The 215,351-nt window shown below is 41.6% G+C and overlaps 4 protein-coding genes and 1 long non-coding RNA gene across 19 annotated transcripts; 3 read left to right on the top strand and 2 right to left on the bottom strand.

The window, feature by feature from the left end:
* Positions 1-6,367: 6,367 nt before the first annotated feature.
* LOC139600207 (protocadherin Fat 4-like) lies at positions 6,368-41,575 on the top strand. The gene is made up of 42 exons (XM_071448219.1): positions 6,368-6,472; positions 7,741-7,785; positions 8,109-8,207; positions 8,540-8,629; positions 9,296-9,406; positions 10,146-10,262; positions 11,336-11,423; positions 11,978-12,087; positions 12,310-12,483; positions 12,945-13,073; positions 13,336-13,491; positions 14,318-14,498; positions 15,500-15,633; positions 16,641-17,585; positions 18,604-18,729; positions 18,887-19,144; positions 19,454-19,552; positions 19,657-19,829; positions 20,797-20,945; positions 21,866-22,173; positions 22,774-23,043; positions 24,185-24,322; positions 25,119-25,335; positions 25,961-26,119; positions 26,521-26,672; positions 27,791-27,959; positions 29,356-29,564; positions 30,992-31,171; positions 31,757-31,976; positions 32,325-32,461; positions 33,145-33,288; positions 34,367-34,611; positions 35,086-35,195; positions 35,882-36,016; positions 36,165-36,301; positions 36,476-36,673; positions 36,974-37,068; positions 38,010-38,165; positions 38,947-39,144; positions 39,665-39,787; positions 40,171-40,381; positions 40,846-41,575. Exons 2-42 carry the CDS (start codon positions 7,747-7,749, stop codon positions 41,041-41,043), a joined length of 7,287 nt encoding a protein of 2,428 aa, XP_071304320.1. The 5' UTR covers positions 6,368-6,472; positions 7,741-7,746; the 3' UTR covers positions 41,044-41,575.
* Positions 41,576-41,764: 189 nt separating this feature from the next.
* Positions 41,765-50,850, top strand: LOC139597669 (activator of 90 kDa heat shock protein ATPase homolog 2-like). Its single transcript, XM_071443270.1, has 9 exons — positions 41,765-41,899; positions 41,990-42,180; positions 45,718-45,803; positions 46,412-46,526; positions 47,731-47,819; positions 48,033-48,155; positions 48,662-48,763; positions 49,526-49,577; positions 49,786-50,850. The coding sequence occupies exons 1-9, from the start codon at positions 41,820-41,822 to the stop codon at positions 49,959-49,961; spliced, it is 1,014 nt and encodes a 337-aa protein (XP_071299371.1). The 5' UTR covers positions 41,765-41,819; the 3' UTR covers positions 49,962-50,850.
* A 2,486-nt stretch (positions 50,851-53,336) lies between these two features.
* Positions 53,337-172,330, bottom strand: USP34 (ubiquitin specific peptidase 34). Of its 10 annotated transcripts, none has more exons than XM_071442105.1 (81): positions 171,764-172,325; positions 154,323-154,410; positions 150,539-150,953; positions 145,409-145,459; positions 145,115-145,264; positions 140,812-140,879; positions 133,817-134,009; positions 130,868-130,929; positions 124,329-124,410; positions 124,144-124,236; positions 122,067-122,192; positions 121,562-121,691; positions 120,969-121,004; positions 120,493-120,623; positions 119,447-120,063; positions 118,510-118,724; positions 116,700-116,815; positions 116,489-116,616; positions 115,157-115,246; positions 114,602-114,697; positions 113,441-113,523; positions 112,715-112,869; positions 111,733-111,846; positions 110,967-111,066; positions 110,634-110,793; positions 110,057-110,183; positions 109,815-109,962; positions 108,036-108,136; positions 107,014-107,223; positions 106,240-106,365; positions 105,383-105,505; positions 105,183-105,266; positions 104,776-104,862; positions 102,891-103,091; positions 101,463-101,545; positions 99,884-99,924; positions 96,056-96,180; positions 94,739-94,891; positions 93,637-93,741; positions 93,093-93,148; positions 91,538-91,658; positions 89,986-90,169; positions 86,341-86,504; positions 85,272-85,337; positions 83,804-83,950; positions 83,655-83,711; positions 83,482-83,559; positions 82,715-82,809; positions 81,602-81,774; positions 80,860-81,013; positions 80,024-80,102; positions 79,003-79,056; positions 78,812-78,907; positions 77,825-77,889; positions 77,653-77,728; positions 77,508-77,555; positions 77,021-77,152; positions 75,807-75,887; positions 74,635-74,720; positions 73,241-73,409; positions 73,080-73,154; positions 72,396-72,547; positions 71,935-71,983; positions 71,739-71,843; positions 71,578-71,622; positions 70,517-70,621; positions 68,467-68,614; positions 66,861-67,495; positions 64,621-64,778; positions 63,728-63,806; positions 61,345-61,471; positions 60,897-61,004; positions 59,793-59,897; positions 59,543-59,619; positions 58,385-58,537; positions 57,345-57,468; positions 56,576-56,655; positions 55,880-56,020; positions 55,607-55,753; positions 55,083-55,242; positions 53,337-54,602 (listed from the first exon to the last, which is right to left on the bottom strand). In XM_071442105.1, the coding sequence occupies exons 1-81, from the start codon at positions 171,804-171,806 to the stop codon at positions 54,016-54,018; spliced, it is 10,797 nt and encodes a 3,598-aa protein (XP_071298206.1). In that variant the 5' UTR covers positions 171,807-172,325; the 3' UTR covers positions 53,337-54,015. The 10 variants fall into 10 exon arrangements, with proteins under 10 accessions (XP_071298206.1, XP_071298052.1, XP_071298141.1 ...); XM_071441951.1 differs by having other exon boundaries at positions 59,543-59,667; positions 171,764-172,324; XM_071442040.1 differs by having other exon boundaries at positions 59,543-59,667; positions 120,969-121,001; positions 171,764-172,324.
* Positions 172,330-176,005, top strand: LOC139597727 (uncharacterized). 2 transcript variants are annotated; one of them, XR_011681692.1, is made up of 2 exons: positions 172,330-172,782; positions 173,587-176,005. It is a non-coding gene; the product is annotated as an uncharacterized lncRNA (long non-coding RNA). The 2 variants fall into 2 exon arrangements; XR_011681689.1 differs by having other exon boundaries at positions 172,346-172,782; positions 174,412-176,005.
* A 3,492-nt stretch (positions 176,006-179,497) lies between these two features.
* On the bottom strand, positions 179,498-214,207 carry XPO1 (exportin 1). Of its 5 annotated transcripts, none has more exons than XM_071442974.1 (26): positions 214,039-214,207; positions 213,457-213,512; positions 209,751-209,882; positions 206,009-206,110; positions 202,126-202,198; positions 194,753-194,814; positions 194,631-194,675; positions 194,362-194,543; positions 193,838-193,886; positions 193,625-193,744; positions 193,393-193,521; positions 192,686-192,844; positions 190,179-190,376; positions 189,446-189,584; positions 188,005-188,186; positions 187,056-187,212; positions 186,781-186,944; positions 186,081-186,215; positions 185,019-185,202; positions 183,782-183,888; positions 183,234-183,428; positions 182,612-182,780; positions 181,735-181,869; positions 181,456-181,615; positions 181,281-181,377; positions 179,498-180,546 (listed from the first exon to the last, which is right to left on the bottom strand). In XM_071442974.1, the coding sequence occupies exons 3-26, from the start codon at positions 209,874-209,876 to the stop codon at positions 180,400-180,402; spliced, it is 3,216 nt and encodes a 1,071-aa protein (XP_071299075.1). In that variant the 5' UTR covers positions 209,877-209,882; positions 213,457-213,512; positions 214,039-214,207; the 3' UTR covers positions 179,498-180,399. The 5 variants fall into 5 exon arrangements, with proteins under 5 accessions (XP_071299075.1, XP_071299023.1, XP_071298928.1 ...); XM_071442922.1 differs by having other exon boundaries at positions 214,054-214,202; XM_071442827.1 differs by lacking the exon at positions 214,039-214,207 and having other exon boundaries at positions 213,457-213,951.
* Between the last annotated feature and the right edge of the window lie 1,144 nt (positions 214,208-215,351).

Genomic DNA, 215,351 nt, shown 5'->3' with positions numbered 1-215,351 from the left:
GTCTTGGATGTCCTGTATTTGTACACTTGGGCTGTTGGGAAGGCTGCAGTGGACACCCTGCTGTCACACGTGGGTATAAATGACCTTACTGCACCCTGGAGCTCTGCCTGTCTCCTGGATGCCCAGAAATCTTGGAGAAAGGCACAGAATTTTAAATTCAGTCTTGGCTCCAAGGGAAAAAGATGTTGTGTTAGGAGAAGTGTGGACATATGGTTGCCCCAGTCTGTGAATAGCATGGGCATGTTTGATGTGACTGAGTAACACCTTTCTCTTGGCCAGAAGGAAATCAGTGTTTTAAAAATCATTGTTTCCTGTTCTTGTTGAGTGCTCAGACATATGGGATTGTGTTGGGAAACTGCTCCTGTGCATCAGATGCTTGCTTTGAGCCATATATGAAATTTCTGCTTCCATTTAGGCACTTCCCTCCCCACTCCAGGCCAGTGTGACACCTTAAATTATTCCTGATGTCCAAGACAGCAGCACACACAGACCCCGCAGACATTCCTCCTGCAGCTCAGTGAAAACTGACCTTCATGAATTGTACCGCTGTGTTCTGAGCTTTTTTCTCTATTTCTTAATAATTAGGGAGTTACAGAATCCTTTGGGTTGGAAAAGACCTCCGCGATTGAGTCCCATTTTTGAGCAGGTGAAGAAGACTTGACTCATGCTAAATTTATCTTCTCATAGGAATAGATTCACTGCTGACTCCCCTTCTGGCTGTATCTATAAATAAAAGCAGCCAGAGGCTTTTCCAGGCTTGAGGCCAAGTGACACACAGAATGGCCATGTCCCTGATGTCAGGGGCTCATCCTGTCCCTGAGCAGCACCAGGGTGAGCCTGAAGGATCCAGCAGCCCATTGGAAGGCTGCAGCAACTGGGAAAGTGTAACAGGACTGTGAGACCCTCCACTCTGGGAATCACAGGGGCATTCAATGCCAAGTTTTGGGAGGTGCTGGTGTTGGTTTGGACCCTCACAGCAAAACCATTGTTGTAGCTTCCAAAGAGAGAATTAACAGAATTAATCTCAGTGTCAGTTTTCATCCTACATCTGCCTGTAGGGGTTTGTGTACACCAGGGGCCTTCTTCCTTCAGCTTTTGGGCTCTTCCCCATGGATAATGTGGGAGATCTTGCTGGAGTTTGATCCTCTAAGGTCTCATGCCATCTCTCATGGCTGAGCTGCCAGCTCTCTGGGGGGGCTCTTGCTGAGAGAACTCCCAGAGAACACTGAGGCTGCATTGCCTTCCCTCTGCTTTGTGACATCCAAAAGTAGATCTTAATTACTGGATTAAGGCATCCAGCACATGAATATTTCCAGTGGTCAAGAGGATTTGTTGCTAGAACTTTTTGGTAAAAATATCAGATTATGTAAGCTCTGGCCTGGCTGTGATAGCCTGAAGGTATTTGGTGAATTAGGTAAGGGAACTCCTTTTCCTTTTTCTTCTTCACAGGAGGCCTTTTGTGCACAGACCTGCCTTCCTCCTGTGCTATATAAACTTGCAAAGGCTTGGCCATTGTAGATATGGGGAAACATCAGCCCAGGGAGGAAAATTACCTACCTGAGATTGGCACCAGCAATAAATAACACCACTGAAGGCATAATCACTGCTGCATGTGGCCTTTGTTCAAAAAACATGGTTCCCATGCTTGAACTTCTTTTAGTGTTTCTTTAATTGCTTCTGCTCGAGTTGCTCCCACATTTCATTTATTCAAGGCTAGGACAGCATAATGGTAATTTTATTTTTAGTTGTTTTATGCAGGCTTATTGTATTTTGTGTTCTCATTCAGCCTACAGTAATTACTTTAGTGTCCACAATGACTAAACATGATGGCACAATCACAGAAGGACCTTGGGCTGGCAGCAGTTTCCCTGCTGTGTATTCACTTGCTCCTTGCAATTCAAGGTATATTTACCTGCAAGTGAGACTTTCAATCATGTTGTTTGTAGTCTTTGAGGTTCTCTACAAGCTTAAACTATTGGTGGTTTTGGTTGGGTTTTTTGGATAACTTCATTGAAGTAAAATGTTTTAGCTGCCTGCTGAACTTACTTTCAGTGTGTAGTATCTGTAAAATAGTAGACATGCTTCAGAGGTGTGTGCTTTCATCACATCAAATAGTAACCAGTTTTCAAACAGGAATTCTGGATGCATTCCTTGTGGAACAGAGTTATGTGAAGATACTCTGCCATCACTGCACGATAAAAGGGGCAGTGCTGGTCCCTTTGCCTCTGGACACACCCCATTCATTTCCTTTCCCAGGGAATATGTACATTTCTCTCACATTGGCCAGGACACCTTGCTCATTTATTCTTGGCTGGAAAATTAAAATAAAAATGCCCTTGTCACATTTTGTGTCGCAGCACAGATGTGGCTTTCTGTGTTGGTTTATTTTTTATTGCCCAGAAGGACTTTGATCTCACAAGCTGAAGATGATAAGCACATTATATAGTTTGTGGGTTGCTCTCAGAGGCTCATTCCAGTCTTTTGCCTTGTTCTTGGTGAAGCATTTGTCAGGATAATCACTAACCTGTGATATGGCAAATGAAACAATGCTTTGCTAGTATTCTAGATGAGAAACAACCATCTGGTTTTGCCTTGAGTTGGATATTTCTCCTGCAGTGCTCATGGCTCTCTCTAGAGCTCTGGTTTTTGCTGTGGTTGGCTGGGTTACCTTCCTCTGCCTCAATGCACAGAGTGAGTATTGTTATGTTTATAAATGCCTGAGTATTTTACTGCTTTTATTGAAATGGAACAAAATTACATTTATAAAATTCATACAAATCACAAATCTAGAAGTTTCAAATGCTTTGATTTATTGATAAAATCATTTCTAAACAAGCAATCTTGGTGTCCTTGGAAGTGGTGCTTGGGCTTTCAGGGACTGAGTGATGGACAGGTGAAGACCATGCCCTTGTATATACAAGGTTTTTTACAAGCTTTCTTTAACTTTGGGGGGTTTGATTATTTTATATCTGCAGTACTCTATAATTTAAATACCTAGGCTGAAGCTGAGTCTGAGGACAGAAAATTTTAAAGTTGGAATCAGTTGCATTCCTTGCTGCTGCTGCTCAGCTAAATTAGATTGGAGTAGTTACCATTGTTACTTCTGCTCTTCATAGTGACAAGTACTTCACTAAAAGTTCTGTTTGATGTATTGAGGCTTCCTGAAAGTGAAAACTGCCAAATTTTTCTCTTTTTCACTGCTCCAGAGCCTAGGCTTTAGCATACTCAGAGATGGAGGTGGTGAATTAAACCTTAAACCAGCAGCTGCTGACTAGAAATAGTCATTAGGATTCTATTCAGTGACTTGTGTAGAAATCTGCTCACTTCTAAATGAGATCATATAAAGTGAGGCAGATATGAAGACACCTACCTAGGCAGGGGAAAATAACCCACTACTTGTTTATACCAAATGTCCCTTTGAGTATCCTTTAGGATGGCAAGGATAAGGAGTAAGGACATTCTTAGAGTTGGTGCAAACCCACATAAAGACCACAAGAGTTGCACAGGTATCTGTAAGAGCATGGCTTGCACTCTGGAAGCTTTGCTGCTGAAGTCTAGCCATGGAAGGGGGAAAGTTTTGGTAGATTTCTTGATTTTTGTGTGTATAGTTTGTAGATCTTAATGATTAAAACAAAAATTCTGTCACTTCTGCCACGCAGAGAAAATGTAGAGAGGTGACTGAGGTACAAGAAGCCACTTAGGAAAGCCACTTCCCATGAAAAAAAAATACTCCCAAAGGGCTCCTTCTCTAAAAGTTTAAGGAGAGTAAATTTTAGGTAAAAAGCTCCTGGATTCTTGCTGCCATTTCTGTGGGGGGAGTAGCTTTGTGTTTGTAGTTGTCTGGGGAACAGAAAACAATTCCAGGGCCAAGGTCCAAGAGTTGTTTCGATCACAATTTCCACAAATGGTCCATCAGGACACTATTGAGCAGTGAGTCACTCCTGTCAGGCAGTAAAGTCCCAGATTGGCTCCAGGACACCAATGTTTGCCTACTCCCTGTCAGATATTGCTTTAAACCCTTCAAGGTGCTACCATGATAGATGTCTTGGAGCTTAATTTGAACCTTTGTGTGCACCTGGGTTTACACAGCATCAGCTTATTTACCACCTTCTATTTCTGGACACAGTCCCTCTGTGTTCTTTGTACATGACATTTCTGTTTCTTTTTAGAAATCACAACTATCAACTGTGATGTACCACCCAGGCCACTGGTGCTTTCAAGCTTTTTGGATGAATATACAGGTAAAATCTAGGATTCTAACCTAGAATTGTCTGATCTCCTCCCAAATGCACTTTATTACCTCATGTAGTCAGTGGATTTTATAGTGAGTCTCTATTATTAATTGGTTTACAGCAGTGTCCATGGCTGCATGCAGCAGCTGCCTGCATGAAATACTGTGGAATAAATAAATATAGTGGAATAAATAAATATAACCCCCCAAATTCCCTGATCCAAGGATTTCATTGTCTGAATAGTCACATCAGGCAATGGGAAAGTAAAGGAGTACAGAAAATGTTCTCAGCTCACCTTGTCCAGCCAGTATTTGATGTCCTTAATGGATATCCTGTTTTACAAGGCAAAGCATTAAGTTATGGCCAAAGCTTTCCCTTTGGGAGATGTCATAACCCTTAGGATCTCATGCTGGCTGTCCACAGGCAAACTTCACTGCTTCTGGCTTTCAACAATATACAGAAAGCAAATATGATCCAGAACAGTGATTTTTTTTTTTTTTTACAACCACTATTGAAACATTTCTTTTTGAGCTGTGGAAGCTTAACTGCTGCATCTGACTCTTGCATGGAGTTAGAAAGGAGGATAACTACATTTCTGATTCCATTTGATTTTTAATGAGCCAGCAAGAACTCTGGCCTTCTGTGTGCATTGTATGTGTGCATGAATCTGCTGGCATATCTGATGAATAAGCAAGAGGGCTAATCAGCTTTAATTTTTCCCCATTACTTCTTTTTATTTGGCTTTCTCCTCTGGAGGGAATGCTATTTCCTAGGCAGCCGCTTGACTCTTCTTGGCTGGATGTATCCAGCTCTGCATGGAGCACTGGACAGCCTATGGCAGCAGGCAAAGCTGGATTTTGTTTTCCTGGAGGGTTTTCAGCACTGCACCCAGCAGGGTGGCACCATACAAAGCTGTGCACCTGAGACCCAGCCCTGCTCACTGTCAGCTCACTGCACTTTGTCCTCACACACAAATAAAATACAGATTCCCTGGGCTGCTGGCTGACAGCATTCTAGGCACTCCCTGCTGCTGGAAGAGGATGAGGTGGTATTCCTGAAACACCTGGAGACCAAGAGCACAGGGCTGGGCATGGAGATCAGAGATGGGACTGTTGCAGAAAGCATTCACTAACCTAAGCTAGCAGTGATGGGGTACAAAACTAGTGGAGAAGGAAGAAACACAGCTTGGAAGTTTCCTGAAAATCATGGAAAATATTTGGACTGTTCAGGGAGGACTTTGGAAAGGAGAAGGGATTATGGGTTTGCAATCCAGATAATGTGTTCCATGAGAAGAGAAGTATGATTACATAAACACAAATGTCTTGATGATGTGAGTGAGGGAACTTTCTTTCTTTAACAAAATCGCCAGTAACACCATGTTGGGTGGTTTAAAAGGTTACATTTCCAAAGCAATTTCAAACAGATTTGGTATTAAACCAAGCAAGTAATGCACAGTCAGTCTAACATGAATCCTGATCACTACAAATAACAAGTCATCCTATTTTCAGGAGGATAGCTCCTAAATGCATGGTTGTGGAAAATCCCATAAGAATTGATTTGTGTTTGTGTCCTGTACAAACAGGAACACATTAAGGGAAAGGCCACACACTTTGCACCTGAATCCAGATTTACACTGGATTCTGCTGCCTGATAGATGCAGCTAAAATATATGAGAGGCCCTTGTGTTTGGAAAATACTGAAACTGGCCCCATGCAGCCCCTCAGTGACTTTGGCTGACTTTGATTACATTTTTCACAGTAAACATTGGAAAAAAAAGTTTGCAGCATAAAGCCATTTTCAAAACATAGTGGAAAATTAGTTGTTAGTTATGCCAAGCTTTTTAATTCTGGATATATCCTGTGTATATATTGGAAAAATTTGGTTTATGTGGTTTTAAAAATGCCTCAATACACTTGTGCAGGGTACTTAAGGGGACTTTACCAGATCTAACAGTTTAGCTGAAAATGCCAAAATTATATAAAATGCAACTAAAAGTCACCAGTAATCAATAGATATGAAATGAACCAATGGATTTCTTTTCCATAAAACAACCTAACTTTGTTCCATTTTCTCTTACAGGTGTTATAGAATGGATTACAGATATCCCACCCAATGTGCATCTGAAATTACAAGAATTTGTATTCCCTGAACACTTGAATTATGTAGAGCTCATAACTGATTCTCAATCTAGCAATGCAACTGTGAGAACCAGAAGGCCACTGGATGTTGAGGCTCTTGAGGTATTATTTTTACTGCCCATAAAGCCTAGAGAGAAAAGTGTTCTTGACAAGTGAAAAAGCAATAGCATGAAGATAATGCATTTTAATTGTTCATTCTCTCACAATGCAGGCTGGTATTTCAAAAAAGTGATTTGTCTGAATAGAATTCTGTATCTACCTCTCATTAATACCTGACAAATATCTTCAGTGTCCTATAACTAAACTTTGCTGTCATCTGACAGCCAGACAGGTTCCTTCCTAGCCATGTATTGCACTGAGCTGCAAACATGCACTGTGCCAGGTGCCACTTGCCTTACAACTTCATCCAAGTGAGATTGAGCAGGTGTAACTGGGTAGAAGGTAATCCTGAATCACAAGCACTTCACTCCCTCGTGGATTTATGGATTTTTGATGCACAAAGGGATAGATCCTTCTTCCTAGGCAGTTCTTGCTCTGGAGGGTTACCTGGAATTTAGGAAGCAATATCAGTGTTTTGCCTGGCTGAAGTTGCCTCTGAATATGAAAATGGTGTAGTACTGCAGAGTAAATATTTATTATTTTTATATATACACAATTTTTATTATATATGCAAAATATTTTAATTTATTTTATTTTTATTTAGATATTATTTATTAGATTATTATTTAATTTTTAAATTATTATTTACTTTAATTTATTTTGTTTTTATTTAGATATTATTTATTTTATATACAAAATATTTACTATACAAGTTTATTTATATATTTATTTTTATATACACAACATTTATTATACAAGTGCTATTTCAGAGCAGCAGTGGATTTGTGCTTTGGACACTCAGAGAAGCACTGTACCTCACAGACCTGGACCAGGCATGTTGTAAAAAGCACTGCTGCAATCAGTGTTTGTAATGGATGAAAACATACTTTTATTTTATTTTATTTTATTTTACATTTGTATTTCTCATTTAGATATTTCCCAAATGGATTAAAACGCTTTTTATGCTTCTTGCACATGTTCTCCTGTACTCTCTGTCAACTTTTTTTTGGGGAAGAACAGTCAGGTACAGGGGGATGCTGGGGTCTGGGTAGGTGAGTATCAGTCGTAGAGGCATGGCTGTCCAATAAACCTTACAATATAGAGCAAAGTAATTACAAAGTGTTAATTTTAAGCAGAGTGTTTTGGTACAGCACACCTGAGGATTCAAGTACTAGAAGTAATTTTGTATCATTTTGGCAAAAATTATCTTTGCTACTCATATTATTAGTTCATTAATTATGTTATTTATTGGCTTTTCTGTTCAATTTTAGGGTGATATGGTTTGGTATTCTATTGTTTGCCAAAGGATTGGAACAGTGAGTACAAACCATGCTTTATCAATTTCTTGTCTAATTGAATGCAAATGATTATTTTCTGCAATAGTATTTAATTGAAAGCTATGATGCAGGGAGTTCAGAGTACCTTGTAGAAGATAACCTGTAGAAGTCTGCTGGTTGAGAGGAGTGGTTTGGTTCACAGAAAACAAAGGTAAACTTTAAAAAGTTAATTTTAGGAATGGTAGTCTAATTCTAAATGGTAGTTTAATGAAAGGGTGTCTCTTTGAGGATCTCATTCTAGATGAAATTAAATGTTAGCAGAGTGCTGCCACCTCACTGTTGTCATTTCTTCCACTGCCAAGACTGATCAGATAGAGAACGGACGGAATGTAAAATTGATAGATGTAAACGACAATGCTCCAGAATTTCAACAAGCTAATTACAGTGCTGCAGTGTCAGAGGTGGGTCCTGGCAAATGAGGATACTTTTTTCCTGGCATATTTTAAAATTACTTTTTGGGGAGCTTCTAATGTGACCACACTGGGATAAGTTCCTCATGTGCACCCTTATGGGATTTATCCACCAGATCCTGTGGGTGTGGAAAGGAAAGGCTGGGCTGCACATACACCTGGGGGAGTGGGGTGATGGAGAAACATTCCCAGCCAAAAATGGAGCAGCATTCCCAGCCAAAAATGGCAACAGGAGGTGATTTGCTAAGCACCTGGCACAACTTTCCTGCCCCACGTTAAGAAGGATTGTGACTGAGTATTTGATGGTCTCTATTTCCTTTTAGGTAGCTGGAATTAATTCCACGGTTGTAAAAGTGGAAGCTGTGGATAAGGACATTTCACCAGCATTCAGCATCCTTACTTACAGTCTTTGGGTGAGTGTCCTTTGTTAGTTGGGAACTGTGAAATCAGTTTGAATTTCATAGATCCGTAGCCTGGGGCCTGATCCCAGCGTGCTCCCTTGCACTGTGAAGATTAAAAATCTGCCAAACCTCCAAGAGACCTTTCAGGTTATACCACAGGATCAGCCTGGCAGGCAGTGAGGCCTGAATCTTGTTTCTTAACTTTTGTGGAATGATTTGTGGCACTCTTCAGCTACAGCTGAGGAGCTCAGTGGTCCTTTGCAGCAGCAGGAGGGAGAGCAGTTTTCCCTCTTTTTAAAGTTTATGCTGGATTTGCTGTCGGTCTCCAGTCCTCAAGCCAGCTGAAGTAAGATCATCTCAACTAAATGTAGATATCTGCAGTGGAAATCTTCACATCTGAGCTTATCTCTGCTCCTTTTATAGCTGGTGAAGGGAAGCTGATGCCATTCCCCTGTGTGCCATAGGATAAGATAAATCAGATAGATTTAGTGCCAATTCTGTTGGCACTGACAGGGGAGGCATGTGTGGAGGAGGATCAGCCTTTTTCTTTCCATTGCTGGTGGTTGAGACATTCCTGCACCTTTATGAAAATAGTCCAATAGGAAAGGTGTAAAAAAAGGAAAATAAAATGTGTTTCATCATCAATCATATAAAATATTTGATTTATTCATTTAATAGGGCCCAAACTCTGATTACTTTTCTATAAGGGAGGGAGATGGAAACGTCATGGTGAAAAAACCACTGGATTACAACGAGGTCAACTTTTTCAATTTAACAGTCCAAGCAAAGGTATGATAAAAATTAAAAGAAGAACAAGACCCACAGTAGTTCTACAATGATAATTCCTTGGTTTTATAGCATTCCAGTTTCTACAAATTTACAGCTTTGGGAGCTTTGGGAGTTCCCAACCCAAATGTTGTGTCTGCAACTTGATTTATACTGGAGACAAAGCAGCATGTTCTTAATATTTCAGCCATTGTTTCCTCTCAAATACCAGCCCAAGTTTCTTTCTGTATTTTTCTAAGTATAAATACTGTACATATTCATTCTCTGCTACTGTACCACATATTCACCTCTTCATTCTGGCAGATCTCTCAAATTTTTGCTGCATTTTACCAGATTTTTTGTTTTTTGGGGTTTTTTTGGTTTTTTTTTTTTTTTTTTGTTTTTTTTTTTTTTGTTTGTTTGGTTGGTTTTTTTTGAGATTTGAGTATGTATTTGCCTTCATTTTCTTTTAGAACTAAAAATAAATAGTTTTGCTAGGATTATTGTGGTACCTAGCAAATAGCACAGCTGTAGCAAATGTTCTATTCCATATTCTACGTGCCTGATAGAAAATGAGAAACTAAAGGAAGATTACCTGTGGATAGTTTTGTTCCTAGAACTGGATTAATCTGACAAACTGAGTGTTCTCAGGTTAAAAATGCTGCAAAATATATGTAATAATATTCTGCTGTATTTTCCACTGAGATATGGGGTTTTTTTTCAAGACAGTTGTTCTTATTTTCTTCTTTCCCCTGGGATGCAGGAAAGATTTGGAAACCAGAGCACCACTGCACCATTAATAATTAATGTGGAAGATTATGATACATTGAACCCCTATTTCAGTCAGTCCACATACAATGGCAATATCACTGAAAACCAGGTAAAAACTCTTCTCTGAATGCTGCTGTAAATAAGTTATCCTTGTCCAGAGGGCTTTTTTTCCAAGGATTCTTCTTCCCTGAGCAGTTTAAGATGGATGGAGCTGCTTTCCTCTGTGCTGACCAGTGAAAAAGATATCAGCTGTAGATCTCCAACTACCAGATAAACAGGCCATGTATTTTATGAAGCACAGAATTTTCTGTGATAGGAACACATAATTTTGTATTTTGGGGAAAAAAATTTTAAAAAAAGAGAGAAAAGGAAAAAAAAACCACCCAAATTCCTGTTTTAAAAGAGCTTTTAATGTAAAATTCAAAGGGCAACTGGCTGCCCATCAGTCCTGAAATTAGTTTTAATGACTGTAATTTCTTCATACAGCATTACAATCAGGTAAGCAAAAATAAGGATCTGAATGGCAATCCATGGTCTTTACTACATTTGTAACTTTTTCTACTTTTTTTTTCTATATAGAGTAGAGATTTCTTGGTGAAATGTATTTGTTTGACTCAGATTTCTCTATGTATTCTGAAAAAAGAATAACAGTATAGTATTATCAGAGTAACCCACTAAAATTAAAAAGGTTCATTATCCCTATTTCTATGTCATTATCTTCCTGTTCAAGTATTTTGAATCACAAATACTTTTAGTGTTAGATCTCCAGTGTTCCTTTTGTTAGAAGTTCATCTCTAATTCTCTGAAAGGAATAATTTTAGCCCCTCTGAAATGTTTTTATCTTTTAAATTACTGTTTTTATATGGGCTGCAGTATAGACTTGTGTGTTGTTTTCCAGGAGATGAAAGGAACTGAAATAGTCAATGTTCTAAACATAAATTCCATCTGTGACTGCAGCTTCATAAATCTGGTGTTTTTTAAACACAGTGTATCCATAGAATATCTTGGTCATCATTCTCCTCTGTTAAGCACATATGGCAAAGAAAAATTTTTTTCTGCATCACATTGATTAAATACATGTTTCTTGTTTCTTTAATCAAAACTGTGACTTATCTAAGGAAAGATTTGAAGTTAATGTGTGGGTTTTTTCCCTGGATATTCAGGTTAATGTATGTTTTCTAGGTGGGTCCTCTGACTGTTTTCCCAGAGGTCTTGGCTCAAGATGGAGACAAAGGCATAAATGAAAAAATAATTTACAGCATCAAGCTGGGTAAGAACCTTTATTTTCTTCTAGACATTGACACAGTAATTCAGGATGATTCATTTATCTGTTACTGGAGGGAATGATAAGGAAGTGCAGGGTCCATTTAGATGTCTTGAAGTGCCCACAGTTTCACTGCTGAGCTGCTCCACAAGCTAAATCAGATCTCAGTCATTATTGTGGGGTCCAGTTACTTCTAAATGTTTGATTGTTCTTACCCTCCTCCCAAGGAACAAAAATTAATTCCTGATTTCAAGTGTAAGCCACTCTAGAGGCTTCAATTTGATCAAAGAATTTCCATTCAGGGCCATCTAGAGAGATAATTCCATCAGGAGCTGTTCCTCCTCCTGAAGAAATTGCCAGAAGTTTATGAAATGCTTAATTTGAGACCCTTGAAGTGTGAGTGTATTTTCCAGGACTTGTTTTGAGAACAGAGTGTTTGAAAAACAGCCTTTCATGTTCCTTCTTGCTGTGGCTGAGAAGCTAACACTCATGCAAAGGACAGACCAGACTTCCAGTTCTGGTTCATTCTCATTAACCCTTCCCAATTTTTCACTTTTCAGTGAACCCACCAGACTATTACAACAGATTTTCAATCAATGACGCTGGAGTGCTGGAAGTCAAGACTTCAATTGACAGAGAAATATGTCCAAACCTCGTGGTGGGCATTCAGGTAGAGATTGTCTTGGTATTTTAGTCTCAATTTCAGAATATAAAATGTAAATCCAAGTTGCTGCTAATAGTGTTTCTCATTGATATCAAGGCTCCATCCTGCCATTCAAAAATCAAAATAAAGGAAAAAGTAATTAATTATAAATATGCAGTTGGCATGTCCTCGTGTTAAGCTTGTTGTTATCAGGGCATGGAATTTACAGCTGTAAACTCTGTTTTCTAGGCAGCTCAGCAAGACAAGATTTTCAAAACAGCTGATGCAGTAGTTCTGGTTACTATTGGAGATGAGAATGACAATAATCCAGTACTGTCACAACCGAGTTATAATGTCTCACTTCCAGAAAATTTCCCAAATGGGATGGAAGTTCTTCAAATAACAGCTACTGACAGAGATGAGGTAAAAAGATGATGGTTTTATGGCTGCTACAAGTGCTGCACTTCTGAAATATAATATAAAGTGCATTTGTGTTATACAGATAGTGTGAATAGAATTTTTCTTTCTGACTGCCTAAATATGCTTAAACAAAGCAAACTTAGTTTTACTTCTTTAAGGGGTAGAGCACTACGGACAAAGGATAAATTTTGTCTCTCTTTGGAACTCCTCTGGTTTGCATAAGGTCCTAAATCTGGAAGTGTGCAAGTGCAAAATGAACACAAAGCTGTGAGTCATTCTCAGCCTGTTATTTCCTCCATGTTGTTTGCTTCTCTCTCTTTTTAATTTTGCCTTTTTTTTTTTTTTTTTTAACTGTAATCTCAATTAAACTGGAGATTTCATCTTCTCCGTGTGGAAAAGCAGAAGAAAGCATCCTAAGGGAGTAGCTCAGTGGTTGTTTCATGGGAAATGTTTCCTGCTTGCAGGGAGGCTTCCAGGGAACGCTCAGCCTCACTCCAGGTGACAGCCCCTTCCAGCTGAGTCCCGCCGGGATCCTCACCGTGACGAACTCCTCGCTGCTGGACAGGGAGAGGGTGCCCTCCATTCACCTCCAGGTACAACACCAAACCTGCTCCTGTCCAAGGTCACCTGAGGCCAGCAGGTGAGACCTGATCTGTCCTGGCAGGAGGCTGAACCTTGAGCAGGGATCAGCAGCTTAATTGAAGAAACAAATCCAGACTTTGACAGCCATGCTATCTGGAGGGAAATACCACTGCTGATACAGCTTCCTCAGCTTGTGGTTCTCATTTGTCCTTTCTGCTGCTTCCACAACACTGCTTTGAACAACACAGGCTTCTCACTGCATTGTTTTTGCAGGTCACTGCTAGAGATCATTTGGCACCTCACCAAAATGTGAGCTCTCCTATCAACATAGTGCTGCTGGATGAGAATGACAACAGCCCAGCCTTTACAGACACACCATACAGACGAGACATTTTCCTCAACATGACTGCAGGAATGGCCCTTCTTCAGGTACCAGAAATACTGAGCAAAAATGACATTTTTGTGTTAAATGCATGCAGGAGTCCTTGCTTAAACTTGTGAAGCAGTTCTGTTGAGTAGGGAATCTTTTTGGATCACCTCTTAGCTCAGAAACAATCCACCTCTCATTTTAGAGCAACTGATATTCCATAACCACAGTGTCCTGGATATTTTAATCACATCCCAGATTGGGGAATAAATGATAAAGGATTTTTATTCTGGTACTGTGCACCAGCCTCAATTCCACAAATATATGACAGAAAATAAGATTCTTGAATTTAGTTGTAAAGTGTTTAATAAAAACTGAATGTTGATAGAGTCCAGGAACTCAAATAAGGGCACAACATTTTTGAAAGGCTGCTGAATGCTGGGGCATTAGGGATAATTTTTAGATCCAATATATTTTTTCTAAGATAGTAAACCAGTTAACCAAATAAAACAGGAAATAGGAGTTGAGATCATACCCAGATGTGCAGATTTCATGGCTCCTGATGAAATCTCTTGAACAATCTGCCTCCAGTGCTTTTGGAATTGTTATGAAACCAATTCTCTGAAATACAAACCTGGTGTAATTCACATGAGTTCCACAGGAGCAGGATTTTGCTTGTGCTGCTGGAATGATATCATGTGTGTACATCCAAGAGCAAACTTTGTTACTGAGGTCTAACCCAGGAATTACATAGGAAGTGGACAGTCAAAGATACAACCAAATTTAACTGCAGCAATATTCACCTGGTTTCCCTGCACATCTAAAATGGGAGAAAATTTGATGAAAGCACAGAACCCAGAGTAAAAGAAACAATTTTTTTTCCTCCAGGTTACTGCTGCTGATCCAGATGATGGTATAAATGGAGAGATTAGCTTCACCTTAGCTGGTGGCAATGAAGATGAACACTTTGAATTGGATACATCCACAGGACAAATCAGTTTAAAAACAGTAATCCCATTAAAAATCAACCAGCATAAGAGGTTTGTCTTGTGGATAACAGCTACTGATGGTAAGAGAGGATTTTAGTACTGGTCAACACAGCTATTCCTGGTGATGAGTTTTGGTTTTGTTTGATTTTTTTACTTGAAAGAATGCTAGATTCACAGGCTTTATTTGAATAATACCATATATTTTATCTGCTCTTGTTTGTTGAAGATAAGAAACTATCTTATTTATCCAAAGTAATTGCTGCATCTCTGGTAAAACTGTTCCTGCTGATGGCATTATGGTAAATCTGTTTTCTTTATGGCTGTGGGAAGAACATGTGAAATTATATATATATATATATATATAATATCCCTTTATATTTATATAATAATGTATAAAATAATTCTATATAATTATATATATATGATTAATATAATTATATATCTATAAATATAATCACATCTTTCTTTAACTTACTGACTGGTGTTGCACAGCATAGGAAACAGAAATTCAGGCAGAAGTCAGACATATAAAACTCTCTCATCAGTCAATAAGGAGTAAAAGGAAAGTAAAATGTGCTGAATAATTTGGTCATTATTTGCACATCCATGTGGGTAAACTGGAAATGCCAAGTCCATTTTTAGGATGAACAGCATTTCATTATCCACAGTTATTGGGGCTTGCTTTATTTTAAAAGAATAACAGAGAACTCAGTGAACATTCATGACCCAAACAAGGGCAGAAATAAATGTAACCTAGGAATGGCATCCCACTCCTGGTATAATGAGAATACAAAGTGGTTTTCAGCCTTGTGATTTTTCCATTATTTGGTCAATATGAGCTCTGTGTCTTCAAATGTAGGGTCACATGGATAAAATGGGTCTTTTGGGGAATATGGATACCAAAGGGATTGCTCAGTCCATCCTTTGTCTGTGGTCTTGGTGAGGACCTCTGAGGCAGTACCATAACAGCAGAAACAAGGATTAAATATTAAAAAAGGCAGTTCCCATAGAAAAGTGTATTTCTGGGGGGTCAGTAGGTATTTTGTGCATCTGCTGAGAAATTGTTTCCTTTTCCTTGCAGGTGGGATCACTCCAAGAAGTTCATCAGTGCCAGTAGAAATCAATGCATTTGGAGATTCCAGACCACAGTTTACTCAGAAAACATACAATGTGTCCGTGAAAGAAGAGCTGGCTCCTCCTGTTGAAGTAGCACAAGTAAGAAGAACTCTATTCTATCTCTATATAGCACAGGGCAGCTCTAAGAAAATCCTAATTTGGTAATAGATGAGCTCTGAATATCCAAATCTCCCTGAGTTATGGAGAACTAGATACTGTGTGTTCTACATTAGAAGCTTCACATGCAGTACATCCCTCAGATGAAGCTTATCACCCACAAAGGTGGGTTTGCTTCCAGTTAAACCTTCACAAATATTTAAACAGTATCTGCTACCATGTAGCATTAAAAAAAAACCCAAAGCAACTCTCCAAATCAAATAAAATGAACCCCTAAACTGCCTGAGAAAGTAAACTTTTGTGCATAGCCCTATTGACTAAACCTTCAAAGGGTTTAGTGGCTCAAAGCTTGGGATAGGCAATATTCCCTCATCTCTTGGTGATAAACCTAAAACCCTGTGCCATGGTATGAGAATTCCCAGCAGAGGAATGCCATAAAGGCAGTTTCAAAGAATGCTCTGGAACTTGCTCTTTATTTTGATCCAAAAAAAATGCTCAGACAAGCAGAGCACCAGAATGCACCATGATAACTCCTTCTTGGATGAAGGTATGAACACACATGGGAGGTTTTGTATCAAACCAGTGAGAAGGTAATGTGTTTTAGTGGTTTGATTTATAGACAACTTGAGATAATTTCCCCCCTTTTTTCCTGTAAAGTAAGGCAGAACCAAAGGTTAAAGTGCGGTCTGTTATTTTTATTCTGTATTATACATATTCACATTTTAATAAAAGGCAGTCCTCTCTGCATTTTGATGTATATTGAGGCTTGATCTTTACTTCTTTTAAAGAATCTGGGAAGTTAACAAGTATTTGAATGAAAATTCATTTAAAGGGTAAAAATGAGGACACGGTATCAACCATAAGTTAAGATCAATCCACAATATCAACCATAAAATGAGTCTGGACATATTTAAAGCAGCTATTTTTTTTTCAGACAGTGGTTTATGTGTTTTAATTCATTTATTGATGATATGCTGTATCTTACACAGGTGCAGTATGATGCTTTAAATCCCCACATACCAGTTGAGTTTCGGGTGCTGACAGAATCTGCTTCATTTGCCATCAATGACCAGGGAGTCATCTCAACCAAAACCAAACTGAACTACGAATCCCAGAAAAGTTACACTCTCAATATTTCCCTGTCAGATGGAAGCACTGCTGACTATGCCACGGTGTTTATCAGAGTTACAGATGTCAATGATAACAGCCCCGTGTTTGGTGTAACCAACACCACCGTTGCCATCATGGAGAACACGCCAGCAGGGACCAACGTCACCAGCGTGTCAGCCACGGACGTGGATGAGGGCTACAATGGATTAGTGGTTTACACCCTGAAGGGTGGAGAAGGAAAAATGGATATTGACAGCTCAGGATTCATTTTCCTGCAAAAGGTGCTGGACAGAGAAGAACAAGGCTTCTATAACTTGACTGTGATTGCCAGTGACCAAGGCCAACCCGCGCGATCTACAGCGCTCAACCTGACCATCGTCATCGATGACGAGAACGACAACGCCCCGGCCTTCTCATCGAGCAGGTACGAAGTGAATGTCCCTGAAGACCAGGAGCTGGGCAGTGCCCTGCTGACACTGTCTGCTACAGACAGGGATGCTGGGGCCAACGCCCTCGTGACGTACCGAGTCACTGACCAGCGACCTCCAACCTCCTCCCCGGTGTTCCTTGTCGACTCCAGCACGGGCCAGCTCAGCCTGAGCCAGCAGCTGGACTATGAAACCACAAAGGAATTTGAAATGAAAGTACAGGCATCAGATGGAGGGCAGCCAGCTATGAGCAGTGAAACGCTCGTAGTTGTTCGTGTCGAAGATGTCAATGATAACCCACCAGAATTCAGTCAGGCAGCTTATGATGTATCTGTGTTTGAAAACCATCTGAAGGGGAGTCCTGTCTACACATTCAGTGTTGCTGACAAGGATGAGGTAGGTACTGCTTTAATCTCATCCTGATAAATCAAAATGACATGTTTTTCTCTATTAACCTACAAAAAAAGCATAGCAGTAGATGGGCAAAAGGAGATTTCTTAAATGGTTGGCACTAAGTATGTTTTGCTTCATGAAAACTTTGCTTTCTCTGGAGCCAGCAGTAAACCTTCCCAACCCAAGGAAGTTTGGACTTTGTACAAAATAGTTTAGTGGTTATATCAGAGAAGATGGGGAGAGCTTCTCCCCCACTGCATATGTGACCCAGGACAGGAGGTGGTGTTTGCTTCTGTTAATGTGCACATGAGATGCATGCATCACAGCAGACAGAGAATAGATTATATATTATTATACCAAATCTAATAGATTATATATTATCACACCAGACAGAGAATTGATTATATATTATTATACCAATAATAGTTTCTGATTGAATATTGCTTGATAAACTAAACTTGATAAATTTACCTTTAGTCTCAGCTTAGAGCAAGATGCAATTTTTAACCCTGATAGAGTTGTTTCTTCTATAATAGGAAATTACTAAATTTCCCTCTGCTTTATAACAAGTAGTTTCTTTCTCCCTTGTTTTATAAAGGCCTTTTGCACGTAGCTGTGGCACTGGGGAGATGCTTTGGAGGAAGAGATTTTTTGATTTGCAATATTATTCTTGCTCATGTCAGTTTTAGAGCAGCATAAATGCTCGGTTCATACTCCACTGAACTGTTTTGCTGCCCTTTCCATGCCAGGGATAAGTCTTGGAGAGCTTTAGGGAAAGAGAATGTGTAGGACCCAAACAGGGAAGCCCATAAATGCTTCCACACAGCCCAGTTGCTGTTTGCCAAAGAAGTCTATTCCAATAGCTCAGGGGGCAGGATTTTATTCATTAAACCTGGCAAATCACTTGTACTTCTGTAATGAGAAGTCTTATAAAAAGGTCAGGTATTACTATTAATAAGATTATTTGTTGAGCTTAAATCTTAATAATTTTATACTTACATGAACAATGTTTTCTTTTTAGGCTGGCTTTTCTCAGGGATACTTTGTTCTCAGCAGCCCTTCATTTACTGCGGATTTCCCTGGAACACTCTCATTAAGGAATGACACAGAACTGGACAGGGAGACTACATCTGCATTCACTTTACAAGTAAATTTGGGGAGAGACTCTGCAGCTTTGGCTCATCTCTACTTCATTCCCTTGAATATCTTTTTCATATCTTTATATCCCCTTTTTATATCTTTGTAAGAGGTTAAAAATGATAACACAGTCAACTTAAATGACTTTTTTTTTCTTACTTTGACAGGTATGGGCAGTTGATAATGTAACAAATGGGCTTAGTTCAAGTGCCTTGTTCCACATCACTGTTCTGGATGTCAATGATAACAACCCTGAGTTTCAGAATCTGCCATACAGTTTTGAGGCTCTGGAAGGGGAATACACCTGGAATAATGCCACTAGAGTTGGACATGTGACTGCTACTGATTTGGATGAGGGAGAGAATGCACGAATTAGTTATTACTTGTCAGCTGAGGATGGGGATAATCCATTCAGCATCCAGCAGGTAAGGCTTTGGGTATGCTGAAAGCAAGATTTAGATCCTGCTGTTCATGAAGTGACTTGGCATAGTAAGATTCATCAGGCAAAAAAGAGTTGGCAGTACCATTCTAGTGCACATCACAACCAGCACATGCCCTGTAGGCTGGAAATCTACATTGATATTCAAAAAAACAAGATATTCCTGGTCAGGTGTTGCTTGGCATGTGAACTAGCCCAAAGGAGAATAGATTATTTCAATCCCTCATCCCTTCTGAGAACTCAGTGTACAAGAGTTCTCCAAATGATCTGTGCATTGAACCCCTGCCTTCTCTAGGATGGAACCATTTTGGTCACTGGCTCTGTCGACCGAGAAAGTAAAGACAAGTATGAGCTGCTCCTGCTGGCATCTGATAACGGAGTGCCTCAGAGGCAGGTAAGGAACAGCAGGTTGTGATTTATCATTGCTGCCTTTTATTTGTACACCTCAGTAGTGTCTGTGCACTCTCTGAATCACGGTTGTCTCCTGCCACACCCCAGAACTTCACACACGTCAGCATCAGAGTGTTGGATGTGAATGACAACCCCCCTGAGTTCACAAGGGCACGGTACTCAGCCAGCATCCCCGTGGCAGCAGCAAAGGAGGGACAGTCTGTCCTGGCAGTGTCTGCCACTGACCCCGACCTTGGGAACAACGCTGTCGTTTCATACAGGTACACTTCTGTCAGGTTAATAATACACTCCTGGGACAGACACAGAAAGGTACTGTTATTGCTCTTGAGAAGGATAAGATCTCTTCAGAAATATTTTACAAGTGCTATAATCGGTTATGGTTTCTATCCTTAGGAAGAAGGACAGTCATTACTGGGTGTTTTAGAGCTTATCAAATCATAGTTATGTCATAAGAGGGCACAACCAAGTGATTAACTAGCAATAAAAACCCACAGCCACGATTTGGTTCAGTTTCTGAAGTCCCAAGATTTGGTTCAGTTTCTGAAATTCTGAATAACACATTGGAGTGTCTGGGTAGGAAGTAAATGAATCTCTGATTCTTTTTGCATATCTTTTGTTTGCTGGGAGGAGGAGATAAGAAAATAACTTCCTTAATGCACTATGCATAGAAAAATCAGTGGAGAAAGATATTTCAGTAAGCCCTAAATCATGGAAAAAACCAGGATACCTTGACATGAAAAGCATAGATTGAGAAGGACAAATGAATGAGCAGGAAACTTGTGGATGTTTAGAACTACTGCCTTGGAAGAGGTTATTTTTAACTATGAGATAGCATTCTACCCAAACCACATCACTTGTGAGCAATCCAGTTACCTGTGAGAGGTCATAGAAGGCCAGGAATTAGCAGGTCTTCAGATGAAAGTCACTTGGGCTACTCCCACTGCTGAATATGCAGCTGAGTGTGCAGGATCTGCCTTCTCCTGGTGGGAGCTTCAAAGCCTTGGCGTGTAATGGGAACTGAAGGCATGAATGCTGCACATTTTCATGAGGAAAGACTTACTTGGAAATAAAAGGCCAATATATTTTAGGCTAAAGACAGCAATTAAAAGCTGTTCTTCATAAATAGGCAAATATTGTCTGTTGAGTGCTCCTTGCAGAGGTAGCACTGAGTAGATGGCATTTCCAAGGTCATTAATATGAATGCTCTCCTGATTGCTCCTTACTCAGCCTCATGAACCATTCTGATGATTTCCATATAAACAATGGCACTGGAGAAATCTCTCTCAGCAATAACCTGGAGCACATCACAGCTGACACAGTTGTGACACTGACAGTTGTTGCCACTGACCATGGAGTTCCTCAGCTTACCTCAAGTGGTATACCATCCTTTTTACCATCTTTTTTACCCTTTTGTCTCTTGCCACATAAACATAACCCTTGCAAACGTTTAAATTTGAAATTAACCCCATTGCTGTCAATCAAACTGAATCTGGCAAAACAAAAGAAGGTTATATTTGAACAATGATGAATATTTGCTTTTTACCTTTTCATCTCCTCCATGCTGGATCATATTAACAGAAAACTTGGTTTTAGTAACCCTGGTTAGAAATAATTCTTTAAAATTCATTTATTGCAGTAGTACTTACGGTGCAAACCCCAAGACTTCACAGCTGTAGTCACTCTAAAAAGATGTATTCAAATAATATTGTTGACGTGTGTCTTTTTCTGTTTTCCTTTATCTTCCTACAATTAGAACCATTTAAACAATCAGAAGTTGGCAAATCACCCTCAACTGAGTTTCTGTTCCTCAAAAAATATTTAATCATGTAGTAATTTTTGTAAGTTTTTCATGTGTTTTTTGGAGGTTAACTTTGATTTATCATGAATAGGAGAAAAAAATTATTTTCTTAAAATAGGACAAGTGGTCACAATTTGCACTCGTGGCTTTATGTACTTCCCTCTTCTCTTGTTACAAAGCAATTAAGGGTCAGGTTTTTAAGCAGTGTGAAATACCTGCACATCCCATTACCTTCACCCTGGTGATCCCTGCTCTCCTGTCAGGCTGAAGCAACACTTCTGTAATCAGGGAAGATTGGAAAATCAATTAGGTGTAAAAACATTTTGTGTTGCATATTAATCCTTATTACTATCGGTTTCTTTTTTCTTATCATTTCCCTTTCCTGTGTGATAATTTCTTTCAGTTTCTATTGGTTCCTCAAGAGCTTAAGGAACCAGAGCACGGATCATGATGATTTGAGCGGTGACTTCACCATTTTCATTTGTTTTCTCTCCTCAGCCTCTGTTACTCTCTACTTGCTGGTAGATGACCCCAGCTTTGGGCTGGCTTTTGAGAGCTCCAGCTACGAGTTCAGCATTGAGGAGAACAAAGGCCCAGGGAGTGCAGTGGGCGCTGTGAAGGCTCTGAGTGGCAGCATTGCTGTGCAGGTCGGCTACTCCCTGAAATCCCACTGGGACAAGTTCTCCATCGGGGACCAAGGCGACATCGTGGCCCTGGTGAGGCTGGACAGGGAGGAAGGAGACCTGTACAGCATCCTTGTGCAAGCTGTGGATTCCCTGCTGCCACCCAACACAGCTGTTGCTTTGGTAGGCAATATGCATTTCAAAATATTTTTTCCTCAAGGAATGTGAAATATCTTCAAAAATATTAACAATCAAGCAAAATCCAGATAAGTGTCTTCTGTCATGCAAATGTGAAGCTTTGAGAGCCTTCTATTTAATTTCCCTTTTTTTTTATATCCTGAGGAGATTTTACCATCTGGAGATATTGTCAGCTTCACAGATTGTGTCACTCCCTGAGAGCTCCTTCTGAACAACTCATAACCAGAGAAACTGATTAACACCAGAACTGGTTCTGGGCATGGTTCTGTCACATGCAAGAGGCAGATGAGCCAAAGAGCCCCAGGTTATTAGTTCTGTTCATCTCTTCCAGTTAGAGAGTGTTATCTTACATGTATCTTATCTTGCAGCTGAGAATTAAAAAAGATTAAAAATTCAGAGGTTGTGAAAATGCTCAAATGCTGAGAAATGCTGAAGTTGTTTTCTATTCCCTTGGGGTTTTGCTCCTTAGTTGTTTTTTTTCCCCTATAGTCTTCCATGGACTAAAATAAATCAAAATTCTCCTTTGGATACAGCTTCTACAGCTCAAGTTTGTCTTTTTCTCCTTTTTTTTTTTTTTCAATATAGGTAACTGTGAGAGTTGAAGACATCAATGACAACCCTCCAGTTTTCTCAGCTTGGATCCAAACTCATTTATCAGCTCCTGAGAATGCAGCTGGTCTAGATTTGGGCACATTTTCTGCTACTGATCTGGATGTAGGAGATAATGCACTAATCAGCTACTCTCTGCAAGATGATTTTGCTGGAACATTCCATATTAACAGTTCTACTGGCAAGCTGGTGACAAAAAAACCCTTAGACAGAGAAGTGATGGACAGTTATGAATTGAAAATAATTGTAAGTTGACAAATTTGATGCAAGTTCACACAAGTTCACAGCATTAAAAAAGAGGAAATACTGAACCATCACAAGAAAATCACTTAATCTTAGAGAATTCCATTTGAATTCATGCATGAGTTTTGACTGTTCCTTATGTTTTGTGTGCAGGGCTCTGTTTTCTGCTCTGTAAATTGGTATTAGTGAATAAATGACTTATGAACCCTAAATCTTAAAGGTCACAGTCACACAAGAGCCACAAAGCATTCCTGGGTCCATTTTTGACCATACAGCTGCCTTGCCAATCCATGTTATTTGTCCCTTTCCTTTATTTTATTTTCCAAAATATATGTCCTTAGATCTTTTTAAAAAATACCTGAAATGTGATTTTTCAAGTTAAAAAGAAAAAGCATTAACTTTCATTCAAAATCCATGAGGTTATCTATTTATCCTAGCTGATTTCATGGATTTTTACTGCTGCTAATCAGATCAATTACTGTGCATACAAAGAAGTGTTGCAGCACTGACAAATATATTTGTTTGTTCCATCAAGTACAAATATATTAAAGGACATTTTTACTGGTCAAAGAGCTTGTGGAAGATATAGAGGAGACATATTAAAAATTGAGCAGTGTCTTCAGAAAAATTTCAAGTTAATAAAAGTGGACACTTTGTAAGACTAATTGAAAACTGTGCATATGTACCTAGAGATGTGAATTTTCTATGGCAGATGTTGGAGCAGTGTAAAACTGAGTGTGAATTTGCCACATACTGGATGCTCTTCACAACTTGCTTTTTTGGCACTTTAAACCCTCAAAATGCAAGGGATTTCCTCATTCTTTCAACTACCACAGCCCAGCTATCTGTACATCACAGTCCTGTGTTGATTAGTGCCACATCTGATCACATGACATGTTTGATCTGTAGCCAGGCTTGAGCTTTTGATTAATTGTTAATGAGAGGCAGAGCATGTGATGGGGTGAGGATCCAGCTGCAGGAAGATGTGGCAACTAACCAAGCACAGGGTAGAGAAGTGTCACTGAGGGATAACTGGTCCAGCAGAAAGAGGCAAAAACTCACAATTTTTGGAGCAAAATTGAACTGGCAGAGTAAATTTGTGTCAAAGTAATGCTGTTTTTAATGACAAGTTGTTCCTTCACAGGCCACTGATTCTGGGAAGCCAGCACAGTCTGCAAGCTTGGTTCTGAGCATCACTGTGGAAGATGTGAATGACAACCCACCAGTGCTCCCCCAAAAATCCTACTCTGTGACTGTGAGGGAGAATGAGCCTCCACATGTGGTGTGTGGCACTGAGGATAAAGAGCCTCTTCTGCACTTGTTGTCTCTCTGGGCACCTGGAAGGGGCAGTAACCTCTCATGGCTGTGCATTGGTGAACATCATTTTTTAGTTTTGGGGCCTGTGGAATCACACAGTGTGTTTGGTTTGTATGACAGAGGAGTACCTCTCCCACTGATTCCTCCCAAAACTCTCCCAAAGAGTGAGGGCTGCTCCCCCTTTCCCTCTTGTCCTCAGCAGTGATTCCACACTGCACAGACTGAGTTTTCACTGGATCTGTGGGCAGCATGTTTTCAAGATGTTTGGTGCTGTAGGTGTTGTGCATTTGTCCAGCATCCCTCTGTTCTTAAGCTTTTCTGTTTTAGAATCATGGGATGGTTTGGATTGGAAGGGACATCAAAGATCATCTCATTCCAACCCCTCAGCCATGGGCAGGGACACCTTTCTCCAAGAGCAGGCTGCTCAGAGCTCCATCCAGCCTGGCCTTGAACACTCCCAGGGATGGGGCATCCCAGCTTCCCTGGGCAGCTCCGGTGCATCCATTTCTGGCTCCATATCTGCCTTGCAGATGTGCCCTAAAGGTTTCCAGGAGTCAAGGGGAGAGGTGGCACCTGACAGTCTGTAACTGCTCTGCCACAAGCTGTGCCACAATCCCATCAATGCAATTAATCAATTAATGAGTAATTCAGTCAGTAACACTCTGTGGGTCAATACCAGCCTTGTGGGCATGTTTTGCTGCTCTCTTTGTTCTGCTCTAAACCTTTTTTTGCTGACTTTTTTTTTTTTCCTTTTATTTTAGATTTTGAGTGCAGTAGCCACAGATGCAGATATAGGGTACAATGCCATCATTCATTACACCATCACTGGAGAGACAACTTCAATTCATGTTGGAGAACTTTCTGGAGATATTGCAACCCTTCAGCCTCTGGACTATGAAAGTCAATCCCAGTACAAGTTTATTCTGAAAGCTTTCAATACTGGAGAGCCACATCTCCAGGACACAGCAAACATTACAGGTAGCTCTACCTTACCACAGAAAATGAACTTTCATTAACAACCCTTGGAAATATTTCAGCATGTGTAATTCTGAGGTATAAACCAATACTAATGCAGTCTGCTAGAGTAAATTATCAGAAATGATGGTGTGATCTTTTCGCTAGAGCCAAATGAAATTTTTCTAAAAAAAGCTTGCCATGTCAAAAATGAGGATTTTTCACCCAAACTGATATTACTTCCTTCAATATAGTCACAATTTTTTTTCTGTTTTCTGAGAACCAATTGGCATTTTGATTGAAAAGGTTTCCAAAAACACAATTCAGTTTTTTTTTCTGCTTGTATACAGAAGGGCAGTTTCTAGGGTGATAAACAGTGTTGACAGTGACTTTTAGGCTTGTTAAAATAACAGTGCTTGATTGCTGGCTTTTTTTCATGAAAAAAAAAATAAAAGAATTTGTTCTGTTGGAGAAAAAAAGACATAAAGATTTCTGTGAAGTTGGTATCCTAGCTCTTGGCCAGCCCTACTTTTGATCAGTATGACTGGATATATTCTCATTCAGAGGAGCTGTGTTGGTTTATATTAGCTGAAAAAACAACTTGTAACCATTTAGGTAAAACTCACCAAATGTGATGATTCTTTCTCAGTTACTGTGGAAGATGTCAATGAAGAGGGACCCGTGTTTGACCAGTCCTCATATCACAAGATCCTCCTGGACAATTCTACAGCTGGCACACTGGTAGTAGACATCAATGCAAGAGATGAAGGCAAGGGTTATGATGAAGGCATTTTCTACAATATTTCAGGTATGTTAGGAAAAAATCTTAGGGCTGATTTATCACTGGGATACTTGACACTGCTAAAGCAAGCTGCATGACACCAGAATGAGAGAGAAAGGTCATAAACTGAACTGCTGGGTTCTGACTGCATAGAAGGGGTAAAGAATCCTCTGTGAAAATCAGTAATTAAAGGAAGAGGTTGCCCAGAGAGGCTGTCCTTGGAGAGTCTCACCTGATGGATCAAAGCCTTGAACAACCTGTGCTGAATTCACTCCTGGCCATGTTTTGAGCCAGGAGGTTGGACTAGAGGGGGTGTCTTGCTCCAAGTCTAGGATTTCAACCTGTGTCTCTTACTCCTGGGCATACACTTCAGTCTTGTCTCTGCTGGTTCCAGGGAACATCTCCAACACTTCTTTTTCTGTTTTCAGGTGGAAACTCAGAAGGCCTCTTTAATCTTTCCAGTACCACAGGAGAGCTCAGGCTAACAAGAGACTTATCCACACAAAGTGCTGCCCTGTACTACTCCTTGAACGTCACCGCGACGGATTCGGGCCTGCCGCCTCTTTCAGCCTCTGTGAAGGTACCAACATTTCTGCCTGGCCTCTCTCTACTGCACAGCTAACTCCCCAGACTGCTTTATTCTAAACTGAGCATAGCCACACCAAGAGAGGGGTATTAGTCAGGCAAAACGATGCAAACCAGGAATCAGAATGTCAGAGATTTATTTCTGATATGAATGCCATAAATGTCTGATTTATTTCTGTTTCAGGCTACAAGATAACAGTTACCAAGTTATGCTGCCCTAGCAATTGCTGGCACACCACCCAAAATGATTGTGCTCATTCCATTTCAGAAAAGACAGACAGAAGCTCCAGGCTGTGAGGGAGGAGGGTTAGAGCAGAAGAGATTTCTGTGCAAGGTCAAAGATTGGGACAGCCAGAAAGGATGTAATGGAAATGTGTGATAAATTAACAGCAGATGGCAAATAAAGTGTTCCTGTTTATTTTCTCATAATGTAAGAAAAAATAATTTCTAGATTGAAGAGTGAGAAATCTAAATGTGATTTAAAAATTATTTTTACACAATGCTTATAATTTGTTGGTGATCTTTTGCCACTAAATATCACAGCAGAATTAAAAAAAAGAACTAGAAATCTAGATGGATAAAGATGTAGAAAATTACCTTCAACAACCTTAAAATGTAGACTTACAAGCCATCATTCTTCACAGGAATGAACAGCAGCTGTCTGGCAACAGAAATGAACTATTTTTGTGAAGCAATAGGCATTTTTTATTTACCACCTCTCACCTTTTGTTCTTAATCCATAAATCAGTCACAATAGTTTTAAAATACTGTGTGTGCAAACTCCTGCTCTGGGTACACCCTCTCCTGTGGAAGGCTGGAGATGAGTGCATCTCTCTGAGTGCATCTCTCTGAGACAAATCCTTTGAAATGTGCTGTATGTGAGGAACTGGAGCTGCATTTAGCAAAGCACCCAGGTGAACCTAAACTGAGGAGGTTTTTGGTGTTTCCCACCAGTATTTGTTGCCTTCAGGGCAGTGTCAAACACAGCAGGCAGCAATCCCAGGCTTCTCCTCACTGGCCAAAGCCTGGACTTGTGCTGTCCCACACCTCAGTAGGAAAGTTTTTGCTAAAGCTGCAAACACCACGCCCATGGCCACGTCCTTTTCTCTGCAGGTGTCAGTCGTGGTTGTTCCCATGGATGTGTCCTTCCCAGTGTTCCTGGAAGAAGCCTATCACCCTGCCCCTCTGCCAGAGCAGAGCCCCCCAGACACGTTTGTTGTGGAGGTCAGAGCCTTGTACAAGCTCCCTGTGGACTACAGCATCACCTCTGGAGATGAGGAGGGTGAGCCCTGGGTGGGGGAGAACAGGAGGAGCACTGAGCGTTGGGATGGTTTCTTCTCTCCTGCTTCCTGCTCTTCCCTCAGTCCCACAGCCATGAACACTGAGTGTTGGGATGGTTTCTTCTCTCCTGCTTCCTGCTCTTCCCTCAGTCCCACAGCCATGAACACTGAGTGTTGGGGTGGTTTCTTCTCTCCTGCTTCCTGCTCTTCCCTCAGTCCCACAGCCATGAACACTGAGGGTTGGGGTGGTTTCTTCTCTCCTGCTTCCTGCTCTTCCCTCGGTTCCACAGCCATGAACACTGAGGGTGGGATGGTTTCTTCTCTCCTGCTTCCTGCTCTTCCCTTGGTTCCACAGCCATGAGCACTGAGGGTTGGGATGGTTTCTTCTCTCCTGCTTCCTGCTCTTCCCTCAGTCCCACAGCCATGAACACTGAGTGTTGGGGTGGTTTCTTCTCTCCTGCTTCCTGCTCTTCCCTCAGTCCCACAGCCATGAACACTGAGTGTTGGGGTGGTTTCTTCTCTCCTGCTTCCTGCTCTTCCCTCAGTCCCACAGCCATGAACACTGAGTGTTGGGATGGTTTCTTCTCTCCTGCTTCCTGCTCTTCCCTCAGTCCCACAGCCATGAACCCTGGCTGGGAATGAAGCCAGGGCACCAGTTTGGGGTGGATCAGGTGTGGGCATGGCATTGAATTTCTGTCAGAGCAGCACAAGGCACGTGGGGCAGGGCTGGCTTCAGCACCTCTGTGCTGTGTCTGCTGCAGGAAGATCAGGCTGTACCTGGCCTGGCATAAAGTTACTCTGGCTGGACAAAAAATAACTAATAGCACAAAAACTTCTAGGAGAAAAACTAACTCAGCAACTGTGAGTGCCTAGAGTGAGTTTGCATATGGTCAACTGGTTTTTGTCACATGTGTTTTTTTCCTAAATATGGAGCTGATTTTAATCTATCATCAAAGCCAATTTGTATTCAGTTTTGTGAAGTGTTTTGTATGAAGTTGTGATTTTGAAGGCAGTTGCAAAACTCCTCAACTTCATTAAGAACAAACTTGTTAGGAAATATAAAAAGTTTCTAATTGAAAGAGGGACAAATAATCTCTGACTGTTTCAGAGGAATGTGAATACCTGACTGGAGAGTGGTGGATTGAATTTTCTCCCTTTTGGTTCCCATCTGACCTTCTGAATTATTTCTTTTTGTTAATTACAGCCCTGGATATATCTGACATTCTTGTCAACCTTGTAAAAACATTGAATTTCATTTTGTTCTTTGAAAAATACTGTAACATACAATATTCATATAAATAATGTGCAATTTTCACTAGAGGATTTATATCTTCAGTTTCAACTAATGAAATCACAACCAGAATAATTTCTGGTTGATTTTTTTTTTTTTTTGAACAGGATATTTCATTATCCATCCATCCAGTGGTATTGTAAGAACAAGTAAGAATCTAAAACTGGAAGATTTTCCAGTAAATTTCAAGGTACGAGCAACAGACTCATCTAATGCTGCCATATTTAATGAAGTGGAAGTGAAGGTGGAAGTCATTGATGAAAACAATTTCCCACCAGTTTTCCCATCTTCTCTACTGGAAGAGAGATTGCCAGAGGTAAGAAAATGTCATCAAACTGAATCACAAAAATAAGTCTTCAAAATAATAATAATAATAATAATAATAATAATAATAATAATAATAATAATAATAATAAAGAATATTTTGTTGAGTATACAAGTAAACCTTCTGGAGCTGGGCAGAGTGTCTGTTGTGTCCTACCACATGGTGTTGTGAGGTTTATTTCAATCCCAATGCACACCAAGAATGATCTAGAAATGTGGACTTATTGAAGGAAAAGTGAATATTTTCTAATAGGGGGCTCCACGAAGGAAGAACTACCACTGCATTTTGAATATTTTACATGGAGAATATTCAGGTGCATTTGAAATCCACTGGATGTGCTGGGCACCCCATGGGCTCTCACTCAGCCTAGTTCATACAGGGCAGCACCAGGGCACAGTCTCTAATTTAACAATATTGCTACTCTTGCTCACGTACAATCTGCTGTGATTTTGCTGGCACAAGTGATCAGCAGCAGAGAACAAGCCAGATTTCAGTCAGATTTTCAGACATTGTGGTTCTCTACAGAAGAAGCTACAGCATTTAAATATGTAAAAGCATCTTGCTCAACAGTTCACTCTTCAATTTTTAAGCAACACTTTTCACACTTTAATCTGCTGGTTGCTTTTTTTTTTTAAAAAAAAGAAGCACAATATCATGTTAATATTTTATATAGCACATACCTTGCCTTTGAGATCCCTAGCTGATGCACACATATTGTCTTTAGCAGCCACAACTGATTTAAAGTTTAAAGACTAAACTGATTTTTAGTCCATCTCTACCACTGAATTAAATAGAGGTTCAACTTATTACACATAATTTTAATGTTCCCAGTGAGTTTAATGGAGAAGAACTAGAAGAATGCTCCCCAACCTTAAAAAATTGATTTCCATGTGAAATATTTACACAGTGGGAATTACTGGATGCCCTGTTGGATCAAATAACTTCAGATCAGGTCTCAAATGGCCCTGCAAGTGAAACACTGATACCTTCTGTCAATCTTGGTGCAAATAACACTGTTAAAAAGGAAAATTAGATTGTTTATTTTGATAATTATTTGCCAAATAGTGTTCAGAAAGAAATGTGATTTTGGAGTTGAGAACACCCATTGAGTTTCATAGGAGAAGAGGCTGTTACACAGAAATAACAGCAAGTCAGATGGTGAGGTTAACATTTGGGCTGTTTGAAATAATATTTCTTCCTGAAAATTGCAGCTATATGTAGAGACATGGGAGGAGGAAAACAGTTATTTTCTGTAAATTAGAGAGAGCAACAGACTCTCTTACTGTGTGGAACAAGTTGTATAATTTTGATTTTAAATGCCTATACTACTGTAAGTGGATGCAGTACATGTTACTTTCACATAATTCAAGCAATTGCAGCAAAGCAGTCTCTGAGAGCCTCAATCCTTCTTCCTCCAGCATTCCCCTGCCACTCAGATTGTGCAGCTGAAAGCTCAGGACAGTGACACAGGCAGAAATGGTTTCCTGACATATGGCATTCTCAATGGACAAGGACTGAAATTCAGGATAAATGAAACCACTGGAATCCTTTATTCCACTGCCCCCTTTGATTATGAAGAGGAACCCACAGAGTATCAGGTTTGCTTTAGATATTTTAAATCTTCTTTATTTTTCTCTTGGAAAGCAGGTGGCACTTGTGCTTTTGTTTAGCTTTATAATGCTTGAATATTTTATGCACTGGTTTAGAACAGGGGCATCTCAAGGCATGAGGCATTATTAAAACAAGCCACTGCCTTTTGACTAGAATGAAATTCAAGCACAGCTCATTGTTCACCTGCCCTGGAAACACTTCAGCACATGAATAACTAATTTCACAATGACAGCTCATCTATTCAGCCCTGTCTGTTGCCTCAACCAGTGCTGAGATCTTGCAGATACGATTCTCAGTTTAAATCTTCTTTTTGTTGTTGCCACTGCTGGATATTTTTTATGCTCTTATTTTGCTTCAAGCAAAAATATTGGTGAATTTGTTGGTTTTACACAGAAAGACTTTTTTATTCACCCAAATACTCCTGCAGTTTTCAACAATCATTTTGAGGTGAATTCAGAACGGGACTTTACATAAGAATATTTCAAAGTTTAAAATTCATCAAGGTGTTTTTGATCCTTATGCAAGAACTTCTTTGTACGACCTCTCACTACCAATAACTGTGCAACTTACAGGTTGTGGTGTATGCTGAAGATGATGGAATCCCTGAGAAGAAGAGGGGTTACTGCACAGTTGTGATAAAGATCACTGACATTAATGACTGGCCACCTGTGTTTGATCCAGTGCCTGACTTCAGTGTCCAGGAAAACGTGCCTGTGGGATTCATTGTTGGAAAAATCACAGCATCAGACAGAGACACAGGAGACAATGCCTTTATCCTGTATGACCTCACAGGTAACAAGCAATTCTGTCACTGCACTGGCAATTTGTTGTCCATACAATTATGAGCATAATTAGTGTTATACCCACGTTATTTCCTAACTTCTTTCCACCAAAGCCAAGAATTCACTTTCACCTGGTTTGGAATGTTACTAATTCATGCTCATACAATTTTCAAACCTTGGCTCATGTTTCAAATGCCCATCCATTCAAAATATTTCTGCTCTTCTACATTATCCATCCACTACTTAAAAAAATGTTTTGATGAGTTCAGGGCAAAAGTAAACATATAATTTAAGAGTGTAGTTAATTATGTGCTGCTAAGATATATTAATTGATGATGCTTGTTTAAATCTGTCTCAGGTGAGGGAGAAAATATATTTGAAATAGATGCAATACAGGGCATCATTAAGATAAGGAACTCTCCAGACTATGAAACCATGAATAAATACAACCTCACAGTGACTGCAGTCAACAATAAATCTGCCCCTTTCTATCAGGTAAGAGACCATTACTGTAATGAACAGCAACACTTCAGAGTGGATTTTGAACTGCTGGGAGGGAGATCCATCCCAGCCATTTACTGTGTAGAATAAATGAGTCACCTCATCATGTTTAGAGTCAGACTTCTACAGCCTTTAACCACACTGAATAGTAGTATACTTTAATTATGTGAAATATTCAAAATTATGCATGGCAGGCTTTGACCCTGAATTGTTTGCTGACTGACCTATGCTGGGGAGCTGGAGTTGTCTCCTGCTGTTAGAACTGTAAGTGATGTGATAATTTGTTGTAGGGGAAGTGTTTTCAGCAGATTGTTCTAGTTCTGCTGTATTTCTTTTATTTGAAAAGCTATTAGACACTGCTTGAACAGAATCGGAGCATGTGTGGTTTCCTTACCTGCAAGGAGGGCATGTTGGTCTCCTAAACATGTCCTGTTCTAACTCATTCAGACACCTTTCAAGGGGAATCCTACTGCAACCCTGAATTCCTGCCTCTCCTGCTAAAATCCTGTAGTGATCTCTGATGCTGAGTTCACACAATCAAACCCAGACAATATTTTACTGCAGCCTTTTCCAAGCCTGATTTATCATTTCTGTTGCATGTGCACGTAAAGAAAAAAACAACGCTAAATAAGAGTTTCCAAGTAGTCTGAGATGCATGGCACCACTTTGTTTCCTAGGCAGCCATCCATGTGAGAGTTGCAGTGGTGGATGTGAATGACAATGCCCCCGTGTTTGCCCAGAGCTCCTACTCTGCTGCCATGAACATGGTGAATCCCGTGGGAGCTCCTGTCCTCACCGTGAGTGCCACCGACCGTGACCAGGTGAGAGGCTCCTCTGTGACCTGAGCCTCAGCACAGCACATCCTGCTCCTCCTCCAGGCAGGCAGCACCAAACCCTGCAGAAAGTGAATCCTGCTTAACTACTGAGAACTGGAAATTAGAAGTTTAGCTGGCTCTGCCTTGACACTGATGCTCTGGGCATGTTTCCTCTGCTGTATTTCCTTTAATTTTACCCTTTCCTACACAGAGCTGCACGCACCAGTGCTTCAGAAGTATACACTGAAGCAATTTAGTGTCTCTGAAGTTATTTGATCTTTTGAGGTAGAAGAATCTGTAAAAACTAAACATCATATAGCTGCTTTGAGCAAGGAAATGTCTGCTCACCAAACTCCTCTGAAGCGTGGCACCCCAGCTGATTCTCTCTGTCCCCATTGTTAAATGTAATTTTGTTTGATATATCTGTACTACACCCATCAAATAGGATCCAGGCACTGGCAGGGATATCCAGTAGTCAACCACATCACCATGACAACATCACTAGTAATTATATCATTTACAAGATGAAACATCTCCAAGTGACAACAAAATAGGTGTAGCAGGTGCCTTCCTATTTCTTCATGCATAATTTTGGTTGGAATAGCTGCAGCTGTGGTGCATTGCTGCAAATCATCTAACAGCCCTTTTTTAATCAGCCTTTTCAATGATTCTGTATAAAAAGTGCAATTGCCTTTGAAAATTGCTGAACTGTGGGAGATCTGCATTGAGACCCCAGTGGAACTCCTCCTTCAGCTGTGCAGAGTGGCACTTGTCCTCCCTGTGCCACCCTCACTACTCTGACTGTCCCCCTTCACACATCTAACTTATTTTCATTAGAGACTTTTGGCCATGTTTTCACTGTGTAAATGGCCAATGTACTGTGTATTTTCTTCTGCTTGGTGGTTTGGGTTTTTTTTAATTTTTACACATCCTACCATAGCTTTCATTCTTTAAAAAACCCCCACTGTTTTCAAAATTATTTCACTAGAGACATTTAGATGTTTTTTGGATCTCTGTTTCAGTGTTTATCCTACCCTTCCAAACACACTCCCAGTTCCATGAAACTGTGTTCCTTTCCTGGCAGGGGCACAATGGCCTCATTGAGTATTACATCCTCCCGGATGCCACCGTGAGCCCCTTCTTCCTGATAGAGGATTTGAGTGAGGGGAAGATAATTACAACTGGAAACCTGTCTAGATCTGGAGAGATGCATTTAACAGTGATGGCAAAGGACAAAGGCTCCCCCCCATTAAATGGCACTGCTGTGGTTACTCTGAGTGTGTTTGACAACAGTCCCTTCGTTCCTCGCTTCAACAAAAGTGAGATCAGGTGAGGCTTTCACATTCACTTAAATAACTGGCATGTCTTCACCAGGTGGTGCAAAACAGAGCGAACTTGAAGGTCACTTTCATTTTTGCATGCAGAAGAAAGGACATCAGTTTGGGGTTTTTTTTAAGCAAAATATTGGAAATTCTGCTACGCTTGGGGTTCTGTGAACGTGAGCTGAGGCATTGCCTTTTATTTCTCTACTTTGCAGCTTTATAAGCCAGACTCTTTGTCCCCTTGCTCTTGAACACTATAAGATATTTTCCTTTAGGTTTTACCCAAGGATGACCCAAAATCTGGCTGGAAAACCAGGGTTTTCACTGCACTCTGAAAGTTGGGCAGATCTGTCAAACAACTGGGGAGAGGGGGCAAAATTTTCCACAGAGAAGTCTCTTTTAAAAAACTAAATTTCAAAGCTTGCCTGGGCAACCACTGTTGGCAAATTTAACATGGCTCATCACTTTTTTCCTGCATTAGCGTTTCTGTTTTGGAGAACACTGGAGTGGATTATTTAATTTATGATTTTGCTGTGGTTGAAACTTCAGGAAAACCAATTGATTACACTGTTGTATCTGGCAATGAAAGAGGTGAGTACCAGCCCCATTTTAAGTTAAAATAGCCAGGAGAACTTCCTAACCTGTCTTTTGCATGGCAGGTGCTGCTGTGCATAAATGAGGAGATGGAGAGCATGGATAAATTTTTTTTTAAAAACAGGAGTACACAGAGAATTTTTTTCAGGGCTTTTCAGCATTGACTTTGCTGATCTTTGGCTTTAGGAAGGGTGGTAACTTGATAAGAAATGGCTTCTTTTAATCTTAAACTATGAGATAGGGGTAATTTAGAGACTGGGGGAGCCAAAATAGAAAGTGTTGTTTGCAAGCAGCTTCCTCCCTGCCAATCACTTTTAGTCCATCATTTCCTTGCATTTATGTTAAGGCATCTGCCCTCTTGCAGCTGTGCCCAGGTTCCATTTGGCCCACAACAAAGAAAGTACATAGAAACTGAGAGAAAACTTAGAAATGCATAAAAAATGGAGCTGTGTGCAAGGAGCTGCAATTCTCCTTATTTGTGAAATCATGTGAAATCCTTTTTCACATTTACTGCTCCTTTGCATGTTTGAGAGCTGTTTGGTGTGGGGTAGGAACCCAGCTGTGGTGATGCCTTTGCTGCCTGGCCAGTGGAAGTGTTGACTTTCACATTGTTCAGAGCAGAGCAGCCATGGAAACATCCCAAGGGCAGCTGTGCCAGCAGAAGTGTGTGTTTGTCCTTTCAGGTCACTTTAGACTGGATCCTGAAAGTGGTGAGCTGAGAACAGCAGTGAATTTGGACTATGAGGAAGTTTCTCAGTATGTGATTTTAATTCAAGCAAACAGAAGAGTCTCCTCTGCTGCAGAAGTGCAGCGTTCAGGTAACTTCTCACTTTGAACAACCTTCCAGGGAAGCGGTGGGCACGTGTTTTGTGTTTGCAGCCCATGCAGGAGCTGTGATTCTCCTTAAGCTGTGAAGTTTGATGTGGCAGGTGAGGAGCTGCTGGTTGCTGACTGGTGTTTCCCCAGGGCTGTTTGCTGAGAACGCGGCCATGCTGACCATCTCCGTGCAGGACGTGAACGAGCAGCCCGTGTTCTCCAGCCCCTCCTACTCTGCCCGCATTCCCAGCTCCGTGCCCTACAAATACCCTGTCACCACAGTCCAGGTACAGCATTCCTGTGCTCTCCACAAGGACAAATCCTGGCACAGAGCTGGGCTTCTCCCACTGCATTAGAGGAGCCTTCAATCTGCTCCTGAGAGCTGAGTTTATTGTTTGCAGAACAAGGTGCAGCCCAAAAGCCACAGGCTGAGTGTCACAAATCACCTTTTTTAAACCCAGGCCACAGATCCAGACTCAGGAGACAATGGATGCCTGCAGTATGGCTTAGTGGGAGGCCAAACCAACGAGTTTGACATCAATGAAAACACGGGGCAGATTTTTACAGTTTCTGTAGCAGGAAAAGCTGGAACGTTTTATCTGCAAGTCCAAGCTGCAGACCAAGGCACAAGAAGACTCACAGCCCAGACAACAGTCAATGTAAGGAAGATTTTTATGTATAATCCTGATTTACTTCCATGTCAAAATTGTAAACAAGAAGGGCTAATTTTGGTAATGGCAAAACTACAAAATTACTTAACTCTATCAATAGGGCTGTCAGATACATGAATATTTACATACTAGAATTAAGAGGTTGCCATTTTCATTGACATATAAAAATATGTTGGCACAAAAACTGATTTTTGGAGGACAATTATTTTTGGGTTTTTTATGGTTTTTTTGGTCAATCTACAAGAGGTACAAATGCTCTAGAAAATCTTATCTGTGATTCTTTATTAGGTAACGGTTGATTCCAGTTCCAGTAGCAACGTTGTGATGCTGGTGCTAAATCAGAAGATCAGTGTTGTGGAAAGAAAGAGTGTTGAAGTACAAAGGTATTTTTGAAACTGTGAAGCTTATTCTGGTATAATATCTAATGATAAATTCAGAGTTTGGGATAGGGGTCTGACAGCCTGCAGCCAGTGCTCAGCAAAAGCCAGGCCTTCAATCTGACAGAGCTCAGAATGATTTGAGTGAATTCACAGGAATCCACCAATTTTTGCCTTGTAAGTTTTGACCCTGAAGTTGACACGTCTCAAAGAGGTCACTGGACTAGACAATTTCATGTGGTCTCTTCCCACCTCAAGGTTTGTGTCATTTTTAACAGCCTAGGATAAAGGTTTTCATGGATAGCAGGATAAAAATGTGGAGACATAGGGCAGACACCACAAACCAAACCCACCATTAAATTAAAACAATTGGGCATGTTAACAAAGATGGAAGATATTTTGTTTGGCTACACATAAACATGTATTTACATTAGAAAGATTGAGTCCTGTGCTTATGAAGGGAAATCACTCTGAAGGTGGGAAAAATGATTTTGTGATGTTGGTGCTATTATGGACCAGTCCTTGTTGGTAAAAATGAAATGGAAAACTTTCTTGGAAGAGCTGGTGCTGACTGCTACCAGAATGATGGATTAACTGGGCCACTGGTCCCATCCAGCACAAAAGCTCTGGAAGAAGAGGAGAAAACCATGAGGATTATGAGACTGAATTTCCCTCCTCCCCACCTTTACTGGTTATAGTAATCTATAGATATTTTTTTCCTCTGCTACACAATCCCTCAACAATTTTGGAAAAAATAGCTTAATTCCTTGGCTGATGATAATCCTGCATTTTTACATGCTTCAACCAAAATACCTGCCAAGGTACTTTTATTAGCATCAATTAATATCTGCCAAGTGTTGTACTAAATACTACTTCATTTAATTTTCAGAGTAAAAGAATCTGTCATTGCCCAGCTAATTAAAAATGTTTTCTTCATATGATGCCAGGGTCCTGGAAGAGAAACTTGGATGGAATGTATATGTGCTTAATATCTATTCCAAGGAGTCTGACAGAAATTCAAGGAGCAGCACTGATGAAACCCAAGTAAACATCATTGCCTTTGATGAGGCCCACCAGGAAGTACCTGCAGAAGATGTGAAAAGGTCTGGATGGCACAGTCTGAGCTCTAGGGGTCAGAGCTCATGCAGACAGAATTCTAAAAATTCAGAAAGCTGATTCACTATTTACTGAAATCTAATTTTCAGAGTTTGCCAAAAACATGAGTAAGGCTGTTTCATTGTGCAAATTAGATTTAAAAGTCAGAGAAAATTTAAGAGAAAAAAGCTGACTGAGAAAGAATATCATTAAAATATATATTGACCTCATATATATATATATATATATATATATACACACCTAATATATATATATGTATATGTGTATATATAGATATTAGGTGTGTGTATATATATATATATACACACCTGAGATATATATATATATATATACCTGAGATAGATAGATAGATAGATACACACCTAATATATATATACACACACCATATATATAGATATATATATACACACCATATATAGATATATATATACACACACCATATATATAGAGTATATACATATAGACCATATATATATCAGAGTGGCAGACTGTTGATTAAAACCCCACACTTCTTCAGGTGTATTTTACATTTCTTTGGTAACCTGTCAGTGACGTGGCTCTAGTTCAGGTGTCCAAGCCCTGCAGCATTTCAGGTCACAAGCACCAGGGCTCTGGAAAACAGAGCTTTTCCTGAAGGAGAGACACGACGAGCCCGAATGCTCGGAAGAGGTCCTGGCAGAGCAGGGAGGGATGTTCTGTATTTTCTCCACCACTCCTGCAGCCAGAAGGCGGGTGAGGAGCACGTGCCCATTTTCCATGTGTCCCCAGGAAGCTGAGGGAGCAGAGGGCTGCCATTGAGCTGGGGCTGCAGGACGTGTTCTCAGCGCCCGTCAGCGCGGCCGTGCCGGAGGCTGCGGCGGCCCCGGCACCCCCGGAGCGCACGGCTGCCATCGTGCTCGGGGTGCTGCTGGCCATCACCTTCATCGCCTTCCTGGCCTATGTCCTGCTGGACCTGAAAAGGAAAAGGTACCCCTGGTTTGCCTTCACAATGCCATGCACCTTCACTGCTGATGGGTTTAATGAAAGAAAGGCGTTTGTCTGATAAATCAGCGGCTTTTGCGGGGAGCGCTGCCCGAGATTGGTTATGTTGGATGCACCACACACAACTGGAAGTTGTTTCTTCTTGTGCAAAAGCAAAAACAAAGAGTTCTGAACCAAAGAAATGTGGGCAGCAGAAATTTTCACTGGGAAGGGGAGCACATGGGTCTTTTCCAACCCTATAAATGATGAAATCAAGGGAGGTTTTGCTTTCAGTGGCAGCAGGGCCACATGGTAGAAGAAAACAATTTCCAGAAGGGAAGCAAACCCTACTACCATTATGGAAAAATAGGAAATACTGCAAACTAATCCCCAGAACAACACTAAAAATAAATGTTGTGTATTAAATTTATAACACAAGTAATTAATCTTCTGTTTCTAAAACAACTGTAAAGCCAATCTTCAAAAGGATTTTTTTATTGTTATTATTTTAATGTATTATTTTCAGAAAGTATGGGAAACAGGATTTGGTTAAGAAAGTTGACGTTATGGAGGGCATTGATAACCCATGGGCAGATGACAAAAATGGAAGTCTGAAAAGCTTAGAGAAACCAGAGCACATGAATAATGGGTAAGTGGACTGCTGCAATCACAAATTTATAAAAGACTGCATATAAGAACCATGGTTCTAGTTTATTTTGGTACCATAGGATTTTCCTAGGATTTCCCACTAGGCTAAAGGTCCATTTTTAAGGACCCTGAACATGACAAATTAAAAATCTCTACACTTGAAGGAAGTTAATACCTTTTAATCTTGTATCAAAGGCAAATTCCTACTTAGTCTTTAGCAAATTGTTAATCCTAATGCAGAAAAGACCCTTCAGGATACAAGAAGCTACTTAATTCCCCTGGGTACAATCCCACCAATTTTGAGATCAGTGTACTTGCTGCTCTTGGTTGTAAAGAGGCTGAGATTTTTATGTGTGGTGCTGTAAATTTTCTGATCTCTCTTAGGAGAACTGAGGTGATGTCATTTGACAACCTGGAAGGCACCAGAGGAGATGATTCTGAAAAAGATGAAATTCAGGCCCCCCAAAAAGACAATTACCTGGAGACAGTGCTGCTGGATTACAAGGGTGAAAGTGAGAAAAATGGAGCACCTAAAAAAGCTGCTGAAAGTAGAAATGTGGAGGTCCAGCCCACAGCGAGATTCACACCAGAACAGGTAACAAGATTTTTGATTGCAAAGCATGGAGTGAAAGGTTATTTTATTGTTATTCACCAAGTAACTGAAGGAATTATCAAAAAAAGCTAATCCAATAGAACTAAAACCAAAAAAATCTTGTGATGTAATCCCTGGGAGTGTCCAAGGCCAGGCTGGACAGGGCTTGCAGCAACCTGGTCTAGTGCAAGGTGTCCCTGCCCATGGCAGGGGCTTGGGGCTGGACAATCTCTTAAGGTCCTTTCCACCCCAAACCATTTTGTGATTCTATAAAAACTCTTAGGAGGGGCTGTTTGCCCATGCCTAGGAGAAGGAGCAGGACTTTCATCCAGAAGTGATGACTCTCTCTGTCTTTATGGAATGTGAACAGTAAAGGGCTCACAATTTTATGATTTCCACTGTTTATAATTTCTCCACACTCAACCATGTGTAGCTTTCTGCCTCACCTGCACTACGCTTTTTTGCAGGACTCCTTTCCAACAGACACAAACCAGAAGCCAGCTCTTTCCTTAACACCTCAGCCCACACTGCCTGCCCCTGAGAAAGAACTGAAAGGAGTAAAATTTTCAGAGGTGGCAGTGATTTTGGACCCAGAGTCTGGAGATGATGAGCCTGGAGATGGGGAGTCTGAAAACGATGAGTTTGGTGATGATGTATCTCTCTGATAAGAACACTCGATGAAGAACATTTTTAGAAAAACCACAATGAGACTCATTGGAACAGCTCAGAATTAAATGAGCAATAAGAATATGGGCAATGTTATCCAGATTTTAATTTTCTTGCTGTTTTAAGGATGGATGAGGAAGAGAACAAGCAATATGCGGGAAGGGCTGCAGTGCTGTGCTGCAGGGCTGCTTTCCCAGCAGCAGCGCTGTCTCACTGTGTATTTAATTTCTTCTGGCACGTGTCAAGTGGGCAAGACAATAAACCCGATTGCAGAGGCGCTGCCTTGTCATTGCTTCAGATCGAATAATTTTGGGACATCAATTCTGTTCTTTTGCGCAGAATCGTCCGCCGCAGTGTCTGAAAACAAGAGTCCGCTTTCTAATTTTCCTGTTTTCCTCCATTTTTTTTTTCTTTCTCTCCTCTTTTCCAGCGAGGCGGTGCCTTCCCTCAGAGCCGGGAACAGCCCCGAAGGAGCGGCTTTTCCCCAGGCCCAGGAGCGGCTTTTCCCCGGCCCAGGAGCGGCTTTTCCTGAGCCCAGGAGCGGCCGCTGAGCCCCAGAGCAGCGCGGAAGCTCCCGGCGCTGCCGTCCCCGCTGCCTCCGCCCCCCGCGCCGGGAGGAAGGGCAGGGCAGGGCAGGGCCGGGCCTCGCCTTCCTCCTCCTCCTCCTCCTCCTCCGGCGGGGCGGGGAAGTTTCTGGCACCTTCTGGCGGTGGCGGCGGAAGCGGCCGGCGGGCAGCGGGGGGAGCGGCGGCGGAGGCGGCGCCGCGGCAGCGCCATGGCCAAGTGGGGCCAGGGGGACCCGCGCTGGATCGTGGAGGAGCGGGCGGACGCCACCAACGTGAACAACTGGCACTGGTGAGTCCCTAAAACAGCAACAAATCCCCGGGATGCGGGAAGGGCCGGGGGAACGGGCGGCCGGCGCTGACCCCGCGGCTCCCGGGGCAGGACGGAGCGGGACGCGACCAGCTGGTCCAAGAGGAAGCTGAAGGAGGTGCTGGAGGGGCTGGTGGTGGAGGGCGAGGCCGGGCGCTGCGAGATCGGCGACCTCAAACACGTGGAGGGCGAAGCGTCCTGCAACAGCCGCAAAGGGAAACTCATCTTCTTCTACGAGTGGAACCTGCGCCTCAGCTGGAAAGGTACGGGGCGATCCGGGGGCCTCCGCGGGCATTGCCGGGCCCTGGCAGCGTGTCCGGGCCCGGCGGGGAGGTGGCACCGCCCGGGGCTCCGCGCTGTGCCCGCTGCCGTCGCGGCCGTCCCTCCGCAGAGCAGCCGGGCCCCGGAACGCGGGAGCTGCAGTGACTCAGTCCGGGGCTGGAGGCGATTGCGGGAGCCACGTGGGCCCGGACGGGATAAATGCGTGTTCCTAAATAACCTTGAAACCCGAGCTTGGCTTTCCCCTTCAGCCAGGCTTTTCCCACCGAGTATTCCTCGGCACTGCGTCCGCGGGCTGTCAGCACGGTTACTCACTTTGCTCTGCAAGAAGTGAATGCCTGCATTGTGGTGGCACTGACAGCAGAGTGCGGGGCTGGTTCGGTGACACTGTGCCCAAATTCCAGCTCCACATTACAGCTGTGTGCTCCTCCGTGCCTCTGGGGAGCAGGAAAACCTAGGAGATGTCACATTACAGCTGTTTCCATAACCGAACTGTAGTTTACATTGAGAATTACAAATTACAGGAGGATAAAACTCTTAAGTGGGAAATAGAAATAATTCTTGATTATTTGGGGTGCTGGGGGCTGTGCCCGTGCATTTTTTTGTTGTGCCATATCCATTTGCAGTCCCAGTTCTTGGAGTTGCCCTCTGCTGTGCTTGCCCCGTGACAAGTTCTTGGTTTGCAGTTTGGCTTTTGGTGATGCCAAGGAATTCTTCCCGTTTATTAAATGCCTAAAACTTGACAGCACCTTGTGGCCTGTGTCTTGCACTGGAGTAAGAAGCAGGAGCAGCTGATGGAACGAGCCTGCACAGGAAATTGTCCCTGGATTGTTGTAGTGCCAAGTGACAGGCCGTGCTTCCCCAAATGCTCTCTGTATTCCTCAGCCCTGGGGTGTGGAGGCTGCCCTGACTGCAATATTGCTGAGACCAGAACAGATCTGGAATTGGAGTCTGCACCCACAATAAGAGGGGACTTTAAACTGAGTACTCTTGTTTGTTTTAGGTAGTTTTATATGTTCCAAGCGTGTTATAAACTGAGACCACACTTAGAGTTGTGGTGTAAATGTTAACAGAGAACAAGGCAAATATTAGACTCTTGTGCAGTTTAAATCCGTGTAGATAAAATAATTGTAATCAATTTTTTGACTTCTTTAGGTTCATCTAAGATCACCTGAAGCTTTAAACAGAGGTTAGCTCAGCTTTGTGTGGTTTGTTTCAGAGTATAAAGTTAGAAGCAGGCAGACAGTATTTTGTTTGTGTTTCTATGCAAGTTCTCTCTAAATGGTTTCTCTCCAAGGTGTTTATGCTGGTCAGTGTTTAGAGACAGCTCTGACTTTGCTATTGCTGAGTGAATCATGGCTTTGAGAGCTTCATTTTAAATGAGTTGGCTACTACACAGCAGGAAATTCTTAAAAAAAACCCCAGAGGCTGATGATTTTCTTTTTTTTTGTGATAGCCAGCATGTTGTGTGTTTTGAGGGCTCTAAATTAGAAGTGAGAGTTCAGATTGAACTAAAAAACTGTAATTAGTTCTACAAGTCTTCAAGGATAAGTAGGACTTCAAGCTTTGATTAAAAGGTGAGTATGTAAGGACAAATGATAAGAAACCTGAGATTTGCAGCTGGTTTGGAAAGTGCCAGGTAGGAAAAACATCGTATTTAGCAATTTAGGTAATAAAGAAACAAGAAAGTGAGGGACTGAGTGTACTTAATGCCACTAAAACTGAGAAAAATGGCTGTTCTATCATTTTTAGAGGATGCATTGAGGATTTTAATGGATCATTCCACATTGTGGTGCAAGCTTTGTGAAAACACGTTTGTCCTTTTAAAGCAGGTATTTCACCAGTGTGTTATAGCTGGCTCTTTCTGAGATGTGTGCTTCACACTGGACTGGCAGGAAACCAAAAAATAATTTATTCTCAGGTCTGTTATTCAATTCCACTGAAATTCCACCACATAATTTGAGTGATTGATAAAAAGGTAGTAAACCTTAGTTTACATTACAGTGGTAGTGAAAATGCAGAGCTGCACCAACGTTCTGCCTGTGTCATGTGGAGCCACCAGCTCTGTTTGTTCTCTGCTTGGACTTTGCTGCCCAGCACAGCCACTGGCACTGTGAAACTTTATTTTAGAGCTGTGAAAACTGCTGGTAGGATTAGCTGACTGAAGTCAGGTTGTGTTTTGCTCCCCAAAACTCCTTCCTGCACGCCTGCACTTCCTTTCTGGGCAGCAGCCAAAAACCAGCTGGGTTTTATTGTCTGCAGAGAGCACGGTTGTGTGGTTTTCCTGTGCTGATCCTGGTGCTGGAAGAGGGCAGGGAGGAGCACCCAGAGGTGGCTTTGTGGGCCCAGGAGTGTTCCAAGGATGGCATTAACCAGTCCCCAGGGCTTTACTGAGTGGCAGGTTCTCCTGGGAGACTCCAAGCTCAGGTTCTGCTGTCCCTGTGTGGCTGTGGATTAACAGCTCTGTGTGTTGTGCAACCCCTCGTTGCCCCAGACCCGAGTGGGGAGGGATCTTTGCACTTTGGTTCAACAGCTCTGCACTCCTCTCCATGCCAGGAGCACCTGGGCTTTTGTTGGGTTCTGTCTTGGGGGCTCAGGCAGTCATTAAAATAATGAGAGTGATGGTCAGGGGCAGGGGAACCAGGTGGCTCCTGTGAACGTGATTTCCCCAGAAATTCTGCATCTGCCTTGCTGATAATTCCCTTTGTGCAGTCGTGCTCAGCCCTGGGCTGTTGGAATTGGAGTTTTGCTGATGAAGCACCTTGGTAGATTTTTAATGTTCTGGCACTGAGATGACAGACCTGCCTGGTTCTCTTATTGCTTTCTGAAGAGATTTTACAGTCATCTAATTAGTGAGTTAATTTAAATAACAAAGCACTTTTGCAAGGCCAGGGGGAAGAGGCTTCAGTGTAATAGAACAAGCCTCAGACCTTCCAGTGCAATCTGAGGCAGAGCAGCACGGGGCAGCTCGGTGGGGTGGGCCTTGGCCCCGAAGGATCAGAAGTGGAGCAGAATTCCTGTCCTTGCTGACTCTTTATTGTAAAGTGCTTAAAAGTCCTATCAAGTGCTCTGAATGTGCACCTGAAGTTCCTATTTTTAAACTGTCAGTTGTATCCTTCTCCATTCTACACGTGTGTGTTTCCTGGTAAGGTTCCTGCATGTTGGCAGTTCCACACAATTAAAGAGGGAAGGGCAGCGTTGCAGGGAGCTCCTGCAAGCAGAGCAGACACGTTCAGGGGAGAAGGAGATGATTTTCCCCTGCCCACCCTCAGATGTCCAGGCTGTCAGAGCAGGTGGGAGCAGTGCAGGGAGCAGCTGGGCCCCTGTCCTTCCCTCGGGGCACCTGGATGGGGACACAGCTCCCAGGAGAGGCTCAGGTTGCTCTTCAGTTCCTCTAAATCAGCCTCGAGGCACCTCCCTTCAGGTAACACCTTTGTACAAATGAGTTCCACGTGTGAAACTGGTGCTGTGGGGGAAAAGAGTTTTAATGATGCACTCAAGAATTTGTTATGTTAATACAGGTACAGTCAAAGAGTCTGGTGAGAAACATAAGGGATCTGTTGAAATTCCTAACCTGTCAGAAGAAAATGAGGTAGATGATACAGAGGTAGGTGTGCAACACTGGTATGGCTCTATAGGTGCACAGTTCTTAAATAAAATTAATCAATATCAGGCATCATATTTTGATTTATCCTGTTATTAAGTGGGGTAATTACTATGTGGATAGTTTATTTCATGCTTTTGTTTATTATACTTTGAATAATGCCTTATTCTGTTCTCAAATTTACCAGTGAGAAATGTGCAGTTTGCTTTGCTAATGAATGATTGTGATAATATTTTAACTACAAATTTGAGAAGAACTCTGCTTGGAGTCTTAAAAAAAACCCCAGACCAACACAGCAAACCACTGCCAGCCCTAAGACCTCAGGGAATCTCTGTGTTGGCTGGATAATAGTGGGTACTGGGCTCCCACAGATCCTTCAGCCTCTGCTGAGAAGCAGCTCTTGGCTGAACTAGACTGAGTGGAGATACTACATTTATTTAATGTGTTAAGAGGACTTGCTTTTAGCAAAGGTTGGCTCCCCCAAGATCATGAATTGGAAATTGCAGCTGTCCTCTGAGCATAGCAAACAAAGCCTAACACTTTCCTTTGTTGCCAGATCCCAAAGGCTCATGGCTGGGGTCTCATAAACGCTGTCATTTTTCTGTTTCTAGATAAATGTTAGCAAGAAGAAAGGGGAAGGGGATGTTCTGAAGGAGCTGATGAGAACTGAAGGAACCACCAAAGTCAGAGAGGCCCTGAGGGACTACCTGAAAGCACTTAAAACAGGTAAATGGAGCCAGGTGGATTAATCAGCACCTTGGAGTGTCCTGTGCAGGTGCCTCTCCCGAAGGCCTTGCTCAGACAGTGCCAAAGCCCTGGGTTTGTATTGCTGTGATCTTTGATTGTCACCAGCTGACTTCAGTCAGTCCTGACACTCAGGATCTGGTTTTGCTCTGAAAGTGGCCGTGTCCAGAAGGTTCTGCAGTGACTGAGGCTGTGCTGGGTCACACAGGCCCTGCCAGGGCTCAGCTTGGCCCTACCTGGACTGGCCAATATTAGGATTTCTTTTTGTTGTCTGATTTTAAAAAACTGCCTTCCTTGCCTGAACTGCTGCCTTATTTTTGTGACCCTTTGTTTTAGTTATTAATTAAATTAGTTATTTTCTAGAATTTCTGAAATGCTGTCTTTATTTCTGTTCTTTACTCTATAAATTAATTTTCTGCTCATCTTTGAGCTTGGCATTATCATTTGAGATTCTAAGGCTTTATTATCCTAAACTTACTAAATTTATAAATTTTCACTTGTTCTTCTGAACCAAAGGTGAACCAAATTTAATTTTTCCTAATTTTTCCTTTTTTTTTTCTTTTGAACTCTGGTATTTTTGTGAATGACAGCTGTTTCCAAGAACTAGGAAAGTATGCTCAAAAAATTGATGCATTTACAGCTGGTAGTCAGAATGTTATCAGGTACATCTCTGATTGTGAAATACTTTGTTCAATTATTACCTCTTTGTTAAATGGTGTGTAATTTTCCCAAGTTGGATGCACCAGTTTTTGGCTTGAGAAATTACTGTGTATGATTTTTAGGGTATCCAAAGATTCTTTAACTCTGGAAGCTCAAAGGGCAGCAGCCTCTGACAGTGATGGCTCCATTCTGGACTGAGTTTCACTCCAGCCTTCTGCCAAACTTTTAGAAGAATTTCTTTGGGTCTTATTTCTCTTTGATCTGAACATCTGCTGTGCTGCCAGAAGTCTGTGCAGATGTTTCTGATTTGGGGGCAGGTAACTTGGAAAAGCCTTTTGAAGGGAAATTGCTGTTAGGGCTGTTCCTGATGGAAGCTGAAGAGTAAACTGGGGAAGCTGGGTTGAGTTTTATGTCCTGCTCAGTTTTACCCATTCTCCAGGGCTGTGGTGATCTTCACTGAGTCTCTGAATGTCAGGGGGGTTGAACAGCTCAATTTCACACTGAAAAGTGCTTTTCTTCATTTCAGAGTTCACCTTGGGAATGATTCTGCCAACAAAAGCTGCTGTAGGTCAGGAACTGGCCACGGAGCGAAAACCAAGCGGGAGCCCTGTGCAGGTGTGTTGGCTTCAGGTTTTCCCCCTGAATTCAGTGACTCCTGAGTAACAAAACTGCTGAGGAAATGCAGAACTACAGTGTGCAATTGCATGTGTTCACAGCCTGTGCTTGAGAAGGTGCAGGTGCCAACCCCCTTGCCCTGCCAGCACTTTGAAGGGTGCAGATCTCACACTAATTCTCATTCCTGGGAATGTGTTTGTTTTTGCTTTGCAGGACTCTGTTACACCACAGGCTCTGGATATGGTTGGAGTAAAAATTCCAACAGTGAGGATACAGATGAGGGAAGTCTTCAACTCTCCAGCTGATGAACTGTACAGCATCTTCACAAAGAAGGAAGTAAGTGATCCTGTCAGGAGGCATTTTAACTGAATGTGGCTGTTGATGCTGCTGAAGAGTTATGTGAACAATGAACACATCACAGTGTTAAGTACAAATTCCATTTGATGAGAGTTTATTAGCCTGCCTTAGAAATTTTTTTTGCCAATTGTTCCCTTAGCAAAGTGAAGCTGCATCGTTCTGTGGTTTGGGTGCTGTCCCTAACAAAAGCTTTGCTCTTTGATGTTGGTGTTATTGAGGAGCCTGAAGGGCTCAGTAATAGCACTGCTGCTACCCACAGCTTAATTAGATTAATTACTGCAGGTGATGATACTGTTGTTTATAGGGTATGAAACACACAATCACTAATTTTGGGTTTGTGGCCTTTAAGGGAGTCTGGGCTGGTATTGGAGAACTTTAAATTACCACCCCAGGGCCACCTCTGGGAACAGAAATGGCTCTGATTCCTGCAGCTCCCCTCCCTTGTCTCCCAGCCTGGTGCATTTTGTGTTTTTCTTTTTTTTTAGTTGGTACAGAAGTTCTCCAAGTGCCCAGCTGTGATTGAAGCAGAGAAAGGAGGCAAACTCCAGATGTTTGAGGGCTGTGTCAGTGGTGAATACACAGAACTGGTAAAAAGCTCCTGCTCTACTTTAAAAAGGGAAGGGGGGTGGTTCCTTCTCTGAGCTAAAAAGCAGCATAAATTTGTGAATTTGAGCTTCTCTAGTGAGTATTTCAGTTCCTCTCTATTTCACAGCCAAACAGTTGGTCTGTTTTTGTGTGGGACTGACCACACCTAAGGACCTGCACAGGGAGCAGAAAACCCAGCACAATTCTTTGTAACTGAGAGGAGGAAGGTTTAAGGTTTGTCAACCAAATCCCTCTTTTTAACTGGGGAATTGATCTCTGTTCTATTCAGGGCAAGTGTTACCCTGTCCCAACTGAATGCTGGTGCAAATAGAAGGGAAAAACCTGATAATTAGAGCTCAGCTGCATTTTTGAAATGTCCTAAAAACCATTTTCATCTGCAGGAGTGCCTGACTTGTGTGTTGGGCCAGGCTGGGTTGTGTAACACCATCTCTCAGTCACACTTTGAAATTTCAGTGGGGAAAACTGGGCCTGTCCTTGTTTCCTGCAAGAAAATCAGTGTTTTATGTGCAGTACCCAGTGAGTCCTGGTCTTTTCCCACAGCAGAAACACAACAGTGGAATGCAGCACGCTGAGAGGTCCATGAAAACAATTTTTTATTTCAAAACCCAGACCCCAATCTTGCTCTTGTGTACATGCACGTGTCCAGAATGCCACCAGCTGCTGCTCCTCTCGCTGTGTTTGAGGGAGAGCTGGGATGGGAATTCTCTCAGGTCTAACAAGGAGAACCTCCCTCTCTTCCCCAGGTGCCAAGCCAAAGACTGGTCCTGAAGTGGCGGTGTAGGAGCTGGCCTGAGGGTGAGTTTTCCCACATCTCTGGTGCTGCAGGGCTCCTGTGCAGGGAGAAGAACCAGTCCTGGCAGGGACCAGCCTGGGCTGGACATCCAGCCCTTGGTCCCTGGCCTTGTGAAAGAGGCAGAGCAGAGAGGGAACCAGCAGCAACAAATGGCAAATTTTTCTTTCTTTAAAAAGCTCCTGACTGAAGGGTCCTGTTCTCTTCCCTCAGAACATTATGCAACTGTGGCCTTGACCTTCCAGGACCTGGCAGCTCAGTCGGAGCTGGAGCTGGAATGCAAAGGGGTTCCTGTCTCCCATGAAGAGAGCACAAGACAATGTTGGAAGAAGCAGTATTTTGAAGAAATACATCTTTTACTGCAGCAATCAAAAGACAGCATGGAATGATAACAGCACTGTAGTTTTGTTAGGGCATTACTTTTTATACTTTGTTAACATTTGGTTTTCTAAAAAAAAAAGAAAAAAATATAATTTATTTGTGGGAAGAATAAAGACCCACCTCTATGAGACTGTACATAGTTTAAGCACTATTTATGGGTTTTTAGGGAATGAGAGGCAAGTCAGACTGTGTACATCAATAGCTTTACCTGGGGACAGTGATCTCTGTTCTGCTTGCCTGGAACTTCAGAGTGATAATGATCCAGTTGCAGTGAACCCTGCCCTCAGAGGCAGGTGAGCTACACCATCAATAGAAGCATTTCCAGTTCCTTAACATTCAGTGTATCAAGTGGCAGAATTAAATCCCTGTAGGAGACGGAGTTCCCAGCAGAGGTGAGCTGCAAGGGATTACAAAACTGCTGATCCACTTCAAGAAATGGGGGTGTCATTTACAGCCTCTGTGGAATACTTGCTAGGTGCTTTTAACTGCAGACTCTTGGCAGCTGCAGTCTTAGGAAGATAATTAACAATGTCATGTAATTATTAGGTCTGCATGCACTGTACTCCCTTCCTTGACCTCGGTGTGACATTTATTTAGCAAGAAACAAACAGTAGTAGTGCTTTCTTCCTGCAGTTCTGTAAAACCTTCCACTGCAATGATTCACAGCCCTCTGCAATGCTGTACCTCAAAGAGAACAACTGTAAAGAGAATTTTGACAGGAACAGATTGTAATTCCTAATTAAACCATCTTGAGGTGAGCAAGGATGACTTAGGTCTCAAATGCTTTATAAATAAAGTGTACAGATAAAATATGCAATCTGAAACAATTTGACCACAATAGGGCAGGCTGCTTTTGGAAAACATGCTTGGCTCAATAAAACTATGATTTTACATCAAGCTGATTTTCTCCATAGACTGATACTGCCACACTAACTAAGTTTCTCAGAAGTTAAGTCCTGTATATTTTATTTTGACAGAGTGCCAACACATGGCAACCTTACCACCCAAAAAGCTTCCATCATCCTGAGGAGACAGAGGTGCTGCTCCCTGCTAGAGGCCAGGCTCTCCTGAAACGTTTGCAGTCAGTTGTTAACCCCTCTGAACCGAGGTGAGCTCTGTGTAGTGGAAAGAACAAAGTCCCCACAGGGACAGGAGAGGCTCAGAGCACTCCCTGGGGGCTCTGTTTTAAGTGCCCAGGTGCTGGGTGGGGAGCAGCCTCTTGAGAAATGTTGGATTTTAGCATCTGTTTCTGAATGCTCCAAATTTAGTTACCTTTTTCCCCCTCAATATTTAAGGAAGAAAAGGCTGATGTCTTGAATCCAGAAATGGTTCAGGGTAGGGGTTGACAAAGGGAAATGAAGGTCGAAGACAGTTCAGGCTTCAGCAGGTTTTTGGGTAGATGGTTGAAGAGATACTGCAATATTTAATCCTTGAGAGCAGGTGGCTCTGTGCAATTCCACCTTCCTTCAGACAGTGAAAGTGCAGCCCCAGTACTCCCAGGGCACTGTGCTTCCTCATCACTGAAATCCCCTGGTTTTCCTGGCTCCCTGCCCTCACTGGTGGTGAAAAAGACAGGACTTACTTGTGCTTCCAGTGTTGCAGTCCCTGCTCCACGTGTGACGCTGCCAAAACCCCTGGACAATGAGGAGGAGCTGCTCCATTCCCCTCTGAAACTGGTGCTAAAATTTCTCCTGGACTTCCCAATTAAAAATGTTAGATGGTAATTCTCTGAGAAGGACAAAGAGAAAAACAGTACAATGGCAAAGACATTGTTTGTAAGATAATGGCCAAAATTCTTCACAGATCTCAGCACTTCAAGTGCCACAGGAGAGGCTGCCTGTGCATGGAGAAGGTATTTAAAAGCTTCATTTTGAAGGGGTTAAATGGGAGGTAGAAATAAGTAATAATAAATGGGAAATGGGATAAAACCTGGAAGCAAATCAAAGCTTTTAAGAGATTGAGGAAGCCAGTGGAAGATGAAAGGGTTTAGGGTTAAAGGGTTTTCAAAGGTGAGATAAGGGAACATCTTTAAAGGCAGAAAAATACAAACCAGAAAACTGATTTAAAGTGAGAGAAGGGGAATAGAATGGAAGAAATAATGACTTACAGAGCACAGGAGGTGAGGGAGACAGAGGACAAACACCTGGAAACAGGCTCTGGAAAATGAAAACACCTTTGTACAGGTACTGTTTACTTCTGTTCAAAAAACTCTACTGCAAAAAAGGTCCCTGTAAAAACTGCAGGAATACTCAAGGGGGAAATTAGGAGGTAAGGGAAGAGCAGTGAGAGTAATATTTCTGTTAATCCTGACATGATTAATGGTGCAGCATTTGTGTATCTTTTATGAAATCATAAAGCAACAGGCAGCAGCTCAGGCACCATCCCAGCTGCACAGTGTTAATAAGGCTGATTAATTAATTAATTAAGAAAACTACTCACCCAAACGGGTTCCAACAGCTGCTCCAGCTCAGGTTTCCATCCATAGGCCAATGTTTTCCTTGACAGAAAAATGTTGATTGTAGAAGTCTTGACTATGACTAGAAGCTGTTGATGATTTCTCTGGAGTTACAATCTGGGGAAAGCTAATCAGAAAAAGTAATAAAATTATTCCCAAAGAGAACAAAACCATAGTTATTTAATGTCTGAATAATGAGGATACCAACTTAGGCACTTACCAGTGTCAGCAGTGTCTGTAAATGCAGGATAAAAACGCATTTAAATTTGTAAACTTTGAAGACAAACTAATTAGAGAACATTGAAACCAATGAGAGTAAATTCAAAGGGAGCAAGAGCATCACAGACTCAAGGAGAAGCAAGTGATGCAAAACTGCAGTGAGGGTAGATGGAATGAAAGAACTTTGAAGAAAAAAGACCAAGGCAGATGAATATAATTGAAAAACAAATGAGCAACTGGAAAATGAAGCTGAAAATGGAGTTTAATCAGATATTGGAACCAGCAGCATTGACAGTCCAAAAGGTCACATAGGAAACTGGTATTACTCAGAAATAACAGGGGGAAGTATCATGGGAGGGATGATAAAGTCACTCCAGGGGTGCAGAAGCTGTCAGAAAGTGAGGGGCACAGCCAGAGACAGCAGAGGGAAAAAAAGAAAAGTCTGTAAATGGTGCAGGAGAGAAATTGTACAAGAGATGTTAAAATCAGGGAAATGAGATGCCAGGTTCCCCTGGCTTTTGACAGCACTTCAGGTTCCAACACAAGCACCAGTCCCTGTCCACTGTGAGGCTGAGCACTGTGCACACTGAACAAGCACCAAAATCTCCATCAAATCTGAACTCTGCCCATCATTTCTCTCTGCTGCTCTGTCCCTTAGGAAGTTCTTTGCTGAGAAATCCAAAGACTGAAGCAACATATTATAAACCAATGAAAAGTCATCACAATCAGTTTAATGAAGTGCACAGAATAGCAATTGATCATGTCAATAAAAATAAAACAATTAATTTTACATCAAGTGTGCTTTATTTCCTCCACAGGTATTCTGTTAAATAAAGCACCATATATATACTGCCAGGCCACAGCTAAAGAGGATTCTTTACAGAATCAAATTTCTTGTGGTTGTTTAGTATACAAGTAAACTTAATTTTGATAATAAGAACCACAGCGATCTGAGGCAATCTGCCTCGATTATAAGGTACAAAACTGGCACAGAGGACACCATATTATACACAGTAAAAATGCCATAAGTTTAAATTACATCATACAGGGCCAGGAGGCCCTGTCTCCCAGACAGCCATATTAAATGAAAGCCACTACAGTGAACTCTTAATTACATAAAACATAGCCATTATCTGATTGCCCTTTAAGAAAGTGTACGGTAGATGCAAAATAAAATAAAATTTAAAAAAAATAATCTCGAGTTCTGCCTGACCAAGAATTAAGCATATAAATCTATCTTGCCATTCAAGCAGAGAGCACTGGACAAACTGAAGCACAAAACAGAAATAAGCAAAACTTATACAAACAGCATTTTTTGGAGGGGGAGAAGGATTTAAAAAAAAAAAAAATAAAAAGAAGACTTAAAAGCAGACATGCTCCATCTAATGTCAAGAAGCAGCTTGGTTTCCTTTCCCGGATATCCGTGTGACCACGTGAATCGTAGACTCAATGGTCCTGCACAGGATGTCTAAAATGTCATGCTGCTGCATGTGACTAAAAAGTCCTCTGGAATGGCCACAACTGATTGATAAATTACTGTCGGGGTCCTGGGGCGGTAAGGCTTGGCCATCGCAGCTCCGCAAGTCCGCCAGGTCGGATAAAACCGCCGAGATGGACGTGGAGGGGAACTCCGGGTCCTCCTCGGCCCCCGCGGCCTCCTTGGCCGCCTGCAGCTCTTTGAGCTCTCTGCACTCCTCGAATTTCCCCGGCCCGGGGCCGGGCTGCTCCTCGTGCTGCGCGGCCTCCTCGGGGAACGGCGCCTCCATCCTGAACTCCCGGCCCGAGGCGCTCCCGGGGGACGGCGGCTCCTGCTCCGTGCCGGGGTCAATGATGGACGAGTCCCGGGTCTCGTTGTCCGAGGCGCTGCTGGGGGTCAGCGCCTCGCGGGGCTCGCCCTTGGCGTCGCCGGTGTCCCCGGTGTGCTCCTCGTCGCTGCTCACCCGCCGCCGCTTCACCGGCGTGGCTCCCTCGTCATCTGCGGGGACACGGCACTACTGTCACAGCCAGCCACCCTGCTCCGCTCAGCGCGGCTGCAAACACGCACCTCCTCCTCACAGAGCCTGTGCGCGCACAAACTGCAGCTCCGGCGGAAAATGGGATTCTCCTGGACTACTGGGATTGGGATTTTGGGTACCACTGGGATTGGGCCATTCCCTGGCCCACCCTGTACTCTGTATAACAAAATAACCTATTACATTAATTTGATAAAAGGTTCATTAGTGCAACACCAAACCTTTTCAGGAACACTGCTCACACCCCCACCCTTCTGCACACAGCACTTCAGCAAACATTTCCTCACAGAGAGTCTGTGCCATTCACAAACTTCAGCTCCATCATAAAATGGGATTTTTGTGTCCTACTGGGATTTGGAGCTAGCAAATGGCCCACCCTGTACTTTGTATAACAAAATAACATTACATTAATTTGATGTTAGTTCATTAGTGCAACACCAAACCTTTAGTTTTTCTTTCTTTGGCTTCTTGCTCTTGTAATGAGTTCCTCTGTTGCTGACAAGCTCTACATTTGTTTAAGAGCTCTTGTAAAGTTGGGATCAGGGCCGAGTTGAGCTGTTTAGGAGTGTGCACCGAAAGCAGCAAGGCAAGTGCTCGGAGGTCCTGGAACAGAGAAACAAACTTGAGGCTTACTTCAGACTGGTGCTTGATGAATCCTGCCCACAGAGACTGCAGTAAAGAGATGCTGCTGTTCATGTTGTGAGCAGCCCAAAGATCCCTTCTGGATCTGTCGGCTGACCTGAACACAGATCTGTCCTGGAGGTGACAATGCCCTGCTCAGACACAAAACCTTGCTGGGTCACAGCACTCCCACCATTAATGCTCCCCACAGCCAGGTGAATATTCCCAACTTCCCATGGCCCCTCCAGGAGCTCAGCTGGGGCAGGGAGTGCCTAACACCTGGCACAGGGCACTGAGGAGTTTCTGGAGGGAATGAGCTGCCTCGTGTTCCTTAGCAAAGACTCACCCCGTTTAATGTAGAGCTTGCTTTGGAAATTTCAACTCTCTGGTTGCTGAAGTCAGATTCTAGGCTTTGATACTGATTTATTAGGTTTGTAATTAAAGTGTTGATTAAGTTGGCACAGTTTGCTTCAGAAAATACCTGCCCTTGCACCTGTGGAAACAAAGTATTTTTTTTAAAGCCACAAAAAATTGGAACTGTGAGAACAGAATCGAAAAAGGAAGCAGCATCAGTGCCTGCATTCCTTGGAGTAATAATTACTGCTAAAAGACCACATACCTTGAGGAGAAAATGTGTCAGGAAGGTGTAGACAATGTTGTTGTTAAGAAAGGTCCTTTCATCCATCAGAATGCATTTGATATATTCTGCAAAAACTGGATCTTCACAGAGGAGCTTCACGCAGTTCTTGGACATTGCAGACTGGCAGGGAGAGAGAAGGTGGCAGAGTCAGCTCTGGAACTGCAGCCAGGCCCACTGAGGAATAGCTCAGCTCTCTCAGATGCCAGTGAATGGTACAAATCAATTACTGACAATTCTTCCTCCCCACTTTCCTGTGATGAGGCTCCTTCCCCAGGAAGGCCAGTTTATCCCCAGCAGTGTGTGACAGGGACAGAGCCTCCTGATCTGTGAGCCAAGCAAGGCTCCTCTGCAATCACACCCAGACTTCGACACCTCATTTTTCCTCCATCATCCCAGTGTTTGTGCTACATGAAAAGCTGGAATTTCAGAGGCAGGATGAGATGATTTCTGCACACCCATCACCATTACTGGGGGGAGCTGCTGTGTTAAGCTTTTGCAGGATGTACAGGGAGCAATCAGAATTTACCAGACTTTGATTTAGCAGGGCTTCTCAGACAGCAGTCACACAGGCAGAATATTTTACTGAACACCACCCACCAGTTAGAGCTGTGGGCTCTTTGTTCCACATTCAGTGTGTTTTCCCTCTGTTTCCATTCTGGTGGTTCTGACTCTTACCTGAGTCTGGCACAGCTCAGTCCAGAGTTTGGGGAAGAGTGCAAGGTGAAGGGGCAAACCTTCATAAGCAACCAGGACACCTGCAATGGCATGAGGGAACAAGTCAGTGTGGGAGAACTTCGTGGGACACAGGCCAATTCCTCAGAAAAGCAGTGCCAGGGTGCCCTGTCATTTCATAGGATCACATTCCAAGTATTTTGTATGATCAGAAAGCTGCAGTGTCTGTGAGGTTTTCCCAGTCCATTTCATAACCACGTTGGGAAAGTGTGACAAACAACAAGCAGATGGGTGATTTAGGGGATAGAAGGACATTCTCTCATTGCTCTTTGGATGACATTATTGGTGTGACACTCTGGTCTGTGCACACTGAGGAACTCGCCCTTGGGATTGTGGGGGAACACAAAAATTAGAATATTGTCAGTTAATTGCCATTGCTGAGATGCTGAGGATTCAGGATGTGATCCAAAGCCATTTAAACTGCCAATCACCCAGACACAGCCTTAGTGAGTCCTGTATTAAACTCTTAAATGTACAATAAGACTGAATCCTCAGTGGTTACCTCAGTCTTTTCTGGACAAGCCCAAAACATTTCAGTCATGTGGGTAAGGCTGCACTTTCTTATACACAGATTTACAGCTTTGTGGATAAAAATATTACCCAAAACCAGTTTCACAAGTTTTCCTTAAAAACTCTGAATAGAAAACTTAGCGCAGAAGGACTCAGAGCTATCACGCACAAAATCCTGTGGCTGTTTCACCTGGATACTTACTCATTTTCACTAAAGTTTCAGTAAACTTTTCACAGTTGATTGCAACCCGACACAGGAGGTGGATGAACTGGTGGTAGGAGAAGAAATAGTCCAGCAGCATCCGGTCGTAAACATCGTCCTTGCCCTGCAGATTTAAGGGAGCCTCATTTAACCTCAAAGCCACCAAAGGCACCAAAGCCACAGCTCCCAGTGCCCTGAGCATCCCCTGCCTGCCACCTGCCCTGCAATGCTCCATCCTGGGTTACAGGAGAACACTGGGAGCCTCCAGGTGCCTCCTCAGCCAGCCCCTGGCAAGCACCAGGGTGTGATGGAGGAGGGAAGCCAAATGCAATTCCTGCCAGGAAAATCTTATTGGAGGGTTCTGAGCCAGCACCCAGAGGGTGCAAAGCTGTGCAAATGGCACGGCTTGAAGAGGACAGGAAAGAACAGAGTAAGTTTGTATCACATACAGACACCTAAATATATATACACACTACTGCTTTTTAAATCATAGCTTGTCAGCTGTGATCTGTAGAAACCAGAATTTTCTCAAGACTGAGCTTCAGAGAATTTTCATTCATATCTCGAACCCAATGATACACATATGTGGATATTTTAATATTTTGGACATACATAAGCTTAAAGTGGCATCAGCCAGAGGAATGGCATCAGAGAGCCACGAGGAAACCTCGAAAACTCAAGCAAAAAATGCAACCTTATACAAAGCAACTGAATGAAAAACAAGCATGCAAACCCACAGGGCAATGTGACTGTGGATGTGGTTCCACAGCTTTGAAAATATTCTCCTTCCTAATGTATTAGGAATTGGATATAAAGGGTGAAATACTGTCACGTAATATGACAACTTTCTATATTTACATTATGTAGTGTCACTTCTGGCTGCACGATGGGGAAACCCACTAGAGGCAGTTTGTGGCTCTCTACCATCCTTTCAAACACTGGATTTCTGGCTCTACCATCTTTTCAAACACAGTCAATTTGATGGTGCACAAATAGACACAGCATCATTCTGAAAGCTTTAAAAAAGAAGGGTTACTTACCCTACAGTAACCGTGCTTCTTCGAAATGTGTTGCCCACACAGATTCCCATCTACGTGCACATAGGCCCCATGTGCAGGAGATTGGATTCTTTCTGAATAGCTGTGTCCACTGGGGCTGTGCCTGCACCCAGTGTGTCCTTGCGACCACTGTACCTGAGGGCACAAGGGGTATGGCGGCTTCAACCACCACTCAATTCCTTCACCCGAAAGAATCCCCTAGGACAGGACTCGGAATTAGCACAGCAGGAGGAGCACAGAATCTGTGTGGACAAAGCATCTTGAAGAACCACAGTTACCGGACAGCAAGTAACCAGTTCTCCTGCTTCAAATGATTGTCCATACATATTCCTTTTTGGGTGGGATTCACCTGACCTGACTTTAGCTATCTAAAATCTACAGCCACTGCTGCTCCCTGCACGCCGTGGTGCCTGGGACAGCAAGGAGGGGAGCTCTTTCTCTCCTTCCCAGGGTAACTATTCATGGCAGGAGCCCCAGGAGGAGCCCCAGGAAGAGCTGGATGAGACCTTTTAGATAGGCAAAGTGACGTGAGCTGAATCCCACCGTTGCTGCAGCTGTAACAACGGGATGTGGCGAGTCACTACGGAGCAGCCCCACCAAGCTGGCATCCCATCAGGAAGCCCACAGAAGGGAAAATGGGAAGTGAAAAGACTTAAAGCCCTTTATGACATTTCAGGCACTGGATTTTACCCAAACAAATAGCAGATTATGCCTCAGCCCCAGCTGAATGGACTCTAAAATGGAACCTGCGGGGTCTCCTTGGCTGTCTGGAAATAAATCTTAAAGTAGTGTGAAACCCATCTAGACAATCCCTGGGTGATGCCTCAATTTCCTTTATAAATGCCACAGACAGAGTGGGAAACTACCAGAACGTGTGCAATGGGTTTTTTTCCTACCACAAGGCCCAAACCCTTATGGTGCCTGCAGTATGAAGCTGTGTATCCCCAAGGGCAGGGAAATGGTGCTTCTCAAGTGCACATCTAGAATGGAGTATATGAGGACAACACATCTTGAAGAAGAATTATGCTTTGTTTACAAAGAAAAGGCAAATGCATTGAGCTACTGGATTCTGCCAACACCTTTATACAAATGGGAAAACAACAGAGAAATGATTCTTTCTAGGACCACTTGTTTACATACCTTGCTGGCTTCCACCATGGTGGGCAAGAGGCACATGTTGAGCTCGGGCCGTGGAGGACGAATATTGCTTTTCCCCCCTATTAATTTCAAATTTTCACGACATGGAAAATAAGGTCCAAGAGACACTGTAGTGTAAGTTCGGATAAAATAGGGATAATATTAAAAAGGTCAATATTTGACATCAGCAAGGAACAGGATAGAGTAATAACAGTGTAAGAGAACTTCAAAAGACAATCACTGAAATACCTACTTGGGATATTACTGTGGTGGTATGTACAATGATTGTGCTGTAGAAATGGAACCAGAGTATGTAGGAAATCATGAGGACTTAAAAGTACAAGCTCCTTGAGGACATCTACAAACAAAAAGTTGTTTTTGCTATTACAAATTGTTATTTCTTAACAGCAAACAGTTCAACTTAAGGCTCATACATTTGCAAACTCTCTCTCGTATCCCTTCTGCCGTGAGCAGCACCTGAGTGTGACACCCCTGGCTCCATCCCAACTCCCTTCACCTCTGCCCTGGGAGAGACCCTGCTCAGTGCTGCAGCAACCACCAGGGAGGGGCCAGCTTGGACAGGGAGAACCTCTGCACAATTACCCTCTTTGCTTCTTCTTTAACAGAGCAGGTCTGATGCCTGGAAAAGGGCAACCAGCAGCAGTCAGGAGCACAACGAGAAAATACTCAAAATAGGGGGAAATGCATACAAATCACACATAAAAAGGGTTCTGGACACAGTGTTAGGCCTTTACCAGCAATCCATTAAAGAATATTAGAAAAGTCTAAGCTAGAAAAAACCTGGGCCTTTCTGAAATAGCTCTGCTAATGCAAGAGAGGCATTTGTATGTATGATCTGTGTCTGCACTTTAAAAAGCAAATCCATTCCCCTCTACAGGCTATTTATGCTTTAGTTCCACTATTGCACTTCACAGTACTGAATCATAAAAATTAACAGGAAAAGCTGTTTCTCATTATAACTTGGTTTCCACGCTCCCTTCTGAGAGGAGCTTTAGTTCCTGTTTGAATTTTAATGTCAGATTTAGGATCTGACTCTAAACTCAGCGACACCTGAACTGAGGAGCTCCTCCTCAGTCATGCCCCTTATCAGGTGGCCAATCAGTCTCACAAAGTGACCTGTGGCTTTCTGTGCCTCCAGTGTGCAAGCCTGGACTGAGCACAGGAATATTCAAAGCAAGCTGCCAAACCCAGAGCTGTGTGAGCAGCATCAGAGGCACTGACATCAGTGCCACACCAACCATCCCCACCTCCAGCTCCCTGCAGAGCCCTTGAGCAAGTGGCATTTCCAGCTCACAGCAGGGGCTGTGCAGGACAGGTCTGCAGGGCCAGGACTTACCAATGCAGGCGTTTCTCAGCTCAGGAGGACTGTAGGAATTGAGCAGAGTCAGGAGCTTATGGGCAAATTCAATCCTCTCCTGCCACTGAATGAGAGCTTGCTTCACATCTGCAATGCAAACATCCCAGGAGGCTGCTTAGCTCATGCCTCAAAAGCTTGTTAGAAAAAGCACAGAATTTTACTGCTGAGGAGTCTCTTTTTCCTCTACCATGGTCTTAATGCTTCTAGGAATTTGTTAAATCTCACTGGTCTACTGCTGTTAAATTGATGAAATCTAGTTTGGTATTAAGTCAGTAAGCAACAATTTAATATCCATTAACAGACACATATTCCACTGTACAGCAAGTTTTTAAAAACAGCTAGTAAGCAAGAAAAAACACTAGGGTTTGGGTGAGGAAAATTAATTTAGAAACAAGAGACATAATCCTTTCAAGAGTTATAAGCAAACCTTTTCTCTGCAGATAGGGCCGTGTGGATTTCAGAACCGAGAGGAAAATGGACAGAAGCTCCACCAGGTCTCCAGTCACGTGGCAAGCTGTGGCCTCATGGTACATCATGTGCAACGTGTTAAAGGACTGGGAAGAAGAAAAAAAATGCCAAAACTTTATGTTGCCAAACTAAGGTACTTGTCAGAATTCCTCTTTTTATCCTGCAGATAGATTTACATTTATTTTATGCTCAAACAAGGTATTTTATACTCAAAAAATACAAGGTGTTGGATATAATCACAAAGTTCTTCATTTGTTTTCCAAGTAAAAGGTTTGTGTAACCAGCTCAAAATAATTACCAAGCTTTCACACCTTTATCTTCAACCCAGTGAACAAAATGGCATTTGAGACACAGTATCTTTATATCCCTGTAATCCCAGCCTGCCTTAGCCAGCAGACAAAGTGATACAAGAGGTGCACAAAGACAGATATATGAATCTGGGGGAAAAAGGTAGGATTAAGATGGATGCCAGTCATTTTTCAAAATGCTGCTGAAGGATATACGGTTGTACATCAGATGAATTACTTCTCCTTTTATACCTTGTGGGCATCTGTGATTTATAGAAATATTGGGAAGGCAAAGCAACTCATTTCCGAGCTGCAAAAATCCCAGCACAGGATGTAAGAGCAGATATTTAATCTGCTGAGTATTTGAAAGATAAAGGAACAGCAGCCTCAGCCCCGAGAATGCAAACCCTTGCCAGGCCCTTTTTATATTGCAGTGAAGACAAAAGACAACACAGCCACCCTTGAGTGGAAAACTTTCCTGGATGTGACAACTCCTTCATGCAGGTTTTTGTCTCCAGGTAAAACACTTCCAGCCAACAAGGGACAATAAAAGGCCTGCTGCTAACCTCAAGCTGGAAAGTAGCATCAATTTAATTTCATTTCTAGCAATGCTTTACACAGGATAAATTCATTTTCTATTACACACTCTTCACAAACTTAATTACCCATTGTTAGTACGGATGAGGGCTAACTAAGCTGAACCAAATTCTTTTTGTACATATCTATGTCTGTACCTTGATCTACTTACATTTCATGTATGGATAACCTTACAGCCCAGTTCCTGAACTTTTACACCCAGTTTACTGGATGGAGACATTTTCACAACAAAAAGGAACAGATATGCTGGAGTAATTCACTACAATTAATAAATCTATAGCCTTATATTTATAACAAGCTCCTGAAAACTCAATTTTCCAATAGCACTGCACTGTCTCTGTAATTCCAGCTCTTTCTACCACACTTTTCCCCAGAAAATGCAAACCAGTGACATAAAGAGTTAAAAGAATTTTTTATAGAAACTATATAAAAATGGGACTGGAATCAACCTGAAAGCATCATCCAGTCCAGCCACATGGCTAAAGGCAGATAAAATATCTGACAGATGTTTGTTCCAAGTCCTTCTGACAACTTCCAGTTGTGCTGGCTGTCCCCTCCTGCAGCAAAAATCCCATTCCAAAATCCCATTTTCTGCAAGGCCACAATTACCTCTGAGCCACTTGTCTTGCACCATGGATTTTCCCAGTTTAGGATCTCCCCTGAACACAGCACCCTACAGGTGCCAAGAATGAATCTTGGTTTTATGCTTTCTCCAACACATGCAGATTTTAACTCTTGCCCTCAAAGGGATCCTGCCCCTGGAGCACTGCCAGTGCTTTCCATGAACACAGGTTCTCATCCATCACCTCAACCATGGGGTGCTGGATGGAATCCAGGATGTTCCACCCATCAGGACATGTGGATGTGCAGAGTGAAACTGCAGGCAGCAGGGCCCTGACACCCCAACTGCATCCATGTCAGAGGTGCATAATTTCATTTTTTCCCATTTAATTTTGAAATAATTCTGGTCTGGTCTCATGGACCAAAAATCCATTTACAACAATTAGATGTGCTCCAGAAATGCATTTTAGGTTTAGTTCCATCACAGAGAAATCGAGTTTTTGTGTTTCAGACCACTCCTTGCAAACAAAGGCACAACAGGTAGGAAAGAAAAGGAGAACTGCCTCAAAGGAGGGTCAGAAATATCAACCACAACTGCAGCTGAGCACCCTTTAAGTTACTTCTGCTTTTTAACCTGTTGTCTTAACACTTTTTAAGTACTAACAACTGTGTGACTGCCTCAGCCACTCATTCCCAATTACCTGTAATAAAAGAAATTACAGCAAAAAAGCATCAATTTATTCCTCTCAGCATAATCTGCTGGTGGTTTTCCCTCTGTCCTGAGAAGCAGACAAATAATTTCCTGACCTTTTTAGTACTAAAAAGAAATCTTATTAAAACTGACAGGGGAAGCACCAGGGTGAGATGTTTGCTATAATTAAATAACAAAGTAATTACCTCAGTCATCAGAATCAATCCTCTATTGAACACAACGAGAAGTCTGTCTTCATCAGATTCTAATAATATTCTGAAGGCACTAGGAAAAAAATCCAAACATTGAGAACACTGAAAATCTCATCCCAAGCTTAAAATTGCTATACTCATGCTGTTATTTTGGAAAATAATCACAAAAGAACAAAGAAGCCCCAAAAGAACGTAATTTTTCTCATCATTATTCCCCTCCTTTTTAATTTAAAAATGCCTTTGCCATCAACCTCCTTTATGTTATGGAAAGTAATTTAAATATAACCTTTACAGAAATATTTCCCATACAACCCCTGCAAAAATATGGAAAATTATGTTCTTGGAAAGCCAGAAGTTTATGCTTCTTAAATGACACATTTAAATAGACTCAGTCAAGCATCTGTTTGGCCTTTTAAATGTCTGAAAACATTGTTATCAGAATGTTTTATGCTTGCAGCAGAACAGAAAGCATTATGCTAAGGAATGGTTTCTTTCACCATAAAGATGATTTGGGACAGGGTGGCTGTGCCAGGTCAGTGCCAGGTGAGTGCAGGCAGCCCTCCAGGTACCACAGCCTGTCCTTTGCAGCAGGCTTTCAGTGCCCCAACAGCTCCATGGAAAACCCCAGCCCTGACCTACATGCACAGCAATTTATAGCTCTGCTGAGAATGCCCAAGCAGCACTTTCAGCTGCACCTCCTCAGAGCAGAAATGAAACACTCTTTGAAGACACAATACAATCAAACTGTCCCACAGGCACCATTCCTACATCCCATTTCTGCTCCACAGTATCAACTGCCAGCAGCAGCAGCTGGAACCACAGCTCTGCTCCTGGGGGAGGCTGGGGATGGAATTCCAGCTGGGCTGTGGATGAGCACAGGGCTGTACCTTATGAGAGTTGTCCAACAAGAGCGTCCGTCCAAGCAGCGCAGGTAACAGCTGATGGTGGTTTTCTTAAATTGCTTTATGTCCTCGATCTCCTCCTCTCTCATGTCTGGCCTCTGAGCTACAAACAGCTGCATGAGGTTAAACAGCTCTTCTACTGCCTAAAACACACAGAAATCCTTGGTTAGAGTCAGCTCTCTCACTATGGTACGGTTCAGACTTTCTGTCAAAGTTATAAAATGAGATATTCTGATGCTGCCTAAGAGCACAGCTCACTGTTGCACCTATGTGCACATCATGTACATGTGTCACATTCATATGTACAAAGCAATCTGAAATCCCCATCCCTGGGACCAAACATTCAGAAAGCTGCTTGTGCCAAACCCTGCTGCAGCCCCATAGGCCTGGCAAACCCCAAACACAGTGGGGTACCTCGGGTCCCTTGCCAGACAGACAGACTTCTGAGGGGAGATGCCAACGAGGAGAGCAATGGGACTGGCACATGTAAAATTTCCCTGTGAGCTGATCTAGGCAGAAGTTCAATATGGAAGATTCCCTGCATCCTCCTCCTCTTCACAGTGATGGGAAGCTTTGTATCCTTTGTGTCCCTGCAGAGCCCAAAGGATCCCAGAGCAATATTCACAGTGTAATCATGCACACCCAGCCCTGCTCTCTCCAGTCCTGTTGTTTGAGCATCACACACAGAGTGTTTCACCCAGCACCTGCTCTCTGCTGCTGTCCCCGTGTGTCACTGACAGCACAACTCCCAGCTCCTGAAAACTCAATTTTCCAATAGCACTGCACTGTCTCTGTAATTCCAGCTCCGTCTACTACACTTTTCCCCAGAAAAAGCAAACCGGTGACACCAAAAAGAGTTAAAAGAATTTTTCATAGAAACTATATAAAAATGGGACTGGAATCAACCTGAGAGCATCATCCAGTCCAGCCACATGGCTAAAGGCAGACTACAATATCCTTGACAGATGTTTGCTCCAGGTCCTTCTGACAACTGGACCTGCCCAGTTGTGCTGGCTGCCCCCTCCTGCAGCAAAAATCCCATTCCAAAATCCCATTTTCTGCACGGCCACAATGACCTCTGAGCCACTTGTCTTGCACCATGGATTTTCCCAGTTTAGGATCTCCCCTGAACACAGCACCCTACAGGTGCCAAGAATGAATCTTGGTTTTATGCTGCCAAAGGTACCTGGCTGTTCCCAAGAGGAGCACCAGGCTGTCCTCCCCTGGAATGCTACAGGCCAAGTCTTGGCCCTATTCAGAAGCAAAGAAGAAACTGGTAATTCCTCCATCTTTGTTACAATGCAACGTCCTTCTAGAGACCATCATCAAAGCTCATTCCTTGTTTCTTATGACTAGGCTGGAATACTGAACAGTGGAAACACCCAGAAAACAACAACTGCTCTGCAGTGCTACACAGCAAGGAGAACCCAAACCAACCCCCCCGTGAAGTCCATCTAATGGTTCTAAAGACAGGAATTATTTCCACCAGGAAACCCTGAGGGAACACTTTCACCACTGGGCATGTTAAGCTACAAGAGACACCAGATAAGAGGGTGTCAGGATCTTTGGCTTGTCAGAGTGACCCTGACAAAAGTCAGAAAGTCTCTTTTCCCAGCCCAGCACTTGAAGAAGGAGTCAGGGCTCTTCATTTCTCATTCTCAAGGTTGTTTATTGTTCCTTATCTATAAAAAATTTTCTCCTGCCCTGCCAAGGTCCATCCAGCAGGACAGTTCCAGGCACTCTGCCTGCGCCCGGGGTGGGGTTATGTCTTTATACTAAAAACTACCTGTACAATGTTTGCAATTACTGCCCAATACCCATCACCCATGTTACACAGTGAGCTTCTACTCTAAAACAATCTGGAAGTGCCACCATCACAGCAGAAGATGGAGGCCAAGAAGAAGAAGAAGGAGAAAGGCTGGGCATACCCAGGTCCCTCCATCCTGCCCCCTGAACCCCCATACCAGAAACCCTAAAATCTACTTTTCCACCCTGTGATAACTTCACTATTATTCTACCTAAACTGTTGTGGCTTGCTGATCTTCATGTAAGGTTGGTAATTTGCTCTACGGGTCACAATCAAACCCCCAGGTGTTCTGGGCTCTGTGCCAGGGTCTCTGAGCCCCTGGCAGGGGTCCTGGCGCTCCTGGACAGCCAGAGGGATGCTCTGGGCTCCCACAAGAGGGGACAGGGGAACGAGGGACTGGCACACGGTGGTCACTTACCCCTGGGTACTGGCTGGCGTGCGGGGTGAGGTTCTTGAAGGCCCACTGGATGTTCTGGTGGGAGGCCAGCTGGCGGGTGAAGGCGGGCGACTGCTCGCAGCAGAGGCGCAGGATGCCGTAGTAGGCGGGCAGCATGCCGCGGTTGAAGAGCACCACGTCCTGGTCGTCGTGGTCGGCCAGGATGTAGTTGAAGGCGATGTTCTTGGTCACCACGGGGTTCTGCACGATCAGGCGCACGTTCTCGGGACAGTCCACGCACACGTTGTACCAGAAGGACAGCAGGGCCTGCTTGTTGTGGTTGGTGGCGATGGCCGGCTCCGAGAGCTTGGGCTGGAAGAGGTTCCACAAGTCCATGAAGTACGTGGAGAACATGAGCTTCTCGGTTTTGGAGATCAAGCAGTAGGTCATGAAACTGAAGTAGGGCACCAGCTTGGTGGTGCCGTGCACGGCGGCGTCCACGTAGAGCTTGGCCCGTGAGAGCAGGCCCAGGAGCACGTTGTAGACCTGGTGCAGGACTACAGTGGTGTCGGGGCTGAGGGGCAGGTCCCGCGTGGGGATGTGCAAGGAGCGCGTCGAGCGGAACATCTGACGGAAGGAATTGCTCGGAATAAGCGACACCAAGAGATAGGCTGCAGCTTCAAATAAAAACAGATTTGTTACACCTTTGACAGTGACATACCTGCTTAACAGCCATGCAAACAGCAATTCAACTGCACCCCCTGCTCCATTTACACATTTCTAAGCGTTTTACAGAAGCTGGTGTTACTGTATTCACACTAGGAAAAAACCCAAGCGGGTAACAGTAGCACAAAGCACGTTAAAAGTGGTGCTGGGATGTGCCACCTACATCCCTGGCTGCTGCCTGGCTCTCCCTGAGCTAACACAATGCATCCCAGCACAGAATGGGACCCCAGATCCCATCACACAATGCATCCCAGAGGTTTCCCATGAGTGAAGCTGTCCATGGCTCAACCAAGAGGCCATCACCTCCTCAGAGATGTTTACAACTGGAGCCTGTTGCAAAGCTGTACCTCCAGTTTTCTCATCTCCCTCAGCCACAGAAACGTGTTGAACGTCAGTGGCCTGTACTGTGGAGCCTCCTTTGTTAAGAAAATGGACACAGGGAAGGCTGAAAATGTTCTCTGGCCATGTGACAGTGTGATTCCCATCAGGACAAACCAGAGAGCCAGGATACCCTGGAATCTGGGAGAAAGCACAGACAGCTTCTCCTTGATCCACAAGTTCAAAGGACTCAGCTGGAGATTCCTGTGGAAGAACAACATGTACTCCTCCCACCTATTGTACAGCCACGTGATGGACAGAATGGAAAACCTCTGGAATTACCCCTTTTCCTTCTTTAGCTTTTCCTGGACCTTGCAGATTAACCTCTTAGAATAAAGAACCTACCAATGTATCATTCAAGGTACCAAAGGAAAACAGTTTTTTCATCAAAACTGGTAACACCTCTGCATGAGACACCACAATTATCCCAAGATTTTAAAACCCAGCAATTCTAAAAGAACTAGAAAAGGAAGAAAAGACAAACGCAGGAGCATGCAACTCACTGCAAGAGGTGACAAATTTTCTCCAATTAAAATCCACTTACAAGTTCTCACTCGAGGGTAGTTGTGTGCCAGGAGGAAACGCTCGACCCAGTTCTCCATGTTCTGCAGGACCCAGCTGTGAGCCAGCTTGTTGCGAGGGGTTTGCACAGCCAGCCAGTCCAGGCACTGCGAGGGGTTGTACTCAATCACCTGCAGCAGAGGGGGATCAAAAGGAGTACATTCATCTTCCTACTATGCACTGATTGTATTAGAAACCCCTAAAATCACCCTCAACGTTTCTTTTTAAAATCACTTAGGGCTATCAAAGCTCCTGCAAGACTGAGCTGCTCTGCACACAAAGAAAACCTTATTAAATTTCACTGGTTTGTGCTTCTGAACCTTGTTCAGAGTTTTGAAAGTTCAGTCTAAGCCCAGAAAATTACTCTGCTTATTCTTTCTGCATATTATGAGATATTTAGGAGTTGAAATACTAAGCACCAAGATGGAACAACCTTGTCTTTACAGACAAGTATTTTTTAAAAATATCTAACACAAAGCCTTAACACTGAATCAGTATATTTATAAGTTACATGAAAAGAAAATAAATGCTATGCAAAGATGATCATACAGCTTCATGCTGAGGGTAACTACTGCATTTTTACTGAATATACAATTTCAAGGAATAAATCCATCCAGTTCTTTCCAAAGGCAATGAATGCTGCTGTGCAAACCTTGAGAGAATAAGGAGAAAACAAAGCTTCCTGAGCTTTTCTGGCTCTGTGTAGCTGGAAATCTGTTGACATGAGGCCAATAAATGTCATTTGTTCTTTTATTTAGTTTTTAAAAACAACTTTCTTTCTACCTCAAGGCCCAGGTGCCCAGACAAGAAGAAGTTTTACTCTAAGGAACCAGAGGTAGTAACTGGGTTGCTGAAGCTGTTCTCAGTTCCCCTACTCCACCTGAAGAACATAAGTAGCTGACACGACCATAATTCTCCTTATAAAATTTTCATCTCATTTTAAAAATAAACACCTTAAGAACAATCTCCTCCCTTTATTTAGAAATGACAAATTGCTCTGTCAGGTTTCCTGGGTAATGGCTGGAGGGAATGTCCAAGAAAGATACAATCATTTCTCAGTGTCTGCAGAGCTCAATCACTTTTAATGACTTCCAGAAGCTGGAGAGGCTGTGAAAGTGGAGCCTACACCCCAAGTCTGTGCATTCACTGCTGGCTCTCACATCCCTGCCTGCACAATTTATATCCCTGGACCTGTGTCACCAGCTGGGTGTCACTGTGCCCCTTGAGATGTGCTGTTTGAACTCATCCATCACATCACTTGTGATCCTACAGCCTCTCCTGACCACAGGAAACCCTTTGGAACAGCAAATCCATGTCCCTCCCAGAGTGCTCCAGCTCCATTTTTAAAGGGAATGAAAGGGAATGAGCTGGTCCTCAGCAGCCTCCAGGCTGGCCATGCTGCTCTCAGCCAGGAATGAAGACACTGAACTGTACCAGGAGCTCAGAGAGCAGCAGGTGAACAGAAACCTTTAATGCTCATCTGTGACTCAGATAAAGGAATTCATCCCTGTGCCCATTTGGTTCAAAAGTCTCTCTCTCATTTGGAAACACAAGCAAGGTTGGTCCTGCACACAGCAATTATCCAGCAGACTCAGTCTGGCACTATTTTATGCATTAAAAGTGTTAATGAACATTTTACAGAGAACCAAAAATATCAAATGAATATTCAAGCAATCTGTACATAAAAGGCCAGAAAAACCCACACCCAAATGATGGGTGTTGAAACATTTTACAGGCCTTGCAAAAGGATAACAGAAAACAATGTGGAATTTGTCTAGAAAAAGCATTCTAGGCCCTTATTATGAATCAATTAATTTCTCAATAAACTAAAATTTGAACTTAAACAGGAAGAGCCATTAAATTACAATAGAACTTTTTAATGTCTATTGGCTGTTGCTGTTTATTCAGAAGAGGAATGATAATTAAAAAATCATGGACTGATGAAGGAAGGATGACAACAAAAAGCAAAAGAGACATAAAAGAAGCAACAAGAGAAAGAAAATTTAGCTTCTGTTTTATTTTACATATTGTACCTCCCATATCCTCTGCAGAATGTAAGAAGCAAAGGGTGGCATTCCTGGAGGTCCACCAGCAAATTCCATGAGCATGGTGAGCAATTTGAAAAAAGGATTGGCTGCCTGTAATGCAGAAAAGGGGGAAAATATTGAATTTCATCTATTTAATTTCATCCACCTTTTTTTTAAGAGTATTTTAAAAAAATCTCAGTGTCTGTCTACGAACTTCAGACATGAACATTTATAATACTTCAATCCCTTACTATTTAATCTGTACATAATCCATATATAGCTATAAATTAAGCCTCTGGTTACAGTCAGTGCAAAGCAACAGGATCGTATGAGACAGGAACAGTCTAGGAGAAGTTACAGGAAATATATATATATGTATTTATTTATAGGAAATATAGACATTATTCTGGAAAAAGGAAAGCATCAAGCTCCTCATTGCTGAAGAATTCACCCATTTATCATGGTTTATATCACTAGCTCAGATAAGTTATCATTTTAATGTATTTACATAACATGGAATATGGACCCTGGGAAGTTTATCCAAAAGCATCTCATTTGGAGGTTTTACCCTGCCAAGACTCACCCAGCTTTTAACAACATTTCAACAAAGTCGTTACAAGTATAATTATATATTTTGCATCTGGAATCCATTTGGAACTCTCAGTATTTCTGTTATTACCAGGGCAGGAATTTACTCTGAATGAGAAATGTGTTTGCCAGCACAGAACTGCAAAACAGTGCCCCAAATCTTTAAGAGTCTGATAATAAGTAATTATCTCCACTTATTATTGCACACAATGCTTTAATGTTACTAACTTTTTAAAAGAAATTCCTATGGTTGGAGAATCTAGAAATGTTATTTGATTTGAATAAAACTTTCATCCCAAGTGGCACAGCAAATTTCTGTTTTACAAAATTCCACAAACAGTGCAGTTAGACTTCGTTCAATGGCACAAAAACTTCCATCTTCCTGCAAGATTTTTGATGAGCAAAGGATTATTTCTGTGATGTAAACCAGGAAAATATGACCACAGATTATTTACTGGACAGGTGGTGTGTTTACATACCTCAGGAGTCAGCTTTGCTATAGATGTGAACAGCATGGACACAATCTTGAAAAGAAAACACACAAAACCCATTAGACTTGTGTTTATTGAGTTAAAATAACACCAATTACCCCATGAGACTGCTCGAGGAGATCTCAAAGAGCAGCTCCAGAGCTACTCACGTGCTCTGCCAGGCGATTGTTGTAGCGGCACAGACTGAAAATGAGGTTGCAGGTCTGCCTGATGTTGATCCCATCACGGATATGTTGGAATAAAAAAGGGAAACCCTGCAAGAAACAAGCAGATCCAGCTCACTGCCCACAGCCACACAGCACAGAGGGCTTGGCAGGCTATAGCAGCCATTTTTAACTTGATTACCTTTCCTCCTGTCAGTGCTGTCATGTCGTTCTGTGACAAGGTCAAATGCCTAAAACACAAAAGAAAATTATCATTTTATCTCAGCCATTATTATGGTTAGGGAGACACTCAGGACTGAGAGTTAGCTCATACCCTTCAGTATCACAATATACAAGAGACAATAAAGATGTTGATGCAAACTGAACAACAACAAAAAAAAAAGCTGTACTTGACCAAGATAACAAAAGAAAACCAAATGTGGCCAATTGAATGTGTTCAAGTATTTAACCCAGGTCTTTCATTCTGGTGTGGGACAATGACAGTCTCTTTTTAAGTTATTAAAAATATCATGGGCTCATACACAAGCTTATTTATGCTGCTAAAAAAGCCCACAATAAAACCCTCAGACAAACCCACAATATCTCTGACTCCCTTCTGAACTGTAAATTCCAAACGGATTTTGTTTTTTCAGAAGCTCTTGCCTTTCTGAGCGAGACTGTTCCACCAGAAGAGCAATCAGGGCAATCATCTTTTCAAGAGCAGCAGGCCTGTATTTCTCTTCTGCTAAAGAAAGGATATCTTCCTCTTCCTCCTCTTCCTCCCCTTCTTCCTCAGAAAGCACTTCCACCTGGGGCTAAGAAAAATCCAGAAAACCTCAGTGTGGACATTCTGTGCCTTCATTTCAAAGGCCTTTGCATTACCCTGCCCTTTATAGCAAACAACTCCATCAACTTGCATGAACCAAAGCAGGTAAGTACCTAATCAACTGACTCTCACATTGAAACATGCACTTTGCACATGCAAAATTGTATTTACAAATGCAAGAGGTAGGCTGGCTGAAGATATGGTCTATTCCACAAAAAGAGCAGGTAAATTTAAGAACCTAAGCTGTACAACAGGAGTAAGTAATCAACTGTTAATAGCATTACCATTAGTATCAAGTTAAGGGCAACTTTAATTGCTTTTACTCAGTGCCTATTTCTATACTAAATAATAATAGTCAACATATTTTTTTACATATTCTATTCACTTAAATATTGAAAACAATTGTGGAAGTGAAGCAATTTTAATGTAACAGCTGAAAGATGCTTCAAGACACAGCAGTAATGATGAGAGACGTAAAAGAGGCAAGATTAGCTCTTGTTATATAAAATACTCCAACTTACATTCTCAGGCCCTTTGGTTCCCATGTAGAAGTGGACCATTGTGGATATGGCTTGCAGGGAGAGCAAGAACTGGCTCTGAAAAACGCAGGGATGATGGGATTATTTGAAAATCCGTTTGTGCAGAGCCAGCAGCACCTGCCCAAAGCCAGGGCTGTACCCACCTCCTCCTCTCCCATTTTGGCAAACTCGTAGAGGAAGGCGAAGTACTCGGTGAGGTGCTTGCTGTGGGGCTTGACGCCGTGCTCCATGATGGACAGCAGCGTCTTCACGAAGCGCGTCACGCACGAGCGGCTGCCGATGTCCTCCACGGGCCCGTCCATGTCATCAGAGCTGCAGCAACGACAGCCAGCGTGCCCATGGCACACACAGCACACGGCACAGAGCCACCCTGAGCCAGTGCAAACAGAGCATTCACCGCAATTCCTGCTCCTCTCAGACCCCTCACAGCCCTTGGCCACAGCCTGGGTGACAGCCAGCCCAACCCGAGGGAGCGCCAGGCACTTGAAATGCTGAAGAGTTTATCAAATTGGGGCTGTGAATCAAGATGCTGCTCAGGAAAAGAACTCTCAGAACAACAGTACTGGGGATCTCCTACTTAAAATCATCCTCTTGATTTGCTTGTTGAATTTATTGGGAATGCATTGTAGCTACGGAACCAAGGCAGGGCACCCTCCTGAACACAACAGCACCATCCACCTTCAGCCTCAGACACTCTCTGCATCACATATGGTCATTTTCCAGCTCAAAATCCCACCTCTAAAATGGAAAGTACAGATCTGCTTTTCACTAGATTCATACAGCTACTTAATGAGAGTTTCAGCCTCAGACATCTGCTCAGGGTTGGACCTTGTCACTGAACAAAGCCAAGTCACAGACACAAGTAAGGCTTCCAAAGCAAATTCAATTCTGCTTTTTGCCATGAAAATTGTATCTTCACGTCCTGAATTTTGATATGGCAGCATAGTTATTACTAACTCTGCCATTTTTGCTCTGGGGAAAATTTATTGGCACAATCACAACTTTAACACAAGAGGTAAAAGAAAAACCACTTTTTTCTTCTCATCATGTATCAAAAAGAGTTTAAGTATCTCATAATTGGAGATAAAGTGACAGTTTTCTTGATGATAAGCAGAGCAAAGGAGAATCCAAGAGGGCCCTTCCTCCTTTTTGACAAAACCTGCAATTTAGTTATAGGATTAAACTCTGATCTCCAAACTCTCTTACAGGATGTACAAATAAAAACTTCCACCTTTGTGCCTCCAGATCCAATTCACAGAAAAATTCTCAAGTCTGAGCACTGAGATTTACACTTGCAGTGTCCAAGTGATAGGAAAAACAAAGACCATGCTGAAAACCTACTCTAAGGGAGCAAATGTTTCAAACCATGTGACACTGCCCTTTGCAACCCTACTGGTATTTTTAAATAAATCCGAGCAGTTTGGGCAGAATAAGAAGAACAATTAGCACTATTCCAGCTTTCCATGACTGCTTTGAGTGACTGATCAATAAAAGCAGCTGCAGCAATGACCAGAAGGTGGCAGGGGGTTTATTTTACCAGTCCTCCATTCCTGGCTGCAGATACAGGTGAGCATGCACTGGCCTCAGCCTCTGGATCACGTGGATACACAAGCGCTGGAACATCTGCAAGCAGAGAAGGGAATGAGCTGCACACCCTCAGTCCTTCACAAAAAGGACAATGTGTCACTCCTAAGCACAGAATATTCTGTCTCCAAGTCCTACTGCCAGCTCCTCACAGGTGCAAAGTTTGAAAGACAAAGCTGAGATTGAATTTTAACAGTAGAGGCAAACCTGGTTTTTATGAACAGATCTCATGGAGGAACCCTAAACCCAGCCTTTAATATTGATGTGCACTCAAACATGACTCTGCTTTTTTCCTTCTATCTCTACTGCCTGAAACATTTTGATATTTTTGGCAAGATGCTTTTTAATTTTGCTGCTGGCTCATAGAATTCATGTGAAAATTTGAAGGAAATTCCTTCCAGTAATTTTTATTTGCAAAGCATTCATGAGAAGACTCTGCCTACCTTGCACAGAGTTTTCCCATGAAATATATTCTTTTACTGATGCATTGCATCCAAAAACTCTGTATGGGTCTGCATGGAAATATCACTTTAATAGCCAGAAATCCAATTGAAGAATTCAGGTGACATAGAGTAACTGTTAAAGTTTATACCTGAACAACTTGCAAAGAAAGGGCACTTGTAACAGCTGGATTTGTGAAAGTCCAAATGCTACTAATATAGGGGTTTTTATTAAAGTATTTCCAGAAAAGGGTATTAACATAGTTTTGGGGCATAATACTGTGAAATTACCTCTACCCACAAAAGTTTACTACAGAAGTGTCAAACTGGAGCTTTGAGGAGTACTGAATGTAAACAGCTTGATTTTTTTTTTTTGTTTTCTGACAGCAGAGCTTGATGAACTACTGTTGAATTAATTCAGAAAAAAAGCATTTTTCTAATGTAAAGTGTTCAGATTTGTAGAGATCAAGAGGGAGTGGCAGAAACCTTAAATTGCATCTACTGTGCTTTAGTGCTGCTGCCTGTACAGCTGTGCTGGGTTGTTTCAAACAGTACCACTCCCATGGCCAAACACCTCCAGCCAACTCAGGTATTCACTGAAACTGGCAGAATCAGCCACCAGACCAGGCTGTTTCTGCTCACAGCTCAAGCAGTCACCTGACTTGGAAAGGAACTTTTTTCTTACCTGCCTCACAATCTGATTGGGACACTTTATTAGAATCTGCATTGGCCACCAATCATCATCAGCCATACGATCCAAAAACCACTGCAGAAGATACATACTGTGTTAGTTTTGTTCCACACTTGCTCTAGTCCAATCTTCTGTTTTGCATGATATTAAAGTCTGAAGAGAAATCGATGTTACTATTATTAAGGAATAGGCAAGTTTTAATCCAAGGGAAATCTAAAATGTCTTCTGTGCACGAAGGAATAAAGAAATAAAGATCAATGGCAGTAAACAGCAATATGAATTTATATCTGGTATCTTCTTATCCCTGTGCTCTGCATGCCATTAGAAAATTACCTGGAAGAACACATTTACCCTGCAAAGTGATGTCAACAGCATAAAAACTATGCTTACAAAAAAGTATAACCTGAAGAATCTTGTACAAGAGTGATAGGATTAAACAGAGCTTCCCAAGTTAGATCTCTTTTGCATTTTAACATGTGGAAAAGCCTCACGGCCTCCAGAGACCCAAAAAGTATAAAATTAACAGAGAATGACTCATTCCAAGTCAGACTCAGCAAATAACACAGCTCAGTCTTCTCACTCCCAGAATTTTGTTTGAGTCACAAGGAAAGACAGTTTAAAATGAAGAGTCAACGTTCTTACTTTTAACTGTACTTGAGTATTCTTTACTACATTAAATGTCTTCACTCAAACATCTCAGGACTACACCCCACTGAGACAAATGTACACCCAAATACTGAATGTCACATAATTTATCCAATTTGAATCAATTTATAAAAGCATCATGGATTTAACTCCTTTCTACTGAATAAAGTCTAAGGCAGGACACAGTCTGTGCTACACTCCTTTTACATCTAAATTATCACAGAAACCCTCAAAACTTTTCTTCAATATCTCAAAATTGCTTTCAACAAGACCACAGCAAATTCTTTGTCCTTCCATGTCTCTTGTGTGAGTTAATTTAAGCAGGTCTTCACTACACAAGTCACTACGTCAAAATTAATCAAATAAAGAGTTTGTGACACTGGCTCTCTCTTATTCCAGTGACAAAATTATTTGGGCTTGTGGTCTCAAGAGAGGTTTCTGCAAATAAAAGTTAAGTCATTCCCCAGGATCTGCAATAATCAGAGAGGATGAATTTCATCTCACAGAGCACAAATATACCAAATACAGCAGTTCATAGTCCAAAATATTCCAGGGATACGAACCTCCAGGAAAGTTAAACAATATATAGAAAGTTGGTTTGTACTTTGCTGAGTTCCTAAGTCACTTACTTCACAAGCTGCCTGACTGTTATTAAACTGTTTTGTTAACAGTTCAATCCACTGAAGCATTGTAGGCTGTAAAAAGAAATACAGGAAAAACTGTAACTTCAAATAATGAATTTCAGCATAATTTTTACACATTTCTAAATGGTTCAGTAAAGCACCAAATCTTAAGAATTATAAACAATAAACATTTTATGAATTAATAATACATTGCACCTACAGATAATACCAGTCCATACACTTTTACATACACATTATATTCCATTGTGCTCACTATAAATGAGTAAATGACACTCTAAACATTAACTTTGCATCATATATAGTAATTTTACAGCTCAAAGTCCCACTTTTAAAATGGAAAGTACAGATCTGCTTTTCACTAGATTCATGCAGCTACTTAATGAGAATTTACAAGTAAATGGAATACCTTTTCCTTTGAATGAATAAATGTCTCTAGTACAAAGGAAGTGCTTAACTGGAAAAAAAAATGGAACCATTAATTTAGAATGCATGAATTAAACTGTCAACAAGGAAACAGTTAAGAGAGGATGAGATTCTTTGGAAATTCTTACCTTTGCTGTCATCAGAGAAACCGCTTTTGGATCTGGTAGTGTACTTGGGATGCTACTACACAACTGCCACATAAACCTAGAGTCAGTAATTTTATTTGTTAATTAAAATAAACAATGATAATCTGCAAGAAGAAAAGAAGCATTAATATTACACTTTAAAAGAAAAACTTACCCAAAATATGTATGTTCAAAAATGTTCTTGTCTTGAAGGAACTGCATATTATCATGCCATATCCACTGAAGAAAAAATGCTACCATCAGACACAAGAAAGCAGTTTACTTCACTACTTAAGCATGATTTTAAAAATATTTAAATGATTCCAAGGCTAAAAGCCACAAAATTTTTCAGTCTGAAAAAATCTTGGTGAGAGCACTTGCTTTAGTTTTAAAGAATTGGCTCAGAGCTGTTTTATTCATACTACAGTGAGTATTGGTCGTGCCTGCCATGGGACTGCAGAACAGAGCTTCAAACCTTCTCCTCTTTCTGTGGCCTCATTTTTACAACTTAATTCTTCAGAGTTTTGGGCTAAAATTTTGAGAAGAACAAGTTTAAAAAGAAGCACAGCTGAAGTCTAACCCAAAGCTTGATGAGCTCTGAGAACTTCTGATAAATTCCTATAGAGTAAGATTTGAATCTCCATTATTAGACCAGAACAGGATTTCTGCATGTCCCCTGTTCCTCTCTCTAAAGTGATGGTTTTGATCACATCAATTCATAGTGATTTTCACAGCAATACAGTTTAAACATTTAACTCTGATAAAAATCTATTCATATTTTTAAGACCAAGAAGGATAAAAGCATGATCTGATTTGCTGGCTAGGAATGGAGAGACATTTTCAATGAAGAACCTAAAATGTGGCAGATGCTGAAGCAACACTTCTGGCCAGAGGGAGCAGGGACATGAAATTTTCCAAGTGGCAAAAAGGGATTTATCCCATATACAGGACAGATTAAGAAAACATCCAAAATTCACATAAAATGTAAATCCTAATTCCCTTCCTATCCCATGACCATCTCCTAAGGAAGACACCAAAATGAAAGGACTGCCACCTGAGTGCTTTAAATGATTTTTGCTTTCCTATGTTTATTCAGATTTCTGATGTGTTTAGGGCCTCCTAGAGTGTTTTAAAATTGGTGTTAAAACAAATCAACTTGTACCTCCAGCAATTCTGATGAAACATCAAATTTGTAGTCTTTGCCATTTTCCTCCTCTGGCTCCATCCGTTTATAAAACAGCATGTAAGCACTGTGTGTCTTGGAGAAAAAAACATCTGTATAATTTTTGCTTTGAGAGAGAAATCATGAAATCAGAAATAGAATCATACAGCAAGGGTTTGGAAGAGAAATACCTTTTCAAAGGAGAAGTCCATAAACTTATCAGTAACAGAATCATAAGTTTTTGTCTGTCAAGAAGAAAGCAAAACCATTAATTGCAAGTTTTTAATGCTTTAGTTTCTAACAGTTTGTGATGGTTCATTTGCACATTTATTTCATTATATTTATGAGGGTTGCTGACAATTTGGTTCTTGCTCAAAGCAATCGTGTTTCTTTTTTTCTTCTCTGGCCTATTCTGAATTTTCAAAGCTACTGTGCAATATTCTGCCTCCATCCCAAGCAATTTCCTGGCTCATCCATCTCACTGACACCTCTTCTTTAGAGGCATCTAAAGGTATTTTATCATGTGCTAAACAAAGGAATTTTTTGGTTTTATTTCAGCATATTGTCTTTCCCAGACAAGAGAAGTTGTCTTATGCCCAGAACTGCTTTAGTAAGATACTGTGTTATCCATAATGTGCTTTATATCCTGTACACAGCTGTAAATAATGATCAATTCAGGCACTACCTTTGAACATTTGAGTGTTGTTTGTATTAATAATGTGTAAAAATATTCCAACTGATGTCACAGGCAGTCATAACACAAGGCATAATACAATACAAGTTATAATACATAGACAAAGATCAAAATGCCCCCTTTTTTCCTAGAATACACCTAAGCTTGAAGTAATTATTTTTTCATCAATGGTCTGAGCTAAGCAGCCACCCCAAGCGAGGATTCCTAAATTAGCTTTTTTATACCTGGTATAATAAATGGTATGATAATGGTATGATAAAAAGCTGATTCCTAAATCAGCTTCAGACTCCTCTTTTTTTTTTGGCTGAATAAATGGTATGATAAAAACCAGATTTAGTACAGAAATACCTCTTGTTTGGAGAGACACTTCACTAATTAACTTTCCTTCATTAGTAATACCTGCACTGTACTTCTGACAGCTTCCTTTAAAGGAAGGTGCATACAAGGAGCTGGGTTGCAAGAGGTTGTAACAGATACTGGGAGAGTTGAACATGACAAAAATTCAGGTGCCAACTTACAGTCATTTCTCCACCAAAGCATTCAGAAGCAAGCTGGGCAGAGTCGAAGGGTTTAACTTCAGCATCATTGAAAAGGTACCTGCAAGGCAGGAAGAGGCTTTCAAAGATCTGCTGCTCATCTCCAGGGGCAAATAAAGCCTCATGAGCACTTGCAAAGATTCCTCAGACTGAAATATTCCTATTCACTTCTAATGTCTTGTTTAGATCCCAGCAAATGACAATCTGGTCCCAGAGTGACTTCCTTCCAATAACACCAAACAAGGAGACACTGCTGGGATCCCCTGGACAAGGGATTAGGTCAGGAGCTGCTTCTGTCCCAGAAATGCTCTGGAGAACAGGGAGAGAGGAAACCTTGTCTCCCATGCCGGGGCTCCAGTGAGAAATGGAGATACCACATCCAGAAACAGCAGGCAGAGTGTTCCCTGCTTTCTTCTGTCTCCCTCCTCCCTTCCCATGCCCATGTCCCTCCCCTTCCCCAAATTCTCCAGCCAGAAATGTAGCTGGATCCTCAGCCAAGGCACCAAGCAGATTTCAGGAAGGACAATCTAGGAAATCTTCTGTGCTGCAATAATTCCAATCTAGTCCCCTCAGGAAGCAATCCCTGGCTGTGCTGAGGCCAGCACAGCATTCCCTGCCACCCCTGTGTTTGAGGGACCACAAAGCCCTCCTGGCTCCTGATCTGCAGGCCAATAAATCAATATCCTTACAACTACCAAATTCCAACATCCTGTGCTTTCCAGAGGAGCCTACAGGATGCATCCCCTGTATAACTGCACCTAACAAAGCCAACAAGCTTTAGTTATTAAAAACATGGAAACAGAAATGGCACAGCTCACCACTTGTTGTTTTTGTAAGCATGAGGATTGACAATGTCCCTGATAAAACTGTAGTAATGGCCCCCATCTGCTGTTCCTGTGTGAACTGTCACACCAATCAGGTCATACTCATAACTCTCAGTTTCCTTCAGATATCCACCATCTTCCTTAAAACCTGAAAGAATTCAACACCATATTTAATCAGTTATTTCCTGTCTTGGGGTTGAAGGACAGGTGTTTGCTAAGGAAGGCAGGAGCCTCCCCTGAAATGGAAAATGTAACCCCCTCCCTCCAAATTGCTATAAATTTTAAATTAAGAGGGCTCTCGGGCAAAAGATACGGGAGCAGGAATAACAGTTCTTTACTAGGGAAGAAAATAAAAAGATAAAAAAACAATGCAGTAAACTAAAACACCACCATCTTCCTTAAAACCTGAAAGAATTCAATACCATATTCAATCAGTTATTTCCTAACACCCAAACTTCAACATTAGCAACAAACTGGATGCAATTATTTGCAATTCCTCTCTTACTTTATGAAAAAAAGATAAGATTAATTCAAATTAAAAAATATTCGAAACTAAAAATTGGCCATTTTTCTTATGTGAAATACAGTGTGTGACTTTGGGAATATAGGTTGATTAAAGCTCTGTTTGATTTTACTTGCTTCTGTTCTGTATACAGGCAGTGAATACACAAATAAATACAGAGTGTGTAACACAGACAGAGAGCCAAAGCTTGCTGAATCCATTTTATGAGCAAACCTTCTTTCCTGTCGTTCTTTCCCATGAGGAAATCCTCAGTGTAGGGTGTCATATCCAAACGTAAAGGGAATGAAAAGTGGGTGTTGACTTTCTCCTTCATCATGGTCACCATATTAAACGTGTATCTCATGGTGTTGAAGCTCAAGATACGAGGTAGTTTCTTAAAACATGCCCTGGAGGATCACAAACAAACATGAGTTACAAAAGCTTGGGAGGGTGAATTGGATTTGCACAGAGATTTGAAGCATTTATTTCAAGTGTAACATTGGAGATCTGTTGCTAAGACATAAATATCAAATTCAGTGCCCCAGAGCAGGGCAGACTGAGTGGCAGCAGGAAGGTCAAATTTAGCCCATTGAACAATTCTGTTTATGCTGTCATTGTACCTTGGAAGAAACAGCAAATTTACTCATATGGCAGGAGCCAGCTTTCCAAAATAGTATCATAAAATAAGCCATGAATGAATTCAACAATGCAAATCCCCTCACTGCAGGGAGTTACCATCTTCCAAAAGACAGAGGCAGAACATCTCCTGCAGAAAATCTCATAACATTTGCAATCATGATTTTCAAGTAAGTTACTCTCTCACCCATGTCATTTAAAACAACCAGGTTTTCCAACTCTAACAAAGGAATTTCTTAGCTGCAATACTAAGACAACATAAAATTTTAATTTACTTTCTCTTTATAAGCAGACTTTGCAAAACATGGAAACATTTTCAAAGCTACAAATTTTAATTAAGAAATTCAGGGTGACATGAAACCTAAACAATTATCCTGTATAATGAGTAACCAACCAACCTCTGAAAGCATTTAGTATTTTAAACCCAGGACTAATGTTCCCAAAGGTACCAATTAATGGGGTTTTTTAATTAAAAAAGGTCATGAACATTTTCCTGTGTCTTTTGCTAAGATACTCTGGATTCTCTGCTTTGGAAATTTGATTTCCTTTTAATTTCTGGTTTGCACAGGGATCCTTACAGGCCTAACATGATATAAAGTGAATGAAAGAGCAGAGTCCTGTTCCATCTGAGGGATTACTGTTACTCCCAGTGGAATTCCAGGGATTTACTAACAAGAACCATTAGGAATATTTCTTTCTCTCTGGCCACACCTTTTCTCAGCCCGCACTTTCTTCCCACAGTGAGAACACGTGTACATGTTGTCACCTTCCAAGGTGTCCTTAATAGTTACTTCATCAAGAGATTCCTACATGGAAAAAAAGGAGGTTATCTTGGATATTTATGGAGTTTACTTGACACCGTGCCTGCTTTCCAAACCCCTCCCTTTCACTCTTACTTTGAGTTTAATTAACATTTCCATAAGTTATGAAAAGAAAGCCCCAGAATTTTTTACAGAAGAGCACACACCTGAACTAAGAGAAGAGCTTGACAGGAAAAACAGTTTCTAACCCATATACAGAATTAAGGAACCAACTTAAAAATGGTACTCAATATTCCAAGCTGTCTCCAAGAATTCAAATCCATTAAATTCAAATTTCAACTGTGGGAATAACGGTTGTTTAAAAAGCTTGAAAACACAAAATTATGCTGGTGTAGGCTTTAAATTAATTTCATTAACAGCAATACTTGTAAATGTTAAATCTTTTGACATTTACAGTTCTCATATAAAATGACCACATCATGTTTAAAACAAGTAAATAGAGATTATTGACTGTAAAACAACAGCCAATGATTCTTGCTGGCTCCAGCTAATGGAACACAGCAGTGAAAAGCTGAAACTAAATTACCTGATAATATTAACCTCAAAACACCCCAAAAGTGGAGTGCAGACAAAAAGCATTGCCATCTTCAAGGGTGGCAGTGTTTTGTGCCCTTTGCAGCTGAGACCTGAGACTGATCTCAGGCTGGCATTACTCACATAAATATTCTTCATGTCTGCCACCTGGCACCTCACTGTGTAGAACTCCTCAGCTGTCTGACTCACATGCTCACAGTCCTGAACAAAGGCCAGACAAAAGCAATGAAATCACTTTTTTTGACAAGTTAGGAGATATTATCTTTAAAAGATCAGCTCAGAGAAGGAGCACTTACCAAAGAAACGACATTGTTTGTGATAACACCTCCAAACAAACTTTTCACTGTGTTTTTCTGCGAAAGAAAGAATAAATAAATTCTGTCAAGGAAATTTGAGCAAATCCCTAAGTTCTCAAGCTCCCTTTTGTTCCCTCTTAATAACTCACCAGTTCTGGAGACATTTCCTCTATTTTTGTTATTAGGTCAGTGAAGAACTCAGTCATGTCCTTCTGCTCTCCAGTGTTCAAGGGCTGCTTATCCATGGTGTAGGTTTTACAGAAAGGCCTTGGGTTGTAGGCCTTACATTCACTTTCCTTTGGATAAAAAATACCAAACAAAACCAAATCAACCCCAATATTTTCCTTTTCAAGTTACACAGATGTACCACACACACATATATGTGTATCTGTTTTAGAAAAGACATCTTTTACACACAATTTTACAATCTTCTGCATACAACATTTCCTAAATGTTTCAACGTTTCTGCTGAAATGCAAAGCAGTTTTTAGCTAATTGATAACCATTATCATGATACCAGTGAGTAAAATATCACTACTAAAAAAGTATTAAAATATTTAGGAAAACTTCATTAAATGAATCATTAAAATAAAATATCCTGGCTGAAGATGTGACATGAACACTTTCTGCACATCTGTTCAGACACAAAATAAAATGTGAGAACATCAGCTTGTATTTATGCATTTCTGGACATTGCTGACTTAAATCTTGCCAAGTGCTCAATTCTCATTCAGACTCCTCTATGTTTTCATCTAGTTTGCAACAGGATGTGTTTAGCCAGAGCAAAGAATGTGCAGTCCAAAGCAATTCTTTAGAATCCATCCCCATTGCACTGCCTTGCACACTGGGAATGCAGGACTCACTCACTCTGTTCTCTTTTAAGGATGCACAGCAAGGCAGCACCTCCTCTAAATATTGCCTTTTCTAGAAAAAATAAAATATTGCCTTTTCTAGAAAAAAAAAATTGCCTTTTTTAGAAAAAATAAGATATTGCCTTTTTTAGAAAAAATAAAATATTGCCTTTTTAAGAAAAAATAAAATATTGCCTTTTTAAGAAAAAATAAAATATTGCCTTTTATAGGAAAAATAAAATAGTGCCTTTTATAGGAAAAATAAAATAGTGCCTTTTTTAGAAAAAAGGCTTTCCCCAAGATTTAAACGGTAAGTCTTGCTACGACTTTCTGTTCCTATGTTATTTTCTGCTTAATGAACACCTAATTTAATAATTTCTGCGATTCATGGGAGGCATTACAAGTCAAGATTCTTTTCCCCACTTGTTTTCAAAGTGGTTGTGAATTTCTAACACAAAACCAGTGTCAAGACACTCAACTCTCCTCAGGTTTTTTTTCATTATTTCAGAATTGTTTCAGTGTTTTAACAGCAGTGAACACCTGGCAACTGCTTTAATTTTGTTTGGTCCTGGAATCTCAGAATTTTGCTGTATTTCAATGGATTAATCTTTAAATATTGGAGCAAGGAAAATGCAAATAATAAAAATAATGAATTTTCTTTGATCACCACCTCCCCAACACCTCTGTAATTAATGGATTCACCTGAACTATGTACAAAGAACCTCTAAAATAGGACACTTTCTAAAATACCCTCTTTCACACCCACCATTAGGTATGTAAACATCTTCTGGAGTTCCAGCAGAGTGGTCTTGTGTTTCATATCTTCTGAATACTGTCAGAAATTAATAAAAGAAGACTTGATCTTATTATTTCCAAAAACATACATTAAATAGATGTAACAGCCAAATAAAAACCCCATTACTTTATTATGTACCATTGAGAAAAATGATTGTGTACAGGAACACACAGTCTATAATTTTCTATTTAGAATTTTTATACTTATTTTACACCTTTTTTTGGCATGTCAACATTAAACCTGAGAATAAAATAACTCTACTTTCTAAAAATTTATTGCAGGTAGGAGCTTTTGGGGAAGTGTTACAAAGTATTAGTGGTTTTAGAATATTTTTTTAATTCACAGATGTTGTGAGGGCTCTGAACAGCCTTCCCACAATGCATTTCCTGTACAGACGAGTAATAATATGTAATTTTAAATAAAATGTTAATTGCACTCCCTTGTTTAGCTTTTTATTTGCATTTATAAATGGCAAATCCAGAAGTTACATGACAAGTACCAGCAATAAACAATAACAGAAAATGATGAGGTCACTGCCAGTTAGGGTGTTTCACACACTCCAGGTGCCCTGCTGATGTCAGGGACCAAAATGATATTTTCTCTCTCACAATGAAGAGATAAAAGTGATAATATTGAACTTCTGGAAGTCAACCAAAGAATGATAATTTACAGGACCTGCTGCACTTCTGGCAGCACGAGATAACGTGCTCTGGGACTTCATAAACATTGATGAAAAAACATTTCTTAACAAAATGACAAATCAGCAGTTAAGAAACAACAGATATTCCCATAAACCCAAACCAAGCTACATGACAGCAACAGAAATATGACTTTTACAACATTTGGTTTCACTGCCACCTTAAGAACCTACCACATTAAATATTTCAGAAAAAACTCACTGAAAAGACACGAGCAAAAACATCCAACTACACAAAAAGCAATGTTCTCTATCTAGATGTAAGTCTCAGAAGTCAATCTGTATTTTTTCAGTATTTGCAGGGATTCTGAATGTGAATTTCTGCCCAAGCCCCCCACTCACCTTTGCAGTGAAGATTGCTTGCCTGGCCTCTGGGATCATGTAGAGCTGCTGGATAGTGGAGGCCAAGTAACACGTGGCTCCAAGGTTGGTTAAGCCCACAAACCTGCACTCGGCACGCACGTCATCGTGGGGCCAGTAATCCCACTTGTAAGGGGCATGGGAGGCTGTGGAAAGCAGCAACCACACAGGCAGCAGAACAGTCAGTTCAGAGGGCAATTTGCAAAAATACAAACACAATGAAAAGCTTCATGTTCACGGGAAGAAAATGTCACTGCTTATGCTCTGTACATTGTGGTGTTGTGACGGTCCCCAGGATGAGGTGAGAGAGGAGAATCTGACTCCAAGTTCTCAGAAGGCTGATATCTCTATTCTATTCTATTCTGTTCTAAAACTATACTATAGAAAGAGAGAGGATACATCTAAAGGCTAGAAAAGAATGATAATAAAAGCTCATGATTGACTCCTCAGAGTCTGACACAGCTGATGGGGATTGGTCATTAATTAAAAACAATTCACAAGGAACCAATCAAAGATGCAGCTGTTGGTAAATGATCTCCAGACCACATTCCCAAACAATCAGGTAATTATTGTTTTCATTCTTTTCTGAGACTTCTGATTCTTCCCAGGAGAAGCAATCCTGGCAAAGGGATTTTTCAGAAAATATCACGGTGACAGTACATTTACAGGCATGAGCCAGACTGTGCCTGATCTTTAGGAAAATGGATTAAACATTCCTCAGGAAAATCTTTAAAATCTTTGGATAGAGCAGCAGCCTTCCTGCAACATCACTTTGGGCTGCAAGGGGCTCTCTGTGCTCTCCAAATGTCAAGTGAATCAGACTGAAAAAGCCATTTTCTTTTTCTTCCAAGCTTTCTATTCTCTGAATTTCATACCAGATGTAGGGATGGATTTCTTACACAGGGAGGCACCAGACAAGTTTGGCAGGGCTGAGTGACTCTTTCATGAGCCTTGTTCTGACATGGCTGCCAAGAAATCAGAAGAATGGCAAAGTTCTTCTCATCTGCCAGTCAAGAAGATGGTAACCAGCTTAGACAATCTTCCTTGGTATCCAAGAAGTTGGACACAAAGCCCTGCAATGCATCCAGCTTTGCTGTTCATCCCCAAAGATGTCATTCTCTGAAAGCACAGTGTGTCCCACAAATAATTCAGCACCTCTGCTGAAGTATATGTTCAGGTAAAGAGGAAAAAAAAAATCCCCAAAAATAGTCTGGATTTATTTTACAATCCACAAAAGCTATGTGGGGTTCAAGACTGAAACTTTAAATCCTCAATTATTTTGTCACAGATGAAAGGCTCATTAGGGATTCTTCTCAATCCACACCATCAGACAAAAATTCAGGAACTATTTGGCATCCTCACATCTTCAGAGACCAGACGCTCAAGAGTTTCTGTTGCACAACAAATAATGGTTGTAATCTTCATTTTGGCACTGGCACCAAAACAACTCTTAGCCCTGAAGCTCCAAGGAGGGAAGAAAAGAGATTTAATTCTCCTGTTTCAGCAAAGCTCAGTGCTGTGACCTCAGGTTACCTGGGCTGGTCAGCCAGTTGAAACAAAGCTCCCCTGCACATTTCACCTCCTAAAGGAGGTCATGAGCCTGGCAGAATAATGCAAAATTCCCTCCCTTAGCTGCAATCCCTGAATGACAGCATCCTCATTCTCCCTTTCTGATGGAAGGGCTCAGCATCTCTCCCTGCCTGGAGCTCATCAAGCTCTAATTGCAAAGCAATCATTGACTCCTCTGTACTTCACAGAGCAGCTGGGAGGATCTTCCACCTCCTTCCATCTGACAAAGAGCATTCAGCAACTTGACAAGGACTTTCTCAGGATGACCTTGTGTTCCCCAGCCTGGGATTTTTTAAGTGACTGACTTCATTTGTGTAATAAAATTTTTCCTTCTCCATATGGATCTTAACTAGAAAGGCAAATTTGAGGCTCCTTGATGTCTATCTTCTTTATTCCTCACTGTTGTTATAGAAACCAGCTTTTTCTCAGGAAGAGAAGGGGAAACTTGAAACCAAACTTGCCATGTTCACATTCTATTTTAAGCAAACTAAAGCTGAATTTTTTCCTCTCAGAATGACCATGCATTTCTTTACATTCCACCTTCTGAGGATGCTCCTGCTCCACTGGTAACACCAGACATGATCTTTAACTTGCTGGGAAGTGAAGCACCTACTCTTTGAACTGAAAGGTTTTATCAGTCTTTAAAGAAGCAAAACTCCAAAATACTGCAAGAAATTCTATGAACAACTGAAGATACCTAAATCCACTCTTCAGTGAGATCATCCTGAATGAACTGGGAGCCCTCCCTGCCAAGAAAACAGATTTAAAACCAAAGCCAGGATGGAAATTTCTAGTATTTCCCTTAATGTTTCTCCTAAGAAGGATGGAGGGATAGACCTAAGACAAGAGTTTTGAAGACCAGTAAGATTACAGGGATGACAAAGTGGAAAAGCCCAGTTTCAATAATCTTTGGATCACAACAATGGAATAACAAGCCCTTAAGCAAATGAGGTTTCACAAGTCCTGTGCTGGGTGCACATCACAGAGACAACAGCACTGTGGCAGTTGTAATAAAATTAACATTCATGCAAGTGAGAAATGCTGGGTATGGAGCAGGAGCACAGAGCAGATGGCTCTGGAGAACTTGGGATGAACAAACAATCTAGGGAAGAGTGTTTGAAAGAAACTAACAACTGTGGGAAATGCTACAGAGGAATTACTGAGACTTGGAGTGAGGAAAACACTGATTGTTAAAAACAAATGATTGCACCTGGAGAGACAGAGACACCCTCAGCAGCAGATAACATGCTCATAGCAAACATAAATAGCCAGTATTTTCATAAAATATATTCTTCATAATATTTCTTCTGAGCACAGGAGACCTTGGAAGGCCCCAGGCATAAGAGAATAGAACACAAAGCATTATTATGATCAGATTTCTCTTTTGCTTGCTGAATTGTAAGGCACTAAAATCAATTCCACACATTATAATAAATTACAGAACCTCAGGTTAGAGAAATTTTAACTGGGCATGTGAAAGAAATCTAGCTAAAGCTAAAAGTGCATAATAAGGATTTGCAAACCAAAGATTAAAATATTAACTAGCTTGAAATGTGGCTGATTTCCATATTATACACAGGAACTGTGGCTCCAAAAGGCAGGAAGCATGGAAGCCAAGAGGCACAGCAGAACTGCTAAATGCACATATCTGGGTACAGACTGAAGTCAACTGCAATGATACCAGAGGCTCTGAAAACATCACAGGGCTGCTCAGAACTCCAATTCCTTCATGTAGTTTCCACACTTTGGTTTATATATAAATATCCCATGGTTCATGTCAGAAAGGAAAAAGGGAAATTAAAATCCAGCACAAGAGGGTGAAACATGTAAAATCCAGTGTTACCTGTGTGTACCTGCCATTTAACAGAACCACACACTCTAAATAATAATATTTAACAACAGGTGATATGGAAATGATTATGGGATGTCGTTGGTAGGTGAGCAAAAGATGCCAACACTTGTGCGCCACTGCTCCAGGTGACAGGGAATACACAGCAGAGCTAGGAAGTGAATTCCCAGAGCAGAGTTAGTGGCCACAAACACTCCAGAGGTTCTTACACTGCATGTGCTGAGCCATGACCCAGTTGTGGAGCAGCCTGTAGTTTTCCACTGAGCCTTTCACCATTTCCACCAGCAAGTCATAGGCAGCAGCCCTGGAGGAGTGGGACTTGCACTTGGGCTGCTGTCTGTCCTTCAGACTGGGCAGCAAGAACAGGAGGTTGAAGATGTCCCTCAGAAACTCCTGGAAAACATGAAATTGGCACATTGAGCAGCCTGAATGTATTCTTAAAACATGAACCATACATCAACAATTTTCTAGGAAATTCTGTTGACTTTCTGGACCTCTATCATGCAGAACTTTCTGACCTGAATACAAGTTCTGAATCACAAATTCCAACAATTTATACTGCATAAAGTGCACTGTAACCACATCATAGTCTAAAGAGGAACATACCAGTTGGAAAAGAATCACAAAATATGACTGGTTTTATGATTGATAACCTGACAAACAAGACATGGATTTTCAGTAACTTCTAGGACTAGTTTCTCTCAAGTTTTTCTTAAGCTTTCCATACATTCAAGCTACATAAACCTGACCTTTGTATTCCTCTGTTTTAATTTCCACATCCTCCTCTACCACTGCATTCTGTGAATTGAATTCTTATTCTCATTTAATCTGCAAGCTCTCCCTAAGTTAAATACACAGTCTGTTCAAATGCTGTCAGCAGTGTCACATTTGGACAATCAAATCACCTTCAGGGCTGTTTTACAACAACAGAATAAACAGCCAAGATATAAACAACATCATTAGACACCAAGGCCTACTTTTCAGCTGAAAAGGCCCAATAATAAGTTCTGTAGAGCCTACAGAAAATCAATCTAAAATTGTTTTTACACACAATTTGCCTTTTTTTATGACAATGCAGTTCTTAAAGATAAAATAAATAGTTTTAATAGAAATAAAATAGTTTTAATATAAATAAATAGCTAATACAAATAGTTTTAATAGAAATAAAATAGTTTTAATATAAATAAATAGCTAATACAAATAAATAGTTTTAATAGAAATAAAATAGTTTTAATATAAATAAATAGCTAATACAGATAAATAGTTTTAATAGAAATAAAATAGTTTTAATATAAATAAATAGCTAATACAGATAAATAGTTTTAATAGAAATAAAATAGTTTTTTAGCAAACTTCCCCTGCTTCACCACTTTTGCACCTTAGAGGTGGAATGTAATAATCTTGTAACAGATCTCTGCCAGTGCACAGGGGTTGTTACTTTTAGATCAGACTGCCCAGGATCTGGTCAAAATTAGCTGCTGTTAAGGACTTAAACCAGTTAATGCTGATCAATAGAAAAAAACATTTAAAGACGAGAAATGAAAATAAATAAAACTTCAGGGATGGAAGAATTCTACCCTGAAATTACACAGAAAGGGAAGGAACCGTATGTGCTGCTTGTTAATAAAGGAATATGTGTGGGCTTGCCCATCATCCTAAGGCTAGAAATATGACAAACTTTTATACATTGAGCCCTGCAATCAAAATGTGGTGCAAAAGGCCCAGTTTTGATGTGTCAGTGGTGCTGCAGGTCCTGCTCACCTGGCCCTCGCGGGAGAATTTGAAAGGTGGTTTGTGCTTGATGACGCTGGTGGCGAGGCGCAGCAGCCCTGTGAGCCCATCATCCTCGATGTTCCCATCCTGGTGGTCCAGGATCTCCCTGCTGGAGATGCACACACAGGCAGACAAGCTGTCACAGACATGTTTCATGAAAAATCCTGCCTTTAGGATTCTTTTCTCCTGAGAAGCTGAGAGGCCTCAGGAACAAAATGTAAGCAATGGTGATCTGCTGCTGTGGAATGCAACAGGTGCATCTGGGATTGGTCTCGTGTGGTTGTTTCTAATTAATGGCCAATCACAGCCCAGCTGTCTGGACTGTCTGGTCAGTCACAAGCCTTTGTTATCATTCCTTTTCTATTCTTAGCCAGCCTTCTGATGAAATCCTTTCTTCTATTCCTTTAGTATAGTTTTAATATAATATATATCATAAAATAATAACTCAGCCTCCTGAAACATGGAGTCAGATCCTCGTCTCTCCCCTCAACCTGAGACCCCTGTGAACACCACCACAAGAAGGGATGTCACAGCTCTGCCCCACTGACAATGCACCCAGTGAACATGGCAAACAATGGCTCATAAAGGGGAGGATACAATCTTCAACCCATCGGGAGAAATGGGGGTGGAACACAAGGTGGGGAATACAAGGTGTATAAACCAATGAAGGATTTCAAGGGAGGAGAACAGCTTGGGATAGGAAGGGTTAACAACTGGATGGGTGTCAGGATCCTTAGCTTGTCAGAGTGACCCTGACAAAAGTCAGAAAGTCTCTTTTCCCAGCCCAGCACTTGAAGGAGGAGTCAGAGCTCTTCAGTTCCCATTCTCAAGGTTGGTTATCGTTCCTTATCTATAAAAATTTTCTCCTGCCCTGCTGAGGTCCGTCCAGCAGGACAGACAGAGGCACTGTGCCTGCCCCCGGGGTGGGGTTATGTCTTTATACTAAAAACTACCTGTGCAATGTTTACAATTACTGCCCAATACCCATCACCTGTGTTGGACAGTGAGCTTCTACTCTAAACCAATCTGGAAGTGCCAACATCACAGCAGAAGATGGAGGCCAAGAAGAAGAAGAAGGAGAAAGGCTGGACACACCCAGTTCCCTCCATCCTGCCCCCTGAACCCCCATACCAGAAACCCTAAAATCTACTTTTCCACCCTGTGATAACTTCACTAATATTCTACCTAAACTGTTGTGGCTTGCTGATCTTCATGTAAGGTTGGTAATTTGCTCCACAGGTCACAATCAAACCCCCAGGTGTTCTGGGCTCTGTGCCAGGGTCTCTGAGCCCCTGGCAGGGGTCCTGGCGCTCCTGGACAGCCAGAGGGATGTGCTGGGGATGGGGGGAAGGAAGGGGGTTTGAAACCTGGCAAGGAAGTAGCTGAGTAACAAACAGATAAACGACCTGGCTCAATTAAATAACAAAGGCAGGCCTGTGTCACTCTAAAAACAGGGGGAGAAAAACACAGAGAGACTACAAAACCACAAATCAAACTAAAAACACACTCCAACACAAGGGACATTGCTGGGGGTAAGGCTCACCTCCTAATGCAGTCAGCAAGGTGTCTGGCCAGAGCATCCAAATCAAGTAGGGTTGTCTGATTGAAAAGAAAGAAAATGGAACACAAACGGGAAAGAATTATGGACTTCTTTTGGAGGAAATATTATTACTGCACACAGAAAAACAGAGATAATTCAAACTCATTTTCAGGCATGCTCTAAGGTAAGTTTTCTGATTTATGCTAAATGGCTGTTAACTGAATTTAACTCTTTCAGCTTCAATCAAAAACTTGATTAGCTCCTCTTTGGAACACACTGGAATTATCAACAGTGTAATTATCACAGATAATTACACTATTCTCATGTCTGTGACTTTCAACTAAGTTCACCTTGTGTGTTCTAACAATCCCCTTTCTTGACTCTACAGAGGCACTACCTGAAACTTCCAAGAGCTACTGAGTACAGAGTAAACTGAGAGATGGGAAACATCCAAGAGCTGCTCACAGTCCATCAAATCTTAAGAACAAATGTCTGAAGACACAAATTAAAAGCAATAAACATTGGTATGAATGCAAGGCAAACCTACCTGACTTGCATCTTTGACATGAATGTTATCAATCAGTTTGCACAGCAGCCAAAAATACTCCTTACAACCAGGTCTCAGCACAGCTTCCTCTTCATAATCCTCTATCTGTGGAGAGAAATTGCTTTTGTTCTGAAGTAGAACACAAAATAACTCTATTAAAAAGGCACAGTAACTGTGTTACAAGAGAATTACTTTCTTCAAGCCTCTAAGGTAAGTACAAGAACAATGTATTTCACAATGGTAACAGTGTATGCTCTGTTTTTCTTCCTCAATATATATTAATTTTCTTGAAAAATATTCAGGATGATCTGCCAGACCTGTAAAAGATTTGTAGAAGAGTGTGGAGTTCATCCCACCCACTGCAAACCACAAAAATATTCAGGACAAAACATGAAAAATGTGGGTTGATTTCAATTGGTAAATACATCTCTAATTTTAAACTCTCCTAAAAAGCAGATAAATATTACAAAATCTTCTGTAGGTTGTTTTAATTTAACTCTTTTAAAAAATATCTGTGTAAATGGACATTGAAATTTGAAAACAGGAGCACTTCCCAAAAGCTGTGCTGCATTTCTCCAGGCACAGCCGAGCTGTAAATTACTGCAGTGTCACAGTTTAACCATTTTTGGAAAGTTTCTGGAAGCATCTAAATCAGAAGCCTCTGTGTATCTGAAACAGTATGTCAGACCCAACAATAATGTGCTAGCATGTTTAGTTTTTATATTTTATATGTTTATATTATATTATAAAATATATTATATTATATATCATATATTGTTAAGGACTTAAATCCTTAACTAATATAATATAATATAATATAATATAATATAATATAATATAATATAATATAATATAATATAATATAATATAATACAATATAATATACCAATCTCTTGTTATCTTATATATAGTATTAAATTATTATATATTATATTTATTTTTATATTTTATATTTTACTTTTTAATAATAATTTTAAATTTTTTACTTTTTAATAATAATTTAAATTTTTTTACTTTTTATATTGATTTTAAAATTTTTCCTTTTTTAATATGAATTTAAAATTTATCTTTGAGAAAGTCTTGTCAGTTCTTAAATTCTTACCCTAATTGGTTTCAGAGCTTGAGCATCAGGGAGAAATTTTAGCAAGGTTGATGCAGCCAGCAGCAGAAAGGAGCGGTTGATGGAGTCTCCCCCATCCAGGCCAGAGAGAGACAATTTGTACAAACCATTGCAGGACTCGTGGCGAACTGCAGTCTAGGAAAAATCATGGAATCGCATCATTACACACATTCTTTGGAAGATTTCTTCTTTTGTATGTTTTTCCTTCATAGTTATATAAATTCCTCTCATAATATCCAAGAGGTTATCAGGGTTGAATGTGTCCTTCTAAAACAGGGATTACAAATAATGTGCATTTCAACTGCTTACAGAAAAATGCAAATTATACTACTCTAATTAAAAAGATGATTTGTTTGTGTCCTGTGTCTCAAGTTATGTATTTTCCATGGGAATGATTACAGGGACTAGAATAGAAAATATCACATCAGGCAAATCAAGGAAATCTACATGAATCCTGAATTTACCCTTACTCTTTCATAAGTACTAATTAATTTAATTTCTCTAGAAAAACTATTTTCTTCTTCATTTTATTAATAAAAATATCCACAGTGTAATCAAGCTTTGGAAGTTTGCACTCTCTCATTTCCAGGGATTTTAAATGGAGCCAGCCTGTAAGATTTTTCTGTGCTTGAGTAATAAAACAACAGATAAGAATTATTACACCATGTCCCCCTTGCACCTTTAAGCAATCACCAATAAATACAAAAAAAATTCTACTGTGAATATAACTGATGCAATTTTTAAGCCTTTATTCATTTAAGCCTGTGGACCATCTTCAGTCTAGCTTTAGTAAAAATTTGGTCTAGCTTTAGTAAAAATTTGGTCTAGCTTTAGTAAAAAATTACTTAAAGCTAGATCAATCTTTGGTCATGACAAAGATTCTGGTGAGGTGAATGAGAATCAATTCTCATTCACCTCATTTTGTGATTCTAATTATAGAAAAATAAATAGTAAAAAAATAAATCTAGTAATGTAAAAAACATAATGGGGGAAGTACACTTCAGCTAATTCAAGTCAGGTGGCATCACCCAGAAATTTCAACAAATTACTCAGAAATTTCAACGAATGGCAATGAAAAAATGACCTTCAAACAGAAGCCAAGGAGAAAGGTGAGAGTTTATAACCTGGTTTGTCACTGAGCACAGAGCCACCTTCCAATGATCACTTCTCACCCAGCACTGCAAGGAACTGAAGCAGATCCTGCCACTTGGAGCAGAAACCACAAGTCTTGGATTGAATGAATGGCAAGCCAAAGGTAATGACACTAATTAGGAATGCACCAAGCTCCCCATTCCATACCTCTGGAATAAGCAGGGTGAGTTTCTTGAGCCAGTCTTGCAAATGGTCACTGTCAGCCAGGCTGGATTTCACCAAGGAGCAGCAGTGAGCCCAGCTCACCAAGAGCCACATGGAATAGTGAGTGACTGCAGGAGAGAGAAACCCCACATGGAATAGTGAGTGACTGCAGGAGAGAGAAACCCCACATGGAACAGTGAGTGAGTGACTGCAGGAGAGAGAAACCCCACATGGAACAGTGAGTGAGTGACTGCAGGAGAGAGAAACCCCACATGGAACAGTGAGTGACTGCAGGAGAGAGAAACCCCACATGGAACAGTGAGTGACTGCAGGAGGAGAGAAACCCCACATGGGATAGTGAGTGACTGCAGGAGAGAGAAACCCCACATGGGATAGTGAGTGACTGCAGGAGAGAGAAACCCCACATGGGATAGTGAGTGACTGCAGGAGAGAGAAACCCCACATGGGATAGTGAGTGACTGCAGGAGAGAGAAACCCCACATGGAATAGTGAGTGAGTGACTGCAGGAGAGAGAAACCCCACATGGAACAGTGAGTGACTGCAGGAGGAGACAAACCCCACATGGAATAGTGAGTGACTGCAGGAGGAGACAAACCCCACATGGAATAGTGAGTGACTGCAGAAGAGAGAAACCCCACATGGGATAGTGAGTGAGTGACTGCAGAAGAGAGAAACCCCACATGGGATAGTGAGTGAGTGACTGCAGGAGGAGAGAAACCCCACATGGGATAGTGAGTGAGTGACTGCAGGAGAGAGAAACCCCACATGGAACAGTGAGTGACTGCAGGAGAGAGAAACCCCACATGGAACAGTGAGTGACTGCAGGAGAGAGAAACCCCACATGGAACAGTGAGTGACTGCAGGAGAGAGAAACCCCACATGGAACAGTGAGTGACTGCAGGAGAGACAAACCCCACATGGAACAGTGAGTGACTGCAGGAGAGAGAAACCCCACATGGAACAGTGAGTGACTGCAGGAGAGACAAACCCCACATGGAACAGTGAGTGACTGCAGGAGGAGACAAACCCCACATGGAACAGTGAGTGAGTGACTGCAGGAGAGAGAAACCCCACATGGAATAGTGAGTGAGTGACTGCAGGAGAGAGAAACCCCACATGGAACAGTGAGTGACTGCAGGAGAGAGAAACCCCACATGGAATAGTGAGTGAGTGACTGCAGGAGAGAAACCCCCCATGGAACAGTGAGTGAGTGACTGCAGGAGAGAGAAACCCCACATGGGATAGTGAGTGACTGCAGGAGAGAGAAACCCCACATGGAATAGTGAGTGACTGCAGGAGAGAGAAACCCCACATGGAATAGTGAGTGAGTGACTGCAGGAGAGAGAAACCCCACATGGGATAGTGAGTGAGTGACTGCAGGAGAGAAACCCCCCATGGAACAGTGAGTGAGTGACTGCAGGAGAGAGAAACCCCACATGGGATAGTGCGTGACTGCAGGAGAGAGAAACCCCACATGGAACAGTGAGTGACTGCAGGAGAGAGAAACCCCACATGGAACAGTGAGTGACTGCAGGAGAGAGAAACCCCACATGGAACAGTGAGTGAGTGACTGCAGGAGACAAACCCCACATGGAACAGTGAGTGACTGCAGGAGAGAGAAACCCCACATGGGACAGTGAGTGACTGCAGGAGGAGAGAAACCCCACATGGAATAGTGAGTGACTGCAGGAGACAAACCCCACATGGAATAGTGAGTGAGTGACTGCAGGAGGAGAGAAACCCCACATGGAACAGTGAGTGAGTGACTGCAGGAGACAAACCCCACATGGAATAGTGAGTGAGTGAGTGAGTGCAGGAGGAGACAAACCCCACTGTAAGCCATGCCTGTCTAGAGTCAAACATACACTTAACCAATCTGTTAGCTCCTTACACCTGACACCCAGCACTTATTTCCCTCCTAGCTGTGCACTGCACACCATTTATCAAGGTAACTCCAGCACCCAAACTGTGAGCTTCAGCAGGAGAACAGACTGGCTGCAGCTCTTCAGATACTTGAGAGTGCAGCTCCCAAGAGATCCTTACTCACAGTCCCTTAAGGTTTCCTGTTTCATGGACATCACTCTCATCATCCCACACTGCTGCCACTGCCATCAGGTGACCAATGCAGGCAGCCAAATTCAGAGCTGCCCTTGAAGGCTGAGCACAGTAACAGAATTGCAGCCTTTTACTCTGATTTGGCTTTGACTTATCACACCTACCAGTTCTAAAGGGTGTAAGCACAGCAAAGGCTTCCTGGGCAGAAGGGCTGCACACCCAAAATGGCATTTATTTCAGTAACAGGCAAGACAAAACCTCTCTTGGCACTTAGGATACAAAAAACCTCAGGAGTTTTATCAATATGCTGATTAAACACTGACCACTGTACTAATGATGACCATCCAATTAGATTAAAATTAACAGTGAGGGGCACAGTCCTTTCCTAAATCTCTACGTCTTGAGCTGTGAGCTGGTGCTTTGCATCACATCTGCACATTTATTTCCTGTTTTGTACTCATTTCTGTGGCTACATTTGTGTTGCCTCAAACAAAAGTTCCATTGCAATCACCTTGCAGCCCCCAAACTTTGGAAATTCTTAGGTAGTGTCTTTGTAATGAAATCAGAATGAGAATTTTGCAGTGCTTCAGACTCCATCCAGTGCCACCTTTCCTCTGGTAAAAAGGCCAGGATGCTTTCCAGGACTACATTTTCAAATACCCCATTTTCTGAAGGAATTATCAAAGAGAAACCATTCTTCATCTTTGATTATTTAGGAGAGAGACTGCCAGCAGCAGGAGCCCGAGCACAGACCCATCAAATGAATGGCAGCAATTTCTGGGGCCAGTATCTACTGGGATTTATTCCCTGTAAACAAGGCCTGAACACTCAATTACAGATGTATCCAGGGGTGCCCAGAACAGCTTTTTTATGGAATAGGACCCCACCTGTCTTGCCAATGAAGCTCTTCCTCATGGCAGAATAAAGAAAGCTGCTCTTGGAATAAGGTCTAATTTTAATTTTTCAGGTGCAATCAGAGTTTATTCCTGGTAGCCCCCTCACCTTCTACTTAACTTCCACCTGAATTTCCTATTTTCTTCTTTGCAAAGTGTTACATTTCCACAGGATGCTGCCTGCATACCTGTGCCATTGGTTATTTATGCAGGATAAAGTGCTGGATGGGATTTGTCTCAATTTGCTGTCCTCCTCATTGATGCAACCTGAGCTGAAAATTCTCACACAGAATTTCTGCCAGAAGCCCAGTAAGAAGTGTTTTGGCAAGAGGGAAGCAGCTGAAAACCTCACTGAGCAGAAGATGCTTCTAACCACTGCCCCAGCTTCACTCCCAAAATAGAACTGAACTTCCCCCCTTCCTGGTCTTAAATAAAGTTTGGGGATGAGGGGTGGGAGCAGGAATGGGGGAAAATCCAGATGGGATTTAGCCTGGAAAGAGGATTGGGAAAATCTCAGTGAGGTTTCAGCCAGAAAAAGGAGCAGGAAAAACCCAGACAGGAATTCTCTGGAATGCTTAATCGGGAAAACCCAGACCCGGATTTCACCTGGAATTAGGACTGAAGGAAAACTGGACTGGATTTCTCCTGGGAAGTGGCTCAGGGAAAAACCTGAACCAGATTTCACAGAAAATCCAGACTGGGGAAAAAACCTGGACTGGATTTCACTCAGAAACCAGGGGTATTTTCTTGGAGTAAAACAATTTTCCATCTTTCTAATGGTGGAATAAACCCAAATAATAAATTATCATCAATTTGCCATCCCTGTTATTAGCTCCTGACACAGCTGTTTTGCAGCACTGACCTTCATGCCTTGACCTGTGATCAGACTGAGCCTTCAACACCCTGATGGGAAGAAGAGAAAATAATTTGAATTTTATCACACAGCACATAACAGATTATACTCAGAAATACAAGTACACACAAGTCACAACACAGTTACTCTTTAAGTAACCACTTGGAAAATCTAAATTCATCTTAAAAGGATTCATTGCTTGCAGTATTCAAAATTAGCAACAATAACAAAACTATGGAAGCCTTCAAGTCACCCCCATGAAGCTTTACTGACTACAAGATTAAAAGCCAAGGAGAAGTACCCACAGCCCCTTCTTTATTTTATCCAAGCCAGAGATGTCAGAGCTAAGAACTGACCCATACAGAGGAAATCTAGTTTTCTTCATAAAGGAACCACACTCTGAATAAACATTTCCAAACTTTAAATGTTTCTATTTATTTACTTCCATTTTTATTAATTACAATAAAAGGTTATGAAACCAAAAATATAGCATATATACTTAAATATTTTTCCTGCAACTCAACTAGAGGTGAAAGTTAAGCACACTTGCAGACTGGAAATGTTCTGAATGCCCTTAACAATCTTTTAAAAATATAGTAAAGCAACTATCCATCACTTGGAATCAATTCTACAAAAACCTGACCTCCCCAGCATCACTCTGCCTGCCACAATGCAGCCTTACACAGAATTGCTTTTCCCAGGATGAAAAGGCAACAGGACCAAAATCTCCAATATGTCAGATTTTGCCTTCAGTATCAGCAGGGTGGGAAAAATAAGTCAAAACTGACAGACAACTAAGCAACATGTGAATTTATTTTAATTTCTCCTTTATGCTGCCTTGAAATTAAGAATGCTCTGGAGAAAACAAAGAAGGGATTTTGGTGGCACTAACATATTTTATGAAAAATCCTTTTGTTTGGATTTTCTCTCCTGAGAAGCTGAGAGGCCTCAGAAATGAAATGTAACCAATGGTGATCTGCTGCTGTGGAATGCAACAGGTGCACCTGGGATTGGCCTCATGTGGTTGTTTTCAATTAATGGCCAATCACAGTCCAGCTGTCTCAGACTCTCAGAGACATCTCTGAGATGGCAAAGATTTTATTATTCCATTCCTTTCTATTCCTTTCAAGCCTTCTGATGAAATCCTTTCTTCTATTCTTTTAGTATAGTTTTAGTATATCATTTTCTTTTAATATAATATATATCATAAAATAATAAATCAGCCTTCTGAAACATGGAGTCAGGATTCTCATATTCTCATCTCTTCCCTCCTCCTGGGACCCCTGAGCACACCACCACATTTGGTGACCCCGAGTGAGGACCATTCCCACATGTTGGCATGAGAATTGATGTGATTTATCATTTACACACCCATGCCTTCCACCCTGAGCACAGAGTTCTCACCCCTCTCCTCCCTGCCACTGCAGGAGGTGACTAAGGAAAGGCAATCTGCAGCCTCTGGGGCTCAGAGGGATGTGGCTGGCAGAGGGAGCAGAGCTGGGAGAGCCCCGGGGCGGGTCCTGCAGGAAAGCAGTGATGGAAATGCGCACACTCATCAGCTTTATCACAAAAAGAAGAAGATTTGTACCTAGGTGCCAAGTTGTCATATGTATAAGCAACTGACATAAGTCGCTGAATCAAACTGGTTCCCTGGACAAGTACAAGAAACACCTTTAAAAATTGAAGTCGAAAGAAAAAAAAAAAAAAAAAAAACAAGTTAATATAACAACAAGTTTTTGATCTGTTTTTTAATTATACACACTGTGTGAATCTAAATAAACCCACCTGTGCAGAGGAGGAAGGGCCAAAGGCAAATCACAGCATCTTCACAGTTAACAATTTACTGGCTTTATTAAAGCAGAGCTAAAATCCCACGTTTCACTGACTAGGTCTAGATGCTAAAATTTCATTTTCTAAAGAAGACAATTCAACTGAATAGGAAAATCAACCATTTATTCAATCCTTTTAGTAAAAACATGGTATTTTTTTAAAGTAGAAACTACTCACAGCCTTTTAAAAGCCTTAGGTTTGAGGAGACAGGGCTGAGGATGAGGTTGGGCACTTAAATTGTGCCTACCTCTGTGATCAACACATTTTACTGACTAACCACTCTCTTAAGATATTCATCTTGAGCCAATCTGACAGACTACACAGAATTTTAAAATGCAAGCGTGAAGAAAATCTTAAAAAACTTAAATATCAAATCTACAGCAATCAAAACTACTAATCAATTGACAACTAAAAATTTAAAACCAGTAAGAGAAAGCAACAGCACCATTTACATGTTCAAAAATTTAATACATGTGCTAAGTTCCCTGTATGACAGTAGCCCTGGTGATTTAGGGATTTGTTTTGTCAAAAAAGGCTGATATTTATAGAATAGTTCAGGTCTTTCCAGGTATAACAAAGGGGAAGTTTGGCTCCAGCTCAGAGCTCAGACTTGCACTTTTTGGCAGTCACAGCTGGTCCTGTGCCCAAGAAAGTCAATTTACACTGAATGTTCCCCTGATGCCAAAATACCCCATGTGCTCAGCCTGCCTTAGGAAATCAGCATGCAGGAATCTGGCAGGAAGGTTTACAGCTGCAGGTAAGTTCACACTCCCTCAGATATCCCTAATAAAGTTATTTCAGTGTTTCCTGAAGGAATCCAACATGGATTTAGCGAGGACAAGGGCAGCTCATGTTATAAACACAGGTTAATAATAATATGCTACTGTAAAAAAGGACTGATCAATTCAGGAAATAAAATCTAAGAAACAGGGACAAAGCACTGGATTCTGAATTCCCAATTAATGTGTTCATCAACCACCAAAACCCATCTTTTGGTTGCCAGGCTTACAGATATTCAAATACTTTTCTAGAGAACAAGCAAGAGATCAATTATATTACTGAGATCAATTAGTACTACAGACTTTTCCATTCCATGATTTTAGTACTAAAATAAGGACTTCACATTTAACTCTTTTAGCAAAGGAGATGTTTCCTAGAGCTCCTAGAACCTCTGTGTGTCTCCTACCTCTGTCAGCCTGGGGATATGAAGGCCCTTGACGTGGTCACTCGTGGTTTTCCTGGACTTGCCCGGCCACGTCCTTTTCCTGTGGCTCTCTGCCACCCCAGACCAGGCAAAGACATCATGGTAAGCCAGATCCAGATCTGAGGGGTCCACTGCAAACTGGCAGATCAGCTTCAGCAAGCAAGCAAGGCAGTCCAGCTGCCACTGGGAAGGGGAAGGAAAAGAAATCTGTCACTGTCATATTTTCTGGAGAAATTCCCTTGCCCAGGATTCTTCTCCTGGGAAGCTGAGAAGCCTCAGAGAAAAAGGAAAACAATGTTATCTCATTTGCTTCTCCTGTGTTTTGCTGCTTTGGAATGTGGTTTGGAGACTGTTTGTCCAACAGGTGGTTGCTTCATTGGGCTCATGTGAATTGTTTTGACTTAATGACTGTGGTGGTGTTCACAGGCCTCCCAGGACAAGGGAAGAGATGAGAATCCTGACTCCATGTTTCAGAAGGCTGATTTATTCTTTATAATATATATTAGATGAAGAGAAAATGATATACTAAAACTATACTAAAAGAACAGAAGAAAGGATTTCATCAGAAGACTTGCAAGGAATAGAAAGGAATGATAACAAAAGCTGGTGCCTCTGAGAGAGTCTGAGCCAGCTGACTGTGATTGGCCATTGATTAGAAACAACCAACATGCACCAATCAAAGATGCACCTGCTGCATTCCACAGCAGCAGATAATTATTGGTTTTCTTTGCCTCTGAGGCTTCTCAGCTTCTCAGGAGAAAAATCCTGGCTAGCAAAAGGATTTTTTATAAAATATGTCCGTGACAAATGCCCAATCACCGGCAGGCTGTGTTGGGACTCTGGAAGGAGTCACGAGTTTTCATTATTATCTTTTAGCCTTCTGTCTGTATCCTTTCTGTACTCTTTAGTATAGTTTAGTTTAGTATTCTTTAATATAATATAATAAAATAATAATTTAGCCTTCTAAAAACATGGAGTCAGATTCATCATTCCTCTCTTTGTCAGGGAACCCCACAAATACAAGAGAAATCTTCAATTTTGAGGGATTGATTTTATAAATAATTCAATGCCTGCGATGGAATTTGCAACTGAAAACCTCAGCAAGGTATAAAGGAGAAAAAACTATAGAAGTAACTTGAATGTAGCACAAACTAATGATAGAATAATAATGAAAAAGGTGATTATTAGTCATTCTTATAGAACATGTGCATTATTGACAAGTTCTTTATTAGCACCACAGCCACTATGCTAATTGTCACACTGAGAGCAAGGGAAACTGGTATTTCTTGGCCTCTTAGACAAGGGAAAGATAATTAACAGATTACTGCTAATAGACTGTGATAAATAATTCGCTACTAATAGACTGTGATAAATAATTCTCCAAATAACAACCTTTCCTAAAATAAGCAGAAAAAATAGCAAAAATAAATAAATATTCCATTCTTGTTTGGCTACTTTTGGTTTCTTTAAAGAAGTATGATCTGTTATAGTAACACCAATGTAGTTGCAATCATTCCTGAGGAAGGGACCCAGATTTTTTCCCCTCTAAGGTTCCATGAGCTACAATTTTAAGTTCTACAATTTTAAGACCAGACAACCCTCCCCAAAATCCATAGAAAACCAAGAAGGGTGGTTTTAAAACATAAAAAAGCAGAAATATATGTATACTTTCTTTTTTTAAATAAGCTCTTCCAGGAATATAAAATATTCAAAAAAAAGATGCTACTACATAGAATCTGGTGGTTTCAATCACAGAAGGGATCTATTTCACAACAGAAAAATAACTGTAACAAAGGCTCAAGGCATTAAAAGTCCTTACAAATACCAGCAATGTTCCTCTGGAAACAAAGGCAGAGTGAACACCTACCACAGTCCATGATTCCTGCTCCTTAGGCTCTAGGATTCCAGAATTGAAAATTTCCAGTAACTGCTGGAGCCCTCCAGCAGCAACAAACTGTAAGCATATGATGGGTTCAATGTGAGAAAAAGCAGATACAGAAATACCACTAAGATCAGTTAGACACCAACCTAAGCTTTACAAATGAATAAATAAATTATAAACTATTCAGCTGGATATTTTATGAAAACAAATGAAATAATGGTACGTGGCTACCACAAATTTACAAGCCTGATAACACAGAAAAACTTGCAAATGTTATCCCTAAATTTGAGAGAAATGATTTTATGATAGATAATGTTTTAAATGGGTTTTTATTTTAAATTTCTCTTGAAAAATTGTCTTAGGTATCATGGAATACTGTAGGAAAAACAAACCTTGCAGCTCCACGTGTTTTTACTGTTTTCTATTTGATCTTCACTTGAATCATCTGAGTCTGGGTAAAGATCACTGTAACTTCCCTAAAGATAAACAAAATTAACGGTAAAAGCAGCTCAAGAATTGTAATACTCTAAAATAAATCCTCAATCTATGCTTTGGTTCAGAGAAAAATGAAGATTCTGTGCAAGGAAATTACCGTAGATTCCCGTCTTATCCTCCTGTTGGGCTTCCCCAGAGCTTCAATGATCTCCAGGGCATACAAAAGTTTATGGGCACTTTTTATTCGCAGGAGGTCCTTCCAGCTAAAGCCATCATTACCCTTGAAAGATGAAAAAAAGATAGAAAATCATTAATACAATTACATGTAATGCTCATCTATCTAAAAGTTCAGGGAGAGGATTTTTCAAGTGGCATGCACAGATTATTTGGGGTTTAATTTCCTCCGTTATCTGAAATGAGACAATTTCAAGCAGATTTCTATACATGATTAACAATCTGAACAATGAAAAGGCAACATTATTATATGCTGAAATACACATAATTTTACATTAGAGGAAAGCAAACATCACACTGTAAGTGCCACCAACATTTTGATGCATGTGTGCATAAAAAGCTGTAATATCTACAACCTGTTAGGATGCAATTTCAACCACTTTTAAAGAGGCTGAAAAATATTTTTATCTGTAGAAATCAACCCATGCTATGAGCTGAGGGAATAGAGTACAGAAGAATCACTACCACAACAGCCACAGTGTTAAAGCCAGGCTGAACTGAAGAAACTGCTCTTTCCATCCAAGTGAAAAGATTGTGATCATTAGTACTGATTAAATTTCTTTTAATTTATAAAATAAACTTTGAAAATAAATGATAAAAACGAACTTTGGGAGCTAAGCTGACATCTCTGTTTAGTTTTAGATTTATTAGGTTTACTCCTGTCTCAGGACACTTAACAGATTTACTATGTAACATTCCTATTTGGGGAAATTCCAACTAAAACACTGGATGCTAAAAAATTCAAGTATCATAAAGATAAACATGTAAAGCTTTGTTCACCTGCTCATCAGAAATATTCTGGAATGCCTGCAGCATATTAGGGCACGTTGGTAGGAGCATTAACAGTTCCCAGACACGTCTGGATAAGTTCTCTGCATGGAGATGGAGCTCTTCACACCTTGCACTCTGACAAACCAAACCATAACCATTCTTACTGTGAACTTCTTTGAGAAAAAGACATTTCAAAGCCCAAAAACCTATTTATTTGTAATTAAGAACCTGTTTCCTATCTAATAACTAAATCCATAATTAGGATCTGATAACTGAGGTCTCAACTTGCAAGAAATTAAGTTACATGATCTTTAAATCATACCACATATTTTGAAATATTTAAATGCAGATAAAACTTATAAATAAATTACAGGTTCAAATGTACAATATATGATTTAATTTCCCTCAAGCTAATGATGGCATAGAAGATCAAGCTAGGGTTTTTCAATAAAACTTTACAAACCTTTCTTCAAGCCAATTCCCATTATGAGTCACCACGTCAACTTAAATAATCAATATTTTTTCTTAAGAATTGCTTTTATAGCTTCTACAGTATTTACAACATTCAAATGTTCTATTATTGCTAAGAAAATATTAGCAATATCTTAGCAATATTATTGCTAAGAAAAAAGGAGAATAATGAAGATTTTACCACGTGAATGAGCAGGCAAAAAACATCTCTAGCAACTGAACAGAGTAGAGAAAAATAGGCTACACAGGAAAACCAGATCCAATGAAATAAGACTTCAATGCAACTGTTCTAATAGAATCACTGTGAATTACCTCACTGTCTTCCATAGCCACTTCTCCAGAAGGAGGCTTAAAAGAGGCCAGCATCTCTAACAAATCAAAGAGGGTGGTGAGGTGAGGTTCTTGCAGGAGTAAGAGCATTGGAATGTTGTCCTTCTGAGGAGGAGGCAGGCAGGAGGCTGGCAGCTGGACACCTTCACCCTTGCGCTCCCTCCTGGGGGCACCGAGGGACACAAACACCATCTGCAGCAGACACAGCGAGCAGAGGGAGCTTTGTGACAAGCATGCAATGTTTTCACAAGGCTCAGAATTCAAAAATTAAAGACAATTCTTGGTTTTGTAGTCAAATCCCGGCTTTGCAGCATTTTCAGCAAGGCATTGCTTTCACTTGAGGCATTCATGGTGTAGCTGCACTCGATGCCTCAGGTTTAGCTTTTAGGTTTTTTAGATTCTGTGCTGCTTTAGTGTGTGGGTCTGAGCTTCATTTTAGGGGATGGTGAGCTCTCTGCACAGAGTAGGGAGACAAAACAATTCCTTCTCTAGCTGGGAACCAAGGACAAATGATCCCAATCTCAGGCCCAGGAGCATAATGGCAGAATGAAGAGAAAGAACAAGAAGGGTGAGACTTGATGGGCTGGAGCTGTAATTGGACAATTCACTCCAAAATGCAAATGGAGCAAAACTGATAAACCCTGATAAACTGAGAGACCCCTGAAAAGCTGATAAACTGAGAGACCCCGTGGCCGGTTGTGCATTTTGTGACCATTTTGGTTCATCCTGGGTGAGGCCTGGCTGGGCTCTTGTGCTGCCCAAGGTGGATCCATGGAGGAGATCCTTTTAATAAATCCCTGCTTTATTCTTTAGCTCTGTCCAGCCTCTGCTCTAGGGCAGCCCTCACAAAGCATCAACCACACTCCTGATTCTGCCCCTGCAGCTGGGGAGACTCCAGTCCTGAGCTGGCATCCCCCAGGGGTTGCTCCCAGCCAGCCCAGGTGCAGAATCAGCTGCAGAAGAGCAGAGCCAAGCCTTGGTCCCTGCTCCCATGCTGGCAGTACCTGCATGTCCTTGAAGCCCAGCTCGTGCAGAGTTTTCTCATCATAGTCAGTTGTCAGCTCGTGCCCAGATGAAATCATTCTCACAGGTCCCATGAGGCCACCTAGGATAAAAGCCTATTTCAGCAAAATCCTGGATTCATAGATTCAGTTTCACAGCTTTGATAGTACACCCCTCAGCAGAGGCAAAATCTTGATGCCATTTCCTTAAGAAAAGTGGTTATTACATTAAACTAATTTAAACTTGTATAAATAAACTAAATTTACTTGCATAAATTTACTTTACTTACATTTGTATTCACAAATAACCTTTGCAATACCAGGTCACCCAAGTTGGTAGTTAAAAATGTTTATAATACAAATTCAAACATGCCTTCCGTATTTTGTAGTAAATGATACTGTGCCACTGAAGGATAATGGAAAATGATTGTGATCATCAACAAAATGCCCCTGTACCCCACACTTGTGGCCAAGTCAGAGAAGCATTGATTAATCTTACTTAAATGTAAGTTGGAACCAAAGAAGTCACACCCACTTCAGAAGGGGAAAACTGAGAACACCCTGCAAAGAACTCAACACTGAACAAGAAACCCAAACAATTAAAAAATAAAGAATTAAATCCCATTTGGTGCAGACAACCAAGCCTCTCTTCTAACAAGCACACTTTGCCCAGCGTGACCACGTGTTTCTAAAATGCCAGTTACAACAAAAATAAATATTTACTACTATGTGGTGGAAAACAAGACAGTTTCTTTACTAAAACTGCTTCTGCTGAGTGGCTGGAAAAGGATTCTACAAAGGAGGCAATTAATGTGTCCAAATTTCAGTCTGGTTTACTTCCATTGTGTCTCATTAAAACAGTTTTTTTAGAAGTTGTTAAACTGTGAAGAGCAAGTTTCCATCATGTTTAAACATATACTAATGGTGGTGTTGGAAAGAGCTGTTCATGAACAGAATTTGTTCAGATAATTGTTCATTACACGCTAACTCATGCTTATAATGAGAAAGAAAAACCAAGAAAACAAAGAAAATTCAGAAAACACTTTGAACAGCAATAAGTGCTAAGAATGCTGTAATATTTAATATCAGGAATAGAATACCCTCCTGAAGGATAAAGCAGGGTTTTCATTCACTCACAAACACAAAGAGGGAACAACAAGAGGATGCATATTCACTGTACAAAGCAAGGTGACATTCCAAATTAGCAGCCTCAAAGCAGGATGAAGAATCATTTCTGCTACTGGATGGCCATAAATTAAAAAGCAATTGCAGGAGTAAGGAAAATCTTCCACCTGACTGAAATACATCCATACAGAGCATAAATTATGGATTTGAATTGGGGCTTCAAACTCTGACTCAATGGCAGAGACAGAAGTGTATGAATCAGATGAAATACAGCATAAGATATACATGTAAATGTAAAATTGAAATGTAAAATTGAAATGTAAAATTGAAATGTAAAATTGAAATGTAAAATTTTATCAGGTTGTGTGCAACAGACTCTCCAGTTTACAGAAAATAACATCATTTCAAACAACAAGAAGCAAAATAATGTGGGGGAAAATCTATTGGAGCAGGGAATTTAGACAGATTCAAGGACTTAAAGGATTTACAATTTCTTTGCTATTTCAAATAAATGGTAGGGCTTAAAAACAACACTATTAATTAGAAGAGAGGGTGATACTAATTTGAACTACAGCTTAAGAAAATAAATCACAATGCTTGCTTAGCTGAGGCATTTTTAAGCTGTAAAGGCAAAAGCTCCAGGCAGGAAGAGCTCACCAGGGAAATCCCCTTTGCGACTGCTTTGGCCAAACTCCTGCAGCTGTGCTTGCTGGTTGATCTGCTCCTTCTGCAGATTTTCATACCAGTGGGTGACTTCTGCTCGCAGATCAGCCACCTGATCACTAGGGTACATTTCTATGGTCATCTGAAAGGAAACAGGGGTTTTATTTTCCCAAGAGAGCTGTGGGATTAGGAGCACTGGGCAGGGAGGCTGTGCCTGGAAAGGGATTTTCACCCACCTTGTCAGGAAGGCCAGCTGGCTGACAGACAATCCTTAGAGGTAGAGACTGTTTGTCACTCAGGGCTTTCAAGTGACTGCTGATGCCAGTGCCTTCAATCTGCCACTGCCTCAGGTGATATGCAAACCTTAGGAAGCAGGGAAAAACACGGAAAAAGTGGTTTTGTCAAAGCCTGTTTAATCCAAATGTTTGCTGAACAATGAAAGAAAGACAAAACCTGCAAATGCTGTTTTGATAGACAAAATCTGCAAATGCTGTTTTGATTTATTTTTTTGGGAAGAGGAAGTTATTGACAGCCTCGCTGTGTTTGAAATAAAATTAAAATAACTTTTAAGAAGTTTCTTTGGTGAGGGATGGGGAAACACAAACACATACACACATTTTTATACAAGAACAAGGGCCAGCTCTGGTAACTGTTTAAACTTTATTTATTACCTTTCACAATTATTCCCTACTGCCTTTCCTTTACACAATGAAACCATTCCTTAAATTAATAATCACTCTTAACACACTCAACATTATGGTAAGAGGAATAGAAATAAATTCTGCATCCAAATAGATCAATAGAGTTTTTTACCTTCTCCTAAAAGCCTCCAGGTGTGTTTTCAGCATTAAGAGCCCTCTTTCAATAATGGTCAGACTTGAATGAGAGTCTTGCTCCAGGTTACTCGAAGCTATCATCAGACTCTCCATACACTTGCTAATAAATTCCTGCTCTTTTTCCAGGCCAGTTTTACCTGCAATACCAGTTCAAGTCAATTTATAAGCACAGCTTTGGAACAACGCATTTTAATACTAAGAATAATAAAAGGATGAAGAATAAAATATAAAAGAAGAATAAAAGGATAGTGCTGGGTATTCTTTAAAGCATTTCAAACAGCCAAAAAAGGATGAAAATGGACGTGGATACCGTTGATGTAGTAGGAGTTGATGTACTGGATGGCTGCTCGACTGACATCTCCAGACTGGGCCCTTAGAGCAATGCCCCAGAACTGGTCCATGCCACACAGCTGTTGGCCAAAAGGGAAACAAAACCTCATTAATTTACTGGGAGTGAAGATTTTCTGATCTGAGACATTCTTTTTACCTCTTGACTCAATCATAACAATATCTCATTTTCTCCACTGTTTGCACTGTCATCACTGCAACACCAATTACTACAGAACTCTCAATTTCTCAGAAACAGTTTCCAAGTCACACATGAGGAGAACTGGTTGAAATTCAAAATAGTGAAATTTCATTTCTGACAAACAGGAGAACTTCCAAATGAAGCTTAAAACCACAACTACAATCAATGTTCATTGCAAGAAAAAAAAAATGCCTCAAATCAATTTGGAGAACATATTCTAAATATAATTTTATTTATGAAGTAATTGCTCTGGATTGAAAGCTTCTAAAGTATATAATACATAACATTTTACAACACATTTCTAGTCAGATTTAAGTATGACTAACAGAATGTCATCTGACTCTTCTTCACTAGATAAGTAAATGTTACAAACATGGTTTTTAAACTCAACACAGTGGATATAGCTCAGTTATGATAAAATATGATAAACTGCACCAAGAGATGCAGGCAACAGGTATCAGGTTTTGGTGGTTTCCTGTCTTTGCACTGAGAGACAAAATGCCCAGGTGGCAGAGAGAAGAGAAGCAAGGGCCAGAGGCAGGCTCACCTCGGAGTTGGAGCCCCCATCGTAGGCACTCGTGGCCAGCCGAGCCAAGTTACACAGATGCTGGAAGAGGTTCAGGCCAGTCATGCTGATGGTTTCAGGTTTCAGCTGGGGCATCTAAACAAATGCAAAAAGATGTCACTGCTGGAGCACAGAGCAATTGCAGGGTATTTATTGCACTAGCACTGTTATTACTAATCACTGCTATTATTAATCCCACTCAAATGTAGTAGATCAAATAGACTTGCTCTTGAAAAAGATCATACTCTGAGTTTAGATAGAATAAAGAAATCAACTATAATTGGCTTGAACAGTTCACCACTGATTTGAACTGTAACAATGCAGAGGAAAAAGAGTTATTGCATTTTAACATCAACTGCTTAACTTATCATCAGCAGGAGCACTTGTTAGCATATGTGACATCCATCCAAAAAACTTAAACATATGCAAAAAACCAGACAAAAACCTGTGCAATCTTGGGAAAGAACTGGACTACATTAATTTTTGCACAATCTCTCCATTTTGTAATGCCATCTGTCAAAATAGATGGATGGAATTGAACCCCCTGGCGAAAGCTCTGCATGTTTGTCTTTTCAGTGGCTGTATTGCTGATATTTATAGGCCCCTCTGAAAAAGAAAAGTCCATTTTTCAGTCAGGTGGAGCTGTACAGCATAAAGCAGACTATAGTTTTGTGAAGATTCTTCTCCAAATTAAAATAAAGTGCTACACAGCTGCAGACAGAACACGTGGGCTATTTGTAAAGAAGCACTCAGGTAAATTGTACTGTGAAAAGAATTCCCACTAATCCATTTCCCTCCTCTCTCCAAGCACAGGAAAACCTTTCCATGACAAGCAGGGCCCTCCTGGACTACTGAAGAGATGATTTCCATAGAAACAATTTTAAATGCAATAAACAGTGTTGAAATGGAATGAAACATTCTCTTCATTATTGGAAGATGAGGCTGCAATTAACTGTGCACATACCTTTTCCAAAAAAAGATGCTTGTACGTCTCCATACCCATGGCGTGCTGGTCCTTGCTCCGTACTTGATTCAAGAACCAGTGAAGTGCATCATCATAACATTCAGAATCTTCTACTAAGCAGTGCCACAGGATGTCCACTTGTTCTAAACTCAACCCTACAATTGGGCAAGTATTTTTAACTACTCTTTTAGAACACCAAATATTTCATAAAACCCAAGAACACGCAGAAAAATCAGAGTATTTCTGTCAGGTCATAACACATAAATGACAATTTGACTATCTATAGTGAGACCATCCAAATATTAATTGTAAAAAATGTAATTTCATTCTTCATAAGGAAAATTAATTTCTGACAGTATTAAAATATGAAGAATTATTTCTTTTTGGAATACAGTACTCCAGTAAAAGATCTCATTATGGACACAAACCATTATGTACCATAAATACATAATGTATTATCCTCCTTTAGTAATTACTACAATCCTATTATTTAGAAAAACTGCAGCACAGAGAATATGAAAATTTGTTTTTACAGAACTGCAACAGAATTTGAACTCCAACATTGGTTCTGTGCCTTTGCCAGAAAATTTTCCTTCTTTTGAAGCTGTCTCAGGGATTATTCTAAATTGTATGTTTAAACTAACATATTAAGCTGACATGGATTGCTAAGAAGTATTTTTGCCTTACTCTGGGTGGTTTTGTGGTAAGATAACCTGAAATACTCACTGAAATGATCTGGGGATCCCAGAGTAGAAAACACACATGTCAGGAACTGGAGACGAACCTGAACCTCTGCACTGTGGCTGTATCTAAATGAAAATTTGGAGAAAAAATGGAAGTTTGTTTTGTTGTTTATTGCTGTAACTTCTTTCCTACTCATCCTTGTGCCTCTTGAAAGCATAAATGATTGTTTCTTACACTTCTTTCTTTCTGAATTTCTACTTCAGGGTATGGTCCAAACCCCAGCTGAAGATGCTTCAGAACCACCCCAAACAGCAGAATGACACAACAGCTGTCACTAGAAAAAGTCCTTTTTTTCCTTGGGAATTGAGGAGGGGGATGGGAGTGGGTTTTTTTGTCTTACAGTTCCATTCAAGTGTATCATTTTGTCACCTTGCAAGATCTACCTTATTTTCCCCCTTAAGCTGTAAAATGCTGATATTTCTACTCTAAATTTCCAATTCCAAATGATACATATTCTTTATGAAAATATTTTCATAACTTACATAAAAACATTGACTTAATTTCTATTTATGCAGTAAAAGCTTGATGGTAAAAGGAGCAGAACAATTTCTCATTTTACCTGAATTTAAAGGATCCCACCCTCCTAAGTAATTCCTCACTTAAGCAACATCTAATATAAAGGGTGAAGTTAGATTTGAAGAAGTTAAATTGGACCCATAAATAGCAACATTTTTCAGATGTGGATGCCCATATTGACTTTGACATCTGTCAAAACATGAACAGTCTGTTCCTCTGGGACTGGGGAGCTGGAAATTGCATTGCTTGTTTATATACACCTGATTTTAATCACACAGATTACAAAGTGCAGATGGATGTATTCCAACAAAAAATCATGCAAAGGCTAATGGCAAATTTTAAAACTAAAACATTTGAATAGTTCTAGTATACAAAATCACTTTAAATTAACTTAGATATCAAAACCTTCATGTTTTCTTTGCACACAAATATTCAACGTGACTTCTAACAAAAAATGACACCAGAGTTGGTTTTTTAAGGAAAAGGAGCTATTTAAAATGTTTTTACAGAGTTTTGTAAAAGTCAGGAAATCTCCCTAGAGAAAGCCTTTACTTACAAGAACACATGAGCAGCAACACTGGCAAAACCCATAAAACACCAAGCACTCCAAGTCAGCTGGGTACTTACAGTGCATGTTTGTGCCGTCCCTCCCTGACTGCCTGGATGTAGTGTACCAAATTATCAAAGAAAAGTTTCATCATGTTCAGTTCTTTTTCTGCCCACCTGTGGCAATTCAAAGGAAAAAGATCAGAAAAGCCCCAAGAAGCAGACAGCTGATACAGGAAAATGGTACACACATAACATTCATTTTTCCATCTCAGGAGCATTTCCCAGTACTGTACTCTCTTCTTCCTTGCAATCCTTAAGGTTTCCTAATGCTATTTTCAGCTGTAGGACTGACAGAACACTCCCTGTGGAGCCCATGAAAACTGTTCCTAAAGGCCCTAATTCAGAAAAGGTCTAAGACAGAACTGGGCCTATGTTTAAATGTCACATCAAAAAGGCCAAGGAAAATTGTTGATTATCACTGTCCCCTTACCAGCAGTTCTGTCAGTCTGTTCTCTACAGCTACACCAGGCATGAGTTCTGCTAAGGAATGCTGAACTCTGTATTATCTTCACCTTTCACAGGGTTTTATACACCAAAGAGCCCCCTAGATTGTTGGGACAGGGGCCTACTTACATTGTGATCCAATGGGTATCATAGCTGCTCCCAAATTGCTGGAATGTTCCAAACAGCTTGGGAAGAAGACGAAGTGAAACTACGACAGATCTAAGGGAGAAAAATGATGGCAAGATGTGACTGTCACAAAACTGAAATAATTCACTGAAAAATTCCTTTGAGAAGCTCCACTTCTGTGAGCAAACCAACTAAAGGAAAGTGCTGTAAATCATAAATCACAGAGTGATCTGGGTTGGAAGGGACTTTAAAAGTCACCTCATTCCACCTCCTGCCATGGGCAGGGACACCTTCCACCATCCCAGGGTGCTCCAAGCCCTGTCCAACATGGCCTTGGACACTTCCAGGGATGGGGTAGCCACAGCTTCTCTGGGCAACCTCTGCCAGGGCCTCAACACCCTCACAATCAACCATTTTTTTCCTCCTATATAATCTAAACCTACTTTCTTTCATTTTGAAGCCATTGCCCCTTGTCCTGCCACTCCAGGCTGCTGTAAAAAGTCTCTCCCAGGTCCCCTCAGGGACTGAAGGCCACAATTAGGGAGTGAAGCCTTCTCTTTTCCAGGCTGAACAATCCCAATTCTCTCACAGGAGAGGGGCTCCATCCCTCTCATCAGCTTCTCTGGAGGTGCTCCAACAGGCTCATGTCCTTGTGCTTGTGAAATCTCCCATCAAGTCAACCAAGAAGTTTGCTGAACCTGAACTACACTTACTCCTATTTCTTTACATGCAACTCCTTGGACACAGAGCTGAGAATAATCTCTCAGCATGCTTGTACCTCCTCTCACAAGTTCTCAGCAAAAAGGTAACACCATAACACAGCAGGTGATGTCTAGCAGTCATGTGTACCATGAAAACAAATTCCACGTTCACCAGTACAATCTCACAGCTTTGGCTGGCATTAAAACAAGTTCTTTGAGGTCAAGGTGCTCCTTCCTCACAGAAACCAAACCCCCTAACAGACTTGTCTGTTCTTCAGCCACCTGTGTGTAAAACCTGAATATTCAGTATAAAATGTTCAGGACAAGGCACCTGCCCTTGCTCCTGACTGACTGAGGTGCAGACCTGATTTTACCAAAGGCAGGAAAGCAATAACCTCTGGCACAAGGCAGAACAGACAAATGCAACAAAATGAGAAATTCAGGACACCAAAACAAAAAGAAAAGGAGCATCAAAAACATCTACAACACTTTGGAAACTATTTTTATTCTTCTGCTTTTGCTTAGTTTAAATTGTCTTCCTGTAAAATAAAATAACCATTACAGCCAACTTGGATTTCTGTTATGTTGCAAAAATAAGATACTTAGAAAACAGATAATTTGTGGTTGAAGTTACCTGTTGTTTGCTAAATTTTCTAAGCAGCCTTCAATAAATCTCATTCGAATCTGTCTGTCAGTGAACCAGCACACTAAAGAACAGAGCAGCTTCTCTGCCTCATTTATTAACCCTTCAGAGAGATGAATCTACAGCAAGCAGAAAGAAAGGTCAATGAATATTTTGTATTTATTTTCTTTCTTTAAAAAGTGTTTTCTGGTATTTGACTCACTGCATCTTCATCCTGGACCAGATCCCAGAGCAAGGTATTTCCCTTCTTACAAACATTATCCAAATTAATGTCTGTCACTGCATTGCTGTTGTACTGATGTTTGTGAACTGCTGGGCCTGCAGAAAATATAAAGAGCATTAGTGAACAAACAGAAGGAACCATCTGAACTGAACATTATTCCCTAAGTGCACAAACAACAACACATTTGATTTGTTAACTTGGACTATTTCAAAGTGCAGCAACCCCGTAATTGCAGCCTTTTTTCACATATGGGTTCTTAAAAGACCATACCAGAAGCCAACAGGGCAGTTGGGCCAATATTTACACTGCTTTTGGCAAATGGCAAAGTGCAATTACAAACAGCACTGAAGAACTGCAGATGCAATTGCTTTTTAATTTAATTCATACTGTAATTAATATATTTCTTAAGCCTTTCTGTGTTGCTGTGGTCCAAAGGGAGTTATCTCCATAACCACCAGGGCTGGAATGCAGGGAAGGAGCACATTTCAATAAATTCCCCTCCTACTACAGGATTCCCTTCATCCAGCTAAAAACCAGGGAAAACAAACAGCATTTTTCCACGTGCTACAACATCAAAGTGCAGGGTTTTAGAAAATCATCATGTTTTTCATAAACACTGATAGACATTTTCTTTTCTCTCTGTGCCCACAGCTGGCACCATTCATTGATTTGCTATTTAATACCATTTCCATGGAACAGCAAAGTCAAGTAGAAAATTCAGACTGCACACAGAACACTGCAATTATTTGCACATGCAAAACTAGGGGTGTCAAAAACAAAATGCACTGAAGGCCTCATGCTCAACCAGTAATTTCAATCTTCAGTTAGACAAATAGTATCTGTGGAAAATATTGAAAAAATATGCTGATTTATAGATTTATAAAGTTTTTAATAGTTTATTCAACTCTAGGGAAAAAAATCCAAATTGTCAATGTCAGGCTAAAATTTATCATAAAAACTTTTCATTCAATTACTTCAGGGAAATTTATAAACAGCACTGGGTTTGCTGTCTGCTGGATGAGAGCAAACTTGGTTCTTGCAGCCAGTGAAGAAAAACAGGAACCCTTCAGCAACCCTGCTCTCCATTATGTTTAAAAACAGGGTAAAAGAGAAAATAAAGCTGCCAAAATAGCATATGGAAAGATTATATAATTCTTGAGAAGTGTTTGAGGAGCATTTTAAATTGCACCCTGAAGTAAAGCAGAAGATTTGGCAGTGCAAGATGAAATAGCACAAAATGCCCTTTACAGCTAAGTCCCAAAAGTATCAGGTCATACTTTAAGTCATTTTTCCAGAATTATCTTCTCTAGAGCCCATTATGGTTCATTCATTTATAGGTTAATTTATGATTTCAAGTGTACAAAATCACAGTAATGTGCACCCACCAGCACAAAAACTGCAGAAAGTTTCAGAGTGGAAGATCTTTCTAAAAGAGTCATGCATTTCAGTACTACCTTTCTTTACACTTAAATAACCCATTAGAAAAACACTTCCTAGGTTCTCTTGTGCCTTTATTTGTTTTAACTTGCATTCAAAGCTCCAGATGAAATGGAAAGGTGGGGGATTTAAAAATATAAATACAGCTAAACACAAATGAATATTTCTGTGTTGACAAATGAAGAGAGAAACAAAAATGAATCTCTTGGAGAAACATCAAGTTCTCAGCAGTCATCATGGCTTCTTTGGATGAATACAAATAAATGGTTAAAATACCTTCATTATTTTAATTACTGGAGACTAATTCAAAATGACAAACCAAGTTTTTCAGTTTTTCTTTGATCAGTGTTACCTTGACTCAGATGTTCATGATAGATAGAGGCCAGGTTTGGGAGGTGCTGCTGAAGATGAGATGTTAGCTCAGCATGGGAATTAATCTGTACAAGCTCTTCTTCACAGCCAGACTCCTCCCCATCAAAATCTGCCATATTTTTCTCTGATTTTGCACTGACTTGAGAACTACTGCAGCTGACATCATCTGCACTAAGCATATCATCAACCATATGCCTGTAAAAGAAGAATATCAGAATGGACAATATCAAAGAGGAAATTGTTTATAGCAGACTACAAGTGAGCAGACATCTCCCTAAAGCTAAAGTCAGGATGAATCATCTGTTTGAACAGCAGCCCTTGTATGAATTGGGAAAACTACTACAGATAACAAAACTGAAGGTCTCACTAGCATGATGACTGAGTTGGCCTCTTAATATTAACTAAATGCAGCACTTTGCAAAACATTTTGAACATTTTCTTAAATGCTGTCTTATTTATCCAATACCAAAACTTAAGAGAAACCTTTAATCAGATGTTACCAAATCAGGTGTCGGTGATAATGATCATCTCTGCGAGACAAAATTATCCTGAGCTACAGCACAATGTCCACACACCAATTTCTGCCCAGATGGAGGATTTTGCTACCTATCTGCCCAGACAAAGGATTTTGCTAACTTTTATTTCTGTTATGGAAGGAGTCAGAGGAAACTGCATCAAGGGAAATACAGGTTGGATATCAGGAAGAAGTTTTTTACAGAAAGGTCGATAAAGTTCTGGAATGGCTGCCCAGGGAGATGGTGGGGTCACCATCCCTGGGTGTGTTTAACAAAGCCTGGATGTGGCACTCAGTGCCATGGCTTAGTCGAGGTGTTAGGGCGTGGACTGGGCTCAATCTTTAAGGTCTCTCTCTCCCAAACCAGTCACTGTGTGATTCTATGAAATGCCAAGCTACGTACCCATCGTGGTGGTGGTGGTGGTGGTGATGGTGGTGGTGGTGCTGGGGCCCGATGAACTGCCGACAGTTAAAGAGCTCATTGCCAATGGTTTCCCCAAGGAAGTCCCCTGTGTGAGTGATACAGGAGTCCTGAGAGCCCTGTGAGATGTGAGCAGCGCTCATGTCCCCCGCCATGTCGTGCTCAGCGTCCTCGCCGTGGGGGCAGGCGTCCAGCATGCGGATGCGGTTGTCCACGGGCGCCACGGCGTCGGCGCTGAACACGTGCTCCTTGCCCTGCCCGTTACTGGTGCCGCTCCTCTCTGCAGCGCCCTGGGCGTCTGCCAGGCAAATGCCCGCCTGGGATTCCAGTTTTCTGCCTCGGAGATCTGCGCTCCTGCTGCTTTTCTGGGGGTTGTGACTCCTGTCTTCTTCCTCTTCGTCCTCCTCCTCTTTGAGCGCCTCGATGTCGGCGATGTCCTCCGACTGCGCCTCGCTGCCGGGGCTGCCGGCGGACTGGCTGGCGTGGCTGGAGTTGGCCTCGTTGCTGGATCCATCGCTGTGGCCGCTGCTGCTCCCAGGCCCGCTGCTGCCATCCTCGCCGCTGTTGGCTGTCTCGTCGGAGCTTCCTTGCATGGATTCCTGAAATTATTGTGTGGTTTTTTTAAGATTGGTGGAGAAAATAAAGCAGCACTGGAAATACATAATTAATATCATCATCATCATTCAAACATCATTCTTCCTTCAGGAGGAAATGTGTCACATCTACAAGTTCCCATTCATTTTTTCTCAATTTGGTTGCTGATGACAAAATGCTCCAAGCAAGATTCAGATTTAATAATTGATTTTCTGCATCACCTTGTTGCTAACAGGGTGTATGTGCAGACTTTGCACATGCACAGAGCCCTTGCTGTCCATTACTAAGAGATGAACCTAACTGGAACACTATTTAAATGCAGGAATACATTTGTCTGAGGTGGTTTGGAAACAAGTGCAGCTAAAACATCATTTTTATAGCTGGTAACAGGCAGCTCAGTGACAAAATTCCCAGAGTCAGAGCCACACCCTCACCTCTGTGTCCGAAAGTCGCTGCTGGACGTGTTTTGTTCTGTTGATCAGCTGTTCCTCCATTTCAATGTCACTGCCTCCACTCTGATGGGTGTCACTGTTGTCACTACTTTGAGGGCTTGCTGCTGGTGACCCTAATTCAAAACCACATTTCCCAGTTATTCACTGACAGGTAATTACTGGAATGTAACAGCACTGCATAAATCTGCCTCAAATATTGAGCATTCTTCCAGCAAACAGGGATAGAACTTAAACTATGTGTACCTAAACACTAAAAATTTCACTTAGAACACTGAGCATTTTACAAAGTTTGTACTTTGATGTCTCTTCTTGCCACAGTTATACAAATTTCTACTCAAAATACCATTTCATTTGATTTCTCATAAAAACCAAATTTCAAATTTAATTCTGCTCCAAATTCAAAAGCACAGTAGAATCAAAAGAGCCAGATTGTGGTGTACAACTAAAATTATACTTACAAGGGGAAGGGGCTGCTCTTCTGAGCTCCTCTTCTTCTGAAGGAAAAAAACAGGATGGAAAAATAAGTGACTAAAAATCATTTTGTCAGCATATAGTTGTCAATGATTCATAAAAGCCAGCAGTATGAAGAGAAAGGGAAACTACAGGAAAATGGCTTGGCAGCACCTTTAGTAATGACTGTGGGGAAATACACAGTCCAGTAAAAAACAAAATCACCAAATCAGAAACAGCATGTAATACCAGAAACTAGGTAAAAGGTAAGTAAGCTTTTTGTGCAGCTATAAAGTCACAGATGTGCAGCAGAACAAGAAAAGTTATGGATCATTTTCTGAATTTAAAAGAAAAAAGAAAAGTACAGACTACTCTAGCTATACAAACAGAATGGATCTGAAACACAAAGCTTCCCAAAAGCACTCACAGATTTTTCATGCTTTCATCTACAGCCTCAAGTTCTGCTGGAAAAATACACCAGCATGACACTTTTTTAAAATACTTAAAGGAGAAAGTTCTATACCTGCTTTTTGTCCAAACTCAACATGGAGACTATGTAAAATCCAAATTTAACCTCCAGATCTACTGGAAAACCACACACCTTTTTTGTTTCCCATGGGCAGGTTGGTACTCAGTAAAGATGCAAAGGAGCTTTGTTTTGACAGCTGAGCCTTAGCTGCCAGGGCATTATTCCACAGGGCTTTGATCAGCATGGATGCCAAATACAAGGTCTGCAAAGGAAACCAGGGAAAAGTCCCATTAAGCAGCAGATTTTGGACAGAAAGAGCCACTGTTCATTTTTCTCTAGGTCAATACTACAGCTCACCAAAATAAACTCACCAAAATAAACAACTCAACTAAATAATGGGTGAAACACATTTCAGACAGGAAGTTAAAATCTTCCACCAGTGGTTACATAATCTCTAAAAATTATGCTTTAAAAGACAGGAAAAATGCAATTGAAGAAACATGACAGCTTTACTCCTAGAGTTCCCCCCTTCTGCATTAGTGAATATTCCTTTAGGAAGACAAGCCCATCATGGTTGTTTAACACTCTCCTTTAATTGCTTTTCTCATGCCAGAAATGCTGCTGGCCTTGTCTTTACCTGTTCAGTGTGAGCACTGGGGTGAAGAGTTGAGACAAGGTTCAGGAGGTGTCTAAGTGGAACAGGGTCCAAGTTTTTGATCAAAGAAGGAAACAAGTCGTGAATGTACCGACTGCAGTGCTTCAGCTACAAGGAACAAACAGAGGAGGGAACAGCAAAATCAACAAATAAATCAAATATTGCAGCAAACAAATACATTTGTACAAATTCTCAGGAGAAGCTGTCAAATAATTCCAAACTCCAGCGGATTTGCAATTTTGACTAAAGTAATTTGGACACTGTAAAGCCAGCAAAGGTACAAATCAAATGTAACACTTCCTTCCTTAGCTCTAGTTCTGAAAGATTGGGTGAAAACAAGAACTGGAACTTTGTTTTGTATTTGAACTTAAATATAACTTCTAAAATATTAAGTTTATATGCTAAATCTGAGGTAAATGATTACCTTATTAGCAGAGGTAAATACAAATAAAGATTACTCAGGAACAGACTCTGTGAGGATTATAAAGAAATCTTTTGTCTTTCCAGTGATGGATGTCAAAAAATATGACAGTGTGTTCAGTTAACTACTCCATTTCCACATGAAAGGGACAGTGCTCCTGGATGACTCCTCTTGGGTTAATGCTGCTTTTCACAGCCACTTTAAAGAGTTTCTTTACGTTATAAGGATGTTGTTATTCAAAAAAGAAAATTATGCTTACAGGAAATTTCTAGGAAAAAAATTCTTACATTGGTTACCACACTTGCACCTCAAAGGGGTTTTTTCATGATTTGTTTTATTTTGCCTTCCTGGCATTAAAATATCTGTGTCAGCAATTTGCTGTGTACAGGCCAACTTTCACAGGATTCACAGTGCAAGGAAATCATGTGGGTTCTATACAAAGATGCATTTAAACATCTTGAGATAACTTCAACTTAAGGAAGATGAATCTGAAAGTTCATTTAAAAAGTGGAAAATAAACCTTAAGGCCTTCTGTTCTTTCAGCCTAAAGGTGTCAGCCTTTTAAACAACGTTAGAGGTTTAAGGAAGTGATCCTTTTACGGGAAGTGATCAGGACATGCTTAATTCTGATATCAAAGATATTGTGAAAATATCAGTATGTCAAAAGGAACACTTAAATTGTAAAAGCATTATCAAAAATAGGTAATTATATTATTCCTAAAGCAGTATAAAATGTACTGAAAAAATCCAGAGGTCTAACAGTGTATGACATGCTGTGTGAAAACATCAAGGAAGTGAAAATACTGTTTTAAAATGTGGTGTAAAATAAATAATTATTAATTACTCTGACACAGAAAAATGGTGGAGCAAAAGCTGTTCCAATGAGCATTTAATTAACATTCCAGCTGCATGTTTTAATGACAATGGACCACACTGGTTCAGAGTGTGTTCAGTACTATTTGATTGAAATAAATGACAAAGAAATGTTGAACACATAAAAAACCCTCTTTAAATTCTAACCTGCTATAACAGTGTGTTCCCTAGGCCTGCTCATGTCTATTGTATTCAAATGCCCTAAATAAAAATGTCACAACCTAAAATAACAAGCAGAATGACCCATTAAAAGTAGCACACAAATAAATCTTTCTGAAGGCAAAAAACCTATCAGAGTTTCCAGCTTTAGCAAGCAAAAAATAAAATTTCAGTGCCTTCTATAGATTTTAACAGCAGCAGAGGAGCACAGCTGTAAACTTCACTGCCACAATTTTCACCTGATTGTTCCCACCAGGAGTACCAGAAATGGAAGCTACAATACACAGGAGCAAGGCAATTTAGCACAATAGTAAAAATACTGCAACTACCCTACAACCTTCATCCCCATTCCCAGTGAAAACACTCTGTCCTTGCTATACAACTTCATCTTTTTCCTTGTATAAAAGTAGCCAGGGTGATTTCTTGCATCTAATAAATAACCCAGTAACTGTGGCAGTTACCTAACTTGACATTTTGGTCAGCAAAACGCTCAGACAGACAAGAAAAAGCAATAAACTCAACTTTAAGAATGTGAAACAAAATCCACTTATTTTCTATTTTGTTTTTCTTTTATCACTCCTGCAATTACAAAAATTCAATATATACCTGTGCAGCAGCCCAAATACAGTCTATATGTTGAGTACTAAGTCTCCCTTCAGCTGCAAGAAAATTCAGAATCACTTGGCACTGTTTGATGATCTGCAAAGTGAGAACATAGTGAGGAAAGATTTACTAGAACAACAAGTTCATGCTCCATGTTTATACTAAATTTATGATAATCAAATACAAACCTCAATATGTAAATTTGGTCCAAAAATGTGCTCAACTACATTGTTGCTGATAAGCCAGTCTGCAAGTTCTTTTGCAATTGACCTGGAGATGAAAAAAGAGTGGAAACATAAAATGATCTGCCTGTAATATTCACTCTGTGCTCTCCTCTAGCACAGCACATCCTGCAAGTTGGAATCTGCAGCTGTAGTGAGGGCACAAAAACCTTCTGAACACAAACCATGGTCAATGTTCATTTTTCCAAGCAGGAAGCAAATGATTTCTTTTTTTTTTTTTTTCTTTAGCTGGAAGACTAATGCCAAATATCAACATTTCCCCACTGGATCATCAGCAAACATAACCAATAATTCTATTAATTTTATTAGTTAATGTGCCAAAGACCTCACAGGTAAGATTTTGACACTGCTATTTAATCCAAGTTTATCATGAAATTCCACAAGTATTGAAACGTAGCTAAAGGTGGGAGTGACAGAAATGATTTTCTTAAGGAAGCCATGTAGGTATTTTTAGATTCTCTAACAGAAATAGCAACTCTCCCAAACTATGTTTGCCATGGTCATACTCACACACGTGCAGCACACAGATACTTCCAAATTCTCATTCTGCTCATCCACACCAACAGGAACTTTACCCACTGCCATTCCTCAAGCAAATACTCAAACTGACCAGGACAAGGAAATTGTGTTTACCAAAACAAAAGCTGAACTTCCAGAAAGCACTGCCCTGTCTGCAAAGCAGTGCCTGAGCTCCTTTTTATTCCTTCTCTTCAAGCAAATGTTTGTTTACCCTGATTTTGGCACCAGAAGCAATTAGGGGACCTCAGAGCATTCAAAGCCCAGCTTTGGGTTTAAATGGCCCTGGAATAACAGAGCTGTGTCCCCCAGGGAGCAGAGGATGCAGGGAGGGGGTGCCTTGGAGGATTTGAGGAAGAGTTGTTTTTACCACTTCTGCTCATGTCACATTTATGGTCACTATTAAAATCCAGGACTGCCAATCTTTATCGCCCTCAAGAAGGAACCAAGATTCTCTAGCTAAAAAGAGATTTCCTCTGTGGCTTTTCCAAACAGGAATCACTACTCAGGAGCACACTGCCAGGGCCTCAGTTGTTTTGGATTGCCTGATCCTCATGGCTGAGCTCAAGGAGCAAAGCTCCTGGTACTCCACATCATTTCTGGACTGTTCTCTTCTAATTCCAGGACACTGGGAATCAAATATTCCCACACTGTTCAAAGATAATGCCCCATAACATTTAAGGAATGACTGGACTGCAGGGTACAAAAGTTTGCCAGCAGTTATCATTTCTGGCTTATCAATAAATGAGTTTCACACTGTAAAGTCAGTTTGACAGAGGATCTGCTCAAAGAGGGATTGAAAAGATAAACTGCATCTGTTCCATGAATCCAGGATGTCCTGAGCTTCCCACAGAGCCTCATTTCAAAACCAAACCCCACCCCAACTATCCCCAGCACCCAAACCCAACTTTGGCACTTGCACATTTGTGACTCAGCCAGGGTTTGGATTTCTGGCTAACCGAGGCTGAAGGAAGACCTTTCCTTCCTTCTTGCATCTGAGTTTTTCAGCCTGCAGCTCTGAGAAGGAATCCCAGATAAATAACCACTGCTGGGCAATGCCAGTGTGAAAGGACACATTCCTCATGGGGTCTCTTTATCCCAACCCCTCTGCTCACGGCACAACAGCCATCAGGCTTTGTATCCATTCATATGTTGCATTTTAACCACTCCAAAGGAAAGAACAAAAGCTCTCCTCTAGAATGAGTTCCTTCACATTTTATTCAATTACCATGGTAGTTCTCTGTCTCTAATTCACACCATGTTTACTCTGAAAAACCACAGATAATTCTTTTGAAGGAATGCCTTTTTTAATGGATGTATTCTCAGCAGCAACAAACTCTTTATCCTTCTGGTGAGCTCAACTCTGCTAAAACAACATCTCAAATTTCTAAAGGTAAATGTGCATTTGATATGGATTTGTTGAGGGTGACCAAAAACAAGAGGATCCTTGTGCAAGGCAGAATGAAGCCCTTGTGCTTCCCAGCAGAGAGAACTGCTCCTCCCAGAAAATTTGGCTGAGGGCACAGCAATCAGTACCTCTTAAAATGATCAAGTTATTACTCCCACAAAGTGTTTAGTTCTCTGATTTACTACGGAATATATTTACAATATCAGAGTCAAGGATTCACCAAAAAAAGCAAATTTCAGTGTAAATGAAGGGTGTCTGTCTTCTTTCCTAAACACTTCCATTTCAGCAAAGGTTTTCCTGAAAAAGTCACTCTTGTATTAAAGGAAATGGTGAGAGTGAAAATCATGCATTATGATCAAAGCATTAATGTGCTTTTCCCTCTCACATCAAAGGAGCAGCACAAGGACTGGTTTTACAAATTAGATATCCAAATCACACAGACTTTAGGAGTAAGAAAATTCACCTTGGCAGTAACACACAGCAGCTGTTTATAATGGATTTAATAACTGGATAGCAATAGGAAAAGTTATTTAAAGAACTTGATACTCTCTATGGCTCTGTGTTGTGGCTGAGGGAGGAGAAGAGAATAAAAAGGCAAAGGTAGCAGCTCCTCTGGTTTAATTGTCTCTAAATCTCTCTCACACTGGAAATGTACATAACACTTAATCCATTTCTCTGTAGAATTTTTCATGTGAGTTCCCTGATTATTCATGTCTGTCAAAAATAACTGGTTTACTTCCAAGAAATGTAATTCAAGCCCTTCTGACATGAGTTTCCCCAGGCATTCTATGAGACTGCAAGGAAGAGAGGGGCCTGTGCAGCTGGTGATAGAACTTGATGTTGGAACTGCACTGAGTTTTGCTCATTCTTATCCTCCAGCTGATGCATTTTCCTGGCAGGTCAAAGAACACCCTCTGTGAAAGGACTGGGTTAAAGTCCTGGAAGCATTTTAATCCAAGGCTGTGCTGCAATACTTGGTACCCACATGATGACCCAAATCCAGCAATAAATCCCACAGCAAAGTTACCCCCCTCAAAGAAAACTTTATTTATTCAAGCAGTCCATTCCCCACGAAGCTACAAAAACACAGCAGCTCAGAGCTGGATGGAACACAACAGCAGCCATCCACAACGTCACTGCACACAGAATAGAAAAGCTCCAAGGAAAAAATGCAGCTCTGGAAGTGGCAGCTTGCAAGGGAGGAACACTAACACCTCTTGACAACATCACTGAAATAGGATCTATAACACAACAACAGATGTGAAACCCTGATCTCAACTATTTAGGATCAGAAATGCAAAGAGGATACAGAAGGCACCTTCCCAACACACATTCAAGCACATGTTTTTGCTTCTGAGCACAAATTTTCCTCTCTGATGCTCTGCAGGCTCTGAAACCACCACTCTGACATCATCTGGAATATCTGTTTAACTGCTGTGTAGGCCACAAGAAAGAAACATTAGTGAGCTGAGTGAAAAAATTCACCTTTTTTTTCAGAGAAAATCTGAAAAGATCCCTGAAATGGGGTAGAGAGAGTAAAGGTTTAAATAATGCTGCCAAAAACTCAAATCAGTAAGCTTAGGCAAAAATGGAGAAAGCAAGAGTTAAAGTAAGGTAAAACAGTGAAGGGAAAAAGCAACACAGAACTTGCAATTGAGTATCTCAATAAGTAAGGAAAGAAAGGAGAAGAAATATTCCAGCTCTTTCTGTTCACAGGTGAAAGGAATTTTGGCCACCTGAAATTGCTCAGCAGGAAGCTTTTCAAGTGAGGGTAATCAAGGTTTTTAAACAGTCAGGAAGTTGCCTCAGTGTCAACCTGGAACCTGAAACCTGAACAACACTTGGCTGCCTGCCAAGGGAAGAGCAAAACAAAATCTGCCTTTACACGTGTTATTTCCAGAAGCTGACAGCGTCCTCACTAAAGAAAAGACCAACACTTTTTCCTCTTGTGGTTCAAGTATCACCAAAAATAAAGAGTATCTTTCACTTCCTGAAAAGCAGCATCATTTCTCACTAAGTGACATCAGTGAAACAGTTGCAGGAATCACTTATTCAAAGACTCTGAGCCTCTTCTGTTCAGTCTTGTTATTTTTAGCTTCAGTAGATTTCACACTCCTCAGTACCTCAGATTGCAAAGAATTTGGCTCTATCTTTAGAGGCAGAGCAGCTAAATGAGAATTCCATCTCTGGGGAATGATGAAGTTGGGTGGCTGAGGCACTGCCCACACCTGGAGCACGCAGGGCTCTGTCAGCACAAATCTCAGCCCTTGAGAAGGCAGGGAAAGGAGATCTCAAAAATCACCCCAACAAACACCTGCAGCTCCAAACCACATCCCTCTGGCAGCTTTCTGCTGCTCCCCAGTGCAACCTGTGAAATCCAGTGCTCTCTGAGACAGAAGATGCTTTAGCTTCTCTTACCAGGAAAAACTGCAGTGCTGAGGATAAAGGTGGGAAGCTATCATTGCAAAATGTTTGCTAAAAAATCCTGCTATTAATTCTGAACAGGGAAGAGCCAGGACTAACTGAAAGCTGATTGTTTTAAAGGTACCTCCCGCAAACCCACCTTATCAAGATACAGAAGGAGAAATCCCAAAGGTTGACAGTTCCAAATGCATCTGGAAAAGTCAAAACATAAAATGGGGATGACCAGACATAATGCAGGACATCTTCTTTTGGCAAATCTGCAGAGGCTACAAAGGTACAAAATAAAACTTCTTAAGACTTCCTTTCTCCACTAAGGAAAGAACACAGGAATGAAAAGCTTTCCTTTTGCTGCTCATTCAGTCACTGCCAACTCCCTAAATGCCTTTTCATCCAAAAATTTCTCATGAGCAGAGTCTGTAATGAGAGGGAAGCTTTGTACTGGACAAACTGGAGAAGTGAGACATTTCCCCATCCTTCTGCTCCAGCCCTTCCTGATTATTTGGCTGGAAGACATCAGTGATCCCACAAGATATCTGAAGATGAGCAGCAATGCTTGATACTGGATTGCAACCAACCTTTCAGGTAAAACACCAGAACAACTGGAATGCTGATTTTTTTAAAAACCACATCCTACAAAAGTGGAAAAGAAGGTTTGCTGTTCGTGCTGCATTCCTTTCAAATGACAGCCTGTTTACAGATGCCCTTGCCAAGAAAGTAATATCCCAAAGGAGAATTTGACAATTTCCTTCAGCTTTAAAATAACTCTGATGCTCTTGCAGAGTACATCTGCTCTTCTGCAGGGAAATTTAACCACTCTTCTCTTTTTCCACCTTCCTAACTTCTCTTTTTTACATTTGACACAGAAAATCAAACAGCTTTGTATTAGGTTTAACTGGCACAATCACTTGTTACTGTTACTACGACCTAAAAACAACTTCTGTTTCAGATTTTCAGAGGGAGGGAAGGAGAAGAACTGGGTAAATCTGGGGTTTGTCAGTCCCAGTGTAACAACACAGCAGGAACTGGGAGGACAGTGTAGGAAACACCCCAGCTGACCTCACATTCCCAACATGTTCCCCTATTGACTATTTATTTACTATTTACTATTTATTTCTTATTCCTACGGTATTTCCACATCTCCACAAAAGCAAAAGTGCCCTAAATTCTGGTTTCTTTATGTTTAAAATAGCAACACATTCCCAGAAATTTCTCTTCAAATATCTAAGGTGCTTTTTGCATGAAATCTCCAGAATTGTGGTCATGACTGAAGCCAGATTTCAGAAAGTGTTCCAATGCAATTTGTAATAAAGGCATCCAGACAAAAGCAAGACACTGCTGCTGTGAGAGACTTCCCATTAATGAAGTACTGGAAAGTGTGTGTGACTCCCAACATCAACAGAGTACATCACCCCACAAGAGACACTTAGCAAGTATATTGTGAGTAAAATTCTACAATTTACTCATTCTGCCTGTTACTTCACAAGAACAGTCATTTTAACTACCAAAATACATATTTTTAATTTAAATTCTTGACAGTTGTACCATTTAGCTTAGAGTTACTACAGAAGTGAATACATTTCCTGGCAGGAACACAACCCCACAGGTGAATCCTCTTGAAGATTTATGTGAATCCCTCTAAAATTGCTCAACACACCTGAGTTATACAAGTAAGGACTTCGAAGGAAAAAAACAACAACAAGAGCATTGCCTCACAAACTGGGTGGAAAAGTAACAAGTTTGGGAGCCAGTGATGGCAATACAAGTCTTGGTTAAACAAATAATCCAGAGAAATGAGAAGATGGCAACAATTATATGAACTGGCTATGAATTAGCTGGTTCTTATTTATATATCACCATGGAAATAATGGGCCACTATAGGTATTTATTATTTCAGTACCTGTGTTTTTCTAAAGCTTACCTTGGTTCTATATTTTAACACAGAAAAAAAAATCCAGAAACATTTGGAAATATTTTACAGTTACCATTTAACAGTATCTATTAACCCCCTGATTAGAATATTTCTAATAAATGTCTCAGATTATCACTGCTCCCCCATGTGTACAATCCATAACAACAACAGAGAGGAAATGCAATCACATAAAACACTTCAAGTATTCAGAATAAGGTTCCTACTTACGTTTCTGTGTCTGAAACTAATGACTCATTATTACACACATCATTGAAGGTATGAAGTTGATTCTATAGTTAGAAAAAGGAAGAAAAAAAATTACAATTTCGTCCAAATATTTGGTGAGGCACTTCTCTTATATTTCAAAATAGTATTAGTGACATTATAGGAGTTTATATGTTTTTAAGGAAGTTGTTTAGACAAAATTAAAGAACAAAAATCACGTATTTTTACAGGAAATGAAGCTTTCACACATGTCCAAGCTCTTAAAGACATTACAGAGGAAAAAATAAAGTCTGTTAAAAGTTTTACATGTCTTTTCCACTTCTTCCCTCAGCATCAATGGCTCTGTATCCAATTCTTTACATGTGCACAACATTTTATAAAATATTTTAAATTTTAAAATAGACCTTACTGTAATAAGGTAATAGACCTTACTTGGCATCTTATTAAAAAAAAAAACCAAACTGAAGGCACAGTAATGTGAATTTTTGCAGTTAAAATTAAACTCATTGCATAACTTTGTCAAAATATTTACTCTCTTGAAACAAGTCTAGTACATGTACTCTATAATTCAGGTGAATTCACTAATCCTCTCAATAACTCTGTGTGTAAAGACTTCTCAAGAGTTATTTGTGTCCAATCTCAACAACCTTCAGGGGGGAAAAACAGTTTTGAAAAACCAAAATAGTAAACATGCACTGAAACTGGGGAGATGTGAGAGCCTGACCACACAATTATTAATAGATTGGTTACTAATGGAGAATTTCAAATGACACATGTTTAGGAGTGGAAATTAGAGCTGGGTCACACAACACAGTGGAAGCTCACTGATTTTCCTTAAGATTCACCTCCAAATGAAAATCTTTTGAAAGAGTGATACACTTGAGCTGTTCCTATCACCAGTTTTAAATCCAGGCTCACCACTGATCAACACCTCCCATAATACCAAATCCTTCTCCAAAGCAATTCTGACAAAGACTCTGTAATTCATACTGGGATTTGCATACCAGTTATTCCCAATAACTTCAACTAAACTCTCTTAAACTAAACAGAATTCTGCTAAACTAAACTTAAACTAAACAGAACTCAGCACAAGACAAAGCTCACGTGGGACAGTTTGCAACACCTTGCTCTCCCTCACCTCCTAACAGGTTTTGCACTTCAAGTTTTGCTTCCTTGAATGCCTTGAGGGAAAAAATCCTTTTTCATTTTTCACTATCCATGAAACATGGTAAGAAACTAAAGGCACTAAAGGCACTCAATTGATACGACACAAACGTGGCAGTGAGAAAGGACACAAAGGTGGAAAGGCTTCAGCAGAGAAAACTGAGCACTAAAACTGTCCCTGGGCTCATCTCCAGAGGCAGGCACCCAAACAGGAAAAGAACATTCTATTTGTGGGGTAAGAGGGGACAGAGAGGGTATTTTGGGGCTGATCCACCTCAACAGGTGACTGAGAGATGAAATGGAAGAGAAACAAGGTAACAACAAAAATAAAACTTTCTATGATTTGAATGAGAAAGAAGAAAAAATTGTCTCAGTGTTCCAGAGCAGTTTTAAAGACTATATTCACATTAAAAAAACAGACTTGGTAACTTATTAGCATGAATTAGCTTACAATATTCAATTTTTACTATTTTTTACTATTTGCTTTAGTCTAAAAACACTGTAAAATTTTTCTTCTGGTAATACATGTCTGTTCTTTTAAAACTCTCATTTTTACAGCAATATTCATCAATCACAACAGGTGAAAACATATAACTACTTAACACAACTTCACACTCTCTTAAATGAGCTAGAAAATGCCTGAAAAAATAAAGCAGCTGAAGAGTTCTTATTTTCAGACTTTGTTTTGGCAAGGATACACAAAAAAACACACAGTGGTAGCTGAACAAGGAGAATTGTATAAAACCAAAGGAAGGGATTTATAGGAATTGAATGTAATTGGAACTCTGCAAAAGTGGAAACAGATTTTTAGATTAATTATAGTAGTGGATGCAGTTCACAGCCTGTTTGTACAACCTAGTAAGTTACCTGTATGTAAATATTTACTTTGGGTAAAAGCCAGCAATAATCTGATAAAAAGTACTTACAGATCTCTTTAAATTGCCATTTATTAAATTGAAGGTACTTCTATCTATAGCTACAGTGAGAAGCAAAATCAAGTTTAAGTAAACTTGTACTCAGTGACACCACATCATCAGAAGAGAGGAGGCCAAATATGTTCAGAAAACAAAAAACTGAAAAGGCTCAGATGGATAAAAAACTTCATGTTTGCCCTCCTGTGGGACTGTTTCTCTATGGTTATAGGCAGCAATGACAAATCAAATGTGCCTGGTGCTACGTGGAGCATTTCCATGGCAAAGGGAAAAGATGGGGATTTTTTTTAGTTTGAATTGTTTTCCATTTGATGCTGTATGTATTTACCTCTTCAATTCCACCTCCTGCTAACGAGTGCAGAGCTGCTCTCTCTGGAGCAGCAGACTGCTCTAAGGAACAGAAAATGAGATTTGTGCAATACAAAGCAGCAGCTAATTGCAGCAGGGTCAGGATGCTGCAAAGCTAAAACTGCAAACAGATTAAAAGCCTTTCCCAACACCAAATACTGCTGTGGCAGGGGGCTCCATTTCAACCCAGCTGTCACAAAGCCCAGTTCTAAGGGTGCTGTTTAGTGAATTGTTCAGGTAACGTGAGCCAGTTCCATATGGTGCAAACTCAGACACCACTTGGAGTCAGCTCCCAGCAAACCCTACCCTCACCACCATGGCTGATATTTCCTAAGGCTGCGTGTAAGAGGACCCTGCTGCTTTCACACATCAAAAAAAGACCCCTCAAACAAGGCTGTAAATCGTAAATTGCAACAAGAAACATTTTTTGCAAACAATAATAATTGGTATTTTTAAAATAATTGGTAACAAAGAACAATAATTGGTATTTTTAAAAATAAGTCCTTACTGTTATTTGGCTCAGGCCAGCCAATCTCATGGTCAGAGTTGGTGACATGAAGTATTTGAAAGCAAGATCAAGACTTTCTTTATCAAAGCACAAGGCTGTGTCCAAGGGCTCCTTGACTGTGCTCCACATTAAATCTGCCATGTTCCTGGCCGCGCTCTGCCGCAGCTCCTGGTCTGACAGTTTACACAAATACCTGCACAAATCACAACAAAAACAAACAGGGCATCATCCAAACCACAGCGTTCCTGGAGCCATCCTCATTACAGCAAAGATGGGCTTCTCTAAGATTACTCAGTCTTAAAATATCACTATTACAAGTTGGCACCAATTAATGAAAAACAGCAAGGAAAACCAGAAATATGTGTAATATTTTTAAAGTAAGTCAATTGCTAAAGAACTTAAGTCCTTTCTCTTGCAGTCTTCTCATCTTGCACAATGACTTGCAACACAAATATTCTCTGCAAATGGAAAACATAAGAAATACTTACAAAAGCTAATGTACAGAACCTGGTGAAACCTCAGAAGACCAATACACAGAAAATCTGTAGTGAAATGCCAGTAAAGTTCACGTACAAAACACCAACACAACTGAGAATTTCTTCTAACTGAATGTGTAACGGAGAAATGTTTAGAAACAAGCCTTCCTGAGCTTAATTTGATGCCATTAAAGATGGCACAGTGAAAGGTACACGCATACAAAGTTAGCATAATTAATTTTTTCTGCTTTTTTTCGGGGTTTTGAAGTTTCAGCTACATCCAAACTAGATTTAACTACACAGAAATGTGTTAAAAATCCATTTGTTTGACAGCCTAAGCCTGGATCTCTCCTTGGAGACTGGCCAAATAGATGCATGAATCTTTTAAAAAACACACAAGATATTAAACTACACTTAACCAGATTTATGCACCATTCCTTTGCATTTACATCATATAAACATCAGTACTTTTTTCTCAAAAGCAAAATTACAGGCTGTGACTCTTATTTAGATGATGGTTCTTTTCCACAGCTCTTGTGTAGAAGCCTAAAATAAACACACTTAAATGATACTTAACACTGTCAAACAGAGAAAAGAGACTTCAGTGCAAATAATCCCAGTGACTGGAGATGCAGACAGGAATCACACATCAGTAACAGGGGGACAAAAGCAGGACCATTCCAGGCCAAGGCAATCAGATCCTTCCCTGCTCTTTGGTCTGAAATTTGCTTTCCTGTGTGGAGCACTGAAAATCAAGTCCTGGCAAGAAAATGCTGCTTCTGTGCTGAGCTCTGAACAGCAGCAAAGCAGGGGTGGAAAGGGAACATTCAGTGAAAAAATGCTGCACAAAGCAGAGCCAGGACCTGCCTTTAACCTGCACACAGGTGAGAGTTTCACTGAGGAGAAAATGTCCTGTCTGTGCTACCAAACAATCATTTGTGATTAGCACATGAGTGATTTGTCACCAGCAAACAGTGATGACAGCACTTGTGCTCCAGCCACTATGCTGTCTGTCCTGCCCTTCTGACAAAGGGACATCCAGCATCTCTGCCCAGCTGTGCCAGCAGCAAATGAAACACTGAGCATTTCTTTTATGGGAGTGGCACTGAGTGAAAGAACAGAGGCCATAATTAAGCTCCCACACCCTAAGCAGGTACAGTTTGGGATTTCAGAGTTGCCATCCCTGGAAGTGCTCAAGAAAAGGGCAGAAGTGGCACCTGGGGCCATTGTTTAGTGGTGAGCATGGCAGGGCTGGGTCAAAGGCTGGACTCCATCTCAGGGGCCTTTTCCAACCTTCATGATTCCACAACTCTCAGCAATATCAGATCCATTCTCCTCTTCCCTTTTTCATATGCAAACTCTCAGCAGGTCTGGTTCCCAGAGCTTTTCTGTGTCCGTAATTCCATCAAATCACACTCAACAGTTTGGTGAAGCATTTCTAAGATCTCAGACATGTCCAAACACATCCCAAGAACTCCCTCACTCCACAAAGGACAGAGGAGTGCTGGCATGCACTGAGCAGGGGCATGGGCACACCTACACACACAGAGGAAGGGTGCTTTGGTGCCTTCCCTCAGTTTTTGGAACAGGACTTGGACCTGAAATCTTCCTCACACTACAAAGTCTGGTGAAGTAACCACATTGACATAGTTTATAAAATAGAACAGTCCTTATTTTAATGCAACATTATCAGTCTAAACCTACTTTCATTTATACAATGCACATTACATCCACACTTTGAACCTGAATCAGACTTGTGTCATGTTTGCTTTATTATGATATTGTGAGTGTGTTGCTAAAAACTGCACTTTTACAACAGTAAGTGGAACTCTGGTGTAGGTGCATTTTCATAGCTACAGAAGTACTTTAACAGCATCTTCTGTTTTGCAAGGCTCTAAAGCAAGAGAACAGAGCACTTGTTACCACACAGTTTTTAACACAACAGGCTTTTCTAACCTAAAAGAAGCAGAAGATGGCAAACTTCTCTCTAGAAGTGTAACAGCAGCCAGCACTAGAAAATTTATTGGCACCACTACACTGGTCATAAATCAAACATGATCCTATCTTTACTCCAAAGATTAAAACCACACAAACTTGCCAAGTAGGCCACACCTCCTTTTTATTGTGGAAAGATGGAATGGTTTAAACCTGTCTGCATCAGTAACACTTGATGTTTTTAGAGGTGTAACATTACTATTAACAAAAGAGATCTTTACCTAGCACTGACAATTAAATCACACCTTCCCCTCCACTGAATAGCTGTAAATTTGCTGCATTGCCTCATGTAAGGACAGTGGAGCAAGGGAAATGTCTATTTAACCCAAAATAGCCCCTCTAAGAGCAGATTAAAGATTTATCCCATGTATAAAAAAATGGATGAACCCATCTACTACTGTGAATTCATTTATCTCTTTCTATTTCTACTTTTGGCTCTCTCATTAACCTGTGCCAGTCAGTTTGACAATTATGCCTGAGTGAAAAACAAACTCCTTTCATTTCTTCCATCTACAACCTGACAATTGGGTGGCACCTTCTCCATTCCTTGTTTTTAAAAACCTGTGAATTACCATTTCCTACTTGTTATCTTCATATCATTCATACATTACATGAATTGCCCTATCAAAATAACTAAAAAGCCCTCCTAGACTCTGCCTCTCCTCCTCTCAATGTAAATTTTTCATTGCCACCTCCTTTGTCACCCTTCCTACCACCAAGGTAGTTCTGTTATTATCTGCAGGATGGAAGGATCAGAACTGTATAGACAGTATAGAAATGTGAATGTGTGACTGACTCATGTAATGGCTTAATAATAGCTTCCATTCTGCCCTTCATTATTTTTTTAATTCCTACATTTTTATCTTTTTGAGTCTGATGAGCATTAAGTCTTCAAGGAAGAGATGAATGATATGCCAGGACTGTGTAATCTATTTAATCTGGAGTTTTTGCCTAAATGAGACTTTCAGAATAAAACATAACTTTTTTTCTACAACTGCAGAAAGGATACTCCACACATTATAGGACCTGTCCTGCCAGCCTGGCATACCTAAAATAATCAAATAATATTTAGTATCTACATTTAATTTTTTTAATATCAGTTTTAACTCACTTAAATTATTTCACTTTGCTGTATTTGGGGACAGAGAGAGTTCAGTTTTAAACATGCAGCTCCATGCTAATGTAATGCTTACAATCACATCTTATGCTTCAGGACTTCAGCTACTCAGCTGTGAAATCATCTTTTTTTCCTTCATCTGACTCCTTTGGACCACAGCTGCAAAAGGGCATCCAGCAGAATGAGTCAGTTCTCCTGAAGTGTCTGGTTTTTGTCTTCTGATTTATCTATTCTTTTGACTTTAAATTTCCAGATTTTTGGAGGAGGCAAATATTTTTTTTGTGATTCAAACCTTCAGGGCTCATTACAAGAGGTTTTTATGACATGTGGTGGCAAGGAGTGGTCTTGGATACTCCCATAAACCCCATTTGAAGATCAATCTTTTTAACACAGGAGAGTAATTTGAATTCTTTCAGCTGCATTCTCTCTGGGAAGCACCACGGATCAGGAATTGTTTGGAGCTTCCACTTCCTCTGCATGCACCAGTGCTGTGTGTGCCCTGTGCCAAAAAATGTCTCCAGATCCATATTCCAGCAGGAGCCAGGGAGAAGGGAATGGGGGCAGAAAAGGGGTGGTACAAAACCTGTTCCTGGCAGTGGCACTGCTGCAGCACAGAGCTCTCTGTGGCACGTTGAGTCAACAGCCCCACCACTGAAAATCCTCTGCTCCCCAAGGGCTCTGCTGAGAGCTCCTGCAGCCCTGAGAGCCCAGGACCTGCAGCCCTCCAGAGCATCTCTCACCTCTGACCCTGAGGCAGAAAACAGGGAACCAATTGCTCATAAACAAACATCAGCAACTCACCCTCATTTATAACTGCACTAAGTCAGGACTTCATTTCTTCAGTCACTTTTGGAAGTCTCATTTACTGGAAGTTTTGCAATTTTAAATGAAGAATTCTAAGGTATTAGGATCAGTAAGAGCTTCCTTCTGAGGAGGTCACAATAATTTTGTTTTCTTACTGAAAGATGCCAACTTTATTTCATGTAATTTTAAATTTAATCCTTGATTTCTTTCCTACACTGCTTAAAAACACAGCCCCTTCAGAGGCAAGATGTGAATGCCTGTGCTCCATTGGCCAGGCAGAAAATAACATTTATTCATCTTTTTCTAGTGGCAGCAATAATGACAGGATTGTGTCCTGATCTCTGGAAATGACCTCCTCTGTATAAATACACACTTTGCTGGTTCCTTCATCCACTCCTTGTAGAAATAACCATTACATGAGGGTAACCTCAGCTGATAAAAAGTCAGGTGATGACTGGTGCATTTTGCTGGTCAGCCCTGCAAAATGCACTTCCTGCAAGGAGCCTACAGGAGCAGAAACTGCAACTAAATCAGAGCCCCAGGAGCTCCTTCTGGACTAAAACCCTCTCCCCAAAGCCTTGCAGTTTGCAGGGCAGCAGAAGCTCTGCAGCATTTCCTTAGAAGGTGCTGTGCTGCTGTGCCCAGGACTGTGTCCCCTTTTTCCTGTCTTTTTCCTGAAGTAAAAGCAGATGGAGAGCCAGAGACCCAAGCTGCTAAGCCAGGATCTGTAAGTGTGACACCACGTGGTGTGAGCTGCACCCATCAGGAAACTCCTCCTTCCCTGAAGGCATCTGGGTTCACTTCTGTCCCACCCCAAGGCACAGCACCAGAGCTCATTTCTGTTATGTGCCCTCCAAGCTTCAGTCCCACTCCATAGGCAAATCTTCACTAAAAAAGCTCTGATTTGATAACACTGAGCAACCTCAGATCCCATCAGGATTCAGCTGTGAAAAATAAAACCTGGGAGAACATCACCTTCCTGGTCTCAGCTGGGTTTTCCATGGATGTATCCTGTGACAGTGTTATCTTTGTGATTGATGTGAACCTATTGGAAATTCTACAGACAGACATCAGGGGCATTATTTATGGCAAGAAGCTGCTGACAAATCAAACTGCAAATCAAATCTTCTAATGGGTAAAGAGGAAGACATGAGAACACCCCCCCAAACAAAATCTTCTATACATTCCAGTGACCCCAATTGCACCTACAGTTATAAAATAGAAAATGTTTTAAGCATTACAGGATGACAAGCAAGAATTAGCAGCAGCAACTACAGGATGTGTTATTCTGTCTCCCTCAGTAGTTCCTTATCATCAGCCTAACTCTAATTGCTGATCCCTCAATGCTCTTTTCCATTTCCATACATTGCAAGAAGACAGGGAAGGCTCATGACCAAATTCCCAGCTACACCAACAAGCATTAATGGAGTATGTACAGAGACCAGCACTTGAGAATCCTCTGCCTGCCCTCTCCTGACTGCCTCATGATTAATAATTACCTTTGGAAGATTTCAAAGATAGTACATCAGCATTAAAGGAGTGCACATGGCTGGACTGGAGCTCAAGAGTGATGTGTTTTAATAAAAGATCAAAATACTCTTCTCTCTGCTGGTATCATTTTAGTAGAAACCACAGTATAGGAAAATACACTGACAGCCAAGTCAGTACTTAAATTTTTACAGTCAATATAAAACCAGAGCTTTTTAAAATATGAAACAATTCCCAGTCTCATTGTTCTGGGAGCCTGTTTGTTGCCAATGTAATTATTTTTGTTGAGTGTTATTTTACACTGGCATAGTTAAGACAGAATAATGTGCAAAGGCCCATTTTTTGCTATGAGCAGTATAAGCCCATTTCTAACAGTAGTCAGAGGAAACCCACAGCCTTGGAGGAGCTGTGCCTATGCAAAAGCAGTGGCCTGCACCAGGAAAATTTTAACTTGGGCTACTGGAATGGGAATTAGCTGTGACCACACCCCTCCACCTCCAGGCAGATACACACACAGAGATCATTTCATCAGCAGCTCACTGAAATGTTTCTATTGTCCTGAGAAAGCCAATAAAAACAAATTGCTTGTATAATTAAATACCCTTACAAGTACTTCAATTTGAAAGTGTTATTTTCCTGATAGACAGCTTGATATAAAGCAAATCTTTGGGACTGGATATCTTTAGCTCCATAAGAGTGCAAGCAGACTTTTGATCACACTTCAGCTCCTGCCAGCTGGAAACCCAGAACATCAGAATGTTGTGAAGCTGTGTTCAAACTCAGGGTCTGAAATCCCAGTGACTGCACATTGCTCTTGTACTTCCAGCATCTCTCTGCAAACTTGATGGAGTTTTATAAAATATCACAGGGAGGGAGACTGGAGTACAGCTGGAGAATGGGGCTGGATGTCACACAATGTTCTTAACAAGATTGAGCTGACTGATACTGAAATCAGATGCAAGGAGCTGCCCAAACTAACTCTAAACATTACCTCCACCCTCCTTGTTGAAATGACAGTCAGAGCAACAGCCTGTACAATGAAAAGTAGCAGCTGCAATTAGAAGTAGGCGCCGTCACAAAGTCCCACAAGAAAAATTCTTAAAATAAAAATTTACCTGATAACATAAGTCCTAAAGGGTATAATGTGCTGCATGACAGCAGGGATGTGTAGCCATATTCTGATCTATAATGCAAAAACAGAAATAGATAAAGATTTCATTAATGACATTTAAAGAGAACTGAAATACTCTTGATACATTTGCACATGCAACCCCACTTTAAAAAAGGTTTTCTTGGTGGTTTTTGTTCAACTTCTTCATTTTCTGATTTTCCAAACTGGTACCCAAGGAATGCTTTTTTGACTTATAAGGAGGATTTGCATCTTTCCTGCTGGTCAGCTGGAAAATACAGACTTTGTATAAATAGTATACTGCCCAGGTATATTTTTGTATTTTGTATTTTCTGTAATTTCTTCAGCAGGAAAAACTCCTAGTCAGCCTTGTGGTTTTTTTTTTTTCCTTTTTCTTTAAGAGTTCACATGAGAATTATTCCATTCTTTAAATCCTTGCAAACCACTCCTAAACCAAGTAACACTGCTTGACTTGTGTTGTTTTGCTTCTTAGGGCTTACATACCCTTTAAAATAAGATGTTTTACAAGCAGTGATTAAGCAGAGTTTTTTACTACCAGATTTGCATTTCTCATATTTACCATTCTGCCTTTACCACCTTTGCAAAGCTGATTGCAGGAAGAAAATAAATGCAGAGGGAAAAAAAAAAAACCCCAAAAAACAAAAACCAAACAACCTGAAACAGCTACTTAGCACCGCTGTGAGGAAAAGCACCGACCAAAGGACTTCCAGAGGCAAAGTCAGAGGTGCCATCTGCATTTCAAAAAGGAATTCAGAGCCTGTTAAACCTGTTACTCCGTGCCAGGTAAGGGCTGGAGCACAGATGAAGCAGCAGCAGCAGCTGCTCCTGCCCACGTAAATTCAATGTAAATTCAATCATGTGCGCTTTGCACAGCCCTTGTGAAAAGCAGCCCCATCACTCACTCAGGGCCCTCTGCATCCCCACCTCTGCTCTTAAAAGAATTTCAGCTTTGCAGCTGATGCAAGAAATTCTGCCTAAGGACTCAATTCCATATGCAGAAAATGCATATATTCCCTGTATTCCTTCTTGACAGGAGAGAAAAATATTAGGCTGCAGTCAAACTTCTCAGCAGCTTCTTTTCAACGTTTCCAGCATTTGCCAAGGAACTTTTTGAGGCAGTTCTGACAAAAATATTTGCAGGCTTACTTATAACAAGGCAGCAAGCACTGCACAGTAACAATATAACCTACTTTGCAAGACAAACCAGCCAAACCTTCCCTCTGCAAAAAAAAGACCACACTTGGAATAAACTTCTGATCCAACTGGCAGCCTCAAGAAGGGAAAAAATGCTAACATCCCAAAGATACAAAGTGTCACTAGGAGATGCTTGCTCTAGAAACAGGAATTAAATAACATTTTGACAAGGAATTGCAGGGGTGACAAATATACCATTGCCATTACACCATTTGATTTTTAACACCGTGTACTCTGCTTCAAGTACAGTATGAGATACCAAAGAAAATACATTTCTTAGTGAAATAAAAGTATGAAATGTTTTTTAAAATACAGTATGAAACAGCAAAGAAAATACATTTCTTTGTGAAATAAGAGTATGAAATGTTTTTATCATTTTGTTCTTATAGCTTTCACTGTTCACAGTAAGCTTCACTCTGTATTAGTTCCAACTCCTAAACTGAAATCATGCATCTGTAAACTTGTATTACACACAACCTTCAGCCTCAGAATTCAATTAAAGCACCACTTCACATGTTACAAATGAAAATATGATTTTGAACATGGATTCACATTTGCATACTAACTTGTTAAAATGACATAAAAGAACATACATAAAATGACATCAACTAGCATCTGTAAAGTGCCAAAAAATTACACCACTTTTTGCTTCCACCTGCTTGTAAGACAAAGTATTCACTACACCTGTTCTGTTCTCAAGTTTCAGAGAGGTTTTGTTCTATTATTTGCTCTTTACCAGAGGTAATGAATTTCTAGAAGGCAGTGGCTAAAGATCTCCATCTTACAGATTTGAAAATAATTCCAGCATGGATATTTCACGGAATCTTTAAGAATGGCAACTTAGCTGCCATTCTCAAGAGTTCCTACAGCTGTGAAATTGTATTTCAGGGTTACTACACACTGTGGGCTGGCTTCACACACTGGGAACAAGGTAACATTGACACTGCAGAGCTATTATTGCAATAAATATCTATATCCCGTTAAACCAAACGTGTTGGGATAAAACCAAGGCAGATTAGCAGAGTTCTTGCTGAGACCACCACTATCTTCTTCAGGTTTGTGAATGATTATTTTTGTTTTAGTGGAGTTTGGTGCATTGGTTCACAATCAGCAACATCTCTTCAATTCTTTTTATTTCCCTAAGTTCTATGAATTAAACAGTGAAATGATATAAAAGCAAACAGGGAAAGAGGAACATTACATAAAAATCCTAAGTTCATGCATCATTATAGAAGTGGAGAAATATATATATTTTTTTAATATTGGCAAGATAAAATGTATTTTGTCCAAAAAAATTAGCTGCCTCATTTGGCTGCAATGAATGCATTGCATTTGAAAGGCAGCAGCAGTGCTTCCAAGTATACTGAGTGATACCAAAATGCAGCAAGTGGATGAATAAAGCACCTTATACACAGAACATTTTCTTATACTTTCTGTAGTGAACTGACATTTAAAAATAAAATCTAAATATAATTTTTAAAACAGTTTTCCTCAACTCACAGAGATTTGTCAGCAAAGCCAGACAGAGTTCAAAAGAAAGATGCCTGTTGAATGGGAAAAGCTGCAATGCTGGAAGAGGCTGAAGAAACAGTACTTTTAGTTATGGTTTGGGTTGAATTTCATTTTATCTGCCAGGTTTAGCCATGGAACTCATCTAAAACTGCTGCAAGAGTCAGCTTAACAGGTTACCTACTAAACCCAAGAGAAATGCAAAGTGGCTGAGTAAATATCTGAAAGGAGAAACTTTCCTGAGAAGTATTTTGGGATAGAGCACATCACTAAGAAGAAACAATTTATATAGAAATAAAAAAGACTTCTAAAAAGGACAATGAAGACAGGCAGTTGCACTGATGCAGGACACCCAGGAAATGGGATTTGCAGTCAGAATGCTGGCTTGAAAACATGCTGCTGTGATAGGGAGCTGCCACTCATTACTGAAGCAGCTTTGCCCCTTCTCACAAAAAAAAAATAAAACAAAAACGCAGAAATGTTTGGTTCCATGACCAAAATTTCCTTGTGAACCAGAGTAACACCAGAACACACACTTTGAGCAGGTGATTTGATGAGGACTGCAGTGGCAGCAGTGAAGATGAAGAACATCAGCTCACACAATAGGTCCAGCAGAGAACACGCAGAGGGGCTGCAGAGCCCTCCTGGGCAGGAGGAAAAGGATGGAGCAGGCCACGGCCTCACCCGTTTGTTCTCTGAGCTGCAAATCAGCAATTCCCTCACTGAAGATCAGCACAGGGGCCACAGACCCCAACACCAGGCTGATTTCAGCACTGCCTCCCCCCAGAGCAACCCCCTGGCTGGGCAGGAACAGCACTGAGGAAGGAGGGAAGGTGTGTGGGAGGAAGGATCTGATTTGAAGTATTTCAAATTGCAATCAGTTCAAAATCATGTCAAATTCACTCTGTACAAGGTATAATAAACTTCTGGTTTTCTTTTTGCCCATCCATAAGACAAGTCACAACTTCTATCCTGACATTACACTAAGTTTCATATGTCCTTCCTCAGGGACTGGGTTTTATTTTTAGCACCAATTTCCTTCAAATCTCCACTAAAATCAATTCATAATTCTGCCAATCAAAAATCCCTGTGATTTCAAAATGCAGACATGATGGAGGATATGAATTCTGAAACTATAATGGGAAAACAGATGATTACCTCTATGCTGCAAATGTGTATAATGGCATAAAATCACAGGAAATTGAAGAGAAAAAAAAATCCACAGGCTTTTCCTCTGTGTCTCATAGGGAATAGCTAAGAAGTTAAAATAGCCTGAAGAAACTAAAACCACTCTCATGGCACAATTTCAGGGACAGAAATGGCCTCTGACAACACTCTTTGAAGTATCTTTGGGGGCTGTTACAATCTTCCCATCTAGGTACAACCTGAAAACTCCTCGTGTGCTGCCAGGAGATGCAGAGGGCTTGGATAACGAAACTCTCTGTGCATGAGCAAACATGGAAAATTTACAGCCTTTTTATCCCTGCCTGGTCCCAGGGAGCTCTTGCAGCCTTCAGATGGCTTTTGTTAGTGTTGCTGAAGCGGAGGAGAAGGGGAATACTCACGTTGGACACCACGGTGATGAACGCATGGGCGATGAGGAAGGGCAGCGTCTCGGGGGTGCCGTACTCAAAGCAATCCTTCATCAGGGAAAGGCCATTCTTGCCACAGAACAGACACACGTAACGCAGCAAGTGCAGGGGCACCTCCACATCCTGCCAAGAGGCAAAAACCAGCACAAGAATCAGCACCACATCATCCAGACAGCGAGGAAATTCAAAAGCTGCATGAGCGTAACACAGATTTATAGAACGTGGTTAAATTTCTAGGAAATGTTTATTTAAAAGTGGACAACTTACATTCATATCACAGAACGCCCCTAATATATTGCTTTCTTGAGCAGAAATGTCCTGTTTATAAAGAAAAAATTAAAATTAACTCAAGCAATAAAAACACATTTATAGAACAAAAAAAGCAACTGCCATTTACCAGGTATCACAGTCAACAATAAAAAACCCAAATTCCTCATACAGAAAAGACAGAAGCTCAAGCTTTGCTCCACTTCTCCACTGCAAAACAGACTTTTCCAAACTTCTTACCTCTTTTAATAGATATAAATACACAAATATACTTAAGAGAAGATTTCAGCAGAGTCTGGATAAACAAATTATTCTTGAATCCCACCCCTGTTCAGATCACCCATTTTTTCAACAGGAGTATGGCCAAGGGCACAGTCTGTCACACCAGCCTGAGAAACACAGAACAGAACCAATCCAGGCACTTTGGAATGCATCTTCTAATAAAGATGAGACATATATGCAAACATCTGAATTCAGATGAACTGCAGGACATCCTACATGTAATGACTGAAAGGGTTAAAATGTCAAAATATTCACTGCCATTTAATTTCAACTACTACATTTTTATATATAACAAAACACCTTGTACAAAATAAATGTCAGACTTTTACAGAAGTGAGTGAAGTGAAGAAGGGGAAAGAATTCTATCACCCTATCACTCTGTTAGCTACTTGCTGCAACAAGAAATCTCATTTTCTAGAAGCACTAAACTTAAAATGGTTTAGGAAAATAGCTTTTCTTTTTAATGTCCACAACATCCACTTGTTGGGCAGTACAGAGAGGGAAGTTTCTTTATTAGGGCTGTAATATATTGTGGGTTTCATGCACTTGCTAGGGGCAAAAGGGCACTGGAGGTATAAAAAGTGGCTGTAAAACCCAACATTGCCATGGATACTTGTAGGTAAAGCCACACATTGCTCTTCTTCTCATCCCTCCATGGCAAACACCCAGTATTGATAGTCACAAATTGAATGCAAGTTTAACACAAAGTTAAGTTTTTAAATGAAATTTCCTGAATATATTTTAAATAGCTGTGTAGGAGTAATCTTAGAACTGTACCAGAGGATGCTGGAGGCAAGCAATTTTGGATGGATTAAGTGTGATACAAACATTTTGAATTATTCAATATGCTCATATTCTAGCTAAGCATCTCTTTTCTTTTTTTCTTCTGCTGAACTCTAAGTCACGCCTGAACTCGTGATACTCTACCAGTTATTTTTAAATCAGCTTTGAAGGCAGTAGGTGGTATGTTTTTAAGCAGCAAGAAAAGGTGTTCAGTGCTCTGCTCATGAAAAGTGCAGAAATGGTGTGAGAAATTTCATTAGTTTCCTTGAAAAAACAAGAGATTTGTTGTCAAGCGAGCTGCAGTTCTTCGAATGCAGAAATCCCAAACTCACAGAGCGCTGCTGCACAAGTCCTGCAAAGCTTGGAAAAGGCTGCTCAGAGAGACTGAGTCTGGAAATGTGACTTCTGCTCTTGCAGATGGGAAACACAACAGGCTGAAGTTCCTTACTCTCCTCCTTTTGCTCTTTTCAACTGTATGAGGAAATTAGAGAATTCCTCATATGGCATTAAAACCAACCATGAGCTCAGGAGAACCCAGAGCAGCTTTCCAGGATCTTGACCTGGAGAGGGACTTTGAGAAAGGCAGGCAGGGATAGTGCTGGCCCAAAGCCACACAGCAAAAAGAAAAGGGGGAATGGCTTCAAAGTGCCAGAGGACAGGGCTAGATCTGGGATTAGGATGAAATCCTTCCCTGGGAGGTGGGCAGGCCCTGGCACAGGTGCCCAGAGGAGCTGGGGCTGCCCCTGGATCCCTGGCAGTGCCCAGGCTGGATGGGGCTGGGAGCAGCCTGGGACAGTGAAGGTGTCCCCAGGCAGGGGATGGGATGGGATGAGCTTTAAGGTGCCTTCCAAACATTCCATAATAAAATGCACTGCCTGAGGTCTGACTGGACACAACCTGGGCAGAAAGCACACATCTTCCAAGAAAATATCTCCTTGAGAGGGAGAAGCAGAGAGCACAAGACCCCAAAGAGCTGGGGACTGCAGCTAGAGGCACCTCAACAACTGATGTTTCCTCTTTCATTTCATCCTGCCAAGATCTGTTAAATGGTCAGGGAACTCCCTTCAGATCCTTTGTTCATTCTGAGACAGTGCAAAGTTCAGGAGTGCACTTCACATTGCTGCTTCTTTCTCTGCAGGATTTTAAGAGCTTCCTTTTATAAATTCTTTTTTCCCCTCCTCTGAAGTGCCCATTCCAGGTATTTCACTTGCTGCACTAAGAATGAAAAGGATAGGGCATACAGTTATAAACCACCCTGTATGCATGGGATAAAAATATCCCATAAAGAAAAAAAAATAATTTCAAAGTATGAAATGAACATTCCTCAAAAAAACAACCATATTTTTAAAAATACTCCGAGTTAAATTTGTTTAGGATGAAAAATAGACACAAATACCCCTCTGGGTACCAAAAATATTGCTGAATTTCAAAAGAGGTGTGTACATGGCTCCTCTGGATACCAACCAGGCTGTTGTGGTCTTCAGTCTCACTTTAGAGATGTTTTAAGGGACTAAAACAATTCTTAGCCCACATCATTTAAGGAAAGATCTGCATGATCCTACAGGTAGAGGCACCTTTCTGACTCCAACAAATCTTGCTTTGCTGTTCATTTGCATCCAGCTTCATGAACTCCTGAAGAAGGGAAACCTCCTGCTCCCACATGAACGTTTTCCTTCTCCAGCAGACAGCCCAGTGTCCAAAGGCTTTGGCCAGCAGCTGAGAAGGGATCACACTTCAAGGATTGTCTGCTGCCATTAAGAACAAAGCCCCTGGAGGTGTCTTGGAGCAAAGGACAAGGGAAATATTGACCACTAATTGTTACTGTGGGAAAGCCTCACACTGGGAATTCCTAAATGGCAGCCTAAGAGGCAGCCTAGGCACGGCAAAACCTTCATGGATGAACATAAATCCAATGGAGTTATGTTCAGTAACCCCATGAAATTGTCAAAGTTCACCTCGAGAATCTAATACAAGGAATTTCTGAAGTCAGTCAGAGTGGAGACTGGAGTCTGTTCTGGATCAGCAAATTTCCCTTTTTCCAGGGCAAAGGAAATGTTTGGTGGGAGAGGGAGAGCTACACCAGCTTCTACCAATAATTTTTTTGCAGATTTAGGCTGTTCAGGATCTGTTTAACTTACAAGTATAGCTAATGGACTCAAAGCAGAGATTTTTTTATTTTAGGATCTCTTGAGGACTGAAACCAAGCCTGATTTAAAGCAGGAAGTGCTCTTATTACTGGGACTAATAACTTTCTCAGTTCAGCTAAGACGTGCTCTAGACTGAAATCCAAAATTAAATTCTAGACTTCAGTGAGTCACTGATGGGAGCAGAAATTTTTGACATTAAAACAGCAGAATGACAGAATCCTACTGCTTCCCAGATACAGAAAATATCAGTTTGTAAGAAAAATTATTGATGCTGGGACCTTTTAGAAGCAAAATTTGAAAATCTCCCCCCCTAAAAAAAGGTATACAAATATGGCAGGCTGGCACACCTCCATAATCCCAACCTGGAAACACACAAAGTCTAGCAGAAAGGAAAAGAAAAATTCCCTTACCTGCCTGTACCTCAGGGCAATGGTTTTCTTCCCAGCTCCCCCTTAAGCTGTGTTTTTAGGCTGGCTAATGAATGCATTTGATAATTCAAGTGATGTATAAGAGATGATAGATGTATTATTACATTTATACCTATATCCATTAGTATGTCTGGAGTGCTGGGCATCATCACAGTACAGCAAGCTACAACAGATCTGGGTCTAAATCACTCCCAGGCTGCACACCAAGGGAAAAGAAATCCCATCAGGCACCTGAGATCTCCTTTTGATCGTTTGGAAGTGAAATTCAAAGAGAAGGGAAAAATACATGAAATAGTAATTTAAAAGAAGGACGTGTGATAGTCCACAGAGAAGCTGCTCCAGAATTGTTCATTCCACATTCCTCTGAAGCCAGTCCCAGTACATGTCCCACAGGAGTGCAGAAGATAAATCAATTCACTTTATATCTGTACAGATACACGTGAAACTACCTCTGTTCACTTATGCCCATGTGGTTTGGAGAAGAACAAGAACCAAAATCCAGCCCACCTAAAAAAGCTGCTGTGTAGGGGGTTTTAACTCCATTTCTTGTCAGACAGGGCAGCATCCATTCCATCAGAACTGACCAGGTGTTGTGACCACCCTAACTCACATCATTATATCTGACTCAGCATCTTCTCATTTTGGACTTAAGTTTATAAAGCAAATTTCAACCCTCAGGGCTCCAGTGAGCTCCCACAACTCTCTAAATATAAAATAAAAGGAGTGGGTGAGCTGCACTTTAATTCCCCACTCTTTCTCAGAAGTTTGTTGGATAGAAGCTTTTCCTATATAGTGAAATGTACATCTAATTTGCATACAAATATTGCAAAATAACTCTTAACTTGTTATTAGACTACCACAAGTTGGATCAAAAGCCAACCATCCCAAAAACATGGTGTTTCCACTAGGAAAGGCTAACACCACCATATTTATTTCAGAAACTGTGAATTAAGCATGGCAGGATTTTGGAATTAATTTTTTTAAGAGGAAAATCAGGGAAAATGTGAATGGCAGCTATATCAAATATCAGAGAGAAAAATCAGCACCCTGGAACAAAGCAATCTGTGTTGATCTCAGCTATTCCAGTCAATTAACCAGCTGTTCTAACAAGTTTGGTCTTGCACAAAGTTTAGTTTATCAAGTTTTGCTTCTAGAACCACAGATTGGAAAGAAAAATTAGTAAACTATTCATGGGTTACCTTCTGGAGGAAAGGCTTTGCTCTAGTCCCCTTTTGGCCTACCTGTTATTTTAAACAGCACAATAATTCAGTGTGCAGTTCCAGCCAGCTCTTATCAATATATTACCTATAACAATTAAGCATAGTTTAAAGAAGGTAGAAGAGGATGCATATATTCAGAAAGTTTCTCTGAAAAGCTCTACTGAAGGAGAGCTGCATGTGCCCATCCTGAGTGAAAGCAACAAACACCAATCTGCTCATTAATGACAACAATTAACCTTTCCCCAAGACACACACAAAGAGAAGCTATACCTCTATTGTGGGGTGAGTATTATGCTTATAAGCTGTGTACAGAGGAAACTGAATCTGAAAGATTTTTGCCACACACAGCAGCAGCTTCTCCTTCTCATCAGTGCTCCACAAGCTGAAAGGCTCCGTGCTCTTGGAGGGCTCCTCCTCGCCCAGGATACAAGTTCTTGCAGGATCAAACTTGTTCTCTAGAGGTTTTTGTCCATTTTCTTCTTGGTGAGACTCTCTCTCTACATTCAGGGGCTCATCAGCGTGGTGACTCTGCTCTGGCCATGTTGGATCTATATGAATAGTGCAATGTTTACAGAGCTGGTCCCTCAGAGCTTGCACTTGGGCAATCACTAAGTTAATCAGCGCACAAACTACTTGGTTAAAGATCTCCAAATGTTTATACTCCTTGAAACAGCACAAACATTGTCTGTAAGAAAAGAGAAAAAAAATAAATCAATAAAAATTCCTACAGTTCAAACCAGGCGGGTACTTAACCAAGAGAACTCTTGGCATTAAAACATTTTAAACAGCAAGTTATTTGACAGAATCATAAAATGAAGGAAATCCAAATGAAACAGACTCTACCCAGCAGCAAGTGGGAGTCACAGAACCCTCCTTAAGCCTTGAGAACATCCCATTATTTCCAAATGCTTACCCAAACTATGAAGTCCCTGTTATCACTTAGCAGCTGGTACAGCAAGTAAAATACAGAAAAAAAGCCTTGTGGGCAAGGTCACTGTGCTACTGAAGAAGTCACATTTTTCAGTATGTTTCTGACTCCGTTTCCTCATCAGGCTTTCTCTGCTGCTCTTTAGTGCAATATATCATCTTGACATTCTTGTCAGCTGTGTAAGAACTCCTTATTGTTATTTTCAAATCAACAGGGCTGCAAAGTAATTTTATTTTTAATGGGGTATTCAAGTCCACTTCCTTTATCTGCATGTGGATGGTGATCCCATGCACACTGATACCCTCTATCCATCTAGGAAAAGGCAGCTCAAGTATCTTCAGTACTTTCTTCACTTGGCAGGCTCAGAGATTATTCCCCTGCTTATCTACTGACCAACTGTAAACTGCAAAGAACAAGAGGGGAAAACATGCCTTTGACAATATCATTAAAAAATCAATTAAATCATCAAGTTCAAAAGCTCTAATGAGAGTCTAGTTGTGGGTAAGGATTAACTGTGGATGCCAAAGAGACTGTGGGTGCATAAACCCCTGAGGTAGGTACCTAAACCTCTTGTCTGGGAACAGCTGCTTCTTCCACACAAACCAGCACCTCCCTCATTCTGACAAAAAAGGTGGAGGATATTCCTGCAGAAGGATTTAAATCCTGGAGAGCACAGGCCAGAAAGCCATCACTGCACTGGCCTTACTCACTGGAGAGCAAAATGAAGGCTAGGTGCTTGTGACAGCCTCTGGGAGAGGGACTCTGCCCTTTCTGACTCCAACTCCAGCACACCAAGTTACTGCTACACAAACTGGGAGCTGGCTGGCAGCAGAGATCTTCTCCATCACCTGTCAGACACACAACAGTGGCCTCCACTCCACAACCAGAGCTCTCAGATATTAATACAAAAATCACATGGACCACTTGGAAAAGAAATCAGTAGGCAAAAGACAGCGCAAGAAATCCTCAGTACATGTCAATTAATTTTTTTCTCTGCAAACACAGCATTTAATTTAGAGACTGGGATTAATAAATTATAATTTTTAGGGTGAAAACAAATCAAGAGAACCCAGAGCTATGACAGGTAGAGGGTGCTGCCTCTCTTGATGGAACACAAACATGCCCTTGAGCAACAGCTCTTAAAGCACATACTTTCTGAATACAGATATTTATTTTTTTCAGTGGCTTAGACCAAAAGGTAACATTCAGGATTCCCTAATTTCAGCACAGATACAGTGACTAAAGCACCTAAACCCCTTTGTTCCATTTGTGCAGGGAAGAAAAAACCCTTTAATATTGTGTAAATGGAGTTTCACCCATGTGAAAAACATTCTTGTCGTTTACTTGGAAATGTATTTTCATGTTAACAAATGACAACAAGGCACTGCAGGCAAAACCCAGTGTATCCTCAAGCATTTATCCTGGGGGAAAATGATGTTCAAAAGTCCATCACTTATGCCTACAAATTGCTGCCCCACTTTAGAGCAACAAATCATCCTCAATAACAATGAAAACAGCCTGGTGAAGACTTGTCACATACTGGAGAATTCTTTTCCAAGACAGGTATGTGCAAAACTTCTCAAGTCTTCCTCTTCCTCAAGTTGGAATGTGGAAGAAGAGCTCCACCAAAAATTGAGGAGATCCATAAAAAATGAGGATGTTACTTCTTTGACCATAACAATTTCCAGAAGAAAAGTAAAATGGAGAGACTCCACACACATGGAAGAAAAAGGTGCTCTTGAGGAGCAGTCACCAAGTGATCTTCTGAAGGAAAGCAGAGATTTCAACTACAGACAACAAAGTCAAAAGCAGCTCTTAAGGCAGGCCTCAAACCCAAAACCAGCAGAACTCTCAAAAGCCCATTTGGCAGAGCAGAGACAGGACATGAAATTAAATTATCAACTAAAACTCCTTTCTGTGGCCTCTTTGTTAGACTCTCCTTTCACCAGCCCAAGGACTGCTCTCCAGGCTCTTCCAGTATGAACCCATTACATATGGAAGGCAACAAGGAAGCCAGAAGAAAATAAAGAGTTAAATATGATCCAATCTCTGGTTTTTTTCTTCAGGTTGGATTTGTCAAGCTGTAGAACAGAACAAAACTCTGAACAGATGATGGCCTGGAAAACTGGGTTGCAATTGTTCTCTGACAAACTTGGCATCTAGGACCTGTCAAGAAATGTCAGGAGTCTGGTTCCCATGCCTGCTGTTTATTTTGATTGAAAAATTCCTTCTCTGTGTCTAAAAGCACATGGAAGACGAAAATCAACTTGGTTTGTAATTTTTGGACAAAATGAGGAAGAGGAGGTTTCCTACATTCACAGGTATCCAAAATGTGACATTCCATTTTTTTTTCTTTTGGAGTCTTCTAAATACCCAACTAGTATTTTCCAATTTATCCTTCATGCTTTTCCCAATATTACTTATGATTCAGTTTGGTCTTAAAACTACTGCTGAACACTAAATCCCAAACACCTTCACTGTAGATTCTTTCTAAAAAGTAATATCCATACACTTCCTTGTGTTGGAAAAAAATAAGTAGCTGTGAAATAATTTATCATTATATCATAATGTAATTATATCATTACTTTAAAGGAACAAGCTCAAAACAACAGGAATTTAAATACTAGATTAAAAGGAATAATGTAATTTAAGACAAAAACATGCAAAGCCATTTTCAGTATCATAGCTACTAAACTATGGGCTGCAATCCTTCATCACCTGGACTCAGAGTATGAGAACATGCAGAAAAATTTACCATGATGGTTCCATTCAGTCACCTTTTCTTAAATTCTTCTTACCCTACCCTGCCTTTCAGAAGATGGTCCCAAAGTTTCATGTTAAAGCAGCAAGACACCTTGTTTGTCACCACAAGAGAGCAGGTGGGTTTTCTACACAATTATTACAGCATCCAGAACACCAACTGCATTCAAATCATGCTTTTCCCAAAATGCACTGGGTAACGAGTTTGTTTTTATTTCCTAAGTACTAAAACAGTCTTTATTCTCCAGGTATCACTTAGCTACACATTAATAATTTGCTAATTCTAAGCACTCTACTGTATTTTAAAAAGGGAAAGCTGCTGTTGAGAGTCAGCATCCTCAGCATTCAAACTCAATCCAAAATTACCTTTGTGTCCATGAATTGATGTAAGCAAATATCTTGAGGGCATGTTCCTTTCTGAGCTGCACAGCATCACCACCTTCAATGTCTGATACTAAAGAAAACAAAAACACAAACACATCAACAAAACATTAACACATTTTCTAGGAGGAAAAAACCCAACGTGCACTTGCTCTGTTATTAGAAACTGCCTTTGACAGCACAGAAAAGAAATACTTTACTGAAATACAAACTTGTAGATTTGGTTAACAAGGTTTAGATGCAGGTGACTTGGAAACTCAAAGTGCACAATGTTCTTGAATACTGCTCCAAAGGTTTGTGATTGAGAACAGACCCTTCTTGTAATTCTATTTTTATCAAATATTCCTCATAAGCTTTACTGGGAACTCCTGATCCATGTGCACTTTCAAGTATGAACTTTGAACAACTTTACTCATTAACCAGACACCTTGGGTTTGATCTTTTGTTTTGCTGGGTTTTTTTCCCCCAGATTTTTAAATGCCTGCATTTTGAGATGACCCTGAGACCTCCACTTCCTTCTCCTGATCAGATAAAGACTGAGAAAAACAAGCAAACAAATAAAACCTAAACCACAACAGAACTGTCAAGATGAGAACAATGAGCTGTGTACATATAAGGTTATTTCAGACTGAGCTGATGATCCTTGCTTTCAAATACAGACACATCTATCATGACATTTAACCATAATGAATCACTAATTGGCAAAATGATAAAGGCTCACCACATTTGTTACACAGGAAACCAGAACAGTTCTGTACCGAGTTCAAACCCCAAATGCTTCACTGAGGGATTATCAAATGTCCCACTTCCCTCCAAAAATGCTTCTACACTCCAATGAGGCAAACATCAGTAAGGCCAAGCTCCACTTAGGCAGGACCTGATGATATCCCAGGGCACTGGATTCTGCCTCCTGGCCACACAGCTTTCCCCAGCCACCAGTGCACAACTCCTGCTTCCCCCTGTCCTGAATCTCCAAACATTTGTACAATTATCTAATTGCTACACAAATCAAGGTCAGCACTCCTTGGAAGTGGATCTTTGCATTTATATCACATTCAAGTTCTCATCTCCCCGTTTCACATGGAATTTCAGGTATTACACTCTCACACATCCACTCCACAAGCAAACTTTGTGGGAAAGGCTCTCCACCTGGACTGAGCTCTTCAGCATCCCTATGCCACCCTCAGCCCTGCAAGTCCTGTGTGATCCATCCAGGCAGGTTCCCAAAAGCTAAAGCTAATGAAACTCTGTGGGCATGGATCAGAAAGCAAAGCTCAGAAGAAAACCACTTCACAGAATACTCACACTGAACAAACACTTCTGATTTCTTTGAAACAAGGACATCACATATGCACACACATCCACATTTCCATACATATGCATACATTCAAATAAAAACTATCCAAAAAGCAGCCTCTGAGCAGGACACCATCAAACTTTAAAAACCACTTTTCTGTCTCACTCCTAGAAGGCTCTGAAGATCCTACACAACACTGGATAAAGCTCAAGATGGAGAAGCAGGCTAGAAGATGGGAATCACTCAGTATCACCTTTTATTTTCAACACCACCAATCAGCAGGACAGTTAACTCTCTGAGAGCCAAAGCACAGCACTGAAGAAACCAAGAACTCCATCACACAATTTAGGTCAAGCTTACCACAAAAGACAGATCTTTAGCTATAGATAGTATCTAAAAAAAAAAGCCACCAAAAAAACCCTGCCCAGCATCAAAGCTTCGTAAAACCTCTGTTTTCCCAATTTTGTGAGCATTGTTTCACTAAGATTAATTCCTTCAAACTTGACAGAAAAAACTTGTTGACAATTTAGTAGCAACAAAGGTGATTTTACCTTGTAGAATCTTACACATACATTTCTAACACTTCCCTCACCCTCACATGACCCCACTCTTACAACCAGGAGTAACTCCAACTCACAGAGCAGCCTTTTCATTGCAGAAGCTTGGATCTCTCCTAAATTTCCCTCTTTGAGATTATAAAGAACTGAAAGTTAAGCAAACTGGGTCTTTAAAAGCTACAATTGCCATGTAAAGAAGACAGAATAGAGAAGTTATGGAAATACTGAGACTAATGCCAAACTTATAAAAAATAGGGAGGTATTTGCACAAGCTGAAGAACCTGTTATTTTACTGTTTATGCATTCTACATCTCACACACTGACCAACTTCTACTGGTCCTACTTATTAATCACTGCTAATTAATACAGTGGCTACAGAGGTGATTTCCCTTTGGGTTTCTGTGCCTAGAAACAGTGCTGGGTTTATTCCTGAAAAGGCAGGAGGCTCCATGCAGGAGGAAGCACAGGAGGCTGCAGTTTTCCATGGAGCTTAGCTAAGTCTGTGGCACTACCAACAGGGGCAGTGACACACGTGGCAGGGCTTCTCCTCCTGGACTTCAGCTCCAGTTCTCTTTTGTTCTTCAGCAGAAATTATCTTGTTCAGGTAATCTGTGTCCTCACAACCAAAATGTCAGTCTTAGGCCTTCCAGTTCCTCTGAGTATCAGCTCTGTGGATGCTCTTGACTTACAACACCTCTCCTTAGGGGCACATGCAGCTCCAAGTACAGATGCAATTGGTTCTGAGGCATTTGGAAAAGCAATAGGAACAAATGCACTCACTGCCATTCCTGGGCATTTTCTGATTTCTGTCAGCTCTGTAAGAACTTCCTTGCTGCACGATTTCACTTCCAAATGATGATGTCTGCCTCTCCTTTTAAATCAGTTCTCTTGTACCTTGAAGGGGCCAGCAGTTAAACCAGACTTTAGGAGTAAAGCCTGTCCTTTACTCTCTGCCATGCCTCAGAAGCTCCTCAATCTGCTGCCTCCCCACTTCCTCACACTTGCACTGTTTCAAATCCAGCAGCACCAAGCCTGTCAAACTTCTCCAAAACCAACTACTGCACCAAGGCTCCATCCTGCAAATTGATGTGGTAGCCAAGATTCCTTGCTGGTTTCACAGCTGGGACAGTGATTCCCACAGAACACACCGAGTTACCCTCGTGTCCTTTCAGAGCTGCCAGAGGGCTCTCATCATGAACAAGAGCTGCTGAGGTGTGCTCCAGAGCTTTCCAGCCAGGCATTGAGGTCTCTGGGGCACTCCCATCCTAGGCTCAGCTCCTTCGTGCCTGCAGTGGCTGCTTCTTCCTCCAGGCACTCACAAGGCAGCAATGTTAGAGATGCTCTCCTTCCCCACCTCTGAGCTCAGCTTTCTTCTCCTTCCTTAGATTTGTTCTACCAGCTCTTACTTTACTCAGTTAAAGCCTCTTAGACCTTTCCACCCTCGAGTCCTTCCTTCTCCCTCTTCCATTCCATGCACACAGACACCTTCCCCCAGCACCAGATCCAATTTCACAACCACCCGGTTCGAGCCCACACTACAACATCTGTACCATGCATTTCCCACAGCATCAGCATTCCTGCAGGAACCCCTGGGAACTGCACAGACCCAACTGGCCAATCCAGCTGAAATCTGCCCACATTCCTGGTGGCTTTGGAAGCCATGGAACACTCAGGCTGGCACCTTGGCAGCAGGGGAAGCTGGCAATGGGAGAAGTAAACACCTTTGGAGTAAGCAGAGCTGTAAAATTGCCCCACCCCACCCGGAGCAGCTTCACCCCAACATTGCTCATCTGTGGGCAGAGATGTGGTCACTATTAGAGTCTCAAAACACCAGAATATTGAAGGCTTTAAACACACAGAACTAACCAGCAGAAAGAAGGAAAACTAGGATGCAGGTAAATTCCAGCTAAATCTACTCTACCAATATAATGCAGGAAATGGGATCTTTCCACATACTGACAAGGGCTCATTTCACTGAGGAGTCACAAGATGGTTTAGAGAACTTTTTATCACATTAAAACCACAGAACAAAAAGCTTAGCTCAGAACTAACCTGACTTAACATCTTCTAGTGTGTAAGTTTTCAGATATTCTTAAAAAAAGAAACCAAAACAGACTGACTTGAAGTGTAATTGTTTATTCAAGCAGCTGATGGGAAGCCAAAACACACCATGGTCGAAGTAAAAATTTAAAACATTTCATATTAAAAATAATAAAAAAGATAATTTCCTTGCTGTTTCCCCAATCTCCTGTTTTACTTGGCTAGCTCTGAATGAAAACTTGGGTGATTTACCTAATCTCTCACTGAAGAGTGATTTGCTAAAAGTGTGTTACAGTACTACAAACAACACAAGCTCCTCAACTCAGAAAAACCCCTATAAATAAATTGACTATACCAAGAAAACAACAGGAGATGAGAAAAACACAAATCAACTGCAAAGAACCAGGCAATACAATTTCAAAATACAACTGTGGCCAAAGGAAGCTAAGCTCCTGAGTGCATTTTTAGCAAGAACTTGGGAGCTAGAGGAACACACTGTAATTAGACCTCAAGGACAACCATCATGCTGGACTTGTGGGGAATATCTTATATCCAAAGGTCACTTATCATACCAAGTACAAAATCAAATGGCAAGCAAAAAGAATCCTTTTCAAAAGCACACTTCCTCTACTTTCAGCAACATAACAGAGTCAAAAGTACCTAATTCAACACTCTTCTAAGACCTGTAACTCTAATTTCTCCATATTCCAAACTGTGACAAGGGCCAGTTGCATATGGATTGTGCTCCCTCCCCCAAGCCTCATCTGGCATCAGCTTTTCATGGGAAAGACCAGATCACTTGGAGAATGAACATTAGTATCAGGAATTGGTCACTGATACAGAAGAACCAGAGGAAATGAGCCACACACCAAAGAAAACAGCACTAGGAGCAATAATACTAATCTGGAAATAAACCTGTATGTGCATATATATATATATATATATATATAAAATGTATAACTTTTTGTGTGAGTACCATGTGCCCAGCACATTTTTTTTTTCAATGCATTGAGGTGTTTCCAGTGATTAGGAGGGGGTTTCTTTTGCTTAGGACCAACAGCATGTAAGATGATAGCCACAGAGTTCAGCACCTCCCATTCCCTTTCTACTTTCACCTAGCAGAATTACTATTTTTATTATACAGAATTCATGGCTGCCTTAAATTGATTCTCCAGAGCTCTTCCCAACCTTTATGGAGCCATCCTTGATAAGTGTTTAATAGGACAGGGTCAGCTTCAAGTTCAACTGCCCAAACTTCCTACTACTTTTCAATGAGGATGAAGTTTTCTTTCTATCTCTCAGTCTCTGTACAAAAAGCATCCCAGAATACTCACTAGATACACATAATCAAAGAGAAACACAGGTGCACAACGTACTAGAAAACACAGAAAGTTAATTCTTTGGTATTAGAAACACTTGTTCAAATGCCAGGAACAATGAGATCTGTAACCCCAAACTCTAGCACAATAAAATTCCATAATAATGGCCTGGTTAAGGTGCTTGAGTGCCTTTAATGCTCCCTTGATCACTCACCACACCACCAGAGCATTACAGATACCTACAACATCTCCATCCCATAACACACCTCAATTCATTTCAAGTCTACATCAAACTCTAAACTTCTTCTATTTATAAATATTACACCTTGGTAAATAGATGGCTTTCCAGAAACTTTTTGACTATGAAGTGTACAAATATTAAACAAAAAGACAACATAATGGCTTAAAGACAGGAATTAGCAACTTTAAGAGTCTCATTTCCCTAGAAAAAACCAAAATGTGATCGTGTCAGACACAAACTTTTGAACAAAGGCAATTTCAACAAAACTGGCAAAGGTTTGCAAGTCTAAGCAATACTGTGTTCTTAGGAATGGAAATACAGGAGCTACTCAAAAGAACAAGGAAAAAGCAGTTTCAGCTGGTGTCCCAACATCATCTGCTGGTTATTCAGCACCTGAGTAAATCCTCACTCCCTGAGATCAGAAAGAGCTGAGGAGTTTTAATTCAGTATTCCAGTGCACAGCACAGTTACACAAAGAGCACAATCAGCCTGGGTATGTTCACCAACCAAACAGCACTTCCAAGGTAAAACTTCACCAGAACAAATCAGCTGAGCTCAGGTAACTGCTGCCTTTATCTTCTGCTCCTCTGCAAACACCAACAAGTTCTCTTTCAATCTCTCCCTTTCCCTTCCCATCCCACCTCCCTGTGCTCTCCAGCAAACACCTGTCCTCCTTGAATCATCACAAGTTAATGCACTCTGGAGCAAAGCAGCAGCAGCTGGCTCTGGGCAGCTGTGTGCAATTTAACAATTGGCACCTTGCAGGAGTGATGTCACCCTGAGGTGTTCATCATGCTAGGCCACGCTTGCTTTGGGTTGAATTGCCCCCTTTAGAATGGCTGCAGATGTCCACCTAAACATAAAAAATCCTTCCTGAGAGCATCTTAAGACTTCCACCTTCTCAAAGAGAACTTGCCACAGCCACTGGTCCCAGGAGCAGTTCCACATTGTTTAAATACAGTCAAATGCCAATTATCAGCTAATACCCAGATTTTCTCAGCACACTGGAGCTGGTTCTACCCAGAACCACCTGTTGTCATTATAGTGCAAGATTTCTATTGTCATTTCATTGCAAGGGTACCATATTACCAGAGTTTTGTACCTCCTTGATGTTTCTCATAGGCAGCTCCTCTAGGCACTGACTCTTCCTCATCCTCACAGTAACCAACTGACTCCAGTGTCCCTCAACCACCCAATTTACTCTTTTATAACACTCTTCTTATTGGCTACAGCTGTGGCCTGCTAACATCAGGCCTGCTCCTAATCCTTAACAATTGGCTCAACTGCAACTCTTTAGGGGGTAAGATTACTTTCTATACTATCTTTATTTACTTCTGTTCTGTCCCCCTAGAACCAGCCTAGTGAACCACAATCTAAATAAACTCTCAGATACAGCATCTCAAACGTAGGACAGCTGAGCTGCAGCATGAGCCAGGCCAGGTCTAGCAGCAGCACTGCACCTTGCACACAAAGCCCAGCCTAAGTTACTACACCATGTAACCTCACTTGTGCCACTCAGGGAGCACAGCTCCAAGTTCAGCAATACTGAATCCACACATGCTGACAGCAGCGCCCTGGCCACGGTAAGGTGGGAATGTGAAATACAGAATTGATAGTTATGATTAATGTTGATGTATTAATTGATATAATGATTAATACATAATACCTAACTGAGGCTGGGTTATGCCAGTGACTGAGTAACCAGCAGTATCCCATGCAGCACTGAGTGGCATGGATACAGAGGAGATTCCCATCACAGGTTCAGGGAGCAGAAGGAGCTTCCATCAGTTAAACACTGTGTAATGCACATGTGGCCTTTCTGATCAAACACCAGGAGGAAATGGGTCAGACCAGCTTGGGGGATATCTGGCTGAGAAAGGAATTCACCAGGCCAAACTGCATCTTGCTCTGGCTCTGCTGGCCCAAGAGGATTGACCAGGAGTCTCCACACTGTCCTTTTCACACCCCCAGCTTCTGAGAGGGTTCCTGGGCCCAGCACAGCAGGAATGCACAAAGCTGCTCCTGGCCAGTGGGATGTCCAGGCTGCTGCATTTCCATGGAAGGCTGGCAGCACAGCAGGGCTGAGCCTGGGTCCAGCAGCGTTCCTCAGCACTGCTTCCATGTCACTCCTGAGTCCATGGAAGGATCTGTGGGATCCCTGCACTGCACCTCCTAATGCTTCTGTTATCTTGGGATTCCCTGCAGCCAAGATATTGCAGTCCTCCCTCTCCAGGGAAAGGTAGGTTACATATTAGTAAGGAAAAAAAAAACCCACAAAGCAATTTCAAAGCATCTATGCCACTCACTGGAGTGAGTTAAAAAAAAAAAAAGAAAAGAAAAAGAAAAAGTAGCAGTCAATTTCAGAGTCCTGTTTCAACTCAGTGTTGTGAATTGCCTTTGACTCCAAGACAAGATGTTACAATTCTGGGAGGGCTGTGTTTTTTTCTTTGTATTGAAGTTGTCATAGTTCCTCTTTCAATTAAGAAAAAACCCAACAAAACAAAATAAAAAAAAAACAGCTCAATTTAGGCAGTATTTCCACAATCATGTCTGCCTGACATCACCAAAACACATACTAGATGTGGAAAGTCAGGCTGCCCATCATAATATTTTGACAACAGCCACTGCAAGTTTCTCAAGGAATCAGCGCAGGATTGGACAAGTGCTGCATAATTTGAGCATTTCCCAGCATATCACTAATTATCCCAAGGTGAATTTCCAAGCTAGGGCTGACAGTGTCAATGCCAAGACTACTGCTCAGATAAAGGACTGCTCGCCTTCAGTTTCCAAGAGAGCTCCTGCATTCTTTCCTTTCAATAACATAATGTATCAGTACTTGAATGACTCTGGGTTTGAGTCATTTTCTCTAATACTCCAGTTCTGAACTTCTTTTTAAATACCACTTTAAGGTGAAGACACAGAACTCAGTCTATCAAACTACTTCATAAGTAGAACAAAGATTTAATTGCACGAACGAGGTTCCAAAAACTGAAGAGGTTTTCTATCAGTTTTAATTAAAAGTAGCAAGGAATGCAAAAATTAAAATACCTACTCCAGGAAGCATTCTATTTTCAAGAGAGAACTTTGCAAATTAGTTCAGCTGTACTACTTGGCACGCTGTGAATCAGTTTCAGACAACAAGAGCAGCTTTCCCCCACAACCAGAAAGAAAAGGCCCAGGACTGAGCCACCCTGGCCCAGAGGAAGCAACAGATGAGCAGTAGATTTACAACAAAAGCATGTAATGACTGTGCTCCAGGTTTCAGGGACAAAATCTGTGAGAGACAAATATGATTAATTCATTTCTCACAGAGGATATTTAAGGCTCCTTAAACAAGGAGATGAGAGGTAAATGGGCAATGGGTTGTTATCCTCAATGGAGCTTCAGGCAATTCATTGAAAGCCCAGGAAGAGCTTGCTCAGCATTTGAACTCCAAGGCTTTATTTGTTTCCAGCAGCACAGGTGCAAGCTACACTCATTCAGAAAGGACAATAAAATTCTGAGAAAGGACAGGCTAGCAATGAAGTCAACTTCTGTCTCCCAACTTTCAGATAGACACTCAAATTTCGCATTCCTTTGTGCCAGATAATCTGTATTTAGTAATTCTTTCAAACACATGGTGTATTAGGTAATTTATTGGCTAAAACAATTATATAATTTTTAAAAGCTGATAGGTTAAAAGAAATAAGATAAATAAGAGATGGCTGAAGGCAATGCACAGGATTCATAGAAGCATATCCAAGAGAGCAGTTAAGTTTCATGACAAGCATCCCCCACGACCAGAAAATGTATTTACAGGTGCCATGTTGATATAAACAAATGTGCTTACAGGTCTCTATCAGCAAGTACAGCTCTGGCTACACTGAGGTCAAGTCACTCTGGAAAGAGTCAAACTGCACTGTTGCTCAGACCCATGGCGTTTCCAAAACACTGATGGAAATTGATTTCAATTTCTGATCAGTTTGATCAGACTGCATCTAATCTAAATATTATAGATCCAGCTCTGACACTTAGGACTTGAAATACACTGGCACAAGTTTCACTTTATATTTAAAGGAAAAAAGTAGCTCAGGGGGAAAAACAGTTCAACCCCAAGTAAAGCAGCAACAGTTAACAGTTATTAACTGTGAAAGAAGTCAGAGACCAGGCAATACAGACAAGGATTTACTGCACTCACCCTCCTTCAGCTAAGCAGAACTTCCTTTCATCAAGCTTTTGAGCTCACACTGCCCAGGGCTATCCCACAGCAGATCCAAGAAGGAAAAATAAATATTTCAATCTCTCCTATCAGCTGTTGCCTGCGAGCCCAGAGTGCAACCCCAGCAGAGCCCTCCTGTCAGGACCCAGGAGCCTGCCAAGGGTGGGTGGGCTGTGCTCCACAAGCCTTCCACACACAGAGCCCATCTCCCAAATTCCTCAGCAGATATGGATGCTCTGGCCCCTCTAAAGCTCTTCTGGAGCTGCCCCACTGTCCATTTCCAGCACTGCTCACAGCCTCTCCTAGCAGAGCACGGATGTGAAAGCACTGTCAGTTTTGTTGATGCCCACAGAGTTTAGAATTAAAAATTTGAAGACGAGATTTGCAAAGTACAGAGACTACAGGCAGAAAAGTACTCTGAAAAACACCAGTTTTTCAGTTCACACCCACTTAAAAGTAATTGCACTGTTGGTGAAAATCATGGGTTTTTTATGAAGAATTCAATAATTACGTGTCACAGAATAATAAATAGGAAACTGAACACTTCCTGAAGATGAAATTCTTGCTAAAAATTATCAAATGCCCACAAAATGAGCCAAGCAGCACAACAGAAAAATAAAGACAATGAGTGTTGAACAACACAGCATAAAGCATGTTTCTATACACAATTACACAGATTAAAAACTCTCAGGTGGAAGTCAGTGCAATGAATTGGAGGTTTCTTCAATGTGTGCAAAGTGTGAAAAAAGGCAAAAAAAGTTTTGCCCCTCATTCCTTGATGGGAACCAATGATCTGCAGAGATTCTGATCTAGAAACAAGTCTCAATTGACATGGGTTTCTCAAGTCTTATTCACAGCCCTTCTACAAATTAGCTGAAGAAAGGTCAACTCCCAAAGATGCATTTTACACAAGGAATTTTTCTGACAGGTTTCTACTTTTTCCCCCAGTTGTTGCAGCACTAAATCTCATGAGCAGTTCTAAGCTCACTGTCCACCAGGCGTACTGGACCTGAACAACTCCAGAAATAAAACTTTACAAACCTCCAACAAGCTGGATATTTTTCCTACATGTTAAGAACACCAGAGAAATCCTCACAGTTGCATATCTGTGTTTAGCATTCAGATTGCAAATCAATTCCCATGCCAGGAAAGGAACAAAGTGGAAAGAACGGCTTCTCACCTCTTCACATTTTCAAGAAATTGCCAATTTGCTGCACAAAATGAAAGAAGAAATCACCTCAATATAAGCTTAAATGGCAGAAATTAAATGGCCACGACTCTGTTTAATTGCAGCATGCTGTTACTACAAGCAGCACTGAGTAATCAGCACAACCACTTGCTCCTGAGGATGGGAAGAATCTTTTTCACATTGTCCCAGCATCCAGACAACTACAAAGGTGTAGCTTGGCCTGCAGAAATCCCTATTAGCTGCCTGAAAAAACTCAGAGAAGAAAACAGATGAAATGAAAGGAACCAAGAAGTAAACATTGCTCTTCCCTCCCAATCACTAAAATGCCAAATCCCAGCCTGCTCATCACTTGGACACAGAACACAATTCCAGGATTTGCTTCTCTGACTCAATGTGAGTTGAGCACAGAAAGATGGAAGCAAACTGCAGTGAGATGGAGAAATCAACTAAGGAAGGAATTAGAACCTCTAACATATAAAGTCTGTATTAGCAATAACACAGGAGAACAAGAAGCAAAAGGAATTCGATGAATTAAAGCAATGGGTGAGGCTCATAACACCCTGAACTGTCTCCTGGCACACAAAATCCATCTCCCAAAGCCAAGGCAGGCCAAGGGAAATGGAGCCAGGTCTGCTCCCCAAAATCCTGTCCCCTGAACCCCAGAGTGACAGGGCCTGAGCATCCACCATGGCCCACGACACCCTGCAGCACTTGTGCATCCAAGGACAGCTCCACGAGCTGCCCTGGCAGAACCAACACCAGCACCACCCAGAGAGCCTAAAGCACACGGCCCTGGGTTTGGCTCAGGAACTGCTCGGGACTTGGGTGACTTGTGAGCTCCCCTTAGGGAGGGAAAGCAATGCAGCAACAAACACTCCAAAAGAATGATCCAACAGGAAGATTTCCTCCACAGGAAACACAATGACTTCAAGTTCTACACTGATCAAGTCTCTTTTGGACATGAAGCAAAGGATGCTTTTCTTTCCCTTTCTTGCTTTCTTCAGTTTCCTTGAACTTATCCCCCGACTACTCTACAGTGCTAGAACCTTGTGGCTTTAAGGATATGATTCCAAGTACTTATCCAACAGAAGATTTCCCTGTATACAAAGAGAAGCATCTCAGTAAATACACCTCAGTGCTGTGTAACTCACACCAAAACTCAGCAGAACAGGATTTATGTAACTCAAATTCAGCATCACTGATCAAGTGGTCTGAGCTATGAGAAGGAACCAGTTTGCAGCAGCCTGAACAGGAAAAGTCTCAGGACAAAATCATTCCTGATCACATCAAATAACATGAACCAAAATAATTGTACAGAACAAAAGCTGAAATATCTTTCCAAAAATAGAAGCCTTTTAGCTATTAAAGTCACAGAGCTTTTCCTTCCCTTACTTTACAAACAAACCAACTTTGTCTTGGTGCCACCTTCCCTTTCACTTTACAAAGTTCACAATTAGTGAGGATACAAGTTTCCCCTTCCATTTTTCCCTCTGTTTACTTCAGCTCATTTGGAGTAGCACTTCACAGTCCATAACTGCAATTTGGCAATGCTGCTACAAAGAAAAGGTTATTTTCATTTTCCTTTAGGCCTGGTTGCTCATTGCCTTAGAAAGGGTCAAACACAAACATGAAAAAATTACTGAATTTCAGTGTTATAAACAAGTGACTTTCTTTTTTTCAACAGGAGACAGCAGAGATCCAACAGGCTGGGAAGTTACCCCAGTAAGTCCTCCATAACATCTCTGCAGAGATTCTGAACATGGAAATATCACTTAAGGGGAAAAAAGATGAATCTTTTAAAAAAAGAAAAAAAAAGAAGAAAGAAAAAAGCCATGCAACAGAGACAACTTCTACAGTTTTGCACAAGAGGAATCATCAAAGAGCCAAATGAAACCTTAGATCTGCACAAAACACCAGAGCAATCAATCCTGAAGTTTACAGGTAACCACAGAACAAGTGAGAGCCGCTCTTGGAGACCAAGTGATGTTAATGATGCAATAGTTGTAATAATTTTATAGCACATCCTCAATATCTGAGTCCTCACAACATAAAATATTGATCCTCTCCAGACCCCAAGGAGCAAACTGAATGCTGCAATGCTTTGGAACACAATTTCTCACCTACCTCAAAGTAAACATCCCCTCAACCCAACCTCCAAGACTACTCTCTGTACTCCCTCCATGCCAGAACAGCAGGACAAGGAGTCAAGCCAAGAATCTCCAGCATCCAAATTCAGGGCTATCCTGAAACTACACAAACAGTCAAGCACTCCAGCACCTCAAGTGTTTTATGGACCTGATTACTCTGGGAGCAGTTCTGCCGACAGTGATAACAGAGAGAAAAACAACAGTGTGAGTCCACAGTCATCTCCTATGCTTCAGTAAACTGGGGGGGGTTGTTTTGGGTTGGTCCTTGGGGGTTTTTTATTCTTCTGGTTTACTAAAGAGAAAACATAAGGAGAATAATAGCCTGCAAGCTGGTGTACTAGAATAACATCTAGAAGGCTCTAATCATTAGGGTGAACTGATTTTACAAGATTTCAGAGCTGACTGGGAAAAAAAAATGGGCTGAAGAGGTAGTAATTGAAAAAAGTGAAGCAGAATGCTGGGAAGAAAACAAACTTTGTTCCCAGAAACCAAGAACTGGGAATAACCGAGGCCTACCAAGGTAACCTAAAACCACAGCTGCCACTACATAATAAAACCTATTTTTCCATGTTGTAATCTTTGTTTCTTACTTTTATAAAACCCAAGCCAAGCAAGAAGAACAAACCAAACCTAAACCAAAATCATCTACAGGGTTTTAAGTCAACACACATCAAGATGAGCTGCAGTCCCAAAGGGAAGCCTCGTAGCAACCGAGCGGAGCTGGGCTCTCTGGGACACCCCACGGCCAGGACTGGGGGACACTGACTCAGGACAGGCCTGGGAACCACACTGGCACTTGCAGCTAGGAAGAGGCACCCCAGGCCAGCCCTGCACCCAGCAAACACTCAGCACTGAGCACCACATCCCCAACACCTGCAGTGAAGGCTCCACAGGGATGGCGTGGATCTCCAGGCAGCTCAAACCATGCCATGGCTCTCGTGGGACACAGCAACCTGCACAACTCCTGAGAGATCTGAGACAGCCAAACCCACCTGTGAGGTTCCATTTCTGTGTTTCCTGGCTCACTTTGGGGCTGAGATTATCTGGGTATCCGTGCAGTGCCTAACAAAACAGAGCTGTCCTGATCAGGGCCTCTGGACAGCACAGAAATGTAAATACTACTCAAGAACAAGTGAAACTCAATATAAACCCTCCAGGACTGACAAGAGCTGGCATCCAAAGAAACCAAGGAATGCAAAGTGTATCAGGGTTCATTTTGGGATACAGAATGCTGTAGATTAACACAAAAGCACAGAATGTCCTCAATGCACTTTTGCTGTAAAATTTGTGCACATTTAAATGAGCCCCTATAATTAATGCTGTGAGAATCTGTTCTTAAGCCTTTTGCAAATAAGTGGCCTTATCTTAAAAAGCAGCCCATTGTGTCTTCCCTTTTTTTTCTTCTATTAAAGGCTACTAAAAATGTTTATATTGTGGAAGATTAATTAAAGAAACATCAGACTCTTTATAGACTTTACTCCTATTAAATCCTGCCTGGGATAATGTAAATGATGCTAAGAAACCTACAGTGAGAAATTAAGACTGTTTGCTGTGATTGAACAGATTGTCTTATAGTGCAAAAACTCCTCTAAAGTCTGGACATTTCATAGGGGAATTTACACTTTATCAAGTTCCTGGATCTAATCATAACTTGAAATTACTACTTCTCAGAAAATAACTTCAAGATCAGGGAATTTACTGGGTTGAACATGCAGATCAAATGCTGAAAATCAAGATGCTGCAAGAGAAGAAAAAGAAATATACACAAAAGAAATATATACAAAAACCCCAAGACTGCTGATTTTGCTCACAGAATATTGCCTGCTTCTCATGCTTAAGCACAGCAATGTATGTTAAATGCCTACATGCATACTCACTCATTTTGGCCAAAAAAATAATCTTACCAATCCACAGGTGTCCAGTTCAGCAGCTCAGGCAGCCCCTGAGTGCCAGAGCCAGGACCACTGAGTGCCTGTGACAAAATCAGGAGCTGGAGTGTTCCCAGGACATAACCCTGGGCTCCCCAAAGGTCACTGCTGGACAGAACGCCCAGCTCTGCACAGTGAGGGGCTGTGGGTTAACCCTGGGGCAGTCTGCCGTGGGGCTAACACACCCCTAATGCAAATGTGTCTGTTTGGGGGCAGAGCTGCTCAGTTTCACCCTTCTGCCACCCCTCAGCTGGGAACTTCCTGGGCAGGAAAAGGGAGCTTCCCACGTGCTCCTTCCAAACACCACTGAGGGCTGCTGTCACTCCCCTCTCCAAGTCACCTGCAATGCAACTGACACCAAATCCCAGTTTGTAAACATCACAGCAAATGATGACAAAGGCCAGTGTAAAAATGTTTGGTTCAGCAAGAAAATTCCAAAAGGAAGGAGATGCTGTTCCCTGGGCCTCTCTGGAAACCCTGCTTGGGGAGCTCAGGTGCAGAGCTGATCCCAAATGCTCCGTGGGCAGCAAAGGAAGCTGCTGGCAGCCTGTGCCTCACACATTTCGGCCATGACCCCATTCTTTACTACCACTTTTCACTTCTGTTGCAGGGTTTCAAAAACCAAAGCTTGACATCAGTTTTGCACTATGTACCTTTCATTATTACTTAAGGAACGCAAAGAACTCAGCTGGAAGTTAGAAAAGAAACCATCCCTTCCTCACAACTCAGTCTCACCCAGTGAGAAGGGAGCACCATCACATGTCTTTGTATCCAAACACACACACCAAACAGTTCTGCTGATTTACAGTGGGCTTCTTTCTCTGAAGGGAAGGCCAAACCTAATGTCACTTAAGCAGCGTTTTTTGAAATTAACTACAGAGCAGCAGTAGTGCAGAATTTTCCTAATGAAGTTTGACTTTTAAAGACATATTTCCTTCTACTTAATAGCAGAGATATATCTTATATAATGCAGAACCATTAAATTATCCATACTCCAGTTTTATATAAATATATATATCTACATTAAAAAAGAATTGTTAAAGTGATTGAAGACATTGCTTTATCTGTAGGGAAATATCTATCTTCATCAATCCCAATTACCTTAAAACATCTGCAAAAATCAATTCATACTGGAATTTCAGAGATTCCTCGAAATATCAAATTTAATGTTACATTTTCCTATTTGATCATACCAATCCAAATCAAGTTTAAGCAATGATTACTTATCAATCCATCCAAAGCAAGTGAAGTTTTCTCTTCCAACAAGCAGCTGTCATCATATACAATTGATAATTTAGTCTTATTTTGAACCTACTGTTTAAATAACCATTTGGTGTGTAATATCGACATAATATCATTTAATCCAGCCTCTGAACTCTCTCAGAAGTTACTTTTACACCTACATTTTTACTTCTCAAATGAAACGCTGGCCATCACTGAACACCCTCTTTCCCCAGCAAGAAAGAGGCCAACATTGAACTCCTGTAGGATCCTAGGGAAGAACAAACAGCACATGGAAGTGGGCCTCAGAAGAGTGAAGACAACTCTACCCAAGCCCTGTCCTAGGCAGCATTCTATGCTCCACTCTGCTGGAACAGGATTTGCAGAGTGCAACCAGGAAAAATGCCATGTTTAAGATCCGAGATAGTTAAACTTCCCTCTAACCGCAAACTTCAGCTGGTAAGTTGTTTCAATTCCTCAGCATCCGTACAAATAGTGGTTTTTTTCGTCTTTGTTCGTGAGGCAGAGCTCCTGAGAAGCTGGGAAGGTACCTTGGCTGCCACGGAGCGCAGGTTCCAAGGGATACACGAGGCCTACAGGGAATTTCGTGCCCCAAACGCTCCCGATTCCAGCGGCAGCGGGGGGAACACCTGCTCTATCACCCCTCCGACCCTGCCGGTAACAGTCGGAAAGAGGAAACTTCGGGAGGGAACCAGAGACCACCCCCGAAGCCAAACACCCGGCAGCAGCAGCTTCCCAACCTCGCCAAGCCGAGCCAGGCTCCTCCAGGCGCCGCTTCCCTCACAGCTTCGGGAGAATCGGTGCCCGAAAAGCACCTGCACCGCGCACCGAGGCCGGGCACAGCGAGGGGGAGGCAGGAGCACTCCGAGCCGCCTTGGCTGCTGCTGCTGCCGGTTCAAAGGGACCCAGCCCAGGCCCGGCTGCCCCGGAGCGGCTCCCGGCAGCTCCTCAGCCCGGCCAGGCCCCGCCGCGGCTGCCGGGGATGTGGATCCCGAGGGAAAGGGGGGATGGAGCAGGGACACGGCGGCGGCAGGCCCGCCCCAGGCCGCGGGGAGCGGGGAAGGAAGGAAGGGGGAAGGAAGCGCCGAGCAGGGCATGGAGGGAGCTCCACCATGGCAGCGGAGAGAGGGAACCCCGCGGCCGGGAGGCCCGAGGCGGGCGGGGAGAGGCGAGCAAGGAGGCGAAGCGGGGCTGTAACCCGGTGCAGAGGAGGGTCCGCGGGGTCCCGGCCCGGGGGGAGGGAAGCGGGGGAGGGCGGCCGCACTTACTCTCATTTAACACCTCCAGCAGCTCGGCGCAGCTCTCACACATTGTTCATTAACAGCAGCAGCAGCCGCCGCCGCCTCCTCCCGACCATTGATTGATCCGCTCGGTGCTGCTGATTGATGATTGATGGGGGCCGGGGCGGGGGTCACCGGGGGGGAGGGGAGGGAGGGGGCGGGAAGGAATGGGAAGAGAAGGGGAGGGGGGGAGGGGGGGGGGGAGAGGCAGGGGCCGGTCTGGGATCCGGGGCGGCTGATCAATGCAAATGAGCCTGTGGCGGCGGCGGCGGCAGCGGCGGGGAGGAGGAGGAGGAGGAGGAGGAGAAGCCGAGTCACTCACTGGCTCCCAGGGACTCCACGCGCCGCCATTTTGCTGAGGGGGAAGGAGGAGGAGGAGGCGACGGGAGGGAAGGGGGGGGACAGGGCGCTCGGGCGCCGCTCGGCAGTTTCCGACCAGGCAGGAGGAGGCGAAGGTGGCCGAGTCCCTCCTCCTCCCTTTTCCCTCTCGCCCCGCCTTCCCACCGCGGTTCCGAGCGGCGGGATGGCGAGCGGGGAGGAGGAGGCAAGGGGGCGGGAGGGTAAAATGGCGGCGGTGGCGGTTGGGCGCGCGCCCGGGGAAGGGCGGGAAGCGCCTCTCCCTGCCCTCTCCCTGCCCTCTTCCCGCCTCCCACCGCCGGGAATCTCCGCCAGGAACGCGCGCACGCCTCGGCTCTAACAGCGCCGGGGGAGCGGCTTCTCCTGCCCGCCCCTTCCCTCGGTGCCTGGAGCCGCGCTCGCCGGGCTGCCTCGGGGACCTCCCGCCTGAAGAGAGCGCTTAGCACGCTAAGCCGAGCTCCGTGGCGAGGAAGCTCCCAGCTTCCAGGCGCGTTTCCAGGTCTTTGGGGTGGTTTCTTGGCGTTTTCCGCCGTCGGGGCGCGGGACGGAAGAGCCGCCGCCATCTCCTTCCCGCCCAGCGCGGCTGAGGGGAGCGGGGGCACCTGTGGCCGCCGACCCGGACCCCGGGAATGGGCGTTTGGAGGGCTACGGTAGCGTTTTCTACTAATAACTAATTTATTTTTACCTCATAGTTTTCTGCCCTAGTTTGTTGGGGGGAGGGGGTTTGGTTGTTTTGGGTTTTTTTGGTTTTTTTTTTTTGCTTCCCACCCCCCCCCTTCTTGCACCGTGATTTATTCTGTACAATCAGAAATGGCATCTGTGACTGGCTGGAAATAGCCTTTTCTAAATAAAAGACACGGTGAAAATGAACGAAAAACTTTAATTGAGGATACGTAATTTATGCTGTTACAACTACCAGTTAGTTCAGTCTGCCTTGGGTACGTTTTGAACGAGGTTTCAAACCCGTGGATGCCAAAATTTCAGGCAAGCATCTATTTTCCATTAAAAAAAAAAAAGCCCAACCCTTTTTTTTTTTTTTTTTTTTGCCATCTCTGAATGCTGCTCCCTCTCCCAGGTACATGTAAGTGGAATAGGGATCACATGATGGATCTCGGCTGGTGTTTCTCCCCTCGGCAGGCACTTCCCGAGTAGGAAGCGCTGTTTTTATTTCTGCAGTACCACCCAGCGGCCAGTCCGTGTTACTCTGAGTGCTGCGAGCGTACCGACCTGTACACGGGATTAAAAACCCAAATCTATTAATAGCCGCAATGCAGATGCCATATAGTTTAGCAGAAAGTCAAATAGAATCACCAAATGAGGGGGAAAAACAAAAAAAAAAAGTCGTTTTGAATTCCTCAGTGGCTGTCTCGTATTTCTTCCACTTGAACTAAATCTGCTGGCATGGTGGAGATGCAGTTCTGGGCTTTTTTAATTCCATGTGCATATTTATCCAGGCTGATAACAGCGTGGTGGTTGTGTGTGTAACCTCCCACTGCAGGCCACAGAATGCTCAGCTCCAAACAATCCTCGAGGCGTCACTGTGTTAAACTAAGATTAAAAATCCCACTGCTGTTCAAAAGTAAGAGACAATTTACTGGGAACAACTACAGTGTAAGTCAGGAATATACTAAAATGATGTTCCACCCAGAATTCTTGTCACTGCTTGGTTTTGAAATACTTTCCATGGTGAGCTTATCAACAAAGATAGTTATTCCTAAATATTCCCTGCTGAAATTTCCTTTTACTATTTTAAACTAATACAGAAAATTAACTTGAGAGTCTACAGGAGACACAGATTCCTTGTCTGTCTCTTTAATTCACATAACATGTTAGTGCAGATGTATTTCAAATGGGAATAACAAGGGGCAGTAATGCAAGAGAGAGGTTGAAGACTGTGAGTAAAAACCTAAAAACTTCCCTGAAACTTTTTACTAATCTTTCTGCTTATATTTAATTTATAGATGTTTTAATTCCTGACAGTGTCTTTTCTAAATTATGTATTTTCTGTTGATAGAAATCTGACCAGCACGAGCTAGTTAGCTATTAATCTAACTGGTTACATCACTAAACCTCCATAATAATAACAACTATTTAATTGCAAACTGGTTTAGTTATTAAAATGACACAGATGTACTGGACCCTGTCAAGCCTTTTTTGGTTGCTTCATCTCTTCCAGCTAGCCTGAGAATGCATAATGGAAGAATAAAAGGAGTCCAGAACATTGCAGTTGTGTTCTGCTCCTGCCTGAATTAATGTAGTGACACCTTTCTCTTCTACAGCACCGATTTCAAAGCCTGAGGTCCATCAAAATGTAGACCAGAGGATTTATGAGCGAGTTTTCACTTGATGTTGTGCTGCCTTACCTTCTGTGTGTCCAAGAGGCTTTCAGTTTCTGTAGAACACCTCACTCCACAGTCTGCATCATCCCATTTGAATTTGCACTTTTCTCTCTGCTCTTCCTTCCTCAAGCAGGCCCTGCAGTACCTTTTCCAGCAGACTCAAAGTGCCAGAACATCTTCAGAGATGGTTTTCCTGAGCAATCAGCTGTCTGACCTGAGGGCAGCCCCTCACAAACACCGGAGTCACAGAGGGGACCTTCTGGAGCCCGCTGTCACGTGCCAGGCTCAAGGAGTACAGCACAAGAGCATGGCTGACCTTGAGTCACTCCTGCTTTTGGGCAGAACACAATCTTGAAAGCCTGATTCCTTTTACTGTGCTGGTTTCCTTTTATTTTTTTTTTTTTTTTTTTAACTAGAGACTAAATTGAATTCTTTTAAATGAAATTAATTGTTCGCTTCCAAGCTGAAGACAAGACCTGTCAGTGGCCTGGTTACAGAGATCATCAGCCTCCTGCTCTTGCATGCTTTGTTTTTCCTGTTAACCTTTATTCTCTCTCAGTGCCATCCCAGCAAGGCTGTTTTATCCCCAGGAGGCCTCTTCCCTTCCCCTGGCTGCAGTGCTCCTCATCTGGGAATATTTGCTCTGGTAAAGTGCCAGCACAGCTCTTCTGGAGGAGTAACTTAGACAAATGCAAGACTTGGGCAAAACTAAAATCCTTAATCCAAGAGCAAGAACATGAATTTTCAGAATTCATGCCCCAACACTGAGCTAGCAGTTTAACTGGACTCCAGTTAAATCTCTGACCCCGTGTCTGAAATGCTGCTGGAAACCACTGGAAGCCATCAGCAACAGAGTCAGGATCAAGTTCACCCACATTTAACTTTCAGCACTTGACTTCCACTGCTCTTTCAGCACTCTGACCTTTTTAACAGGGCCCATGTCTAACTAGGCTTTGGTGTCACAGCACCCTGAGAAGACAAATCCAGATTGATTTACCCCAGGTAATACAGAATACTCAAAATTTGGCCACAGGTATCATGTAAGTACAGACAAGGCATTGCTGAGCATGAGGCTGCCACCAGAAACTGAACCACTCCCAAAGTGTTCCAGGCAGCTCCTGTTGTACATTTGGGCCTCTTTTGGACTTCTTAGTGGTGACACACACTTGCAGTGTTCCTTTGGAGAGCTTTTCCTGCCTGGTTAGCAATGTCCCTGTTAAAATAAGCAGCAGTGGGGTAGGAAGGGGGCTGGAGCCTGCTCCCAACACAGGAGGGAAAATTTTACCTCCCCTCCCCACTCCAGGTGTTAGATTGGATCATTGCTGATAATCTTTGCTGAAATCACATGATCCACAAGAGACTGCAGACTTCAAGGCTCAGGAGAAGCTGAGACTATTGGAAAGTATTTAAGATTTCATGGGTGTTCACAACCAAAAAACAGGCACCCCACATTGATCTCAGACTGGGAAGAGGCTACCCAAGGAAAAGTGCTGGGTGACTTATTTACAAGGAGTAAATAAAAATGAAAATCTGAGTGTTTTGTTTTCTTCCAAACTCTTAACCTCCAAAATACTCCTTCCTCCTCAATCCCATCTTTCCTTGTACTTAAAACACAAAGAAAAGCTCACAGGTTTGTAGGTGTAAAATCTGTGACTTTTAGGTACTTGAGGTGCACTGTACATGGGATAATGACCCCCAAAAATTATTCCCTCAATGGGAATGGCCGAGCCTTTTCCCAAGGAACCTGCTGACAGGGACAGCCTTGGACAGTGAGGGGAGGATGTCCTGAAGCTGAAAGCCTAAAAATGAATTCAAGGATTGAGAAGCATTCCTGAGGGGCAGGTGGACAGGATGATTCTTTTACTTTTTTTAAAGAGCTGTCTCCATCTAGCAAGGGGTAGAAGGAAGTTTATCCACACCTTCCAGCACCCCTGGAGTCTGGGGTCAGTAATTATCAATTAGCCAGTGATAAATGGACTCTGGGACAGGCTGGTCCCTCACCACAGCACCAAGGCAAATTCCTCACCTCAGGCAATTTGATGCATCATTTTCAGCATCTTTTCTTCTTTTTTTTCCCCTTTAAGCTGAAGTTTTATTGCCTTTTCAGTGCTAGAAACTATCAGCAATAACTCTTAGAGCTTCCTAGAGAGATGAGCATTTCTAAAGTCTTTTTTTTTGCATAAATATTAGCTTTATTGGAAAATAGTTCACTTAAACCAATCAGATTAACACACACCAAATTATTCTAGTTTAAAAAAACCAAAACCAACTAACCTAAAATGCTTTGGAAGATAATCTGCTTCAGTTACAGTAGCAAACACATCATGGCAGCCTGAAACAAAGTACTTGGGGTGTCTTCATCAGCTGACAATCAATCCATGTAAACACAGAAAACACCCCAAAATATTTGTATTTATCAATGTACCTGGAGTACACAGAACTGGTTTGTTTTTTGGGTTTTTTTAGTAAAATCTGTATAGAAATATGCACAAAACATTGGTTTACATATAATTACAAGTTATGGAGATGTTTATATGATGGTTCATGCTTTTTATCCATATATTTTGATTTACAGAGTGTGCATTAGAACTAGAACTTTCTTAGATGTACATTGTCTTTTATTTATTTTTTTTTCACATTCAGGATAACTGCACTAGAAATATGCACACACACCAGTCAAATCTTTAATGGTATCCAGAACTCCACAGAAGCTGCATTTTTATAGCAGCTGCAGAGATCAGGGAAAGGCACCAATTATCTTAAGAGAACAAGACAAGACCACAGTTAAATTTTTAGATCTAAAAGGGAAGTAAAACCTAAGATTAGAATGCTGTTACGAGAGAACTCTTAAAGTATCAAAATAACCAAACAGCTCTTCTTTGAATCAACATAAAAAATACATTTTGGGTTTGTTGTTTGCGAGTTCAGGTCACATTTCAATTTCAGTGAACAAGCAGACCGTGAGCCTCAGCCTAACTCCAGTTTGAAGGGAGGAAGGAAGGAGCGCAAACACGCACGTGTGTGCATTTCTGTTCAGAGCACACACACGTGTGTGTATTTCTGTTCAGAGCACACACGCGTGTGCGTATTCCTGTTCAGAGCACAAGCACACACGTGTATTCCTGTTCAGAGCACACACGTGTGTGTATTTCTGTTCAGAGCACACACACGTGTGCGAATTCCTGTTCAGAGCACAAGCACACACGTGTGTGTATTTCTGTTCAGAACACACACGTGTGTGTATTCCTGTTCAGAGCACACACGTGTGTGTGTATTTCTGTTCAGAGCACACACACGTGTGTGTATTTCTGTTCAGAGCACAAGCACACACACGTGTGTATTTCTGTTCAGAGCACACACACGTGTGTGCATTTCTGTTCAGAGCACACACACGTGTGCGTATTTCTGTTCAGAGCACACACACGTGTGCGTATTTCTGTTCAGAGCACACACGTGTGTATTTCTGTTCAGAGCACAAGCACACACACGTGTGTGTATTTCTGTTCAGAGCACAAGCACACACGTGTGTGCATTTATGTTCAGAGCACAAGCACACACGTGTGTGTATTTCTGTTCAGAGCACACACACACGTGTGTGTATTTCTGTTCAGAGCACACACACACGTGTGTGTATTTCTGTTCAGAGCACAAGCACACATGTGTGTGTATTTCTGTTCAGAGCACAAGCACACACACGTGTGTGTATTTCTGTTCAGAGCACAAGCACACACGTGTGTGTATTTCTGTTCAGAGCACAAGCACACACGTGTGTGCATTTCTGTTCAGAGCTGTTCTGAGTGCAGTCAGAACCAATTCAGCCTTCAGCTCTGTGACTCACAGGCTGTGATCTGCCATCACGCCATTGCTGGGGTTCATTTCCATTTTAATCACCTTCTCTTACTGCTCTACATGGCTTCTGCTGAGCTGGAGCTCTGCTGCTGCTCACAAGCCATTTCATGTCCCTCAACAGGACCTCAACTGCTGCACTTTAACCTGCCCAATAAAGGCAATATCGCCTTGAGGGTGGAGCAGGAGGCTCCAGGCTGATGGGAAGACATGAAAAAGCTGGAACTGGGAGCTGCTCTAAGGAGAGTAAGAAATGGGTTCTGGAACTGTGGCAGTATTTTGGGAGGCTGTAGGCAGTCCCAGCCATGGGGGTCTCGGGGGGTCTCCAGGCAGTGCCAGCTCAGTGCCACTGCCCAAGGCCCTGCCCGTGGGAGCCGCTGAGCTTTGCCAGGGCCGAGCACAGGAAGGAACAGGAGATGCTCCCAGCCACAGAGGGGCCAGAGCCCGGCCTGGAAACATCCTGGGCACAGCTACATCCTACAGGAACACCACTAACTCATGCACTTCTACTCCAAAGGAACACACAGCACAAAGCTAACAACTACAGCCCCCCGAGGGGCACACAACAGCCCCAGCCTGCCTGGCCCCTGGCACAGCTCTGACAATGGCTACACCTCATCCCACAACAGCCTGGAGACCAAATCCATGGAGAAACCTGGGGAGAGCTTGACACAGACTGCTAGAGAACAGAGACGAGACACGACAGAGGGGGGGAAGCCAAGACTGTACACAACCTTAGTGTTCATACTGCTTCATATCTGTGAAAATCATTTAACTACAAAACTTTAGGTAGAAAAATAACCGTAGATCTTGTCTACACATGTTATTAACATGGACTATTATTAACTGTTTAGTCAAGATACAGTGCAATACCTCTTTGAAATAAATTGCAAAGAGTCCAGAGAGAGAAAGAGCAAGAGTACCTCATTCCTGGCATTTTATAGTAACGTGGTATGGAATAGTTATCCACGGAGGTAAGTCAGAACAGCTACTGTACTTCCAAATGGAACCCAACTTAGTTCGTGGTAACTTCAAGCACAACCAAAGTCCTTGAGATGAGGCAAGCCAGAAGCAACAGTTATCTAGACCTCAAGGAGCTTTTCCTACGCCTTCAAATACAAATCTTAAATATGATCACAGCATTTTCATCCAATAAAAGAATAAGCCAAAGAAAGAAAAATAAATGTAAACCAAGTTTATTTTGCTCTTAAGTAGTGTTCTTTAAGCACTACAGCATGGTAAACAATGTAAATTAGTATAAGTCATCTCAAAAGCCAGTTTTTTTTTTTATTTTATGAGTTGTTAAAAAGATGCAGCCTATTCTAACAGGATAAATATTTTAACCATTTCACTTCGAGTTAATGAAGGCTCACAAATGAGCAACACTCCTCATTGAGGAAAACAAAAAGCTGTTGTCGACAAAGCGACAGCACACACACAAAAACAAAAGAACTGTGTAAAAATAACTAACTGTACTGTGTTCCCATACTCTTTAGAAGTTGCTTTACAATGGGATGATATGCACATGATCTTGCTGCAAACTTGCCATACAACTTGCAAATACACGTAGCCTATAGCCTTACCACTCAGTCCAGAAAGCTGCTAACTGATCAGAACAAACGCAGCACTAGAATCCTCTGCTTAACAATTAATTCTGTCTGCTTTACTCTTTACCTTTTCTCCTAGACTGCAGGACAGACCAGAAAGAAAATGACTCCGAATTAAAAATCGATACTCTGACAGGAAATTGTATTGTTTTGCAATATAGTCTTTTACAAGTTACGCTTTGCCTATTTTCCCCTTAGCCACAAAATGGGCATGAAGTAATTACTTTGAAAATGCCTTAATTTTCAACTTCATGCAAATCTAAATAAAGATGACCAAACAAAAGCTTAAACAATGGAAGGATATTTCACAGAAAATTTCTTATACAAAAAACACATAAGAAAAAGGGCCACTAGGTGACATTTTAATTTACAAATTGGCATCATTTTGGTCAACAAATATCCAAGTGCTGTTTTCTTCTATCACAACAAAGTAGCTGTACAGAAAGAAAACTGCAAAACTTGTTTTATTTTTGTTTTAATCGCACATCTCCTCGGGAATTTCATGTGGATTAAGGATGCCAGGTACAGACATCTGAAGTTTATGCTTCTCCTCTTGAGCCTGCCGAAGGGCTGTTTCTCTCTCCTCCAAGAACAAGTCTGATGTGTCTTCACCTGCAAATTCCTGGGGTAATTCACACAAAAACATCACTTTATTGTCAAGTGCTTAAGGCAGAGTAATAGCTTCCAAAATTATACAGGAAACATTTTCCCTTCCTGTTCCCTGACAGGCTACTTGCATGGTTTTCTGTTCCTAAGGTCACAACCAATATAAAGCAATATTTAAAGATGTTCACCGTGTGTTACAGAATGGGATGCCAAACCCAGCAGCTGGAGTCTATCCTCACTAAAGCAGAATCATTACAGTTCTGAAATACCTGACAATTGCAATCTCAAAACTAATTAGCAAATTATTTCCTGCAATCTTATCATTCCAGCATCCTTAGAAAAAATAAAGGCATAGCGTTAGTGTAGTGAATTTCAAAACTGGTCCCAATTCCAAGCAGAATGAAAAAAATCTGGTTTAAAAACAGATTTCCCATTAGATTAAAACTAAAAACTAATTTCCCATTAGATTTAGTTTTGCAGTTGTCCTAAGACATGAGGATTGTGTGCACAATGCCTAACACGAGCAATGATGTTCAAACCCCATTTGTGAAGTGAAATCCCAGTGAAACAGGTTCCATGAACACTACTCAGTCACACAAGCCATTGAACAGAGTTCTCACTGCATTTTAAAAAGATGCAAAATAACTTCTAATTCTCAAACAAGCACTGACTCCACACTGCCCAAAAGCTTTCCAACAATATCCTGCTGAAAATTATTTTTAATTTTTTGAGAAAGCATGCCCAACACACCTTGATTTGGACCAGGAAATCCCTTAGGTGTTCCTTGAAGGCAGGAATATCCTGGTTTAAACTGAAGAGTCCTGTTACGAACAGCTTAACCTGGGCACTAACAGCAAACACATCAGTTAGAATCCCAAGAAATAAAAACCCACCGAGGAGCATGAATGAATCAAGGCAGACTTACTCTTGCAGGTGAGGAAATGCAGATTTGAGGAGATTAGCCACATACTCCTGAATAAACATTTGGTTGTTCACCGGGTTGCCAGGGTTTAAAGGAGTACTTATCTTTCCCTCTTCTACCAAGTTGAACATGTAGGCAAGGATTGACGCATGCATTGTCAAACCTGCAGATCAAAGGCACACACAGGCAGCCGGTATTCAGAAGCAGTTGTTGATATTCAGAACAGGATGTGAGCCATTCCTGTGATGCTCAGGGGTGCTTTCAAGCAGAGGCCCTGCTCACCTGCAGTGTGGGAGGTGTCTGTGACCACGGAGAAGATGTGCTGGAGGATGTCACAGAAATAGGTCTGATAGAAGCTCTGGGCAGCCGTCTCCTCCTGCGCCACGTTCTGCAGCAGGGTGTAAAGGATCTGCAGTCCTGCACAACAGGCATAGAAAAGTGACCAGGAGAACAATATTCCAACAGCTGGGAGATTCTGGCCTTTCCCAATAACAGGAATAGCCCAAGAGATCCTGATGGGCAGCAGGATGCCCAGCATGGCACACGTGATGGGCTTGTGAGGCACTACCCAGGCTGGCACTAGAGGGCACTGCCTCTCAGACATGGCACGCCCCTTCAGCTTCATTATACTATCATTAGCATATCATTAGCATAAAGAGCCAATCACACTTCTTGATGAGCAAAAACCCTCTACCCAGACAAATGTTGGCTATTTAAACAGAGAAAGATATTTGAATGTTGAGATTTAAATGGAAACTTCAATTACTTTACTTGGTGAAATGCAACTGAAAAACATCCTTTCTCCCCATCCCCAAATGCCTAAAAGAATCACTGGTTCCACAATTTTTTGTGGCATAATTTTAAGCTCCTGCTTAAAACGTTCAGCCATTTCAGAAGACTGCCAATGCTCAGGTGGCAAAGAAAGCAAGAAGAAACTGTAACAGTGCTGTCTTCCAGCTACAGGAATGAATCAACAACCAAACATCTCAGCCCATCCATGGATTCTTGGCTGACACCTTGGAGCTGAGACAGAGGAATTCTATCCTTGTGCAAATGCAGAATCATGTGAACAATATGCTATGTTTGATTAAAGAAAATGAAGAAAAAGAACAGCGTTCTACCAGAAAATCTCTGATCTGTATTAAACACTTCCATTTACCTGTATCTGCAACGTTTCTCATTGTGTGTTTGAAAGCCCAAATAATAGAATCCAGGACAAGTTTGAACTGTGCAGGTGGAATGGCCAGGAAGGCTGGGAAGCAGTGAGAATTTACAGCTTGAAGTAGCAAGAAGAAGTTTGTTCTATGTTCAGGATATTCTTCAAAGTCCTAGAAGGGAAAGGGGAAAAAGCCAAGTTTCCTTAAGTTCCATCACAGCATCTTCCATTAAACAGAGCAAGGCAGTACATACTGCACACTTAGTGAGGAAATAATGGACTGAGCAGCAGTGGTGTTCTTACACTTGAAATATTTATCAATTTTAGCACTTTGTCCTACACTGACATTTGACTTCTGCCTGCAGAAGTGCAGCACTCCAAGGCCCCAGAAAAATGGCTAATGGCTTAAATCAAGAACTAACCAAAGAAATTTGAAGCAATTTAAGATACCTAACTAGGCAGCTCAGCTATAAAACAAGTACATTCATCTGAGCAGAAATCTTGTCAAGTGCCACAAACGCGCTCTGTGACTGGGAAAAACACCAAATAAATAAATCCCAAGATCCCACACGCCACAGTGACATTCAGAGGGAGATGCCTCATCCCCAGCTTCAAACAGAGATACCTTGTTGATCATGTTTAATGTGCACTCAAAGACAGCATCGAAGATCTGAGGTATTTCAGCAGTGATGTGTCCCCCCAGCTTGTTGACGATGATGGCCATGGTGCTGAGCACCTCGGGCTCGCGCGCCGCCGGCACGTTCCGCTGGTAGTCGATGAGAACGGCATCCAACAAGGGAGGAACAAAGTTCTCAGCTACCTGGGTGAAGAGTAAGCCAGGTTATAGCAGAGCAGCTACTGGGCACAGTCTCAGGCACAGTCAGCAGCCAAGTTAGTTCCTCCTTCAGTTACAGTGACACTTTTCCTCAGCAAGTTGAAGTTCCCATCCTCTGTCTCCATCTTAAATCTCCTTGTCTCCCTTTATAATTACTCTCAGCTAAAATTAACTGAAGTATCTCAAACACTGCTCAGGCTTACCTCTTCTAATTTCACTTCCTCCATTATATTTTACACACCTCCTGAAGCAAGTTCCTTTGACCAACAACTGAACACAAAGCAGAATTCTTCCCAATTCTGTCTTAGGGGTTATTTGTATAAAATGCAGCCACTTACCATCTGCGGATCATTGGACCTGCTCACCCAGCCAGAAATTAATTTTAAAGTTTCCCTTTTTACAGTCCTCATACTTCTAATCAAGGGCTGCTTTGTTACCATTTCACCTGGAAAATTTTAAAGCTTCAGTTAATTGTGTGAGGTGCCAAAAAAACCCCAAATCAAACAAACAAAAAAAGTATATCCCAAAACAAACAAACCAACAAACCAACCAAAAAAAAATCCCAAAAAAACAGAACACAACAAAAAAGCACCAAAAAACCCCCCCACCATCAAATTAACTTGATATTAACAAAACAGAATACTTGATTGTTATATCTGAATGACAAAGACTATTAAAGACTTCCTTTGTCTTTAATCTTTGCCAGTTGTAAAAACATTGTGAGGCAACTGCAATCACAGCAGTTGCTACTCCAGGAGCTCACCAGGCCCTCAGCCCCACCAACTGCTTCCTCAACTTCACTGTGTCTGGCAATGATGAATTCTGGCCATTAGATCAGCTGAATGAGAAGTTATTGATTTCTCTGCCAGTTCTACCCTGAATTCCGAGAAGCCACTTCAAGGTAAAGCAGCTGTGCAGTTACCAAGCTGCATTTAACATTCCAGTTTCCAGGTACACCCTGTGCACTGGCCAGAAAACTGGGCACAGCACAGAATTCAGCAACTGACTCATTTCATCCTGTAAAGGACTACTACAGAAGCACATTCTGCTGAGATGCCAGAGGCCCCAAGTTAGCTGGTAAAAATAAGGGAGGTAATTGAGAATTCCTCCTGTGATTGCAGCCTGGTTTACCAGGACATTCAGGCATCTTCACTCATTACATTTCTGCAAGACAGCCTTGGTGCAGCACACTCTCATCCCAAAGCCTGCTGACATTTTCTGAAGCAATGAACAAGATCCTGTTTACAGACAGTCCTTTAATACTCAAAACCAGAGCAAGCTAAAAGAACACAGGCTACCTACACTGCATCTCAGCAAGATGCTTATCAACTCTAAGTGAGCAGCCCTGGTATTCTGCATTCTCCTAAACTTGATCATTTATAGAGGTTTCTTCCTCCCTCTGAAGCTGGGAGTTCTTTATTTGAACACAACATCTGTTAACAAGCAAAGATGTGAGCACTTTCAGTCCTTCCCCACTGTCCCAAACAGTAAAATTAACCTAACTGGGATGTACTCTGGAACCCAATGGCAGGCACTGCTAAACCCCATTGCCAGGGAGAACATGGCATTTCTTACCATTAGCCTGAATAGCTGCAGAAATATTTTCACTTAGGCACTTGTACACATTCAGCATATCTAAATAAATTCTTCCAAGCTGAATCACAAAGGGGTGGCCAACTGCTTTACATGCTCGTACATTGGTTTTCAGAATGCTACCAAGCTGCTTAACTGTTTCAGGATCCTTTAGAATATCAACATTCTGTGAAAAAAAACAGAGTTCATCTTCATTAGTGAACACAACCACCCTTTGGCTTTTAATATAAAAGCCTAAGTTTAAACAATTTATTTTATATACTGCCTTAAAGAACAGATCCCTCAAATTTATGGACTTTTTACAGAGATCCCACAGTTTATTTCATGGCATTTGCCACTACCTCCAACAGAGTCAGGATAAAACTTCATTTCATTCTGCTTTTCTGCAGAATTATTTTGCTGCAGTGCTACAAGCATTACTCTAGTTAGAGAAAAAAGAAAAACCAAGGAGATGAAGAAGTTGAAAACAGACAGAAGGGGTCCAATGGAAATGCAGTATGTTCTTGGGAGAAGTCAGGGTAGGAAAAGTAACTCAAGCTTGCTTAAGGTTCAGGCCCTTAATTAGATTAACTGCAAATGGATTGTCTCTTGTGAAGTGCAAGACTGTTGTTCTTTAATGTGTAGAGATAAAAGTATTTTCAGAAGACTGAAAGAAATAGAAGACAAAGTAAGAAAAGATTCTCTTTATTAAGAGATTGGTGGGAGCAGAAAGGAAGAACAGGGAGCAGTATTTTTAGCATTTTAACTTTTCTGTTACCCAAAAGCCAAGTGAAAGGGAAGCATTAGGAAAAAACCACTGAAATGAATTCTGTACAGTAAGAGATTGTACTTTAAATCAAATTTAAACAGGTATTTGTTTTGTCATTTAAGTCTCCTCTCTCAAAACAACACCTCCATTGTCATGTCAATCTCTGTCTCAGCCATCATGTAATGAAGTGCAGCCCAACTCTGTGCACTCAGTGTGAAAAACACAACCAGGGCAGGGCAAACATTTAGCAGGGTTTTGGACCTGGACCCAGAACACATTAAAATGGAGGAGCTCACCTTTGTTGCCTGCTGAATGATGCTGTCCCACACCTGGTTGGGCAGCAACATGTACTTTTCTATCAGATGCTCCTGCACAGTCTGGTCTGTCTGTGCCCCAATCATGTATCCAACTGCTTCGTAAAATGTGTGCACCTGAGGGAACAGCAACACCACAAACCCCAAGGTTAAAAGGGACTAAGGAAAAACTCAGTTCTACCAGACATGTTTGAACTGTGCACTGGCTCCCATCAACCCTGAAGGATCTTCTTCCAGGTGCCAGATCCACTCTGCCTGAACTTTCTGTGCATTCAGTGTGCAGGTGCGCACTGCTCCTTTTTTGGAAAGTACTGAGTTTTGCATTTTCCCTTTCTGGATTGTTCCTCACTCCCTCCTTCCCCAAATACAAGAGCTGTAGGTATAAACTGTTAAGAGTAGGATATTGCTCTTTCCCAAAGCAGAATCACCAAGTTACACACAGTATCTTCTTGAAGACACTCCAGAAATCAAAATTCCAACAAAATGCACTTGAATTCTCCTTCCAAACCTTCCAACTGACATCTCAGCAATGCATCTTGATCATGGCATTCATACTCTAACACTGTCCCTAAGGAAAACTGAAGAATATAATTCAATGGGTGTGCAAAACACCCCACAATTTAAAAGGAAGGAACTGTGCATTAATCTTTAGCAATTATCCCCAGCCCCAAACAGAACCTACCTGCTGTGGCTGAAGGTCACAGATGATTGTGTTAATATTGTTCAGGATTTCATCAATAAATGGCATGACCTCTCCCACCTGAACCTGGACAAAGTGTCGGCGGCATTTTTGTGCTATTTTTATGAAGGTATCACAAGCCATGTCCTGGACACCATCGTGGGTTTCTAAATGAAATTCAGGCAGTTACTCCTTTGTATTTTTTCCCCTTCACGTATAGGCTTTTTTTTTTTTTTTTTAATTATTAAAACAGCAAATTAAAAAAAGCAGATAATTACCATGCATAAATTCAAACAGCTTGTTGACTACTGTCTTCAAAAATTTCCAGTGAGCTCTCAAAAACCGTGGGTATTGACCTACTATATACATTATATTTGATGCAATAATGGCTTTATTGTCCTTCCCTCGCTTTTGTTCGCAGAGTCCCAGGAGATCCTACAACACAACAGATTCTTAGGTTCCTCTTCAAGTTTGTCTTGTTTCATTACAAGCATAACCTCCTATAAGCAGCTATATTAAAGGTGGTTGCCCACAGTCAAGCTCAAAATCCAAATGAAGAAATAAAAACCCAAACAAGTCTGTTAAGATTAGAACGATGCAATCATTCAAGTTTAATCCAAACCCTGATCACTGTGTTTAAACTAAGCAATCTCCATTTTAAACTATAACTAAGGATTCCTGCAGGGGGAGTTCAACAAGCCTTACACTACTCAATACTGGCTGAGTAGCTGATAGATAAAAATACAGGCTCCACATCAAATAGACAAAGTTAAACTACATCTTCTGTATGATTAAAAACTAAATATTCTGTAAGCATCTTTGTATGACTTTATAAATTCTGTTACTCTTGTAAAAATATTATCCACATATTAACCAAACTTTGGGTTTGATCAATGAATATACAGATATAGCAAAAGTGTAAGGTGTCAGGATAGCTACAGCCATGGGGTACTTTGCCACTTTGCCAAAGCAATCCCTTTCCATCTCTTCTGCATCCCCAAAGAACACATTTGACCATAAATTAATTTTTATCTGATGCAAAGGCTCCTTGGATCAATGCATTGTTCATCGCTAACTTATTCATCGCCCCTAAATTCAGGATGGAAGATTTCCCATTAATTTATTCTTCTCCACCAGGGCAGCTTCTCTAAGCTGACAGAGCAGGATTTCTGCAAGCTTGGTTTCTGCAGCACAAACTGGAGTGTGAGCAGGCTGTGCCCAGCATACCTTGATCACTGTGACCAGGAACCTCTTCTCATCCTCCTCGTGCATGGCGCCGCTGATGGAGCCGATGGCCCAGCACAGCGTGTTCAGGTTCTTCCAGGACCACTCCGTCCCATTCACCTGATTGTGGAGCTTCTCAGTCATAATTCTTTCTGTGTCTGCATAGTCCAGATGTGTGAGATAAACTGGAAGAGATCAATGTGGAACCTTTGAAAGCAGCAGCCTGGAGCTCAACTCCATAAGCACGTCCCATAAAAACCCACTGAAGCTCTCAGGTAAAAGTGTCCTGGTTCCTTCCTGAAGTCATGACAGCACGAGGCAGAAATTTGTTCAAATTATTTTAAAGATGGACAATAAATTTCATAGAGAATTGAAGTTCTAAGGAACTTCAGCAAAACTTCACATGCAGGTAATGTGAAAAGTCTAAATCAATGCATGTCCCACGTGACACCAAGGCAAATTTTAATCAAAAGGCATCTGTACTGATGGCCTGTAGGAATATGGGACTGGCTGCCTATGGGGGACATTATACAGTGTGTAATCCCACACATTTTCTCCAGCTCTGTATTTTATTGGTGGTTGCAATAAGCCACAATTAAAATGGAGCTGGTGCTCCTGAACAGGTCTAGGTGGAAGATTCAGGTATCACAACTCAGTCACTTGCATCAGCCCCTAATAGGATTAGTGTCTCCAATATAAAACTCTAAATCCCAGCAAGTCAAGAGCAATTTATGGCCAGGTTCAGAAATAGATTTTTACTGTACCACAAAATACAGCTTCCACCACATTCTCCCCCTTTTTTTTTTCTTTTCTTCTCCAAGTGAATCTTATAGGTAACACAATATAAGCAATAACAAACCTGACCTGCATTTTCATAGAAATAATCTTGTATCTGGCAAAACAACTTATGCTCAGGATATACAGTAATTGTTTCACAAAACAAAAATGGTTTTCACATTCCACATGCAAATGTATTAAAACAGTTAATTTAACACCGGCTATACCTACATACCCAGCAGACAGGTGAGAATAAAAACACCCACTACACCCACATATACTCTGCATCTCACAAGCTTTCCAACACACACATTCCTAGAGCATCAACCTGATGCTCAACACTCAGTGTTCCCATCTGCATTTGAGAAAATGAATTTAATACTGAATGTCTAATGTCCTGGATATCTGACAACTATACTCATTATCACTGCAATAACTAAGGACAAAAATGAAGAGTGAATTACTACTCCATCAGGTTATAAACCACTGCATGCCTCACACAGGAAACTTCAGCGCAGGCACTGCCTCCTCCCCTTGCAGCCTGTGTAGTACTCCTTGCTGATAACCATTCACCCACACAATAGCTGAGATGCTAAGATTACACACTGCAGCACTGTGATGCAGCTGCACAAAGCCAGGGCACGCCATCTGCAGCCAGCTCACTTACCCAAGGTTTCTCTCATGTTCTTGTACAAGTTGATGGAATCCGTGTCCTTCATGAACTCCCGAACCACCTCCCCTTGGTCATTCTCCACCACCAGGACTTCTTCAGGCTTGGCCATGCGGCTCACCATGAGCAATCGAACCTGGGGGAAGCTCAAACTCCATCAAACTGCAACCACCACCTCTCTCCCAGCTGCACAAGTGGCTCCAGAGCCCTCTGCCCAGGCAGCCTCAGCCACACACAGGGTACATCCAGCTGTACAGAAATGGCAGCTAACAAATGCCAGCTTCTTCCAGTGAGGACAGAGCCTGCTGACTTCTCTCCCTCCAATGAACAAGCAGAGTACTTAAAGAAACCCCAACCTATGTAACATTTACACTTTCCAGAGGTTCAAAATGCTTATGTCATATTAGGGGTCTTTTAAAGACCACTTCTCCCAAACACACGGGTTTTCCTCCAACTCTTAACACCTCAAGCCTTTCTGTTAAAGAAACTGCTTAGTACAGATTTATGTTAAAATTAAGCATCTTAAAAAAGCTGAAATATCACATTCATTATCTTTTTATATACTGGTGTCATCTTAAAGTATTTCCACATTGATTCTATAACTAGAGTTGAATCAACTATCGATTACTCTAAGGTAAATTTTCTTATATCTCTCCTTCCACGAAGTGAACTCTCTAATTCAGAAAGAGGAGCTGAATCTCCAGAGTGCCCTTCCTTGAGCATGGGTTACCTTGGACAGAACAGGCAAATAAAGCTGTCTCCTTGGAGGGACATCGAAGTGCTGGCTCCCTGAGAGCAGCGGCGACGCCGACGTGGAGAACGGGCTCTCCCTGTAGAGCTCAGCAGCTAAATGGTTCCAATATTCCAGGCAAATCTTGAAAATTTCAGTTTCTTCAACTTCTGATACCAACAACATGTAATGAAGAGCCTGGAAAAGAGTGGTTTGAACACCCAGTTAGTGAGTGTATCTGCAGATCAAACCACATGGATTCGAGTTCAGTTAGCCAAATCCTGACCAAATGCCAAATGAATCTGAGAGTTTGGAACAAGAGGCATTGGCACTGCAATGCCATTACTTACAGGTCAGAGTTGGGACTGGCAGAACAACTCCTAACCAAGGACTCCCTCACTTATTGTTATTTTCAAAGTGTGTTTGTATTCTTTAATCTGAAATAGCCTAAAGACATCTTAGAAATGCCATCACCAAACCAGCCTGGTTGGAAATTATCAAACCCACAGCCTCTGGAGCTTCTGCAAGGCATTTTCAGAACCTCAAAAAAGCCTCACCAGCTGCTGTCAGTGACTGCTATTCTCAAGACCATTGCTGCTACTTTGTTCTGGATCCTTTGACCCTGGCATACTGCTCCTTTGCCTTCAGAGAAGTCACCTACTAGAACATTTCCAACTTCTTTCCTGACAGAACAGCCAGAGCAGGCTGAGCAGGGAAAGCCACTGATGCAATTCTGACAAGCTCAGATACCAACCTGAGAAATTAAAACTACACAGACAAACCTCTTTTGCCTAAGCTTATTATGCAGTCCCTGGTGAAAGATATCAAAGCAATTGCCCATTAGTGAACAAACAGAATGAAATGATAAAATCTGAAGATATTTTCATAGATTAAACACGCCAACATTAAGCACTTTGAAAGGTAAAGACCTGATACAGCATCTCCACCTACAGTGTCAAAAGAGGGACTCAGGACACCTGTACATTGCTCTTTATACATCAATTTCTCTAGGTAATTTCACTTCAAATAACTGATGTAGATTCCTCTGCTAGTTTGCAGAGATCCAGTGAATCCATGGAATGATTTCAGCTGCTACATCCTAAGTGCAGGAATTAACAGGTTAGAATGATACAGCTTTTAAAGTAAACCTGTACTTAGGTTCTATTACACCAGAGCTTACAGAAGCTTAATTTGCAACCATTTTAGGCAGGCATAAGAACTTTGTTAAACATTTCAAGCCTGAAAGTCTTCAGAATCCAGTTTTGTAAATGCCTTTTTACACAGGTCTTCCTAGTACAGTGTAAGTAGAAACTTGAGCTTTGAGCTGTGTGCCCCTGATTCCCAGTTATTTTAAAAGCTTACTACTTGCAAATTCAGGAATTATCTGGAACTGTTACCAGCTGCTCTGAGTCCATCTTCTAAATGAGCTACAATAATTTGATATTTGCAGCCAATTTTAATAATACTTTTTTTTGTTTGTTTGTTTTTTGTAGAGGGCTACCTCCAGAAGATATTGAGAACAGACTGGAATTCAGATGGGCACACTGGATTACAGCTAATCAACCTGCAAAATGCACTTCCCCCTCCCAATATACCTGGTCTCCAGGTTTAAAAATTGGGGTGGTGATTTTCTCCCCCGTCTCAGGGCAGTTCCTCAGCCTAGAACCTCCAAGCCTGCACAGGGCTTGATTCTGCACACAGAAAATGCTGCTTCAAGGGATACGGAGCAGCTTCCATTCCCTTGGAGTGGAGCAGTAGCAAAAAAGTCACCACAGAACAGTTCCATCCCAGCTAAAATGCTATTCACAACTGAAACACCACAACTGAAAACCCTAACCTTGGGATCTACCCCTACCACAGCATGAAGCAGTACCCTCAGTGCTTCAGCCTTTCCAGCCCTTCCTTCTTATCTGAATCTCCAATATTTGCCACAATCCCAGCGGCTTTACTGTCACAGTCACTTGGTAGGGCTCTGCCACTGGCACACAGAGTCTTTACTGCACAGAAAATCTCATTCTTGAAGACTATTTAAAGCCTTTCAGCTGGGAAATGGCAAACTAGGCAGGGAACTACACCAGGATGGAGGAACTGGCCTGGAGCATGAGCTGGACCCTGGAGAGCAGCTCTGGGTGCTCAGTGACAACAGAGACTGATGAAGTCATTGCAACACACCTTCATGGGAGAGGTACACAGGACATGTAAACCCATGGAAAAACAATATATTAATTGACTTTGAAGCACTATTTGACACTTCCATGCAGGGCCAAGAAAGAAGAGGGTGAGACAGAGTTAAGTTTTCAGACATTGCACTGGTAAAGGATCATTGGAAAGAGAAGGCCATTGAAGCATACTAGGAAACCAAACTTTTGAGGGGGTTTTGTATTTCTGATTGGTTTTTCTCTTCCCAACTTTAATTACAATGATCTAGAAATTGCATTAATATCACGTCCTTTGAGCATGAGAACACACCTGCTACATTTCTGAAGCAGATAAGCCAAGCTGCTTACCTCCATTAGTGTTTCCCTCAGATTTAACCTTTTCTCTATAAGTAGACCGTGCTCCTTGAGGAACGTGCAGAGGAACAAACTGAGATTCTGAATGAAGTTCTGTTCATCATCTTTTCCATTGGAGTATGCAAGTCGGATATTGGTATTTAAAGGAAGCATCTGACAAAAAGAAATCATCAAGAATTTCCCTTTTTATACTTTGTATTAACAAGTATGCTGCTTTTTGTTTTTTTATAAAGAACCTTCAAGATGGGCCAACATTGTCAAGAGAGGAAAAGATTGTTACAAAAAAACCCTTCACCCATCCACTTATGATATAAATACACTGAGGACCTGAATCTGAACTGCTCAGAAGGGAATGATCAGATTATACAAATTTGATGTATGGTTTTATCTCTTCCAAAAATTAAAAAGAAACTTGCAGAAGTTAGGTCAGTTTAGATCTTGAGACACACAGTTCACATTTCCCCATGAGACAGCCCAAGGGTTCAAAATATTTCTCAAATTAATCAAATCAATAGAGCAGAAATGCAGCTGGATCAAGTTCAGAAAAAACCACTTGGCATCTTCTGATCAAGCCACAAACACCACCAAAGAACAATACTTTTCCTATCAAGAGCTCTATAATGAATATAAACCTGTCAACTTTCTACAGAAATGGATTTTGTGATATGAAATTCAAAGGGAGATTTCTGATAAACATTTACCTGTTTTAACTGCATCATGGTCAGTGTAAAAAGTGTTACAAACTGTTCTTCATACTGGCTTACACTGACACCTGCAATCTCTGTGAGGCACTTCAAAGAGACATTTCGAAACATGGGGACATTTAAGAACTGTTGAGGGAAGAAAAAAATAAAAGAGCATTATAGAAGTGTTGTACAGCTTTTCTGCAACTTGTATTTAGATTTAAGAGCTATCATTTCTTTGCAAGAATACCTTGTATATTAGTGTGCTGATTAACTTGGTCTCAAATATATATCCCAGAGGAATCCAGTTCAGAAATCGTAGTAAAGTTTCCAAGGTTGCATGGACTAAGGGAGCGTTTTGGGAGTTTTCCTGTAAATGAAATTTTGGAGTTTATGGCATTGTGACACTGTTAGGCACAAAGCGGGGGAAGTTTGAAAACATCATTAAAGAAATGTGACTTACCATCACAAACTGACACAGCTGAAATATCTGAGAGAATTCATTGCACATGCTGTAAAAAAAAATAATTGAAAACTAAGCATTTCCATACTTCATAAATCAAAATATCTATGCTCACAGGACAGGTCCTTAAGAGGACCTTAGATGCCATAGAGGCATTCTACAGCCACCTGGTTTATCCCCATTTTCATGGTAATAATCCATGTTTGAGGTAGCTTGAAGCCTGCAGCTCAATTCTAAGAAAAGAAGGAAATCCAACCAATCGATGCTGAATGCTACGTTAAAAGCATAGGAACCATCAGTCAACAGATGCTACCTGCAGCAAGGTACAAACCCCTGTGTGTACAAAATGAGTTTAGGGATCCCCTAAGGAGTAGTGCTTCAAAGAAAAATCACTAACCCTCTTGGGCTCAGAAATGGAATTACACAGCTGTAGGTGCTCACACAAAGGCTCCAAGTGAGAGCAACTATTTAGCAGCAAGCACAGAGTCTACTCTGCTCATCAAGATTTAAACAGATACACTTGCCTGTCTTTCAAATGCTTAGCTTTTACTTGAGTGATCTGGCCACTGGAAAAATCAAACACTTCTTCACTGAGCAGTTTGAGGATGACCATGTTGTTCTGGCAGAGGCTCTCGCTGGTCCTGCTGGCCCCCACGATGTCACTGATGAACGTGGGCCAGTGCTTGGGCCACTCCTGTTTCAGGATCTGCCAAGGGAGCCAGCCCCACGTCAGACACACAGCAAAGGCACACACTTCACAGCAAGGTTCAAACTGTTATGAACTCTGGCTTACCTGAACAAGAATCATATTCAGTTTCCCAATGTACACTTTCTCTTTCTGGAAAAGAGCAGAGAGCAGTCAGGTTTTGCATAACGCTCCCCTCCCTCATCCTCCCCTGAGAATTCCTCACTTACTTCTACACACGCTGGGTCAGATGAGGTCTTGATAATTAGGCCAACAACGTATTTTTTAATACCTGCAGAAGAGGAAGGGATTTATTTTCAGTTATGCAAGATATCACAGATGCAGCAACAAGTATTTCTGAATTCAGTTTCTTCATGGTTTTCAACCAGAAACACCTCTACCAGGCCAGACAAGCCTGAGTCAGTGAGCATCCCTCTTGTGTGCTACATGGGGAAAATGCACCTTTATCAATCCTGACAGGGGATATTTTAGATGTACAAGATGGCTTTACACCAAAGCTATTTCAATGAAGCAAAAAACTGAGGATTAGAGTGTCCTTGCAGTAATCTGTAAGTGAACTCCATGAATAAACAGAACTTCCCAAGTGTGACTCCAGTTGTAATGCCAGGTTTGCTAAAGTGCATGAAAAGCTCTGACACATCACCTGCACTGCAGGCAGAAGTTCACAGATGCTCCAGTCCACTCAGGTGATCCATTTTAAGAACAGGAATTCCTATGCAGAGCATTTTAAAGTCAGAGCTTAGCAAAGCCTCTCCTGTGAAATCTTACAAGAACAGAACTCAAACCTTCATTCACTAATACAGCACAATTTGAGTGTGAACCACCGGGCTTTTATAGCACATATGAATGCTGTGAGTCCACCATCTCAGTAAATTCTGCTTTGTTGCTTTTTCTTTTTTACCTTACATTGGCAGTTGGACAGCCAGGGACACACAGTGTGTTAGAGCTATTCATTTTGTTGTGTTTCTTTTTTTCTACTAATATTTTTAAACTATTTTAGAGTTTTCAGTTCCACCGTAAAACCAGAAAAACCCCAATCACTGTGGGGAAGTGACACTGCCCAAAATTTCATTTTGCCACTTAACCCTCAGCTCACTCCTAATTCCTAAACCCATGGGAACAATGACTTCCCAAGTGCCAATATCCATTCTGTACAAAACCACCCAAATCCAGGAAAAGGCACGCACAGAGGGCCTGGAGTCCCGACCCAGGTGAACATTCCAGGAGCTCAGCTCTGACACCACACTTCAAACCAGGCAAGTGTTTTCTTGTCTAAAGGAAGTTTGAGAACTGCTGGGTGCTTTGCTATTCAAATTCATGAACCCAAAAATCTTGTTTCAATCATTTCTTCTACAAGACAAGTCAGCTGACTCACGCAGACAACATGCATGTGTTGAAGACTGCAGAAGTTGTCACTTTCAGAAGAATGTCTTCTGTTGGAGACATAATCCACACCCTCCATTCTAAGTTTCAAAACTTGTCTAAGACTTGACTAAATTTAGTAGGGTTTTTTTTTTTTTTTTCCATTTCAGGCTTAAGCAAGAGGATTAGAAAGGACAATTTATTAATTGCACCCTCATTAAATCTGGAAAAACTAGATCCAGACTTTGAGCCATGAGATACATACTAGACAGGAGCTGTTCTGCAGGTAGCTCCAATTGTGGAACTATTCATCATCATCAGCTGGAATCAATCCCCACTGCTCCAGGAGAATGGTCATTACTGAACTATCACTGTCAGGCACTGGCTAAGAGTTATCACCAAGCATCACAGGTGCTTGGTGATGTTTTAAAACTCTGATGTTTTAAACCTAAAACACACTTTCTGCTGAAGCATTACAGTAATTAGCAAATGAGAGATGAAGGCCCCCCAACAGTATGGAAATAGATTTGCAGTGCCAGAAACTGAACTGTTATAACCATCTGCCAAACCACTAAGGGAAGCCTACTGTTGCAACTCTTTGCATTTCAAAAAGGAATTAAAAAGTTAATATTGCTTTTAGAGTTCCAACTGCAGATCTGTGGCATTTTCCATCTTGCTGCATCAATGGCATTGAGCTGTTCACTAACAACTCCGATGTTGTGCTGCCATCGATCCGGCCTTGAGACCAGCACAGGAGAGCAGCTGCTCTGCGTCACAGTTTCTTTATTTAAAATATTAAAATAAAAGTAAAACTGGTGACCACTGCTCAAAAGACAACCTAAAAAGTTTGCTCCCTTTCACACATCACGCTGCTGGCTCCTGAGATTGTCCATCCAGTGAACAAAGTCATATTCTTAATCCCCTAAAAGCAGCAGCAATCCAATTCTCTAATGCTCCTTTTGGCACAAGATGTCATTTCATACTTTTTCAACTTCAAGTGTTCTGGTTCCTGCTCCATATTTAGTAGCTCATTTATTTATTATTCCATAGGAAAGAGAATTTTTAGCAGAACAAATATATGTCAAATTTATATTCTGACAAAAATCAACCCAGAGGCTTATTACCATTTTCCAGCAGAACATGTCCAAGAAACTGTTGAGGGGCAGTAATCCATGGGATAAGCTAAAAGCAGTGTGTTTGGGAACTTCAGAGGAAGCGCAATGCTAGAAAGGAAAGCACAGGACATGCACAAACCCCACAACCACTCCCTAGAAGGTTTCCTTCCATCACAGAAGCAACTGAACAAGTCTTGAAGAGGCCAACAGCACAACTGCCAAGCTCAGCCCTTCACTGAGCCAAGCAGGAAGAGACAGACAGTGCAGGAAAACAGACCTTCCAATAAAACAAAACAAGAGCCACACCAACCACAACACCCAGGACACACAAAATGCTCTCCAAAGATTATCTGACCTTGCAACTGCACTGATCTCAGGACACCCAAAGGGAGCAGCCCCTGCTCCAGGCCTGGACCAGCCCCACTGCTGGAATTTTCTAGAAAGCAAAGCCCGAGAAGTGCTTTTGCACAAAGTCCCATAAAAGGGATGATAGAGCAAGGGCATGAACTTGAGGCCTTGCAGAACATTCCTGGATATCCACTAGATATTGTCATCCTTCTGTGAAAGCTGCTCCTCGACAGAGAGGCAAACATCCATAAAACTGAAACCTTCCTGGAGGGAAAGTTGTTTTCCCAAGTGACCCAAGCCCTGCAATGCTTGGAGTGGAACTGGGACAGCGAGGAACGTCACATTATGAGTAATTTCTGCAGCCTGAACTTGAGGAAATATCCTCCAGTTTAACCTTTGGAAGTGCTCTAGGAAGCCATTAGCTCTGCTGCACTCTGTGTACCCTGAGCTCCTGTCACAGCCCGGCACTGCAGGTAAATAACCATGGACACAGTCAGCAAACACACACCTGCAACAAACCCTCCTGTCCTCAAGGCACACAGGCAGAGCCTTCTGTGCAATCACAGCACAAGCATTTAACAAGTGACAAAAATTATTCTAGCTGGTGCTGCAGATGCAAGATCACTCTAATTTACTAAGATCCATAAAGTCTCTGCTTGTATTAAAGAATAATAGGCACAAATGAATCAGGTGGGCAATGTAACTCAGCAAATTAACATTATTTTGCAATCAAAATTAGAATTTCAAATGCTAAAGCTGAGCTGTCCCCTCTGGGGACGTTTGTATGCATACACACTTACACTGAACTGTTTAGTCCCAAAATGCAGTCAAAATGCCATATCTTATTTTTAGTGTTAAGAAACAGTGCTTTCCCCTACAGTCCCACAATCACCTTTACTGGTGAACTGAATCCATGATCTGTTTGCTTTCCAACAGAAAAGGCACAGTTTGTCTTCACACACACAGACAGACACAAGTGCCATGTAGCTCATCCCCTCTTCATTACAGAGAAGCAAAGATCATGAAGCAGGCCAGGAATTTCCATTAAAATATCTCATCACTGCACAGCCAAACCTCCTCCACAGCAGCTTCCAGTGCATCAAAAGCTTTGCACTCAACTCCAGGACCTTCCTGGAAAACATTGAGGTGCATCTCTGAACACTTCACTTTTCATTTCAGGATGAGCAAAGTTGTACAAGCAATTTGTGTTTCATAATGAAGAAGTGCTTTATCCATTCCAGCTCCAAACACTCCAGACAAGCTCTCTCTGTTCAGGGGAACAGTCTTTCATTTCACAATGCAGGATTAATGGAACGTATCACTGCACTGGAGACCAAAAAGCCTTTCTTTGCAGGCAGGTTTTCACACTGCCACAGAAAATCCTTTGGAGACCACAGCACTTTAATCAAATGCCATCCTCTCGGAGTGTTATTAAACAATCAACTCTAAAGGATATCAGAGTTTAAAGCAATTTAGTAGCACACCTCAATAAACCCAGAATTCAACTTGAGAATGATGGCGCAGGAGCCTGGCCAGCAGCCAGGTTCAGCACTGCCTGGGATGTTCTGGAATCCATCAGCACCCCAGCCAGCTTCAATGAAAACCACATGACATCATCTGTGTCCGTGGAAGAGCCATTCCAAGCACCCTCCCAGGACTAAATAAATCACCCAGACAAGGCTAACCATTGCTGGGGGCTATGACCAAACATGTCTCAAGGCTGAACACGCAGGTCAGGCATCTGACTGCACTGAATTTTACCCCTTCTGTGCCTCAGAAACTCTACTTTTGTCTACAGAACCAACCAGTTCCCACTGCTAACTCCCAAAGCAAACCAAAAATCAATAAAAACCACCAAAAGATCAGTATTTTAGAATTGTAAATTGATTGTTTTGCCTGATTCTTGTTTCAGAATTCTGGAAAGATAAAGCTCACTTTTTGTAAGTGCTCACAAACACCACCACCTGAGGAACAGAAAGCTCTTTTACAAAACTTAAAAGCCAGCAGGGCCAGAAAAGCTCAAAGCCAAAAGCTATTTTAAAACAAAAGAAAATCTTCAGAGCTCCATGTCTAAAGAAGACATCTGAAGAAAGCATTTTCCTCCTTGCATTTGAAATTCAAGGCTGGAAGCTGAAACCCTTCAGCACACAGACAGAAGCAGTAACAAACCTCTGGCTAACCTCACAGCCCAACAAGTCATTCTGATGTACAACTTCTTAAAAACAACAACAACAACAAAAAAAACCTGTAAAAAAGTTACACTTCATGCTCTGTAATTAGCAACATTGCTTCATTTCTACCAACAAGTTTCAGGGAAGTAATTTCAAAAACTTGTTTTTTTACTGACCATTTAATTCAGATCTGATCTTAACTCTAAAGCACTGCTGTTGCTACAAAGGGGCAACAGTGGTTTCCTCAGAAATGCATTCAGCTTCCTCCTCACCAACATTTGTAAGATTTGTCAGCTGTATTTACTACGCAAACCAAGCAGACATGCAGAAGCCATGTTTTATAAATTATGATATAAGGTAAAACTGATTTGAAACCTGCATGATTTGCTTTGTCACTAAGCATTCCATTGTACACTGAGTTTCACTTTCCTGCACACACATTCCACCAGTTACACTTCAAACAGGAAAATCCTGCCAACCAAAGAGTGGCTGGAGTCAAGGAAACCTCAATTTAACCAGCATTGCTATCTCCCAGGTAATCAAGCCACCTGAATGAGCTCTGGAGCAGCTCCTTTGTACCAGCCAGTATCATCAGCCAAATAAAAAAAAGAAAAAAATTTAAAAAACAACTACCACAGACCAGATCAAACTGGATTAGAGATGAAACAGATTCTCCCTCCTACACCACTGAGGCCAAGCTGGATAAAATGCCATGGTACAGAAAACACATTTGGTTCCTCTTCTACCACACAAGTGAAAGCCACTAATCTAGTTTCCCTAGAACAGGATAAAAGTCAATTTCACAATTTTAGTTTGTTCAGCTTTGAAAATGTTTTGCCTTTGACAGAGGCAAACAACACACTTTTGTTATTATAAAGGATTTTTTTATTTCCTCTGGAGTTTTCATAGATATGTAAGTCAGCAAAAGTAAGAATAGGATACCTCAAGGTGACTGCACACCTACAGACAGTAACTAGATTTTGCCTTGTAACAAATAGAGTTATTGCTTTTCCTTAGATGGCAGGAAGCACCCAACAGCGCTGTCACTGCTGGAGACAAAATGGCCCAAAGCACAGGCAGCAGCACCTCATCCCACCACCACTGTTTCTCAGCTCTCCTCTGCATTCATAGCATGAATTTAAAGAATCTGAACTCCTGAATTACATCCTGTATTTGACACCTGTTCAGTTCCAAACTATCAAGTTAGGTCCATCCTGTGACATCTGTTCTACATCTCCTCCCACCAGTGGGCAATTCTCCTGACTCCTTTTCCTGCTGCTCTGCTCCCACAGCCAAAAACCATAGGACAACAACTTCAAAATGCTAAACTAAGTCAGCTCACAGTCAGGGATGTACCAAAATCTGACTGAGCTGAGACACTCCTGTAATTAAAAGCACAAAGAACAGTTAACTTTAGCTAACTGAGGTGCTCTTTTAGTTTCTCAAAAGGGCATAGCTTTGTCTGAGCCTTAGCTGAAGCTGCTCCCTAGAAACCTCCAACAGCAGCATGAATGGAAACTTCACTTTCAGTTTTACTTTCAAAGACAGCTACCCTTTGCCAACCTATAGCTGGAAGGGAAGGAGGAAAGTTGAAAGGAGGAATAAGCACACAAGTGTAAAAGTCTCTCTCTATGCATTTGTTTTCATCAACACTGCAAATTCTGGTTTAATTAATAGAGTTTCAGAACCTAAGCACTGGCAGTAAAAATTTAAAGCATGTCTCAGCATGGTTAATAAAAGCTCTCAGCAGAACACAAATATGGAAATTTTAATTAGCTCCAAAACCAGCTTTTAGTAAAAAACCAAGTAGAGAAGAGTGACACCATTTAATGTCAAGAAGTTGAAGTGGTTGCACTTAATGTTTTGAAGTCCAAGTCATGCTGACTTGACAGCCAGGCACATGAAAAGCACTAACCCTGCACCACAGGGGTACCTCCATGTACTGGAGGCAATGTCTAGGAGTCAGCAACACTGCAAGCTACAGGAGAGGGGTAACCCATAAACTAAACACAGAATTGATTTACAGACTTCCAGTTCCTTGCATTGGTGGGAGACTGGGGCTTACCCTACCCTGCACCAATGACAGCAATCTGCTGCTTACACACTTCATGAATTAAAGCCAACTGCACAGTGCCCCCCTGCCTAACACAATGAGTGACCACCACCAGGTAAGACAGGCCATTCACTTGGTGTTTCCATTTTAAAATCATTGTAACTGCTGACCATTTCAAAATAAAACAAACCTACACAAGGTAACAAGGGGGCCACAGAGTCTGCTTGGGGCTGCACACACAGCTGCCAGAGGGTGAAGGAAACAAAACCTCCTGTGCAAAGAACAGGGAAGGAAAATCTCTACCTCAATGCCAGTGGCTCACCTCATATGTTGCAAAACTATCAGTGACACCTTTTCCACAAAGCTACAGAATTTCAGCTGCTCACCAACCCACTGAGATCACTATCACAAAAGTGAAAGATGTGGTTTCATCATTCAAGATACCATAACACATGACAGAATGTTAGAGACTGACAGTCTAAATCTCAGTTAATATACAAAGTTCTGAGGAAAAGACAAAAATCCCTCCCTACCTTCGCACTGGTTCCTTGGAAGAATCTTCCATCTTGTTTTTATCACATTTTCCAAGATTTGCAGTCCATAATACTGAAATTGGAGAAGAACAAAATGTGAGTACATTTCTGTAGGACTAACTAACTTGCAGGACTCTCATTCAATCAGACATTCACACTTAACATCTAAGACTTCAAGATTCTTAAACTAACAGTTTTATTAAATATATGTCTAGTCACCCATTTACTGAGGTTTCATGCATCGTATTTTCTTGTTTTATTCTTGGCTACACTAAGTCCTGCTGTTTGATCATGCTCACACCAGGAGGGGGGGAAGAACAATAATGAAAAGCCCTCTGGCAAACAATTTTGGCTATCTGGAAAAGCAGCAGCCAGATATGAATTTGTATCACAAATGACTGCTCCTAAGTTTGAGTATTAACACAACCAGGCTCCTAAAATATTTAGCAGCTTGGATGGTGGCTCAAGCTTCCTACTGTTCCTCTAAGAGCTGCAAAAAAAAAATCTTGTCTTAGCATCACATGTCCTGACACTGGCACTTTCTAGAGAAATTATCTCCCAAACTTCACTGGTGTGTTACTTTAGGAACAGCAAGACAACCCACAGGTTTATTTAATTTCAATCCCCACCCCAATATGGCAGCTATTTCTAATATTTAAAGATGAACTTTTGTGCTCAGTCAAAGAACAATAAAAACGTGAATAAGCTCTTGGAAATCATTTTACCTTTCAGGAATTCCTTCCTATGTTCTTACCCAAACCATTAACGTTGCAAATGGCCATTCCCTCTGCCCATTTGTCCCTACTGCCAACTCACAGTAACAGGGAAAGAAGTTTGTCATGGTACAACCAAAAAACTTTAATATGTAAAACCCCATTAGCATGAATAGACAGGAGAGAAAAGGGGATGAGGAGTTTTGCATTTACTTTATCTACAGTGAATTAGGAAGAAAAAAAAAAAAGAAAAAAAATCAATGCCTGAAAGGTAAACTCGAGTTTTCACAGTTCCAAGTTTGGCTGAGAATAAGAGTTCCTCTTTAAAATGGTTAGTTGTTACACAAAGTAGGATCATTAGCATTTCCACCAAAGGGATCATCCAGACTTCAGTTTAATTAAAAATGCACAATGTAGACTGTCCCAGGCTACATTGTACTGAAAGAGCAGTTTTGCTGTTCTCATCTTAACATAACCTACATCCCTTGGCTTCCCTATCTGATCCCAGTCCCAGGAGATTTCAGGTGCACATCCTCCAGCTGCAAAATATTCTGTCCCCTTCCAAAACCTGGGCCACCAAGAGAAATTATGAATCACAGAAAGTTGGCAGGGTATTTTTATTGCCTCCATGGTCAGCAGCAAAAGCTTATCAACTAGATTTTAACCTGAAAGTTTTATTTAATTACTTGACATAAAAGCTGAATGAAATCAAGGGAATTTACATGTAGGAAAATGTGCAAAAATATTCTTAAGCAAAATGCTTCACAGGAATTGATTTCAGCCACTGCTATAAATCTACAGACACCATCTGCAAGTGATCTGGGCTCATGATACAAAAAATACTTACAAAAGCTCCTAACAATGCTGACAGTATGAATTTTTATAACAGACAGCGCTAAACTTTCCTGAAGCACATCTAAACTCGACTGAAATTACTATGTTCTACAGGCACATACATTAATTTTTCAGGTATCAACTAACTAGAAATGCTCATTTTCTCCCTAACTTTTTTCCAAAGTGAACTTATTTAGCTTTTACACCAGAATGGCAAGTCTACTTTTCATTTTAAACAAACACTAGATGACCAAATGAAACTTAAATGAAAAACCTATCAACTGACTAAGGACAGATCTCATCTTCAGTGGGCTTTTCCCTCACTGAGAATTTCCTGGAGTCAAAGAAAAGGACAGACACCTCTAGCAATGTGCCACACCTATCCCTCATTACCTGCTCAAACATCTCATTTGGGTTCATGGACCTTAAGCTGTTCATGCTGCAAAGGTTTCTACTCCTTCTTCTGTGCCTTCAGTTCTGCCCTCGGCAGTGCCTTGCTCACTCCTTCCTCAGTCCCAAAAATACTCTGGTACTCACAGGTGACACTGAACAGCAGCAAAATCCCCGTGTACAACCCTCAGCTGCACATCCTTCTGCCACACTCACTGCAAGGGCTCCAGCAGCCCCACATCCTGCAGGGGCTCTAATTAGAACCATCATTTATTTGATGGTTCTAATTACTCTACTTTCTCTGACAATGAGGAACTCCACTCCCAAAAAAGTCACTGATACCAATTACCAAGTCCTGCCTTTTAATCAACTACTGCACCAGCACATGTGAACACATCTTATCTCTGTGTAACACAGAAGCTTTTCAAAAACTAATTTGCTCTTGGTTTGCTAATTGTCTACCACTAGTAGTTATGAAGATGAGGGACAGGCAACAGCAAAAGACTCAAAAAAAAAACCAAAAAACCCAGCATGAAATGATCCCTGTGGTAGAAATTTCTATGGCACCCTTATTACTTATTTTATGCACCGAATCCCTTTCCCTCCCACCTCCCAAGAAACAAAAAACAATTGATGAACAGAATTCAGTTAAAGGGAATCAAAAGGGTAGACCTTGTGGAGGCCTGCCGTCAAAGCCTAGCTGTGTCAGTTGCACAGGAAGACACCCCTTTTCTTCCTATTACAAGCAATCAACATAATGGAACATTATGATTAATATCAGGTAGTGTTAACAGCTTTAATTAAAGAAAAAATATGATTGCATAAAAGCCAAATGTCATAGTGCATAAATTTAGCACCAAATCATTTGCAATTTATGTAAATGGAAGAATTCTTTACCTGTTGCTTTCTTTCTGTTCCTCTAATCATCTCATTTTTCACAAGACAAATTTGAGTTTTTAAAAATACTGTTGATAAATCAACTTAAACATTAGTAATGTCTGTCAGTATAAAAAGCAAAGTTTACCAGGCAAGCAAACAGGCAAACACTGTTACTTAAAGGTGCTTAAAGGTATTACTTTGAGGAAGTTCTTTAAACTGCTTTCCCCTCAACTTCAGAGAGCAATGAAAAAAAAAATATGAACTGCTTCATGAATACCACATGATTTCAGAAACCATCCAAACACAATTTTTTTCTGTTTGAACACAGTATGTATCCAGCAGAAAAACATGCATGTCAGTTATTTGAGATAATAATCAAGCTTAAGACAGTGAAAACACATTTTGCTCATCTTTTTGGCTCAAACTCCACAAGTCTTAGGTACAGCATTTCAAATTGCAGAAAAAGCCCTGAGTGCTGCCCATTTTAGCCTCTACCATGATGGATGGATTTCCAACAGCAGTGAAAAGCAAATGTGTTCTGCATGGTAGCAAAGAACTGATGTACTATAAACTTTGGGGTGCTTAACCTTTATTGATTGCCCAAAACCTTGGCCTAATCAGGTTTGTTTTGCCTTTAACACACCTAGGGACAAATTTTCTCCTCAGTTACGTGCACGTGGCTTTCATTATGATCACACACAGCCAAGCACTTACCCAAGGACAAAATGTGGCTCTAGGAGACTTTTCATTACTCAGATCTATATAGACACAATACCAATCTTGGGAACTGGCATAATGCTTGTATGTGCCTTGAAAAAAATTCTGTGTATCCAATTTAGCTCATCCTCAAAAAAAAAAGGGGGAGGGATAAACTCTTGGCAATGTAAAATGAGGTCTGAATATTTTTTTTATTTACAGTTCTTGCTTAAAGCAATCTTTGTGAACAAGACAATCAAAAAAATATGGTTTGAATCAAGAGAGTCTATGGCTAAAAATGAGATACCTTCCTCAAAGTTTATGAATGGAAGAAAGAGGAAAACCAAATAAATAAAAGTTAATTTGCTTACTTTGGTATTCATGTTCTGAGAGAACTCCAAAATTGTATCAACTCTTGTCCACGCATCAGGATGTTCTTTTAAGTGAGTCAACACTTCTTGTGCCATTCTTTGCTGAAAGAAAATTTCATTTGAAAAAAGTATTTAGATTATTAAAGAAGTTATATACTGTCACTGAAGACATCAATATGTAACACTCCATTTAAATTGCTTATCTAAGAGTTGTGCAGAACTCAACCAGCAGCAACAAGTCCCTCAAGCCTCCTTCTGTGACAGCAGAAGTTCACTAACAACCAAACTCCAAAACCCACTTGATGCAGGACAGTAATTCCTCATTTCCACGCTTCCATCCTGAATGATTCATCCAGACCAGCAAACATACAGGAACAGCACACATGGTGGGGAAAACCTACTAGGGAATGAAGTTCTCTCCCCTTCCACAAAGCCTTCTAGATAAAACTTGATTCTCAAGCACTCAAACTTTCTAGTTCCAGTGGAAACACTCACACAAAGTGCCAGGTTCCAGGAACACCGTTTTGTGCTGCAGAACTGATTTTATTTTGAAGAACCACAGAGCAAAGCTTTAGAGGTCTCCAATCCCTACTTCTGAGGGATCCTTGGTGTACCTAACAACCTACAAAACCCTAATAAAAACCTGCTGGCAGGAGGAAGGGAGCTGGTCACACTAATGGTTTGCTCTGCCTTGGCACTGACATTATCAATTACTGTCCTAGATGCTGCAGTTTCTTGAAAACCTCATCTGAAGCAATTACACACTGAAATAGCTGAATTCATTTTAGATATCCTTTTCAAAAGCCTGCATGTCCTCAGGAATTTTTAGGGAGCCCAAGTGATGTCAGCCATTTCCAGAAGTGCCAGGTACTGACAAATCTTGCTGCAAACTGCACCCCCTGCAAGCACCAGGCACTGCCTCACCAAGGTGGACATTTCACAACACAATTAACACAACTTAATTCATTGTTTCACAGCACTGTGGGGCCAACTGGACAGTTACAGAGCAGTTAAAGCTTTGCTTTAGGACTAACTGCAACAGTCAGAACTCACTACAGCCATGCAGCTTTCTGGTCTCATCCAAGTCTCATCCATACTTGAGCTAATCAGCAACTGGTGTAAGAAAACTTCTATTTTCAGCAACTTAGAAACCCAATCAAGACCCCAAATCCATATATATACAATACAACAAACTGTCATGTGTCATACAACAAATTTGGCATGTGATTCACAAAGTAAAATTGGAGGTTTCAATAGGAAGGACAAGGATGTCTAAACTATCTGTACAACACCACTTGCACCCCTACTTGATATAATTGAGCACAGTGGAGCAACTGGACCAGCAAGTGCCTGCAGATCTGGTATGGACAAGTACCACACAAATATTCTGTTTAAGACCACAACCAGTACAGCCCTATTGCTCCACTGTGACATCAGAGCTGAAAAAAACCAAACAGAAGAACCAGCACTTTTAATACACTTTGGTTTTAAAAGGGAAGGAATAGCTGTGTTTCAATCTGCAAGTGTGTTTTTATATTGGCCTCCTGCTCTGTTTGCTTCTAATACTGGTAACATATCCCAGGATCAAATTTCACCACCAATAAAACACAGACAGTCCATATCCTTCTCCCAGTGCTGAGAGCTTCACTCTCATACCCACTAACCCCTTTTCTGGACACCAAACCCTGCAGTTTCATAAACAGCACAAATTTAGTGATAATGCTTAATCAAGAACAAAGCTTTATCATGTTGCTGGTACCAAAAAGGAATTTTCAAATAATCTTTCTGGACATGTGAAGATCTAACAAATGAATGGAATTAATAGGCTGGGATGAGTCCAGGTAAACACTTTTGAGTTGCATGAAATCTCCTTAGTCATGTGTTGCACTGGGGTGGGGACATTCTTTCTTTTCAGAGAAGTATACCCAAAAAAAGCTGAGAGAAAAAAATTCAAATCTCCAGGACAGAAAATAGCTTCTTTCTTGCCTAATACAGATCAGCAGATAACAGTTTTGCAAGCAGAGATAAGAACTAAGCAGAAGGAGGAGGCAGGTGAATCTGAAAGCAAGTTCAGCACAGGCCATTCAGGTTGCATTCTAAACCTGTTTCACCCTGACATTACCCTGACCTGTTCCAGGAAAACCACTGGTAATCTCTCCATTTTAATATTCACTTTCCTCAACTCCTATTATTCCTCTCACCCTTCAGTAAAGGACTTGAGCTGTCAGACTCCACTGAGAATCATTTTCCCTGCTTTTTTTAACTCCTCAGATTCCCTGAAATGTCTCCAGTTTGGAAAGGTACTAAAACAGCTGATCAAAGTTTCATTGAGGTGACATGTGTAAGTACATGTATTTAAACAAGTTCATATGATAATTTACTTTTGCCAGTTAAACACCACCTCTTGAATTTCTGCATTTTATTGCTTTGATTTTCTAAATACTGGAGAGTTTTCCCAGCTGTTTTAAGTGAAGCAACTTCTCACAATGCCAGAACAACAGCAATTTGATCACTGTATTTAGTGTTAATCCTTTATTTTCCCTACAAGCCTTCCCAACTTTTTCAGCTCTTTTCAAACCAAACAACATTATAAGCATCACCTGTTTTGCAGGCAGTAAAAGGCCACAAAACAAGTGCTACAGGTGTCCATACTTCTAAGGCAAAAGCTACACAGAGTTTTTTGTCATTCTTAAGCACTTAAAAAATTACAGCAAGTAACTATTTGAATTCAGGATAGCCAAAATGCAAATATTTCAAAAAACAACAAGGTATTTCAAAACCTATTGGAATTCACATTAATAATCTTTATAAAAGCTTTTTTTTTTCCCCTAAAAAGATACACAAAGCAAGTATATGCAAGTATATCATTGTTTATTCTAACAGCTGGAAAGAATAGAAAAGCATCAGCTACTTTGTCCCATTTAATTCACTTATTGTTGTGCAAGACTATCTTAGTAAGAGATGCCTGACACTGAAACTCCCAATTTGTTGAGCCTGAACAATTAAAATCTGCCAGGAGAGGAACTGTGCCAACACCCTTTGTAGCAATACTTGCCCTCAACATTTAAGTCTCATTTCCAAAGAAATTCAAGACACAGATTAAAAAAAAGGCAATACAAGATTCACTTTCAAGGCAATATATGCAAACACAGAATAGCACAGTCCTCCCATTTCAACTTAGTATTTCACAATCTGCACTAAGTCCAAAGGAATGAATGCAAGAAGAACCTGTGCAAACTGTAATGGAAAATAAAAAAGCCCAGACACAAGAAAGGAACAAACTCTTCTATTAAATATGCAGCATGACATGCTTCTTTATAAATACAAACACAGTAATAGCATCACAAAGATTTCTCTTTTAAATACAATTCTTCAGTGAAGCAAACATTACATTCATGGCTTCACAATCCTGTCCATGATAACAAGTAACAGGTAGCTCAGACCTTCCTGAAAAACTGAGTCAGGAAAGGTGAGCTGCACCAAGTGTGCTTAGCAATCATATCTGCTAATAATTCTCAACATCAGAAGGCAAGCTAGAAATGAACACACACCAAATAAACATTTCTCCAAGAGTCATTCCAATGTGAATTCACATTTCATGTGACTGCCAGTGATATTCCAGTCACCAGCTCAGTAAATTCACTAATATTACTAATTGTTCCTGAAGTGAATTGATTTTGCTCAGCTGATTTGCTATAAGCTTAAACATGGTCAATAAATGCATGTTCCAAGTCCACCTTACCTGTGCACCTTCTCCATGGTACAAGCAGTTCACCACATTGTCCAAGAGATTGATATCCAGTTTCTGGTTAAAATCCAGCAGCTGACGAGCTGCATGGTCTGCTAACATTGTCATAATTGCTGGCATAGATTACTGCAAAATAAATTTAAAAAAAACCTGATCAATTGTAAGAAATTATTATCAGCTGTAGCTGCAAAGCAAGTGCTTCAACTTATCTCATTTGTCTCATTGAAACAAGATGCTTATGCTAGCAGCAGTAGATAACACCGGGTACAACACTGCTTTGATTGTGGGGCACATACCAGGACAAACTTTTCTTTTCCCTGAAAAATTCACCCATTCCTACCACAGCTCAACTCTCAAGGTCGTCAACAGGTAAAACCCACAATGACAGTCCGAGCAGAGGATGGGCTGTGTCACCACCAGCAGCCTGGGGCTCATTTCACAGCAGCTATCAGCCCCCACACGTCTGCTGGCCGAAAAGCCTCGTGTCACTACAACCAAAACCCAGACTGGCAACCTCAGCCAGTATCGAGTTCCCAAGGCCAACATGCACATTCAGAAGATTCAGTTCCAAAAGCTTTTAAACGCTTGGGTATGGAGGTGAAACGTGATCTACACACACAGCAAGAAATTAGCCCCAGGGCATTTTTTAAATTGTTGGGGAAAAAAAAGAAAACCACCTTACGAGTTAACCACATCCAAGTAAAAAATTACCACTGAAACTAAGTTGACTGAAGGCTCTTTGAGACCACGAAGCCCAGGGATTGTTAAATCAGCAGGTTGCTCTGTGTGCCATGTGAGATCACTCCAAACTGAAATGGAATTCTACTGGAGGTTTCAGGTCCCCTAAACCCAGGGACACAGGCATTAACTCTTTGTCCTAGATAGAGCAGCCCTGATGTTATGCAAAGGGAGTCAGGTGGGGTGTGTGAGATTCTTTACCAGCCAGAGACTGGTGCAAGATAAAGACATTTGTGAAAAGCAGGAAAACAAGGCAGAACCCACAGAATTTCTGATGGTAAGTTATACTCTACCTTTTTCACACCACTCTACCTCCCCCAACGCTGAAACCCCTAACAATCAAGTTTATAGCCCTGTTCTCACAGAAAATGGCACCTCTAACACATATTCCCACCCTGCCATCTAGAGCACCTCTGTGCCACTCACCCTCCTTTCCAAACCCTGCAAGCCTACAGATCCCACATGAAACTGCTCCCTTCAGACGGCCACGAGTCTGGGAAGAGCAAGATCAATCAAAAAGTTACAGCAGAGCCATCTGCATGCTCAGAGAGATACAACCTGCTGAAACTCTTCCAGGAACACACCCCATAAAGTCAGATGTGCTCTCACTAAATAGCTCCATGTGTAAGGAAGAGTTTGTTTCATGCTTTACGTGTTCAAGTCATGCTCAAAAGGAAGGAGCAAGACAAACCTGTGCCTCAACCCCAGTAATTACTAATTAAGTGAAAGTTTTACTGCAGCATCCAGACAAGGAAAATCTTTTGTTGGGAAATGTGTATTTGCAAGTAGTGTCAAGGAATTTCTCTTACTTCTATATATATAAATAACTTCAAACCCAAATATTCTGATTGCATTTTCAACTAGAAAACTCAGTATTACTACATCAACACAACCATTTTAAGGGCTTCATCTCAACATTCAGTCAAATCTTTTTCCAACATGTTCCTGCAAAACCAGAAGAAAACAAACATCAAGTAGGGAACAAAATAAATTAAAATTAATACTCCATGTCTATTCTTCCCTCCTTCAACTCCTGTTTGCAAAATTGTGATGTTAACTCGGGAAACACAGCAGCAGAAAAGGCTGACTTCATTGTTCATTTATTCTTTTGGCTCAGGAGGACGCAGAGAACGTCACCTGGCAGATGAGGGGCAGTGAGCAGCACCGCTGGAAGGAACCTGCACCCACGAAGAGGCTCGGAGCAGTTAATGCTCCCAGGCACGCCCCTTTTTGTCCACATCTGGCCTCCACGGCTGAGCCGGGAAAGCGGTTCCCAAACTACAATAATCGTCGTGCACTCAGGTAGGGCCATTCATTCCAGGCCTGAGCCTCTTTCGGTGCTTTTCAGGCCACCCCGAGAGCGCCAAGGAGGAGCAGCGTGACCGAGAGAAGTTATTCAACACATGGGAGCAGAAAGGAAATGTTTTGAATAGGGCCCTTCGCCACTCCCAGCATTATCTTCAAAATGACCTACCTACTCCGGCAGCCGAAACACAGAAATGGCGGCTTTGTGGCCAGCAGCACCTGCAACCAACTCCATCTCCCACTCCTAACCCTGTACCCACATGAAGCTCGTAATCTCTGATTTACTGTACTCCTACACTTTTCCCTCCCCCATCATGCCTGAACTCCGGAACAGATTTAAGCCTCGGCTCCAAGAACCGCCACTGATCAGTCCCTCAATAAATGGGCTAACAGAAACAAAAAAGTTTTAAAAAAATTAAATAAAAACCAAACGATAAAAAAAAAATCTGAACTACAACACAGCAAGAATGTGACATCTACCGAAGGTCAAAAGAACTGCATTTACAGCACTGTTTACACAGTTATCCCAACTCTCGATGACCCTGGACCTTTAACACAACAGTTAGCTTGTTGTGGTAGACCCGATTCATTTTGGCATGTAGCACACAGGAATAACAGCGGGCACTTAATAGTAAGAAACGTTGAGCATTTACCATGAATCCTACAGTACCTTTAACCCAGATATTTAAAGCTCATTGGGGGCAGCGCCTAAAAAAAAAAAGCAAACCCACCCTGGAAGAGTCACTGTGCCCCATTTCCAAGCAGGCAATGCAAATGAATTTCCTCCCTCTTCCAAGGAATTAGCTGCATCACTTGTAAATCCCACCCAGGAGGGCTGAGTGCCTCTGAAACGCAGCGCACGACAAACGCGTCCGCATCACGCTCCACACACCAGCAATGGCAACGAAACCGCCCCTTCCCTTCGCTCCTTCACACACACACACGTGAAGGAGAAGGACGAGACGGATTAAGCAACATCTGCCCGGCCCCTCGGAGCGTTCATTTTCGGCTGGAAATAACTCACACCCACCCAGCGCCGCGGCCCTTCCCCGGCTCCTGCCGCAGCGCCCCGGCGGGCGGGCAGCGCCCCGGCTCCCGGGCCCCGCTCCGGCTGCGGCTCGGGCGGGCAGGGCCGCGGTGCCCGGCGGGGAGCGGGCCCGGGCGGCGGGTCGGGCGGGCCGGGGCCCTGCGGAGCGCGGTGGCCCCGCAGCCCCTCCCTCCTCCTCCTCCCCTGGGCTCCAGCCCTGCGCTCTATACAGGGCTCCCCACGTGATCCAGGCGGACGTTTCAATACTGCTGCACAGACACACACACACACAAAAAAATATTTCTGGAAACTTCCACTCCTAATAATTTACAGATTATGTCGCCGGGTTTGCCCGTGCCCGATCCCAGCCCGCCCGGCCCCCTCCTAACGAGGAGCATCCCCCGCAGCATCCGTGCCTGCGCTCGGCCAGGCCGGGGATGCTCGTACCCCGAACCCAATCCAAGCGCACCCCCGCCCCGCAGGGCTTCTCCACGGGCTCCATCACATCCCTCCAGGCACAGGCCAGGCTCTAGGGCCCTGTGCACGGGCACATCCCCCCATTCTGTCCCTCAAAACACCCCCCTGTGCCCCCTCCGCGCTGCCCATCGCGACCCCCCAACCCTGGCTTACCTAGGGGTTTCTCACAGCCTCTTCCTTCAGAAAGTAGGGGCGAGCGAGCCAAGTTTCTAACCACCACACGCCACAAGAAAAAAAAAAAAAAAAAAGGAAAATAAAAAAAGACCACCAAAAATAACCCCCTCCCAAGAAGAAAAAAAAAAGAAAAAAAAGGACCTCAGAAGGAGGGGAAAAAAAATTCAGCACGGAAGGAGGGAAAAAACCACCACGGCAGGAGGTGGGGGGGAAGGCGAGCGCTCCCTGCTCGGCGGTGGGTCGGGGTTAGTGGCGCCACTCCTCCCCTCGCAGCGTGCCCGGCCTGGCTGCACCAGGCGCCCGCAGCGGCCCCCGGGGCTCCGCGCTCGGCTCCGCGCCTTCCCCTCAGCCCCGGGAAAGCGGCCGGCGCGGCGCTCCGGCCTCACTGGTGCGGGGGGATCTACCCGGCTGCGCCTCCCGCGCCGCCCAGGCCCGGCCCCGCCGGCTCTCGCTGCCCCTGCGGCTGCCGCCCTCCCCGCCCGGCGCTCAGTTCGCCCCCATTCCCGCCGCCCCCCCCGCGGCTCGCACTAAACTTCGCCCCCTCAGCTACGGGTCCCCTACGAGCAGGTCACACACGCGGCAGCGGCGACGGGGACTGAGCGCGGCGCGTCTCCCCCTCCTAATGCCACAGGCTCGGAACCGGCTCAAACCGGTTCAGACTGGGAGATTCCATCTCGGTTTAGTTTTCAGCCCATGGCGCCGCGGAGCGTTTGGAAACCTCGGGGGCCCCGCCCAGCCGCCGCTCCCATTGGCCCCGGGATGTGCCGCCGCGAAGGCGGCCGCCACACCGATTGGTCGGGCGGGCTGTCAATCCGCTGCGCGCCTCGGATGGGCGGGGGGAGAGCGCGGCGGCGGGGGGGGTAAACCAAGGGGATCCGCCCCCTCTCCAGCAGCGCTTTGCGCGCTAAGGGGGGGCCGCCGCTCTCCGATAGGCCGAGCCGCGCTGTCACTCAGAGAGGCCCCGCCTCCGTGCTCGTAAAGCGCGGGCGCAGGGGTGGCTGTGCTCTCATTGGCCAGCGGTGGTGGCGGCGTGACGCGCGCGCCAGAGCGCGGCTTTCGGGGCTGCGGCGGGAGGGGGCGGGAAAGGCGCGGCCGTTGGGCGCCCCCGGGCGCGTGCCTGAGGCGCAATAGCGGGAGCGGGGCGGGCGGTCCGTGAGGGGAAGGGGCTGAGGGGCCTCTCCCCTCAGTGAGGTGAAGGGGTTTGGGGGCCTCTCCCCTCAGAGGGGTGAAGGGGTTTGGGGGCCTCTGCTCACTGAGGGGAAGGGGCTTGGGGGTGCCGGCCCGTGAGGGGAGGAGGTTCGTGGAATTGGCCCGTGAGGGGAAGGGGTTCAAGCACCATCCTGTTCATGCTGAGGCGCCATGTCTGAGGGAGATGGGGCACCCTCCGTGGGGGCTCTGTGGAAATGGCGGGCATTACCCCACAGGTGTCTCTCTGGGCAGGAGTGGAGCAGATGATCTCAGCTGTAGAGTGGCCCTGTGAGCAGCAGGAGCCCTAGCCCTTGGTGGGTGCTTGCTGTGCCTTACCGCAGCAGTGCTGTGCTCTCCACCAAAGCCTGTGGAGATTGTGAGTGAGGTGTATGTCCCTTCCTCTAGGATGCCTCTGTCCATGGGCTGTCCAGCTTCCTGTACCTGCCCTCCAAAATGTGCTTCAGGCAAGGCTGGCTTTAGCTTTATCCAAGTCTTGAGCTGTGTGAGGTGTAGTAGGTAACCAAATGTGAACAGGGGCGAGCTTGGGGTTTTTCTGTGGCACCACAAGCTCAGCATGCTGTGGTTCCTCATCTCATCGCTGCCTGAAGGAGCAGAGAAGGTGCTTGCCAATGTCCACGTGGAAAAGCTCCTACTACTGAATCTACTCTGTACCTACAGATCCATTT

Source organism: Agelaius tricolor, unplaced genomic scaffold, assembly GCF_023055355.1.
Source record: "Agelaius tricolor isolate 1412-34295 unplaced genomic scaffold, bAgeTri1.0.p SCAF_1, whole genome shotgun sequence".
Taxonomy (NCBI): Eukaryota; Metazoa; Chordata; class Aves; order Passeriformes; family Icteridae; genus Agelaius; species Agelaius tricolor.
This window is presented reverse-complemented; position numbering and strand designations above follow the sequence as displayed.

Coding starts and splice junctions, on each gene's coding strand:
- LOC139600207 (XM_071448219.1), top strand. CDS start 7,747: ATGGTTTGGTATTCTATTGTTTGCCAAAGGATTGGAACA. Junction 8,630..9,295: donor TCCTTACTTACAGTCTTTGG/GTGAGTGTCCTT, acceptor TTCATTTAATAG/GGCCCAAACTCTGATTACTT. Junction 19,553..19,656: donor ACGGAGTGCCTCAGAGGCAG/GTAAGGAACAGC, acceptor GCCACACCCCAG/AACTTCACACACGTCAGCAT.
- LOC139597669 (XM_071443270.1), top strand. CDS start 41,820: ATGGCCAAGTGGGGCCAGGGGGACCCGCGCTGGATCGTGGAGGAGCGG. Junction 46,527..47,730: donor CCTGAAAGCACTTAAAACAG/GTAAATGGAGCC, acceptor TCTTCATTTCAG/AGTTCACCTTGGGAATGATT. Junction 49,578..49,785: donor GTGTAGGAGCTGGCCTGAGG/GTGAGTTTTCCC, acceptor CTCTTCCCTCAG/AACATTATGCAACTGTGGCC.
- USP34 (XM_071441951.1), bottom strand. CDS start 171,806: ATGTGTGAGAGCTGCGCCGAGCTGCTGGAGGTGTTAAATGAGA. Junction 99,925..101,462: donor TATGACAACTTGGCACCTAG/GTACAAATCTTC, acceptor TCTTCCCATCAG/GGTGTTGAAGGCTCAGTCTG. Junction 61,472..63,727: donor GATTGATTCTGATGACTGAG/GTAATTACTTTG, acceptor TCTTCTTCCCAG/TCCTTTAACACGTTGCACAT.
- XPO1 (XM_071442974.1), bottom strand. CDS start 209,876: ATGCCAGCAATTATGACAATGTTAGCAGACCATGCAGCTCGTCAGCTG. Junction 193,745..193,837: donor AGCTGTGTCAGTTTGTGATG/GTAAGTCACATT, acceptor TTTCATTTACAG/GAAAACTCCCAAAACGCTCC. Junction 181,616..181,734: donor AGACACCTCCCACACTGCAG/GTGAGCAGGGCC, acceptor TTTGATCTGCAG/GTTTGACAATGCATGCGTCA.